We start from the raw sequence: 288,358 nt of genomic DNA, 5'->3' as shown, positions 1-288,358 counted from the left end.
AAGAAGTAAATAAGAGCATTAACAAATAATAATCGTGTACAGTTTTGTGAAAAAGAAGAAAAGGAAAAAAATTTCACTGTATTAAAAAAGCAAATCAGACCACTATTAAATAATAGTCTAAAAATTTGCCAGTTTCAAAATAACATTCTCTAAGCAATTTATGTAATACTAAAAACAAAATAAAAGGAAGAGATTAGCATTATTTGCATCACCAAATGACTATTGAGTCAGTTTTTCTAAGTGAAACAGAATTGTATTTGCAACTGAAATTAAGTTATTTTGAGTATTAAAAAAAAAGAAAGAAAACTCTATCTCCTTTACTTAGTCCGGGTGCTGAAAATAACTTTTAAACTCCTGATTTCATTCTTTAGTTTTTCAGCACATGAGTGCGTAAAATACTGATGCCTCTCAAATTAGAAGATTCTTGCTGAGACCTCAGTGTGCACTACAAACATGATCTCATCTTTCAGCTTGGTCATGTTTCAAATCCAGGAGTGAGGGCAAGTTTATGATCAGGGAGGAGAAAAAGGAAAATATTTACATAAGCTCCATAATACAACTTTTTTAAAACCCCAAAGAAATCCACGCTATATTGATATATGTACTCTCTGAACTTCACATATAGGGGTATACAATCCAAATAGGGAATCGTCACAGAATACAGGGAGTTAGAAAAAAGCAAAGATGTCTTTTGCAATGGAAGCACAAAAAAGAATGAGATGAGCCATCTGAAGATATTTTCCCAAGAGCGACACACCCAAAATTTGAAACTTTATTCCTGATAACATTAGAGTATATTCCTAAATCACCAGGATATTGCATAAAAAACCTCATCTGATGCCAATCTCTTAACTTGCAGTTGTGTTGAAAACTGTTATGTAATGAAAGATCTTCTTTGGGGAATTGAGCAGCATGTAATAAAGTCTATGTTTATATTTTGCCTTAACAACAACAACAAAAATCTCATCTGGAAGGCATCAAATTCAAACATTAACTAATTAATTAATGTATAATACACTGGCATTCAAGAAATGAAATATTGTCAAGATTTTTTTGGTTTATATCCAGAGCCCTTGGAAAGGAGAATGGACATTGTGTGTTATATTATATGTGGTAGTTTACTAGAATCACTTTATTAAAATCTAGTTTTTCCTCTAATATTTCAAAGTATTTGCTAAGCTGAACATGAGAATTTCAGTAACTTACCAATGCTATCCTAAATTACCTCAATAGGGTATAGATGTAATATCTGTCAGTGATGTTATCTAAAAGAAATAATAAGAAAAGTGGACTGTGCAATTTATTCAGTCGATATAATTAAGTTAGATATTTATTCTATCCTGGATAATTCTATGTTAAATCTGTTGTTTGAATTATCAAGTTTCTTCTCTAAACATTCTAATTTCATTGTAAACTCCCTGTTTCATTTTTTATTTAGATTTTTTTTAATTAGATTATTTATTTGAAATTTTTTTGATGCACTCATTTGTCGCTGTCAACTTCCCTCTTACCAGGGCTTTTGTTGTAAATTCATTTAAATGTGGACTAAGATTCGATCTGTTGTAGCCTTTTTTCACTTCCAATTTCCTGCAAAGTATACCTTTATGTCCTCCAATTAGTAGCACAGAACCACTTCCACACTAGATGTTCAGAAAAGATTCCTTTAGCAAATGACTAAAAGCCCTGAAAACTTACCAAAAAAGAGAAGATATTGTCCCCAACACACATTTTCAGCCAGCATTTTACACTGCTGCTAACTCCCATTTTGTCGTGCAAATATGAGGAAACCATGTCTTATTCTTTCACTGGAACATTTAGGAAATGCTCATGACATACACAGAGAACTACTCCTTTCTGTTACCTTCGAGGTAAACACATTCTTGGCCTTCCCTGGTGGCTCAGAGGTAAAGAATACACCTGCCAATGCAGGAAACATGGGTTCAATCCCTGGGTCGGGAAGATCCCATGGAGAAGGAAATGGCATCCCACTCCAGCATTCTTGCCTGGGAAATCCCATGGACAGAGGAGCCTGGGCAGGCAACAGTCCATGGGGTTACAAAAGAGTTGGAAACAACGAAACACATTACAGATCTCACTTCACCCGCCCGCTCTACCACAGCCAGTCTCCAGCTTAAGCTTCCTTTCTTTAAGTCTCCTTGAATCAGATGAACGAATCCAAGGGCTGGAAAGAAAGGAACAGTTCACCTCACTGTGCATCCTACTGGGGATCAGTCTTTTTACCTATCATCTATTTGTATTCAGAAAAGTCTCCTCCTTTAAGAATTGTGTCTGATCATAGCTACTTCTCCACATATGTCAAGTACCCGGCTCATAGTAGATACTAAGTAAATGTCAGCTCCCACTCTCCAGTTCAAAACAGATCACTCTAACAGGATTTTAAATTTAAAAGGACTAATAAGATCAAACAGTAGCAGAGAAACATCAAAATCTATTACTAGCTCTGCCACTAACTAATTGGGTAACAAACTTTTTGGCTTTCCTTTGTAAAGTAGAGAGAAAAACACATTTCCAAGATGTAGACAAATTCAGTTATAAAGCTATCAACTATATAGTAAACTTTAAGTGAGCTAACAGGATGAATCTCATAGTTTTTTAACAGAAAAGTAATATACTGTGGTATATTTATTCCATAGGTGTTCTTGAACTTAATCCATGATGATATCTAGAGATATTTTCATAACATGTGATTGATTATTAGATTAAGACATGGTTAAATTGAAGTATTTCACTTCTACCTACCAGAATTGAAGATCCCTAAGGCTAGATGTTCAAGCTGGTTTAGAAAAGGCAGAGGAACCAGAGATTAAATTGCCAACATCCTCTGGATCATGGAAAAAGCAAGAGAGTTCCAGAAAAACATCTATTTCAGCTTTATTGACTATGCCAAAGCCTTTGACTGTGTGGATCACAATAAACTGTGGAAAATTCTTCAAGAGATGGGAATACCAGAGCACCTGACCTGCCTCTTGAGAAACCTATATGCAGGTCAGGAAGCAACAGGTAGAACTGGACATGGAACAACAGACTGGTTCCAAATAGGAAAAGGAGTACATCAAGGCTGTATATTGTCACCCTGCTTATTTAACTTATATGCAGAGTACATCATGAGAAACGCTGGACTGGAAGAAACACAAGCTGGAATCAAGATTGCCGGGAGAAACATCAATAACCTCAGATATGCAGATGATACCACCCTTATGGCAGAAAGTGAAGAGGAGCTAAAAAGCCTCTTGATGAAAGTGAAAGAGGAGAGTGAAAAAGTTGGCTTAAAGCTCAACATTCAGAAAACGAAGATCATGGCATCTGGTCCCATCACTTCATGGCAAATAGATGGGGAAACAGTGGAAACAGTGTCAGACTTCATTTTGGGGGGCTCCAAAATCACTGCAGATGGTGACTGCAGCCATGAAATTAAAAGACGCTTACTCCTTGGAAGAAAAGTTATGACCAACCTAGACAGCATATTCAAAAGCAGAGACATTACTTTGCCAACAAAGGTCTGTCTAGTCAAGGCTATGGTTTTTCCTGTAGTCATGTATGGAAGTGAGAGTTGGACTGTGAAGAAAGCTGAGTGCCGAAGAATTGACGGTTTTGAACTGTGGTGTTGGAGAAGACTCTTGAGAGTCCCTTGGACTGCAAGGAGATCCAACCAGTCCATTCTGAAGGAGATCAGCCCTGGGATTTCTTTGGAAGGAATGATGCTGAAGCTGAAACTCGAGTACTTTGGCCACCTCATGGGAAGAGTTGACTCATTGGAAAAGACTGTGATGCTGGGAGGGATTGGGGGCAGGAGGAGAAGGGGACGACAGAGGATGAGATGGCTGGATGGCGTCATTGTGATCCAATGTGACTCGATGGATGCCAGTCTGAGTGAACTCCGGGAGTTGGTGATGGACAGGGAGGCCTGGCGTGCTGCAATTCATGGGGTCGCAAAGAGTCGGACACGACTGAGCAACTGAAATGAACTGAACTGAAGGCTAGATTTATCTCCTTAGTTCATTCATTTATGTATTCTCAACAGCTTGAATGGTGGTTGATATGCAGGAAGCACTGAAATATTTGTTCAATTAGTGAGTAAAAGAGGGATGAAAAATGGTTCTTTATAACATGGACTCCTATTTCAGATTGCCTGATGTTTGAAGTTGTTGTCTTTCCATTTCCAGGCATTCTCTTCAATCCTTAAATGTTAGAGTCTATGTCTGTTAGGGTCTATGTCGCTGTAAACCTAAGTAGTGCAGGTGAGATTTGTTCAAGTACATTAAAAAAAAAGTCTGTATGTGCAGATTATAGTATGATTTTAACAAGAAACAAAGTCTGAGGCTTTGCTTCTGCAAAGTTAAAAGTAACTAATTAAAAATATATTAATACTTTCAGGGACTCCCTTGGACTTCCCTGGACTTCCCTGGTGGCTCAGACAGTAAAGCGTCTGCCTACAATGTGGGAGACCCAGGTTCAATCCCTGGGTTGGGAAGATCTCCTGGAGAAGGAAATGGCAATCTGCTTCAATATTCTTGCTTGGAAAATCCTATGGACGGAGGAGCCTGGTAGGCTACAGCCCACAGGGTCGCAAAGAGTCAGACACGACTGAGCGACTTCACATTCACTTTCTGGCAGTCCAGTGGTTGAGAGTCTGCACTTCTAAAACAAGCGGCATGGGTTCAGTCCCTGGTCAGGAAACTAAGATTCCACATGGCACGCAAAAAAACACTTATAGTTTTAAAAGATGTAATTATGTTATTTCAAACAAATGTTTTGACTTTTAGTTCTTCTAGACACTTTTTTGTTTGGGCTGCATTAAAACTACCTTAGTTATGTCTTTTTGAGACTGTTAACCCAAGAATTCCATTTTGTTTGAGTTAAAATCTCCTTACAAATTCATCCAGAAGAAAAGACATATTGCTTTTCTGTTTTTCTGTTCAGGCAACCACTGTTAAGTAGCCTGCTATTTATCCTCCAAACACTTAGGCCCCAAACAATGAGATCTATGAAACTGGAATAAGCTTTTTAAAAATATGAATAATAAAGACAATTATGATAATGGAGTCCCTCTTTGTTGTTGTTCAGTTGCTCAGTTAAATCTGACCCTTACTAGAGTCCCTCTAGTAAGCATTCAATGTTTTCTCATGCACACTTTTATTTTTTAAAGTACTCTACCAAAAACACATGCTTGAAGTTTCAGCTGCTGATTCAAAAATATCAATTGAGACACAAAAATAAGCACTTTCATTTATTTACATTTCTATATTCACAAAAACATAGAAAATACAGCATCCATATACAGAATTTTTTAGAGGAAAGAAATATGTTATCAGAGGAATGTCTCTGATGTTTACATTAAAATGAGTGCAGATACTGATCTCTCAAAGGTTCTCAAGACTTCCTTTATGTCCTAGACAAAGAAGAATCCTCTGATTTAATATTTAGTTTGTTCATTAATCATCACAGTTCTGCATTTTTTGAAAAAAGGACAATATATTTTACAAGGAAAGAACTGCTCGCCTCTCGTTTACTTAAAATATGGCTGAAACAAGAATGAACGAATCACAGAAAATACATTTTAGTGATCAAAATACGAAAGATTAAAAACATATTCTGGCTACATTAATAAAACTTTCAAAGGATTGCAACCAGTTCTGTTGCAGCTTCAGAAGTTCCTGTTTTGGCAGTTAAACGAAGAACACGAAACATTTTGTGAAGCTTTTTTCTTTGTGGATAATTAAACACAAGCCATGAGAAGACAAATGTACAGATGCTCACCATATTTTCATCACTCTGTGGACTAGAGCCACGTACTGGAGGCTTAATATTCAAAAGAAAAAACATTAAAACCACATTTGCGACATTACTGCCTTTCCCCCCCTAAATTAATGGTTTTTGATAGTTTTATCAAGCTTAGTCCCTGTGTTCTTTTTATTTAAAGTGATTGAATTTGGTTATCATCTTCTTTCCTCTTTCAGGGAGGCCAAATACATTCTCAAGTAATTGTTAAGGTGTGAGTGGGGGTGGGAGTGCCTCCAGAGTGTGAGGGATATCACCCTTCACTGGGGCTTCCTTTTCATTCATAAACGATTGCTGGTTGCTATCAAGAATTTCTCTTCTTCCCTTTGCAGGTAGGAACTACTCGTAAGTGAAAACTGATAGGTAGCATTATTCTCCTTCCTGCACTCTGGGAATGAGCATTCTCCAAGAGCAGAGAATCAGACTCAATATCATTATTAATCACTTTTCTAACTCTAAAGAGCCACATAGAAAAGACCTAACCTGATCATTCTTGGAATTCATCCGGCAACTCAATTATTAGTGGCAGTATATGTCCATTCATTTCTCTTCAGCCAACACACAATGTGACTATGTCACAGGCCAAGGGTGACTTGATACCAGGGAGGCCACCAAGAACAGGACAGAAGAGTTCCCCTCGTGAAGATTTTAAGTCCAGTAGGGAGAGACATTAATCAAATCATCTCACTAACAAAAATACAGATATATTATAAAAATCATTATCTGTACAATTACAATTATCAGAAGGACTAGGCAGAAAAGGTATACAGTGATTTAAGGCCAAAAATAGGGGGATCTGCTATGGTAGAAGGGGCAATCAGGACAGCTTCCCTAATGAAGTGGTGATGCTGTGTACTGAGGGCGGGGGTGGGAGACTGGTGGGAGAGGGGGAGAGAAGCCGTGGAGGCAGGGAGAACATTCCAGACTCAGGGAGCAAGGAGAGAGCTATGGAGCTGCAAAAATCTGAATGGAGGTCCCTGTGGCTGGATCTCAGACAGCAGAGTGGGTAAGAGTGGGAGATGGTATGAAGCCATAAGTAGAGGCTGTATAATCTTTATGCAAGGAGCAGTGGGAAGACACTGAAGGCGGAAGAGCGTGCTTTGTGTTAAAACCTCCCTCTGACAGCAGAACTAGCAGGAAGTTCTGGGGCAGGTGGAGGGCCTGCAGGGAGTCCAGCCAGGCTTGAGCACCTTGGAGGTCCCAGCAGGCTGATGCTGGACTGATGATGGCAGCCATGGAGACAAGAGAAGGTAACATCAACGGGCCAGTGGAAGTAGCCTTCACCTTGGAGAGAACAGAAACGTCAGAACAGTCCTTATTAGAAGGCTGCGGAGTCCATGCAATGGATTTCCTCTTGCCATTGTGGGAAACCATCTGCCGTGTGCCACTGGTGTTTCTCTGACTTTTCTCTTCTTTCTGGAGAAGGAGACATCAGCTCAGATTCCATCAGTGGTACTCCAAGGGGTGAAGGAAGGAAGTCTGAATGTGAGTTTGGGGGCAGAGAAAGAATTTTCTTTCGCTGCTCTCACCCTCCCTGGCAACACAATGGAGCAGGCATGGCCAAGCTTCAGGGTTTCCCTTTTTCTGGTTGCCTGTTTCTACTTAGCTAGCCCAGCTTAAGCCCCAGGCTTTATGCTTTTGTTCTCTCACACTCCTGTCACCACCAGGTCATCACCTGCTCTGAGTAAAGCGTCTGATAAACAAATGCTCACTGAGGTAGATGTAAAGGAAAAGGTAGCACATGACTTCTCCCAAAGATTCTTTTCATTTCAAAACCTAAAAAAAATCTCTAATGGTGAAAAGCCACCCATCAGTCAACAGATAAATTATTTGGAAAGGTAGAATGACATTGTTTTGCCCTGAAGTTACACTGCCTTCCCAGTCAACCATGCTCTTTCTACCACTTGCCTCTCTTCCAATCTGTGGGCAGCAGAAGTGAGAAAAAAAAAAAAAAGAGGCAAAGGATTGAGGAATTTCCCACAAATGGACTGAAATATCACACACAGCCATTCACAAATCTTCCAAGATTCTATGGTTCACTCTCTAAGACAATACATCATTTCCTGTGGTTTAAATTTAATCTGTATGCTGACAATGAGTTCATACCTTCCCTCTTGACCCTTCCTCTGAGCTCCAGCCTCCTCCATCCATCCGCCTACGTACTGACCTTTCTCTGCTTGGACATCTTGCAAGCATTTCAAATTTAACACATCCAAATTAGAACTTTTTTGATCATATGATAATTCTATTTTTAATTGAGGAGGTACCATACTGTTTCCATAGTAGCTGCACCAACTTTACATTCCCATCAACAGTGCACAGGGTCCCAATTTTCTACATCTTTGCCAACACTAGCTGTTTTTTCTTTTCTTTTTTTTTTCTTAATTTAAATTGAAGTATAGTTGATTTACAAAGTTGTGTTAGTTTCGGGTGTATAGGAAAGTGATTCAGTTGTATACGCATATATTCTTTTTCAGATACTTTTCCATTATAGGTTATTATGAGATATTGAATATAGTTTCCTATACTATACCTTGTTGAAAGACCTTGTTGTTTATCTGTTTTGCCAAATTAGAACTTTTGATGCCCCTCGAACAACCTGCAAGCCCATACTTCCTCAAGTCAGTAAATGACATCAAACACCCAGAAACCTGAGGGTCATCCTGGATGCCTCCCTTTCTGTATTAGTTTCCTGTGGCTGTCTTAATAAATTGCCACAAACTTGATGGCTTAAAACAACAAACTTAGTTTTTTACTACCCTAGTGGCCAGAAATCTGAAAACAAGGTGTCAACAGAGCTGCTCTCCCTCTGGAGGCTCCAGCGAGAATCCTTCCTTGCCTGGTCCAGCATCTAGTGGTTCCAGACATTCCTAGTGGCAGCATCACTCCAGTCTCTGTGACTGTCTTCACATCTCCTTCTCCTCTTTTTTCTGTGTTTATTATAAAATCACTTGTGATTGGATTTAGGGCCCATGCAGATAATCCAGGATGTTTGCATTTGGAGATCCTTAATTACATCTGCAAAGATCTTTTTTTCCTAAATAAAGTCACAGTCTCAGGCTCCAGAGATTAAACAAACTGTGGAAAATTCTTCCAAGAGATGGGAATACCAGGCCACCTGACCTGTCTCCTGAGAAATCTGTTTGCAGGTTAAGAAGCAACAGTTAGGACTGGACATGGAACAATGGACTGGTTCAAATTGGGAAAGGAGTACATCAAGACTGTATACTGTCATCCTGCTTATTTAACTTATATGCAGAGTACAACATGCAAAATGTCAGACTGGATGAAGCACAAGCTGGAATCAAGATGGCTGGGGCAAATATCAATAACCTCAGATATGCAGATAACACCACCCTTATGGCAGAAACCAAAGAGGAACTAAAGAGCCTCTTGATGAAAGTGAAAGAGGAGAGTGAAAAAGCTGGTTTAAAACTCAACATTCAAAAAACAAAGATCATGGCATCCAGTCCCATCACTTTATGCCAAATAGATGGGAAACAATGGAAACAGTGAGAGACTTATTTTCTTGGCTCCAAAAATCACTGCAGATGGTGACCACAGCCATGAAATTAAAAGACACTTGCTTCTTGGAAGAAAAGCTATGACCAACCTAGACAGCATATTAAAAAGTAGAGACATTACTTTGCTGACAAAGGTCCGTATAGTCAAAGCTATAGTTCTTCCAGTAGCCATGTACAGATGTGAGAGTTGGACAATAAAAAAGGCTGAGCACCGAAGAATTGATGCTTTTGAACTGTGGTGCTGGAGAAGATTCTTGAGAGTCCCTTGGACTACAAGGTGATCCAACCAGTCAATCCTAAAGGAAATCAATCCTGAATATTCATTAGAAGGACTGATGCTGAAGTTGAAGCTCCAGTACTTTGGCCACCTGATGCAAAGAACTGACTTATTGGAAAAGACCCTGATGCTGGGAAAGATTGAAGGCGGGAGGAGAAGGGGATGTCAGAGGATGAGATGATTGGATTGCATCACCAATTCAATGGATGTGAATTTGAGCAAACTCTGGAAGATAGTGAAGGACAGGGAAGACTGGTGTGCTGCAGTCCATGGGGCTGCAAAGAGTCAACTGAGCAACTGAACAACAATAAAGTTTTTCAAGGGCCCTCATTCAACCACTATACTCCCATTATCCCACACAGCCAATTCATCAACAAGTTCTGGAGCTCCTAAATTCAAATCTTCTCACTCAGCCAAGTTCATCTGTCTTCATTGCTTTGAAGATGTCGTACTTCATGGCCTCATTGCTATGACCTCAATTCAAGGTACCTTTGTCTTTCTTGAGAATTTCTGCCGTGGTCCCCTAGCAGCACCAGTCCCCTTGTTTCCATTCTTATCTCTTCCCCCGACTCCTCCATAGTTTATTCCCTATAGAGCACCCAAGAATGACTTAAAATTTTCATGTCAGACCATATCAGTAAACTGCTTTAAAATTTCTAAATTTTTTTAAACTCCCTTTGCACTTAGAACAAAATCCAGCATTACTTAACCCCAGCTCCCTTCCCCAACCTGTCCTCCAGCCCCCATACTAAGTATCCGAGCCACATGGGACTCTCATTGCTCAGAGTCTGCCCTACCTACGGAGGCCTTCTCCACTGCTAACACAGCACCCTGTCCAGGACTTCCATTAGCATTTCTCAGTTTGTATTGATTTACCTGTTTATCATCCATCTCTCCAAACTAGACTGAATCCCCCCTCCACCTGCCAGAAGGAGGACCAAGCTTCTTTCGATCAGCACTATATGTCCAGTGCCCAACTGAACACACATGCAATGGATGCCCGATAAACCTTTGTTAAACAATTGAATTGCTTAATTAATGGTTCTCCTTGGTTGTAAAATTAAGAACATAACTTGATTGGTATCCCAGGTCCCTGGCCTCCAGTTCCCACATACCATCCATCCACCCTCATTTGCAACTTCTCCTTAAGGGGAAGCTTTGATACCTGCAAATTCCATACTCTATTTATTTATTTATGACTGTGCTGAGTTTTTGTTGCCATGCCCAGGCTTTCTCTACTTGTGGCGAGTGGGGGCTACTGTCTTTGTGGTGCTCGGGCTTCTCATTACGGTCGTTTCTCTTGTTGCTGAGCTCAGGCTGTAGGGCACTTGGGCTTCGGTAGTAGGACCTTGCGGGCTCTAGGGCAAGGGCTGAGAAGTTGTGGATCACGGGCTTAGTTGCTCTGAGGCATGTGGTATCTTCCTGAACCAGAGATCAAACCTGTGTCCCCTGCTTTGGCAGGTGGATTCTTAACCACTAGACACCAGGGAAGCTCCATGTTCCATATTCTTATCTTCCTTCCCTCTTTGATTTATACCATTTTCTCCTTCTGCAATATCTATTCCCGGCTTCTGTTTCCCACATCTTTGTTGTTTTTCTACACCCAGTTCAAATCTCTCCTCCTCCAGGAAGCCCTCTGACACCACCTCCACCTCTGTTGTTCTCTCGCCCCTCTGCTCTCTTCCACAACTTCACTGCTACTCATTTCTCCAACCTGACTAAAAGATCCAAGAACAATTCTGTTTTTCACTTCTTTGAATTGACATTATAGGAACTGAGACAACAAAATGTCCTGGAAACCAGCCACTGACTATTTTTCTAGTCTCAGTTCCACCTACAACTACCCATGTGCCCTGGAACACTTTACCTCATCTCTGGAGTTTATTTTCTTCATGGATAAACAAAAGGGTAGAGCACATTAGTTAAAGTCTCCTCTAGCTCTAAAATGCCAAAATGTTAATAATCAATCAATTTTAGCAAATCTACTTTAGAAGTGAATGTAGAGATTAAGTCAGTTAGTACGTAAGGAACTTTAGACAAGTAATGGACACTTTGGAATTCCTCAATAAATGAGTTACTGATTACTTCACCCCTCCCCACAAAAGCAGAGGTTTAGCAATTTGAATAAAGTAACCACTCAAGTTCAGCAGCTAGTAATGACCAAGCCCAAGACCTCTAGCCTTAAAAAACCAAACAACAACAAAAAAGGCATGCTCCCCCACTCAATCTCACTGATAAAAGCAATCACTTTACATACAAGGATTTTAGTTGTACAAATATTTTGTGTAATTACTATCTCATTTCATCTTCACAGCAACTCAGTGAAGCAGGTATTATTTTACTCATTTCCCAGACAAGGAAAGTGAGGGTCAGAGGGACTGAATCACTCACTAAAGATTACACAACCACCAAGTGGCTAAACTAGAACCGCAATCCACAGTTTAGCCTTGTTGTTTAGTCGCTCAGTGATTTCCCACTCTTTTGTGACACTATGGACTGTAGCCCACCAGGCTCCTCTGTCTATGGGATTTCCCAGGCAAGAATACTGGAGTGGGTTGCTCTGTCCTTTTCCAGGGATTTTCCCAAGTCTGCTGCATTGTCAGGCAGATTGTTTACCACTGAGCCACCAGGGAAGCCCAGAATTTAGCCTTAAAACCTGTTATTTCTAAAATGCCACATGGCTCATGGTACTGTTCAGTTCAGTTCAGTTCAGTCCCTCAGTCGTGTCCGACTCTTTGTGACCCCATGAATCACAGCACGCCAGGCCTCCCTGTCCATCATCAACTCACAGAGTTTACCCAAACTCATGTCCATCGAGTCCGTGATGCCATCCAGCCATCTCATCCTCTGTCGTCCCCTTCTCTTCCTACCCCCAATCCCTCCCAGCATCAGGCAGGGTCTTTTCCAATGAGTCAACTCTTTGCATGAGTTGGCCAAAGTATTGGAGTTTCAGCTTCAGCATCAGCCCTTCCAATGAACACCCAGGACTGATCTCCTTTAGGGTGGACTGGTTGGATCTCCTTGCAGTCCAAGGGATTCTCAAGAGTCTTCTCCAACACCACAGTTCAAAAGCATCAATTCCTCAGTGTTCAGCTTTCTTCACACTCCAACTCTCACATCCATACATGACCACTGGAAAAACCATAGCCTTGACTAGACGGACCTTTGTTGGCAAAGTAATGTCTCTGCTTTTTAATATGCTATCTAGGTTGGTCATAAAGCAAGGAACATAAAGTAAAGTTCATTTTGTTACATCAAAATTCTGCCAATAGAAAATATTTTTACCTGTGCTAAAAATACACCAAGGAAAACCTAAGGCAATATTTAATGAATTTAAGTGATAGTTTTTAGGTACAGGCGATATGCCTTGAATGTTTTTCCAGATCCATTCAGCACACACACAGTTCCCACTGATACTAATGGGGATCACACACCCCAACCCTTCACAGAAAACACACCCCAAACCACCAACCATTTAGGAGGTGAAAACTTCCAAGAATCAGGTTCATGTTGTCATGTGCCTTGGCACCCTGCCAGCCACTGAGACTATCAGCTGACACAGTGTGGAAGCTTCATAACTTCAACTATTTCTCCCCCAAACATATTTTTAAGTCTGGGGAGACCACCCTCCAAAACAGTGATACATTTTAGGATCTATCCCAAGTCGAAAGGGAAGGTTAGGAAGCTTTCTCATTGACTTATGAGTGCTAAATCATGTCTGACTCTTTGCAGCCCTATGGATTGTAGCCTGAAAGGCTCCTCTGTCTATGGGATTCTCTAGGCAAGAATACTGGAGTTGGTTGCCATGCCCTGCTCCAGGGTATCTTCCTGACCCAGGGATCAAACCGAAGTCTCTTTCATCTCCTGCATCAGTGGGCGGGTTCTTTACTACTAGCACCACCTGGGAAACCTATATATACATATATGTACTTCATTTATTTATTTGTTTGTTTTATTTTTGTTTGTGCTGGGTCTTCCATTGCTGTCTTCAGGCTTTCTCTAGTTTCGGAGAGCAGGGCCTACTCTCTAGTTACAGGCTTTTCATTGCCCTGGCTTCTCTTGTTGGTGGAGCACTGGCTCTAGGTATGTGGGCTTCAGTAATTGCGGCATGAGGGCCCTAGAGCATGCAGGCTTCATTGTTCCGAGGCACATGGAATCTTCCCGAACCACTGATCACACCTGCATCCTCTGCACTGGCAGGCAGACTCTTATCCACAGTGCCACCAGGGAAGTCCTCATTTACTTTTTAAAAGCTTAAAAGGATTTGTATTTTCAGGCTCGTTCATCACAGCAAATTGAGACTTGATAGCAAATTTTCAGAAGCGTCACTTTCTCCCTCTTTGAGTGGAATTATAAGAAGAGCCCTGGACTAGAAGGCCCAGGATATGGGTTCTAGGCTCTCTTTACTCCCTTGGGCAAATCCCTTAAACTATGAGCCTTCAGTTTTCCTATTAAAAATGAAAATGGATTAAAAATAAACAAGAACAGCAACAACAAAAATACCTGTCTTCTCCATTTCACAGGGGGTTCATGAGAGAGTTTTTGTGAAAGCGTTTTGTCTACTATAAAGTATTCTTCAAACATAAGAGATTAGTATCTCTGCTCCAAAAAGGTGAACTTGAGACAAACGTCCATTTTAAAAGTATGTGTGTATATTCTGCCACCTAGTGGCCACACAAAGAAATTATTTTAACTATATCATTCTAAAGGAGATTGGTCCTGGGTGTCCTTTGGAAGGAGTGATGCTAAAGCTGAAACTCCAGTACTTTGGCCACCTCCTGCGAAGAGTTGACTCATTGGAAAAGACTTTGATGCTGGGAGGGATTGGTGGCAGGAGGAGAAGGGGACGACAGAGGATGAGATGGCTGGATGGCATCACTGACTCGATGGATGTGAGCTTGATGAACTCTGGGAGTTGGTGATGGACAGGGAGGCCTGGCGTGCTGCGATTCATGGGGTCGCAAAGAGTTGGACACGACTGAGCAACTGAACTGAACTGAACTGATACCATTATTGATATTAAGATAAAATTAACGAAATAAATTTTGTTAATATTTTTTTAATTTTTGAATCAGTTTTCTCAGTATATCAAAATTTTATCAGCTTTTACTGGCTTGATCAATGTTGTATCACTGATGAAACAGAAAAAAAATCACCAGCAACATAATTACATAACTGTTATTTACTGGAACTAAATTTGTGATCTAACACATTTTTTCAAGTCAAATCTGTTTGTTTTTTTCCCCAGCACATAGTCATTTACCCTGAGAGTAATTGCTGGGTACCACTTTGTGCCAGAGGTACAGCCAAAAACCAAGCCAAGTTCCAGCCACCAGCAGAGCCTACACTATAGTGAGGGAGAAAGCCACCCAGTGGGTGAATATGGAATATGTTAGTTGATGATGAGTTCTATGAAGTGAAAAAAACAGAGTAGGGGGACTTAAGAGTGACCAGAAAGGCACTATGTGCTCCACTTCAGATAGGGTTGTCAAGGAAGACCTCTCAATTAAAAAAAAAAAAAAAAAACGAAAAAGGTGGAGGGAAAAATCATACTAATATCTGGGGGTCAAGAGTATTTCAGGCCAAGAGAATAGTACAAAATCCTAGAGGTGGAACATACCTGATGTGATTGAAGAACTGCGAGCAGGCCCAGGGAGCAGAGAGTAAGGAGACGGTAGGGGTCAGAGCGATGATAAGGACGCCAGTTCAGTATAGGAATTCACACTTGGCCCTGGGATCTCTGAGAGAGACGGGCAGGCATTGGAGGGTTTTAAGCAGTGAAATGACCTAATAATTCTGAGTAACTCTCTGACAACATAAAATACCAAATAACCTGACAGACAAGGTTAATGGAATGCCTGGAGAGAAATGTTTCCCATAAGAACATAAATTTTTCAAAACGTTTATAAAGACAGCTCTTTTAAGGGAACGCACAAGGAGGGTTATAGAGGAAGAATGCATAGCATCTCTACACCGAAACAAGTTAAGTCAGGCAAGCCAAAGCTGTGCTACTTTTATTTGATTGTCTCAAAAAAAAAAAAAAAAAGCTTTTATAACAGTGGTACATAAATTCTCAAGACACCCTTCAATGAAGAAATATTTATTGAATGTCCACTATAGGCAGGTGACCTGAAAAGTTCACTTTGGGTTACAAGTCAGGGCTCTAACCTTAAAAGCACTTAAGATATAGCTGAGGAGATAAAATGCATGCATATAAAAAGGTAACACAAGGTAATATACAAACGCAGGAGAGCTGGAGCCAAGGCCACAGCACTGTGAAGAAGAGGCTGTGTTCATGTGTGAGCCACAGGAGGACACACGCCAAGCAGGAACTGAGGCAGGGGAAACGGGATGGGCAAGGTCCCGGAGAGGTGATCTAGCTCCAGGAAACTACCCAAGAAGGTCCAGAGGTTATGCCTGGAATTGTAGACTCTGAAATTTAGTTCTGAAAGGAACTCATTACAAGAAAAAGTTTGTAATGATATACAGTGGTGGGTATTAATGAGACTTATTGGGATGATCATTTTGCAATACTTACAAACATTGAATCATTATGTTGGATGGCTGAAACCATACATATAATATAATGCTGCATGTTGATTTTTTTTTTTTAAGGGAAAAGAACTGGAAGGAAATTTGGACATGATTGAATCCAGTGCTCTTGTTTTACAAAAGGAAAATCAGATCAAGATCCCAGTGGTTAGTGACAGCTAGGCCTAGAACAGAGGGTTCTGTCCCTCACTTTTGCATACCACCATCAGGAAAATGACAGCAAGCCTATGGATTTGCTAAAATTACTAACCAAGTTAAGATGGAGCCTTGTGGAACCATGAGACTATGGAGAACACAGCCATTGTGGTGGTTAGAAGGATACAGGCCTAGGAGTTAGGTGATCAGCAGGGTAGAAAGAAGTAACTAGGTGTGAGATCCTAGAAAATATGTATCGGTCCCTGTCCCCAGTTCCTGACATAGGGCTCCTGAAACCCTTGTAACTTCCTGAGTGATAGAAGTCTCTTTCGTTCTAATGAGGCAAACCTGGTGGCTCCTGGACAGCCCCCTGAGCGGGGACTGGTCGCCAGAAAGAACAAGCCATGACTAGGAGTTTGGAACTTTCAGTCCCACTCCCCATTCTCTTGAGAAGGGAAAAGGGCTGGAAAGGGGGTTAAAGATCAATCATGCTTGTGTGAGAGAAACCTTCATAAAAATCCTGAAAGTACGGGGTTCAGAGAGCTTCCAGGTTGCTGAACACGTGGATGTGCTGCAAGAGGGGTGCCCCTGGGAAAGCTCCACACCCTTTCCATGCCCCATGGGTATCTTTTCCATCAGAATGATTATCTATAGCCTTTATCCTAATGCTTTTTATTAAAAAGTAGGTAAAGCGTAAGTAAACTGTTTCCTTGCGTTCGGTGAGTCACTGCAGCAAATTTATCACACCTAAGGAGGGGATCAGGGGAACCTCTGATTTACAGTCTGTCAGAAGTACAGCTGACAACCTGGGCTTGCAACTGGCATCTGAAGTTGGAGACGGGAGTGGGAGGTCGGGGGAGGTGGGGGTAGTCCCATATGACTGAGCCCACAACCTGTGGAGTCAGATGCTGTCTACAGGTATATAGGATCAGAATTAAGTTAAATTCTTAGACTCCTCACTTACTGGTATGAGGGAACAAAAGCCCAACCCCTAACACTGGACTTAGGTGTAGAACCCCTTTGGTCGGCCTCCGGAGAGTAACTGACCAGTACTGTGAGGCATCAGTAACAATGAACAAGGATGAGGAATCCTGACCCTGCAAACATGAGCAGGAGGCTCAGAGACTGAGATGGAGAATTCAGACTAGCACAAGAGGCAGGGGGAGCTCAGGTGAGAAAAGACAGGGGAGGGGAAGGTCTTTGGGGGCAAGGGGAGGAAGTAAATTAATATGCTTTGGACTTTGTTCTCTCTCTCTCTCATCGGCTACAATTCCTATATGGATAATGCTGGCAATAAAAGATACGAACTGGGGATATCGAGATGTGCCATCTTTATAAAGTAATACCTCCTAAGTCGCTTCAGTTGTGTCCGACTCTGTGCGACCCCATAGACCGCAGCCTACCAGGCTCCCTCGTCCCTGGGATTCTCCAGGCAAGAACACTGGAGTGGGTTGCCATTTCCTTCTCCAGTGCATGAAAGTGAAAAGTGAAAGTGAAGCCGCTCAGTCATGTCCGACTCTTTGCGACCCCATGGACTGCAGCCTACCAGGTTCCTCTGTCCATGGGATTTTCCAGGCAAGAGTACTGGAGTGGGGTGCCATTGCCTTCTCCTAATAGCTTCTAAAAAATATATATCTGTCACTTTTGCTCTAGGAAGAAATTGTTTTTTGTTTTTCCCAGTTTTACTGATATATAATTGACATATAACATTGTTTCAAGTTCAAGGTGTAGAATACAATGATTTGACATATGTATGTACTGTGAAATGATTACCACAATAAATTTAGTTAACATTTATCACCACACATAGTGCCTTTTTTTTTTTTCTTGTGATGAGAACTTTAAAAAATTACTCTTGGGCTTCCCTGGTGGTCCAGTGGTTAAGAATCTGCCTTGCAATGCAAGGGACACTGGTTTGACCTCTGCTCCAGTAAGATCCCACATGCCTCAGAGCAATTAATCTTGTGCACCACAATTTCTGAGCCCACGCTCTAGAGCCCTCGAGTTGCAACTACTGAAGCCCAAGTGCCCTAAAGCCCATGCTCAGCAACAAGAGAAGCCAGTGCAATGAGAAGCCCTAGCACAGCTGTAAAGAGGAGCGCCTGCTGACAGCAACTAGAGAAAGCACTCTCACAAAAACAAAGACTCACCACAGACAAAAAAAATTTTTTAATCTACTCTTTTGATAAACTTTCAAGTAGAAAAGGTTAATGTGGGTTTTTTTCCCCATTCCAGATTCCACTGTTTTTTCCACTAATGTTCTTTTTCTATTCCAAGATCCACAAAATAATCGATTGCTTTAGCAAAGAATCTTTTGACAACGTTCTTAATTTTAATATCATCTAGTTTATTTACATTTTCTTTTCATAGGGTTTTTTTTTGTGTCAAAACGTTTTTCCCTCTGATCACCTATCAGTTCAGTTCAGTTCAGTCCCTCAGTCGTGTCCGATTCCTTGCGACCCCATGAACTGTAGCACACCAGGTCTCTCTGTCCATCACCAACTCCCGGAGTTCACTCAAACTCATGTCCATCGAGTCAGTGATGCCATCCAGCCATCTCATCCTCTGTCGTCCCCTTCTCCTCCTGCCCCCAATCCCTCCAAGCATCAGGGTCTTTTCCAATGAGTCAACTCTTCACATGAGGTGGCCAAAGTATTGGAGTTTCAACTCCAGCATCAGTCCTTCCAATGAACACCCAGGACTGATCTCCTTTAGGATGGACTAGTTGGATCTCCTTGCAGTCCAAGGGACTCTCAAGAGTCTTCTCCAGCACCACAGTTCAAAAGCATCAATTCTTCAGAGCTCAGCTTTCTTCACAGTCCAACTCTCACATCCTTACATGACCACTGGAAAAACCATAGCCTTGACTAAATGGACTTTTGTTGGCAAAGTAATATCTCTGCTTTTCAATATACTATCTAGGTTAGTCATAACTTTCCTTCCAAGGAGTAACCGTCTTTTAATTTCATGGCTGCAATCACCATATGCAGTGATTTTGGAGCCCCCCAAAATAAAATCTGACACTGTTTCCCCATCTATTTCTCATGAAGTGATGGGACCAGATGCCATGATCTTAGTTTTCTGAATGTTGAGCTTTAAGCCAACTTTTTCACTCTCCTCTTTCACTTTCATCAAGATCACCTACATTTTCTATAAAAAATTTTGAAATATTGTTTTTGACATTTAACTTCTTAACCCATCTAGAATTGATTTTCAGTTCAGTTTAGTCACTCAGTTTTGTCCGACTCTTTGCAACCCCATGGACTGCCACACGCCAGGCCTCCCTGTCCATCACCAACTCCTGGAGCTTGCTCAAACTCATGTCCATTGAGTCAGTAATGCCATCCAACCATCTCATCCTCTGTTATCTCCTTCTCCTCCTGCCTTCAATCTTTCCCAGCATTAGGGTCTTTGATGGATTTGATTTGATGGTACAAATTAAAGATCCAGTGTCATCTTTTTCCAAATGGACTTTTTCTCAGTTTTATCTATTTATTTATACACTTTAATATCTTCTTATTGAGTTCCATAAAAATTTTTCTGAGATATTGATTGGAATTTCATTGAAACTTCAAAACAATTTGGAAAAAAGTGAAACCATTACAATATTGAATCTTTCTTTCTTTCTTTGGGCAAATTTTATCTCTACATTTATTTGAGTCTTCCTTCTTTGATGTATCCTAGTTAAGTTTTATAAGTCCCTAAGTATTTAATATTCTCTGACACTATCGGACATGACTGAAGCGACTTAGCAGCAGCAGCAGACACTATTGAAAATGGTGTCTTCTTTCGGAAACATTTTCTAATTGTTTGTTGTCATGTAGAATCTGGTATTCAGCCACCTTGCTAAAAGCTGTTATGAATAATGACACACTTATTTCCTCCTTCCCAATCCTATGGCTCTTATTTATTTCTTTGGCCTCTTTCACTGACTGTGCTCTACAGTCAAAGTGATGATGAGACTATTATTGTCTTGATAGAGTTCAGGACCTACTACCACAAAATATAGCTCCTTGGCACTTTGACTAACTTAAGCTGAAGAAGTTTGAGAAAAAGGCAGAAACTGGAAAGTCATGCTAACTTCATCCCCTTGCCCTTCTTCTCTGAAACAGGTCTTAAAACTTCCAGGTGAGTGATACACTCCCTGTACCAGGAGGAAGGAAGAAATTCTCTTTTTTTGTTTTCAAAATAAAAGTTCAAAAAAAGAGTTTTAATTATTTTTTGGTGCTGCTGCTGCTAAGTCGCTTCAGTCGTGTCCGACTCTGTGCAACCCCATAGACAGCAGCCCGCCAGGCTCCGTCGTCCCTGGGATTCTCCAGGCAAGAACACTGGAGTGGGTTGCCATTTCCTTCTCCGATGCATGATAGTGAAAAGTGAAAGTGAAATCACTGAGTCCTGTCCAACCCTCAGCGACCCCATGGACTGCTTTTAATTGGAGAATAATTGCTTTACAATGGGTTAGTTTCCGTTATGCAAAATGTGAATCAGCTGTAAGCATACACATATCCCCTCCCTCTTGAACCTCCCTCTCACCACCCTAATCTCACTCTTCTAGGTTATCAGGGAGCATCAAGCTGCTCCCTGCTCTATACACCAGCTTCCTGCTGGCTAACAATGCCAGGGTAGTGTTCATGCTATTCTCTCAAGCTGTCCCACTTGCTCCTTCCCCTTCCGTGTCCACGAGTTCATTCTCTACATCTGCATCTCTATTCCTGCCCTGTGAATAGGTTCATGGGTACTATTTTTCTAGATTCCATATACATGCATTAATATACGATATTTGTTTTTCTCTTTCTGACTTACTTCACTCTGTATGACAGACTCTAAGTTCATCCACATCACTACAAATGATCCAATTTTGTTTCTTTTAATGGCCAAGTAATATTCCATTGCATATATGTACCACAACTTCTTTATCCATTCATCTGTCAATAGACACCTAGGTTGCTTCCATGTCCTGGCTATTGTAAATAGTGCTGCAATGAACTTTAGGTACATGGATCTTCTGAATTATGGTTTTCTCAGGGTATACACCCAGTAGTGGGATTCTTAAATCATATGTTTATTCTTAAGGAATCTTCATACTATTCTTCACAGTGGCCATATCAACGTACATTCCCACCAACAGTGCAAGCAGATTCCGTTTTTTCCATACCCTCTCCAGCATTTATTGTTTGTAGATTTTTTGATGATGGCCATTCTGACCAGGGTGAGGTAATACCTCATTGTAGTTTTGATTTGCATTTCTCTAATAATGAATGATGCTGAGCATATTTTCATGAGTTTGTTGGTCATCTGTTTATCTTCTTTGGAGAAATATCTGTTTCGATCTGGAAAGAAGAAATTCTTACCACTAGAATCAGGGAATTTGAAACCAAGAAATCTATATAAACAAGATTTTGATAATCACTACCCTCATAGTCACTTCTACACCACTTACTACCCTTAGCTCAAACCCCTTTGTCTCGTCAATTCTTCACAGATTTATTGTTTCTTTGTCTAAACGGTACAAAAACTTCCTACTCTGGTCACTTCTTTGGGTTTTAATTCCCTTGTGAAGTCTCCCATGAACATTAAAAATTCAGTAAAATCTGTGTGCATTTTTCCCATTATACTTTGTTATTTCAATTTTCAGAGCAGCCAGGGAACCCTAAATTGTGGATTGAATTGCATCTCCCAAAAAGATATGCGTAAGTCAGAAGCACACACATCCCCCATATCTGCAAGTGTGACTTTATTTGGAAATAGGGTCTCTGCAGACATAATCAAGATGTAAGGTGGTGTATCTATTAGAGAAGGAATGCCAAAGATTTTCTGGAAACACCAGAAGCTGAGAGAAGAGCATAGGGCAGTTTCTTCCCTGGAGTACATCCCTCTGGATGCCTTCATCTCAGACTCCAACACTCTGGAACTGAGAGAACACATTTCTGTTGTTTTAAGTTACCCAGATTGTGGTACTTGGCTACAGCAGCCCTAACAAACTAATACAGCATCTCTTAAGAATAATGATCTTAAAAAGAGTAATGAGTCCACAAGACAAAGACAGAAGAATTTTTTATTTACTTTGAAATTACCATTCCTAGCTTGCTATATAAAACATTCCAATTTGTCAAATAAATATCACATAATTATCCTTAAAGATCAACCAGAAAAGAGGAAAATATCACCTTGATTAATGGCTTCACAACCTAAATTTACTCTTTCTGTGCGTGCTAAGTCACTCCAGTCGTATTCGACTCTTTGCGACCCTATGGACTGATCCTGCCAAGCTCCTCTGACCAGGGGATTCCCCAGGCAAGAATACTTGAGTGGGTTGCCACGGCCCTCCTCCAGAGGATCTTCCCAACCCCGGGGAAACTGGGGATTATCTCCTGCAACTGCTGTATTGCAGGTAGATTCTTTACTACTGAGCCACCAGGGAAGCCCTTACTCTTTCCAAGGAGCATTTTAATCTACAGATAATGGCTTTATAAATGGTCTACCTTCTTAGAAACTACTATTGCTTAGTCTTTTAATCCTAAAATGATGTTTTATATCCTCCTCCGGTTTAGAAAACTGTTATGTTATGGACCTTTGTTAGCCGACTACTGTTCATGGTAAATCAGTAAAACACTTCTTTTGATCATGTTATATATAAAATACTCATTCTGCTTTTTTTCCCCTCTTTTCCTTTTTCTTAAATTGAAGTACAGGTGATTTACAATGTTAGTTTCAAGTGTAGGGCAAAGTGATTCATATAAAAATATGTTGAAAATGTATTAAACAAATATAAAATATATTAATATATATGTATTTTATATTTTATAATATATATATAATTCTGCTTTTAAAATGAACTTTGCTTGGATAAAAATTTCTGAATCATTGAAAGGCAGACAATCAAATCACTACAGTTGCAGTCTCATGTTACATAGTCACTTGTTAACTTTCACACCCAATACGAAAGATAAAATTTAGAGGAATACTTTTCATTCACAAAATCCTGGCAAATTTTTTTTTAATGAGATTATGATATAATAAAAATTGAATACTTGATCTTTGTTCCAGTTCCTGGCCCAGAAATCCTAAAACCCTTGGAATCTCTGGAGTGCAAAATGTCTTTTGAATGATAAAGAGATGATTCGGGTGGGGGCCCCTAGATAACTCCAAGATGGGATCCTCATCAAGAGAAAAACCGACCAGGTGGCAATAGGATTAGAACTTTCAGCCCTACTTCCCTGACCTCTGGGAAGATGAGAGGAACCTGGAGTTTGAGTTCAGTTATCAATGGCCAATGGGTTTCCCTGGTGGCTCAGATGGTAAAGTGTCTGCCTACAGTGCAGGAGACCCAGGTTCAATCCCTGGGTTGGGAAGATCTTCTGGAGAAGGAAATGGCAACTCACTCCAGTATTCTTGCCTGGAAAATCCCATGGACAGAGGAACCTGATAGGCTATAGTCCATGGGGTCACAAAGAGTTGGACAAGACTGAGTGACTTCACTTTCACTTTCTTTATCAATGGCCAAAGATTTAATCAGTCATGCCTGCAAAGTGAAACCTAGCTTAAAATCCCTAAATGATGGGACTCTGGGAGCTTCTAGGCTGGTGAACACATTGATATGCTGGGAGAGTGGCATGCTTCCCACCTTGCCCTATGCATCTCTTCCTTTGGCTGTTCCAGGGTTATATCCTTTATGATAAACTCGTAAACATAAGTAATGTTTTTGAGAACTCTATTATTTAATAAATGCTCTTCCTACTTAAATTAGCTAGGGTAGATTTTGTTCTTTGCAATTAGAAACCCTAACTGATCCAGGGAGGTATCCTGGGCATAAGTAGGAGCTAACAATGGTACCCTTACTCTACTGTTCACTTTAAGTACATCACAGTTGCAATTAACATGGGCCTGGTTAACAGCCATATAGAGTATTATGTGGTATAAAATATATACATACATATTTGGTCTTTCCCACCCCAGGTGGCTCAGTCAGCAATGAATCCATCTGTAATGCAGGAGACCCAGGTTCAATCCCTGGGTCAGGAAGATCCCTGGGTTGGGAAGGTCCCTGGGTCGGGAAGATACTCTGGAGAAGGAAATGGCAACCCACTCCAGTATTCTTGCCTGGGAAATCCCGAACAGAGGAGCTTAGCAGGCTACAGTCCGTGGGGGTCACAAAGGGTGGAACACAAACTACCATTCCTAACACAGAGCTCCTAAAAACCTTAGAATTTCTTCAGCAACTGAAGTGCCTTTTGTTATTCACAAGAGGCCCCCCAGGACCACACCTGAATTTATGCTAACAATGTGGCTGAGGGTAAGGCTCCTTAGATCCACAGCAGCTGGTCACCAGAAAGACCAAACACTTGATGAACAAAACACTTCCCATATCTCACCCTATGCATCTCTTGTGACTGTTCCTGTGTTGTATTTTATTTTATTTTATTGGCCATGCTGCACAGCATGTGGTATCTTAGTTCCTTGACCACTGATCAAAACCATGCCCCTTGCTTGTATTAGAAGCTCAGAGTCTTAACCACTGGACCACCAGGGAAGTCCCTGAGTTGTATCCTTTATGAAGTGAAGTGAAAGTCTCTCAGTCGTGTTCAACTCTTTGTGACCCCATGGACTATACAGTCCAAGGAATTCTCTAGAATACTGGAACTGGTAGCCCTTCCCTTCTCCAGGGGATCTTCCCAACCCAGGCATCGAACCCAGGTCTCCCACATTGCAGGCAGATTCTTTACCAACTGAGCTATAAGAGAAGCCCAAGAATACTGGAGTGGGTAGCCTATCCCTTCTCCAGAGGCTCTTCCCGACCCAGGAATTGAATCCTACATTGCAGGCGGATTCTTTAACAACTGAGCTATGAGGGTGTATACTTTATAATAAACCTTAAAATGTAAAGGTTTCTGTGACTAGTTCTAATGAATTACAAATCTGAGCAGGGGGTCATGGGAACCCCTAAATTTGTAGCTGGCTGAGCAGAACTGTGATAGCCAAGGTACCTCATTTGTGGATGGTGTCTTATATAGAGGCAGTCTTGTGAAACAGAGCCTTATCTTGTGGGGTCTGTGCTAACTACAGACACTAAATGGCAGAATTGAACTAAATTTTTGGAAATATGGTTGGTGTTGAAAAATTGGAGGACTGTTTGTGTCAGAAAATCCACATAGTATACCATCTAGTTTGACTTTAAAAGTTTTCTATGAAGGAGACACATATTAAAAATAACAATAATGCAAACAAATAGTAATAATGTTAATAAAATGACAAAACTGACTTAAACTCATAAGCTTTCCATTAACCAAGAAAGAGTGTGATTAATTAACCAACCAAGACAGACTAATGAGATATTATAAGCAGTCATCCAACAAATAAGAAAGTAATCTACTTTTTAAAAGAATTTCATGCTATCGAAATAAAGCTTGAAAATTGACGTGTGAAATTACTTCCATTGTTTGGTAATTTTATTTCCCAAAACATTCACTGAATATTCATTGGAAGGACTGATGCGGAAGCAGAACCTACAACTCTTTGGCTACCTGATGGGAAGAGTTGACTCATTAGAAAAGACCCTGATTCCAGGAAAGATTGAGAGCAGGAGGAGAAGGGGACGACAGAGGATGAGATGGTTGGACGGCATCCCCGACTCAATGGACATGAGTTTGAGCAAGCTCCGGAAGACAGTGAAGGACAGGGAAGCCTGGCGTGCTGTAGTCCATGGGGTCGCCAAGAGTTGGACACGACTCAGTGACTGAACAAAAGCGACAAAGTTCACCTTTAAGGCATAATATCAATTAAAAAGACTTGGAGGCATAATTTATCACTTGTTTAGAAATTTCAATGAGTTTTGAACCTGTTTGTTAAAAATATCAAAAATGCAAAATTTCCCAATTCACAAAAACATTGATTTCCATCAAGAGAGAAAGAAAGTTACTAGCCAGATTTTAACAAAACCTGCAAAATTGGTGGACTGAAATGAAGAATGAGTATCAAGATTCAGAAAGTACAGACAATTGTGTATTTCCATTTGACTCTATATCTTGGTGAGATAGCTCTATCAGCTAGGGCTATCCTTAAAACCAAATACCAAAGCAGACTGAAAGTTAGTTAAGTTGCTCAGTTGTGCCCGACTCTTTGCGACCCCATGGACTGTGTAGTCTACTCCTTCCATGGGATTCTCCAGGCAAGAATACTGGGGTGGGTTGTCATTTCCTTCTCCAGGGGATCTTCCTGACCCAGAGATCAAACCCAGGTCTCCCACACTGCAGGCAGATACTTTAACCTCTGAGCCACAAACCCTCTTAAGCAGACTGAACTAGATATTTATCACAAAGTGTTAACCAAGACTTTAACTAGCAAATGTGTGTAAATATGTCATTGCTTTCATTTTATCACTCATTATATTAAATATTGTGGGTGTATGCTAAACTTTTTATTTTTACTAATGGAGTATTTGATCATGCCAAAAAATTTTAGATATGTCTAGGTCAGTGTTTTCCAAAGTATGGTCTATAGACATCTACATCAGAATCAGAATCCCACACAGTACTCTTCAAATGCTGTTTGAGTACTGTTCAAGACAAACAGCAACAAATGGAGATATTCTCCCTGGGTATATTTAGAGGGACTGAAAGAGAAACATGGAACAATTTTATCACCATATGGATTCCCTGTAATTTAATGGTTTGTCTTTGATGAATTTCAAGACACTAGTGAAATGCTTCCAAAAATTAATTTAGATTTGCAGCACTTCAACATAGATTTCATGTTAAGTTAAAATTGGCATTAGTAAGAAACATGGACGTTAAACCACCACCAAATTTATTTAAGGAGTTACTTAGTGAACTGGAAAAAGAAACCAGAGACAGGGAAGTCATGGATGGAAGGAAATGAATGAATGTGGCCAGAAGGAGAGCAGCAGAGATGGTCCTTCTACAGGATGTTCTTGCTTCCAGTTTCTGAATCTCCTAAAAAGAGACTTTCATTTCCACTGCCTTTTATCTACCCACCTTGAGTTACTGAACCAAACCTGGGTCTGCTTGCCCAAGGCACAGCAAAGCCAATCAGTTGACACCAAGTTGTGGTGAAGGAAAGTATAGCATTTACCAAAAGGTGCCCAGTATGGGGCCAAGCATGGAGAATGAGCAGCTAATGCTCAAAAGATGGGAACTCCCTGGTGACTTTCAGGGAAGGATTTTTAAAGACTGTGAGGGGAAGGTTGTGTGATCAGCTTATGCACAATTCTCTGATTGGCTGATAGTGAGGTAACAGGGTGATGTTTCTGGAACCTCAGTTGTTAACTTTCTGGTTCCAGCTGGTCTGGATTTACTTGCTGGTGGTCAGCAGGCAGTTAACTTCTTCCACCTAATGGGAGTTTTAGCATCTGCAGAACAATTCAAGCATATGGCTCAGGATATTATCTACAGCCCCTGAGGAGGAACTAAAGGTTCTTGACTTTGTTTACGGCTTTTGCTTGCTTGACTCTTTTCCTTTGTTTCTGCATTTTCTCACTTCTCTGATTAATTTTTTTTTTTTTAAGAAATCAAGGAAAGCATAGAAGGCTAAATCTTTTCTACAAACAAGACCCAGGGGATGTGGTAATTGACTCTCTGAATAGCATACTACCTAGTAGCTCAGTGGTAGAGAATCCACCTGCAACGCAGAAGATGCAGGAGATGTGGGTTTGATCCCTAGGTCAAGAAGATCCCCTGGAGGAAGAAATGGCAACCTACTACAGTACTCTTGCTGGGAAATTCCATGGACAGAGGAGTCTGGTGGGTTATATAGTCCACGGGCTCCCAAAGAGTGGGACATGACAGAGGGAGTAAAACACACACCTTGTACTTTTGAGAGACAATTTATTTATTAGCCTAAGAGATCAAGACAACAGATTTATCTCATCATCAATAATTTGAATTGCATCATTCCTTTGTAGAGCTTATGACCAAGAAACATGAGCATTATTGATTCTGACTTACTTTCAAATCTCAGCCGTTCCAGGTAGCGTGGACTGCAGCCTACCAGGCTCTTCCATCCATGGGAGTTTCCAGGCAAGAGTACTGGAGTGGGGTGCCATTGCCTTCTCCAAGGTAAATAAATACATAGATGTTATATGTTTGAGGATCTAGCTATACAAACATTTTTTTAGTCAAGTAATTTTATCATGTTAATATCATCAAAAATATTTTTACCACTAGTAATACTTTAAAACTTACGTGTGTGTTAATAATTATCCCTCAAAAGTACAGTAAAACGAATTCAAAGGAAAACAAATCAAAATGAACATGAATTTCTTTATCATGAGCTGTATTCCAGTTTGTCAAAATAAAATTCCTCTATTGCTTATTTGTTTCTTAGGAGCCTTTGTGTACATTATAAATTTTACCTATGTGTCAACCGTTTAAGAAATGGCCAAGTTACAATGTACAGTCCCCCAATAGAAATGCATTCTTAAAATTTATTAGGTCTGAACAAGGAGTCAGAATTCACTAAAATTAACAATACAAAAGCTCCTAAGAAACAAAAGAATAAGCAATAAAAGAGTTTTGACAAATTGGTTTGCTTTTCTTTAAATTTGTTTTGAGCACTATAACTAATTTTGCTATCATAGCTCTTTCTCTGATTTGTTCAGAGGGGATTTTATTCTTTTTTTTCCCCTTTTCCTAGAATTGTAGAGAAATTCACTCAGTTGTGTCCGACTCTTTGGGACCCCATCAACTGTAGCCCGCCAGGCTCCTCTGCCCATGGAATTCTCCAGAATACTGGAGTGTGTAGCTGTTCCTTTCTCCAGGGGGTCTTCCCAACCCAGGGATCTAACCCAGGTCTCCCACATTGCAGGTGATTCTTTACCTTATGAGCCACCAAGGATGCCCCTTATGAACCACTTATTTTAGTTCTGATCAAAGAATTCAGTTATTGGAAAGACTCATTGGATTACTGAAAGAATTTTTTCAGCCCCTCTTACATGGATCATGATTGTCAAAGACAGTCAAAAGACTAGGTGTAAAGTTTTCCTCTGGTTCGTTTGCTTTCTCAATACAATAGAGAATATATTTGTAAACTTTCAGTCAGTTAATGAGTTTAGATACATAGGGTTTATATAATTTCAATGATATTTGAAAGCTGGTTGCCCATTTAAATTGCTGTCAACCCCACAAAGTACTAAGGGGCTCCCGAATTCACTCTTCCATACAAGATAGTCTCTTCTGCAGTCAGTATAGAGCCCTGTCAGGGAACTTTAGGCTTCTTTCCAAGCCCAGTTAAAGGCACTGTCTCCTACTTTTACTTTGGCAAGTGGATTTCTCTGTTCCCTTTATCTCTTTGTCTCCTACATTTTCACATTTGGTGAAGAGTGAGTCTTTAGACCTGAAAAGACATTTTCCCAAAGAAGATGTACAGGTGGTCAATAGGTGCATGAAAAGATGCTCAGCATCATTAATCATCAGGGAAATGGAAATAAAAATTCTCACATCTGTCAGAATGGCCATCATTAAAAGGACCACAAGTAACATATGTTGGTGAGGATATAGAGAAAAGGGAACCCTAGTACACTGCTTGTGAGAATGTAAATTGCTACGGCCACTATGAAGAATAGTATGGAGGTCCCTCAAACAATTAAAAATAGAATTACTACACGATCTAGCAATTCTACTCCTGGTTATATATCGAAAGAAAATGAGAACACTAATTCTAAATGATAAATGCACCCCAGTGTTCATAGCCACATTATTTGCAATAATCAAGATAGGGAAGCCATCTAAGTGTAAAATCAACAGATGAATGGGTAAAGAAGATGTGGTATATAAACACAATGGAATACAACTCAGCCATAAGAAAGAATGAAATTTTGCATTTTTCAACAACATGGTTAGACCTGGAGGATATTATGGTGAGTGAAATAAGTCAGATAGAGAAGGACAAATACTGTATGTTATCACTTATATGTGGAATTGAAAAAATAAAACAAACAAATGAATAGAGCAAAACAAAAACACAGATATAGAGAACAAAGTAGTGGTTACCGGTGGGGAGAGGGAAGAAGGAGGGGCAATATAGGGGATTAAGAGTTACAAACTACTATGTATAAAATAAGTAAGACACAAGGATGTATGGTACAGCACAGGGAATATAGGCAAAATTTTATAATAACTTTAAATGTAGTACAATATATTAAAAATACTTATTCCTGTGTTGTATATTTGAAACTAATATGATATTGTACATCAACTATAATAATAAAGAAAAGAGTAGGTCTTTAGGAACAAATAATTTATTCATTATTAGATCACTATTCATGAACATCTGCTATATGTTAGCTATTCTACTAGGTTAAAGAGCAAAACAGATAAAAATCCATTCTCTGAATTTCCATTCAAGGAAGATATAGATATTAAAACAATAAACAATTATATAATGTGTCAGATGGTTATATGTGCTATGGAGACAATTTGGGAAATGAATAGGGAGTATAGGGGGGGTGGTGGTGGTTGCTTTTTAAATAGAATGGTGAGAGAAGCTGTCACCAGTAAGGTGAGCAGAAAAATGATGGATTCAGAAATACAGTATAGGGACCTCCCCTGGTGGTCCAGTTGTTAAGACTTTGCACTTTCATTGCAGGGGCCTTGGGTTCAATCCCTAGCTCAGTCCTAGGGATTGGTTAGTTCTGGTTAAGAACTAACTGGAAATACTTGCTGGAGAACTAATATCCCACATACTGTGGGGTGCAGCCAAATAAAGAAGGAAATACAACATAATTGGCCATTAGAGGTTCATTGTCATACATTTAAAGGAATACCTGACAGCAGGGTTGTGCATTTTCCTTTAGCCAAACCAGCTGCAAGATGCAAGGCAGATGTAGGCTTAACAAGGATTTAATTTAAGCTTTAACAAGGGCTTAATAAAGGTTGTGATCTTGCCATGCTTGAAATGAGGAGGGAGCAAGAGGAGACAGAGGAGTTAAGGGTGATCACAAGAAGGGATTATCATGATTGACCATAGCATCAAGTTGGATAATAAAGGCAGAGAGGACAGTAGGTGAGGGATAGTGAAAAGGTGATCACATTGATGGTGTCTGATCCAGTGAAGGTGAAGGATAGTTGGATTCCCTAAGTTTCTGATTCTCTTCTAGGTCCCTTGGGGTTTGATCCTTTATTTTTATTTTAGAGGGTAGGGTTCACCAATGTCTTTCTTCAGTGCCTTTGGTCAGGAAGTACCTGAAAATGCAATCAAGCCCAAACAACAGTCATTCAGTTGGTCAGTTGCTTCAAAAGGGCTAAGAATTTCTGAGGCCTTCCAGATTAGGTTATTATAGTAGTTTCACAGAGACATTTTTTGTAACTTTCTACTGCACATGATTTAGATTTTTTTAGATAGAAATTCTTTGTGTCATACAGTTTCACCATTCTAGATGCAAAATTAACATTCTTTTAGTGTTTTCCAGTGTTATTTTGCCGTTAAAAAAATCTTCATACATAAGATTAATGAGGAAGAATTTTACAAATAAATTTTCTTAATCTGATTAAATTCTTAGGCTTTGTATTATACAAAATTTATGGCTTCTCTTTTCACAGATGGAGCCCCTGTCAACTGCCCACCCTCCCAAAATTATTTTTGTAATCTTTACCTATTTGAAATGATTATATTAAAATAATTACTTACTAAACATGTTCATTCACGTTCAAATTTGAAACTTTGATGCTTTAAAGTATATATATATATATATATATATATATATATATATATATACACATATATATATATTTAATACTATTTCCAAACTAAATATTTGTTAGAGAAAATTGTCAGCTTATACCTACTGGTAAATGTTATATATTTTATTATCAAAATCATTTAAAATCTTGTATAATTTCACTTTTAAAAAGTGAATATATATATAAGAGCTAAAAAGTTACAAATAATATTGATTTCTAAGGAAAGTAAATTCAAAATTTCAAGCCAACAAATTGAATAGGCAGGAAGCAAGACTAGGACTAGTCATGCCTCACCTCGAAGTTAGGAAACGTGCTATTTGATACAAAACCCTTTTTCATGCTTTGCTGACTAACTGGCTCTGTTTCTTCAAACAGTTATGGAGGAGCCTACAAGTATACACAGAAGAACCATACAAAAGAGGTCTTCATGACCCTGATAACCACAATCACTCACCCAGAGCCAGAAATCCTAGAATACGAAGTCAAGTGGGCCTTAGGAAGCATCACTAGAAACAAAGCTAGTGGAGGTGATAGAATTCCAGTTGAGCTATTTCAAATCCTAAAAGATGATGCTGTTAAAGTGCTGCACTCAATATGCCAGCATATTTGGAAAACTCAGCAGTGGCCACAGGACTGGAAAAGATGAGTTTTCATTCCAATCCCAAAGAAAGGCAATGCTAAAGAATGTTCAATCACCATTCAATTGCACTCATCTCACATGCTAGCAAAGGAATGCTCAAAATTCTCCAAGCCAGCCTTCAACAGAACATGAACTGAGAACTTCCAGATGTTCAAGCTCGATTTAGAAGAGGCAGAGGAACCAGAGATCAGATTGCCAAAATCCGCTGGATCACTGAAAAAGCAAGAGAGTTCCAAAAAAAATATCTACTTCTGCTTCATTGACTACACCAAAGCTTTTGACTGTGTGGATCACAACAAATTGTGGAAAATTCTTAGAGGTGGGACTACTAGATCATCTTACCTGCCTCCTGAGAAATCTGTATGCAGGTAAGGAAGCAACAGTTAGAACCAGACATGGAACCATGGACTGGTTCCAAATTGGGAAAGGAGTACGTCAAGGCTGTATATTGTCACCCTGCTTATTTAACTTACATGCAGGACACATCATGTGAAATGCCAGGCTGGATGAAGTACAAGCTGGAATCAAGATTGCTGGGAGAAATATCAATAACTTCAGATACGAAGAAGACATCACCCTTGTGACAGAAAGCAAAGAGGAATTTAAAAGTCTCTTGAGGAAAGTGAAAAAGTTGGCTTAAAACTCAACATTCAGAAAACTAAGATCATGGCATCTGGTCCCATCACTTCATGGCAAATCGATGGGGAAACAATAGAAACAATGACAGACTTTCTTTTCTTGGGCTCCAAAGTCACTGCAGATGGTGACTCAGTTCAGTTCAGTTCAGTTCAGTCGCTCAGTTGTGTCTGACTCTGCAACCCCATGATGGTGACTGCAGCCATGAAATTAAAAGACGCTCCTTGAAAGAAAAGCTTTGACCAAGCTAGAGAGCATATTAAAAAGCAGAGACATTACTTTGTCAACAAAGGTCAGCCTAGTCAAAGCTATGGTTTTTCCAGTAGTCATGTATGGATGTGACAGTTGGACTATAAAGAAAGCTGAGCACCGAAGAATTGATGGTTTTGAACTGTGGTGTTGGAGAAGACTCTTTAGATTCCCTTGAACTGCAAGGAGGTCAAAGCAGTCAATCCTAAAGGAAATCAATCTTGAACATCCACTGGAAGGACTGATGCTGAAGCTGAAGCTCAACAATTTGGCCACCTGATGTGAAGAACTGACTCATTGGAAAAGACCCTGATGCTGCGAAAGACTGAAGGCAGGAGGAGAAGGGGACGACAGAGGATGAGATGGTTGGATGCCATCACCGACTTGATGGATATGAGTTTGAGCAAGCTCCCAGAGTTGGTGATGGACAGGGAAGCCTGGCGTGCAGCAGTCCATGGGGTTGTAAAGAGTCAGACAAAACTGAGAGACTGAACTGAAATGACCTGAGTTAAAATTGGCTTTTGGATTAAGCAATGCAGAAGTAACAGATAATTTATTTATTTATTTATTTATATGTTGGCTGCACAGAGTCTTTGTTGTGGTAAGTGCTAGCTTCTTGAGTTGTGGCACATGGGCTCTAGAACCCTCAGGCTCAGTAGCTGGGATCCCTGGGCTTAGCTGCAGTATGTGGTATCTTAATTCCCTGACTGACGGAACCCAGACCCCCTACATAAGGAGTGTAGAGTTTTATCCACTGGGCCACCAGGGAAGTGCCACAAATATTTTTATTTTTAGTGATGAATCAACTCTTATGTCTCTATATATTTTATAGCCTCCAAATTTCTAAACAAAACCATTTGTAAATTAAAATTCCTTTCACTGTGAGTTCTGGGGATACTTATGACTCCATAGAAGACCAGAGAGATAGATTTCCTCTTGTTGAATGTGATGATGGGATGAAGGATGGAAACTTTAAAATGTGTTTTAGCTACATTCATGTGATATCTGAATTTAAACTAAAATGAATAGTTCATGGAAATATGTTTGATCCTTTTCTTAAAAAAGTCTCTCAGTCTTCTTTTTTTGTGACCCCCGCCAGACTCCTCAGTCCATTGAATTCTCCAGGCAAGAATACTGAAATGGGTTGCTATTTCCTTCTTCAGAGGATTTTCTGTACCCAGCAATCAAATCCAGGTTTCCTACATTGCAGGCAGATTCTTTACCATCTGAGCCACCAGGGAAGCCCCTCAAAATGTAATTACAACTATTTCCATTTGTCATAGAATAGTCCTGTGATATCCAAGTCTTAAACTATACTTTCTTTTCAATATTTTAGAAGCTACTTTTCTCTATATGTCTTTCTATCACACGTTCCTGGCACATCTCAGTATTGGATAAAAGCAACTATCTTCTCCATTACAGTCACCAATTTCTCAACTGTCTCAAATATGTCTTACTGACACACCTTTCCCTAGTCAGCTTTTTCTCCTGTTCTCTATAATTTTTTTTTTTTTTTTAAGATTTATTTACTTCTTTGGCTGGCTGCACTGGGTCTTTGGGTCTTAGTTGTGGCACAAAGAATCTTTTTTTTTTTTAAGTTGCAGCATGCTCCTGCATTGGGAGCTCAGAGTCCTAGCCACTGGACCACCAGAGAAGTCCTCCTCTATGAAGAAGAGAAAGTGTTAGTCACTCAGTCATGTCCATCTCTTTGTGACCCATGTATTATAGCCCACTAGCCTTCCGTCCATGAAATTCTCCAAGCAAGAATACTGGAGTGGGTAGTTGTTCCATTCTCAGGGATGGAACTGGAGAAGGCACTGGCACCCCACTCCAGTTCTCTTGCCTGGAAAATCCCATGGATGGAAAAGTCTGATAGGCTCCAGTCCATGGGGTCGCTAAGAGTCAGACATGATTGAGCAACTTCACTTTCACTTTTCACTTTCATGCATTGGAGAAGGAAATGGCAACCCACTCCAGTGTTCTTGCCTGGAGAATCCCAGGGATGGGGGAGCCTGGTGGGCTGCCATCTATGGTGTCGCACAGAGTCGGACACGACTGAAACAATTTAGCAGCAGCAGCAGCAGGGATGGAACCTGCGTCTCCTACATTACAGGCAGATTCTTTACTGTCTGACCCACCAGGGAAACCCTCCTCTCTAATTATTCTAAACCTTTTCACCTTCTAAACCTCCTTCTTGCCTTCTCCCATATTCAGCCTGGATTGTATTTTGAACTGTACAATAAACTTCCTATTCAAAATCTCTACCCATATATCTTACAGGCACCCTGAATTCATCACATTCAAAACTGCACCAATGCTCTTCCCTCTGTCTCAAATTTGCTCTTCCCTCCTACAATTCCTTTCCTAGTAAATGGTGCATTCCTTAAGCCAGAAACCGCAAATCATCTTTATATCCAATCTAACACCAAATCCTGTGAAATATACTCCCAAATTAATTCATTCTCCATATTTTTCATTCTGCAACCATTTTGTTTTTTAAAAAATAAAAACTCAAATCTGGTTTTGTCACTCTCCTTATCCACCCCTACCCTTAATTCAAATGGGATTTTGTCACAGTTCTTAGAACACAGCAGGATCAAGGGCTAATGTACTCAAAGATAATACACTTTAGAGCCTTTTGATATTTTGCACTCATTGTGCTTACTGTCTAGTGGGGAAAATAAGACATGAAATATACCAGTGGCTATATAAGTACAATCTAGTAATAAGTGCTATATAATTAAGTTGTAATGAGAGTGCCTTAAACAGGAAGTGACTTTAGGTTGACACCTGAGTGTGGGATGGAAGGAAAAGAGAAAAGAGTTCATTACAGAAGCAGAGAGAGAGAGGAAATAAGGCACCTACCAGAAGGAAGCGGCTGGAGATGGGAGCACTGCAGGAAGGGAGGTTGGAGCTTGACATAGATAAATCACATAAGACTTTGTAGTTCATCTTAAGAGTTTTGATCTCTATCTTTAAATAATGGGAAATAAGTGAGTGATTTTAAGAGTGTTAACATGATGAGATTTAGCTTTCCTAAAAAAGATCACTACGTTTCTCTGTGGAGTATGCTTTTATTCCTTCCACTGGTTCTCAGGAGAAGGAGAGCCACAAACATGACAGTGAGCAAGATTTGCACTAAGTCACTCCTGGGTTTTATTTCCTTTGACTTCTTTCTCTTAGCTCTTTCATGGTGATGGTCACACCAGAGGTCTATATCTGGGTTACACCCTAAGTCTTACCTTTTTGCTGCATGATGAGATCTTATACAGTAAAAACAAGTATTAAATCTAAATAAAGTAAATGCTGCGGTATTAACTCTTCCATACAATTCTTGGTCATTGGGTTACTTGGAAACAAAGACTAAAACAAGCAAAAAAAAAAAAAAGACTTTCTTTGAGTAAGAGTCTTTCTAATGTAAAAATGCCTACAACTCTTTATGTTGACCTCTAGCAGTTGTGACTTTCTTGGGAACACTTGGTCCTGATGACCTTTACTCTCACATAAAAGAGACTGAATCTCATGCAAGTTGTTAATGACCCTCAGATTTACGCTTCAGGAAACTGGAGGTTGATTGGGTTTTGATGGGTTTATCAGACAGTTCTCAGCTGTTTTTTCTCCTCCCCTCCCTCACCCACTCTTCCATCTAGGAATGAATACTAAGGAATTTAGAAACATTGTTTGCAATTGGATCCAAAGGCAACTACTGTGCTGAATACAATTTTCGAATTCACTCCCACAAATAATGAGGAGGTACTGACTGGCCAAGACTCTCAAAATCCAGACTGTCTCCTTACCCAGCTCTTGTGAAATAGATCATTAAGTGCCATTTTAAACCCAAACAGCTCATGTTGGCTCCAATTTCAGCTTTTACCAAATGCTCTGTGGGGTCGCATAGAGTCGGACACGACTGAAGCGACTTGGCAACAGCAGCAAACACTCACTACTTTCAAGAGAATGGAGTTTTGGGGAGGGTAGGAGCAAAGTACAAAAAGCAATGAAAACACCGCAAGTCGAAACTCATGAAACCTCATGACAACATGAGCTAATCCGTTGATTTGTTTTGACGGTACACGCCTTTAGGGCGGCGCTCCAACTCCTATATCCTTCGCTCTCTGTACCGGGCCTGGCTCTCAGCAGGAAGCAAGCAGTCAGCAAACTTGCAGTTGCTGTGTGAACCACCCAGGCCCCAGCCAAGGACCTCGGAACTCAGACCTCAGGCACCCTTCCAGCGGTCTCGAGCCCGGCTGAGTCACGTGACGCGCTCCAGCCAATGGGCCCGCCGCCGGCGGAGCGTCGCGGATAAAGGCGCCTGTCGTTGCCCGCTAGCGGCCGCCATTGTGGTGAGAGCTGGCGGCGACGGACTGTGGAGAACTGCTTCCCTGCACCGCTTCATCTTGTGCAAGCTGAAAGGAGCGATCCGAGAAGTCCTTTCCACAAGGGGTAAGGGAACCCCAGCGGGAAGCACTGCTCTGGGATCCAGGCCCTCGCTGTCACCCTGGGTAGGGAGTAACCGTTGGTTTTTTTTTCCCCCATCTCCTCCCCTCCCCCATCAACATTGTGCCACAGTAAAGGCAGTTAGAGAGGCCATCCCAGTGTGTGGCTGCAGCCCAGGTGAGCTGCCAGTTCCTTTCCTTTGGTCTTACCAGCAGCAAGCTCCTTCCCCCAGTGGACCTTCTAAAAAAAAACAAAAAATAATTTTTTTTGGCTTTTCTGTTAAACGCTTGGTTCTTTTTTTTTTTTTCCCCCCCCAAGGAAGGAGTGGGAAAAGGGAAGTTGGGCGAGGGGTTAGGGGTCTAGTTGTGCAGCCTCCTTCCATTTTGAAAAACACTCATGTTCTTCGTAGTTATCATAGGTCTTGGATTGGTGGATCGCTGCTTGTACTGTAGTTTCGTGAATGCAGGAGAGAGCAAGGAGCTTTCGATGTAGCTGACGTTTTAGTTGTGTTTATTCTGGGTGTCATCGTTTGGGACAGGAGATTCCGTCCTTGATTCATTAATTCATTCAACTTAACGTTATTAAGTAAACCCTTGGAACATATTAAAGCCTGTGTTGGATGTTGTGAAATCTGGCGATGGGCGGTGGCTTGTGTTAAGAATTAAAATGAGGTAGGTACAGGGTGCTTTGGGACCTGTGGGAAGCGCCCGTATGGTTGGAAGGCAGTAGGGGAGGCTTCTGGGTTGGGAATTACTGATCTGGGTCTTGAGACCAATACAAGTTAGTTTAAAGAGTGAGGGGAACTCTGATGAGAAATTTTGCAGAGGCTTGGACATGGTGTGATACAGAGTAGGGTGGGACAGTGAAGGGCAGATTTTTGAATGTGGCTGGCACCATGTTGGGAGAGTAGCAAGAGATGAGTCTAGTGAGGTAGGCAAGGGGCTGTAAGAGGATTTGTCTGTGTATCATGAAAGGCTATGGGTTGAGCAGTATGATCTTAAGTGGCTGAACAAAAAAATCAAAACATCCCCATTGGCATTAATTCAGGTGGGAGATTATAAGTAATTGAACGAAGGAAGTGGTTTGGAGATAGAAAATAGGAACACTTACATATATTCTGAATATGTAAATTTATATTCAAATAAATTGTTTAGAGGTATTTGATACCTTGAAGAGTCTGAGAACTGCAAAAAGGGACAAGACCTCTGGGGGATATTAATGGGTTAAAGAAGATGAGATTATAATTCCTTTGGAATTCTAATCTGACCCACCTACTTGTTCCCTTAGCACCCTCTTAATCTCCATCACAGCAATAATTATATGTATCCTGCTGGAATTGCCTGTTTATAAATCTTTGTGAAGAGATTACTATATCCCCATTTCTGCTCAGTCCACCATTGTAGGTGCTTTGTAAATATTTAATAAGTGAACAAACAGAATCTGGGGAAAGTGGTATCCTGGAAACCAGAAAAGAGTTTCAAGAGAATCACAATAGACTGGTGACAGATATAGCTGAGAGGTCAAGTAAGGTATAAGATTCAAAAAGTATCCATTGGATTAAACAAGTGAATATGGTAAGTATTAACTTTAGTGTAAGGGCAGTTTTGGGCTTCCCTTGTGGCTCAGCTGGTAAAGTATCCGCCTGCAGTGTGGGAGACCTGGGTTCAATCCCTGGGTTGGGAAGATCCCCTGGAGAAGGAAAAGGCTAGCACTCCAGTATTCTGGCCTGGAAAATTCCAGGGACTGTAGAGTCCATGGGGTCGCAAAGAGTTGGACACGACTGAGCGACTTTCACTTCACAAGGGCAGTTTTAGAGGAATGGCAGGAAAAAGTCATGTTTGAGGTGGGGAGTAAAAACATCATTTTTCAAGGTGCTCTGCTGTGAAATACAGAAGAGAAGATAGAGACCCCAAGGAGAGAATAGGATCAAGAGAGGAATTTTTTAAAATTGAGAAAGTTTATCTGGATGGTAAGCTAGTATAGAAATACTTAAGATGCAGGCAAAAGAAAGCAAGTGTTATTCTAGAGTATCTGGGGAAAGAGTTCAGCAAGAAAATTGAGGGACAAGCAGATGAGAAGATTGAATTGTTGTGAAGAATATACATCATCTACAAATCACCTGTTTGACCTTATTAAATGAAGCCTGAAGAAACCATTTTCTCCCTTGAACTGGAGATGTCTAGTTTGAAAGTCAGTATTTGAGCTCATCACAAGGGCAGATTACTTTTGACCTGAGTCCTAGAGGCATCAGGTGTTCAAAATCCAAACTCCGCCCCCCCCCACCCCAACCACCACAATTACCATCACTTTTATTCAGGATATACAGGAGATAAGAGTGTTTGAAAAAAACTAAGAAATAAGCAGCCTTTCACAAAGCTAATAAAGACAGAAAGCCCAAATACAAAAAAAGAATGCTTTGAGGGATATAACACTAGAGGTGTATAAGCAAAAATAACTTAAAATAGGGAAGGAAAGATAGCTTAAATTTAAGGTATACAGTGTAATGATTTACTTTACATACATCATGAACTGATTATCACAATACATTTAGTAAACATCCATAATCTCATATAGGTACAAAATTAAAGCAATAGAAAAAAATTTTTTTATTTCATGATGAGAACTCTTAACAGAATCCAAGTTTTTTATGCTGTACTGCTTCCTTGCATGTGTGAGATCTGTGAACTCAACCAGAAGTGTCACCATGCAACAAAATAACTTATTCTCTGACATTTATCAAAATTGAAAATATTTTTAAACAATCTTTATTCAAAGCATCAAAAAATTTCAACTCTATTTTAAATTGAGAAGTAAAAAAAGTAAAAATAAATTGAGAAGTAAGTGTGAAAAAGTTTCTAAAAGGATACACAAGAAGTTGCTAAGAGTTTAGGAAGGGGCATCTGGTTAACTGGAGGACAAAAATGGGAAACTATTGTGTACTGTTCAAACCATGGGGATGTTAAAATTCAAATAAACTTCATTTTTATGAAATCCATAAGTGGTATATTGTCTTAAGAATTTCTCCAGAATTCCCAAGATTATTTTATAATGGGCAAAAGGGATCTGATTTTCAGGCAACTTGCTGATGGAATCATAGAATGATTGACAAGGTAGTGCTACATTATTTTGTGATTATCAGAGTAAACCAGAATTCATAATCATTGATGATACATTGTCTTTGAGCAGTTGTGATTGGTAGTTATTAACACTCAATTCTTAGTGATATGAGATTTTATCTGCCCATGCTATCTGTATATCCATGTTGAAGTATAAGTGATTTTAGAGAACAGTGATTACCTTGAAGTAACCAATCTATTTAAGTGACAGATTACTTCTGACACCTTACTGATTGTGACCTACCATTATGTCAGTTACAGTAAACCTTTTGGAGGCTATGTTGCTAGACCATTCCGCTGGAATTTTCTGTTTACTCTTGGTTATTAAGAGTAAAAGCTGAAAAGAATAAACGTCTTCAGAGAATGTAAAATAAAATTGACAGCTATCTGACAGAAATTGGCCAGTTATTTTTTAAAGCCACATGAGCTCCTTTTAAAAAGTTTTAAAATAAGGAACAAGATAGGGATTGGCTTCCCCAGTGGCTCAGCTGGTAAAGAACTTGCCTGCCAGTGCAGCAGATGCAAGTTCTATCCCTGGGTCAGGAAGATCCCCTGGAGAAGAAAATGGCATCCCACTGCGGTATTCTTGCCTGGGAAATCCCATGGACAGAAGAGCCTGTTAGGCTACAGTCCATGGGGTCACAAAGAGTACAAGCACACACACAGGGAACTCCCTGGTGGTCCAGTGGTTAGGACTGTCACTGCTGAGGGCTCAGGTTCATCCCCGGTAGAGGCTGAACTAAGACCTCATAAGCCTTGTGGTGTGGCTGGGGAAAAAAACAGAGGACTAACATAACGTTGAACACCAAGACTGGGATAATTATAAAGCAGTTTTGTAAAGGGGATAATTCCTAGTCCTCTATTGCTGGATAGTTTCACCTCATACTAGAAACCAGGACCTCCAGCCAAGTAATGCAGAGCACTTCTGAGATAATTATCAGATTACCAAATATTAGCTATTCTTTTGCCCAGTGATGATTATCAGAGCTTTTGTCCATGGTCAGTCCATCTGCAGCATTAAGTCACAATGTACTTTATTATCAAAGATTGCTGATATAGAAAAACGGATAAAATAGTACAAAGGACCCCTGTATAACACCAACAATTGTCAACATTTTGCTGTGTTTGCTTGTCTATACAGGTTTTTTCCCCAAAATCTTTAAACATTTCATAAATGTGGCTATTCACACTGAAGTTTTTATTTATTTATTTTTTAATTGAAGGATAATTGCTTTACAGAATTTTGTTGATTTCTGCCAAACATCAGCATGAATCAGCCATAGGTGTACATATGTCCCCTCCCTCTTAAACCTCCCTCCCATCTCCCTCCCCATCCCAGCCCTCTAGGGTTGTTACAGAGCCCCTGTTTGAGTTCACCGAGCCATACAGCAAATTCCCATTAGCTGTCTATTTTACATAAGGTAATGTAAGTTTCCGTGTTACTCCGTACATCTCACCCTCTCCTCTCCCCTGCTCCCAACTTGCGTCCGTAAGTCTGTTCTCTGTCTGTCTCCACTGCTGCCCTGTAAATTTCATCAGTATCATCTTTCTAGATTCCATATATATGCATTAGTATATGGTGTTTTTCTTTCTCTTTCTGACTTACTTCACTCTATATAATAGACTGTAGGTTTATCTACCTCATTAGAACTGACTCAAATGCATTTCTTTTTATGGCTGAGTAATATTCCATTGTATATATGTACCACAGCTTCTTTATCCATTCATCTGTCAATGGACATCTAGGTTGCTTCCATGTTCTAGCTATTGTAAATAGTGCTGCAGTGAACAGTGGAGTACATGTGTGTTTTTCAATTTTGGTTTCCTCAGGGTGTGTGCCTAGTAGTGGGATTGCTGGGTCACATGGTGGTTTTATTCCTGGTTTTTTAAGTAACCTCCATACTGTCTTCCATAGTGGTTGTATCAGTTTACATTCCCACCAACAGTGCAAGAGGTTTCCCTTTTCTCTACACCCTCTCCAGCATTTATTATTTATTGTTGTAGACTTCTTGGTGATGGCCATTCTGACTGGTGCGAGGTGACATCTGATTGTACTTTTGATTTGCAGTTCTCTAATAATGAGCGATGTTGAGCATCTTTTCATTGTTTGTTAGCCATCTATATGTTGTCTTTGGAGAAATGTCTGTTTAGGTCTTTTTCCCACTTTTTGATTGGGTTGTTTGTTTTTCTGGTATTGTATGAGTTGCTTGTATATTTTGGAAATTAATCCTTTGTCAGTTGTTTCATTTGTTATTATTTTCTCCTATTATGAAGGTTGTCTTTTTACCTCCTTTATAGTTTCCTTTGCTGTGCAAAAGCTTTTAAGTTTAGGTCCCACTTGTTTATTTTTGTTTTTATTTCCATTAGTATAGGAAGTGGGTCACAGAGCATCTTGCTTTGATTTATGTCATCAAGTGTTCTGCTTCTGTTTTCCTCTAAGAGTTTTACAGTTTCTGATCTTACATTTAGGTCTTTAACCCATTTTGAGTTTATCTTTGTGTATGGTGTTAGAAAGTGCTCTAATTTGAGTCTTTTACACGTAGCTGTCCAGTTTTTCCAGCACCACTTATTGAAGAGGCTGCCTTTGCCCCATTGTGTATTCTTGCCTCCTTTATCAAAGATAAGGTTCCCATAGGTGTGTGGCTTTATTTCTGGGCTTTCTATCTTGTTCTGTTGGTCTATATTTCTGTTTTTGTGCCAGTACCATACTGTCTTGATAGCTGTAGCTTTGTAGTATAGTCTGAAGTCAGGAAGGTTGATTGCTCCAGCTCCGTTCTTTTATTTGTTTCCAGCTCCATTCTTCTTTCTCAAAATTGCTTTGGTTATTCAGGGTCTTTTGTGTTTTCATATGAATTGTGAAATTTTTTGTTCTAGTTCTGTGAAAACTGCCATTGGTAATTTGATAGGGATCAAGTTGAATCTGTAGATTGCATTTGGTAGTAGTCATTTTCACATTATTTATTCTTCCAACCCAGGAACATGGAATATCCCCATCTGTTATTGTTGTCTCTGATTTCTTTCATCAATGTCTTACAATTTTCTGTATACAGTTCTTTTGTGTCCTTAAGTAGGTTTATTCCTAGATATTTTATACTTTTTGTTGCAGTGGTCATACTAAAATTTTTGAGCATGTATTTAAAGTAAACTTTTTTCTCTTACATAATTGTCCTACTGTTCTCACACCTATTGAACCAATTCCCTCGTTGTCCCCAAAAATGTCTTTTTTTTTTTTTTAACTATACCCTACAGCACACAGGATCTTAATTTCCGAACCAGGGTTGAACCTGTGCACCCTGCAGTGGAAGTGTGGAGTCTTAACCACTGGACCTCCAGGGAACTCCTCAAAAATGTCTTTAATAGTTGCTCTCAAACCAAAATTTTATATAGGGTAGTAACTTGAGTTCTGTTATTATGTCTTAATTCAGAGCTTTTCCTGATTTTCTTTAAGTCTTGAGTTTTTATAAAAAGATGGGCCATTTGTCTTATAAAATATTCCATATTATAAATTTGTCTCATGGTTTTTGTTTTATTCTAGCAGTGTCAAAAAACTTTTCTGCTGTGATGGCAGTGTTCTGTAGCTACACTGTCGCATACAATAGGCACTAGGAATATGTGGCTATTAAGCACTTACAATGCAGTTGAATTTTTTTTTTAATTAATTAATTTTTTGGCTGCACTGGGTCCTTATTGCTGTACATAGTCTCAGTAGTTGTGATACACGGGCTTAGTTGCCCCAAGGCAAGTGGGATCTTCCCCAACCAGAGACTGAACCCATGTCCCCTGCATTGTCAGGCAGATTGTCAACCACTGGACCACCAGGGAAGTCCCGAGGCTAAAATTTTAATCTTGGTAATTTTGGTTAATTTAAATTTAAAGTGGTACCACAGCCTTGTCTAACTCAATGAAACTAAGCCATGCCCACAGGGCAACCCCGGGCAGGCAGGTCATGGTGGAGAGGTCTGACAGAATGTGGTCCACTGGAGAAGAGAATGGCAAACCACTTAAGTATTCTTGCCTTGAGAACCCCATGAACAGTATGAAAAGGCAAAATGATAGGATACTGAAAGAGAAACTCCCCAGGTCAGTAGGTGCCCAGTATACTACTGGAGATCCGTAGAGAAATAACTCTAGAAAGAAGGAAGGGATGGAGCCAAAGCAAAAACAACACCCAGCTGTGGATGTAACTGGTGATAGAAGCAAGGTCCAATGCTGTAAAGAGTAATATTGCATAGGAACCTGGAATGTCAGGTCCATGAATCAAGGCAAATTGGAAGTGGTCAAACAAGAGATGGCAAGAGTGGATGTCGACATTCTAGGAATCAGCGAACTAAAATGGACTGGAATGGGTGAATTTAACTCAGATGACCATTATATCAACTACTTCAGGCAGGAATCCCTCAGACGAAATAGAGTAGCCATCATGGTCAACAAAAGAGTCCGAAATGCAGTACTTGGATGCAATCTCAAAAACGACAGAATGATCTCTGTTCGTCTCCAAGGCAAACCATTCAATATCACAGTTATCCAAGTCTATGCCCCAGCCAGTAACGCTGAAGAAGCTGAAGTTGAACAGTTCTATGAAGACCTACAAGACCTTTTAGAACTAACACCTGAAAAAGATGTCCTTTTCATTATAGGGGAATGGAATGCAAAAGTAGGAAGTCAAGAAACACCTGGAGTAACAGGCAAATTTGGCCTTGGAACGTGGAATGAAGCAGGGCAAAGACTAATAGAGTTTTGCCAAAAAAAATGCACTGGTCATAGCAAACACCCTCTTCCAACAACACAAGAGAAGACTCTACACATGGACATCACCAGACAGTCAACACCGAAATCAGATTGATTATATTCTATGCAGCCAAAGATGGAGAAGCTCTATATAGTCAACAAAAACAAGACCAGGAGCTGACTGTGGCTCAGATCATGAACTCCTTATTGCCAAATTCAGACTTAAATTGAAGAAAGTAGGGAAAACCGCTAGACCATTCAGGTATGACCTAAATCAAATCCCTTATGATTATACAATGGAAGTGAGAAATAGATTTAAGGGCCTAGATCTGATAGAGTGCCTGATGAACTATGGAAGAGGTTCGTGACATTGTACAGGAGACAGGGATCAAGACCATCCCCATGGAAGAGAAATGCAAAAAAGCAAAATGGCTGTCTGGGGAGGCCTTACAAATAGCTGTGAAAAGAAGAGAGGAGAAAAGCAAAGGAGAAAAGGAAAGATATAAGCATCTGAATGCAGAGTTCCAAAGAATAGCAAGAAGAGATAAGAAAGCCTTCTTCAGTGATCAATGCAAAGAAATGGAGGAAAACAACAGAATGGGAAAGACTAGAAATCTCTTCAAGAAAATTAGAGATACCAAGGGAACATTTCATGCAGAGATGGGCTCGATAAAGGACAGAACTGGTATGGACCTAACAGAAGCAGAAGATATTAAGAAGAGGTGGCAAGAATACACAGAAGAACTGTACAAAAAAGATCTTCACGATCCGGATAACCACGATGGTGTGATCACTCATCTAGAGCCAGACATCCTGGAATGTGAAGTCAAGTGGGCCTTAGAAAGCATCACTATGAACAAAGCTAGTGGAGGTGATGGAATTCCAGTGGAGCTATTTCAAATCCGGAAAGATGATGCTGTGAAAGTGCTGCACTCAATATGCCAGCAAATTTGGAAAACTCAGCAGTGGCCACAGGACTGGAAAAGGTCAGTTTTCATTCCTATCCCAAAGAAAGGCAATGCCAAAGAATGCTCAAACTACCGCACAATTGCACTCATCTCACATGCTAGTAAAGTAATGCTCAAAATTCTCCAAGCCAGGCTTCAGCAATACGTGAACTGTGAACTTCCTGATGTTCAAGCTGGTTTTAGAAAAGGCAGAGGAACCAGAGATCAAATTGCCAACATCCGCTGGATCATGGAAAAAGCAAGAGAGTTTCAGAAAAACATCTATTTGCTTTATTGACTATGCCAAAGCCTTTGACTGTGTGGATCACAATAAACTGTGGAAAATTCAAGAAATGGGAATACCAGACCACCTGACCTGCCTCTTGAGAAGCCTATATGCAGGTCAGGAAGCAGCAGTTAGAACTGGACATGGAACAACAGACTGGTTCCAAATAGGAAAAGGAATATGTCAAGGCTGTATATTGTCACCCTGCTTATTTAACTTATATGCAGAGTACATCATGAAAAATGCTGGACTGGAAGAAACAAGCTGGAATCAAGATTGCCGGGAGAAATATCAATAATCTCAGATATGCAGATGACACCACCCTTATGGCAGAAAGTGAAGAGGAACTCAAAAGCCTCTTGATGAAAGTGAAAGAGGGGAGTAAAAAAGTTGGCTTAAAGCTCAACATTCAGAAAACGATGATCATGGCATCCGGTCCCATCACTTCATGGGAAATAGATGGGAAAACAGTGGAAACAGTGGCAGACTTTATTTTTGGGGGCTCCAAAATCACTGCAGATGGTGACTGCAGCCATGAAATTAAAAGCGGCTTACTCCTTGGAAGAAAAGTTATGACCAACCTAGACAGCATATTCAAAAGCAGAGACATTACTTTGCCGACTAAAGTCCCTCTAGTCAAGGCTATGGTTTCTCCAGTAGTCATGTATGGATGTGAGAGTTGGACTGTGAAGAAAGCTGAGCGCCAAAGAATGGATGCTTTTGAACTGTGATGTTGGAGAAGACTCTTGAGAGTCCCTTGGACTGCAAGGAGATCCAACCAGTCCATTCTGAAGGAGATCAGCCCTGGGATTTCTTTGGAAGGAATGATGCTAAGGCTGAAACTCCAATACTTTGGCCACCTCATGTGAAGAGTTGACTCATTGGAAAAGACTTTGATGCTGGGAGGGATTGGGGGCAGGAGGAGAAGGGGACGACAGAGGATGAGATGGCTGGATGGCATCACGGACTCGATGGACGTGAATCTGAGTGAACTCCGGGAGTTGGTGATGGACAGGGAGGCCTGGCGTGCTGCGATTCATGGGGTTGCAAAGAGTCAGACATGACTGAGCAACTGAACTGAACTGAGAGGCTGTCATACTGGACAGCACAGCTGTAGCCACTGAATTTTCTGTTACAAAAATGTTAAATCTACAAGCTTGTTAAACATTTTTGGCAAAAAATCTTTATAGACGCTATGTAGACTGTATTTTGTCTTGTCTGGACACATATGTATGTGTGTGTGTGTCTTTTATCCCAATACATAGTATTTAAGTTTTTACTAGTTAGTACTGTTTTCCTAAATAATACAAAAGCCTCAGTTTTGGATTTGACTAATTTGGTACAGATGTCTGATTAAAATACCATGATTAAGAAGATGTGGACAAGTGTTGAAATAAAATGGTCATATGAGGACGTGGTATGAGTAGTTATGGGTGCATTGGGTGCAAAAGGGAACAATTTTAAGAGTGTTGCTAGCCATTACAAATACTACAGAGTCTGAGGAGATAACTGAGGAAGGCCAGTGAGGGAATTGGAGTATTTCAAAATATTTTAGTGATCTTGGGAGAGCAGTTTCAGAAGAGAGCTGGAAGAAAGCAGATGGATATATTTGACCTTCACAAAATTTTTTGCGCACCCACGGGTTTTTGTTTTTTTTTTAAGAGCCACTTTAGGTTCACAGCAAAATGGAAATGTACAGAGGTTTCCCATGTATTTCCTGCCCCAACACATGCATAGTCTCTTGTTAGGAGCATCCTGAAACAAAATGGTATATTTGTTACAATAGATGAACAATTTTGTTCATCTCTATACTTTTCAATTTTGTTGACACAACATTATAATTTAAAATCTGTTGTTTGCATTAGGGTTCACTGTTTGTGTTATTCTTCCTAAAGATTTGGACAAATGTATAATGGCATGTATCCATCATTATCGTATCATACAGAGTATCTTCATTACCATAAAATTCTCTTCTCCATTTTTTTCATCCTTTTCTCTCCCTACCTCCTGGCAACCAGTGAAGTTTTTACTGTCTCCATAGTTTTACCTTTTCCAGAATGTCATATGTTGTTGTTGTATTTAGTATTCCTTTATGTCTTTTTGTGGCTGTATAAATCATTTCTTTTTAGCACTAAGTAATATTCCATTGTCTGACTGTTGCTTCACAGTTTATCCATTCTCCTGCTGAGGAACATCTTTATTGCTCCCAAGTTTTGGTAAAAATGAATAAAGCTACTATAAACATCCGCATACAGATTTTTGTGTGGAAAGGTGTTTTTAAGAAAAATAATTTTAAGATGCTGATTAGAACATGTTTGTAGGCAGAGATATCAGCTGAAGTTAATAACAGATAAACACAGAAAATGAAACCTTAAGATAAAGCAGGAAGCAGAACCATGTGTTGCATAATCTTTATTTAAGTAGAGGAAAGCCTTCATAAACATAATTAAAAAAGAAACATACAATAATGGAAATAAAGAATTACTGAAACAATAGGTTTCTGGAAAAAGGGAAAGAAGATCCTTATGGAAGAGAGGTGAGGCACTTACGAAATAAGAGGAAATAGACTACGGAATAAAAGAAACCAAGAGGTTAATGTTTAAATAAAGTTTCTTATAAACTGAGATAATTTGCAAATGGGTATAATGAGGCTGAGGTGTTTTTTTTTGTTTTTTTGTTTTTTTTTACTGTCATGTCCCAGCTGTAGCATGTGGGATCTTAGTTCCCTGACCAGGGCACAAACTCATGCCCCCTGCATTGGGAGCCCAGAATCTTAGCCACTGGACCGCCATAGAAGCCCTGAGGCTGATATTTTGAGGAGTGGAACAAATATGAAAACGGTGTTTTATAATTGATATACATTCATTCATTCATTATTATTATTTTTTGAAGACAGATTCCTGAGCAGCAGGAACTAACTTAGATGTAAAACATTCTTGATTTCTCTCCCTACTTCTCCCTATATAAACAAGTCACATCTGCTCTATCTCTAACATAAAATTCAACCTGAAAAAAAAAATGAAAAAAAAAATTCAACCTGAACACTTTAATTCAGCGTATGTGGGCTCTGTCTTATGCATTGAATCAATGCAAACAAGGTCCATAAACTGAAACAGTATTTACATTTTGGGGATTAGGGGGAGGGTTGGATTGGAAGACTGACAGTGACAAGTAGGTAAAAATAATAGTAGTAAAGAGGGTATTAGCTGATAAATTAGAACTGGGGAGGAGCTAGTTAAGTATGCCTATTTAAAATGAAAATGTGAAGGAAAAGTCACTCTAAGGAGTTGACAGTTTTGAATAGGATCTAGAAGAGCATTTCAAGCAGAGTGTAAAGGCCCAGAGACTAGAACTGGCTTGATGGAAAGAACTGAAAAAAAAGAGGATGGCTGGTGTGAAGTGATTGAGCTGGGAGAGTAGGAAAGGAGGTGGAAGGAACAATGAACCAGACCTTGGAAGGTTTCAGCTCAGTCTGGCGGTGATGGTGTTAGTCTTTGTTAAAGGATGATCACTGGGGCTAGGGTCATAGTGGTGGGAGAAGTGAGAATTTGAGATGTGTTTTGGAGGAGGAATCATCAGAGAAATAAAATCAAAATCACAGTGAGATCCCATCTTACACCCACCAGAATAGCTAAAATGCAAGCTGTCCATAATACCAAATACAGAGATATGGAATAACTGGAATTTTTAGACTATTGTTGTGTATATAAATTGGTACATTTTGGAAAACTGGTGGTATCTACTAAGGTTGAACATATACATAACCTTTGTCCCAACAAAGGGTTTATACCCTTTGTTAAACCCTTCTGGGTTTATACCTAACATAAGGCATGTACATATACACTAAAGGATTTCATGGCATTATTTGTCATAGTTAAATACTGGAAAACCTAGAAGTCCCAATAGGAATGGATAAATTTTGATATGATTTTTCAGTAGAATGCACAGGCAAAAACATAGATAAATCTCAAAAACAATATTGGTAAAAAAAGACAGACACAATGTAACACATAGGAAACAATACTGTGCTGCTAAGTCGCTTCAGTCGTGTCCGACTCTGTGTGACCCCATAGACAGCAGCCCACCAGGCTCCCCCATCCCTGGGATTCTCCAGGCAAGAACACTGGAGTGGGTTGCCATTTCCTTCTCCAGTGCATGAAAGTGAAGAGTGAAAGTGAAGTCGCTCAGTCGTGTCCGACTCTTAGCGACCCCGTGGACTGCAGCCCACCAGGCTCCTGTGTCCGTGGGATTTTCCAGGCAAGAGTACTGGAGTGGAGTGCCATTGCCTTCTACAAAACAATACTATATTTAGGTAAAATTCAAAAAAACAGTCACAATTTAATGTATGGGGATAGAAGTCATCCTAGTGGTTATCTGTGGAGGAGGAGGATGCAGTGATTTGGATATTCAAAAGGTAGGCTACCTTTAAATAATTGCAAAGCCAGGAGAAGAGCCAGTTTCAGTTGCAACACTGAAATAGCACCTTCTTTCTTCTCAATGACTTTTTACTGAGTTCTAGTGCATATTTGTATAACATGAGAAAAGTGAAATGATGAGATAAAATTGTAAGACTGATAATCATCTCCAAGTTAATTCATTTTAATGTAGTGGTTCTTTTGCTTAGTGGCTCTGTTGTGTCCGACTCTTTGTGACCCCATGGACTATAGCTTGCCATGCTCTTCTGTCCATGGGGATTCTCCAGGCAAGAACACTGAAGTGGGTTGCTGTGCCCTCCTCCAGGGAAACTTCCCAACCCAGGGATCAAACCCAGGTCTCCCTTATTGCAGGCAGATTCTTTACTGTCTGAGCCACCAGGGAACCCCTAGAATACTTGAGTGAGTAGCCTATCCCTTCTCCAGGGGATCTTCCTGACTCAGGAATCAAACTGGGGTATCCCGCATTGCAGATGGATTCTTTATCAGCGGAGCTACCAGGGAAGCCCCAGTAGTGGTTCTTAATCTTAACTATACATCAGAATGTCCAGGGAACTTAAAAAAGAAATAAAACTGATTCTCAAGCCATATCTCCAGGGGTTGGGACCTAGAAGTGGGTTTATTTAGATACACATTCTGTAGACAGTGATTCTCTGAAAAGGCAAGATGACCTTGGGAGAAATACACTCCGCAGACAGTGGGTGGGCTATCTCAGAAGGGCATTGGTATTTTTTTAAATGATCCACAGTGCCTCACACCCATTACAATGGCTGCTATTAATCAAAAGAACAGAAAATAGCACATGTGAGGATGTGGAGAAATTGGAACCCTTAGATGGTAGGAATGTAAAACAATGCTGCTGCTGTAGAAAACAGTATGAGATTCCTCAAAAAATTAAAAATTTCCATACGATTTTTAGCAATTCCACATCTGCACTTGCGGGGATATACCCCTACGAATTGAAAGCAGGGTCTTGAAGAGGTATTTATTTGTTGTTTAGTCACTAAGTCGTGTCCGACTTTTTTTGCGACCCCATGGACTGTAGCTCACCAGGCTTCTCTGTCCATGGGATTTCCCAGGCAAGAATACTGGAGTGGGTTGCCATTTCCTTCTCCAGGGGATCTTCCTAACCCAAGGACTGAACCTGCATCTCCTGCATTGGCAGGTGGATTCTTTACCAGTGAGCCACCTGGGAAACCCATATATTTTTTTTTTATAGCAGCACTATTCACAATAACCAGAAGGTGGAAACTATTCAAGTGTCTGTCAGTGAATGAATGGAGAAACAAAATGTGTATACATACAATGGGATATTAAGATGAAGGAAATTCTTACACATGCTACAATATGGATGAACCTCAGACCTTATGCTAAGATAGATAGTGAAGTGAAAGTCACTCACTCATGTCCAACTTTTTGCAACCCCATGGACTATACAGTCCATGAAATTCTCCAGGCCAGAATGCTGGAGTGGGTAGCCTTTCCCTTCTCCAGGGAATCTTCCCAACCCAGGGATCGAACCCAGGTCTCCTGCATTACAGCTGGATTCTTTACCAGCTGAGCCACCATAAACAAGCCACAAAAAGACAAATACTGTGTGGTTGTACTTCTATTGTACAAATACTTACATTGTACAAGTACTGTGTGATTGTACTTATATGAGATTACTTATATGAGATTGTACTTATGTAAGATTACTGGAGTAGTCACATTCGTAGAAACAGAAAGTTAAACAGTGGTTGCCAGGAGCTGGAGAGAGGGGAGATTTAGGAATTGTTTAATGTGTATAGTATGGAGTTTCAGTTTTGTGAGATATACAAGTTCTGATAAACAAGTTGAGATAAGTTGCTCAAAAATATGAAAATACTTAATGCTTTTGAACAGTATGCTTAAAAAGAGTTAAGATAGTAAATTTTATGCTGTATGTATTTTGCCACAATTCTACAGCAAGAGTTGAAAACTAACACTGCTTTAATGCAATATGTGTGTGTGTTTGTGCATATACTGGCTAAATGTTAACACTGATCTCTAAAAATGGACAATTTATTTAATAATCATACTTTTCATTTTGCTGATACACTTGGTGTAGTACCTTTGCTCTTTTATCCTTAAAGTAATAATGTTGTCTAGGGATGTTACATGGGACTTGCCTGGTGGTTCAGACAGTAACGCGTCTGTCTACAATGCGGGAGACCTGGGTTCGATCCCTGGGTTGGGAAGATTCCCTGGAGAAGGAAACGGCAACCCACTCCAGTACTCTTCCCTAGAAAATACCATGGATGGAGGAGCTTGGTGCAGGATACTGTCCATGGGGTCGCAAAGAGTCGGGCACGACTGAGCTACTTCACTTGGTCACTTGGTCACTTGGGATGTTACATACCATCTCTCTGAAATATTCATGAAGCTCTAAACTATTCTATGTTAGTTTTAGTAATATGCGCTGAACAGTAGCATTTTAACATTAGTCATTTTTCTTCCTAATAATTCACTTTTAAAATAAATCACTTTAAATTAGCCAGAAAAATTCCTTTGCCTTTCTCCCTTCGCTAATTAATAGTTGTAGAATAAACTGTATACTCACGTTACCTTTAACATTCCCTATTACTTCTTTTTTTTTAAACCAGGAATTTATAGACTTTTCCTGCTAAGACCTCAATTTGTGTTTAAGAAAGGCAGGAAGAAATTACTGTAAAACATTGGAGTAACTTAAATCACCCAAAATGAAGGCATACATAATGAAACAACTTTTAGTACTTATATAGAAAAAGGTTCGTGTTTGTTTTTCAAATTGAATAATTTGGTTTTTTTTTCACTTGCTGTCCTAATGATATGCTTTAAAATATGAAATCTACTTTTGAAGGGAACTTTTCTGTTCCTATAGAAACCATTTTAAAGGTGCTTTGAAAATAACTCAGTTTTTGTTGTTGTTTTGTTTTGTTTTGTTTTTAACAGGATATGTACCTGTAGACAACACTAGAATATAAGGATTTGAAGCAGTTGAGAATGTCTCTGCCAAGTCGACAAACAGCTATTGTTAACCCTCCACCACCGGAGTGTATAAATACTAAGAAAAATGGGCGATTGACGAATCAGCTGCAGTATTTACAGAAAGTTGTCCTGAAGGCTTTGTGGAAGCATAGTTTCTCCTGGCCTTTTCAGCAGCCTGTGGATGCTGTCAAACTAAAGTTGCCTGTGAGTGTGTCTTATAATTATGTTTGTTTAAAACAAATAAAGCCCTGTAAATGTCCACTGACAGACTAATATTATGAAATATATTTAATAAATTATTCGGCACCACTAAAGAATATCCCAATGAATATTTTTTCCTTAGCAAAAAAACTTATTTTTCTGAGGATTGAAATTCTCATTTTAGCAATTTCTGGTAAATTATATGTATATGGTTTCTTGTTTATAGCATATGTTCTTGATTTTTGACGTAAGGTCGTCTTAAATGTCCCCTTTTCCAAGAAGTCACTCTTGACAATTCCTGGCAGACTCAGGTGCTTCACACACAGAATTCAACTTTAGGTCTTATATTAGAAATTTTTGTGCCTGCTAAGTCGCTTTAGTTGTGTCCAACTCTTTGGGACCCTATGGACTGTAGCCTGCCAGGTTCCCCTGTCTATGGGATTTTCTAGGCAAGAATACTGGAGTGAGTTACCATGCCCTCCTCCAGGGGATCTTTCCAACCCAGGGTTCAAACTCAGATCTCCTGCATTGGGAGGCAGATGCTTTACCACTAGCACCACCGTTTAGCCATCTGATAGTAGAATGCTGAAGAATTTGTAATATAACTAGTAAATTGTGGAGCCAAGATTGTACTCATAAATCCTCATTTCTTTTTCTTCATGCCGTTTACTTGTTATTTTCCAGGATGGTTCTACTCTTTTATTATTTTGTTATGCATTCTATTTTGTTATTGGCTTTTGTTTTTTCTTCTCTCTGAAGAAAAATGTCATGGTAATCAACTTTGTTTCTAATCACAAAAGGTTTTATTTCCATATTATGGCTTTTAAAGGTAATCAATTTCTGTCTCTAATTACAGGTGTATAGTTTCTTAAAATTCTTTATGTACCAATTGTTGTGAATTCATTCTTACAACTAACATTTAGAATTTCTTCTTATACCATAGGATTATTATACCATTATAAAAAACCCAATGGATTTAAATACAATCAAGAAGCGCTTGGAACATAAATATTATGTGAAAGCTTCGGAATGTATAGAAGATTTCAATACAATGTTCTCAAATTGTTATTTATACAACAAGGTCTGTAAGCCTTATGCCATACATGCTAATTCTTTGCTCTTACATAGAGGAGATGTATATAAATAAGTGTGTTGATTTCAAATTTCAAGTCTTGATTTGGGGTACATTACATATTTGTCAAAATACTGTTTTTTACTTGATTTTCTAATTTTCACATAGCAGTATTTGTCCATTTTGCTATATTTTTGTCTGAATAGCTATAATGGCTTATTATGTTTTTATCTGTGAGTAAAGCGTTATTTCAAAATGTTCTCATCTACATTTCTGCCATTTTAGTTATAAGATGAATGATAAATCTTATTATACACTAAACTTAGTTAAATTTTTATGGTATGGATTGCTAGCTATAACCTAAGAAGCCAAATGAATGATGTACTTCTAAAATTCATACAAATTAACTTAAACTTCAGACATGTTCTGTTTTCTCCCAGCAGTAGTATTTGTATTTGTGTTAATGTGCTAGCCTGTATGATAATATATGTGGACATTGTGAGCTGAATCTTCACTTTTATTTTCATCCATAAAATTGGATTTGTGTATTCAGTTTTCCTCCATATAGGATTCCTGTTTCCCTGAGTACAGCATCTTTTTCAAATGGTCCTATCATATCTAGAAATTTTTAATTTATACCTCATTTATTCAGAATCACTAGTGACACTGAAATGTAATAGAAATGTTGGTTTGAAAAAAAAAAATGTTGGTTTAGTTTCCAAGGTAATCATCAGTGCCACCTTATGTGTAATAGATTTAAGACTATAGTCAATATGAATTTTTAAAAAAATCATAACTAATAGTGTTCTGACAATACCATTGGTAAATTCATTTTAACAGTTCTAAAGAGTCCACTTACATTTAATTTTTTAAAAGAAAGTTCAGTAATTTTCCTGAACTGTTAATAGCTAACTTAGAAATGTGTCTCCACTTTAGGCTTTTGCTTTGTAATTTACTTTTTTCTCAGTAGTCAAGTAAAGCAAGTTGAAGACTTCTAAGCAGATAGTTAAGATTTAAAAACTTAGTTCTACAGTGTCACTTTAATGCTTAGTTAATTGAAAATTGAATCACATCAAGTCAAACCATGAGGTACTTTCCACAGCCATGAATATGTTTGGTTTGTAACCTATTTGTAAGGTGGAAATTAATACTTTTGTGTATAAGTAAGATTGGTTGGATTATAACCCTCTAGTGCTCAGAAAGGCATCCCCAGTCCTTTTTAGAAGTCAAAGGGGTAGGATGATAGAATTTTAAGTGTGAGCCGCTGTACTGTTTCCTAAACTTAATTTAGAAGCAATAAATACTGTCTAAGAGTACTATCAAATTTGATACAGTGGCCATACTGTGTAAACTTACATTGCATTTTGTGTATTTTCTAGCCTGGAGATGACATTGTTCTTATGGCTCAAGCTCTAGAAAAGCTGTTCAGGCAGAAATTATCTCAGATGCCACAAGAAGAACAAGTTGTGGGTGGTAAGGAAAGAATAAAGAAAGGTAAGCAAGAAAAAGTTTATGTTCTCTTTCTTTCTCTGTCATATATATTTGAATGCTTGTGTGTGTGTGTATAATGACTGGAACTAAATAGTAATTTCCTGGGACTTCCCTGGTCCAGTGGTTAGGATTTGGTGCTCTCACTGCCAGAGGAATGAGTTTGATCCCTGGTGGGAGAACTAAGATCTTGCAAGCAGTGCAGTGCTGCGGAAAGTAAATAAATCCCTGAAAGGAGATAGACATCTAGAAGTCCTTTTACATCCTCTTATATTGGTATAAAATGTCCCTTTAAACAATCTGAACCTTGAGCACAAAGATGGCTGTCATAATGACTGTCATACGAGATTAGGATTACATAGATTATGGCCTTGCAGCCAGGTTTCCTATAGAATAGTGCCATTCACATTGTTATTGTTGTTGGTTAGTTGCTAGGCTTCTTTGTCCATGGGATTTCCCAGGCAAGAACAGTAAAGTGGGTTGCCTTTTTCTTCTCCAGGGGATCTTCATGACCCAAAGATTGAACCCACATCTGCTGCATTGGCAGGTGAGCTTTACTGCTGAGCCACCTGGGAAACCCTATGCCATTCACATAGTGGGCACCAAATAAATCCTAGTTGCAATTGCTATTTCAATGGATCATGTATCTGTGTTGTATTAATTAAGAGGGCCAAAATTGCCAATAATTTCTGTACCAAAAGATCGCCGAGCTAAGAATGAAAAGTTGCTGTTGGGTTTGAAAATTCTCATTTTCTAATTCTTAACTCAAAACTCTAGGAGGGAGGGGAATTTCCCTGATGGTCCAGTGGTTAAGACTTTGCTTTCCAGTGCAGCAGGTACAGGTTTGATCCCTAAATGGGGAGCTAGGATCTCACATGTCTTGTGCCCAAAATAACATAAAACAGAAGCAATATTGTAACAAATTCAATAAAGATTTAAAAGTGATTCACATAAAAAAATTTTTTAACTTTAATGGGAAGTGTTTTACAGCTAATATCATAATATTTAAATAAGAAGTTATAAAATTAATCTTAAGTGTTCAGAAGGGTTATTGAAAGAGGTAAACCAAGATTGTCACAGTTCAAATGTTGGTTTATCTTTGGGTCACTGAAGCTATAAATCTTGGTTAAGTTCTGTAATCATTCCATGTTTCTTCATCTATGATATCTGGAAATGATTTAGTTTTCATTTTTATAAATATTTGTAAGGTATATGTTAAGTGACTGGGACATAGGAAACTTGTTCCACTTCAGGGGACGGTTGCGGTTGTTTTATTGATAGTATGATATACTTTTTTCCTAGTTGTTAATAGATCTTTAGGGTGGATCATAACTTATAGCTTACTTTGGTCCATCCTGTGAGATAGATACTTACTGATTAATAACTTATTATTTTATTCTTATTTTTGAAGATTGATCTTAAGTCTTACAGAATAAGCCTAAGCATTATAAAACTTCTTAAAATAATAAGGCAGTGCATTAGAAAAACCATCAGGTAAAATTACACTTAGCATGTGCTGTGGTTCGAGTGAGAAATTGACTTGCACTGGAAAAGCTGCAGAAGGCTTTAGAGGTGATAGAACTCAAGTTTGGGAAGGTGTAGATTTCCAAGTGACTTTCAGTAGAAGCTTTCTATTGCTTAAGTCATGTTATTTTTTTTTATGCATGTTGGTAGGTAAACTGCCATATGATGGTAGCTAGTCTAAATAATGTGACTACATGTTGATACTTTATGGCAAAGAAAAAACTTTGCCATAATTGAATTGGTGTTGATTTATTGATTGAACAGATATTTAGGTACTGCTTATGTACCAAAACACTATTCTGTATTAGAGTTTACATATTAGTAGTGAAAGAGATACATACATGATAGGTTCAAAGAACATTCCAGACAGAGAGGTCAACTAGGGCAAACTCCTATAGCACGATCCTTTTCTCTTTTGTTACTTTGGGCCATTGCCTTCATTTATGATCTGAATCTTGCTTCCCTCTTTACTTTCTTAAGGATTTTATTGCTTTGGTTATCCTGTTTCATGCATCATTAATCTTTCATTCTCTATCAGGTTAGTTTTATTATGCTATAAATATGCTCTAGTATTTTATCTTTAAAACTCACCTTTTCCCTGTATCCTTCCTGTTTTTTTGTTTTCTTGTTACATACTCATGAACACACTTCAGTATAGGTTCTAGCCATATTACATACATCACTAAAAAGGTTCTTATCAGTAGTCTTTATGTTGTGAAATTTAAGTAATATTTTTGTATTCTCATTTGTCAGTGTTTGCTTTAGAAGGCTACTGTCTCTTGAAATGCCTTTGTTTCTTGGTATATATTAGTTCTGTGGGTTTGCTTTCCATTCTGTAGTCCTCTTGGCCTTATCAATCTCTATTGAGGTATTTTTCAGGGCTTGGTATTAGGTATACTTTTCCTAAATTCCATCTGTGTTCTATTAACTCCTAGATTTATAGGATTTGGGGAGTTAGAGATTCTTATATATTGTATGTCAAATATGATAATAGCATGGAAAAAAGTGAACTAGCGACTGGTGGAATAGAGAAAGGGGGTTGTTTTATATAGGTTGGCTGGAGAAGGGAAGGTCATATTTGAGAATTTGAGTAAAGCCTGAAGGAAATGTTGAAGTGAACCATAAGGCTGTCTCCTGACCGGTGGAACAAATAGTCTGCTTATGCTTACCAAACTTGAGGACAGCAGGCCAGTAGTCTGGAGTGAAATAAGTGAAGGGGGTAGGATGATAGGAAAAAGAAGTTGGAAGGAGAGCAGACATATGGGGAAAAGGGTAAAGAGGTCTTATGGGGTCCTGAGAAACCATTGTGAGGACTTTAGCTTTTACTTGGAGGAAAAGTTAGAAACCATTGGGCATTGAGCAGAAGTGTCTCAATCTTATTTGAATTTGATTGTTATTTTTGAGAATAGAATACAAGATGTAAAAAGCAGAAGGAAAGAAGGCCTCTTAGGATGCTAGTGCAGTAATGCAGGGTTATTACCACCTGTAATACTTGAATTCTGGATAAGAAGATAGAGCAAAAGTTTGCTGATGGATTGGAAATGGGGTTTGAGAAAGAGAGTGGAGTCACAGATGACTCCAGTGTTTCTGACCTGAGCAATTAGAAGAATAGAGTTAACCCTGATGGAAGGATGGGTGTTTGAAATATAGTCATGCCTCAAAATCATGAGGGACAGGTTCCAGGACCCCTCCGTGGATACCAAAATCTTTGGATGTTTGGGTTCTTTATGTAAAATGGCGTAGTACAGTGGTCCTTCATATCCATGGGTTGCATCTGAGCATTGTATCCAAGGAGGGTTGAATCCGCATGTGTGGAACGTGTGGATCCTGGGTACTGATTGTAATAGATTTCAGAGTAATGTGATCCAGATGTCTCCAGTTAGCACTCTTTGGGAACATACAGGACAACAAAACATGTACAGATATTCCTTTGATGACAGAATCATGTTCACATCTGTTCTGTGTCAGCCAGTGATGGACTAACATGCAGAGCATTCTGAAGACCTCACACAGTACCATGTAGTTGTCTCCAGCGTGTCTGAAATTTTTGCTCAGGTTTACAGCTACGTAAAGCTAAAATCACAAAAGTTGAACTAAATGTATTAAAGTAGGATGCTAAGAGAAAAATTGCTTTATGTCTTACTCAGATACTGACTCTTGTTCACATTTTACTAGGTACTCAACAGAATATGACAGTTTCTATTAAAGGAAAACAGTCCCCCAAAGCGCTGGGAAAACTGCTTACACAGCAAGTAATTCCTTCTGTATTTCCTGAAATATCTGTTTCTCCTTCAAACCTGGCACAAGGTGCTCCACTCAACACTGTCTCACAAACAGTCACCCAGGTAAGTTTACTTTCACTTTAAAATGTTTCAGTGCAAGTTTTTTTTTGTGATCTGTACCGTTTTTTGAAGTTGATAGAAAAATTGGTCTTAAGCATACAGCAGTTGGACTTCCCTCATAGCTCATTTGGTAAAGAATCTGTCTGCAGTGCAGGGAGACCTGGGTTCAATCCCTGGGTTGGGAAGATCCCCTGGAGAAGGAAATGGCAACCCACTACAGTATTCTTGCCTGGAGAATCCCATGGACAGAGGAGCTTGGCAGGATACAGTCCATGGGGTCGCAAGAGTCAGACACGACTTAGCAACTAAAGACAGAGAGAGATACAGCAGTCAAAAGTCTTTTTGTCTGTACACATTTTGTGAACGGAGACCTGGGGTGCAAACCAGATTCTTAGGTAGAATCTGAACCGATTTATTATCTCTGTAGTATTAGTATCAGTTGTCTAGCTACTTTTTGGTGTGTGAGGGGTGTAACTTTTATTGGATCACAACTTGGTGGGTTAACAATTTTCTTTTCAAAATTGTGTACCCTAGCTGATTTCAGGTATTCAGAAACTTTTTTTTTTTTAATATAACCATGACTTTTCCCCACCTTTCGTTGGTCTCAAAGTTGACCACACAATTCTTTGGGATGTGGGAAGGAAATATTTGAACTATTTATTTTACCTATGAACGAAAATTAACTTTTCCTAAAAACATAGATGACCTGGTGCTAAATATCATTTCATTTTTTTAACTGATAAGGGTAATGATCATAGTTTGAAAACTGTTGCTCTGAATGTCACCTTAAATATAATCTTCTTTTCAAATTGTTTCACTTTAGGTTACAAAGGGTGTGAAGAGGAAAGCAGATACAACAACTCCTACAACTTCAGTAGTTAAAGCAGGTGGTGAATCTTCCCCAACACTTACAGAAAAAAAATCAGGGAAAATGCCACCTATAAAAGAAAATACGCTAAAGAATGTTTTGCCGGATTCTCAGCAACAATATAAAGTTGTAAAGAATGCTAAAGTAACTGAACAATTAAGGCACTGTAGTGAGATTCTTAAAGAAATGCTTGGAAAGAAACACTTGTCATATGCATGGCCCTTTTATAATCCTGTTGATGTTAATGCTTTGGGACTCCATAACTACTATGATATTGTGAAAACCCCAATGGATCTTGGAACCATCAAGGTAAATGTTGTCTTAATAAGAGGAACTTCTTTTCTTGACTATAAAAGTAATCTTGTCATCATAAAGAAATTTAAAATTCAGAAAAAGATAAAAAATCACCAGTCATACCACCTGAAGTAAATGATGGGAATATTTTTAAAGAATGGGAACATTTTAAAGTGTGTCTTCTTATTTTCTTCAGTTCAAGCACATTCTTGGTTATTTTACCACAGTGTTTGAGTTATAGAATGTAATATAACTCTGTACCCTAAACTTTCACTTTGTAGATATTTTATTGTTATATATTTAAAATATTTTTAATTTGCATAATTATAATACAAAAAAGTTTTTTGGCAAGGAATTTATGTGGTTTCCAATTCTCTGCCAGGTAAGTTTTCTTTATTGCTGATTTGGAAACTTTAAATTACTGGAAAAATTTAGTTATGTATATTTATTTTAGGGAAACTACTAAAAGAATAGAACTATACCATTTTCAAAATGATGCATTATCTCAGTGTTCTTCCTCAATAACTACTCATTGTACTCCCTGTTCTTTATTATTATCTGGAAGTTTGGTTCTTCTTTTATTAAACACAGTTTTATTTTATTTCATCATCAACATTTTTTGTGAACATGTTACTAACTTTCGTGCTCACCCTTATTTCTTGCTTCTTACTCTTTCCTGTCTTGGTTTTTCTTTTTGCTGAAGTGCAAGCTTTAGTGGTTCATCCATGAGCATTTATAGGTAGTAAACTCTTCATAGTTTTTTCTCTGAAAGTATCTGTGCTTTGTCTATTCTTGAATGGTTCCTTAACTATGACATTCTAGAACTAGTTATTTTCCCCAGCACTAGGACAGTATCTTTTGGCATGTATTGTTGTTGTTAGGAAGTCTGCTATCAGTCTGCTTGCATCCCTTTGTAGATAATCTCTTTCCTCTCTCCAACTGTGTGTTTAATTGTATTCTTCTTGATTGGAAATTAGCACTTTCAAGATGAAGCTCATTTTTTAAGTTCTGAAAAAACAACTAACCATTCAGTTCAGTTCAGTTGCTCAGTTGTGTCTGACTCTTTGCGACCCCGTGAATCGCAGCACACCAGGCCTCCCTGTCCATCACCAACTCCCGGAGTTTACTCAGACTCGCATCCATCGAGTCAGTGATGCCATCCAGCCATCTCATCCTCTGCCGTCCCCTTCTCCTCCTGCCCCCAATCCTTCCCAGAATCAGAGTCTTTTCCAATGAGTCAACTCTTCGCATGAAGTGGCCAAAGTACTGGAGTTTCAGCTTTAGCATCATTCCTTCCAAAGAAATCCCAGGGCTGATCTCCTTCAGAATGGACTGGTTGGATCTCCTTGCAGTCCAAGGGACTCTCAAGAGTCTTCTCCAACACCACAGTTCAAAAGCATTAATTCTTTGGCGCTCAGCTTTTTTCACAGTCCAACTCTCACATCCATACATGACCACTGGAAAAACCATAGCCTTGACTAGATGGACCTTAGTCGGCAAAGTAATGTCTCTGCTTTTGAATATGCTATCTAGGTTGGTCATAACTTTCCTTCCAAGGAGTAAGCCTCTTTTAATTTCATGGCTGCAGTCACCATCTGCAGTGATTTTGGAGCCCCAAAAAATAAAGTCTGCCACTGTTTCCACTGTTTCCCCATCTATTTCCCATGAAGTGATGGGACAGTTCAAAATACGCTTTTCTACTTTCCCCTAATACTTAAGCTAATTCAGACTGAAAGGTCGTGAAACAGTACCTGAAATAGGTAAACCTGAGCTGAGTCTTAACGGGTAAGTAGGACTTAGTAAGTTACAGGACATTTCAGGCAGGGGAAGCAACTTGGAACGCCCTGAGGTAATTAAAAAAAAAATTCCAGAATACAATATTTAAGCCAACATGAATGTAATATAAAAAAGTGATTAGGTGGAGAAGGAAATGGCAACCCACTCCAGTGTTCTTGCCGGGAGAATCCCAGGGACGGGGGAGCCTAGTGGGCTGCCGTCTCTGGGGTCACACAGAGTCGGACACGACTGAAGCGACTCAGCAGCAGCAGCAGCAACCCTGTCGTTGGAGGTTACAGCTCCCGCTGTGTTATAGCCGAGCGCTAGATGTGGACCAGCTGTAAAGGGAGAAACTCGGTTTACCCGTGGAGCCTCCCCAGCAGATCGCAGACCTGTTTTCCAAGCTGCTGGTTTCTGGTGTATAACTGCTAGTGTTTCTTAAGGGTTTCCCCATTTGATTTAGCTTTGTGAAGTATCTTTTATCTTAATCATAACTTGCTTTTCAAGCAATGGTACATGACCTGGTTCAATGTTTGGTTCTGAATTTATAAACTGATGTGTTTAGATATCTTAATGTAACTTGACAAGTCCTCAGTAGGGAACTGTGAATTTCTGTAACATTTTGATATGTTTTAAAGCACCTGACTTAGATCTTTTTGAATAAAGCACTCTCAAAAAGAAAAAAAAAAGTGATCAGGAGGAAATGAGTCTGGAGGGAAACTGGGACTTGAACATGAAAAGCCCTCATCGTAGAGGCCTAGAGCTGGCATTAAACGTGAGGGTTATGTCCGCATATTTGTTTCCTATAATGACTTCTCTAGTAACAGTGTGAAGACTGGGTGATGAGGCTATTAAAGAATTCCAGGGATAAGAAGATAGTGACTTTAATTTAGTTCTTTGAAATCATTCCAAATTGCCAGTGATCTGAGTGGTAGAAAATTATGCTTCTTGTTTAGTTTTGTGTTTTTTAAATTATAAATAAAGTCTGGCATGCTATATTTGTTTATTGGCCTTCTGTATTTGTTCATAGATTTTATGTTAATATACACTTATTTTTCCCAGCAGTTTATAGGATTTTCTTGTCTGATCATTTTTCATTTTATAGTAACTGCCTAACTGGCTACTCTACATCCTCACTGTTCTATCCACTTTATATGCAGCTACCTAAAAATGTAACCCATCCTGATATTTCTCCTGTTCAGTTTTTAATGTCTTTCCATTCCCAGGAGAATTTTAATATTATAAACCTTTCATTTAGATGTTCGAGGCTGATTTAAGGAGTTTATTTACTCATTGTTTTGCTACAATCAAACTAGTCCATCCTAGATTATCTGGAAACACTCCATTTTCCCCCTGCTTTTGTGATTTTTGTTTCTGTTCTTTTCTGTACTTGGAATGTCCTCCTTCATCTGTAGTTGTCAAAATTCATTGGATCTTTTTCAAAGTCTAAAAATACAAAACATGTAGCAGAGTTTTAATTTGTCAAATCTGGATGGTGGGTATCTGGTTTTGATATTACCTATTATTCTGTTCTATGTTGGAATTATTTTATAATATAAACACTTAATATAGGTGCCCAAAATTCTGTAATTTTTAAATTTAGGCAAAAATGGATAACCAGGAATATAAAGATGCATATGAATTTGCTGCAGATGTTAGATTAATGTTCATGAATTGCTATAAGTACAACCCTCCAGACCATGAAGTGGTTACAATGGCAAGAATGCTTCAGGTGAGTTTTTACTTGCGTTCTGAAAGTGAGTTTCCTCTAAACATAGCTTAAAATGTTTCATAACTCAAGAGATAAAAAATAATACCCCTTACCCCCACCAAGTAGTAAAGCATAATTTGTACTTTTAAAATTGTGGGGGTGGGTTGTTTGCTTTATGAGGTATAGTATCCATTAGTAGTGAATGTTTTAGTGAAGCTGCCCTATATATAGAAGACATTGGGGAAATACTAGTGAAGAAAGGACAGTAGATATCTGAGACAGAGTTCTAGAGTCAGTGTCCCATTCAATGAGCCTGAACAGAAGGCTCAAGGACTTTTGAGGCTGAGTCATTGGGAATTAGTAGAATGATGCAGTCACAAGGCAGGAGATCTGAAAAGAAGTCCCCCAGTTAATCTGAAAGATCTGTCTTACCTGGAAAAACACAAAAGTTGCTAAGATTGGTAGTCAGGGAAGCATGAGGTCTTAACTATATTTCTGGTAAATCTTTTTTTTCCTGCACTTTTATAGGGATATAATTGACATTGCATTAGTTTAAGATATATAAGATTATGATTCAATATATGCATACACTGTGAAATGATTACCACAAAGAAAACAGAGTTCTCATCAACATATGACACTGAGGGAATTTCCTGGCAGTTCAGTGTTTAGGACTCCACCACGCTTTCACTGCCAGGGGCTAGAGTTCAGTCCTGATTGGGGAACTGGGATACAGCAAGTTGCACAGTGCAGCCGAAAAAAGTGACACTGAAATGTGCATTTTCTTAAAAGATGTTCTTGCTGCATTAAATCAGAAATGCAGAGCTCTTAACAGTGTCATTTTCCATTATAGGATGTTTTCGAAGTGCATTTTGCAGAGATCCCAGATGAACCTGTTGAGAGTATGCCTGTATATTACATCAAAACAGATACCACAAAAACCCTTGATAGAGAAAGCAGTAGTGAAGCTTCTTCTGAAGATAACTCTTCTGGTGATTCTGAAGATGAACGAGTTCAGCATCTTGCAAAGCTTCAGGAGCAGGTAGTTCATTTTACTGATAGAAATTTTTATATTCTTCCTATGAGCTGCTGCTGCTTGCTGATGATCTATTATAAAATCCAGTTTGTAGATTAAAAGTAGATTAAAAGCTGTTATATCTAGATCGCTTAGCAACTGTGACTTTACTTATTGGCATATACTTAATGTTTAATAGTTTTTTCTACTAAAAAATCTATACATCTTAAAATTCTGTTATTTATATTACTAACCACAATGAGTTGATTCTTACTGAAACACTTATATAACATAACCTTGATAGTTTATGGGTGGGATCTTTATTTAACATTTGTTACCTTTTATGATAAAATGTTAACCTGCTATGAGTTCAGTCCTGAAAAATCAGTGATTTAAGACTTAAGACTACCTGGAAAAATAATGATTCTTGGTCTGTTTTTAGATGAATATTTAAGTTTATGGGTTAAATATATAATGTTTTTTGAAACACACCCTTCAAAATAATGAATTTATGAAATATCAGTCTGAAGTAAATGAATTTCATAAAGGATACTGTTGACTTTTGAGTGCCTTCATTTTTTTCTCCTCTCTTTATTTAGAATCATTAATGCTTAAAGCATTTTTCCTTTATTAGCTTCAAGCTGTTCATCAACAGCTACAGGTTCTGTCCCAAGTACCTTTTCGTAAGCTAAAGAGAAAGAATGAGAAGTCTAAAAGGAAAAAGAAAAAAGAAAAGATTGATAACAGAGATGAAAATCCAAGGAAAAAGTTTAAGCAAATGAAACTAAAGGAAAAACCCAAGCGCAAGTAAGTATCTTTAAATGATGCCTTATTAAGATAACATTTCTGAAATACATTTGATTAAATTTAACTTTTGTTACAGTCTGCCAAAGAAGAGGAAACCACAGGTCTTCACTATGAAATCTGAAGATGAAGATAATGCAAAACCTATGAACTACGATGAGAAAAGAAAGTTGAGTTTGGATATAAACAAACTCCCTGGAGATAAACTTGGGCGAGTTGTTCATATAATACAATCCAGAGAGCCTTCATTGAGAAATTCCAGCCCTGATGAGATAGAGATAGACTTTGAAACACTGAAATCGTCAACACTGAGAGAGCTGCAAAAATATGTTGCTGGATGTCTAAGAAAAAGATCACTAAAACCTCATGGTATGTATTAGGAAGCAGTCTAGTATTTGTGTTGTACTCACTCTTTTGGTTGTACTCACTTTTTTTTTTTCCCCTTCTAAATCACATAGGTAAGAGAACAATGAAGTCAAGAGAAGAACTTCATTTAGAGAAAAAACTAGAATTGGAAAAGCGGTTACTGGATGTCAATAATCAGTTAAATTCTAGAAAACGTCAAACAAAACGTAGGTATCTGTTTTTTGCTTGTTTGTTTTTTTAATTTACTTGTTTATTTTTGGCTTCACTGGGTCTTAGTTGCTGTGCATGGGCTTTCTCTAGTTGCAGCAAGCTAGAGCTGCTCTTCTAGTTGTGGTGCATGGGGCTCTTATTGCGGTGGCTTCTGCTGTTGTGGAGCACAGGCTCTAGGCACGCAGGCTTCAGTAATTGTGGCTCATTGGCTCTAGAGCTCAGGCTCAGTACACAGTTGTGGTACACAGACTTAGTCACCCCGCAGCATATGGAATTTTCTGGAACCAGGGATTAAACCTGTGTCCCCTGCATTGGCAGGTGAATTCTTAACCATTGGACCACCAGGAAAGTCCCAGTAGCAGTTTTTAAAATGTTCCTGTGACAATTTAATATCTGCCATTTTTAATGTCTTTTCTTCTTTTGTAGCTGAGAAAACTCAATCATCCAAGGCCATTGGAAGTGGTTCCCGACTGAGTGAAAGCAGCAGCAGTAGCAGCAGCAGTAGTTCATCAGAGTCTGAAAGTAGTAGCAGTGATTCAAGTTCTTCAGACAGCAGTGATTCCGAATCAGGTTAGCTTACTTCTGCTTGTGGGAAAATATTTCTCTTGTAATATTGAGACTTAATAGTGTGAAAAAATGTTTGTTACTTACCCAGAATCTATGGTGGGATGCCACATTTATTTAATTGCATGTTGACAGTCTTACAACTTTTTCTTAAAAGAGATACTGTGTAAAGTGAAACTTCTTATTATACATATGTGACCTATAGGCTTGTAATATTGCAAATAGGCTTGTACTGTTGAAAATAATTTACTAAAGGTGGGATAATATCAATATATAATTCAGATCTTAATAGCAAAAATATCAAAAAATAAAATGCTGATCTTTTAATAAAATATTATTTGAGGACATCTTTTATTTTGCTATATCAAATCACTCTAATGTTGCAAAGTGTGCAGTGTTGTGACAATACATTCTGAATTGGATAATCATTTTGAATTAAGAAACCAGTCATCCTAGAAGTGGTGTGAAGCACATTTTTTTTCACTCCAGTGTTTCCTTCACTGTAGGTTATCTTCTATTTGTAGAAACATATACCTTAACTTCAGATTCTCAGTTATGCTAAAGTACGATATTACCTCATAGAGTTTATCATCAACTATATCAAGCTTAACTCATTCATTCATGTTTTGTTTGTACTCTTTCACTGACAGTTATGTAGTTGACAGGTAATTGTTGTCCTCAGGATATGGTCTTGGCAGAGGCATTCCAGCATTGTTCACCAAAAGGCATATTCAAATATAGGACACTTACAGGCCTCAAATTTTGCTTTATTTTAAATAAGACATTTCTTGTTTGTCATGAGATTCAATTCTTTTTAAAACATCCCACACAAAATGTTGTCACATCAGGAATTCTTAGCATTTGTAAGAATATCCTTTTTATTTTGGTCTGGTATTAAGCATCTGCTGCCTTGCAGTACATTGTTTCACTTCTGGTTCTTTTTAGTTTGTAGTGCTGATGGCCTCATGTTGTTTAAGATTTATAAAGTATATAGTGGTAAACATCTTTGTTAGAATAAACAGAATTTTTACTTTTATTGAAATTTGTCATCCTAGAAAATTTTTTAATAATTTAGGACTCCATATACATTATTTCCTTGTAGTCCACTTTTAAGCAAAACATGCTGGAAAACTCTTTAAAGTATTTTAAATTGTGACTAGCATTTGTAATTTCATCTAATAAAGCATTTATTGCCTAAGAAGTTAGAGCACTTTGTCTTTTATTTATAGGATAAAACTCTTATTAAATTATCTAATTTTATATTGACTACTGATCAATAAAGACGAGTATTAGCAGAAAAGTACTTCAGAGTGCTTCAGTGAAGTACTTTAATTTGAATTATCAGTTTCTAATAGAATCTTAGAATATGTTGCTTGAAGGAAAGAATGTCATCTACTGTGTTCTTAAAATAGTGTATTATGTGTTTTCCTAATTTTCAAACAGGATAACTCAGCCTCAGAATTCTAATTTTAAAGCACTATTGAATTTTTATTTTATGACTGACATTCTTGTTTGATGTCATCTTTTTCAAATAACGAAGTGTTTTTAAAAACACCTGTTAAAATCAAAGAAGCAAATTTTTACATTTCAGTCTACTGTATGGAGAGTATATAGATTTATGACACTAAGGTCAGTTTGTCTTCTAAAATGATAGGATAATAAGAGTTTTTGTTTATGTTTGAAATTTTCATTGTTTTATAAACCAACTATGTACTTCATTGGAAAAAAAAATATATAAGTTGCAAATGCAATGCTTAACTTATGCAGTAATTAACTTTGCTTAATAAAATAGTAAATGAAGCAATAGGACCTTTTCTCCTATTAACTTCAGTTGTACCCTTAAAAATACTGTAAGGCTCTTGATTTCTAGTATATAAGTTAACATTTTCTTTAACTTTCCTGAGAACAACAAAAACTAAGTAAAAGCACTGCAAATTGTGAAAAATAATTAATTCAGGCTATATCATTAGCTATACCTATTTTAAAAATAAGCAAAGCATCTATCATTCTTAAATTATGCACATGATGTTATCAAGAAACAGATGGACAAACCCCAAGTCTTAAGTTTCACGGTGAGGGGAAATGGAGATCTGGAAAAAAAATAATTTGTGAAAATTGGGTATATTAGTAAAAGTTAACTGAAAATATAAGTAAGACTTTGTAACTTTAAAATTTATTGTGATTTGTCAAGAGCTGAAACTTTAAAAAGGAGTATCTCAATTATCAGAACTCGGGTTAAATAAGAGTTTGGATTATTCAAAATAGGCCATATGCATATAATTTCATTTCTTCAAAATTTTAGTAGTGGCATCTTTTCTGAAAGCTTCTGTGAGAAATTCTTCTCTGGTCTACGGCCATACCACCCTGAATGCACCTGATCTCATCTGATCTTGGAAGCTAACCAGGGTCGAGCCTGGTTAGTACTTGGATGGGATAATTTCTTCTCTGATAGAAGAATATTGATCTCCAGTAATTTTTCTTAATCTGTTTTTTAATACTTGTCTTTCTGGATTTTTATAGCAACTTCAGACCATATGCAGTTTTCTTAACCAAGCCACAATCAATTTGTTATCAAGGACAGATTTCTAAATTAATAGATCTCTAAATTAGATCTCTAATTTCTAAATTGCTTAACAGTATTGACTTAAAGTTCTCCGTATAGCTTTCTTGTATTATGAGTTGCTTTCTTTACTGCTGTATTATTCTGTTCTAGGTATATTAAAATGTTTTAACGGTGACATCTGAAAAACATTTATATGTTATAGATAGTGGTAGAGCTGTTTATTCCACATTAAATTGTTACGTTCTGCTGTTGCTGCTAAGTCACTTCAGTCGTGTCCGACTCTGCGACCCCATAGATGGCAGCCCACCAGGCTCCCCAGTCTCTGGGATTCTCCAGGCAAGAACACTGGAGTGGGGTGCCATTGCCTTCTCCGTGTTATGTTCTATGTAATCTTAAATCTTATTTTATGCATGTTTGAAAAAATGGACTAATTCTGCTTGGGCTAATTAAATTGGATTAATTAAATGGAAGAGGAGTAAGTTACAAGGAAAGAGTTAATAATTCTTTATTATTTCAAATAAGATATTAAATCAGTTCTAAGAGCTGTCATGAAATTCCATATCTTTGAAAAACATAAGCAAGAAATCTATTGGCTGGAAGCAGTACTTAATTGCAAATTTCAGTGTGACTTGATATTGCCATTTAAATTATCTTCTTGAGTTACATTGGCATATGCAAATTATCATGTGCTGATAAGTCAAGAACAATGACGGGGAATTCCCTGGCAGTTCAGTGGTTAGGCCTCTGCACTTTTCACTGCCAAGGGCCTTTATCTGTCCCTGATCAAGGAACAAGATCCCACAGCCATGAGGCATGGCCAAAAAAATAGTAAAATCCTATCCTATTTATATTTATGCCAGTGATTAAACATTGGCATAATATAAAACCTTTCTATTTTTCATAACCCCAAATATCATCAAATGGCAGATCAAAAGATACAAATAGGCTTGACAATATAAATGAATTCCAGATGCATATATCCTGTGTTAACTAGGCTGTACTAGAATGTACACACAAGCAATTGAGTTTTTTTAATATTCAACAAAGATTGGCTATCTTGAGTGATACAATGAGGAGTATTAACAGATTTAATAATACTGAGAAACCATCAGATGGAGCAGCTCATAGATAATACTGCTTTTTTGATTCGAACTTTGTAGGAAATAGCTTCAGGAACTGTCCAGATGTTAGCTCAAATACCTGACTAGTGTGGAATATAATACTTTTCAGGAGTGATTATCATTTCAATTGTTAAAACAGTTATATACAAAGAAATTGAATGGTTATGGCAACAGTTCTTTACCTGATTAAGACAAAATGAATTTGTCACTTCATATTTTGGAATTTTTGCTTTTATTGGCTTCAGTGTAATGTTCTGAAAGTGAAATTTATGAAATTCCTTAAGTAACAGTTGTTCCTTTTTTTTTTGAACTTTCTTAGTTACACTGACTTATAGTAGGAATAAAAGAATCATTTCTCATTTTAGCTATATAAGCCAGGTCTTCTGTAGAAGTGACAATGATGCAGTTTTTTTTTTCATGCAAGCAAGAAAGGAAAAACTTGAGTAAAGTTTAGATTTTAGTTTACCTTTTAAGGGGGAGGATGGTTTAGTAAATATAGGAAGTATGAAATGATGGATTCTTTACGAGCTGAGCCACAAGGGAATACTGAAGTGGGTAGCTATCCCTTCTCCATTGGATCTTCTTGACCCAGGAATCAAACCAGGATCACCTGCATTGCAGGCAGATTCATTACCAACTGAGCTTCAGGGAAGCCATGAAATGACAGTTTGGAGTAATTTTTCACCATTCAAGCTAGAAAGTTTAAGAGAAATGATTAGTATTCAGCATTTAAGTATTTTAAGCTTTCATTAATTTCTTATCAATTAAAGTGTTTTTAAAGCCCCAGAAGGATAAATTCAGGGACCCAGACTTGCTTAAAAACTTGTACATATTGAGGTCTGTATTTGAGCCAGGAGTCTTAGAAATAGGACAGATTGTCATGTGCATTTTAAAGACTGGGTCTTACTGAATAAACAGGCTGTATAGAATAATGTTTTTCAACCTTGGCAGCAGTACATTAGAAATCACCTGGAAAACTTTAAAAACAGTGTCTAGATATGAACTGGAGAGTGGGACCAGATAAATACAGTGTCAAAGGTTCCATGTGACTAAAGTGCTGCCATGTTTGAGAACCATCAATCTAGGTGTTTTTGTTTGTTTCCACTTTCTAACTCTAGTTAAAATGACTTTGGTAAAAGGAAGAGACAGCTTATAATCAGTTCTATATTAAAATAAGTACCACACACTTAGATGAAAATGCTCAAAACATTCTTTGAAGGGGGCAAAATTTTTTTGTTCAAAGTGCTTGATTTTTATTTGTAGAACATTAGATGATAAACTTGGGCAGATTATTTAACATCTCTGGATATGCTTTCTTTCCAATAAAATAAGGAAACGACCTCCAATCACTTTTCTGTACCCAGTCTTTTATAACAGAAGTGTGATTTGTTTTTCTAATTTAAAAATCTTCAGTAATTTTTTTTCTGCTATAATGGTATTACATTCTGGTTTTACATTATGTATGGTATTATATTCATATTCAGTTTATCAAGTTTTTAAGTCACTATTGGCTTGCTGATAATATTTGGTATCTCTGGAGCATTGATCTCAGTGCTTTGATAGATGATGGATATTATTAACAACTCCTTCAATCAAATAGTTAACTCCAGATCTCTCTTTTTGATTCTGTGATTAAAATTTGTTTAGTTGGAAGTGAAAACTTTCAATCAGTTTCATATTGAAGTTTTTAGGGAAATATGAAAATAGCACACATTATATACTGTGCAAAATATTCATTTGTTCAGTAGTTAACATATGTTATCCAGTTGGATCCTTATAAGGTAGGTATACATGTTATCACAATTCCCTGGAGAAGTTAGTTGACAAGCAGATATGTTGTCACTGCAGTGCTCAGTTTTATTAAGACCTGACAGGGCTTCTTCATTTATTGAAATGTGGTCTTAAGCTTGATAGTGAAAATATATATATTTGCCTTTTAATTCCAAAGGCCAGGAACTTATAAACAAACAGAAATATGCCCTTTTGTTTCTGGAAAGTCAACTATGTAAGAATAGAAGGAGAAGCAAAATACTGAGTTTTAGGCTATCATTATTCATGTATCTATAGTCTGTAAGACTTGTTTGAGGCATCCTATACTTGGTGTTGGGTTTTTTTTTTTATTAAAATTCTTTGATGCCTTATGCTCATGTTTTTTAGATTTTGAGGTGATAGTTCTTTAATAGTTGTGAGCTTTAGTTTTATATCAGAAAACTAAGATAATGCCCTTAAATTTTTCATCACAACACTAATGTTGTATTTTTATTATAGTTAAGAGTTTATATCATTGAATAATTTGTTTAGGTGCATATTTGGATACTTAAGATAGATATATGGATGTATGTATATGATCATATTAATGAAGTCTATTTTTTGTTTTTGTTATTTTGTTCAAAGCTGAAATCATAATTTCTCTCCTAAATGTGAAAGCTACCTGAATCTATACCCTCAGTCTTTGCAGTCTGTCTTCTTGCCTTCCCTTTCCACCTAACCCCTAACACTTAACATAATATTTAGTGGAGTGACATTAAGATGGTTCATGTCATTTTAAATACTTAAAAATTTTAAATTAAAGCACGTCCTTTAGCATTTAGCAATTTTAACAATGTCCAGCATCAAACATTTTAGGAAAGAACAGTAACACATCCAGTGGAAACTGATGGCATTTCAGGAAGCAGAAGGTAACTATTAAAATTAGAATGTTAAGCTTGAATAAGATTTGGTGTTGACCAGCTTTGGTGCTCTGAAGCCTGAAGCAAATGATGCTGAGGTGGCTCATGAAAGCTGTCTTGGAGAGATGGATCAAGGCATTAACTACCAGTTTGGTGCTTTACTACATGACTTAGGCTTGTGATTGGGGAGGATAGCACCAGAGTGAATTGTAGGATCAAGAAAGAGGAACCTATGAACACCATGTCAGAGAGATCTCTCTTAATATCTACTCTACTGCCAGTGTCACCTGTAAAGGTATTTCTAAAGGTAAAGGAGGTACTATAAAACCCATTTGTTGCTATGTAGTTGAGGCTGTCAAATAGCTCAGAAGTAAATAGAGTATTAATTAGATGGGATCTTTATTATAATGCTTAGCAAGCAGAGCAGACTTTATCATGCCTAATCAAATAGCTTCACTTTTAATAAGACTGTATCCTCTCAGATACATTCCTTTCTCTTATAGTAAATTCTTAATTAATTAAGCCTCTTAATGGCTATTTGGTAAAAGATGGTTTTAGTATAAATGCTGCTGCTTGTTTAAACCCTTATCTCTGCTGTAACTTGTTTCTTTTTAAACTTTCACTTATTCAAGCGGTTTACTCTAAAGTAACACATCATTCTTTTTGCCTAATAATCCAAGTTGAAATTTGTGAGGAGATATTTATTCCATTAGGTAGAAACGAAAGTATCCCTTTTCAAAGCAAGTATCTCTTTAGAAATTTTGACTGATTCCAAGAGGGCAGAAACCTGGTAAGTGTAAGAATTTCTTGATTTAAGAAGTTGACCGTTTTCTTAAAATCACTTTATTTCTAATATGCAAGACCTACAGTTTAGATGATTTTTAAGTTGGCAAGTATTAAAATATTTTTATATACATTTGCAGAAATGTTTCCTAAATTTACTGGAGTAAAACAGAATGATTCTCCTAAAGAGAGATTACAGGTAAGTTAATTCTTCATTTTACCTTAGAATTTTAAGATTATATGGGTTATAACTAAATGGTTATAATTGTTTGATTTTATTTAAATGAAGAGTTGTCACTCATTTTTTAAAAAGATTTTTTCTTATTTTTTTGTGTTGTCACCCATTTTTTCACTTAGATGTTGATAGATTTCTTCATAAAAAAGATTGAATAGGGAAATGATTTGGCTGCATTTTTCTAATAGATTTTTTTTTTTTTAAGTCAAACTGTAAGTAGAACAAGTTATAGTTTTGGCTAAGTCTTAAGGCTCTAAATACAGGAAGTCTTGGTGTCCCCATATGCATGCAGTAAGGTGTGCACAGTAAGGTGGAATTTCTCCCCCAAAAGTAGTAGGGTGGTGGTAGTCAGAGTTTCTAAAGCTTATAATTACCATCTATTGATTTTAGCACATCTATGTTTGATTAGTAGTTGCCATGCTTTGAAAATGGTAAAAGTAATTTTATCTTTTACTACTAATTCTAGTTGTCATCCTCATAAAACTTTTAATCCTTTGTACCCATTTCAAATACAGAATTATAGGTATATACCTTTTATTATTCCCCTGGAGAAGAGAATGGCAATCCACTCCAGTATTCTTGCCTGGAGAATCCCAGAGACAGAGGCACATGGCAGGCTACAGTCCGTGGGGGTCTCAAAGAGTTGGATACAACTGAGTGACTAACACACACCTTTTATTAAGGGCTCCTGGTAACTCAGACAGTAAAGAATCCACCTGCAATGCAGGAGACTGGGGTTCAATCCCTGGGTTAGAAAGGTCCTCTGGAGAGGGGAATGGGTACCCACTCCAGTATCATTGCCTGGAGCATTCCATAGAAAGATGAGCCTGGTAGGCTACCATCCATGGGTTTGAAAAGAGTCAGACCCAACTGAGCAACTAGCACAAACACCCCTTTTATTAGATCATAAGCTTATGTAATAACATCTAACTCCAAGGGGAACACAATATAATACTATCTTGAAGGACCTCTTAAGAAGAGAGATGATCACACAGTTAAAGAGATTGTATGGCTAAGTGCTGTAATCATCTATAGTCATAATTTATTGAGAAAATGAAGGAGGAATATATATACACACACACACACATACACTACATGAAGGAGGAAATGCTTAAAATGGGTTTTAAATTACAGAGAAAGGGAAGAAATGGTTAGGTATATTGACATGCTGATTAGGGACTTTTTTAAACAGGTAGTAGCATAAAGCGAGTCAAAAAGCATAGGTGTGTTCAGGGAAATATGGTAGCAGATGGTGTTTGTATGGGATTAGTTGTCTTTGGAGATGTAATGAGGGGGCTTTGTACACCTAGATAAAGTGTTAATATTTAATTTGCTAGGTAAGCATTAACTCTCAAAGGTTTTTGAGTAGGAAGAAGATCCAGATGATCTGTCTTGCCATAGGTATTAGTGGAAACAGAAAATTATGTCAAGTTATAAACAAACTTTGGAATAATTCTCAATATAGCACATAGAATCCTATCTTTATGATCTGTTTGTGACCAAGTTTTTCTCAGTGTCACTCACTGAAGAATTTAATGCTCATTCAAGACATAAGAAGAAAGTATATTTATAGAATAATGAATAAATGTACATACTTATATGTTTCAGAAAGTAATGTTTTGCTGATTTAAATCTCAGCATTTGACTTTAAAACTTCGGGCTTGGGTCTCTATTATTGTTGAGATAAACATTCCTATGGCCTTAATTTTATTCAGGCTAGCCTAAGTATTCATACACTTCGATTATGCCTTATCAACTGATGATAATCCTAACCCTTTTATTCAGTGGAGGGGTCTGTAGTTTAGCAGATAAGGTACCTGGGCTTGGGCACTGTAACTTATCTTGCCACTGAATAAATATGAAAATTTAAGTTACATCTAAGTCCTGTTGTCAACTGTGAAAATGAAAGTCACTCAGTCGTGTCTGACTCTTTGTTACCCCATGGACTGTAGTCCACTAGGCTCCTCTGTCCATGGAATTCTCCAGGCAAGAATATTGGAGTGAGTAGCCCTTCCCTTTTCCAGGAGATCTTCCCAACCCAGGAATCAAACTCAGATCTCCTGCATTGCAGGCAGATTCTTTACCATCTGAGCCACCAGGCAAGCCCTCTGTGAACTATAAGTGGGGATAATAACTATATCAAACTCATAGGATTATTGGAGAAGGAAGTGGCAATCCACTCCATTTTTCTTGCCTGGAGAATCCCGTGGACAGAGGAAACAGGTGGGCTGCGGTCCGTGGGGTTGCAGAGTTGGAGACCACAGCAACTAACATAGGATTATGGGCATTCCTAGTAGCTCAGCTGGTAAAGAATCCACTTGCAATGCAGGAGACCCTGGTTTCACTTTCACCTTCTTTCTTCTCATAGGATTATTGTGAGAATTAACTATATAAAAGGCTCACCCAAGTATTAAATAAATATTTATTATAATACAGTTTTTCTTAATAAGTAGTTAGTGAAGTGAAAGTGGCTCAGTCCTGTGCAACTGTTTGCAACTATACAGTCCATGGAATTCTCCAGGTCAGAATACTGGAGTGGTAGCCTTTCCCTTTTCCAGGGGATTTTCTGAACCCAGGGATTGAACCCAGGTCTCCTGCATTGCAGGCGGATTCTTTACCAGCTGAGCCAAAAGGGAAGCCCAATGAATAGTTAACAGAATACTCAATCAGAATTTGTTGATAATCTGTGGGTCAACCACCATGTGATTTTTTTTTTAATAAACACACCCTCCATTTATATCTCTAATTCACTAAGGAAAAGGAGGTAAAGAAAGTGGATTAGTCTCTAGATTTGGTATAAAAGCTCAGTTTTTATTTTCAGTAAGTCACAGGAAAGCATTTGAAAATAGACAGCACTGTTTAATAACATATGTGTTATGTCTGTGTATGCTAGTAACTTAAGACCATAGACTTTGATGACTGACTCTACTTAAAAGCTATATAATGGCCAAGTTGTTTAATCTTTCTAAACCTTTTCTCATTTGTAAGATAGCAATAATTATACCTTATAAATTTGTGACTTTAATAACATATTCAAAGACAGTGTTAAGTTATATTCTGTTCTCTTGTATTTTTATTTTGTCATACTTATTCTGTGATTAAAGCTCTGAAAGATTTGTTTAACTCTGTCTTAACAGGTAAAATCTGTGCAACATATAACCTCTGGGGTAACTAGCCTGGTTCATCAGACTGCATGTTCAAATGGAACACCACCAAACCACCACCAATTAGTATTTAATCATCAAGAACCAGAACATTCACAGAGTGTGGAAAACATCTCACCTTTACAAATTCTGCCTCTTTTAGGTAAGAAATTAATGAGTAAATAGCTGTGATTGAACAGTTGACTTCTAAATGAAAATGCCAAGGTCATCCTAAATATTATGTATCTGAAATACTGAAAATCATAACTAGTAAATTCCAGGGTAGAAATAATCCCTGAAGCATATTCCTTTATGCCCAAATGTATTCATTACATTTGAATGAAAGAAAATTGTATGTATAGTTCACACACAACTTACTTTCATACAGAGTGTATACACTGGCATATGGACCATACACAGAAACCTGTCACTGCTGTAGTTCATGGGCTTCCCTGGTGGCTCAGAGGTTAAAGCATCTGCCTCCAATGCGGGAGACCGGGTACAATCCCCGGGTTGGGAAGATCCCCTGGAGAAGGAAATGGCAACCCACTCCAGTATTCTTGCCTGGAGAATCCCATGGATGGAGGAGCCTGGTAGGCTACAGACCACGGGGTCATAAAGAGTCGGACATAGCAAGCTCTGAGCAGACTTGTGAAATGTTGCTCTAATTTCCATGATGTTTTTGTGGGTTGGAAAAGTAGATTAGAATGGGGAAAAGATTGTTACAGACTCTAGAGGTAGAGAACTACTTAGAAACATTAAAAACAGTTTACAGTTAAAGAAACTTGAGCTAGAAATACTTGGCTAGTGGTAGTTCCCATTTACCAAAAAATCTTCCAAAACTGGACATTTTTATAGTTAGATTCATTTGACTTTATAAATGTCTCATTTGTTACATCTTGTCAGAAGTGAAGGTATCACCTTTCTCATCATGGTTGTCCTGGGGAATGTATGACATAGGGAGATGCTTCTCTGACAGTGGTGAGCCCACCTAATGGGGTGCCTGAACCTTGATACAACACAAGGCCTAGACTAGGAGCAGATGTGAACATACCATGTCCAGGTCTCCTTCTGTCTAGACTGCTCCCTGGTTTCCATTTGACCTTCCAAGGGCAGAAGTTTCTCCAAAGCAGAAGAAATTTCTAAGATGTTTTACTGAAGCACAGATGAGGAGGAACACGATGATCCTCCTTTATTGCTTCCAGTAAAGGTCCCTACTGTTCTGTGTTAGAATATTCCATTTTGTATTTAACTTAAGTTACAGCTCTTGACTGGAGGAGTGGAGATAAGGGAGAAAATATCAGAGGCAACACTGGGATGTATCCCAGGAAGAAGAATAAATAAAGATCCAAAATATGAAATATTTATATCCATTCTTTTTAGAAAAAATATTTTTAAGGTCTTCAGGAGAGTAACTGAAGATGTAGTTGTTCTAAGTCATATATTGTCTTAAATACCATTGCTACATTTGAATCTTTTATTTTGCACACAATGAGCAGGTTCAAACAAGAGCTTGACAAAATCAGATTTTACATTAGGAAGAGATTGCTGCTTGCTATATAGGGGATGAACTAAGATGAAGATGCTCTGATATAGTTGGGACCAAGTAAAGAAGCTGAGTGCTGTAGTCTAGGAAAGAAACTATGATGACCAAAACGAAGGCAGTAAGTACAAAAAGGATGTGGCTAAATTAGATATTTCTGTGGCAGAATTACTAAGCTTTATTAGAATCAGTGTCTTACCCAGAGTATTATCCAATAGCTGGCTTGAAAATAAAAGGGATTTTTCATTTTGGACATGTTTGTGTGCTGAGTTGCCTCAGTCATGTCTGACTCTTTGTGACCCTATAGACTGTAGCCCACCATGCTCCTTAGTCCATGGGATTCTTCAGGAAAGAATACTGGAGTGGGTTGCCGTGTCCTCAACACTCCAGGGGATCTTCCCCACCCAGGGATCAAACCCACTTAAATTTAAGTCTCCTGCATTGGCAGGCAAGTTCTTCAACACTAGCGCTATCACATTTAAGATATTGCAGAATATCTAATTGGAAATATATAATTAGAAATAGTTTTCTGGAACTAACAGGATGTAACAAGAACTACATTTAAGAATATATGGAAGCTGTTTGAAGCTGTAAGAATGAAGGAAAAGATACAGAGCAGGAAGAGAAAGATCAATAACAAATTCTAGGTAACCAGACTCCCTCAGTAAAAGTAGAAAAAAATGAATAAGTTAAAACAAGACGTAATCACAACCTAGAGGAAAAGGGAAAATGGTATAATAGAAACCCAGCAGATACATTTTAGGAGGAAATCATCACAGTTATCATGTCCTTGTACAAAGCATTAAAGTACTGTGAGGAATGAGGAGAGAAGGTTATAATTGGCAATGTGATATGCTGGGTTTTTTGTTTTTGCGTTTGCTTTTTTTTTTTTTTTGCTTTTACAAAAGCTTCTTTTGTGGCCATTGTGATTGGGCAGAGGCAGATTCTTGTAAATTGAGAAGTAACGGGATCTGAATGTAAACCAGTCTACTAGGAAGTTTGTTGGTGAAGAGAATGGGAAGATGGCTGTGGCTTTAAATAGGAAGATAGGTATTTTGTTTTTGTAAGACTAGAAGAGAGATTGCTTTGTTTTGAATTTTGAATGTGAGAGATTTGAATATGTCTGAATGTCAGTGGGATAGGGAAATGTTGTTTTCATTATAGCAAATTCATAGAGAATGGTGGGGATAGCTTTGAAGAAGAACAGACACTGAAAAATAATGGAAAGAATGCAGTCTAAATGGTCTTTGGAGACTTCCCTGGTCGTCCTGTGGCTAAGACTCCATGCTCCCAATGCAGGGACCTGGGTTCAATCGCTGGTAGGGGAACTAGATCCCACATGCTACAACTAAGACCTGGTGCAGCCAAATATATATATATATGTGGCTGTGGGTGTGTAGGTATACATTTATATTTAACGGTCTTTTGTTCCTATTTTAACATCCTATCTATAAAATGTCAGGCTTTGACTAAGTCTTCAATTGGATCAGTTTCTAGTATTTTCTTCAATTTCTGCTTTTTTGTGATTGTTTAGTTCCGTTGCTCAGTCGTGTCCAACTCTTTGCAACCCCATGGATTGCAGCATGACAGGCTTCCCTGTCCATCACCAACTCCCGGAGCCTACTCAAACTCATGTCCATCAAGTCCGTGATGCCATCCAACCATCTCATCCTCTGTTGTCCCCTTCTCCTCCCACCTTCAATCTTTTCCAGCATCAGGGTCTTTTCAAGTGAGTCGGTTCTTTGCATCAGGTGGCCAAAGTATTGGAGTTTCAGCTTCAGCATCAGTCTTTCCAACAAACACCCAGGACTGATTTCCTTTAGGATGGACTAGTTGGATCTCTTTGCTGTCCAAGGGACTCTCAAGAGTCTTCTCCAACACCACAGTTCAAAAGCATCAATTCTTCAGTGCTCAGCTTTCTTTATAGTCCAACTCTCACATCCATATGTGACTTCTGGAAAAACCATAGCTTTGACTAGATGTAAAACCATAAAAACTAGTAAAACCATAGCTTTTACTTTGTTGGCAAAGTAATATCTCTGCTTCTTAATATGCTGTCTAGGTTGGTCATAGCTTTTCTTCCAAGGAGCAAGTGTATTTTACTTTCATGGCTACAGTCACCATCTACAGTGATTTTGAAGCCCAGGAAAAGAAAGTCTGTCACTGTTTCCATTGTTTCCTCATCTATTTGCCATGAAGTGATGGGACCAGATGCCATGATCTTCATTTTCTGAATGTTGAGCTTTAAGTCAACTTTTTGACTCTCCTCTCTCACTTTCATCAAGAGGCTCTTTAGTTCTTCATTTTTTGCCATAAGGGTGGTGTCATCTGCATATCTGAGGTTATCGATATTTCTCCCGGCAATCTTGATTCCAGCTTGTACTTCATCCAGCCTGGCATTTCACATGATGTACTCTGCATATAAGTTAAATAAGCAGGGTGACAACATACAGTCTTGATGTACTCCTTCCCCAATTTGGAACCAGTCTGTTGTTCCATGTCCAGTTCTAACTGTTCCCTCTTGACCTGCATACAGATTTCTCAGGAGGCAGGTCATGTGGTCTGGAATTTTCCAGTTTGTTGTGATCCACACAGTCAAAGGCTTTGGCATAGTCAGTAAAGCAAAAGTAGATGTTTTTCTGGAACTCTCTTGCTTTTTTGATGTTTCAGCAGATGTTGGCAGTTTGATCTCTAGTTCTTTCTGCCTTTTCTAAATCTAGCTTGAACATCTGGAAGTTCTCAGTTCACGTACTATTGAAGCCTGGCTTGGAGAATTTTGACCATTACTTTGCTGGAGTGTGAGATAAGGGCAATTGTGCGGTAATGTGAACATTCTTTGGCATTGCCTTTCTTTGGGATTGGAATGAAAACTGACCTTTTCTGGTCCTGTTGCCACTGCTGTATTTGCTGGCATGTTGAGTGCAGCAGTTTCACAGCATCATCTTTTAGGATCTTAAATAGCTCCACTGGAATTCCATTCCACCTCCACTAGCTTTGTTTGTAGTGATGCTTCCTAAGGCCTATTTGACTTTGCATTCCACGATGTCTGGATCTAGGTGAGTGATCACACCATCATGGTTATCTGAGTCATGAAGATCTTATTTGTATATTCTGTGTATTTTTGCCACCTTTCCTTAATATCTTCTGCTTCTGTTAGGTCCATACCATTTCTGTCCTTTATTGTGCTCATCTTTGGTATAAAGTAAAAATATTTTGCCCTAAAAGAAATGAAAGTAAAATTTAAGGAGGTGAAGAAGGCAGAAAATACCTGCCTTGAAAGATGAACATTTCTGTATTTGTTATTGTTTAGTCACCGAGTTGTGTCTGACTCTTTTGCATCTGCATGGATTGTAGCCCACCAGGCTCCTCCTTCCATGAGATTTTCCAGGCAGGGCTACTGGAGTGGGTTGCCATTTCCTTCTTGAGAGGATCTTCCTGACCTAGGGATGGAACCAGCACTGGGATTAACCTGGTCTCCTGCATTGCAGGTGGTCTCCCCACCATACCAAAGACCGGTCTTCATCCAGAGAAGGTGATGTTGTATATGTGGTGGGATTGGAAGGGCATCCTCTATTTTGAGTTCCTTCCAGAAAACCAAATGATTAATTCCAAGGAGTACTGCTTCCAGTTAGACCAACTGAAAACAGCACTTGACATAAAGTGTCTGGAATTAACATATAGCACACACGTGCATGTGTGTGTGTACTCAGTTATGTCTGCCTCTTTGCAATACGATGGACTGTAGACTGCCAGGCTTCTCTGACCATGGAATTTTCCAGGCAAGAATACTGGAGTGGGTTGCCATTTCCTACTCCGGGGGATATTCCCAACCGAGGGATCAAACCCTCATCTCTTGAGTCTCCTGCATTGACAGAAATTCTTTACCACTGTGCCACCTGGGAACCTCAGAAAAGACATGATCTTCCATTTATTTTGGTCTTTACAAAATTCTCTTAATGGAAAAAATTTCAGTTCCCTGTAAGACTATAAAAATAACCTGGAACAGTTCATTGTTCCAAAAAGATAAAAAGTTTTGGGAAGATGAAATTATGAAGTCACCTGAAAAATGGTAGAAGGTAGTAGCACAAAATGGTGAATATGTTGTTCAATAAAATTCTTGGTGAAAATAAAAAATGTCTTCTATTTTTACTTGAAAACCAAAGGAACTTTTTGGACAATAGATTAGGTGCAGGTCATAAAGAACCTTGATTTCTAGAGACCTTGGACTTAATTGTAATGGTATAGTTAGTGGGGAACCAATGAAGATTTCTGGAACAAAGTCTGTGCTTAAGTCCAGTTAGTCTGCCAGTATTGTGTAGGTAGTTGGAGGGATGGGGAATAGAGACCAGAGAAGAAGGCTAAAAATTAAGCTATTAAAGTAGTAGAGAAAAACTAAGTTATAGAAAAAGGGAAAAGTTGAAAGAAAGCACAAAGGTTGAGTGAGCAGGTCTTCAAAAGATGAATATATGCCAAGTTTTAATAACTAAAGGTGTATATGCTTTGGGGCTCAGTCCATAACCCAAGACTGGATATGGGTCCAGTTTGAGAGACCTGGAACACAGATGAATAACAGATGTCTGAGGAAGGATGAGTTTTGTAGTGTTTTAAGGTTCCAGAGGGCATTCCTATGAAGTTGTTTTTCAGTCAGATCCTTGATATACTTGGCTTCTTTGACACTGTTCTCTTGATCATTACATCTCTGAATGTTCTTTACAGATACCTACATTTATCTGCCTTCTGTATATATTGATAGTACTCTGAATTACATCCTTAAGCCTTTATCATTTTACTTTACTCCAGGCTTTTCTAGCCAGATTCTGAAGCACAGGCTTACTAAAGTAGGATCCCCTGTATCCTCAGCTTTCAGCAATAGGCTTGGAGCAGACTTCCTATTTACTCAGGTATGCCATACATTGATCATCTTCCACTTACTATGGCATGTAAACCCCTTCATGGATCACAGCCTTGTCGTGGCGAAGGGGCTTGTGTAACTCAATGAAGCTATGAACCATGCCGTGCAGGGCCTCCCAAGACGGACAGGTCATAGTGAAGAGTTCTGACAAATTGTGGTCCGCTGGAGGAGGAAATGGCAACCCACTCCAGTATTCTTGCCCTGAAAACCCCACGAACAGTATGAAAAGGAAAAACGATATGACACCAGAAGATGAATCCCCCCGGGTCAAAATGTGTCCAGTATGCTACTAGGGAAGAACAGAGGCCAATTAGAAGAATGAAGCAGCTGGGCCAAAGCAGAAATGATACTCAGTTGTGGATGTGTCTGGTGGTGAAAGTAAAGTCCAGTGCTATAAAGAACCATATTTCATATGAACCTGAAATGTTAGGTCCATGAATCAAGGTAAATTGGATGTGGTCAAGCAGGAGATGGCAAGAGTGAACATCGACATCTTAGGAATCAGTGGACAAAAATGGACAGGAATGGGCAGATTTAATTCAGATGACCATTATATCTACTGCTGTGGGCAAGAATACCTTAGAAGAAATGGAGTAGCCCTCATAGTCAATAAGAGTCCGAAATGCAGTACTTGAGTCAATATCAAAAATAACAGATGTTTTCGATTCATTTCCAAGGCAAACCATCCAAAATGTCAGCTATACTTTATGTTGACTACCCACCCCAGCCAAAAAAAAAAAAGAAGAAAAAGAAATACAGGGAGGTAAAATTTCAAGTGAAAATGTTTATTTTACAGTGTTACAATTCTCCAACTAACGATACCCCAAAATTAAGAAGTATAAAAAAAGTTTTTGTAGTTTCTAACATAGAAAGGGGGAAAATGTCAAATTGTGGAATCAAGATGAAATATATTAACTTGACTGTATTGTTGTAAAAATGTGTGCATCTAGATGATTCTGAACAACTGCTGAATGGCCTAACAGTGATGCCTCAGTCCAGTGATAATGACACAGTGATGTTAGAATCAGAGTATCAAGGTCAAGTTCCAGTGCAAAAGGTAAGAATGATGTTATTTTTTTCTCACAGATCTTGAAGAAATTTACAATTGAATATAGAAATGGCACAGAGGTATTTTAAGTGCTAATTTGAATGAATTTTGGATCTCTTAAGACTAACTTTTGCCTATTTGTTAAAAAACAGAAGTTAAACTGTGAGCAACACCTTTCCCCACCCTCTACCATCAGTCCTCATATTTGTGTTTAATTTTAAATTCTAGAATGCTGGTATTTGCCAGCTATCCTTATTTTAAAACATGTTATAAAACTAGCTTTTACAGTCTATTGTAGGTGATTTCCTCATGGAGTCTTCTGTGCACTTAATCTCAGACCACACATTGATCAGTCTTTCAACAAGTATTCTAGATGTTTGGGATACATTAGATACATCAGGTACTATTCTAGACATTTGAATATAGTTGTTGTTTTCCAGTCACTAAGTTGTGTCTGACTCTTTGTGATCCCATGGCCTGTGGCACAAAGGCTCCCCTGTCCAATATGCCCCGGATTTTACTCAAATTCATGTCCATTGAGTTAGTGATGCTATCTAACGATCTCATCCTCTGCTGCCCTTTCTCCTTTTGCCTTCAGTCTTTCCCAGCATCAGAGTCTTTTCCAATGAGGTTGGCTCTTTGCATCAGATGACCAAAGTATTGGAATTTCAGCTTTAGCATCAGTCCTTCCAATGAATAGTTAGGGCTGATTTCCTTTAGGAGAACTGGTTTGATCTCCTTAAAATCAAAGTGACTCTCAAAACTAATTGTCAGAAACTGACCATGAATGAGATATTCACATATGCCCTTTTTCTCTCCCTTCCTTCCTTCCATTATTTCCTATTGACATTTTGGACTGGATAAGTTTTTGTTGAGAGTATGGTCTATACATTGTAGGATGCTTCACAGGGACCCTCACTTCTACCCACTAGATGTTAGTAACACCCTTTTCTTCACCCGTATGTGACAACCAAAAACTTCACTGACATCACCATATGTCTTCCCTGGGCAAAGGAGAATCACCCTCAGCTGAAAAGCAGTGCCTTAATTTTACCTCGAATCTAGCTATTGCCCCATCCCTATAATTTGCCCTATCAGAAGAACCAATGATGTCTAAAATTGCTGCATCCCTCCAAAAGTGTTGATGGTGTGAGGAAATCAGGGTCTTCTACTACTTCTCTCTCTGAACATCCACTGTGGTGATTTCAGTTACAGTCTCTCTGCAGATGACTCAAATATATACTTCTAGACCTGGCATCCTGTGAGTTTTAATCCGTTTTGATTTCTCAGTCTCCTGAAGTCAAGAAATTGCTAAACTCTGGGTTTTATTTTCAAGATGTTTCCTTTTCCACTTCTACCTCATAGACCAGGCCTTATTGCCTTCAATGTAAGCTCTCTGTAATATTTATTACTGCAGACAAACTTGAAACCCTCCTTGTTCGAATCTGTTTTTATTTATTTATTTTTGGTTGCACTGGGTCTTCATCGCGGTGCCCCGGCTTCTCATTGCATTGTCTTCTCTTGTTGTGGAGTACAGACTCTAGGCACATGGGCTTCAGTAGTTCCAGCATGCAGGCTCTGTAGGTTACGGCATGCAAGCCCTAGGGCATGGGCACGGTAGTTGTGGTACACGGCTTTAGTTGCTCCGTGGCATGTGGAATCTTCGCAGACTAGGGATTGAACCCATTTCCCCTGCATTGGCAGGCAAATTCTCATCCACTGTACCACAGTGAAGTCCCCATTCTGCTTTTAACATTCTTTTAACTGTACTTCTTGATGTATTTCTCTGATCATATAATTATTATATATGAAACCTTCAATAGTTTCTAGCTTTGACTTCAAAATGAAGATTAAGCACCTTTACACTGTGACTCCGATTTAGCTTTTCAGTCTTAAGCATATGCCTATGTTCTTCCTTCAGTGAGGAATGCTTTCCATTCTCACGTCAAAATCGCATTCTTCTCTGTAATATCTGAAAAACTGTCCCATACTCCAAGCCCAAATATGAACTTTCCTGTTTTAGGATCTGCCAGAATTTTATTGCAGTTAAATAGACATTTTAAGGACAAAACCAGAGACCAGGGTTTCATCCTCCCCCTTATTTCCTACTAAGAAATGCTGGACTGGAAGAAACACAAGCTGGAATCAAGATTGCTGGGAGAAGAAATATCAATAACCTCAGATATGCAGATGACACCACCCTTATGGCAGTAAGTGAAGAGGAACTAAAAAGCCTCTTGATGAAGGTGAAAGAGGAGAGTGAAAAAGTTGGCTTAAAGCTCAACATTCAGAAAACGAAGATCATAGCATTCGGTCCCATCACTTCATGGGAAATAGATGGGGAAACAGTGGAAACAGATGGTGATTGCAGCCATGAAATTAAAAGACACTTACTCCTTGGAAGAAAAGTTATGAGCAACCTAGATAGTATATTCAAAAGCAGAGACATTACTTTGCCGACTAAGGTCTGTCTAGTCAAGGCTATGGTTTTTCTTGTGGTCATGTATGGATGTGAGAGTTAGACTGTGAAGAAGGCTGAGCGCCGAAGAATTGATGCTTTTGAACTGTGGTGTTGGAGAAGACTCTTGAGAGTCCCTTGGACTGCAAGGCGATCCAACCAGTCCATTCTGAAGGAGATCAACCCTGGGATTTCCTTGGAAGGAATGATGCTAAAGCTGAAACTCAGTACTTTAGCCACCTCATGCGAAGGGTTGATTCATTGGAAAAGATTCTGATGGTAGGAGGGATTGGGGGCAGGAAGAGAAGGGGACGACAGAGGATGAGATAGCTGGATTGCATCATGGACTTGATGGACTTGAGTCTGAGTGAACTCTGGGAGATGGTGATGAACAGGGAGGCCTGGCGTGCTGTGATTCATGGGGTCGCAAAGAGTCGGACATGACTGAGCAACTGAACTGAACTGATACTACCATGTATTACCTGTTATGTTTCATGTCTCTATCTGAAGGCAATATTCTTTAACTCACTCAGTAGAAAAGTGAAGTGTGAAACTAGTATTTAGCCCATTCCATGGGTAGGAACAAAAACAGGTTTTATTGGCAACATATAAGAAAGACTTCATAAATACAACTGGGTGACCAATGGTGAAGGTGTGTGTGTGTGTGTTAGGGGTGAAGAAGGATGTTTGACTCCTTTAATAAAATATATTATTAAAAGTTTACTTTTTTGAAAAAAATTGCAGTACCGGAAGATTTTCAACTGCATACATTTCTGTTGGTCAGCCACTGATCTTTACCTTGGCCTGTCTCAGTTAAGAACAGTGATCACAAGCAGTTAATTTTTTTCTTCATACCAAAGAAAGGAAAACAAAGCTGTGTCAGAAGGTTTTCAACAAATACTGTACCATTCTTACTTCTTACAGTCTTTTTGCCATCATCTTACTTTGCCTCTGATTAATCACTTGTATACTTGCTTTTATTTTTTGCATAGAATTATAATTTTTTTAAGATTGTAACTTAATTTTTGTATTGAAATATAGTTGATTTATAGTGTTGTGTTAATTACTGCTGTATAGCAAAATGATTCATATATACATATATATATAATACATACACACACATTTTCCATTATGGTCATAGGATATTGATTATAGTTATCTGTGCTATACAGTAGGTCCTTGTTCATAAATGTCTTGATTACAGTGACCAGTTAATTTTTATATTTATAGATTTCATACCCTTAACATATGTTTCATATTAAATTGAAATAACTGTCAAGCATGCTGTTTTAATTTGGTCTTAGATGAATAACTGAATTTAGCTAATCTATTATCCTATTTTTTTCTACTTTAGTAACCTTTAACGTTAGTAAAATTACCTAAAGCTTTTGGAATCTTTATTTTTAATTTTTATCAAAAATAATATTTTTCTTTCAAATAGTTGACATCTTTAGATGTATACTGAATCAAATATTTGTTTTAGGAGATAAAGATCAAGAATGCAGATTCTTGGAAAAGTTTAGGCAAACCAGTCAAAACATCAGGTGTACTGAAATCATCAGATGAGCTCTTCAACCAGTTTAGAAAAGCAGCAATAGAAAAAGAAGTAAGAGCTCGAACACAGGAACTAATACGGAAGCATCTGGAACAGAATACAAAGGAACCAAAAGTATTTCAAGAAAATCAGAGGTCTGTAATTATTTGGATTAGTGTAGATTTTGGGAGATATAGACATGTATTTTAAATATATTAAATTTCTTTTTTGTAAGTGACTATATTCAGCTATTTAGTAGACCACAGAGCAAATTATATTTAGAAAAGTGAATTTTTACTGATTTTTAAAAAATTAAGTAGTAATACCTATTTTAAAGGGGATATAAATAATCAAGTGATTAAAGAAGCTATTAAAAATACTAATATTACTAAATTATAATGGTATCATTATTTTCCAGAAATGTCTTAATATTGTTTCCATTCTATGTATAAGAAGATAATGGTAAACTTTGGTCATAATTTTCCAAAACCTTCTCTTTGTTAACATATATTGCCCTATGTAAAATCTGACTTCAGAAATATTAAAAAATAATGTCATAACATATGAAGAAGGACATCTAGAACACTGCTTTATATTTGTCATTTGACAATGTATCTTCATTATAAAAAGTTTTAAGGAACTTGAAACCTACTTTTCACTTTACTGTTTCTTAAGGGACCATGGCTTCACTCTAGAATCTTCTCCAAATAAAATGCAAAACAAGTGTCTTGGAGAAGAACAAAAAGAAGATCAGCAGTCACAGGAAGCTCAAGATAAAGGCAAACTGTGGCTTCTGAAAGACCGAAATTTAGCACGAGAGAAAGAGCAAGAGCGGAGGAGAAGAGAAGCAGTAAGTGAATTTTAGTTTACTGAATCTAACAAAGGAAAGATTTAACAGAGCAGTGTCTTTACATGTTCAAAGATGTATTCTAGGTGGTTCTTCAGTAACAATTACCTCTTTAGTGTGAGGAGTTAACTTCTTTAGTGAGGATCAAGTTTATTCTAAAATTAAGAGTAAAATTAAAATCTCATAGTCAAATGACACAAGCATAGTATAATAATAGAGTATCAATCCTCGAGCCTTTGGGTTTGGGTTTGAACTTTGGGTTCAAATCCTGGTTCTTCCATTAAATAGACCTTAGAGCCTGGGCTATTCATTTAACCTCCTTGTGCCTCAGTTTCCTTATCTGTAAAGGTAAAAGGTGAAATGAATTTACTTGTATTAAGCACATTTGAAAATGCCTGGCACAAAGGTAGAATCACTTACTGTTGTTATTCTTGAAAAACCTATAAACTACCTGTGAATTGTGGCCAAAAGATATGCCACCTTAGTCAGTGTTTAGTTCAACTCTGCATCAAGTTATATGTCAGTTATACCTTGATGAAACTGGAAACCAAAAAAACAAAATTTCTGTTTAAGGTGTCCTTAATATATAAAAAGTGTAGAATTCTTCCTTTTATCTGTGGATTATTTAGAAGTGTGTTATTTAGTTTTCCAGATATTGGAAATTTTCTAGCTAGTGAAAATAATAGAAAATTAGTGATTTCTAACTGAATTCCATTGTGGTTAGAGAACACGCAACATCTTGAATTATTTTAAATTCACTAATAAGACTTGTTTTATAGCCCAGATTACAATCTACCTTGGTAAATATTCTGTATGCACTTAGAACAATGTGCATTCTGCTTCTGTTGGGTAGGGCATTAAACAGGACAGGTTGGTTGATAATGTTTTTTCAAGTCTATTAAATTCTTGCTGATTTTCTGCCTGTCTGTTCTATCAAATATGGAGAAAGGGCATTGGTACCTGTGATGATACAATTATAGCCTTGGCTTTTTACCCTTGCAATTCTATCAATTTTATTTCCTGTATTTTGAAGTTGTTCTTAGGTGCATAAACATACAGGACTGTTATATCCTCTTGATTAACTGATCGCTTTTCATTATAAAATGACTTTTTTTTTCCACATAATATTGTTTTCTCTGAAATATAACAATTTCACCTTTTTTAAGACTAGTGTTGGCATGGTGCAAAATTTTTTTCCTTCCTTTTATCTGTGCTTCATATTTTAAATAATTTTCCTGCAACCTATAGTGTAGTCTTGCCTTTGAAAAAAAATCCAATCTCTGCCTTTTACAGGAATGTTTAACCAGTTACATTCAATACGATTATAGATATGGTTACATTTGAGGGCATCATCTTATTTTTTATGTGTGTCATCTATTCTTTTTTTCTCCGCACTTTTAGATTAATGAGTATTTTTATGATTCCTTCTTTTTCTTTATTGGCTTATTATAACTCTTTGTTACTTTAGTGGTTGCCTTATGGTTTATCATATATATTGATAGTTTAGCTTGTCACAGTCTTCTTTCAACTTATATTACATCACTTCACATTTAGTATAATATCCTTAAAATAGTGTAGTTCCACTTCCTCCCTCCCAGCCTTTAGGCTGTTGTTTAAGCAGTCAAATTATCTCTCAAATTTTAAATGACATTTTTAAAAAACTTGTCTAGTTACCGTTTCCAGTGTTTTTCATTAATTTAGATCTAGATTTCCAAATGGTATGATTTTCCTTTTCCTTTAAGGACTTCCTTCTAACATTTCTTGTGGTATAGGTCAACTGGTGATGAATTTTTCCAGCTATTTTACATCTGAAAATATCGTTATTTGGCCTTTGTTCTTCATTGATTTTGATAATTAGTACTTTCTTTTTAAAATGTTTTAGATTGACAGCAAAACCGAATGAAAGTAGAGTTCCCACATGTTCCTCCCCTTTCTCCTACCAATACACAGTCTCTCCCACCATTAATATCCCACATTAGTGTGGTACATTTGTTACACAGTCTATGAATTAACATTGCCACACCATTGTCAATCTTGGTTTACCAAGCAGAGTCCATAGTTTGCATCCGAGTTCACTCTCTGTGTTGTAATTTATGGGTTTTGACAAATGTATAATGACATACTGTTCTCCTTATGTTCACCCCTCCCTCCCAAACCTTTACAGCCACTGATCTTTTTACTGCCATAGTTTTGCCATTTCCAGAATGTTGTATAGTTGAAATCTTTAGTGATTCCAGTTACTTTTGTGTTAGACCACTTGAAGCTATCCCATCTCAGACATTATAGTCATCATATCTAGAAGTTTGATTTGGGTATTTTTAATGTTTTTAACTCTATTAAACTTTAGAACAAATAGAATACAATTATCATAATTGTTTAACGGGTTCTCTGCTAATTCTAATATTTGTCACTTGCATGTTGGTTTCAATTGATTGATTAATCTCCTTTACAGATAATGTTTTTCTCTTTCTTTACTTAACCTGGTTAACTGTTGATGCCAGATATAAATTTATCTTGTTGACTGCTGGATATTTTTGTAATCCTGGAAAGGTCATGTGAATTCACAGGTCATACAGAAATACTAGTTCCAGAAGAAAAAAGTCATTGGCTTTTGTCTGTAGTGTTGACTGGGCTTACCAGATGGCTCAGTGGTAAAGAATCCGCCTGCCAATGCAGGAGACACAGGGTTTGATGCCTGGGTCTAGAAGATCCCCTGGAGAAGGAAATGGCAACCCACTCCAGTATTCTTGCCTGAGAAATTCCATGGACCAGAGGAGTCTGGTGGGCTGCAGTCCATGGGGTCACAGAATCAGACATGACTAAGTGACTGAGCACACAGGCACACAGGTAGTATTGATTATGATACAAATGAATTTCCTAGGAAATAAAACACAAGTTTTATCGGTTTATTTATAATGTGAAGACAGAAACAAACTGTGTAGACCAGTGTTGTAACATATGATGGAGTTTGCTTTAGAGCAATATGCTCTTATACAACAGCAGTCCCCAATCTTTTTGGCACCAGGGACTAGTTTTCTGGAAGACAATTTTTCCACAGACTGGGGTGGGGGTGGGGTGCTTACCCGATGATTCAAGTGCATTACACTTACTATATACTTTATTTCTATTATTATTACACTGTGATATATAGTGAAATAATTGTACAGCTCACCAAGATGCAGAATCAGTGAGAGCCCTGAGCTTGTTTTCCTGCAACGAGATGATCCCATCTCAGGGGATGGGAGACAGTGACGTCTGAAGTGTGTTGCTTATGTCCAGTCTACTCCATAATCTCCAGTCTGTGACCTGGGGGTTGGGGATCCCTGTTACAGAACTTCCTACAATTAGAGGAACGTGCTTTACTCAATCGACTATAATAGCAGGTAGTTACATGTTATTAAGGGCTTAAAACGTGGCTGATGCAACTAAGGAAGTCAATTTTTCATTTTATTGAATTTTAATAAATTTAAATAGCAAATTTTTATATATATATTTGAAGTTCCTTATTAAAATTTAAGTAGTACTTTACTAGAAGTATTTCTCTAGTGACCTAGGAATTTTTCCTTTTGGTATTCACAAGAACCTGGCTGTAGCTACCCACAAGTGATATCTCAGCAACCTTCCTGCTACCCAACAACCCAACTAGGTAATCTGGTATTTCTAAAATCCAAGCATTTTTCTGGAACCCACTGAAACGTGACTAGAAGTGCCACCTCTAGCAGCTTGACGATTAAAAACTTGACTTTGGAGCTACCTACTATCATTCTTGACACTCCAGACTCTTAGGCTGCAGCTTCTGGACCAGACTGGTACTGTAAATGGCAGCAATAACTTGACATCTAGCATAAGCTCCCTAGGAGAGCCTCTCCTCTGCCAATTCCCTTGACCCAAGTTTTGATCTTAAGTTTGAATGGCTGAAGTGTATATTAGGACCACCGAAAAAGGAATATCCAGGTTATAGAGTCAGCTGCAGAGAGCTTTAATATTTAAATTGTGGTATCTAAGGTTAATTGGTACAGGCAGTATCCAGTTTGACATCAATCAATATCCACAAATTCAGATTTAGTCAAGATGGAAGAGAATCTAAAATAAAGTACTTTTAAATAAAACAAGTTTCATTACATATTTTTGGAACTTTGTGGTAAGTCTGGATACTTAGAGATAAGAGTATCAGTGATATTTAAACCAGGACAGTGTATCCAACATTCACTGGAGCATTAAAATAGAACTTCTGAGGACTATTAGCTTGGGCTAGACATTTTGTATCCTAATAGCTGGCACTAGGAAAATAGCTGGGGTTAAGATCTAAGAATTTACCCTTGTCTCTAAATCATATTTAAAGACATTTTCATAGTTTTTAAGAATCACACAACTTATTATTAAATAATATCCTTTTGGTAGCCAAGTCATAATTCCAAATCTCCCACATAATCAAAGAACACTGATTCTCATCCAGGATGTCAACCAACTGGTTACAAACTGGTGCTACTACTGTGAGCTGTTACTGTTCACTGGTCTTAAAAAAAAAAAACTGAACTTTCATAGTTGGTGTCATTTTACACGTGGCAAAAACTAACTTGTGTCTCACGGACATTTAGAGAAGTCTTCAGAGTATAGTAAGAAAACATTTGTTTCTTTTGTCTTAATTTAGCTTTTCCTATACTTTAGCTTATTTTATTTAGTTTTTTAGCATTTAATAAACAAAACTGTACTGAATGTTATACATTCAGTCTGGTTGCTCTTCATAAATACCTGTATATTAAATAAACTTGATTAGATAATTTGCCTTAGGTTACACAGTATTAGACAGAATCATGACTTTAACATTACATGTTATAGTTCTCTCACAGGGGTAAGATACTAGTTCATTCAGAAAATAATTTTGTGTATCTAGTCCTGTGTTGGTTAGAGAAATACATCAAACCATGTAATCTTAGTTGATGTGTAGATTAACACTGAGAACTTTCTTACTTGGAGAGAGAAGTTAAACTTGTTCTTTGTGCTCTTGTAAGTTTTAATTTTTATTTATCATGTGAAAGGTATTTTAACAAAAATCAGTAGTTGAACAGAAATTAGAAGTTATGTACAAACTCATTATGTTAAATGAAGTACATTCATTTTCTGTATTCCAAATATTGCATTATCATTTCCTTATATAGATGTAATACAATGAAGGCATAAACTTTTTAAGTAACATTTATATTTTCTCTTCTTTTCTACAGATGGCTGGTACCATTGATATGACTCTTCAAAGTGACATTATGACAATGTTTGAAAACAACTTTGATTACAACTCAGTTTTTTGATTAACCATCAACTTAAATGAATTATAAAAGATTAAAAAGCAAATGGTAAAATGATTGCTTTCCAACACCGAGATACCAACTTATATTGTATTTTGACTGCTCTAAGATGATTAAACAATTTTCACTTACATTTTTTGTTAACTATATGTTCATTTTTTTAATGACATAATTTATAGGAAATTTTATAGTTTGGGATACCTAAAAATTGAATAAACTCCCAAATGTTATTCATTTTACCAATATTCTACTATATATTATAGGTCCTATCTAAGCAATGAAAAGCCCAAAAGATGGTCCCTTCTTGTTTCAAAGATGGTCCCTTCTTGTTTTGATATAGAGATCAAAAAAAGAGTTCTTGTTGAGTTTCTAACTTTTTTTTTTTTTACAGGGAGTTGTCCTTTAATGGAGTTCAGGCCTCTTTTTGGAGTATAGGACCCTTTTGTAATGTAAATAATGTTTCAATGAGCCATGATTCTGCCTGGGTTTCTTTAAATGACTCTGGGTGGCAAAATGTGGGGCCTACAAGAGGGGTTGTTTTGTTTTGTTAATTTATTATTTTATTTACTTTTTAAAATTGAAGTATAATTAATCTGTAATACTGTGTTAGTTCCAGGTGTACAACATAGTGATTCAACATGTCTGTATATTACAAAATGATCACCATGAGTTTGTAACTTTTAAAACAGATATTTGTCTGCCTTCAGAAATATTTAGAACCTCTAACAAATAACACCTGGTTTCTTTGAGTGTCAGATTTCATAAGATTCTCTATTGGTTCTATATTCAAAATGTATATTTATTATCTATGGTTTGAAAGATGTTAAATTTGAGACAAAATAACAGTGAATATTAATTATGTATGTGTCTTTAAGAATCTATACATTTCTTAATATGCATGTGATAGCAATGGATGTCTAAATTTTTACTTTACTAAGTATTTAAATCTGTGAAATATTTTGTTTCATCACCCTCAAGTTGGAATTATGTATAAATTATGTATATCAGCTTCATGTATTTTAAAATTTGGACTCTTGTAACATTCAGGCACTATTCCAGTATCATCTAAAGTAAAAATTCAAAGTTTATATGTATTGTAGAGAGAAAGAGAAAGTTTTCTTGGCTTTATTTATTTTTATAATCAATATGATAATTTCTTGAAATACCTTTAAGCTGTCAACCATTTTAAAAATACGATTCAACTAGAGGCTGAAATGGTGGTGATACCTTCATGAAACAGCCAGAATAAAAGTCATAGTCATACATATTATACTATATTTTTAAACAAGAAATTAGTATGTATATATTAAACAGTATGCATTGTTATTTTCCTAAAAGAGCATATGGACTTATCTATATATTCTAATTTATATTTATATATAGTCTAATTTATATATATCTATATATTCTAATATATATATATGTAGTCTTAGATACATCAGAAATGCATAGTGGTTACCTCTAGGTGATGGGGTTATAGGGTTTTGTTTTGTTTTTTTTCTTTAGACCTTTCAATATTTTCTGGTTCATTTAAATATTTATTATGTAATGCTTTTAAGATCTATGGGAAATTTTCCATTTTTAAGAGAATAAAAATACTAAATACTAAATAAAAATACTAAAGAATTTACTCTGTCAAATACACATTAACTCTTTCAACAACTGCCTTTAAATAATAAAACTGCTCAGTGAATGATCTTTGTCTACATCCAAAAAGAAAGTTCAGCTTCATTAATATCCTTTTACATTAAATGGTTTACTTGAGGTTTTTCTATAAACCTTTGGAACATCCCTTACATAGAGCTATGTTATGGTTATCAGTGTTTAGTTTAACCAATTTAACATTTTAACCTTTGCTCAATCAGTAAGAGATCTGGCACAATGTAGATAGTCAACAAAATTTTGGTAGGCTTGTTTAAGTCAGTTTTGCAGAGAAAATATTGATGTATAACTGATCCTTCCTCAATTTGTACATTATTTCTTAGTAAAAAAATGCTTGACTTCTCTTAACTTCTTGCATGGATTTTACTTGTTAACAACATTATCTATATAATCAACCTTTTTGCTTTTTTTTTCCTCTTTTTTTCTTGAGTTGTTCTGGAAGAGTGGTCCATGGGACCAGCTTCATCAGCATCATTTGGGAACATGCAGATTCTCAGACTTAAGACTCACTAAATCAGAACCTCTGGTATGGGGGCCAGCAACCTATAGTTGAACAAGCCCTCCAGTGATACTAATACACACTGAAGTTTGAGAACCACTGCTCTAACTGAATCCTGGCTGTCTCCTGCAGGCTCTCACTATTAGCACCTATTTTTTCACTAATAGTTTTCTTGCCTTTGTAGTGCTACTTGCAGACTATTCTTTCCTTCCCTAAATACCCCAGGTTTTAAGTTTTTCATGATCATCAGACAGTACTACCCATAGTCACTTAGCACCCCTGGTTCACTCCTCCTTATTCCCCAGAGATCTTAGTCTCTGTTTCACTGTCACTCTCTTAGTTGACAACTTCTCAGTCCCTTGAGTTCTCTGCTAATGATCTTGACAGCTCCTCAACTTTAGCCACTCCCTTGTCATTGCCAACAACTGTAACTCTTCTTAGTCTCAATTTCAAGCGTCCTAATTCCTCAATAATTGCTCTTATCTCTTCTTACTTTGGATAGGCCGTGACTCTAGCAATAACAGTCCTTTAATCCTAGTGTCTTTCATAGTATTTCTCCCCTCTCTCCCTCACTTACCCAGAGTCTATAGTATATTATTATTAATAATCGCTCCCTTGCATATACTCTCAACTCTGTTGCTCCATTCTTTGTTGAATTACTTGGCAAAACTCGTCTTTATTAATCTTATTGCCTGCTCTGCAGCCACGAAATTGGTTAGAGAAAGGCATAAACCTCCAAGAAAAAGGCACAAATCACTACAGATCCTACAGTCACTAAAAAGATAAAAGGGGATACTACAAATAACTTTATATTCATAAATTTGAAAAAATGGACCAATTCCTCAAAAAATATAACCATCAAAGCTCAAAATGAAATCATCTAAATAGCTGTATACCATTAAAATTTTTTAATTCATAATTAATAGCTTCTGAAAAAAATCACCAAGCCCATATGATTTCACTGAAAAATTATACCAACCATTTAAAGGATTAGTACCAATGTAAAAGATACTCTTACAGGAAAAAAATCTATTTCAGAAAATGTCTCTTCCAGAAATAGGCCTATTCTGTATTTTTGTCAATAGGACAAATTCTATCAACAAGGATATTTCCCGAGAAGGAAATGGCAACCCACTCTAGTGTTCTTGCCTGGAGAATCCCAGGGACGGCAGAGCCTGGTGGGCTGCCGTCTGTGGGGTCGCACAGAGTTGGACACCACTGAAGCGACTTAGCAGCAGCAGCAGCAGCAGCAGCAGCAGCAGCAATGAGGCCAGTATTACCCTGACAGTAAAATCAAAGACAGTACCAAAAATAAGTAAAAGCTGCAAACTGTTATCTCTCATCTTCAGCAAAACACTAGCAAACCAAATCCCACAATGTATGGAAAGAATTATCAACCCCAAAACCCAAGTCATACAAATTGGAAATGAATAAAACTCTTGTTTTCGGTGTGTTTTTTTTCCTTAAATTTCTTTAGCTTTAATTTTCCAAAATATTAAATAATGGAAGCAGGAATCATTTATAATTCCAGTTTTAAGGAAAATGGCTGCAGTATTTCACCATACACTATTTTGGGGGGTAACTATAATGTTAAACAGTTTCTAAATAAATTTAGCTTTCAGTAATAGCTAATGGAGATCAGCCCTGGGTGTTCTTTGGAAGGAATGATGCTAAAGCTGAAACTCCAGTACTTTGGCCACCTCATGTGAAGAGTTGACTCATTGGGAAAGACTCTGATGCTGGGAGGGATTGGGAGCAGGAGGAGAAGGGGACGACAGAGGATGAGATGGCTGGATGGCATCACTGACTCGATGGACGTGAGTTTGAGTGAACTCCAGGAGTTGGTGATGGACAGCGAGGCTGGCCTGGCATGCTGTGATTCATGGGGTCGCAAAGAGTCAGACATGACTGAGTGACTGAACTGAACTGAATAGCTAATGAATTTTTGCATGTGACTTTCTACACAAAAAAAATCCCAAGAAATGTTAAACCATAGTTAAATAAGTGATTTAAGCAGGGTCACAGGATACAAAGTCAACATACAAAAATCTGATCTCTATATGCTAAAGAGAATGTGAAAACTTAAAAAATGGAATATCTAGGTATACACTTAAGAAAACATACAGGAACTGTATGCTGTAAAGTACAAAATGCTTATGAACAAATCAAAGGAGAAAGACCTAAATTAGTGACAACAGAGTAAAATGTCAGTTCTCAAAAGCACACCCTATCAAAAACCCAACAGTTTTTCATAGACGTTTATTCTAAAATGTATATGGAATGGGACGAGGACTAAAATAATTAAATATTGACCCGAAAAAGAATGACATGAATCATTCTGTGTGATATTAAGACTTCCTATAAAGCTACAGTAATCAAGAAACCAGAGATCAGGGGACTAAAATAAATAACCTAGAAGTTGAACCATAAAAATCTACACAATTGATTTTTGACAGAGGTGCAATTCAGTGGAGGGAGAAAGGAAGGATAGTCTTTACAACAAATGGTGCTCAGACAACTAGATATCCATAAGCAAAAAAAAAAAAAAACCAACCCAGAACAATCTCAACCTAAATCTCAAATTTTATGCAAAAATTAACTCAAAATGCATCTTGAACTGAAGTGTAAAATAAACCATAAAACTAACAGGAAAAAAAATCTTAAGGCGCTATGGTTAGAAAGATTTTCTTTTAGACTTCATACCAAAAGCATGATCCATAAATGAGAGATTGATAAATTGGATCTCTTAAAATGAAAGCTTTTGTCCTATGAAAAGCTACAGATTAGGAACAAGAATTTGGAAACCACTTATCTGACAAAAATAAATACAATAAAGAACTCTCCAAACAACTAAAAAGTTTAACTAGAAAGTGGGCAAAAAGACATAAAATTTACTCAAAGAGAATATACATATGGCATACACACATGAAAGCATGTTCACCATCACTGGCCATCGGTGACATACATATAAACCACAATGAGATACCACTGTACACCTATCAGAAAGGTTAAAAAAGAAAAATAGTGGCAAGAATGCTGGTAAGAATGGAGAAAAACTGGGCCACTCATACATTGCTCATGGAAATGTAATGGTACAGCCGATGTAGAAACCAGTTTTCAGTTTCTTACAAATAAAACATGCAAAGCCATATGACGCAGCAATTGTACTGGGCATTTAAGATAAATGATAACTTACATTCACACAAAAACCTGTACATAAATGTTCACAGTAACTATTTCTGTAATAGTGAAAAACTGGAAACCACTCAGATGTCATTTAATAGGTAAATGTTTAAAGTGAAGTCTCTCAGTCATGTCCGACTCTGTGACCCCATGGACATCAGGCTCCTCCGCCCATGGGATTTTCTAGGCGAGAGTACTGGAGTAGGTTGCCATATCCTCAGTATATACATATGGTGGAATACTACTCAGCAAAAAAAAAAAAAGAATTATTGATATATACAATAACTTGAATTTATAAGGAATTATTATCCTGAGTAGGAAAAAAATGCCCTAAGGTCATATACTGTATGATTTCATTTATATAACACTTTTGAAATGTCAAAATTTTGGCAGTGGAGGACAAATTAGTGGTCAACAAAGATTAGGGACAAGGTTATGGTTATTACAGAGCAATGTGAGGTGTCCTTGGGGTAATGGAGTTTGACTTTGGTGGTATGTACACAAAGCTACATACTACATATATGACATAAATAAAAGCGAAAAATACACTGGATAAAATATATGCAAATTCTATTTCTCTTATGACTGGATATAACTTTATGTCATTTAAAATGTCAGTGTAAAAAAGGTAATACTCAAAACTAAAAAAAAATAACACTGGTAATCATTTCACAATATATACAAATACCAGGTCATTGTGTTGTACACTTAAAACTAATACAATGTTATATGTCACTTATATCTAAATTTTCTAAAATTGGGGAATCAGGCTTCTACTTGGGATCTAGAAAATGGGAAAAGCACTTCTCACATCATTACAATGAATTAAAAAGCCAGAAGTCTTTACATTTGCAACTTTTCTTACATTAATCTGAGGGCTAATATTGCAGGGTTACCTGAAAGTTAAGAAGATAAATGCACCAAAGGAGAGACATGACATAAGCACTGGCTTACCTGAGGTCAGTTCAGTCGCTCAGTCGTGTCCAACTCTTTGCGACCCCATCAATCGCAGCACGCCAGGCCTCCCCGTCCATCACCAACTCCCGGAGTTCACTCAAACTCATGTCCAAGTCGGTGATGCCATCCAGCCATCTCATCCTCTGTCATCCCCTTCTCCTCCTGCCCCCAATCCCTCCCAGCATCAGGGTCTTTTCCAGTGAGTCAACTCTTTGCATGAAGTGGCCAAAGTATTGGAGTTTCAGCTTTAGCATCAGTCCTTCCAAAGAAATCCCACGGCTGATCTCCTTTAGAATGGACTGGTTGGATCTCCTTGCAGTCCAAGGGACTCTCAAGAGTCTTCTCCAACACCACAGTTCAAAAGCATCAATTCTTCAGCACTCAGCTTTCTTCACAGTCCAACTCTTACATGACCACTGGAAAAACCATAGCCTTGACTAGACTGACCTTTGTTGGCAAAGTTATGTCTCTGCTTTTTAATATGTTATCTACATTGGTCATAACTTTCCTTCCAAGGAGTAAGTGTCTTTTAATACCACCAAATGCTACATAACCTGGCAACAACAATAACAGATCATCTGAAAGTTGTAACAAATTGCTAAAGTCTGGGTGTGTGCTAGCTTGAGAATATAAAACCTTTGGGAGCACAACAGAAATTTGTAATCACTTTCAGGCTCTTCTCCACAGACCTCCTCAGTACTTACAGAAAAGATTTAGGAGGGGACAGGACAGGATGAGGGTTCTGAGTAAGCCATCCTCTTGATGCAGGCCTAGAAGAGCAGAGCAGCAGATGCAGGAAAAGCACAAAGACTGCCCAGAACCTTTTCCCCCATTTTCCCTAAAAATTATAAAGCTTAAGCTTCTGGAGGAAGACTAGCAAACTCTTAACAATTTTAGGGCATATATGAAGACCCCCTGCAACCGGTGGAAAGGAAATAGAATTAAAACTTGAAATCTTGGGAGATGTGCAGGAACTCCATTGTGGGTTCAGACCATTAGAGATATCCTATCACTGAGGGCAGGGAAGGATCATTGAGAAGGCATCACTGATATCCAAAGACATAGTACCTGCTGACGTGGCTTAATTATAGGACAGCAGAGAATGCTCCTCACTTCCCTGCACTTCTTACCATTAGGATAAAATGCATTCAGTAACAAGTAAAAGCAGTCTACTGCAAACAGAGGTGCAAGAGCACAGAGTATAACACTAAGCATAAAGACTTAAAGGCAAGCATGTAGCAGCTGTCGAGAAAAAAGTCACTGGCAAACCAAGATCTATCCTCATGGTACCACCAGAGACTATTAAAAATCTGCGGTGTGCTTAGGATAACTGTAGCAACAATAAAATTCAATTCCAGCTCAACTTCTGCCTAGATTGATTTCACCTCCACAGTTAAGGCTAGCAAAAGAAAAAACTGTCCATTTCCAAGCTTAAATATATATATATACTTTTGTCTCTTGCTTTATACAAAATGTCTTTCAACAAAAAATTATGAGGCATTAAAAAGAAGCAAGGAAAAAAAAATCCTACTGTTAAGAGACAAAGCAATCAACAGAATCAGACTTAAAGATGACACACAGTTGACTATCAGAAAATTTTAAATGACTATTATTATTACAAGCTGTAGAGGAAAAATAGACAATGTGTTGATCAGATAGGTAATTTCAATAGAAATTATAGGAAAAAGAAAACACAAGTGCTAGAAAATAAAAAACATGGTAATAGTTACGAGGAATGACTTTGAAGGCCTCATCAATAGAATCAACACAGCCAAGGAAAGAATCAGTGAAGCTGAGTTTAGATTAAAAGAAATTACTCAAACAAAAAAGCAAAGAACCTAAAAAAGTGGTGCATGGTAGGACCAACACAACAGAATATCCAAAAGCTGTCGGGCAATATTAAAGTCTAACATATGTCTAAATGGAATCTCAGAAAGAGACGAGAGAATGGGAATGGAGAAATATTTGAAGGGACATCAGCTGAGAATTCTCTAAAATTAATTTGTATTGAGAAAAAAGAAAAATTAGTTTTTCCTTCTCTTTAGTAGAGAAAAACCCTCAGCTCTTCCTGCTGTGTGTCTAATCACCAAATGTGTGTGGGATTCCCTACAAATGAACAATTCTCTGTGACCTCATCTAGGTGTCCTATAATTTAACTCAATTCTTAATGTATTGATATCCACCTGGAGATAGTATCAGATCCCATGGCTCAGTCCCACAAGACTGATACACATTTCAGATGCCAATCATAAGTAGCAGATCCCTACATTACCCACAGCTTGTCTGAGGTAGACAAATGAGATTCCCATGGATTCAGATATTTGCTAGAGCAGCTATAGAACTCAAGGACACATTTATGTTTACCAGTCTATTAAAGGCTATAGTAAAGGACACAAATGAAGAACCAGATGATGAGACACACAGGGCAAGGTCTGGCAGGGCCCCAAGCACAGTAGTTTCTGTCCCTGTGGAATTGGAGGTGCATCACCTTCCTGTACGGAGATATGTTCACCAACCTGGAAGTTCCCCAAACGCCTTCATCACAGAGGCACGATCAGTTATTAGCTCCATTTCCAGTCTCTTTCCCCTTTGGAGGAGGGAGGTAGAGCTGAAAATTCCAAGCTTTTAATCACATTTTGATCTTTCTGGTGACCAGCCCCCACCTGGAGCCATTCCGGAGCCCACTCAGAATGTCCTCATTAAAACAAAAGATCCTCCTGGGGCTCTTATCACTAGAAGTTTACAAGGGTTTTAAGAGCCCTGTGTCAGATATGAGTCAGAAACCAAATATTAGACTAACACATGCTCTTAGTGCTCTTATCACTTAGAAAATTACAAGGGTTTCAGGTTCTATCTGTCAGGAACCAAAGGCAAAGACCAATATATTAATGTATTTTCTATTGTCTAACATAATGACAGGCTCAAAAGCACAAATCAAGAAGCTCAGAGAATGCTAAATAAGATTAAAAAAAAAAAACACTAGATATATCATATTTAAACTGCTGAAAAAATCTTGAGGCACCCAAAGGAAAAATAACACAATAGAGAGGAAAGAAGAAAAGAATACAGCAAACTTACAAATTTCATCAGGAATTATAAAAATCATGAGTGGAGTAACGTCTTTAAAGTTCTAAAACAAAACCCTGTCAACTAGAATTCTGTATCTATTGGAAATGTTATCAAAATTGAAAGAGAAATACTTTTTCAAGCAAACAAAAAGTGAAAGAATTTATTGCCAGCAGACCTTCACTACAACAAATGTTAAAGGAGGTTCTTCTGGTAAAAGGGATGTGATTCTAGAGGTCTCACCTGTATCTGTACAATGAATGAAGAACACCAGATATGGCATTTGTTGTCGTTCAGTCACTAACTCATGTCTGACTCTGTGGCCCCATGGACTGTAGCATGCCAGGCTCCTCTGTACTCCACTACCTCCCAGAGTTTGCTCAATTTTAGTCCACTGAGTCAGTGATGCCATCTAACCATCTCTCATCCTCTGCTGCCCCCTTCTTCTTTTCCCTTCAATGAAAGTAATTATTAAATTCATTTTTATTGTTTATAAATGCTCCAAAAGGTAACTGGCTAAAGCAAAACTGGTAGCACTGACAGAAGAGAAATGGGCAAGTCCACCATTACAGACAGATTTCACCATTCTTCTCTCAGCATTTGATAGAACAGTAGGCAGAAAGTCAGTAAAGATCTAATGGTCCTGAACAACACTGCTAACCATCTTTAACTAACTGACATTAATGTTACACTCTCACTAAAAACAGCAGAATACACTTTTCAAATGCAGTTGGAACATTCACCAAATAGACTATATTTAGAGGGATAAAGCAAACCTTGACAAATTTACATGAATACATAGTTCATAAGCTGCTGCTGCTAAGTTGCTTCAGTTGTGTCCGACTCTGTGCGACCCCATAGATGGCAGCCCACCAGGCTCCCCCATCCCTGGGATTCTCCAGGCAAGAACACTGGAGTGGGTTGTCATTTCCTTCTCCAATGCATCACACCAGATTTAAAGTAGAAATTAATACTAAAAAGATATCTGCAAAATATTTGGAAATTAAGCTTTTCTAAATAACCCATCTTAAAAGAGAAAAATCACAAGAATAATTAGAACGTATTTTGAATTGTATGAAAGTTAAAATGCAACACATTAAAATTTATGGGATGCAGTGAAAGTGGCATTTAGAGGAGAATAAATTCAGTGTTTATGTTAAAACAGAAGAAAAATCTCAAATCAGTTACTGAAGTTTCTACTTTAAGAAACTAGAAAAATCAAATCTAAAGCAGAAGAAAGAATAGGAAGAGGAGAAATCATTTACATTTAAATTTAAATGAAATCTTAAGCAAAAAAAAAAAAAGGGAGAGAGAGAGAAATCAAGGAAACCAAAGGCTGTTTCTTTTTTAAAAAAAGACAATAAAATTGATAAGCCCTCTATCCAGACCTCCCATATAAAAATGAGAAGATGCAAATTGCAAATGTCAAGTGTGAAAGAGAATATTACAGATACACACACACACACAGATCTGCAGACATTCAAGAAATAACAAGGACATATTATGAAGAACTCTATGGCCAGTGATTCAACAACTTACAAGAAATGGATAAAACTCTTAAAAAATACAAACTGTCAAAGAGGAAATAGATCGTATGAATAGTTCTGTAAGTATTAAGTAAATTGAATTGTATTTTAAACCCTTTAAAAAAGAATTTAAACAATAATAACAACTCTAGGCCTACATGCTTTTTTGCAGAATTCTACCAAACATTTAAGGAACAAATAATACCAATTTTATATACATTATTCCATAATATAAGAAAAATATAGATGCAAAAATCATCAACCAAATATTAGCAAGCTGATTTCAGCAATATATTAAAAATACACTATTTCATGATCAACTGGGATTTATCCTGGGAATGAATGACTGGTCCAACACAAAAAATTTATAGATAACCACATCAGTAGATTAAAAAGGAAAAATTATGATTATCTCCAGAGAAACAGAAAAACCTTCTACAAAATTCAACCCCCATTGTGGGGAGAAGAAAAAGAAAAAAACCTCTCAGAAACTAGATATAAAAAGGAACTTCCTCAATATGATAAATAGCATCTTAAAAAAAAAAATCTTCAGGGAATTCGCTGGTGGTCCAGTGGTTAGGACTCCCCGCTTTCACTGCTAAGCGTGCAGGTTCAATCCCTGGTCCCAGTACTAAGATCCCAAAAACTGTGCAGCATGGGAAAAAAAAACAACTTAAGCTAATAGTATGCTTAATAGTACATAACTGATTTCCCCTTATGACTGAGAACAAAGTAAAAATTAACTATTTCTACTCAGTATTGTATTGGAGGTCCTAGTTAGTGTAATAAGTGAAGAAAAAAGGCAAACATATTGGAAAGGAAGAAATAAAACTGTCTCTATTCACAAATGACATGATGATCTATATAGAACATCCCAAAGAATTTTTCAAAAAGCTACCAGCACTAAAAAGTAAATTTAGCAAGGTCCAGGATCTAAGACAAAAAAAAAAAAATCATGTAAGTACCTAGAATTGAAAAAATAACATTTATAATAATGTATTTTTAAAAAGAAATACTTAGCTATAAATCTTACAAAATACATCCAGTATCTGTATGTTTAAAACTATGAAACACTGATAAAATAAATCAAAGAAGATTCTAAATAACTGGAGAGATGTATGTATATGGGAATCCTGGCGAGCTGCAGTCCCTGAGGCTGCAAAGAGTAGGATATCACTTAGCAACTGAACAACAATGTTCTGAATAACTCAATATTGTTAAAATATTAGTTATCTCAAAATTGATTAACAGATTCAATGGATTCCAATCAACAATTTTTGTCAAAATTGACAAGCTAATACTAAAATCTGTATGGAAAAGTAACTAGCCAAAACAATTTTGATAAAGAAGAACAAAGCTGAAGGACTCATACCACATGAGTCGTAGACTTACTATATTACTTTACTACTTTTGACAAGTGCATATTGGGATTTCCCTGACAATCATACCTGTCCCCCAATGCAGGGAGCACAGACCAGGTTACTAAAACCCTGCATGGCTCATCGCACAGCCACAAAAAAGGCAAGTGTATACTGCAGAAGAAGACTCTTGAGAGTCCCTTGGCCTGCAAGGAGATCCAACCAGTCCATTCTGAAGGAGATCAACCCTAGGATTTCCTTGGAAGGAATGATGCTAAAGCTGAAACTCCAGTACTTTGGCCACCTCATGCGAAGAGTTGACTCACTGGAAAAGACTCTGATGCTGGGAGGGATTGGGGGCAGGAGGAGAAGGGGACGACAGAGGATGAGATGGCTGGATGGCATCACTGACTCGATGGACGTGAGTCTGAGTGAACTCCGGGAGTTGGTGATGGACAGGGAGGCCTGGCGTGCTGCGATTCATGGGGTCGCAAAGAGTCGGACACGACTGAGCGACTGAACTGAACTGACTGATACTGCAGAAAATACAGACATATAGATCAATGAAACAGACTAGAGGGTTCAAATATAGTCCCACATATAAAGTGATTTTCAACAGAGGTGCAAAGGCAATTTAATAGACGAAGAATATTCTTTTCAACAAATGATACCAAAATAATTGGATATCTACATGGGAAACATCAATGTCAACCCATACTTTGCATCTTATGCAAAAATTAACTCAAAATGAATTATAGACCTAAATACAAAACATAAAATAAATTTTTTAGAAGGAAACACAGGTTGGGGGGGCACTTGCTGACCTTAACTTAGGTAGAGATTTCTCACATGCAAGACCAAAACTACTACATATAAAAGAAAAGTGATAAATAGGATAAAATCAAACTTAAGAAATTGTGCTCTTCAGAAGTCCTTAAAAATGAAAAGATAGACTGGGAAAATATTTGCAAATCACATGATGTATGATAAAGCATTTGTATCCAAAATACATAAGGAACTTTCAAACTCAGTAAGAAAATAAGCAACTCACTTTTCCAAAAAGTCAGTAAAAGATTTGGACAGCTGCTTTGATAAGAATAATATATTCAAGTGGCACGCAAGTATATAAAGATTCCCAACATTATTATTATTGGGGAAATGTGAATACAAATTTCAATGAGATACCACATTACACAACTCTTAGAATGGCTAAAATCAGGAATTTTTTTTTTAACACTATTAAGTGCTCTCAAGAATAGGACCTAACAATAACTCTCACACATTGCTAGTGTGAATTAAACTTGCAGCCACTCTGGAAACCAGTTTGATAGTTTCCTATAAAGTTAAATGCATACCTACCTGACCCAGCAATCCCACTTCAAAGTGTTAACCCAAGTGAAACGAAAACTTACATCTTCCCACCAAAAACTTTACATCAGTGACTTTATTCATAACCACCAAAAACTGGGAAAAAACTCAAATATACCTCAACTGTGAACTGTTCCATAAGCAAGTATGGTACATCCATCTAACAAAGGACGAATAATAATAATAATAAAACAATATATGTAACAATATAGTTGAGTCTCAGATACATCATGCTAAAAGAAAGAAGCCAGAAGCTAGAAGTTGAATACTACATGATTCTATTTACACAATCTTCTTGTAAAGGAAAAAACCAGAGGGACAGAAAAAAGACCAGGGATTGCCAGAGGCTTGAATTTATAACCAGACACCTAGCTGGTCAGATAACGACTCAGAACCTACTTGGAGAATAGCAACACCTTCAGATGAGCTTTGGGAATGAATAAAGAAATGTCTTTCGGGTGGTATGAAAATCGTTTACTGCTCCCCCTCCCCCATGCGCCCCATAATTCCACGATCCAGAAAGAAGGCCTTAAATTGGGGGACGGAGGCGGGGGAAGCAAGAAGAGGATATGAACACTGGTCAAAATGAATGGCTCTTCCTCCCACAGTATCTAGGATGGATTGGGAAAGTCTCACCTTCATTTCCCCCACAGTTTATCTGTTTTGAAATGGGGCTTTACTCCTCGCGGAGGAAGGTCGGCTCTCCACCCTTGCCTATCCGGTGCGGACCTCGCAGCGCTTGGGGCCCGCGGGGCGCCGCTCCGGGGCTGGGCGCGGCCGTCCCGAGCGCTCACCGTGAGGGTGGCAGCCCGGGGCCGTGACAACGGACCCGAGCCGGGCGCTGCAGCACGGGGACCCGCGGGGAGGCGTGCGCGGGGCAGGCGACCGCGGACCGGCTGGCGGGTCTGACGCACCGCCGCGCTCGCAGTCTCGCTCAGACTCCAGAGTGCGCGCCGCTGCTTCCCGTGCCTCAGAAGCGTCGCGCTGCGTTGCTGGCCGCGCCGCTGCCGCCGCCCGATGGCGAAGCTGCGGGATTGCCTGCCCCGCCTGATGGTCACGATCCGATCCCTGCTCTTCTGGTGCCTGGTCTACTTCTACTGTGGGCTCTGCGCCTCCATCTACCTGCTCAAACTTTTGTGGAGCATCTGCAAGGGACCCACGCAGACCTTCCGGCGGGTCGCTCGGGAACACCCCCCCGCGTGCTTGAACGACCCCTCTCTGGGTACCCACTGCTACGTGAGGATCAAGGTGAAGGCGGGCGCGGGCCCGGCGCTATCGCGAGGGAACGTGACGGGCGTGAGAGCAGAGCTGATCCTTGCATGACGCCCAGCCCACCGTGCCCTAGCGTTCTCGCGGCTAGTAGGGCGCGCTGCAGGGACGGAGAAGATGCCCGGGGGTTGCTAGAGGGGCGAGGTGCCACGGGAGAGGGTCAGGGGGTTGTGTGTGTCGTTATGGTCCTTGCGTGTGTGTGTGTGTGAGAGAGTCTAATAATCTGGGTCCTGTTATTACTGTCCCCTACTCCTCCACCGCAACAACCTTCTCCAACTGTAAGGGGAAGCGGTCGTCTGTCACCTTTTTGCCCTTTAGAGCTCAGATAAGCTGTAGGGAATTGTTTCTGGTGGCGCCCTACTGTCTCAGGGGACGGTCCTTGCCCAAATTTTAGAGATTGGAACAGTAAATAGAATAAGTCATTGCAAATCAGGAGCTTATTCAGATCAGCAGAATGGAGCATTCACAGATGACCTAAGCAACATCAAACAATAAATAAATGGTGCATGTTTGTGGAGAAGGAAGCAGCGCTATGATGCCAGAGACCAAAGGAATGGCACAAAAAGTAAACGTCAACTATTCATGCAGACTCGTTAACTGCCCATGCTTGTCCCAAGCTTTCTTACAGCCCACGATTATTCTATTTCCTGAGGCTCCAGGTGGTGAAGGGAGATGGCTTTTTGTGATGCACCCTACAAGTCTGACTCACTGGCCTTTCAAAAATAGCCCCCATGAAGGGATAGTTTTGTCACCAGGTCTGGGGTTCCTGTTAAGAGCTAGATTGCCCTGCAGCTCAGACCACAGAAGTGCATGTCCTTTTTTACCCTGCAGTTGACATGAGATTTAAATGAGTCAATATTTGTAAAAAACAAATAAGCTAAAACCAAAAATCTTATAACAGTGCCTGGTACATAGTAAAATGAAATGAAATATTTATTCACTAAATCCAGTCAAGTTCCTACAGCCTTTCATCTTCCAAGACTCACCACCAATAAAAGAAGTTATTGAACTTCCAGGAAGGCATTCTGCAGTAGAGGGTAGAAGTCAGAGTTGTTATGTTCATCCTACCTGAGGGGGAAAATCAGTTTAAGAATCATTCGGAATTCATCACAATGACTCTCTTCTGACTTTGGCCACTTAAAGAGTTTCCCCAGACACCTAGAACCAAGGAATAGAAAGAGCGTTGTCCTGGGCAGTAGGACAAGATGGAGGTTCTAGCCACAGTCCTGCTCCCAACCATCTTAATGACCTGTAGTAACATCTTTGGACCTCAGTTTCTAACACTGCAAAAATGATAGGGTTGAACAAGATGAGCTTTAAGATTTTTTTCATGTCTGGAAACCCAATTACTTGGGTTATCTGATGTAAAACCCGGTCAGTCTCTGGGTTTTGGTTCTTGTTTTTTTACCTTACTTCCTTCTGAGTTTTTGTGTTTCTTTCTTGCCCCACTTTCCTTTCTTCTATTTGCTTTGTATTTGCTATATTTCTGTCTCATTTCTATGATTTTTGTTTCCCTTGGGCAATCTTGTCTCCCATATGCAGAGCAAAGGTTTGAGCACTCAGAGCATTCGGCTGTTAGACATGCACTGACATCACATGAGGAGCAGGCAGCCAGGGGAACTGTGCATGCAACTCTCAACTGAAAATAATGTGGGAGGGAGAGAACTAAAAATAAGGAAAGGAGGTGTGAATTATATAACTGATGGCACAGCTCTTGACGGGCAAGCTGAGAAAAATATATGACTAGGAGGTAAATAATGGCAGGAATATAAATACAGATCAGAATTATTTACTTGCCCTGCAGAATTTGAGTGAGATGAAGTGTGACACATCACTAAGAAAATTATGACTGTTTCAGAAGCTCATAATATAGATAAATTGACGTTGTAAATAGAAGATAATGTCAACAAAAGCGAATCTGTTAATTTACCCCGCTGATAAACAGTGGTTATTTTTTCTTTCTGAAAATTAATAATACTTATTTTATCTCTTGATATTAAAAATAATGCAAGTGAAATTTTTTAATGGAATGGAAATTGTACTTTTATAGTCAACACAAAGCGTCACTGGAATCTCATGCACTCTATTTCCTACTGCAGGATTCGGGGTTAAGATTTCATTATGTTGCTGCTGGAGAAAGAGGCAAACCACTTATGCTGCTGCTTCATGGATTTCCAGAATTCTGGTAAACTTAACAATAACTTTTTCTTTGCACTAAAGATTTGGCTTACCATAGTGTCATTTTCTTGTAGTGATTTTTAATAGACCCCATGCTATGATCAAGTGCTGGCCTAGAGTTATTACTCCTAAGTGTTCCTCCGTCACAAGAATGATATTCCTTCTGTTTTAAAGAAACATGCATATTGTTATCCTAAATTTATTTATTTTTGAGAATTAAAACAAGTATCATTTAGTGTTTCAAATTTTTGAAACAGTCAATTGCAAAACAGTTTTTAACTTTTTATTTTATATTGTAATACAGCCAGTTAACAATGTTGTGATAGCTTCAGGTGGACAGCAAAGGGACTCAACTACACATACACATACATCCATTCTCCCCCAAACTCCTCTCCCATCCAGGCTGCCACATAACATTGAGCAGAGTTCCCTGCACTGTACAGTAGGACTTTGTTAGTTATCTATTTTAAATATAGCAGTGTGGCTCAATGTTGTGTGGCAGCCTGGATAGGAGGGGAACTTAGGGAAGAATGAATACACGTATATGTATGACAGTCCCTTCATTTTTCACCTGCAACTATCACAATATTGTTAAAGACTAAATTAGTATAGCAGTGTGTACATATCGATCCCAAACTCCCTGACTATCCCTTCTCTCTATTTTTCCCCCTTGGCAATCATAAACCAGTTTTTATAGTACCTACTGATGGACATGAGTTTGAGCAAGCTCCAGGAGATAGTGATGGACAGGGAAGCCTGGCATGCTGCAATCCATGGGGATGCAAAGAGTCAGACATGACTGAGTGACTGAGCTGAACTGTGGACAAAATGCAACACTGGGTGGTAAAGGAGGTTCGAAAGAAACCAAAGAATTAGAATGCCTGTTACCTGGCAGCCTTTGGTAAGGCTTGGGTGAGGGGAAGGCAGGAGGAGAAGAGGGCTCATAGAAACTGAAAAAGGACTCTTTCCTATGTACATAGTAACAGGCTCAGATGAATTCAGGACAAATTAAGGATCAGAATATTTCATCTGGAGAAAAAACCTATAACCAAAAATACACAGTTGCTAGTTACCTACAGGAAAATACTCGGTTCCCCTTTGAACTCCACAGAACCAAATAAGTACAGATGAAACAACACATGATGAAACTTTAAAAAAATGAGTAGCTTTTAAAAGATGGTAGATATTAAGGTGGTAAAAAGAAAATCAGATTTTTGCTAGCTTAGGGTTATGATCTTGGAATGGAAAAATGGACCAAAAAATTATATTCTCTAAACTGACTTAAATGTAGAATGTGTGGTATGTTTTTAAAGTTCTAGGACAATGCCCTGTCCCCAAATTTCTCCTTTACTTTTGCTCTTAACACCTAGAATTCCACATTACATATTCCTCACTTCCTTTAGAATTTTAAAGATTTTGTGTGATCTGAATTCCTAATTTAAAATGCATCTAGCTCTGAAAAAATATTTAGTTAATACTTTTAGAGTAAAAGGCCTTTATTATAAATACTTTGAGATTGCTAGTGCACCAGGAAGTGTTAGGCATTGAAGAAGAGAATGGAGGAGGGCAAAACCCCATCTAGCCCATCATTTTTCTAGAGCAAAAAGTCTATGACATGCAAGCATGCTAAGTCACTTCAGTCGTGTCTGACTCTTTGCAACCTCATGGATGGTTGCCCGCCAGGCTCCTCTGTCCATGGGATTCTCTAGGCAGGAATACTGGAGTGGGTTGCCCTGCCCTCCTCCAGGGGATCTTCCCGACCCAGAGACAGAACCTTTGTCTCTTACATCTCCTGCATTGCAGGCAGGTTCTTTACCACTGGCACCACCTGGGAAGACCCTAGGACATGACTGGCTTACAAATAAAATGTTAGTCTAAAGTATTAATCAAATCTGCATAAAGTGATGTGGGCAGTGAATTGGCTCAGCCGCTTAGTTGCTGAGACTTCTGTTTGTGTAAGTCATACCCTAAAGCAAGATCTCTATGTTGACATTTTGTCTTTCCTTCCAAATTACCACTGTTACTCGTTATGCAATCTAGTCAATTCCATTCATGAGCTCTATTCAGGAAGAAGTCAGTTCAAATCAGAATTTAGGATAACGGTGTTTTGATTAAACCACTTCAATCTCTCTCTCTTAGACTTTACTTTTTCTGTCCCCCAAAGCCCTTTCTCTTACACTTTTCCCCTTTTATGCTTGCGTGCTCAGTCTCTCAGTCGTGTTCAACTCTTTGCAACCCTGTGGACTGTAGCCCACCAGGCTCCTCTGTCCATGGAGTTCTCCAGTCAAGAATACTGGAGTTTGTTGTCATTTCCTTCGCCAGGGGATCCTCCTAACCCAGAGATCAAATCCACATCTCTGGGGATTCCTACGTGGGCAGGCAGATCCTTTACCCGTGAGCCACCTGGGAGGCCCTCCTTTTATTTTTTTTAGAGCCAAAAAGCTTTGGCATTTTGAACCAATTTCAATTTATATTGCCCATGTAAATATCCCTTTATTAATCAAGTTTTGCCTAAATGCACATGAGTTTATAATATTACAGATCAAGCAGGTCAGATTATTTGATATAGTGAAAACAAAATAATCATAAACTGGCAATGTATGTAAAAATGCTTTTTAAACAGAAAATCATTATACAAATATAAGGTATTATTTGCATTTATCATCATTAACTAAGAATAGCAGTTGAGAATTGGTGAAATTTAATATATACTATTAGATGTTACACAGAAACAATAAAATTCTGGGTCTTCTTAAAATATAGAGGAAACATCAAACAACGTACAGATCTAAATTAGTGCCAAATAAGGCTGTCACAGATGATTTTCTCCCCCTCTATCTGCACCTCTATTTGCATTGCTTTTAAAAATATTTTGAGCTGATGCAAGCAGTTTCTGGCAATAACACCAGCTGTATGGGACACACTCGTCATTACTCAAGTGCTGAGGCAAGTAAAGGCTCTTCATGAATACAGCTGAGCACGGAGCCTGATGACTGTGGCTTTTTCTCCATTGTAAAAGGGAAGAGTATATTCTGCATCTCAAAGAAGCTAGCCTGGTAAACTAGGAGCCCTCCTTGTGTTAAGAATAGCTAAGAAAGAAGTTGCTTTTTCTGAAGTGTCCTCTGCTTGAGCTTCCCAGGTGACTCAGTGGTAAAGAATCTGCCTGCAATGCAGGAGACTCAGGTTCTGGCTGGGGAAGGTCCCCTGGAGAGAGAAATGGCAACCCACTCCAGTATTCTTGCTTGGGAAATTCCATGGACAGAGGAGCCTGGTGGGCTACAATCCATGGGTTAGCAAAGACTCAGACACGACTGAGCAACTAAACAAAGCAACTGGGTGGGGGAGGAGGGGAACAGTGTGGATGAAAATAGCTAGTTTTGTTTATTTATAATATTTTCAAGAGTTACTGATTTTATGTTTCATTTTTGTATCAAGGGGGTTATTTTGTTTAATTCATGTGAATGACAAGCTCATCAGTCTATCACTGGGGTGATTTCTTTTTCAGTTTAGAGTTGTGTAAATCAAATATGCTTTATTTATGAACTCTAGGAAGATTACATTTAAAAATTATTTTGTAATTTATTAAGATAGCAGTTGCAGCCTTTAAATATTCCTAGAAATGTTTAAGATATTGTTTGGCTCCACTCATTGATAATAGAAATAGTTGGATTTATTTGGAAGGCAATTTAAATTATTAATAGCATAATAACATATGCAGGTATTATGTTTACATTAAATGTAAAATGCTATAAAATTGTACACATTATTTTGAGTCAAATTTCTACCTTGACATCTCTACTTAAATGAATTCTAAACAAAGACACAGGTACTTAGGATATTAAAACAATGCACATTTTAGTAGAAATTGAATATAAATTCTCCAAGAGGAATCTGGGAACTTTAGTTCAGAGTTGTCTCAAGGTTTGAACTGGGACAGAGTTTTACTAAACAACTGGTATTTCTAGCACTATCATAATTCAGTGCTTTCGTTTTTCCATTGTTTCACTCAGTCAACAAATCTTTATTGAGCACCTTCACATCTGCCAGGCAATTCAAGGAGCTCACAGTCAAGTGGAAATGCCAGGCACTCACAGATTAGTAAAAAGCACATGCCCAGTACACTGAAAAGTGTGCAGACAAATGGAAGAATATGGGAGGGGCCACCCAACCCACCTGTGAAGGAGGGAACCTGGGAAGTCTCCAAGAAGAGAAGATGCCCAGCAAGAGGAGTTCAGTGAGGGGTGAAGGACAGGGGTTGTGGGGAGTAGGGAAATGCTGAGGAGCCATGATGTTTCAGAAAAAGGAAATTATGTAAACAAAGTCATAAAAACAAGACCCATGTTTATTCACTGCAAGCAGATAAGTGCTGCAGGGGCAGCATAGCATGGATTCTCAGGCCAGACCACCTGGGTTTGGATCCTGGCTCTGCTATTTGCTAACTCTGTGACTTTCAGCACGTCCACAAACCTTGGTTTCTTCATCTGTAAAATGGGGATAATAATAGTACTTACTTTATACTACTATTTTGAAGATCAACATCACTATATGTGAAGCACTTAGAATTGTGTGCCTGGCCTGTAATAAGACAGATATAGATGTTAGCCCTTTTTTTATTATATAGCAAATGATAGAGGGTATAAGGTAGTCAAGCTGGAAGATTAGGAAGGTCAAATCTTAGAGGTTTTATCTGCCAAAATAAAGTGCTTGGGCTTCATGTTGTGAGTAACTGAGAGTCAAGAAAGAGTTTGTGTTTTTATTACGTCACTCTGGTTTTATAGAAGATAGAGCCAAGGGGAATGAAACAGACACAATTAGACCAATCGATGGCTGCTGCATAAATGGATGCCCGGATGAAGGTAATGATATCAGGGATGGATAGGAAAAGTGATTCAGTTCAGTTCAGTTCAGTCATTCAGTCATGTCCGACTCTTTGCGACCCCATGAATCGCAGCACGCCAGGCCTCCCTGTCTATCACCATCTCCCGGAGTTCACTCAAACTCACGTCCATCGAGTCGGTGATGCCATCCAGCCATCTCATCCTCTGTTGTCCCCTTCTCCTCCTGCCCCCAATCCCTCCCAGCATCAGAGTCTTTTCCAGTGAGTCAACTCTTCGCATGAGGTGGCCAAAGTACTGGAGTTTCAGCTTCCAAAGAACACCCAAGTAAATATTAACATTTAAGAGGTTAAATTTACCGAACTTTATTGATTGGGTATGAAGGATTATAAAGAAGAATTAGGCTTCAGTTACAAAGACATTTAAAAAAATCAATTCAAAATATTAAGTAAGGCTATGAGAAAATAGGTGCACGAGTGGTTCAGTGGTAGAATTCTCGCCGGCCACATGGGGGGCCCAGGTTCGATTCCTGGCCCATGCAGTCACAGCTCCCCTTTAGGGCTTCCCTGGAGGCTCAGAGAGTAAAGAATCGGCTTGCAATGCAGGAGACTGGGAGTACAAACTCCTGGAGATGGTGAGGGACAGGGAAGCCTGGCGGGCCGCAGTCCATGGGGTCACAAAGCATCAGGCAAGACTGGGCAACTGAACAACAACAACAACATGGAAAAATAAAATCACATGTGTTGACAGCTGAGTATCTTTTAAGGAATCAAACTGCTTCTGTTGTTTATTACAACCCAGAGAGATTATCAAGATTGTTAAGAAAGACACTTTTGTTAAAGTTTTCAAATCCATGTTCATTGGCAATGCTTTTGCAGATTTTCACAAATCATAGATATCCTAGTAACAGACCAAAGACTCTATCTATCCATTCATGAATCCTAATGTGTGTCTGACACCTTTCCTGATAATCTAGCTGTTGATGTAAAGTGGTCGATTTGTTTCTTCCTTCTCATTGTTTTGTGTTATTTTACATTGCAGTCTCCCTTCATTATTGGTTTATAATCTCAGATCACTCTGTTCTCCTTCCTATTATGCTCCAAAAATCTTTCCAGACAATGATCTACCATTTGTCTTTGTCAGATAATTTTATACTGTGTTCCCATGAACAGATGTGCACGTAGATGCTTTCAATGCATATTCTGAGTTCTATAACACAGGGAGTCACTTTGAAAAATCCAAGTCTCTTTTTCTGTTTGTTATCCATAATGTTTTTGCTTCTTAGAGGAAGGAACTCTCTTGGAGCTCTGTGTTTCAATTAATTCTGCAGTTTTATTATCAAGCATACGGGGAACACCTGGTCTAGCAAGCTTCCAGGACCTGGCTATCACTGTGGCCATTCTAATTGATCAGTGCCTGGGCCATTTTGGTTGTTAAATGTTTTTAACCACACACTTGCATGTCGTTTTAGTTCGGGATCTTCTCCTTCGAAGAATTTTGTTTTAGCAAGCAGAGGTTTATCTTTTTTCTTTTCTTTAAATTTCATTTATTTATTTTTGGCTGCGCTGTGTCTTCATTGCTACGCGTAGGCTTTCTTTAGTTGTTGTGAACGGGGGCTGCTCCCTGGTTGTGGTGTTGGGGCCTCTCATTGTGGTGGCTTCTCTTATTGTGGAACACGGGCTTAGTTGCCCCTCAGCATGTGGAATCTCCCCAGACCAAGGATTGAACCTGTGTCTCCAACACTGACAGGCAGATTCTTTTTTTTAATATAAATTTATTTAATTGGAGGCTAATTACTTTACAATATTGTAGTGGTTTTTTCATACATTGACATGAATCCACCATGGGTGTACATGTGTTCCCCATCCTGAACCCCCCTCCCACCTCCATCCCCATCCCATCCCTCTGGGTCATCCTAGTGCACCAGCCCCAAGGACCCTGTCTCATTTACCACTGGCTCTCCAGGGATGTCTCAGAGATTTATCTTAAGTAGTTGTTTTATTGGAGAAGGCAGTGGCACCCCACTCCAGCACTCTTGCCTGGAGAATCCCAGGGACGGGGGAGCCTGGTGGGCTGTTGTCTACGGGGTCGCACAGAGTCGGACACGACTGAAGCGACTTAGCAGCAGCAGTAGCAGTAGAAGCGACTTAGCAGCAGCAGCAGCAGTTGTTTTATTGGATTCTTCCAATTATCATCTTTTTAAAAATCATCAGACTTTTTCATCCATGAGTAACTGTTTTTATGAATGAAAACACTGAGTCCTATTTGACATGTAGCAAGCTGAGTAAAATGCCCCTTCTAGGAAAATACACTTTCGTCTTGCAAGTTTTTTGAAAGAATCAAATGGTACAATATACAGAAGCACTTATAGGCACAAACTAAGTGATAGTGGTAAGCATTATTTAAGCAAAGCTTAGGAAATTGACTTCTTAGGTACATTTCTTAAGGTTTTAGTATCTGGTATTTTGTAGTTTCAGTAAATCCTTGCCCTTTGTTACATTCCCACTGGAGCTGGTTAAAAAAAAAAAAGAAAGTCAATTTCAATAATGTGAGTGCTTTCTTTTCAAACAGGTTTTTTCTTTCCTGCCCACACATGGCTACATAACCTTTCTCAAAAATGAGAAGCTACTTACAGTTTTCCACTTAGACAATCTGTAATGGTAATCTTTATATTCGTTACTGTGGTATTTTTAACATATCTTATTTTCTGCAGGTATTCTTGGCGTCACCAACTAAGGGAATTTAAAAGTGAGTATAGAGTTGTAGCACTGGATTTGAGAGGCTATGGAGAAACAGATGCTCCTGTTCATCGAGAGAATTATAAATTGGACTGTCTAATTACAGACATAAAGGATATTTTAGACTCATTAGGTAGGTTTTAAACAAATAGTATTAATTATTTTTAATGGACTGACATTCAACAAATTGTGAATTGATAACCTCATTTCTCGGGAGCGTGCTTCCATTTACCTGAGCTGTTATCTGGATCCTGTCATTTGGTGTATATCTATAGAAGGAATTTAAAATAATACATCCAGAATAACTATTCAGTTACCATCCAAAGTGACTCTCAAAATTTGTTTTTAAAAATTGACTTAATGTATACTATTTATTATTTTCAGAACTAATTATTAGAAATTTGATTCTTGTTCTCAGAAAGTTTATTTCTTCAGAACCCACACTTAAATATTCATTTAAACATATTGTTAGATGCAGAAACACTTGCATTATCTTTTATTGATCAGTTAGTGCCACAATAATATTGTGTAACAAACCACCCCAATCTCAGTGACATACAGTCAAAGGCATTCATTCCTGTGCTGGATCTACAGGTCAACCTTAGGCTGAACTCTTCTGGGTCTTAGCCTCAGGCCACAGGTCCAGCTAGGACTGACTTCTCAGAGTGAATTGGGTTGCAGCCCCAGCTAAAGGAGAGAAGCTACCTGGGGGAAGCTCTTCTTCTCACTGTGGTTGAAGTGGCAAGAGGATGAGCCCCATAGCAAAACACATTTCAAGTTTCTGGTCACTGCTCATTGGTCAAAGCAAGTCACATGACTGAGCCCCCAGATCAAGTTATACAGCCACCAAGAAACCAAAGCAAATCACACTGCCAAGTCTAATATGAAATGGATAGTAAAAAAACTTCCCTGGTGGTCCAGTGGATAAGACTCCATGCTTCCACTGTGGGAAGCATGGGTTCTATCCCTGCTGGGGGAACTAAGATCCTGAATGCCTCAGGCCGAAAAAGGGGGGAGGGGTTGGTGGTAAAGTATACTACCTCTGTGCATTGGGAAGAGGGGAAGAAGGAGTAAATATTTTTTAGCAATAATCTAATCCACTACATCCCTTTTGACTAAAACCCAGTGTGTTTATAGAGCCAGTATAGTGAGAAACTCATGAAATCAAAGACCCATTTCTACAAGAGTCTAATGAGAGCATAGATCAGGTCAGTATTTTCAGAGGAAAAAAAAATGGATGCAGTCAGGGGGTGTCAATGCAGCATTGTAATTTAGTGTGATTACAATAAAATCAGAGACACTGATTTCCAACAGCCATATATCATATTTTGTGGTAATTCAGTTAGACTTGGCCTAATTTTGTCATCATGCAATTTTCTAGTCAAGTCAATATGTAATCTTGCTTATGACCTAGGTATGTGTAGTCTTTACCATGGTTTTCCAAACTCAGGTTTATGTAACCAGAGCTGAACTATTTCAGATTTTTTCTTTAAGTATAAATTCCCAAGAGAAGTTCTCAATCTTTATGTCTATAATGGACCTAGGCATCTAAATTTTTGAAAAAAAAAAAACTACACTAGTAGATTCAGACATACAGGTTTTGGAAACACCAAACTCAATATCTGCAGAAAGTACATAATTATGGTAGGAGAGTAGAAAGGTTAGTTTTAGAAACATATCTAGTACATATGCGGTAATGATGCACCCACCTGTTTCTTTTCAGTGATGTCAACATTCATTTCTCGACTACAGGGTATAGCAAATGTGTTCTTATTGGCCATGACTGGGGAGGCATGATTGCTTGGCTGATTGCCATCTGTTATCCAGAAATGGTGATGAAGCTTATTGTTATTAACTTCCCTCATCCAAATGTATTTACAGGTGAGTTTAAATTTCCATTAAGACATCTTTGATAGTATGACAACTCACTGTTGTCACTGACACTTTGGATTAAAAACAGTAAAAGTCAATTAATGTAATATTTTTTAAATTAAGTGACTAAACTATGATATTAGCACACAATAATATCAGTTATCTTGGCTTTAAATGTTCCTGAAGAGTCAAAGGAAGTATAGCTTTATATTTACTTGCATAATCTTATTTTTTTAGAAGACATTTTATTGCTAACTTGGGGAGAGTTAAAGGAAAAATGCAGTAACATTACTTTGACAGTAAAGAATCTTGACAGCCTAGAAATAAATTTTCCTCTTGCTTGACTGCTTTGAATATCAAGAATGGCAGCATTCTTTAAAGCAGCAGTTCTCAAATTTTTGGTCTCCTTTATACTTTTAAAAATTATTGAAGACCCCACTGAGCATTTATTTATATGAGTTATACCCATATGCATTGACTGTATTAGAAATTAAAAATGAGAAATTTCTAAATGTTTATGTATTCATTCATTAAAAAATACTTAATCCAGTACATATTAACATGTATAACATTTTACTGAAAACTAACTACATCTTCCAAAACAAAATTTTAGAGAGAAGAGTGTCATTATTTTACATTTTTGCAAACCTCTTTAATTTTTGGCTTAATAGAAGACAGCTGGATTCTCAGATCTGCTTCTACATTCAATCTGTTGCAAATGTTTGAATTGAAGTATATGAAGAAATCTGGCCTCACACAGATTTGTAATTGGAAAAGGGAGGAGTATTTTAATAACCTTTTCAAATAAGTGTGGATATTCTCCTTTAATACTACACCAAACTCAAAAATTGGTGATTTCTGAAAGGTTAGTAACAATGTGCAATCTGATGTCATATTAATGAACTTTTCATATTCTGTCACATTAAAATCCATTGGTCTCTCTAGCCCTTTGAATGGATTTTTTTAACCTATGCATGATTTTGCAGTCATCATGCATTGAAAGATATTGGTTCATTGAGCTATTCAGGTCTTCCATAAATTGACACATTTCATTATATGATATCAAAGAATCACTTTCATTAATATCACCCCAGTTTCATCAAAAAAGTCTTTATAGAAAAGCTGTCAAGCTCACAGTAGCAGACACAAGCTTCCAAAATTCTGATTTTCATTTGAAAGCTTGAACTTGGTAACTGACAACAAACACTGATTGTTTTCCCTCAAGTGACAGGCTTGCTTTGTTCATTTTCAGGAGACTATCTGCTCAATACCCAAGTCTAACTGATGATAGTTTGTTAGTCATTCTCTCAAGTAAAAGCGATATTTTATTAAAAAGGCAGCTAATTCAACTTAACAGCTGAAGAATTGCTTTTCCTCTAGATAATCGTTGATTTTGGTATTCAACAGAACTGCCTTATATATATTTTCTAACTGCATCACAAGACACATACAAAAGGTAGAAATTTAATAAAATTAATAATTTTGGCTATTTCATCAAACACATTCATAAGTAAAACTGCCACTTCATTTTATGTCTTTATTTATTTACAGCAAGTGTGTGGTGTGAGGAGTACGATGGGTTATAAACAGTGTGGTATTGTTTAGTGCCACAGCTTTGATGTGTGCTCAGGCAAAAATGGCCTTATCTACTGTTGCCTTTGCACCATATGTGCAAATGTCAAAGAAATGAGAAAAACTAATAGTATTGTATTGAAATAGTTTGACCACCTGGATCTTTTGAAAGGGTCTTGAGGATCCCCACGGGTCCACATGGGATATGTTTCAGAACCTCTGCTATAAAGAGAACTCTTAAAAGAATGATTTAAAACAAACAAGCAAACAAAAACAAAACAACAAGCACCTGTGAAAATGGCTAGGCACATTTTTATTTGGTTTTGACATGTTATGATTTCGTCCTCTTGAACCATTCTTGTCAAATTTTCTGAGGTTCAGTACTGTCACAATCCACAGTAGTCCCCCAAGGAAAAAAACTCAGACCAACATATTTTTATTTCTTCTTCAAAATTAGAGAAGGTGAAGGAGAAATTGAACATGACTACATAAATATTGTATGAATATGTATAAAAGTTAAATTTTAGATACATATCCAATTATCCTCTCTTGGTTAAGGTAAATAGTGTGACTGCTTAGGAGTCAAATATCAATCTGAGGTTCATCATATTTCTCTCAGTTGCGTTAGGCAATAGAAGTTGTGCTACATGCTTGTTCAGTTGTCAGGACCCTAGAGTAAATGTTATTTTGGTGGTACTGCTATATGGGAGCTTCCCAGGTGGCACTAATGGTAAAGAACCACCTGCTAATGCAGCAAACATGAGAGATGTGGGTTCGATCCCTGGGTCGGGAAGATCCTCTGAAGGAGGGATGGCAGCCAACTCCAGTATTCTTGGAGAATCCCATGGACAGAGGAGCCTGGCAGGCTACAGTCTATTGGGTCGCAGAGTCAGACAGGATTGAAGCAACCCATGCACTGCTATTGTCCATACTGTAATTGATCATTTCGGTAAGAAAATACTTGAATATTTCTGGAACTATTAATAATAGGTTCAACCCTGGTCGGGTCAATATGAGGTCTTCAAGTAATATGAATACATTTTCCCCTTAATATTGATATCTCTTAATACAGGGCTAAGTAAATCTTACTCAATGACGACTTTACAAAAAGTATGAGCATAACAGTGCTCTACTTATCTGAGAAATATAATTTTTAAAACTCCAACCATTTTGAGTACAGTTACAATATTAGAAATGAGGGGAAAAATCACCTCTATAGTGAGGAAAATTTAGTACCCAATACACAAGGATGCACATTTAATGTGTGTGTGCGTGTGTGTGTGTGTGTGTGTGTGTGTGTGTGTGTATGTGTTAGTCGCTCAGTCATGTCCAACTCTTTGCGACTCCATGGACTGTATCCTACCAGGTTCTTCTGTCTGTGGAATTCTCCAGGCAAGAACACTGGAGTGGATTGCCATTTCCTTCTCCAACATTTAATATGTATGATCACTTTATTCCCTAGTTTTAAAACTTCAGTGTCTTCCCAAAGCATTTAAAATCATTATCATTCTGGCCTTACCTAACTGGGCTTCTGCTTTTCTTTCTGACTCATCTCATACCATCTCCTCCTCATTCACTACACACCAGCTACCCTGGCCTTCTTTCTGCTTCTTTAATGTGCCAAGCACAGGACCTACTTTCCGTTCCTTCACATTCTTCCTACATCCCCAGAGAAGCGTATTTCACCACCTTTACTAAATAATAGTTCCTCTTCCACACCACCGAACCATTGCTTTCAATCAGATTACCATGTTTAATTTTCTTTATGGTATTTCTGCTAACTAAAATGATCTTTTAAGTATTCATTACTTATTTATTATGTAAGTTCCTGGTAAATGGGAACCTCTTTTCTCTTGTTCACACTAAATCCCCTCACACATAGTAGATATTCAAAAATTCATTAAATGAAGGCATTTTCTAGATACATGAATGAATTTAAAGGAAATGCTTTAGTTTCTGTTGAGGCCAAATGAATAAGATATTTAAATCAGCCTGCCAGGAAAATCTTTTAAACAATAGACAATTATTTCCCCCATGTATCCTTAGGAAAAGTATTAAGTCACTGATAATAACTTTGGAGAAAAGGCAGTGTTGTTTGAGTTTTCTTATTCCTTTTGAGTCTATACTTCATGAAGTGGAACTTTCTTTTTATTCAAAGTGCTATAAATATTTAAAATACCCAAAATATCCAAAATAAAATATAATAACATAGAAATTGTTCCCAAGAGAAATATACGGAAGCCTTATTTGTGAATACTTTTATGGGATCATCTCAAAGGTGAAATTGTCTTAAAAAGAACTTACTTCAGTAGTAATTCATATCACTTGGATAAGGTCTAACATGGCATTTTAATTTCAGAATATATTTTACGACACCCGGCCCAGCTGTTCAAATCCAGCTATTATTACTTCTTCCAGATACCATGGTTCCCAGAGTTTATGTTCTCCATAAATGATTTCAAAGTAAGTCAAATATGGTGATGGATATTAACCAGACTTATTGTCTATGATCTTATTGTTTATTATTTTGAAGTATATACAAATATTGAATCATTATGTTGTACACTTGAAACTAACATAATATGATATGTTAATTATACCTCAATTAAAGTAAGAAAAGACTGGTGCCCAAGAGGATAACAAATTAGGAAGTTAAGAATAAAACAAAGATAGACTAAAGCACTGAAAACGAACCAAAAACCCAACAAAACCTGTCCTCCTTATGTTGTTCTGATTTTAAATAATCATTTATTGTATATCTGTTATATGTTATGCACTCTTAGGCATCTCCTCCAATGCAAAAAAAAGAAATAAGTCAAACAAATGTATTGTATTAATGTAATATAATGTAAAATATATTATTATTAATGAAAAACATTTTAAATTAAAATCCATCTTTAAGAAGAAAAACAGACAAATGCTAAAACTTGATAAATGTTTCCAAGGTTTCATTTATAGGCATACACATTTATTTTTACAGTCTGTTTATGTGGTTGAACGCCTGGCTGTTAATTCAAATTTTTGTGAGAGCCTGTGCCCCTAAAGGCACATCTCTTTCTAGAGAACATTCCATGCAGAGATAAATGATATGAATGCCAGATGAGAGAGGGTGACAGTAGTGGAAGCGGAAGCCCTTGGGGGTAATGAAACCCCAAGACAAAGTCAAACCTGCAGGTGTTGGTGCACCATGTCCAGTGACACCAAGAGTCAGGTGTAGTGTCTGTTTCTTCAGTTAATTGGGTGCTTATTTGTCCAACATGGTGTTAAGTATTTAGGGAGGTTAAAAAAGACATAGTATGTTTTAACTGGAAATGATTCTGCATATACCTCTGACGATAAGGACTTTAAAAGAAAACATAACTCTGCCATTTTCAAACCTAAGGAAATGAACAACTTCTTAATATCAGTTCAGTTCAGTTCAGTCGCTCAGTCATGTCCGACTCTTTGCGACCCCATGAATCGCAGCACGCCAGGCCTCCCTGTCTATCACCAATTCCCGGAGTTCACTCAGACTCACGTCCATCGAGTCAGTGATGCCATCCAGCCATCTCATCCTCTGTTGTCCCCTTCTCCTCCTGCCCCCAATCCCTCCCAGCATCAGAGTCTTTTCCAATGAGTCAACGCTTTGCATGAGGTGGCCAGAGTACTGGAGTTTAAGCTTTAGCATCATTCCTTCCAAAGAAATCCCAGGGCTGATCTCCTTCAGAATGGACTGGTTGGATCTCCTTGCAGTCCAAGGAACTCTCAAGAGTCTTCTCCAACACCACAGTTCAAAAGCATCAATTCTTCGACACTCAGCCTTCTTCACAGTCCAACTCTCACATCCATACATAACCACAAGAAAAACCATAGCCTTGACTAGATGGACCTTAGTCGGCAATGTAATGTCTCTGCTTTTGAATATTAGTATATATAGGTATATCTAGGTTGGTCATAACTTTTCTTCCAAGGAGTAAGCATCTTTTAATTTCATGGCTGCAATCACCATCTGCAGTGATTTTGGAGCCCAAAAAAATAAAGTCTGGCACTCTTTCCACTGTTTCCCCATCTATTTCCCATGAAGTGATGGGACCAGATGCCATGATCTTCATTTTCTGAATGTTGGGCTTTAAGCCAACTGTTTCACTCTCCACTTTCACTTTCATCAAGAGGCTATTTAGTTCCTCTTCACTTTCTGCCATAAGGGTGGTGTCATCTGCATATCTGAGGTTATTGATATTTCTCCCGGCAATCTTGATTCCAGCTTGTGTTTCTTCCAGTCCAGCGTTTCTCATGATGTACTCTGCATATAAGTTAAATAAGCAGGGTGACAATATACAGCCTTGACGTATTCCTTTTCCTATTTGGAACCAGTCTGTTGTTCCATGTCCAGTTCTAACTGCTGCTTCCTGACCTGCATATAGGTTTCTCAAGAGGCAGGTCAGGTGGTCTGGTATTCCCATCTCTTGAAGAATTTTCCACAGTTTATTGTGATCCACACAGTCAAAGGCTTTGGCATAGTCAATAAAGCAGAAATAGATGTTTTTCTGGAACTCTCTCACTTTTTCCATGATCCAGCGGATGTTGGCAATTTGATCTCTGCTTCCTCTGCCTTTTCTAAAACCAGCTTGAACATCAGGAAGTTCATGGTTCACGTACTGCTGAAGCCTGGCTTGGAGAATTTTGAGCATTACTTTACTAGCATGTGAGATGAGTGCAATTGTGCGGTAGTTTGAGCTTTCTTTGGCATTGCCTTTCTTTGGGACTGGAATGAAAACTGACCTTTTCCAGTCCTGTGGCCACTGCTGAGTTTTCCAAATTAGCTGGCATATTGAGTGCAGCACTTTCACAGCATCATCTTTCAGGATTTGAAACAGCTCCACTGGAATTCCATCACCTCCACTAGCTTTATTCATAGTGATGCTTTCCAAGGCCCACTTGACTTCACATTCCAGGGTGTCTGGCTCCAGATTAGTGATCACACCACTGTGATTATCTGGGATGTGAAGATCTTTTTTGTACAGTTCTTCTGTGTATTCTTGCTACTTCTTCTTAATATCTTCTGCTTCTGTTAGGTCCATACCATTTCTGTCCTTTATCGAGCCCATCTTTGCATGAAATGTTCCCCTGGTATCTCTAATTTTCTTGAAGAGATCTCTAGTCTTTCCCATTCTGTTCTTTTCCTCTATTTCTTTGCACTGATCACTGAAGAAGGCTTTCTTATCTCTTCTTGCTATTCTCTGGAACTCTGCATTCTTAATAATTTAATGTCCTTCAAATTCTCTTAACTGTCTCAGCTGTCTTTATACACTTTATTTGAATCAGGAATCAAATAAGGACTAAACATTGTATTTGGTTGTTAAGGCTTTTAAAATTATTTAACAGTTCTTTTCTTCTTACCACCACTTTTTTTTTGTAATGCAGAAATTTGTTGTTCATATGTCCTGAGGAATGGTTCATATTCTGGATTTGACTGACTCCTTCATCGTGATATTATTTAACTAGTTCTACCAACCCTTGTCTTTCCTACTTCATAGGTGCTACTGCTCTAGAGGCTTGATGGTTTAATTTGACAAGAATTATTTTATAGGTAGTACTGTATATTTCCTAATGCATTATGTCAAAAAAGCACAAAATGTCTAGTTGTCCCAGTTTTAGTAATGCTAATACTAACCAGTGGGCTTACAAATTGTTGGGCTATCCAAATTGCCTAACAACATTTCACCAAATAATTCTAGCAGACCTTGATCATCACTGCCTAGGTTCATTTAGAAAATAGTGATTTTCTAGTTCTTTTAGTCCTTCTGCTTTTATTAACTGGAATTCTTCTATAAAGGAGAGTTTTCCACATTCGTATTTGGTTATTCTGAAATATAGTTCCCACAAGAATGGCAGGATAAATGCTTCATAATTTGCCTTTATAAATAATGCCCAGAGTAAAGAGTTGGTGCCCTTGAAGCCCCCAATGATGACCAATGCAGGTTTTTTTCATATTATTATGAGTTCATGATTTTTGAAAATCTGTTTGCTATGGATGGGCATCACCGACTCGATGGACACGAGTTTGAGCAAGCTCCCAGAGTTGGTGATGGACAGGGAAGCCTGCCGTGCTGCAATCCCTGGGGTCACAAAAAGTCAGACATGACTGAGTGACTGAACTAAACTGAATTGATATATCAACTGATCACAGTCTTTATTTTCTTTGATATCCAGATTGTTACAAGTCTGTGTCCCCATGACACAAGAGCCCTTTAGTCAGTAGTAGCTTGCTTCCTTAATGTCCTAAGTTCATTATTTATGTTCTGTTCCAGATCTGGAATCAGTCATTTACTGAAGGAGCTCTAGCTCCTATTAGCAGGATATTGTATTTAGAGACCATGATTTAGGTGATCATTGTTACTGAGTTTTCATTGCTTCTGGATCTTTCCATTGGACGTGATTTGGACATACATATTTTTTAGACAGAAAAAAAATTATGAGTTCTTATCCACAATTTCCAAGGCAAATTTAAGACTACAGAATTTTTACATAACTTCTGTGATGTTATATGAAACATACATATGGTTTTAAGTTAAAAGTCTAATAAAACAATGTACATTCAGAGGAGTCTTACTTATCTCTGTTTCTCTATCTCCATCCTATTTCTTCTTTCTCCCATAGAAAACCATTTTGGCTAGTTTTGTTTCATCTTTTTATTTTTTCTATCAAAAACATAAGCAAACGTGCATATATTTGTTTTCTCCTTTTTTCACAAAAGATAACATACTATTAATATAAACACTATTTTCCACCCTTGCTTTGTTTTGCCACTTAACGATATATCCTGTAAATTACTCCATCATCATCATACAGATTGTCTCCATCTTTTCTTAGAGTCCTAAAAACTCTAATATGCCATTGTGTGGCTATGCCATAGTTTATTCAACCACCACTACCCCACCCACTGATAAACATTTGTTTCCATTCTTTTTCTGTCACAAATAATGTTCCAACGAATCACCTCCTGCACATGTCATTTAATATTTTTGCAAGTATGTTTTGGGGTTGAGGGTCTAATTTTAAACAAGAATCCCAACTAGCCAGTGGAAACCTACTGTATCACTCAGGGAGCTCAAACCAGTGCTCTGTGACAACCTAGAGGGGTGGGATGAGGTGTGAAGTGGGAGGGAGGTTCAAGAGGGAGTGGACATATGTATACCTATGGCTGATTCATGTTTTTATATGGCAGAAACCAACACAATATTGTAAAGCAATTATCCTCCAATTAAAAATAAACTTTTTACAAAAGAATCCCAATAATTCTGATTTAGCTAGTTAAGAGACACATTTTGAGAAATGCCAGTATAGAGATTTCAGATTGTAGGGGGGACCCACTTGTGAGTCATGATATAAGTTTTGCAATTCAGTAAAGTGACTTGCAATTTGAATTCTTAAATATAAAGTAGAACAGAACTGAAGATATCACTACATGCTGTAATAAGTATAAGAATTATATCTTTAAACTTTTGTTTTAGAAATATATATGTAGATCTATGAACTGGATCACGATATAAAATGTGTTTGTTACTCTAGGTTGTGGTCAAAAAGAAGTTCAAACAGGAGGTGGTGATGGACTGGTTGTCAGTAAACAGATAAACAGTTGTTAGCTGGAACATTAGGGTAGGCTTTAGGATAGAGATAGTACTTAGCTCAGCAGAATGTGAATAGACACCAAGAAGACAGGATACTTTTCATAAAGGTGAAGTGTGGGGAAAAAAAGGTGAAGTGTGCATGGGGGACTAAAGGGAAGAATATCAAAAATAAAGCCAGGTCGGCAGAAATGTATAAAATGTGCTTGTAAACAATGAGGTCTCCAACCTGGCTACAGCAGAAGTTGGGAGCAATCACTGCACACTGACCATCATTCTCTTTCAAAAGCCAAATATTTAGTTACTGTTAAGTAGCTGAAAAGTCTCAATTATTCTTTTCTCACTTACCAGGCTTTGAAACATCTGTTTACTAGTCACAGCACTGGCATTGGAAGAAAAGGATGTCGACTAACAACAGAAGATCTTGAAGCTTACATTTATGTTTTTTCTCAGCCTGGAGCATTAAGTGGTCCAATTAACCATTACCGAAATATCTTCAGGTCAGTATAATTTGTTCTTTTTAGTTAAACAAAATATTCATTCCATACAGAGCCAATATTTGATTTTTAAGATTAAGTTCACCATTTATCCAGATACTCAAATTATTTTGGTTTTTATAAGTTGCATAATCTTTTTTTAATAGAAAATTAAACATATGGAAAAATAAAGAGAATAATACAGTAGCTATCCCATGTAGGTGTAACTTGTTTTATCCATAACTCTATCCACTTCTGTCCCTTTGGATTTTGAATAGATGTATATTTTTAGTTATATTTTTAAATAATCATTTTAAAAATATCTGTTAAGCACTTTCTATATTCTGGACTATGCCAGCACTCAGAATACTATAATGAGCAAAATGAGACAAGGTCCTTGATCTCACAAAACTTGTAGCTGAGTAGAGAAAACAGCATCAAGCAAACAACTGCAGTAATGAATGTATGGTTATAAACTAACATAAAGACTTTGAAAGAAAGGGATGAGAATGGAAGAAATAACATTTCAATGAGGAAATTAAGGATAAGTTTGGTACTGACTGGATAAAGTTTGGGGTAGGGAGACTGGCATTCCAGAGAAAGGAAACAGCCTCTTCCAAGGCTTTGCAGGAAGATGGAAGGCCATGGTTTTAAGTAACAAAGTGGCATATCCAGAAAGTGAGGATGCAAAGAAGGGAACTGAATGAGAATGAGTCCGAGAGGTAGGCAGTGGCTGGTTAAGCAGAGCCTGGGAGACCATATTAAGAGCCGTGAACGTGAAGCCAGTGAATGAGAGTTTCAAGCAGAAAAATGATCCAATTTGTATTTGGATATATTCACTCAATATGGAGAATGTGTTGAAAGAATGAATGTGGCGAAACTTCAGAAATCCAGGCTAAAGAAGATGGCAGCTTGAACTATTCTAAAAGCAATAGAGATGGGGAGAGTGGGTAGATTTAAGAGATATTTAATAGAAAAGTTGACACAGTTGGTAATGGGTTGGATGGGGAACTGAGAAGAATAGAGATGTCAAAGATAACTCCTGAATCCCTGTCATGAACAACTCTACAGATACTCAGGCCAATCACTGAGACAGAAAGTACTAGAAGAGAACTCATTTTGAGGTCATAAATTTTATTGACCTTAGACTAGTTGTGTTTGAAATGGTGCCTTAGATTATTCAAATAGTCAGTAGGCTACGAGGGTCTGGAATTCAGAGGAGAGAATCTGGGGTGAGGATATGTGATATCTTGGAGTCACTAACAGATAAATGAGGCTTTTGTTTCAGAAGATATTGTCTAGAGAGAAAATATAGTGTGAAAGATGAGACATGGAAATTTGTTTGAGTTTGGACTCTACATAGGAGAAAAAAGATTCTCTTTGAGTATTAGCAGCCACAGATTGCCTTAAAAATGTTTAGGGGTTTCAATTTATGCTACTACCATAATACTAGAAGTCTTAGGGGGAAAATTCTATTTTAACATCATCATAGGCTGGTAACACTCCCTAGGAAACCTAGCAGAAACAAAGACAGAATCTCTCTGGAAGATACACCTCAATTCAGGCTCACAATATCCCCACAGATAAGGTCCACTGAAGATGAGCTGATAATCCAAATTACAAAAAAATACCAGCCCACCAATAGTGAGTCAGAACACAATTGCAGCAGAACTCCTAAAAATTTCAAATACTAGAAGTAATAAAGACTGTAAAGTAAGTTTAAATTATTAAATATATGAAAGAATAAAAATATGAGTAAAGAATAAGAAAAATATCAAGACAGGGTGGAAAGGGCCGGAAAAGAACCAAAAGAACTTCTAGAAATGAAAAGTATGTTATTGAAGTCTTAAAGTCCATAAGTAAGTTAAAGAGCAGGTCAGACAAGCTAAAAGAGGATTATGAATTGGAAGGCAGATCTAAAAAGAATTACCTAGAATATAACTAGAGATAAAGAAATGAAAATACAAAAAAGAGGTTATATTTGACATGTACAATAGAATTAGAAATGATATAGATAGATAAATGATAGCTAGATAAAGTTGGAAATCACTCACATATAATATATGTGTAATAATTTGTTTTCTAATAAAATAAAATAATAGAAATAGAATGTATTATTTCCAAGCCAGTAGAAAGGGACTAGAAAACTATCAATTCAAAAGAAGGCAGGAAAGGAGAAAAAGGAAGCAAAGCAGGGTAAATAGAAAGCACAAAATAAGATGTCAAAAACAATTTCAATATGTCAATAAACACAATAAATATTAATGTGTTACACCTACCAGTTAAAAACCAAAATGTCAGATTTGATTGAGACACAAGTAAATCACAAAGACACAAAAAGGTTGAAAGTAAGAGGATAGGAAAATAGTTGTAGCAGGTGTTACTTTAAATGAAAAAAAATCTCTCAAAGTCTTTGAATATGAAATCCATGAGATTATATGAATGAAAAGAGAACTAAATCCCATCTTCTTTTTTGACTAACAACAATAACAAAATATACAAGTGTAAAAATATATGTGTATTTTTTGCAAAATAGAGATGTTGATTTAAAAGGTACTTGTAATAGTCACTCAGTCGTGTCCTGGACTCTTTTTGACCCCATGGACTGTAGCCTGCCAGGCTCCTATCTCCATGGAAATCTCCATGCAAGAATACTGGAGTGGGCTGCCATTCCCTTCTCCAGGGAAACTTCTCGACACATGGATCCAACCCAGGTCTTCTGAGTTGCAGACAGATTCTTTACCATCTGAGCCACCTGGAAAGTCCCAAAAGGTACTTGTAGGTAATAATTTATCAAGCAACGTAGACAGACATTGCAAAGGCTACAGGTTACATTTTATAGGATATAGCAACATTGTCTGAAGTTCATGTTTTGTCATTTGCTTTTCACAAATAACATTTAAGAGAGTTATTATGAGAGAAAAATACATTTTCACACAAGTCTAAATTGTGGACAGGAGATATGAATGCTGGTTTTAAATGTTCTCAATTTATCCCTTTATCAGAGGGATAGCTTTGTGATGCAAAACAGTATGTTTTAAGTAGCTATAAGGAAAGAGGGGAAATATTCTCATATTTTTGAGATTCTTTTACTAACAATTAATCATTCATTAAGCAATGGCACCCCACTCCAGTACTCTTGCCTGGAAAATCCCATGGACAGAGGAGCCTGGTAGGCTGCAGTCCATGGGGTTGCAAAGAGTCGGACATGACTGAGTGAGTTCACTTTCACTTTTCACTTTCATGCATTGGAAGGAAATGGCAACCCACTCCAGGGTTTCTTGCCTGGAGAATCCCAGGGACGGGGGAGCCTGGTGGGCTGCCGTCTATGGGGTTGCACAGAGTCGGACACAACTGAAGCGATTTAGTCCTTCCTTTAGGAGGACTTGCATTCCCAAGAGTAAGCTCTAGAATCCTGTTACTTAGCTGGAGAGAAAAAACAAAACAAAACAAAATGGAGGCCTGTGAAGTTAAAAACTCACAGTTTTACCTAAAGGCAAAAGATAATTTTAAACTAGATTGTTGTAGGTTAATGTTAGTTGCTCATTCGTGTCTGACTCTTATGCGACTCCATGGACTGTAGCCTGCCAGGCTCCTTGGTCCATGGAATTCTCCAGGCAAGAATACTGGAGTGGTTTGCTGTTCCCTTCTCCAGGGTATCTTCCCGACCCAGGGATGGAACTTAGGTTTCCTGCACTGCAGGCAGATTCTTTACTGTCTAAGCCACCAGGGAAGCCCCTGGTGTAGGTTAAATCTAGCTCAAACCTTCTGAAAGCTCAACTGATCCTTGACTCTTTTTACATACAGTAATTAAGGTAATACAAAAAAGTAATACAAAAAAGATCTTCATGATCCAGATAATGACGATGGTGTGATCACTCACCTACAGCCAGACATCCTGGAATGTGAAGTCAAGTGGGCCTTGGGAAGCATCACTATGAATAAAGCTAGTGGAGGTGATGGAGTTCCAGTGGAGCTGTTTCAAATCCTGAAAGATGATGCTGTGAAAGTGCTGCACTCAATATGCCAGCACATTTGGAAAACTCAGCAGTGGCCACAGGACTGGAAAAGGTCAGTTTTCATTCCAGTCCCAAAGAAAGGCAACGCCAAAGAATGCTCAAACTACTGCACAATTGCACTCATCTCACACGCTAGTAGTGATCATTAAAATTCTCCAAGCCAGGCTTCAGCAATACGTAAACCATGAACTTCCAGATATTCAAGCTGGTTTTAGAAAAGGCAGAGGAGCCAGAGATCAAATTGCCAACATCCGCTGGATCATCAAAAAAGCAAGAGAATTGCAGAAAAACATCTATTTCTGCTTTATTGACTATGCCAAAGCCTTTGACTATGTGGATCACAATAAACTGGAAAATTCTTCAAGAGATGGGAATACCAGACCACCTGACCTGTCTCTTGAGAAATCTGTATGCAGGTCAAGAAGCAACAGTTAAAACTGGACATGGAACAACAGACTGGTTCCAAACAGGAAAAGGAGTATATCAAGGCTGTATATTGTCACCCAGCTTATTTAGTTATATGCAGAGTACATCATGTGAAATGCTGGGCTGGAGGAAGCACAAGCTGGAATCAAGATTGCCGGGAGAAATATCAATAACCTCAGATATGCAGATGACACCACCCTTATGGCAGAAAGTGAAGAACTAAAGAGCCTTTTGATGAAAGTGAAAGAGGAGAATGAAAAAGTTGGCTTAAAGCTCAACATTCAGAAAACTAAGATCATGGCATCCGGTCCCATCACTTCATGGGAAATAGATGGGGAAACAGTGGAAACAGTGGCTGACTATTTTCTTGGGCTCCAGAATCACTGCAGATGGTGATTGTAGCCATGAAATTAAAAGATGCTTACATAAAAGTTATGACCAACCTAGACAGCATATTGAAAAGCAGAGACATTACTTTGCCAACAAAGGTCCATCTAGTCAAGGCTATGGTTTTTCCAGTGGTCATGTATGGATGGGAGAGTTGGACTATAAAGAAGGTTGAGCACAGAAGAATTGATGCTTTTGAACTGTGGTGTTGGAGAAGACTCTTGAGAGTCCCTTGGACTGCAAGGAGATCTAACCAGTCCATCCTAAAGGGAATCAGTCCTGGGTGTTCATTGGAAGGATTGATGTTGAAGCTGAAACTCCAATTCTTTGGCCACCTGATGTGAAGAGCTGACTCATTAGGAAAGACCCTGATGCTGGGAAAGATTGAGGGCAGGAGGAGAAGGGGATGACAGAGGATGAGATGGTTGGATGGCATCACCAACTCAATGGACATGGGTTTGGGTGGACTCTGGGAGTTGGTGATGGACAGGGAAACCTGGTGTACTGCAGTTCATGGGGTCGCAAAGAGTCAGACAGGACTGAGCAACTGAACTGAACTGGACTGAACTGAATCAAGGTCAAGTACATCATTAAAAACAAGGTTATACAAATATAATGACTACAAATAATGTATAGTACATTACACTCAGATATGAAAATCACCCTAAGGTCTCCCCAGGACCATACTTCCATCCAAGGACTCTCCAAAATTTGGACCCAAGGAATCATAATGGACTTGGAATTGGACTAGTTATAGGAATAGCCTGCAAAAACATCTTTGAAAGTCTAACTTATAACAAAGCATCACATAACAAAGCAAAATCTGACAGACTTACAAGAAAAAAAAAGGCAAATCCACAGTTACTATTGGAGATTTTCATCCACCTCTCTCAGAAGCTGATCAATCAAGCAGAAAATTAATAAGGATATAGATTTAAACAATCCAATTAACATCTTTAATGTGATGATCAACTCTAGAATCCTGCACCCAACAATGAGAAAATACACAGTATTTTTAAGCACATATCATATTTATAAGGATTGATTTTTACATACTGGACCATAAAGCAAGCCTTAACCAAAGGATCAGTATCATATAGATTGTGTTCTCTGAACACAGTGAGGTGGGAAATTGACAGCAACAAACTTTTAGAAAACTCAATACAGTCAGAAAAATTTCAAACTTCTATATTACTTGTGGATCAAAAAAATTATATCAGAAACTAGTAAACACAGAAAAAAGTATTACAGCCTGTAGAATACAGTTAAAACAATATTTAGAAATACATTTATGGTTTTTCATGCTTATATTAAGGAAAGAAGATTTAAACTAGGGAGCTAAGACTTCAACCCAAGATATTTGGAAAAGAAGAACATGTAAACAAAAATAAATTAAAAGGAAAATAAAATTAGGTAAAAAGCAGAAATTAATACAATAAATAACAAAGACACAATAGAGAGAATCAACAAAAGCAGATTTTTTGAACACTATTAATATAATTAATATATTATCCTTCCCTGGACTTCCCTGGTGGCTTAGATGGTAAAGCGTCTGCCTACAGTGTGGGAGACCCGGGTTCAATCCTCGGGCCAGGAAGATCTCCTGGAGAAGGTAATAGCAACCCACTCCAGTATCCTTGCCTGGAAAATCTCATGGACGGAGGAGCCTGGTGGGCTACAGTCCACAGGGTTACAAAGAGGTGGACACAACTGAGCGACTTCACTTCACTAATATAGAAAAACTTTGGCAAGATTGGTGTAAAAAAGGCATGAACAAACTATATCAGGAAGGAGAAAATAGACATAAATATAAACATAACATATTAAAATATAAAATTTATGTTAATAAATTTGAGAATCTTGTCAACATGGGGAGTTTTGAGGAAAAGCTTAACACACAAAACTGACTCATGAAGAACTAGAAAACCTGAATAGATATACACATTAAAGAAATTGGGTTATTAATTTAAGCATATGTACAAACTACATATAAATACACACCCATACAAAGAGGCCTAAGTGGTTTTACACATAAATTCTGCCTCAGAAAATCCCACTCTTTTTTTAAAATTATTTATGCATTTTTGGTTACACCGGGTCTTCGTTGCGGTGATGTCTTTCTGTGAGCGGGGGCTTCTCCTTGTGGTCACTTCTCTTGTCACAGAGCATGCACGGGCTCTAGAGTACAAGGGCTTCAGTAAGTTGTATTGGCCTCATAGCAGGCATGCTTCAGGAGTCGTGGCTTATGCGCTCTAGAGTATGAGCTCAGAAGTTGTGGTGCATGGGCCTAGCTACTCCACGGCATGTGGGATCTTCCCGGATCAGAGATCACACCCATGTCTCCTGCTTTGGCAGACAGACTCTTTACCAAAGAGCCACCAGGGAAGCCCCAGAAAATCCCACTCTTAAACAGACTTGGCTCTTTCAGACATTATACAAAGAAGGTATATACTTCAGCTCATTTTCTCAGGTTGGTATAATTTCCGTAACAAAACAAGACAAGGACTGTGTAACACAGGAAATTAGATCAAGTTATGTTGTAAATATAGATCTATAAATTCAAAATAAAATACTATCCAACAGAATCTAGCATGCATTAACAATTACACCTAACAGCATTAAAACCCATTAACTTACCACATTAACAGATTAAAGGGAAAAATAAGATCATCTAGGTAAATTAAGAAAAAGCATTTATTAAAATCCAACACATCTTCTAGCTACTATGTAGACTAGAAACAGAGGATAGAAGGAGGACCTCAGATAAACCTGAATTGCCTGAGGGATATTTCTGGGGAAAAGACATTTGCTTTATTCAGTTGTCCAAGAAAAAAACTCAGGGGTTTGTACTGGTTATTTGTACCTGGGGCACTGGCAGGCATATAAAAATATATTCCGGGAATCAGCCAAGAGGATCAAAAACCTCTACTAAAAGGGCAAAATACTTTGTGGTACTGTTCACAACTGTATTTTCATGGGAAACTGGGGGACCTGAGAAGTCCTAGTTCTATCTAAGAGAATAATACATTATTTCCTGCTTTATAAAAGCATCTTTGTAAGTTTTCTTCTCATTTGCCATTAAACTTGATATTCTCTATGTCTATTAGTGTCTTTCTGTTAATCATATTAGGCTTCCCTGGTGGCTCAGATGGTAGAAGAATCTGCCTTCAATGCAGGAGACCAGGGTTTGATCCCTCGGTCAGGAAGATATCCTGGAGAAGGGAATGGCAATCCACTCCAGTATTCTTGCCTGCAGAATTCCATGGACAGAGGAATTCTGTTAATCATATTATGGTTCCATTATGACAACAATCCAGAAGGTACTTCTGTCTACCAGAAACCTGTAGTAAACATCATACCTTGTGATGAAACACTGAAAACATTCCCTTGAAAAATAAAGACTAAACTTGTCTGCTATAACTGCTTCTCTTCTCTTCACCACTGTATTGAAAGTCTTAGCTAGCACATTAAAAAAAAAAAAAACTGAAGTTTATGTATAGATAATGTAGTTAGTTATATGGGCTTTCCCAGGGGCACTGGTGGTAAAGAACCCACCTGCCAATGCAGGAGACATAAGAGATGCTGGTTCAATCCATGAGTCAGGAAGATCCCCTAGATAAGGGAATGATAACCCACTCCAGTTTTCTTGCCTGGAGAATCCCATGGACAGAGGAGCCTGGCAGGCTACAGTCTATGGGGTTGCAAGGAGTTAGACATGACTGAAGCGACTTAGCACACGCACACACACACACACACACAATGTAGTTATATGGGCTTCCCAGGATGGCGCTAGTGGTAAAGAATCCGCTGGCCAGTGCAGGAGATTCAGTAGGGAAGATCCCCTCGAGTAGGAAATGGCAACCCACTTCAGTATTCTTGCCTGGGAAATCCCATACACAGAGGAGCCTGGCGAGCTACAGTCCATGGGGTTGCCAAGCGTCAGACATGACCAACCAACTGAGCAGGCAAGCATGCAATGTATATTATATATTTAGAGAAAGGGAAAATCTACAGAAAAAAATTATTAGAACAAAAACAGTTCAGCAAAGTTGGCATACATAAGGTTACTATATGAAAATTACAATCTTAAAACCAACAATAGTTATAAAACATTTTAAAAATAGATATACCTATGATAGCAACAAAAATATTAGGTATAAAGGAATGACTCTAACAAAAGATGACCTTTATGGATTATCAAAATGTATTGGAAGCAATAAAGAATATGAGCTAGGGGCTTTGTCTATTTACTAACCCATAGAGAAGTATTTTAATGTTTTAACATTGATACAGACTTGCTGATGTAAACTACTGAAAATAACCCTCGTTTATCATCTTTACAAGTGGAAAACTTCAATTTCATAACATTGTTGATTTTTCCCAAATTAATCTATAAACTTAATAAAATTTCAATCAAAACTGTCAGAAAGTTTTTCATGAAATGTAACAAGCTGATTTTAAAATTTGCATGGAGGAGCACAAGGCTGAGACAATTTTAAAGAATTTTAAAGAATTCAATTTTAAAGAAAAGAATAGGTAGGTAACTAACCCTGTCAGGAGGCTTCCCTGGTAACTCAGCTGGTAAAGAATCCACCTGCAATACAGGAGACCCCTGTTTGATTCCTGGATCCAGAAGATCCCCTAGAGAAGGGATAGGCTTCTTCCAGTATTCATGAATTAATATTATCTAGAGTTTATAAAGAATGTCTCCAAATCAATAAGGAAAAGACAACCCAATCAAAAATAAGTAAAGGATTTGAAATGGCAATTTGCAGAAAAGGGATCTAGGGGCTTCCCTGGTGGCTCAGTGGTAAAGAATCTGCCTGCCAATGCAGGAGACACAGGTTCAATCCCTGGTCCCAGAAGATCCCACATGCCTTGAAGCAGCTAAGCTCATGTACCACAGCTGTTGGGCCTGTGCTCTAGAGCCCGGGAACCATAGCTACTGAGCCCACTGCTGCCACTACTGAAGCCCATGTGCCCTAGAGCCGTGCTCTTCCACAACAAGAGATGTCACCACAATGAGATGTCCTAACACTGCAAAGAAGAGTAGCCCCTGCTCACTGCAACTAGAGAAGCCTGGGTACCAACAAAGACCCAGCACAGCCAAATATATATATATATATTTTAAAGGGCTCTGTCAGTAACATGAAAGATGCTCCACCTTAGTAGTGGGACATAGGTTTTACTGCTTGCGATAGAGACCTAAAGTAACAGTGACATTAAAAATGTTAATAGTCTAAGGCTAATATGGTGGCTATATTGTCTGCAGTCATCAAAGCTGTTAGGTCACTCTTTGGTCAGAGATCTTGGTCTTTCTATTTTGTTATTCTGCCATCCTTCATATATTGTCCTTATCTGTGTGGTTCAAGATGGTTTAACAACACATCTGCATTTCAGTGAAAGGAAAGTGAGAAAGGGAAGGGGCAGGTATATTGGACACAACTTAGATGATGCCCAAATCATTTCTCATAAACCACATACCTTCAGCTTGCTGCAAGGACCCTGGGAAACATAGCCAGTCTTCATTCTGGATGGTCCTTTGGCCAGCTAATAGTTAGATTTTCTATCACTGTGGTAGAAGGGAAGAAGTTTGGGAAGCAGTCTCTACCATAACAGGTAAACAAAGTATTTTACACTCATTTGATTGGAAAAAAAATTAAACTTTTGAGAACAAGTGTTGGCAATGATATGGTACAAAGCAAATTCTTATATGCTGAGAGTGGAGCATATGGTCAGTTTGGAAAACAACTTGTAATATTGATGACGTGCATATTCTCTGAGGTGGCAAGTCTGTTTGGGGAATATACTGAAAGAAACCTCTCCCACATGGGCACAAGTGGATGGTTACAAGAATGAGCTCAGTATTATTTAAATTATCAAAATAATTGGAAGTTTTAAAATGTCCAACCAGAGAATGAATCAATTGTGATCCATTGTACATGTAGTCATACAATAGAATTGTACACAACAGTGAAAGTAAATGAAGTGGAACTACATGTATCATCAATAGACGAATCTTAAAAATATAATCTTAAGGCACAGAAGCAATTTGTGAAAGGATATCTGCAATCTGACACTATTTAATAAAGTTTTAAACACGGCGCCTCTATGGACTGTTTATAGAAATACATATGCTGTATTTGGGGGGACCTGACAAATAGCATCCCTTTTTCCTGCCCAGTTTCTGAACCAGTTGAGAAATCACATAGGAGTTAGCAGATGAAAACCAAAATATGAACTTCATGACCCATAAAGGATAGATGGAAGACTGTGGCCCTCATATTAAATGAGAGCTGAAATGGTCTTGATAACTGTTGCCAGTCTAGACTTTAGAGCAGTTCACCTGTGGGAAAATTTAAAGGGTAAACTCACATCTCCTCAGCCCCTCAGTCCATCAGCTCCCTCGAATCTGATAAGAGAGGAAAGGAAAAAGAGAGTAAATCTCACCTCAGGACATATTATTTTATATACTCTCTTTAGTCCAGAACCCTGAATCAACAACTATCACTCAGGAGCCAGGGATGGGGCAAAGATCAAGGAGGGTTTAAGGAAAATCTCTCCTAAAGGAAACTAAAGAAATGAATGAGAAGTATCCTAACACTTATAACCGTCTCATGGGGATGGTAAGAACCAAATTTGACCTAGTTTTTATTCCTAAGCCCTGTCTAACTCCCCAGGGACTGTAGCCCTCCAGGTTCTTCTGTCCTACCTAGTCACAAAGAACTTAATTTTTAGGAGCATTACAACCAAATGATGGCCACTTGCATGGAGTCAAAAGTTGTCTTTGGTGGACATATATGATATCCTGCACATTTTTTTTTAATCTCTCAATAGTATTTTATTTAAAAGTTCACAATTAGAACACTTGTAATAACACAAAAAGTTTAAAAGTGACAAAGGCTGCCCTGTAGCAAAGATTTTTCTTGTATGGAGAAGGAACAAGGACTTTGTGCCTAAAATGTGTAAAACCTAACATTGCATCAGGGGACTCAGTAGATCAACAGAACCTGTCCTCTGAAGGGAACGAACATAACTTCCAAGTTATTCCAAAGTGGACAGAAAGGAGTGTGCAGGATATCATCCTGCATCCTGTCATTCCTAGGCTGATAGCATCCTATCAACCCCAAATAGACACACATTAGGGCTTTTCTATAACTAGTGAAAATATAATCCAGTGCTGGAGAGTGTCTAGTTAAATGCTCATTCTCATTCTAAGTTAACAGCGGTGAAATTAAGACCATCCCACCTTTCTGAAAAACAGCTTAGCAGAAGGTGTCAAAAGCTTTAGAAATATGGAATTCCACTTCTGGGGCTCTGGCCTAAAGAAGTTAACTGAAATGCCAATAAAGATTTGGACACAAAATGCTCAGTGTAGCATGTAGCTTCACATAAAACATCCTCCTCTTCTTTTAACTGATGCTATCTTCTAAATATTCAATTATACAGGAAGAGTCAAATCATTTATTGGTTATTATGCCATAAAGTAATGTTTTATAATTATTTTTGAAAAACCTTGTGAAATAAGAAAGTTATAATTTAATACAGAATTTATATATGTATATTGTGTATAAACTGTGTATTTGCTGTACTTATGGTTTCAACTATATGCATAGAAAATGACATCTTTTAAATGATGCAATTTTGCATGATTTTATTCTTTATATTTTTCTGTATTTAAGAAAATATATAATAAATATATTTTTAAAAGAATCTCCTTGAAAAATAAATATAGTATCATGTAATAGTAAAGCTCATTCCATATATATTTTCTGTCTTTTCAGTTCTAATTTTCACATAAAATGCATTAGATTATCCAACAAATGATTAAAATATATTTAAACTAACACTGTTTAAAAGCTCCCTTTTATCACACCATTCAGAAATTCTGGTTTCCTTTTAAAATAAATTATTCTTCAAGTGATGAATTTCATATTTAATTTATAGCCTTCATTATCAATTTTGCCATTCTCATCCAGTTAAAACTTTTATTGGGCCCTTAGCTAAATGGACCTTTAAATTTTTTATGATACGGATTGATTGCCTAATGCAGTGTTTCTCAGTCGTGTATTTGTTTATTATCTTTCTTTGACGCACACAGGCTTCACTCTCGTGGCGCAGGCTCAGTAGTAGCAGCATATAGGCTTCTTTGCCCTGTGGTGTATGGGATCCTAGTTCCCCGAACAGGGATCAAACCCACGTTCCTTGCTTTGGAAGGTAGATTACTAATCATTAGACCACCAGGGAAGTCCCCTCAACCATTTTTTGTCATCACCTCCCTTCAGAGCCTTTTTAGACATTTTTTCATAATTGCCCCCACCCCATAAAATTTTAATATCTGTTTATGTACTATGTGTATATTCATGGTTTATATCTAAAAAGTGTAAATTTTTTCACTCTCCCAAGAACTAATTTTCACCCCTTTGGTGGTGATACTGCCCTCCTTAAAAATGTGTGGCCTAACGAAACATTTTGGGAAAATGTTATTTTAACTCTTACAATGAGTCTCAAGCCCACGTCTTTTGTTTTTATAGCTGCCTGCCTCTCAAACATCACATGGTGATCACTCCAACACTGCTGCTGTGGGGAGAGAAAGACGCATTTATGGAGGTTGAGATGGCTGAAGTCACAAAGATTTATGTTAAAAACTATTTCAGGCTAACTATTTTGGCAGAAACCAGTCATTGGCTCCAACAAGAACAACCTGACATAGTGAACAAATTGATATGGACATTTCTAAAAGAAGAAACACGAAGAAAAGATTGACTTTTTCTATGAGGAATCTATAATGGAATCTCCAAATAATTTTTAAAAATTGTTCATCAACTTCTTTAAGCTTCATTAGGAAAAAATTGTTTTAATATGCTTTATCATAAATAAGTATCCTGACAAATGATATTGAAAAAAATCTGAGAATGTGTGAACTTGTAACATGTTGATTTTCTTTTGTTGTATTTTGCACAGAAAAGCATTTGCCTTAAAATGTATACACTTGGACAAAAAGGAAGTTGGAGAATGTGGCACAATTTTGGTTTTTTTTTGCATTCTTTACCTTGCTAATATATGGTGCCTTTTACAAATGTATATTAAAGATTAGCTGTGCCATATTAAAAGGCAAATGTGTAGTGGTATAAATTTTTATTTTATTGTTCAAAAGTTCTTTTTACTATTTTTTAACCATTAAAAAATTCTGTTATCAAATATCTTGGATTTATAGTATATTTATTAGTTTGAAAGCAAATATGACAAGGTGAATGTGCATCTTAAAATAGGCCATAAATACTACTTACACTGGGAAGTGTAACAAGAGAGGATATGAAGATTCTTACATTTACATACATAGTTATTAAACATTATAGGGAAGCAAGTCCATTAAATTGTTTGCCTTAATTCTCTAGCTAAATGGGTGAGAGAGTTAGGAAAAGGATGAAAATGTCCTTTTGCCCCATTTAAAGCAAGAAGAAATGAATGCTATACTTCCTATGTGCACTAGAATCTCAGCTCCACAGGGCAGAGACTTTTGTTTCATTAACGGACACAATATCCAGCATCTAAAATAAGAGCCTGATTCTTTGTGTGAACTCAAATATTTGCTAAATGAATAAATAAATTATCTGATACACTGTTACGCACTGTGGGGGAAATATGAAAGAAAAGTAATATCATAACATTGATCTTTCCCTTAAGAAGTATACACAGAATGCATGTGTGCATGCTAAGTTGCTTTAGTCATGTCTGACTCTTTGCGACCCTATGGACTATGGGCCGCCAGGCTCCTCTGTCCATGGGATTCTCCAGGCAAGAATACTGGAGTGGACCACCATGCCCTCCTTCAGGGGATCTCCTTGACCCAGGGATCAAACCTATGTCTCTTATGTTTCCTGCATTGGCAGGTGGGTTCTTTACCACTAGCACCACCTGGGAATGCAGTTAAATTAAACAAGGGTTCAAAAGAGTAATGAACATTACAAATAAGAGTGAGAAAGGAATTCCCTGGCCCAGTGGTTAGGACTTGACCCTTTCACTGCTAGGCCTAGGTTCAATCCCTGGTCGGGGAACTAAGATCCCACAAGGGTGTGGTGAAAAAAAAAAAATAGGAAGAATTACAAAATAGAGGATGATGCCAACTTAAGAGATTACTACTCATTCTGTTGGGTTGCTCTCATTTGGAATGGGAGACAACCAGTTACAATGCCAAATCATGGCTTTTTTAGAGTCTACAACTGTGTTCCTATTTCCCTCACTAAGCATAGTTCTGAGAAGTGACAGAAGTAAGTGGAATGTCTCTAAATATTCTTATTATCGTATCCTAGCAACATGTGTTTACCAATAAAAGCCCAGTTTTCTATATACACTGTGGTATATGAGGTACTTCTACCTCCTAACCTTGCAAGGTAGGGAGTATCACCACTTTAGAGATGTAAAAATGAGACTGATCACTGCCTACAGCATAAGAGTCAGAACCAGGATCTGACCTAGATCCATTTGGGTGTAAAGTCCATAATCTTTCCACTTAGATCACATTCTGTTTAACAGTCTTTGGTATCCATACTGCTCTTCCTATTTTATGGGTAACCTGGTATATTCCAATAATTAGAAACATCTTTCAGAAACCTACAATTTGACTTTGAATTCTGAAGGAATTTAAAGTAGCAAATAGCAAACAGGAATATTTAATACAGCAGATGCAACAAACTATAGCAGAGAGCCTGTTTCAACCACCTTTGATTATGCTTCCCTCTTGATCATTTTCAAAGGGCAGCAACTAAGGAAGGAACAAGACTTTACTGACCATGTGTCGTGACACAATAAAGTAATCCTAACTTATTTTAACGAAAGCCTGTTTCTGACAAATGTGATTTTAAGGTTTCTTGTTGTTGTTACTTACGTCACTTTGGAATGCTGACCAGTTCATCTGGACTAATATTAAGAATATGGGTCGAAACGTGCCATGGCTGATCCTGGCCTATGATAATGGTGTTTTCTAATTTTCATTGGATGTTTCCATAGAAGAGTGCTTGCAACAGATATAAAGCCTCAGGGGTGCCATCAGTTAAACATAGTATAAAGAGACAGTCCTGTCTCTGCAGAAATCAATTTGTAGGAAGAGTAAATAAATTTGACTTACCAATTGCCAAAGCATCTCACAATAAGCAAACTTGACTGGTAAAGCCATTTAAATTAAAAAGTTGTGATTAACACATATTCATCTATTTGATAGGTCCTTAGTAGGTATATAATAGACAATAGAAGTTATGTGAAAATAATTTACTAAGCATATATGTCAAAAGGAAGCCATTTACAAAAAAGCAGAAAAGATTGTACTGTTGATATGGTTCTAATTCTCCTGTTACATCATTTACTATTTTTGATTCTTCTGATTTTAAACGTAATACATCATTTCCTATTAACTCACAATTGCCTCAAAGCGTTCCAATTATGTGCAAACAGAAAGAACACTTAAATATAGGGAAGGGGTGCATTCCGGGGGCTGCCCCCAGATCCAAGCTACAGGCGTCCTGAGACTACGGAAAAGTCGGCCTCATGGCACAGCCCACCTTGGACTTCAAGCCTGCGAGGTTGGACTTGGAGTCTGCGGTGTTGGGCTCCACATCTCTGCCGAAGTTGGACTCGGAGTCTGCGGTGTTGAGCTCCACATCTCTGCCGTTGGACTCCGAGGCTGCGGTGTTGAGTTCCTCGTCTCTGCCGTTGGACTCTGAGGCTGCGGTGGTGGACGCCAAGGCTGCGTTGGTATCCCCCTTCAGCCAAGAGACGAACAAGTCCCTGTTCCCGCCGGCAGTGGACAACCCCTTCATGCAGCACACGCATATCAGCGCGTGGCGCTGGGCCTACATCGTCCTCATGGGGACCGTGTTGGTGCCCGTGCGGGTGTCTTGCATTGCTTTCCTCATCATCTTCCTCTGGCCCATGGCTGCGCTTTCCACCATAGGCCGTCGTGCTCAACCAGCCGAGCCGGCCAAGAACTGGAGAAGACTGGCGCAACCAACTCTAAAGTTCTTCTTTCAGGTGACTTTTTTTTTAGCAGGGTTCCTGGTTAAAGTGAAAGGGAAAAAAGCAACCCGAGATGAGGCCCGCATCTTCGTGGCAGCCCCGCACTCCAGTTTCTTTGATGTGATCGCCTGTGTCGTGGCAGGGTTACCCTCGGTGGTCTCTGCGAGTAAGAACGCGAATATCCCGGTGGCTGGGAAATTCTTATTGTCGACGCAGCCGGTGCTTGTGACCCGAGAGGACCCCAATTCCAGGAAGACCACCCGGGAGGAAATCCTGAAGCGAGTGACATCTAACAGAAAGTGGCCACAGATCCTGATTTTCCCGGAAGGAGTGTGTACCAACCGCAGCTGTCTGGTCACTTTTAAACTAGGGGCTTTCTCTCCAGGGGTGCCTGTGCAGCCAGTGCTGCTCAGGTACCCAAACCCCCTGGACACGGTGACCTGGACCTGGCAGGGGTTTACAGGCTTCCAGGCCTGTATGTTGACCCTGAGTCAACCATTCACCAGGGTAGAAGTTGAGTTTATGCCTGTTCATATTCCAAACGTCCAAGAGAAAAAAGACCCTGTCCTTTTCGCCAATACAGTGAGGATCATCATGGCCAATGCTCTTGGGGTGCCCGTGACAGACCACACTTATGAAGACTGCAGACTGATGATTTCTGCAGGTAACCTTCAACTACCCATGGAAGCTGGTTTGGTGGAATTTACAAAAATTAGCCAGAATTTAAAGTTAGATTGGGATAATATTCATCAGTACTTGGATAAATATGCTGAAATTGCAGTTGCCTCCAAAGGAGGGAAAGTAGGAATTGAGGAGTTTGCAAATCATTTGAAACTCCCAATTTCAGAGCCCTTGCAGCGACTTTTTGCCCTCTTTGATAGGAATAACGATGGCACCATAGACTTCAGAGAGTATGTGATAGGTCTGACCGTCCTGTGCAATCCTGTCAACACTGAAAATATTCTGCAAATGTCATTTAAGCTTTTTGATCTTGATAAAGATGGTTTCATAACTGAACAGGAATTAGCGGCTATACTTCGGGCAGCTTTTGGAGTACCAGATCTTGACGTTTCCACACTCTTTCAGGAGATAGCTGGACCAAACTCAGACCACATTTCATACAGGACCTTTAAGAAATTTGCCCTGAAGCATCCAGTATATGCCAAGTTATTTAGTTCATACTTAGACCTCCAGGCAGCCTATGTATATTCATTACCACAGCCAGTACAGGCTTGATGATTGCATTTAGATGTTAAAGTCAGCCCTGAAAATGGTGAAGTAACATCCAAGCTGAAACTATGATTGGAATAAAAATTATCCTTTGAGGAAAAATACAATGGTTTTTATTCTAAGTGGTCTGTGCACTTAATTATGATATTTAAAGTTTACTTAAGGAATATATATTTCAATTTGATTTTATAGTACCTAATTTTCTTCTTAAGATAGTTTGTTTCAGTGTGGTCTAAAGATAGAAAAATAAGAAATCTGCTTATAACTTTGTTCACTTAGCATGGTGCCTTTATTATTCTGCTTCAAGTAGGTAAAATAAGTAAATAAGTAAAAATGAAGTGTCTTCTTTTGCTAAAGTAAAGCCAGAGGAACATTATAGCCCACCGCCTCTCCCTCATTGTTGCAGAGAAAATATCTCATTAAGAGCTCTATTAGCAATAAATACATTGTTGCCATCATTATTCTCTCCAAAAAGGATTGGATCTGCTGCATAAAGCCTTCTTTGCTCTTTCTCAGAGTGGACAATGTCCATATTTTACAAGACAAAATAAAAATAAACATCAGGAAGATATAGTACTGGCAGTACCATTGAAACAGTTATAAATGGCATAGCTGCCTGTATTTTTTTTTTAAGCTATGAAAGTGATTATTGAGAATGTGAAAAGAAATCACAAGAGACTGCAATATCTGGAAAGCTAGCTAATATAATAGACATAGTTGTTATAAATACAGAAATTCTCAGAAATTCTGTTATGTATGATTCTCACCAGAAGTGGAAAAGTTTATAGTTGCATGTTCTGCATTACTGAGAATATTCCTTCCATTCTGACTAGGCACTCATGAAAGCGGAGGCTTCTGCTTACTTTTTTGTACTTTCTTCATTATCCACATACTCCCAGCATCCTTTGCTATAAGACATCTTCACAGAGTGATGTGATCTCGAGCCCTAACCCTTCATGTCACTTTGTAGGACAAATCAGTGAAGTATTATTAGAAGCCATTCCTACACCAGGACAGGGAATTACAACTTATCCAGATATACAAGTGATTTTGAACCAATAAATATGCCTTGCTAACTCAAAACTTTATCCACAACTCAGGTTGTGGCTGAATCCCCAGAATGCCTACAGCCACTTAATGCCACCAGATATGAAAGGACATTTGACTAAGGAGAAAGAGTCTTGATCACTTGTAGTCAAAATCTCTTACTTTTGCAAACCTTACAAAAACATACCCAAGTAGACACATTCCTAGGGCTTTGCACCTACTAGAGCTTTGCAAGGGCTTGTGCAAGTGGGGTCCCTAAAGCTTACATGTTGTTAGTTAGCTTCCCGGTCCACTCCAGTACTCTTGCCTGGAAAATCCCATGGACGAAGGACCCTGGAAGGCTGCAGTCCATGGGGTCGCTGAGGGTTGGACACGACTGACTGACTTCACTTTCACTTTTCACTTTCATGCATTGGAGAAGGAAATGGCAACCCAGTCCAGTGTTCTTGCCTGGAGAATCCCAGGGACGGGGAGCCTGGTGAGCTGCCGTCTATGGGGTCACACAGAGTTGGACACAACTGAAGTGACTTAGCAGCAGCTAAGTATTTTGTATTTTGTACTAAGTATTTCCCAGTATTTTGAAAGAGTAGAAAGAAGAGATAAGAATGGGAGAAAGGTAAGCAGATGGAGAAAGCTTAAGGGAAAGAAAAAAATCAGATTTTGAAATAATTTCCATGCAGTTCAGATCTGAGAAAAGAAGATGGATAAGTGACGTTTCATAATCCACACTATTTTAGTCCATTTGGGCTGCTATAACAAAAATACCATAGGCTGGGTGCCTTAAACAACCAAAATGTATTTCTCACAACTCTGGAGGCTACAAGGTTTAAGATCACTGCACTGGAGATTCAGTGTCTGGTGACAGCCTGCTTCTTGGTTCATAGATGTCTTCTCACTGTGTACTTACCTGGCCAAAGAGGCAGAGAGAGCTCTCTGAGGTCTCTCATTTATTTTTTCTAATTTTTATTTTTGTTTGTGCAGTATAGCTAGTAGAATCTTATTTCCTCTAGAAGAGCTTGAACCAGTGCCCTAGACAGCGAAAGCACATAGTCCTAATCACTGCACCTCTGCAGCATCCCCTGGACACTAATCACTCTTAGGCAGGCTCTTTCCTTGAGACGTAATCATCTCCCCTTGGGGATGATCCTCCCTATCTCCAAATACTATCACACTGGGGATTAAGTTTCCACATATGAATTTTGGGAGGACACAAATATTCATTCCCTAGCACCCACCCAGATTGATAGTCCCATGAAAATAGTGCACACATATGTAATTAAAATGCAGTAATTTTGTTTTAATTTTTATTTATTTGGCTGCACCGAGTGTTAGTTGTGGCATGCAGGATCTTTAACTGTAGCATGTGAACTCTTAAGATGTGGCATGTGGCATCTAGTTTCCCGATCAGGGATGAAATCTGAGTCCCTTGCAACAGGAGCCAGGAGTCTGCTTAATTACCAGGGAAGTTTCTGCTGCTGCTGCTAAGTCGCTTCAGTTGTGTCCGACTCTGTGCGACTCCAGAGATGGCAGCTCACCAAGCTCCCCCGTCCCTGGGATTCTCCAGGCAAGAACACTGGAGTGGGTTGCCATTTCCTTCTCCAATGCATGAAAGTGAAAAGTGAAAGTGAAGTCACTCAGTCGTGTCCAACCCTCAGCGACCCCATGGACTGCAGCCATCCAGGCTCTACGCCCATGCGATTTTCCAGGCAAGAGTACTGAAGTGGGGTGCCACTGCCTTCTCTGAGGGAAGTCCCTACAATGATCTTTTTAAATTGGAAATTACTCATTTAAATAAGAGATTTCACTTAAAAAAAGTTATCAAGGTATATTTTTATTCAAACAATGGTATTATAACCGAAATATTCAGTAAACTTTGACATTATTTCTAATTAGATAGTGAGCTATACAAAATACGGGCTTTCCAGATGGCTCAGAGGTAACAAATCTGCCTGCCAATACAGGAGACATAAGAGATGAGGGTTCACTCCCTGGGTCAGGAAGATTCCCTTGAGAAGGAAATGGCAACCCATTCCAGTATTCTTGCCTGGGAAATCCCATGGACAGAGTAGCCTGTTGGGCTGCAGTCCATGGGATGGCAAAAGAGTCGAACACGACTGAGCGACTAAACAACAACATACAAAATATCAGAGTCGTTATTTCATTATACTCTGCAAAATGTTAAATACGGCTTTATCTAAACTCTCTTTAACACATAACATTTTTTACTGAAGTATATTTGATATACAATATTATATAAATAACAGGTGTACAGTATAGTGATTCACAACTTTTAAAGGTTATACTCCATGTATAGTTATTATAAAATATTGGTTATATTCCCTGTGTTGTACAATATATTTTTGTAGCTTATTTTATACATAATAGTATACCTCTTAGTTCCCTATTCCTTTTTGCAACCCCTGTCTCTCTCCCCTATGGTAACCACTAGTTTGTTTTCTATCTCTGTAAAAGGTAACACTTAATCTTTTTATTATAAAATGCATACAAATTAAAAATTATATCAAACAAATCTGTAGCTAATAATAATTACATGAGTATATTATATATTATAAATATAATCTATTTTAAGATAAACACTGTTGCAGCTAACTCAAATCAAGACATTAAAACTTTTCAGCATACAAGTTCCTCTATGCCCCCAATCATAATTACAATCTCTTCCTTCTTCCCCAAATTAGATTATTTTCTTGATTTTTTATAGTTTTACTTTCTGTATCTCTTTACATTTTTATTACCTAAATATGCATACTTTGATACTGCGATGGTAAATTATATATGTTGTGAAATAATAGAAAATATGTATTGGCCTTTGCTCCAGTTCCTAACACAAAGTTCCTAAAAACTCTAGTATTTTCCTAAGTGATAAGAGGATTAGGTTTCCCAGGTGGCAGCTAGTGGTAAAGAACCCGCCTGCCAATGCAGGAGACATAAGAGATGAGGGTTCAATCGCTGGGTTGGGAAGATTCCCTGGAGGAGGGCATGGATATCCACTCCAGCATTCTTGCCTGGAGAATCCCACAGAGGAGCCTGATGGGCTAGAGCCTATAGGGTCGCAAAGAATAGGACACAACTGAAGCAGTTTAACACACGTGCAAGAGCATTAGGAGCATACTTAGTTTTAATATTTTGTCTCCGATCCCCATTCTTGACCTAGGGTTTCTAAACCCCTCAGAATTTTGTGAGTGATAGGAGACTCTTTTGTTCTTTTGAGGTGGCTCTTGGGCTTCTGGATGGGGGCTAGTCACCAGAAAAACCAACCCATGATTAGAAGCTTGAAATCTTCACCCCTCCATTCTCTAGACGGGCTGGAAAGAAAGTTAATGATCAGTCAACTTATGTGATGAAGCCTCCATAAAAGTCCTCAAAGCATAGATTTTGGAGAGCTTCTGGGTTGGTGAATACATGGAGGTGCTACCAGAGTTGCACAGTCAGAGAGGACATGGAAGCTCTGTGCCCTTTCCTATATACCTTGCCTCTCTCCACTGGATGCTTACTTGTATCTTTTATCATATCCTTTTATAACAAACAGGCAAACAGGAAGAAAACTGTTCCCCTGGGTTCTGTGAGCTGCTCTAGCAAAGTAATTGAACCCAAGCAGAGGATATGGGAACCTTCTATTTATAGGTGATTGGTCCGAATCACAGTGACAACCTGGACTTGCAATTGGCATCTGAAGGAGGGGGCAGTCTTGTGGGACTGAATCTTTAACCTGCTGGATCTGATGCTGCCTCCACGTAGTGTCAGAGTTGAGTTAAACTGTCTGGCATCCAGCTGGTATCACAGAATTGGTTGGTGCGTGTAAAACACTCCATGTATTTGGTGTCATAAACGTTGTGAATGTGGTGGTAGTGTGGGAGTAAAGGAGAGACACACCAGAAGAGAAGAGTGAATATTTTCTAAACATATGTCCACTTGGCTAGGCCATGGTATCCATATATCAGTATTTGGTCAGTCATTATTCTAGATGTAAAGGTATTTTTTAGATGAGATTAACATTTAAGTGAGAAGACTTTGAGTAAAGCATATTACTCTCTATAATATGAGTAGGTCTTTCAGAAAGGATAATTTAAATAAGATAATTAAACATTTATTCTGCCTTGGCAGTATGACATGTGTATCTGAATATCCAGTATTTCTAATAGATGAGGGAGAATTCTTCTTTACAAGAAGATTTCCAGCAAATTTCTATCAAATAAATGTAGAAAGAGTGATAGAATATAAAATGATTTTACTCCACAGTTAACTGATTAAAATGAGTCTTCCATAGATAAAACTATCAGATGAAAATTAATGGTATATTTTAGCAACATTAAACTGGGGATAACTAAAAATTATGTGCCTTCTGATTTGATTCAAAATGAATTACTTCCTGTAGAAGGCTGAATAATGCCTGCTCTGCTCCCTCTGCCCCGAAAGATGTCCATGTTCCTAATTCTAGAATCTGTGAATGTGTTAGGTTACATGGCAAAGGGGAATTAAGGTTTCAGATGGAATTAAAGATGCTAATTAGGTGGCCTTAAAGTCGCTCAGTCGTGTCCGACTCTTTGCAACCCCATGGACTGTAGCCCACCAGGCTCCTCCATCCATGGAATTTTCTAGGCAAGAGTACTGGAGTAGGTTGCCATTTCCTTCTCCAGGGGATCTTCCTGACCCAGGGATTGAACCCGGGTCTCCCACATTGCAGGCAGATGCTTTTACCATTTGAGCCACCAGGGAATCCCAAAACAAGGAGATTCTCCTGGATTATCCACTTTGTCCCCAGTAATCACAACAGTCCTCAAAAGAGGGAGAAGGAAGGAGAAGACTTCAGGATGATGCAATGTAAGAAGGACTCAGCCTGTTAGCTTTGATGATGGAGAAGCAAAGCCAAGAACTGAGGAACATAGGCAGCCTTGAGAAGCTGGAAAAGGCAAGGAAACTCTGCCCTAGAGCCCTCAGTAAGGGATGCAGCCTGGCCCAAGCTGGATTTTAGCCCAGTGAGATCCACGTGGGACTTCCAACTTATAGAATTGAAAGTAAAAAATATGTATTGTTTTTAAGCCACAAAGTCTGTGGTGATTTGTTAAAGCAGCAATAGAAAACTAATATACCACTTATAGAATTGTTTTTACTAAAAAGTTGAACTTGAATAAAATGAACCAGAGATCAAATTATCAACATTCACTGGATCATGGAGAAAGTGAGAGTTCCAGAAAAGCATCTACTTCTGCTTCATTGACTACCTAAAGCCTTTGACTGTGTGGATCACAACAAACCGTGGAAAATTCTTAAAGACATGGGAATACCAGGCCACCTTACCTGCCTCCTGAGAAACCTATATGCAGGTCATAAGCAACAGTTAGAAGTAGACATGGAACAACTGATTGGTGAAAAATTGGGAAAGGAGTACGTCAAGGCAGTATAGTGTCACCATGCTTATTTAACTTATATGCAGAGTGCATTCTCCTGCGACTCTGCGATGCTGTGGACTGTAGCCTGCCAGGCTCCTCTGTCTATGGGATTCTCCAGGCAAGAATACTGGAGTGGGTTGCCATGACCTCTTCGAGGAGATCTTCCCAACTCAGAGATCAAACCTGATTCTCCTTTGTCTCCTGCGTTGGCAGGTGGGCTCTTTACTGCTAGCACCACCTGGGAAGCCTGTATATGCAGAGTACATCATGTGAAATGCCAGGCTGGATGAATCAACCATAAGCTGAAATCAAGATTGCTGGGAGAAGTATCAACAACCTCATATGCAGATGATATACCACTCTAATTGCAGAAAGTGAAGAGGAACTAAAGAAACTTTTGATTAGAGTGAAAGAGGAGAGTGAAAAGGCTGGTTTGAAACTCAACATTAAAAAACTAAGATCATAGCATCCGGTCCCATCACATTATGTCAAATAGAAGAGGGAAAAGGGGAAGCAGTGACAGATTTCATTTTCTTGTGGATGAGGACCGCAACCATGAAAGATGCTTGCTCCTAGAAAGGAAAGGTATAAAAACCTAGACAGCATACTAACAAGCAAAGGCATTACCTGTCTGACAAAGGTCCAAATAGTCAAAGCTATGGTTTTTTCTGTAGTCATGTATGAATGCGAGAGTGGAACCATAAAGATGGCTGAGCGCCAAAGAATTGATGCTTTCGAATCATAGTGCTGGAGAAGACTCTTGAGAGTCCCTTGGACTTCAAGGAGATCAAACCAGTCCATCCTAAAGGAAATCAGTCCTGAAGATTCGTTGGAAGAACGGATGCTAAAACTGAAGCTCCAATACTTTGACCACCTAATGGGAAAAACTGACTTATTGGTAAAGTCCCTAATTCTGGGAAATACTGAAGGCAAAAGGAAAAGGGGCAGCAGAGGATGAGATAGTTAGATAGTATCATGGACTCAATGGGCACGAATCTGAGAAAATTGGGAGACAGTGGAGAACAGAGGGGCCTGGCATACTACAGTCTGTGGGGTTGCGAAGAAGAGACACAACTTAGTGACAGAACAACAACAATAAAAAATAGGCCTCTTATTTCTTTTTTTACAATTTCCATTACAGGAAATATATGGGACAAATGAGCATACCAAATGCTGCTTGCAAAAAGCAGTCAAATGTAAAATGTGGCATACTCTACAGCTCAAATTGCTTAGGCTTCTGCCACAATGTCAATGTCATGAGGGAAAATACAGGAGAGGGAGCTCTTTTAAATTAGAAGAAACTCAGGAGGCAAAAGAACCAAATATAACCCTGTATCTTGTTTGAAAGCTGATCCAAACAAATTAACTGTAAAATATAGTTTGTACAATAGTTGGGAAAATTTTACAATGGGCTATATTGTAAATGGAATTATTGTCAACTAATAAGGAATACCATTAGTGGTTTGGTAATGTAAGGCAATGGCAACCCACTCCAGTACTCTTGCTTGGAAAATCCCATGGACAGAGGAGCCTGGTAGGCTGCAGTCCATGGGGTCACTAAGAGTCGGACATGACTGAGGGACTTCACTTTCACTTTTCACTTTCATGCATTGTAGAAGGAAATGGCAACCCACTCCAGTGTTCTTGCCTGGAGAATCCTAGGGATGGGGGAGCCTGGTGGGCTGCCGTCTATGGGGTTGCACAGGGTCGGACACGACTGAAGTGACTTAGCAGCAGCAGCAGCAGCAGCAGCAATGCTATACAAAAAAATGTACAGCTTTTTTAAGAGATGCAAACTGAAGTATATAGGAGTAAAATGAAATGATGTTGGGTTTTTTACCTGTAAAATTTTTAAAAGAAAGGGAAGAAAGAAAGAGAAAGAATGGAAAGAAGAAAGGGACTGAAGGAGAAGGGAGAAGGAGGGAGGAAGGAAAAAAGGAAGGAAGCAATAAAAGATGAAAAAGGAAAGAAAAATTGGTACAGCATATATACTCAAATCTTCATAATTGCTGATTTCTATTTATTTGTTAATAATAGCCACAGCCTTGTCTAACTCAATGAAACTATGAGCCATGCCGTGCAATACAAGTCTCTACCCCAACTAGTAATGCTGAAGAAGCTGAGGTTGAACAGTTCTATGAAGACCTACAAGATCTTCTAGAACTAACATCAAAAACGTCTTTTTCATTATACAGGACTGGAATGCAAAAGTAGGAAGTCAAGAGATACCTGGTGTAACAGGTAAATTTGGCCTTGAGGTACAAAATGAAGCAGGTCAAAGGCTAACAGAGTTTTGCCAGGAGAACGCACTGGTCATAACAAACACTCTCTTCCAACAACACAAGAAAAGGCTCTACACATGGACATCACCAGATGACCAATGCCGAAATCAGATTGATTATATTCTTTGTAGCCAAAGATGGAGAAGCTCTACACAGTCAGCAAAAACAAGACTGGGAGCTGACTGTGGCTCAGATCATGAACTCCTTATTGCAAAATTCAGACTCAAATTAAAACAGTAGGGAAAACCACTAGACCATTCAGGTATGACCGAAATCAAATCCCTTAGGATTATACAGTGGAAGTGACAAATAGATTCCAGGGATTAGATCTGATAGACAGAGTGCCTGAACAACTATGGATGGAGATTCGTGACACTGTACAAGGGGCAGTGATCAAGACCATCCCCAAGAAAAAGAAATGGAAAAAGGCAAATGGTTGTCTGAGGAGGCCTTACAAATAGCTGTGAAAAGAAGAGAAGGCAAAGACAAAGGAGAAAAGAAAAGATATGCCAATTTGAATGCAGAGTTCCAAAGAATAGCAAGGAGAGATAAGAAAGCCTTCCTCAGTGATCAATGCAAAGAAATAGAGGAAAACAACAGAATGGGAAAGACTAGAGATCTTTTCAAGAAAATTAGAGATACCAAGGGAAAATTTCGTGCAAAGATGGGCACAATAAAGGACAGAAATGGTATGGACCTAAGAGAAGCAGAAGATATTAAGGAGAGGTGGCAAGAATACACAGAAGAACTATACAAAAAAAAACCTTTATGACTCAGATAACCACAATGGTGTGATCACTCACCTAGAGCCAGACATCCTGGAATTCGAAGTCAAGTGGGCCCTAGGAAGCATCACTACAAACAAAGCTAGTGGAAGTGATGGAATTCCAGTTGAGCTATTTCAAATCCTAAAAGATGATGCTGTGAAAGTGCTGCACTGGTTATGCTGGCAAATTTGGAAAACTCAGCAGTGGCCACAGGACTGGAAAAGGTCAATTTTCATTCCAATCCCAAAGAAGGGCAATGCCAAAGAATGTTCAAACTACTGCACAGTTGCACTCATCTCACACGCTAGCAAAGTAATGCTCAAAATTCTCCAAGCCAGGCTTCAACAGTACCTGAACTTCCAGATATTCAAGCTGGATTTAGAAAAGGCAGAGGAACGAGAGATCAAACTGCCAACATCCGTTGGATCATCAAAAAAGCGAGAGAGTTCCAGAAAAACATTTACTTCTGTTTTATTGACTATGCCAAAGCCTTTGACTGTGGATCACAACAAACTGTGGAAAATTCTTCAAGAAATGGGAATACCAGACCACCTGACCTGCCTCCTAAGAAATCTGTATGCAGGTCAGAAAGCAACAGTTAGAACTTAACATAGAACAACAGACTGGTTCCAAATCAGAAAAGAAGTACGTCAAGGCTGTATACTGTCACCCTGCTTCTTTAAATTATATGCAGAATACATCATGCGAAATGCTGGGCTGGATGAAGCACAAGCTGGAATCAAGACTGCTGGGAGAAATATCAATAACCCCAGATATGCAGATGATACCACCCTTATGGCAGAAAGTGAAGAACTAACAAGCCTCTCTAAAGAGCCTCTTGATGAAAGTGAAACAGGAGAGTGAAAAGTTGGCTTAAAACTCAACATTCAGAAAACTAAGATCATGGCATCCATGATGGGCAGTAGATCCGAAGTGATCTGGATGGACAATCTGAAGTGATTGTCCCATCACTTCTTGGTAAATAGATGGGGAAATAATGGAAACAATGAGAAACTTTTTTGGAGGGGATCCCCAAAATCACTGCAGATGGTGACTGCAGCCATGAAATTAAAAGATGCTTGCTCCTTGGAAGGAAAGCTATGACCAAGGTAGACAGTGTATTAAAAACCAGAGACATTACTTTGCCAACAAAGGTCGGTCTAGTCCAGGTTATGGTTTTTCCAGTAGTCATGTATGGATGTGAGAGTTGGACTAAAGAAAGCTGAGCACCGAAGAATTGATGCTTTTGAACTGTGGTGTTGGAGAAGACTCTTGAGAGTCCCTTGGACTGCAAGGAGATCCAACCAGTCCATCCTAAAGGAAATCAGTCCTGAATATTCATTGGAAGGAGGGACGTTGAAGGTGAATACTTTGGCCACCTGATGGGAAGAACTGACTCCTTGGAAAAGACCCTGATGCTGGGAAAGATTTAAATCAGGAGGAGACAGGACTACAGAGGATGAGATGGTTGGATGGCATCACGGACTCAATGGACATGAATTTGTTCTGGAGCTGGTGATGGACCGGGAAGCCTGTCGTGCTGCAGTCCATGGGGCCGCAAGTAGTCAGACGTGACTGAGCAACTGAACTGGACTGAACTGATTTGTTTGTTTGTTTGAAATGCTTCATGTGAAAACATTTTTAAAGAAAGAAAAAACACTTCCAAGATAATCGCTTTTTCATGGAATCAAGGTGCTTGGAGTGCTTTTTTGCCTTCCAAGGCAGTTTTACCACATGAGGATCACAGTTAAGGCCAACCCTAAATAAAATTATGAGTTTAGTTTGTTTATACTCAGAGCTCCTGTTACAGTAGGACTTTCTAGTGTTCCTGATCATAAAGCCTCTGAGGGAAATTTTTTGATAATTTCACTCCTATTAAGGTATAAATGACTACATTTGTAAATATACTAAAATAATAATATTTTAAATAAAAAATTTCAGATTGTGGAATACATAGCACCATTAACACTATTTTTGTTTTGTTTTGAAAGAGGGTACTTTTTTCTTGAATTACTTCACAAACTTGACTAAGCTGCCTAAGGCAGTTTAAGATAATTAAATTTACATGGACCAGAAACTATGCGTTTATCCATTCCCAACCAGAGAGTAGACTAATTTTAACTTCATCAGCTTATAAAGGGGCATGGTAGAGATGTTAGGGGACTTTGAACAGAAAGGATCTGATGCTGAACTGCCTGGTTTTAATATCTGTACCACCACTTACTGGCTGTGTGACCTGGGCTAAGTTACCTAGCATCTCATGCCTCAACTTCCTCATCTGTAATGGGGTTCATAGCAGTACCAACCTAAACAATGGTTGTAAAAATTAGTTAATACATAGAAAGCAGGTAGAGAAGTTTTCTCACACTAAAAAGCACTCAATAAATATTAACCTATTATCTCTGACACTCCTTTCTACAGAAACAATTAAGAATCAATTAGCCACTATGTTTTTCAGAAATAAGGTGTCTGAATAATTGAGAAGGTCATTATTCTGAGAAATGGCTACTTCTTGGCTAATATTATGGTACAAGATGCATGTATTTTCCAAGCAATTAGTACCTACTTGTTATTACTTGTTACCTTGTGCAGAGTTTCTGAATGAAGCAAAAAGATCGAAACATCTTCTTTTGGAAGAAGTAATCAATTTAAAAAATACCAAAAGACTTTTAAAGTGATTTCGATCTAGCTCTTTTCTTCACTCCAACATATTCAAAACTCTGTAGCTCATCAATCAACCCACTTCCCCGCGAAATTCAAGGCTCTGCTCCTACAATCTTACTTCCTTTTCCCACCTCATACAATTTTACAGGTTTATACGCATACCTCTGCAATATTACTGACATTGTTCAGCTAAAGTTTAAGGGCAGTTATATGAGCCACTCCCTGGATTAGGAGGGAAAGGAGTCTTCTAGAGGCTGTACACACCCTTTGCAGGGAGCTCAGGAGTGTTGCAACTCCTGTTGATTTTGTGAAGTTCTTTCCTCAACACACTTGTGACCCTGTGGACTGTAGCCCGCCAGGCTCCTCTGTCCATGGAATTCTCCAGGCAAGAATATTGGAATGGGTTGCCATTTCCTTTTCCAAGGGATCTTCCCAACCCAGGGATCGAACCCAGGTCTCCCACATTGCAGGCAGACTATTTACAACTGAGCCAGGGGCGGCTTCCTCAACACTCACACACCCCAATTTTTCTTGCCCAAAGCAGGTAAATAAGGGAGTGTGACTCGCCGCAGGAAACGGCCAGTGAACTTGTCTTTCCTAGGGGGAAAAAGCGCTGACATCCAGGAAGATAAAGTGCTGAGAGACTGCACTGGCTGATTTGAACGCTGCTCGCAAGCATTTACTTACACGACTGGTTAGCACCAACCAGAAAGCAGAGAGACAGGGATAAACGGCAGAACCAGTGAGTCCCGGAGGACAGTTCGCTCCCTGGGCAATAGGGGTCGGAGTGCCTGCTGGCGGAGGTAAACAGAGCTACCACGCCTGCGCACACCCTCCCAGGTCACGTGCCGGCTCCGGCCTGGCCTCTAACATACCCCTGGATTGAGAGCTGGCGGCCCTAAGGGACCGTCAACAAACAGACGAGAGGCCGTCAACGTTTTCCTTTAGGGGGCGGATTCCGGGTAGGAGCCGAGCGTTCGGTTGAAAACGCCCCCTTCTTCTTGAGGCGGGCAAGTGAGACCTTGTCCTGGGCCTGCGGGGTGCCGCCATGCTTCTTTGGGACATGGCCCGCTGCGAGGAGGATAGCGCGCCCCCCGGGGTACCTCTGGGATCCCCCGGAGTTTGCAGTAAGGGGTTGCAAAGGAAGGGACCCTGTGAGCGGCGCCGGCTGAAGGCGATGGTGTCGGAGCAGCTCAGCCAGGATCTGCTCAGGTAGGAGGAGGCGGGAACTCAGCCTCCTTCAGTTCTAAACGCTCCCCTCTCTGGACCAGAAACTGTGGCTCCTTCTCTCTTTCTCCATCCCTTCCTTCTTTGTTCTCCTCGCCTCGAGCCACCGAGGGAGGCTCTATTGTCTCTTCACTAACTGGCGGGTTCGCTCCCCCTATATAACCAATCCGGAGGCCACGTGCCAGGTTCAAGAGGAAAACCAAAGTTACTATCATAGTTCTGTGCAGCATCAGTTGATGCCAAAATACTCCCAGCACGGGCAGACTTAGGTCTTGAAAGGCTTTCGCTAATGTCGGGGTGGACCCAGGTTTTGGGGTCCTGAAACACAATATAAGCTTAAACGGTTCTAAGAAAAAATGATAAAATTAGGTAGAAGGGTGAGTATTTACAATGAGTAAAAATGGAACAACTCACCTGAGCGTTGGAGGTATCTTTCTTCTTATATTTCTTTAAACGGTTTAGCAGAAATACTTACATAGAAATACTTCCTGATTCCAACCTGACGTCCCCTCTCCTCCTAGAGTATTCTAGGGCTCCCGGCAACTCCCAGCTCCCATGAGGACTTAAGCAAATGCAGAGTTGTGAAGCTTAACTCAGGCTGTGATGAATCTCGGGAGAGTCATCCCTGTCTTTAAAGAAAATGAAGCTCAAAAATATTCCCTAGTTTCCATTTCTACCAAAACATTGATTATTGAACTTTAGTGTGCATCAGAATCACCTGGAGGGCTTAGCTATACTGGGGCTCAGACCCTTATTCCGGTACAGTTGGACTGGGATAAAGCCTGAGATTTTTAAATGTCTAACAAGGTCCTAGGTGACTTTTGCATTTTTAACAGGGTCCCATAGGGTCGCAAAAGTCGGACATGACTGAAGCAACTTAGCAGGCATGCACCCCAGCTAATGCTGATGCTGCTGGCCTGGGTCTCTGGTTGAGAAGGACTCAGACAATGTACACCTAATTACCGTCAATACTAATAACTAACAGTTGTGCAACATTTAAAAGTACTTACTGTGGCTCACAGTTAAAGCTCCAGAAGCTATCAATATAAACTGAACTTTATAAAGTTAAAAAAAATAGTCCTTTTAATGTGGGCATTTCCATGAGAGATTCTGCCTTGTCTCCACCACTGGGGGAATTGATGTAAAAGACAGAAAAAAAAAAAAGAGTGATTCATCTGCTCCTAGGATGAATCTCTAAGGATGAGGCATGCCTTTTCTTAAGTGGCTTTATTATTCTGGCTGTATTGTGAGCCTTGAAGTTGTCATGAATTTAAGGAAGGTAATACGCCTAATTTATATAAAAATGAAGTTAAAAGTATAGCAGGTGACGGATATTGCCCTAGAGTTACTATAGCATTTATGGAGACTTAGTTGTACTTCCCAGTAGATAGGAACCAACTCCAACAACAAATTTGATAATAAAGAAAGTATAGCAGATGAACAATTTATCCTCATCCTCGCAGCAAATAAGGATAGGATCCTGAACTCCCAAGTTCTTGTTACAAGCAAAGGTTTTGTTTTAAAAACAACAAAAAATTTTCATATGCTCACCCAGCCACCTTGAATGCTATGTTAAATTCATCTTCAAGCACAGCAATATCATTGATTTATTCTACAAATATTAATGAAGTAGCAAGCACCCATGTACTTAACACTGTATTACGTTTTAAAGAATCAAAGGTTAGTAAGATATGACTTTGATATTATGCTTGCACTCTAGTGAGAGAGATAATAGCCAAAGAAAAGGAATGGGGAAGGGGGTGACTTGAGGCTTTATAGGTGATGGTTGAGTGATCTTTTAGGGATTGATTAAAATTTTATTAGGTGGAAATTAGGAAAGAAGTTGGAGAGTAAGAGAGGAGAATGGCTTTTATAAGGGCATAGAGATTTGGAAGAGCTTGATTTATTTTGGGAAAGCAAGTTATATTGGGTTGTACCAAAAAGCAAGGAACAGAGACACCTCTGGGTTATCTGAGGCAATGGGATATATGGAGAAGTGAGGAAAAATGGGAAACAGTTTCAGTTGTCAAAAAGCTAGATTTAATGTAGAATTGGAAAGTTGCTTGGGATATGACAACAATTCTCTTATAAGACTTCATTGAGATATGGATGATTGTTCAAGACAATTATAATAAAAATACCTAATACTTATTACCATCCTACTTGACACTGGGCTGACATGCAATGTTTTATTTATTCCACTGTGAGGTAAATCTTGTTGCTGGCCCCATTTAACAGATAAGGAAACTAAGCATCAGGTTCAGTTCAGTTCAGTCGCTCAGTTGTGTCCGACTCTTTGAGACCCTATGGATTGTAGCACGCCAGGCTTCCCTGTCCATCACTAACTCACGGAACTTACTCAAATTCATGTCCATTGAGTCAGTGATGCCATCCAACCAACTTATCCTCCGTTGTCCCCTTCTCCTGCCTTCAATCTTTCCCAGCATCAGGGTCTTTTCAAATGAGTCAGCTCTTTGCATCAGATGACCAAAGTATTGGAGTTTCAGCTTCAACATCAGTTCTTCCAATAAATATTCAGGACTGATCTCCTTCAGAATGGACTGGTTGGCTCTCCTTGCAGTCCAAGGGACTCTGAAGAGTCTTCTTCAACCCCACAGTTCAGAAGCATCAATTCTTTGGCACTCAGCTTTCTTTATAGTCCAACTCTCATATCCATACATGACTGCTGAAAAAACCATAGCCTTGACTAGATGGACCTTTGTTGGCAAAGTAATGTCTGTTTTTTAATATGCTATCTAGGTTGGTCATAACTTTTCTTCCAAGGAGTAAGCGTCTTTTAATTTCATGGCTGCAGTCACCATCTGCAGTGATTTCGGAGCCCCCAAAATAAAGTCTGACACTGTTTCCACTGTTTCTCCATCTATTTGCCATGAAGTGATGGGACTGGATGCCATGATCTTAGTTTTCTGAATTTTGAGCTTTAAGCCAACTTTTTCACTCTCCTCTTTCACTTGAGAGGCTCTTTAGTTCTTCACTTTCTGCCACAAGGGTGGTGTCATCTGCATATCTGAGGTTATTGATATTTCTCCCGGCAATCTTGATTCCAGCTTGTGCTTCATCCAGCCCAGCATTTCTCATGATGTACTCTGCATATAAGTTAAATAAGCAGGGTGACAATATACAGCCTTGACCTACTCCTTTTCCTATTTGGAACCAGTCTGTTTGTCCATGTCCAGTTCTAACTGTTGCTTCCTGACCTGCATACAGATTTCTCAAGAGGCAGGTCAGGTGGTCTGGTACTCCCATCTCTTTCAGAATTTTCCACAGTTTATTGTGATCCACACAGTAAAGACTTTGGCATAGTCAATAAAGCAAAAGTAGATGTTTTTCTGGAACCCTCTTGCTTTTTTGAATATCCAGAGGATGTTGGCAATTTGATCTCTGGTTCCTCTGCCTTTTCTAAAACCAGCTTGAACGTCTGCAAGTTCATCTGGAATATGCCAGCAAATTTGGAAAACTCAGCAGTGGCCACAGGACTGGAAAAGGTCAGTTTTCATTCCAATCCCTAAGAAAGGCAGTGCCAAAGAATGCTCAAACTACCTCATAATTGCACTCATCTCACACGCTAGCAAAGTAATGCTCAAAATTCTCCAAGCCAGGCTTCAACAATATGTGAACCGTGAACTTCCAGATGTTCAAGCTGGTTTTAGAAAAGGCAGAGGAAGCAAAGCATCAAGAGAAGTGGTTAGGTCTGAATAAGAACCTTGGCAGTCTGGTTCCAGGGAGATTAAAGTGATTTGCCCAAGGTCTCATGGCCAGATCATAGATCCAGTCAGTCTTCTTTCTGTAAAGTATGGTAGTTATGTGAAATGATCTTCCAGTATCTTTATTCCTTTATTTCTGATTCTCTCCTTACCCATTCCCTTTTCTTACTATACCTTGGATTTTCTTTAAAGCTCCCTTAAGAGTTCCATCAGTTGGCTCTTGATTATTATAGAATATCTCTGCTAGAGTTCACTTGTTTAACTACCACATTGGCTAGTGGTTAACCTTGGCTCAGTCGATTGTCCATTCAGAGGTGACTAAGAGCTTCAGGGACATGTGGCACAATTTGGTAGCTTTATTTGGGAAGGGATTGTGGGTATGGCAAGCAAAGTGACAGTAGATGAGGGTGAATGGGTAAAACTAAGACTAGATCATAGAGACCTTTCTTCAGTGAAGAATTTGAAATGTATTCTGGAAGCAGTGGAGAATCATTGATATTTTAAAAATACAGGATTTGCATAATTAGATCTTGAATTGAGGAAAGAAATTGGAAAAAAAATAAAAGGAAACCAACTAGATTTTGTGATAGTCAGGGGATTCATAATGGCAGTGAAAAAGGAAAAGATAAAATGGATTTCTGTGTGCAGTTCATGGGCGTGGTGACCAATTACATGTGGAAACAGAGAGAGAGAGAAACAGAAGATGGTGCCGAATCTTAGGACACTCAAAAGGAAGGAGGGTGGTGAATGTTCAGGAAGCCTTATCCAGGGGACAATTGAAAATATGTCTGGAGTTTAGGAGGGAAGTTGGCCTAAAAGGTAAAATGGCTGGTGACAGCACCAGCACCCAGCTGTCTAAGCTAAAACTATGAGAGAGATCCTAGGTTATTTCCTTACCTTCACCTTCTGCATCCAGTTACCAACTCCTGCCATTTTATTACCTAAATATATTTTAAGTTAATGCGTCATTTTCTATCACTGATGTTTCTCTCCTGGCTCAAGCCATGGACATCATTCATTTGTGTTGGGCAGTAGTTTTTCTCCCTCTAGTCTCATTTTCCCCTGATTCCTTTTCTACACAATAACAGATAATATTTTGAAAAATAAAATTGCCCATGTTTTGAACCATTTGGTCATTCCCCTTCAGCTGTGAGATAGAGTTAAGCTCTTTGCCTCTTACCCGTCTTTATCCCTGCAGCTTCACCTGTCACGTCTTGCCTCTCAGTACTCTATTGACCAATTTGTAGCTCCACACTCACACAAACCTTTGTGAGGAACATGGAGGCAGGAATCCCTTCTACTCTGCATTGCTTTCTTGACCAACTCCTACTCAGTCTTTAAAATTCCGTATGTAAGAATCGAATCGCCAGTCTGTGTCTGACGCAGGATACAGCATGCTTGGGGCTGGTGCATGGGGATGACCCAGAGAGATGTTATGGGGAGGGAGGTGGGAGGGGGGTTCATGTTTGGGAACGCATGTAAGAATTAAAGATTTTAAAATTAAAAAAATAAATAAATAAGAATTTCCCAATCCAAAATAAAATAAAATAAATAAAATAAAATAAAATTCTGTATGGTTTTCCTGTCCTCTATAAGGGCTTCTCTTATAACTGTCCCTGAAAAAATTTTACTAGTTTGTCCTATGGGATATTTCATACTTTTTATTTTTCAGACCTGGCCTCCATCTCTTCTATAAACTCCTTGAAGGCAGATACTACATTTTAGTCATCTTTGTGTCCCCAGTGCTTAGTTCATATTACACGCTCAATAAATTTTTAGTGAGAAATTTGGTTTAATCAGTGGACTGAAATGCTTTTGATAGGTGAATACAGTACTTGACAGAGAAATAAGATGCAAGAAAGCTGGGTCTGGACACCAGTGAGCCTTTCCTCCAACCTGTCCTTCCACTAGGGTTTATTATTAGATGAATCATAAACCTCCCCTTAGTCAAATATTGTTACTTGTAACAGGTAACAGGGGCTTCCCTGGTGGCTCAGTGGTAAAGAATCCTAATGGTAATGCAGGAGACTCAGTTTGATCCCTGGGTCAGGAAGATCCCTTGGAGAAGGAAATGACAACACACTCCAGTATTCTTGCCTGGGAGATCCTATGGACAGAGGAACCTGATGGGGTACAGTCCATGGGGTCGCAAAAGAGTCAGACCCAACTTAGCAACTAAACAACAGCAACAGATAACAGGATTTACTTGTAATTGATCCAAGTGGTTTTATAAAATAAAAAGCACTGCATTTTCACATTAACATTTTTAAAACCACATTGACTTTTTTTATTTGACAAATGCTCCTGAGCATCTATTATAAACAAGACAGATTGCCTAATGAGCTGTATGGCTGTCAGCTCCCCCAAGTAAAGGCTTGTTTTTTATTTGGAGAGGAGTAGGGGAAGGGTAGAAGATGGGTGGGAAGGAGAATAAATGGAGTATTTGTACAATTTGAGTTTTTGTTAATGTTTGGAAAATCAATACATTTTTGTGTAAATTTAATAATCACGAAAATAATTTATTAAAATATTAACTAAAATGCATCTTGTTTGGTCACTGTTTCCAAGGTTCTAAAAGCTTTGTACTCTCAAACATTTGTTTTGTTTAGCGTAGAATACAACAAAATCCAAAAAGCAGATATTGAGCTATCTAATGAAGATACACAGTTTTTGCCTTTAGGGAGTTCATTATCTGGTAGGGAGAAAGATATACAAAAATAATAATGATGCGGTGACAGAAGTGCTATAAATAGAGGTATGTACTGAGGGACCAGAGGAAGGAGCCATTAACTGAGTCTTGGGGGAGTGTGTCAATGGCAACATGCTGAGCTTTCACTGTAATGATGTCTTTATCCATACTTGCGCCTCCTGTCATGTTTTAGTGTGGTCACCAGTTATATCCTGCAGTACAGAAGTCCTCTGAGAATGCATGCCTTGCTGATGATAATGTTATGTAATATGAAGTATTATTTAATGTTGCAGAGTAAGAATACAGAGTCAGCACACAGGAAAAGAGATTGTCTGACAGCTTTCTCTTATGATGCTGGTCTCTGTCCTTCTGTCACTTTACATGACAGCTTTACCATAACTATGTCTGCACGTTAATTATGTCCACATTGAATGGGCTTTCCACATGAGTCCATCATTTTGATAATAGAGATTAGAGCATGATTAGTTCTAGTTTTTATTTGGGGGGGTGGTCAATGGAAAAGGACTTCAGTGTCACATTCTTGACAGCTAAGCCTGCGTTTCAGACTTGTATTTAACAGTGGAACACAATAGTGTACCAGTTTCTGGTCTGAATTACCTATTACCACATCTGGTTTGCTGTTTACTTTTTTGGCTTCAGTTTTAGTAAGATTTTTAAAAGTTGATTCAATAGTCAATGAACACATTACTTTGTGTTATCTTTCCAAAATAAATCTAAAGTATGTACATTTTAAAGGAAAATCAACCTACGTAGAAGATAACTTTATTGTTAGAAGGAATTAAAAAGAAAAGATATTTTTTGAAAAAGTAGTCTTACTCTTTCAGTGTTATTACCTTTTTTTCACTATAAATTTTAGAAAATTGCATTCTAAACCAACATTAAGCAATATTCTTTGAATGAATTGAGAATAAACTCATTTTCATATTATGTTATCTGTATTTTTAGTTTATGTGTTATTTTTAAAACTTATTTTATGAAAATGAGTGTATTATATATTTCTAAGCATCACTAATTAAACTGTGGTTCCTTTTTATTCCTATAGGCTTCTAAGAGAAGAAGTACATACAGATGTTACTTTCTCTATAGGTTGTACTTTGTTCAAAGCACACAAAGCAGTCCTTTTAGCAAGGGTTCCTGATTTCTATTTTCATACTGTTGGACATAGAGATAACTTAAAAAATCATGAACATGTCGCTGTGGAGAACTTTGAAGCTTCAGAATTTAGAACATTTTTACAGTAAGTGCTTTCTTTATCTTTTTTCCTCTTATTTAAATCTAGTATGTATTTGTTTATCTTTTAAACATATATGTGTGTTTATTTCATATATTTTCATAGCTGTTTTATAGCCTTCTAAGAAATCCATTCATTTAAATTCCATATTATCATAATAATTAGTGTTAGTAGAGTCTAAGTATTAGGATTAAGAGTGTTTAGAGGATTTGTATTCAGAAAGGCTAATTTCTCATTTGAGATTGATCCTGAGAGAAGGCAAATGGTACCGCTGTCCAGTAATTTGAATGAATTACTCTATGCTGAGGTTTCTTAACCCTGGCACTATTAAGTTGGATAATTCTTTGTTGGGTGGGGACTGTGCTGTGCATTCTAGGATGTTTAGCAGCATCTCTGGCCTTCGGCCACTGGCTGTCATTGGCCTTCCTGAGCCCTGACCCCAAGTTGTAAATACCACAATGTTTTCAGAGATTGCCAAATGCCCTCTGTGAGGTAGAATTGCCCCCTGTTGAGAACCATTGCAACATACTGACTTCTGTATTATTGTTATGTAAAGCATTAAATTCAGAGAAGGCAATGGCACCCCACTCTAGTACTCTTGCCTGGAGAATCCCATGGACGGAGGAGCCTGGTGGGCTGCAGTCCATGAGGCCACTAAGAGTCGGACACGACTGAGCGACTTCACTTTCACTTTTCACTTTCATGCACTGGAGAAGGAAATGGCAACCCACTCCAGTGTTCTTGCCTGGAGAATTCCAGGGACAGAGAAGCCTGGTAGGAAACCGTCTGTGGGGTCGCGCTGAGTCGGACACGACTGAAGTGACTTAGCAGCAGCAGCAGCAGTGAGGTCTAAGTATGCACTGATTAGTGATTCTTGATTTTAGTGTTTAATAATGATGTTATGTAAATGTGGAACTAAGTTTTGAAGCCAGTACTAGGCAGTTGTGTCATTGTATAGTACTATAGGTTTGTCAATTACTGGTTTTTAAAAGCATCTTTATTGAGGTATAATTCATATAGCTCAGATGTTTCCCTTGTATAATTCAGTGATTTTAGTATTTACACAGAGTTACGATCACAATTTAATTTTGGAGCATTTTCAATACCCCCAAAAGAAACCCCTTACCCATTAGCTATCACTCTACACTCCCTCACCTCTTGCCTTAGGTAACACTAATCTATTTTCCGTGACTGTTCTGGACTTTTCACATAAAGGAAATCATGCAATTTGTGGGGGTTGAGCCTGGCTTATTTCATTAAGCATAATGTTTTCTGGGTTTATCCATATTGCTGCATATCTCTACTTCATTTCTTCTTATTGCCAAATAATATTTCATTGTATGGCAGTGCCACATTTTATATGTCCATTCTTCTGTTGATGGACATTTATGTTGTTTCCACTTTTGGTTAATGTTTCTATGAATATGCCTGTGCAGTTTGTGTGTGTGTGTGTGTGAACCCGTTTTCATTTCTCTTGAGTATATACCTAGGAGTGGAATTGCTGGATCAAATGGTGCTGTGAGGGCTTCCCTGGTAGCTCAGCTGGTAAAGAATCTGCCTGTAATGCAGAAGACCCCAGTTTGATTCCTAGGTTGGGAAGATCTCTTGGAGAAGGGATAGGCTACCCGCTCCAATATTCTTGGGCTTCCCTGATGGATCAGACAGTAAAGAATCTGCCTGCAAAGCGGGAGACCTGGGTTCTATCCCTGAGTTAGGAAGATCCCCTGGAGGAGGGCATGGCAACCCACTCTAGTATTCTTGCCTGGAGTATCCCCATGGACAAAGAAGCCTGATGGGCTACAGTACATGGGGTCACAAAGAGTAGGACACAACTGAGCAACTAAGCATAGCACAGCACATTGTGCTATGAACATTGCTATGCAATGTGTGTGTGTGTGTGTGAGAACCTGTGTTTTCATTTCTCTTGGGTCAATATACCTAGGAGTGGAATTGCTGGATCATATGGTAATTCTATGTTTAACTCTTTGAAGAAATGCCAAACTCTTTTTCCAAAGAGGCTATACCATTTTATGTGCCTTCAAACAGTGTATGAAGGTTTCATTTTCTCTACATCCTTGTAACACATGCTGTTATTTTCTGTCATTTTTATTATATCCATCCTAGTGTATGTGAAGTGATATCTCATTGAGGTTCATTTGTGCTTCCCCAGTACCTAATGATTTGGACATATTTTCTTGTGCTTGTTATTTGTATATCTGCCTTGGAGAGCTGTTTATTCACATCCTTTGTCCATTTTTCAATTGGATTATTTGTCCTTATATCATTGTTATAAAACAGTTCATGTATTCTAGATACTAGGCTCATATCAGACATATGATTTGCAAATATTTTCCTCCATTCAGTGGGTTGTCTTGATGATGTCATTTACAACACAAAAGTTTTAGATTTTTAATGTAGCCTAGTTTTTAATTTTCTTTTGTCACTTTTGCTGCTGGTATTATAGATAAGAAACCATTGGCTATTCTAGGGTCACAAAGATTTATTCTTACACTTTTTTCTACAAAGTTTTTGGGTTTATGCTTTTAGCTCTTACATTCAGGTCTATGATCCATTTTGAGTTAATTTTTGTATATACTATAAGGAAGGGGACTGGCTTTATTCTTTTGTATGTTGGATATCTAGTTGTCCCAGTACTGTTTTTGAAGAGACTGTTCTTTCTCCATTGGATTGTCAATATATCCTGTTGAAAATCAGTTGCCTATTGCTGTGGACTGAGTTGTTTCCCCTGAAAATTCATGTGTTGAGGCTCTACTGCCTAATGTGATGGTATTTGGAGATTGTACCTCCGGGAGGTAAATTAAGATTAGATGGGACCTCATGATAAGAACTGGAGAAGGCAAGGGCACCCCACTCCAGTACTCTTGCCTGGAAAATCCCATGGACAGAGGAGCCTGGTGGGCTGCAGTCCATGGGGTCGCAAAGGGTCAGACACGACTGAGCGACTTCACTTTCACGCATTGGAGGAGGAAATGGCGACCCCCTCCAGTGTTCTTGCCTGGAGAATCCCAGGGATGGGGGAGCCTGGTGGGCTGCCGTCTATGGGGTCGCACAGAGTTGGACATGACTGAAGTGACTTTGCAGCAGCAGCAGCAGCATGATGAGAACAATACCATTATAACAAGAGACACCAGAGAGAGAGTTGTTCTCTCTCTGTTTATGCCATGTAAGGATACAGTGAAAAGGTGACTAACTGCAAGCCATAGCGAGTTCTCACCAGAACCCCAGCATGGTGGCACCTGATCTTGATGTCTAGCCTCCAGAACTGTGAGAAATAAAGTTCTGTTTAAGTCACCAGTCTGTGATTTTTGTTATGGCAGCCCAAGGTGACTAAAGCATAGACATTAGGGTTTATTAGTGGTCTCTCAATTCATGTCCTTTGGTCTGTATGTCTATCCTTAATACTAGTACCAATTATCAGTTTAACTTTTATGAGAAATCAGAGTTGGATTTTTGTGTTGTTATGTCCTGAGTCCTAGGTATTTTTTAGATTCTAGTCTTCTGGTTATTTGCTAACATACTTTTTGCCTATAATAAAAATGTTGACTTTAGTGTAGAATATTCTTTTGGATAATTAAACTTTAAATATATGTGTGTGATTTGGCTTATTTTTCTTCATTTTATGCTATGACAGTTGCTTAAATGATCTGTTTTTATTATTTCAGAGTTTTTTCATATGAAGCTACAATAAGCATAAACAGAAAATTGTCTAACTTTGGCTTTCTGTTTGTAAGAACAGTATGATATGCTGTAATTTAAACAGATATTTTAAGTGTAATTTAGAAAATCATTATGTTTCCAGTATATATCATTGGTTCATTGTTGAGTTCCAACCTTCAGTTGTAAAATACTGCATACACTTTGGTTTTTCTAGTAGGTGGTGGTATAGTGGCTTTGTTGTAGAGTAGGCTCTGTGGTGCGTTCTCCTGGTAAAACTCTATTAGCCTTTGCCCTGCTTCATTCCATATTCCAAGGCCAAATTTGCCTGTTACTCCAGGTGTTTCTTGACTTCCTACTTTTGCATTCCAGTCCCCTATAATGAAAAGGACATCTTTTCTGGATGTTAATTCTAAAAGGTCTTGTAGGTCTTCACAGAACCGTTCAACTTCAGCTTCTTCAGCGTTATTGGTTGGGGCATAGATTTAGATGACTATGATATTGAATGGTTTGCCTTGGAAATGAACAGAGATCATTCTGTCATTTTTGAGATTGCATCCAAGTACTGCATTTCAGACTCTTGTTGACCATGAGGGTTACTCCATTTCTTCTAAGGGATTCCTGCCCACAGTAGTAGATATAATGGTCATCTGAGTTAAATTTACCCATTCCAGTCCATTTTAGTTCGCTGATTCCTAGAATGTCGATGTTCACTCTTGTCATCTCCTGTTCGACCACTTCCAATTTGCCTTGATTCGTGGACCTAACATTCCAGGTTCCTATGCAATATTGCTCTTTATACCACTGGACCTTGCTTCTATCACCAGTCACATCCACAGCTGGGTATTGTTTTTGCTTTGGCTCCATCCCTTCATTCTGGAGTTGTTTCTCCACTGATCTACAGTAGCATATTGGGCACCTACTGACCCGGGGAGTACCCCTTTCAGTATCCTATCATTTTGCCTTTTCATACTGTTCATGGGGTTCTCAAGGCAAGAATACTGAAGTGGTTTGCCATTCCCTTCTCCAGTGGACCACATTCTGTCAGACCTCTCCACCATGACCCGCCCATCTTGGGTGGCCCCTCACGGCATGGCTTAGTTTCATTGAATTAGACAAGGCTGTGGTCCGTGTGATTAGATTGACTAGTTTTCTTTGCTTATGGTTTCAGTGTGTCTGCCCTCTGATGCCCCCTGGCAACACCTACCGTCTTAACTGGGTTTCTCTTATCTTGGACTTGGGGTATCTCTTCACAGCTGCTCCAGCAAAGCGCAGCTGCTGCTCCTTACCTTGGACCAGGGGTATCACCTCACTGCTGCCCCTCCTAACCCTGGACATGGAGTTGCTCCTCTCAGCCGCTGCCTCTAGCCTCAGGCGGGGGGTGGTTCCTCCTGGCCACCGCCCCTGACCTTGGGTGTGGGGTATCTCCAACAACAAAAGAGAAGACTCTACACAAGGACATCACCAGACGGTTAACACCAAAATCAGATTGATTATATTCTTTGCAGCCAAAGATGGAGAAGCCCTATACAGTCAGCGAAAACAAGACTGGGAGCTGACTATGGCTCAGATCATGAATTCCTTATTGCCAAATTCAGACTTAAATTGAAGAAAGTAGAGAAAACCACTAGACCATTCAGGTATGACCTAAATCAAATCCCTTATGATTATACAGTGAAAATGAGAAATAGATTTAAGGGACTAGATCTGATAGACAGAGTGCCTGATGAACTATGGATGGAGGTTCGTGACATTGTACAGGAGACAGGGATCAAGACCATCCCCATGGAAGATAAATGCAAAAAAGCAAAATGGCTGTCTGGGGAGGCCTTGCATATAGCTGTGAAAAGAAGAGAAGCGAAAAGCAAAGGAGAAAAGGAAAGATATAAGCATCTGAATGCAGAGTTCCAAAGAATAGCAAGGAGACATAAGAAAGCCTTCCTCAGTGATCAATGCAAAGAAATAGAGGAAAACAATAGAATGGGAAAGACTAGAGATCTCTTCAAGAAAATTAGAGATACCAAGGGAACATTTCATGCAAAGTTGGGCTTGATAAAGGACAGAAATGGTATGGACCTAACAGAAGCAGAAGTCGCAAGAAAACACAGAAGAACTGTCCAAAAAAGATCTTCACAACCCAGATAATCACGATGGTGTGATCACTCATCTAGAGCCAGGCATCCTGGAATTTGAAGTCAAGTGGGCCTTAGAAAGCATCACTACAAACACAGCTGGTGGAGATGATGGCATTCCAGTTGAGCTGTTTCAAATCCTGAAAGATGATGCTGTGAAAGTGCTGCACTCAATATGCCAGCAAATTTGGAAAACTCAGCAGTGGCCACAGGACTGGAAAAGGTCAGTTTTCATTCCAATTCCAAAGAAAGGCAATGCCAAAGAATGCTCAAATTACCACACAGTTGCACTCATCTCACACACCAGTAAAGTAATGCTCAAAATTCTCCAAGCCAGGCTTCAGCAGTACGTGAACCATGAACTTCCTAATGTTCAAGCTGGTTTCAGAAAAGGCAGAGGAACCAGAGATCAAATTGCCAACATCTGCTGGATCATAGAAAAAGCAAGAGAGTTCCAGAAAAACATCTATTTCTGCTTTATTAACTATGCCAAACCCTTTGACTATGTGGATCACAATAAACTGTGGAAAATTCTGAGAGGGATGGGAATACCAGACCACCTGACCTGGCTCTTAAGAAACCTATATGCAGGTCAGGAAGCAGCAGTTAGAACTGGACATGGAACAACAGACTGGTTCCAAATAGGAAAAGGAGTACATCAAGGCTGTATATTGTCACCCAGCTTATTTAACTTATATGCAGAGTACATCATGAGAAACGCTGGACTGGAAGAAACACAAGCTGGAATCAAGATTGCCGGGAGGAATAGCAATAACCTCACATATGCAGATGACACCACCCTTATGGCAGAAAGTGAAGAGGAACTGAAAAGCCTCTTGATGAAAGTAAAAGAGGAGAGTGAAAAAGTTGGCTTAAAGCTCAACATTCAGAAAATGAAGATCATGGCATCTGGTCCCATCACTTCACGGGAAATAGATGGGAAAACAGTGGAAACAGTGTCAGACTTTATTTTCTTGGACTACAAAATCACTGCAGATGGTAATTGCAGCCATGAAATTAAAAGACGCTTACTCCTTGGAAGGAAAGTTATGACCATCCTAGATAGCATATTCAAAAGCAGAGACATTACTTTGCTGACTAAGGTCTGTCTAGTCAAGGCTATGGTTTTTCCTGTGGTCATGTATGGATGTGAGAGTTGGACTGTGAAGATTGCTGAGCACTGAAGAATTGATGCTTTTGAACTGTGGTGTTGGAGAAGACTCTTGGGAGTCCTTTGGACTGCAAGGAGATCCAACCCAGTCCATTCTAAAGGAGATCAGTGCTGGGTGTTCTTTGGAAGGAATGATGTTAAAGCTGAAACTCCAATATTTTGGCTACCTCATGCAAAGAGTTGACTCATTGGGAAAGACTCTGATGCTGGGAGGGACTGGGGGCAGGAGGAGAATGGGATGACAGAAGATGAGATGGCTGGATGGCATCACCGACTCGATGGACGTGAGTTTGACTGAACTCCGGGAGTTGATGATGGACAGGGAGGCCTGGCGTGCTGCAATTCATGGGGTCGCAGAGTTGGACACGACTGAGTGACTGGACTGAGGCTTTGTGGTCAAGCAAGTCTACCATTTCTAACTGTGTGAATATGAATCACTCTAATTGCTTCCCGTTAGTTTTATCAGCTTAATAAAATGGATATAATAAGAATACCTACCTCATAATGTTGTTGCAAAGGTTAAATTAGATGCTTTTAAAGCACTTAGCACAGTGACCTGGCATATGGTAAGCACTGAATAGTTTTTAGTAAGTGTTATTCCTAGTAGTCGCCCTATGAAATTATACATTTCTCCAGCTACTGAGTGTACGTTTAGAAGAAGATGCTTGGGAAATGTCAAATTTTGTATATTAGAGAAAGAGAAATTATATTAATGCCACCCTTTATTTGTTATCATTGAAGTGTTAGGGGGAAAAGATCAAACGAGACACAATATGGTAGAGTGGAGGAAGCACTGAATCTGGCAACAAGACAGAGCTGCCTTTTGCCTGTGCATTACCTTGTTTTATGATTTCTTTGAGTCTCAGTTTTCTCATATTTAGAATAATAAAGTTGGAGTAAATGACTTTGTGCTTCCTAGCACTTCACAACCCTCTATTTTAAGCCCTTAATCACATTCTGTTTCATGTTAGATTAGTGATGAATGTCTGAAGTATGTTAGGTAAGCTCTTTGAGATTGAATCTGCTCATCAATGTGAACATTCCTAATGATATCTCATCAGTGTCTTGCATATAGAAAATTCTTGTAACATACCTCCTCCCTCCCCTTTCTTTAATTTATTTTTTTATTGAAGGATAATTGCTTTGAAGAATTTTGTTGTTTTCTCTCAAACCTCAATGTGAATCAGCCATAGGCATACATATGTTCCCTCCCTTTTGAACCTCCCTCCCATTTTCCTCCCCATCCCACCCCTCTAGGTTGATACAGAGCCCCTCTTTGAGTTTCCTGAACCACACAGCAAATTCCCATTGGCTATCTCTTTTACATACGGTAATATAAGGTTCCATGTTACCCTTTCCATACATCTCACCCTCTACTCTCTCCCCTACGTCCATAAGTCTATTCTCTATGTTTATTTCTCCATTGCTGCCCTGTAAATAAATTTGTCGGTACCATTTTTCTAGATTCCATATATATGCATTAGAATATATTTATCTTTCTTTTTCTGAGTTACTTTACTCTGTATAATAGGTTTTAGATTCATCCCACCTCATTAGGACTGACTCAAATATGTACCGTTTTATAGCTGATTAGTATTCCATTATGTATATGTACCACAACTTCTTTATCCATTCATCTGTCAGTGGACATCTAGGTTGCTTTCATGTTCTAGCTATTGTAATTAGTGCTGCAATGAACAATGGAATACATGTGTCTCTTTCAGTTTTGGTTTCCTCAGGGTATATGCCTAGGAGTGGGATTGCTGGGTCATATGGTGGTTTTATTCCTAGTTTTTAAAGGAATCTCCATACCATCTTCCATAGTGGCTGTATCAATTTACATTCCCACCAACAGTGCAGGAGCGTTCCCTTTTCTCCACACCCTCTCCAGCATTTATTGTTTGTAGACCTTTGGATGATGGCCATTCTGACCGGTGTGAGGTGATATCTCATTGTAGTTTTGATTTGTATTTCTCTAATAATGAGCTGTTTTGTGCATCTTTTCATGTGTTTGTTAGCCATCTGTATGTCTTCTTTGGACAAATGTCTGTTTAGGTCTTTTTCCCACTTTTGATTGGGTTGTTTGTTTTTCTGGTATTGAGTTGTGTGAACTGCTTGTATATTTTGGAAATTAATCCTTTGTCAGTTGTTTCATTTGCTATTATTTTCTCCCATTATGAAGGTTGTCTTTTCACCTTGCTTATAGTTTCCTTTCCTGTGCAAAAGCTTTTAAGTTTAATCAGGTCCCACTTGTTTACTTTTGTTTTTATTTCTGTTACTCTAGGAGGTGGGTCATAGAGGATCTGCTTTGCATTATGTCATTGAGTGTTCTATGTTTTCCTCTAAGAGTTTTATAGCTTCTTGTCTTACATTTAGATCTTCAGTCCATTTTGAGTTTATCTTTGTGTATGGTGGTAGGAAGTGTTCTAATTTCATTCTTTTACAGTTTTCCCAGCACCATTTAGTGAAGATGCTGTCTTTGTCCCATTGTATATTCTTGCCTCCTTTTTGTCAAAAATAAGGTACCCACAGCTGCATGGGTGTATATCTGGGCTTTCTATCTTGTTCCATTGGTCTATATTTCTGTTTTTGTGCCAGGACCATACTGTCTTGATGACTGTAGCTTTGTAGTAGAATCTGAAGTCGGGAAGGTTGATTCCTCCAGCTCCATTCTTCTTTCTCGAGACTGCTTTGGCTGTTCAGGGTCTTTTGTGTTTCCATGTGAATTGTGAAATTTTTTGTTCTAGTTCTGTGAAAAATGCTGTTAGTAATTTGATAGGAATCACATTGAATCTGTATTACGTTTGGTAGTATAGTCATTTTCATAATATTCTTTCTACCCAGGAACATGGAATATTTCTCCATCTGTTTATGTCATCTTTGATTTCTTTCATCAGTGTCTTATAATTTTCTGTGTACAGTTCTTTTGTCTCCTGAGGTAAGTTTATTCCTAGATATTTAATTTCTTTTTGTTGCAATGATAAATGGGCTTGATTCCTTAATTTCTCTTTCTGATTTTTCATTGTTAGTATATAGAAATGCCAGTGACTTCTGTGTATTGATTTTGTATCCTGCAACTTTGCTAAATTCACTGATTAGCTCTAGTAATACCTTCTCTCCTTTTAAAAAGGAGATTGTATTGAAATTTGTCTGTGTTAATATAAAGCGTAAGGAGAGGAATATAAAGTATTGAGATTATGATATTTTTAATAAAAATTCTGATCAAAGAGTCTTTGAAAAAAATTTATATATATAGCAACTTCAGATATGGCTCAAATGATTAGCAGTGGAAAGTACTGATAGTTTTTTCTTTATGACCTCGTGATAAAAATCTTTGATTTCCTAAGACTGACCGCACTATAGTTGTCTGAGAATGTGTGTGCATGTTTATGTGTGGGTAAAAAGGGAAGATCTTTAAATTTTCATTTTAACATAAATGCTAGGATAAAATGTCAACCAAGTAAATACATAGAACAGCAGCACAGCATGAACGATTCCATTTCCCCTACAGCTTTCTCAAGTGACGGCTGTTTTCTTTCCCAAATCCCTTATACTAGTAGGGTCGAAGTGGGTGGAACAGGTACCTTGTAATATTAACTATGTGTATAGACAGCATGGCAGCCCACTCCAGTATTCTTGCCTGGAGAATCCCATGGACAGAGGAGTCTAGTGGGCTGCAGTCCACGGGGTAGCAAAGAACTGGACACGACTGAAGCGACTGAGCACATATATATATCTTGGACCCTCACTGACTGGGGAAAGACTGCCCCTCTCAGAGTTAGCTAATTCCCAGAGCATGCCTTTGATATGCAAACCAAGTGATCGTGAATCCATTCCTATACCCACCTTTCCCTCTGGTTCTTACACTCCAGAAGAGAACACTTCTCTGCCCTAATCATCCCAGAGCCAGATACCAGACAACCAGAGACCACCTTTATAGCTCAGAGCCCCTTCTTACCCAAATTATTCAAACTCTTTAGTCCTAAACTTGCTCAGCTGCTTACTTTGCCTCACTCATTCCTTCCTCCAAAACCACTTTTGCTCCCTCCTTTTTCCTCCAAATCGATCCTGTTGCACAATTCTACCTGTTGAGTACTTTGCTTCTGACACTTCCGGTCACGAGATTTGTAGTTTTTTCCCCTCACCAAGCAATTCTCAGGTTCTCCAGATATCAGTTGGGTGTCCTACAGATTTAATTCAGTCCTGACACTGTCTACCTGGAGATTGTTACCTGTGCTTTTGACCATCTGAATGCAGATTCCTATGACCCCTCCCTCAGGTTCAGCTCATTTGCTGGAGCAGCTCCTAGGACTCAGGAAAATATTTTACTTGACGTATTATTGGTAAAAACTCAGAAACAGCAAGATGGAGGTGATGCATAGGGCACGGGTTATGGGAAGCAGCTTCCATGCCCTCTCAGGGTTCACTACTCTCCCAGTACCTCCATGTGTCCACCAACCCAGAGGCTCACTTAAACCCATCTAAAGATGCAGGCTTCATTACATAGGCATGATTGATTAGTGTGTGTTAGTAGCTCAGTCATGTCCAAATCTTTGTGACCCCATGGACAGTAGCCCGCCCGGTTCCCATGGAATTCTCCAGAGAATACTGAAGTGGGTTGCCATTTCCTTCTCCAGGGGATCTTCCTGACCCAGGGATTGAATCTGGATCCCCCACATTGCAGGCAGATTCTTCACCGTCTGAACCACCAGGGAAGCCCAATCATTGGTCGTTGGTGGTTAATTTAGCCTCTCCCCTCTCCAGAGGTGGAGGGAAGAGCTTAGTTCCAACCTTCAAAGCACTTGGTTGGTTTTCCTGGATTCCAGTTCCCATCATTATGGGCTTTCTAAAAGTTACCTACCTCACTAATGTAAACTCTGGTGCGGTTTAAAGGGGCTTGCTGTGGATAACGAAAGACATACATTCCATTTTTATCCTTCTGGAGCTATTTCAGAAACTGGAAATAAAACTAAGTGCTATAATAAAGTCTATACCCCAACCAGTAATGCTGAAGTAGCTGAAGTTGAGTGGTTCTATGAAGGCCTACAAGACCTTCTAGAACTAACACCCCCAAAAATGTCCTTTTCATTACAGGGGACTGAAATGCAAAAGTAGGAAGTCAAGAAATACCTGCAGTAACAGGCAACTTTGGCCTTAAAGTACAAAATGAAGCAGGGCAAAGGCTAACAAGAGTTTTGCCAAGAGAACGCACTGGTCATAGTAAACACCCTCTTCCAACAACACAAGAAAAGGCTCTACACATGGACATGACCAGATGGTCAACACTGAAATCAGATTGATTATATTCTTTACAGCCAAAGATGGAGAAGCTCTATACTGTCAGCAAAAACAAGAGCAGGAGCTGACTGTGGCTCAGATCATGAACTCCTTATTGGAAAATTCAGACCTAAATTGAAGACTGTAGGGAAAACCACTAGACTATTCCATTATGACCTAAGTCAAATCCCTTACAATTATATAGTGGAAGTGATAAATAGATTCTAGGGATTAGATCTGATAGAGTGCCTGAAGAACTATGGATGGAAGTTTATGACATTGTACAGGAGGCAGTGATCAAGACGATCCCCAAGAAAAAGAAATGCAAAAAGCAAAATGGTTGTCTGAGGAGGCCTTACAAATAGCTGAGAAAAGAAGAGAAGCAAAAGGCAAAGGAGAAGAGGAAAGGTATACCTATTTGAATGCAGAGTTCCAAGAATAGCAAGGAGAGACAAGAAAGCCTTCCTCAATGATCAATGAAAAGAAATAGAGGAAAACAATAGAATGGGAAAGAAAATTAGAGATACCAAGGGAACATTTCATCCAAAGATGGGCATAATAAAGGACAGAAATAGTATGGACCTAACAGAAGCAGAAGATATTAAGAAGAGGTGGCAAGAGTACACAGAAGAATGATACAAAAAAGATCTTCATGACCCAGATTACCACAATGGTGTGATCACTCACCTAGAGCCAGACATCCTGGAAAGGGAAGTCAAATGGGCCTTAGGACATCACTACGAACAAAGCTAGTGGAAGTGATGGAATTCCAGTTGAGCTATTTCAAATCCTAAAAGATGATGCTGTGAAAGTACTACACTCAGTATGTCAGCAAATTTGGAAAATTCAGCAGTGGCCACAGGACTGGAAAAGGTCAGTTTTCATTCCAGTCCCAAAGAAAGGCAATGCCAAAGAATGCTCAAACTACTGCACAGTTGCACTCATCCCACACACCAGCAAAATAATGCTCAAAATTCTCCAAGCCAGGCTTCAATTGTACACGAACCGTGAACTTTCAGATGTTCAAGATGGATTTAGAAAGGCCAGAAGACCCAGAGATCAAATTGCCAACATCCATTGGATCATTGAAAAAGCAAAAGAGTTCCAGAAAGATACCTACTTCTGCTTTATTGACTATGCCAAAGCCTTTGACTGTGTGGATCACAACAAACTGGAAAATTCAAGACCACCTGACCTGCCTCCTGAGAAATCTGTATACAGGTCAAGAAGCAGCAGTTAGAACTGGACATGGAACAACAGACTGGTTCCAGATCAGGAAAGAAGTACTTCAAGGCTGTATTATTGTCACCCAACTTATTTTAACTTATATGCAGAGTACATCATGCGAAATGCCAGGCTGGATGAAGCACAAGCTGGAATCAAGATTGCTGGGAGAAATATCAATAATCTCAGATATGCAGGTGACACCCCCTTTATGGCAGAAAGTGAAGAAGAACTGAAGAGCCTCTTGATGAAAGTGAAAGAGGAAAGTGAAAAAGTTGGCTTAAAACTGAGCACTCAAAAAACTAAGATCATGGCATCTGGTCCCATCACTTCATGGCAAATAGATGGAGAAACAAAGGAAACAGTGACAGACTTTATTTGGGGGGGCTCCAAAATCACTGCAGATGGTGATTGCAGCCATGAAATTAAAAGATGCTTGCTCCTTGGAAGAAAAGCTATGACAAACCTAGACAGCATATTAAAAAGCAGAGACATTACTTTGCCAACAAAGGTCTGACTAGTCAAAGCTATGGTTTTCCCAGTAGTCATGTATGGATGTAAGAGTTGGACTAAAGAAAGCTGAGCCCCGAAGAATTGATGCTTTTGAACTGTGGTGTTGGAGAAGACTCTTGAGAGTCCCTTGGACTGCAAGGAGATCCAACCAGTCAATCCTAAAGGAAATCAGTCCTGAATATTCATTGGAAAGACTGATGCTGCAGCTGAAGCTCCAATACTTTGGCCCCTGATGCGAAGAACTGGCTCATTGCAAATGACCCTGATGCTGGGAAAGATTGAAGGTGGGAGGAGATGGGGATGACAGAGGATGAGTTGGTTGGTTGGCATCACTGACTCAATGGACTTGAGCTTGAGCAAGCTCTGGGAGTTGGTGATGGACAGGGAAGCCTGCCCTGCTACAGTACATGGGGTTGCAAGGAGTCGGAAATGACCGAGCAACTGAACTGAATTAAACTGTAATAAATGATAGCCTATGGCTTTTACATAGGAAGTTAGAAGGGTTTTGGAATCTACGTGCTGGGAATGGTGTACAAAGTTCATATTATAAATCACAATGTCACAACACCTCTGTCAAAAATCAGTTGCCTATAAATGTATGTTCTAGACACTCAGTTTGGTTCCATTCATCCATACATCTGTCCTTATGCCAGTACCACACAGTATTGATGGCTGTAGCTTTGTAGGAAGGTAAGAATTCAGAAAATGTGAATCTTCCAAATTTGTTCTATTTAAAGATTGTTTTGGCTATCCTAGCATTTCTATTTGAATTTGAGGATTAGTTTGTCAATTTCTGCAGAAAACTAGCTGAATTTTGATAGGTATTGCACTGAATCCATAGATTAATTCAAAGAGTATTGCCATTTTAAAAATATTAAATTATCAATGGAATGTGTTTCCATTTATTTAATTGCTTTCAGCATTGTTTTGTAGCTTTCAGCATATGAAACTTGCGCTTTTTGTGAAATATCAATATATTCCTAAGTATTTTATTTTTTTGATGCTGTTGTAAATGGAGTTATTTTCTGACTTAATTTTGGATTGTTTGTTATTAGTGACTTTTGCATATTGATCTTCTGTTTTGCAACTTTGCTGAACTTGTTTAGCAAACAGTTTAGGGATGAATTTCCAATGATTTTCTATGTATATGTTTGTTATTTGTAGTTCAAGATAGCTTTACTTATTCCTTTCCAATCCAGCTGTTTCTTTTTCTTGCTTAATTGCTCTGGCTAGAATCTCCATTTAAATGTTGAACAGAAGTGGTAAGAGCAGATAGACATCCTTGCTGATCTTAGGAAGAAAGTTTTCAATTGTTTACTGTTAAGTCTGGTGTTAGCTGTGGGTTTTTCATAGGTATGCTTTATCAGGTTGAGAATGTTTACCTCCATTTCTAGTTTGCTGAATGTTTTATGACAGGATGTTGGATTTTGTCAATATATGATTCTAGGGGACATAAACGTTCACACTAGAGCATATGGTGTATGACATTGATTTTCATATGTTTAATTACCCTTGAATTCCTAAAATAAAGCCCAGTTGGTCATGATGTATAGTTCTTTTTATATGTTGTTGGATTCATTTTGCTATTATTTTGTTGAAGATTTTTTCTCTACATTAATAAGAAATATTGGTCTGTAGTTTTCTTGTGATGTCTTTGTCTCCTTTTGATTCAAGATAGTACTGGCTTCACATAATGAGTTAGGTGTTCTGTCTTATATTTTTTGGAAAAGTTTATAAGGTAAATGTGAAGTTTGCCATTAATTAATTTTCTTTCATTGGGTAATGTTCACCAGGGAGGCCACCTGGTCCTGTGTCCTCTTTGTGAGAAGTTTTTAAATACTAATTCAATCTCTTTACTTATTATTTGTCTATTCAGATACTCTTTCTTCTTAAATTAAGTTTCGTAATGTGTGTCCTTCCTAGGAATTGTCCATTTCATTTAGGTTATATAATTTGTTGGCAATTACACACTTCTTTTTTAACATTGCTTTTTTATAGCTTTACAAACTTCCTCCTATTTTAGATGGACCTTTCTTTAGTGTAGATTAAGAAGATTTTCCAACTATGTGGCTGTTATCTATGAAAGCCACACATTGTGAAACTAGGTTTTAAGAATAACCAACATTAGAGAAAAAAAAAAAAAGAATAACCAACATTATTTTTATTAATATTTTGCATTTTGTCTTTTAGGATTGTATACTCATCAAACAGAAACATAAAAAACTACGAAGAAGAAATTCTTAGGAAAAAGATAGTGGAAAGTGGAGTACCACAAAAGAAATGTGACTTCAGTGTTGGAAATTGTACTGACAATGATAGAAGGTTATCTGTAGAGTTCTTAAGTAAAAGATCATCTGATCATTCTCTTCTGAAACATGAAATTCCAAAAGATATCAACAGCAAAGAGGAAAATGTAATTTCCACTGGTGAGGTATTTTTTGTAGATTTTTATAAAATTTTATAGCCATGAAAGTAATTATATTCTAAACACTTAGAGAAAAACATACTTCAAAAATCAGCTCTATTGAACATTTTTTTATAAGTAGATGAAAGTCAGTATAAATGAAAGTAAATAATTTATGAGTAAATGGAAATAATAATATGGCCTACTCCCAGTTTTCCCAGGTAATTAGAGATGGAGTTATTATTAATTAATAAATACAGACATAATTCACAATTTTCCTTTTAAGCTTCTATATATTTTCATACTTATTCTTATCTATACCAGCAAAAGCTTTAGCAGACTGTAGAATCAGTTCTAACACAATATATGCGTTCCTTAAAAAACTCCACGCAACACAAAAATCACCAATACATTTTGTCATGACATAGTCACTGAAACTTTTGTCAGGACACATTTTTAAAAGATAGGAACCTAAAAAAACTAGGAGCATAGTTTTATCCATGTTGAATGATTCAGCAATACATAAATACTACAATAAATATGGCATTTGACCTTGAAAAAGAGCTCTAGTTTGTTTGTAGAAGTGGGTGTCAAAAGGTTTGCAGCTTGTGAATTGCTGTGAACTGGTGGAAGGAGGATGTTAAGGATGCAGATAGAGATACAGTAGATATTCCAACAGGAGACTCAAGAGCCTTGGATAAGAGAACAAACTGTTCGTTACTTATAGAGCATCTCAGAACCACTTCCCAACCCTCAGTCCCCATGAGGGCTTAATGTTACCTGCTGTTCACATGCAATGGGGTTGCATCTTAGGAGGGGAACACCAACTTTATGAGACTCTTATAGGCTGCTGGCAGACCTGCTCATCCTCCTCCACAGAGGGAGAGACCTTTACTTTGGAAGGTAGATAAATCTTGTCTGGTGAGGGGAAGGTAGGAGTGTAAAGAAATGATTTTGAGGAGAGGATAGTCTCTGAATCTTTCTGGAGCATCTCATTATCTCTAACTTCCAAGATGTGTTTATTGTTTAATCACCCTTTATCCAAATTTGCCAGTGCTCTGCTCAGAAAGGACAGACTGTACAAAAACACAAAAATATTCATAGAAAATGGTCTCCCAGCAGTTGTTATCTGAAATCAGATGGAAATTTGTAACACTAGAAATGAGTAGTCATGGGTGAACAGAGGTTTCTGGTAGGTGTCTTAGGTATTTATGTTTTATGTATATTCTTTCATGGCTCAGTCCAACTGGGTACAGTTCCTTGCATTGACTTAGTATTTGTCATGGATTACCTAGCACCTAAGGAAAGGAAAAATTCCCATTATGCAAAAATTGTTCCTTAATATGTCAGTTGTGTTGGATCAAACTCATGTTTTCAAAACATGTGTTACAGTTGAATTGACTGTACATGATAGTATCTGTTAACTAAAAGATTTTTATTACTGATGTTTAGTGCAGCAGCAATAAAAACAAACTGATTTAAGCTCAGTTAGGTTTCTTTTATATATGTTCACCATATTGTATTATGGTAGATGAATGCATGCATGCATGCATGCCTCTTCTAGGCTTGAGATAGATCTGTACATTTTTTAAACTATCTCATTTAGTCTCAGCCCTACAAAGAAAGTGGTTACAGACTGATTTTATAGATGAGGACAATAAGGCTCAGAGAGTATAAGGGACTTTCCAAGGCCACAGAGATGGAGCAGTTGACCAAGCTGACATTCAGTACCCATTTTTCTTGTCTCTAGTCTAGAATTCTGCCATGGGCCCGCAATAGCTGATTAAAGTGGCCAAACAGATTTTTAGTGTAAATGGAAAGAGTTCGTTTACCCCTCAACCCCTTGCCTCTATCTATTTTCTCCTCCATCATTCCGTGGAAGTCCCACCCCGCCCCCAGCCCCATGCTGACCAGTTGAATAGACACTTGTTTGCCACATCTTATAAAGTCCTTCACCGTCCTCCGTACTGTCAGTGCCACCCTCCTTGAAACTTCCTCTGTCTTCTCTGACACTGTGCTGTTGGGATTTTCCCTCTCAGTCACTGCTCAGTCTCCTTCACCGGCACTTCCTCTTTAATTATTTTCTGAGCTTCATATCCAACCACTGACCAGACATATCTGTCTAAATATACCTCTAAATATAAATATCTCAAAATTTAACCTGTGTCAGACTGATCTAATCACCTGCCTTTCCCAGCCTGCTCTTCTCTTAAATACTGCGTAGTGTGAATTATATTAATTATATTACTTTCTTTCTTCCTTATTTTTTTTATTCACTCTTTTATTTATTTTAGACCTCACCATGTGACATTCGGGATCTTTGTTCCCAGCCCAGGGATCAAATTCATGTGTTAATATTGTTTCCCACACTTCTACCAACCCAAATTTTGTGTTGGAAAAATGTATATAAAATATTTAATGTTGCAGGATGTAACATTAAATTGTAACATTAATTGGATGTTAATGTTGCAGGCTTTATGGTCATATCTTTTTGCCTTGTCATGCTGTTCATGGTGTTCTCAAGGCAAGAATGCTGAAGTGGTTTGCCATTCCCTTCTCCAGGACGTCATATACCTACCAGTTATATTCATTTATTGATGCTTTGGCTTATAGGACTAAAAGTTAGTAAACAAGACTGATATCTCCAGAAAACATTTTAATGGCACTGGAAGTTTTATAATTCCTTCCTGTTACTGCACTGTAAGTATTAAAGGGGGGTAGATTCTGCCACCATGAATATGCATCTTTGGCATAAGGTTTATCGTGCCCCCTGCAGTGGAATCATGGAGTCCTAGCCACTGGACTGCCAGGGAATTCCCTATATTAACTATCTTTCTTCTCAGTTACTCTTTTACCCTTCATTCAATTCATGAGCATGTCTGTTGATTTGCCTCCTAAATATTCTTGAATACTTCTCTCCTTTATCCTCCTGCCATTTCTTTATTTCAGTAAGTTGTTATTTTCCTTGAGAATTTGAACCTCAGCTGGTCACCTGACTTCTTGTGCCACCCTCCATTTCTATTGTATGGAACGAAATTTGTTCATTGCAAGCCTGACCATGGCACTTGCCTTATTAAAATTCTTTAGTAGTCTCCCACAGCCTTAATATAAATCCCTGCTTCTTTCCCATGGTATAAGGGGATTTGGGGAACTGACTGCCGCCTAGTACTCTACTGCCTTCTATCTTCACAACCCCTCACACCCCCTGAGCTCTGCTCTTATTGACCTAGCATTTCATCTGAAAGAACTGTATTTTGTTACTTCTGTGCTTTTATACTTGCTATTTGTTCCTGGAATGCCATTCTAACCATCACATTATGCAAATACCAACTTTTGAAGATTTGATATTGAACAAAACAGATAATGTTACTGTTCTGCAGTTTAGCAGGAGGTATAATCAGGTCGGTTATGTACCAAGTGTGTTAAGGACTCAAATAGGGCACATTAACCTAGACTTAGGCCTTCAGAAAAAACTACATGGAAGGAATAATAGGCCTTCAGAGAAAGCTGCATAGAAGGAATAATATCTGAACTGAATCCTGAAGAAGAAGCAGATGTTGACCAGACAGAGAGAGTTTAGGGAAGAAGTATTCCAGGCAAAGGAAACGATACTCCTGGAGGCAAAGAACCAGGCACATAGCAAATCTGGAACACCACGCATGGTTTGTGGGTCTAGGGTAAAGGAGGGGATAAGAATGGTCACAGTAAGGGATGAACCTGGACATATAAGCGGAAGACAATGAAGAGTCTCATTATATAAAGGATGACTTTATATTTTCTGGTCCAAACAAGGATTCTTTTGAAAGAGTAACAAGGATTCTTTTGAAAAAGTAAAAAATGAAAAATTATCATTGCTGTTGAATGTTATTCTGGGGCAACAGGCATTAACTGGACTGCCCCCAGGCAAACCAAGAGATGAGGTAGCCTTATTCATAAGCTCTTTTAAGGTATTTAAGTGGTACTATTTTGCAGGCTTAAAAGAGTATGAACAGAGCAAGTTTAAGGTAGAATGGAATGATGGCCTCAGGTTGAGGAACAGTGTTGGGTTTCTGTAATTGTGCATTGTTTTTGTTTTCTTTCATGGGTACCACTTCTGACTCCACATGTCAGAAGTGTGTGTGTGTGTGTGTGTGTGTGTGTTTTTCCCCCACACATAACCAATTCTCCTAACACCAGCTGGGCATCCAACAGTTCAGTTCTAATGGTAACTATCCAGAGTTAGCTACAGAGAAATCCCACAGGTTAAGGGCTTCGTGCTGCAATATTCTCCCCACTTCAGATGTTAAACGCAAGTCAGGTGCCTATGCTACTGTTGGGGAGGAAAGAGTTCTTTCTACCCTCTTAGGTTCTGTGACTGGCCTAAGGATTAAATTGAAATAAGACAAATTAACAGGAGGGGGGAGAATGGTTTTCATCACTTATTTTTGCACCAGGAGTTTCACCAAAAAGGAGATTCAAGAAGATGGCTAGATAATCGAGGATTATATATCATCTTGACCTTCCCTGGTGGCTTAGCAGTAAAGAATCCTGCTGCATGAATCCACCTGGCATGCAGGAGACATGGATTCAATCCCTGAGTCAGGAAGATCCCCTGGAGAAGGAAATTGCAACCCACTCCAGTATTCTTATCCTGGAAATCCCTTGGACAAAGGAGCCTGGTGGGCTACAGTCCACGGGGTTGCAAAAAGAATTGGATGCAATTTATTGACTAAACAACAAAATTGTTATCTTAGGCTAACTGAAAGAAAGGCATTCTGGGCTACTAGATGGTGGAGGCAAGTTATGGGAAGGTGAGAGGAGAAAATGTATGGTGAATAAGGGTTGTCTTCTTACACAGATAATAGTCAAGTGAAGAGAATAGTTTCTTCCTAGGAAGGAGATAGCTTTGCACATGGAAATTTCCTTTACAAAAGGGAAATTTTTTACTTTTATTTTTAGGCAGTTGGGGGATGTAAATAGCTTTCCCTGCATCTGCTCCTTCTCAAGTACCTTTAGCTCAAAATAATCCTCATGCCAGAGTGGCATGTTTTGGGGTGACATATCCACATTACTACCCACGCTTGTGCCCAGCGACTACAAATTCCGGAGTTCCCATGACCACCCTCCTCCAAAGTTCAATAATTTGCTAGAATGACTCACAGAACTCAGGAACACATTTCACTTATATTTACCTATTTGTTATAAAAGATATAATTTAGGAACAGCCAAAGGAAAAAGATATAGGGCTAGGTATGTGGGTTGGGTGGAGAAGGGAAGGTATACAGAACAAATATCCATGCCGTCTCAGGGTGTGCTATCTTTTCAAAAGTCAGTGTGTTCACCAACCCAGTAGTTCCCTGAATCTTATTGTTCAAGAATTTTTATAATTCAGTCTATAGCCCCCTTTCCATCCCTAGAGGTATGGGGAAGGGCCTGAAATTTCCCCCTCTCTAATGACATATTTGTCCTTTCTGGTGACCAGCCCCCATCCTGAAGCTCTTTAGGAGACTTAACCCAGAGTCACCTCATTAGCATTCTGGTTTCTAAATATATAGATTTGTAAATTGGTTACTGGGAATCTGTTCCCAGGGACCCATCCTCACCAGTTATACTAACAAAAATTTCCAGACTGGCTATAATATACAATGTAGTATTTTTCTTTTTAAATATATATACATGTTTTATATTTCACTTCCCAGTGCCTAAATTGTGAATCTTTTGAAGTAGAGGTAGTTCTTAAAATATTTTCTATAACTCTCTACACTGTATACAGCACTAGATTCATAATAAGTGCTCTATAAGTCCCATTGGTTTTAGTTGAATTTCTGTTGGTTCACAGATCATCCTAGCCATAAATCCATGAACAGAAACAGGAAGAAACTAAGTGATGAAAAAGAATATCAAACTTAGGAAATCTTTTAACTTTTTAAGTCAGATGTTTGTGAAGTGGCTTCAATTTTGGTGTATAATTTATAATAGTATTACTATATTTAAATGTGTATCTATGTTTACGTAGAAATATATATTTCAGAGCAGAAAGAATCGATGATTTTAAAGTTTCATTTTACTTTGAATTTACCACTTAAAGGTTTCACTCACTGTTACTTTCTTTCAGTAGCTAATCAGGATAACCATGTGGAAAAACATTTTGCTAGTATTAGAATACAATGGACATGAGTTTGAGCTATCTCGGGGAGATAGTAAAGGACAGCCTGGCGTGCTGCAGTCCATGGGGTTGCAAAGAGTTAGACACAACTGAGTGACTGAGCAACAACAAGAATACAAAATTTTGAAACATATATACTATTAAAGAAACTATTTTTTGTCTTGTTTTTCTCTTTTAAAGATATTTATGACTTGGAACCTGCATCTGAATTAGGAGAAGATTTATTGAAGCTTTACGTGAAACACTGTTGCCCAGATATTGATATTTATGTTGATGGAAAAAGTTTTAAAGCTCACAGGTAAATAGGCTTGTGATTAATTTGGTATTCTGGTTGTGACAGCAAGTGTCAAAGGGTGGCTGTCTTTTTGTAGCACAGTGGTTTTCAAGATCTGATTCACATAGGCTGCAGAGGTTCCACGGAGATGCCTCAGGAGGTCTCTGACAGGAAGAGTTTGGACCATAGACAGGATTTTCTATGTGCAGTTTCACACACGCACAGATGACCCACTGAGACATGTGCACATGCTCAGCTAGAGCAGATCTGTGCTGTGCATTGGGCATGAACCTAAGATTTCATTAGAAGAAGATATACTGTTGCCTAAAATAGATTTGAAAGCCACTGAAAATGTCATTAAATGCAGTTTTAAATTTCATAGTCATTATGGTATTGAAAATGATTATTGCTACATGAATGACATGTATTTTCTCTGAATGCATTTTGGCTCAAAGTCTTTAATTCTAAATAGATGATTCTCATGAATAGCACTGATGAGGAGGTTTAATTTTTCAGTGTACTTTTTAAAAACCATTATTCTGTAGAATTGGGTTGCTTAGGCATTCCAGGCTTTTAGAGTTTAAATTAAAGTCTGCTGCCTGTTTAGGTCAGGCTCTTTTTTTGTAAGTAACTAAAATCTGCTTAAAGAAAGAAAAGATGTTAATAAGAAATAGAGATTTTTTTTCTTGGAACTCAAGGGAAAGAGGTACAGCTGGGCCTCACAACAGACTAGAATTGGAAAGCTGAGGAACCCAGAGTTACCCTCCCTGCCTCTTTGTGTTTCAAATAGAATGTTAAGTTATTCTGGTACTGCGGAAGAGGAAGAAACAGACTATTTTTGCAGTGGCTAGAAGCAGTCTTGTAGGTTCAAGGGTACACAGCCCTTAATGAAGTTAGCAGTGGGTTTAGATTACAGAAATCCAAGCCAAACAGTAGCGATGTTTGTACTCTCATACTGGTTTTGCCACTTAATTGACTGAAGTACATTGCTAAACTCTTAAGACTGCCAGTTTCCATCAGACTGCCATTCAGATTTTGAACTTTTCTTTCTGAAAACACATATTTTGTAAATATATATATACACATTTTACTATTTTTTAGTAAAATACAGAGTGTGATAGAGATTTATTTATATATTTTCCATATTATGGATCTGTATTTTCCATATTTGGGAATATATACATATTCCCAAATGGTATGTGTGTGTGCCTTTCTTTCTTCTTGGTTAGTGTAGAGGGACAACACAATTTTACTTTTAAAATTAATTTGCTTTGGGTTTATTTTATGCCAGATTTTTCTTGAAACTTATGGAACCCTAGGACTACTGTTGTCATACTGGGAAAGCAGGACTCTGTGACCATTTGCAGTATGTTTTCCAGCAGTGTCTATATTTGGCTTCTCCCTGTGTACTGCCTGACAGTGGACTGTTTTAATAGCTGGATCTAGCATATTAGGTTTGTATTTTAGGACAGCTCTTGCTACATTTCTGGCTTATTTTGTTCACCGAGCGATGAAAAAGAAATTTATGTTAACTCTATAGAAAGGCAATTTCCTGAGGATATGTTTCAAGAAGATCTGGCTTAAGTTCTCTTACTTGGTTGGCACCCTTATATGAGTTAAAGTGACAGATTCTAAATCCCAAGATTACAGTCCTATTCCAAACTTGAATGTTTTTCTGTTTGAACCTACAATTTTATTGTTCAGTTCAAAGATTATTATATCAGTAGTTCAGAAAACACAGGCATACTTCGTTTTCCTTTATTGCACTTTGCAGATAATTGCGTTTTTTACGACTTGAAGATATGTGGGTGGCAGCTCTGCATCGAGCAAGGCTATCAGCACTATTTTTCCAACAGCATTGGCTCACTTCATGACTGTGTCACCATTTTAGTAATTCTCACAGCATTTCAGACTTTCGCTTGATTCACAGCCCAGTACCTGGAGTCCTTTATTTGCTGCAAGATGATCTGATGCCAGTCACTTGCTTGTGGTGGCACAACTAAGCTAAAGAAGTCATTTATAACTGGGTAGTTAAGAGTGTGTGTACTGTGTTGGAACCTGTCTGCCTGGGTTTGAATTCCAGCTTTACCATCTTTAGCTGTATGAATTCGGAGAAGTTATTTAAGCATTCTGTGTTTTAGCATCCTCAGCAAAGATGGAGATTATAATAGTATGCATCTTAGAGAGTTATTACTGGGTTTCCCTGGTGGCTCAGTGGTAAAGAATCTGCCTGCCAATGCAGGAGACTCAGGTTCAATCCCTGGATCAGAAAGATCCCCTAGAGAAGGAAATGGCAACCCACTCCAGTATTCTTGCTTGGGACATCCCATGGACAGAGGACTCTGGTGGGCTACAGTCCATGGGGTCACAAAAGAGTCGGACATGACTTAGCAACTAAACAACAACAACATATAGGGTTATTATGGTGATTAAATTACTAAAAGCGCTTAAAGTACTTTGAACAATGCCTGGCACGTAGTAAGTACCATGTAAGTGTTTGCTGTCATCATCCAGGTAATAGGCCTTTGATATGAGCTTTTGTGTAGATAGTAGCAACAGCTTGAGTGTCCTTTATTTATGTGGGACATGCAGAGAAAGGTGATTTGAATCACTTGCATTTCTTCTCAACCCAAGGAGCAAAGGGAAAGCAGTAGACTTCCTACGCTGTTCTGTCTCTGCACAGGCCTTACCCTCATCACAGTGTTACTTCTCCACCCTTCCAACATCTTAGTTCTTGCTTATCTCCAAAGGAGATAAGAGAGCTTTTTTCTCCTGCTCAAAGGAGAAAAAGAGAGCTCAGTTTATTTGCTGGCAGAGAGGTTATAGTAAAAGGACTCATTAGAGTTCATGGATCCCATTTGTTAGTCACTGCTTTTCTCAGTGTTGCTTCCTGGAGTACTACAACACATTACTCCTGTTGTGGATTTCTGAAACATCACTTTTCTGCCTGAATTGCTGTCAATCACCAGATGAATACCATCTGTATACTCCGCATTTCTCTCTACATGTATTTCCTCCTGTCATCTTTCAGTTCAGTTCAGTTCAGTTCAGTCGCTCAGTGGTGTCCGACTCTTTGCGACCCCATGAATTGCAGCAGGCCAGGCCTCCCTGTCCATCACCAACTCCTGGAGTTTACCCAAACTCATGTCCATTGAGTCGGTGAGGCCATCCAGCCATCTCATCCTCTGTCGTCCCCTTCTCCTCCTACCCCCAGTCCCTCCCAGCATCAAGGTCTTTTCCCATGAGTCAACTCTTCACATGAGATGGCCAAAGTACTGGAGTTTCAGCTTCAGCATCAGTCCTTCCAATGAACACCCAGGACTGATCTCCTTTAGGGTTTAGCCTACCTCAAAGTATCCACCTGATCTCTCATTTTATAGTGTTAATTGTTATCCTATTATTTTCTTAATGAAATTTAATCTATGTTTTTAAACTAATTTATTTGTTGTACTTCAGTATTCCATAATTAAGATTCTCTCATATTACTTTATTGAAAAAGCAGGGCAGTGATTCCTAATTTTAGCTTTCTAACACTTAAGATCCTATATCCCTTCCACATACCTTTTTTATTTTTTTCTTCAGTGCCTGATAATTGTACCATCAGACTTTCATTGGTGGGGTTAAGATGCTGTCGAATTTCCCTTTAAAATGTAGATTCTCTAAGGCTTCTCTGCTGGGTCAGTGTTGAAGGGCCCACCTGCCAATGCAGGGGACATGGGTTCGATCCTTGGTCCAGGAAGATCCCACAGGCCATGGAGCAGCTGAGCCCATACACCACAGTTGTTGAGCTTGTGCTCTGGAGCTTGGAGCGGCAACTACTGAGCCCGTGTGCCACAACTACGGAAGTCCCTGTGTCTGAGAGCCCGTGCTCCACAGGAAAAGCCACCGCAGTGAGAAGCCAGAACACTGCAACTAGAGAGTAGCCTGCTCACCACAACTAGAAAAAAGCCTGCGCAGCAACTAAGACCTAAGGACAGCCAAAAATAAATAAAATTATTATTTTTATTTTTTAATGCAGATTGTCTGAAACTACAATTTAATAAGTCAGCACTGAGTTAGGAGATCAGTGTCCTTCAGTCAGTTCAGGACACTAGAGTTGCTCAGTCGTGTTCGACTTTTTGCAACCTCATGGACTGTAGCATGCCAGGCTCCTCTGTCCATCATAACTCCCAGAGTTTGCTCAAGTTCATGTCCATTGAGTCGGTGGTACCATCCAACCATCTCAATCGCTGTCATCTCCTCCTCCTGCCTTCAATCTTTCCCAGCATCAGGGTCTTTTCCAGTGAGTCAGTTCTTCACATCAGGTGGCTAAAGTATTGGAGTTTCAGCTTCAACATCAGTCCTTCCAATGAATATTCAAGACTGATTTCCTTAGGATTGATTGGTCTGATCTCCTTGCAGTCCAAGGGACTCTCAAGAGTCTTCTCCAACACCACAGTTCAAAAGCATCAAGTCTTCAGCGCTCAGTTTTCTTCACAGTCCAACTCTCACATTCATACATAGCTTTGACTAGACGGACCTTTGTTGGCAAAGTAGTGTCTCTGCTCTTTAATAAGATTGGTCATAGCTTTTCTTCCAAGGAGCAAGCGTCTTTTAATTTCATGGCTGCAGTCACTATCTGCAGTGATTTTGGAGCCCAAGAAAATAAAGTCTGTCACTGTTTCCATTGTTTCTCCATCTATTTGCCATGAAATGATGGGACCGGATGCCATGATCTTAGGTTTTTGAATGTTGAGTTTTAAGCCAACTTTTTCACTCTCCTCTTTCACTTTCATCAAGAGGCTCTTTAGTTCCTCTTCACTTTCTGCCATAAGGGTGGTGTCATCTGCATATCTGAAGTTATTGATATTTCTCCCAGCAATCTTGATTCCAGCTTGTGCTTCATCCAGCCTGGCATTTCGCGTGATGTACTCTGCATGTAAGTTAAATAAGCTGGGTGACAATAATACAGCCTTGACGTACTTCTTTCCTGATCTGGAACCAGTCTGTTGTTCCGTGTCCAGTTCTAACTGTTGCTTCTTGACCTGCATACAGATTTCCCAGGAGGCAGGTCAGGTGGTCTGGTATTTCCATCTCTTGAAGAATTTTCCACAGTTTGTTGTGATCCACACAGTCAAAGGCTTTGGTGTAATCAATAAAGCAGAAGTAGATGTTTTTCTGGAACTCTAGTTTTTTCGATGATCCAGCAGATGTTGGCAATTTGATCTCTGGGTCCTCTGCCTTTTCTAAATCCATCTTGAACATCTGGAAGTTCACAATTCACATACTGTTGAAACCTGGCTTGGAGAATTTTGAGCATTACTTTGCTGGTGTATGAGATGAGTGCAATCATGTGGTAGTTTGAACATTCTTTGTCATTGCCCTTCTTTGGGATTGGAATGAAAACTGACCTTTTCCAGTCCTGTGGCTACTGCTGAGTTTTCCTGATTTGCTGACATATTGAGTGCAACAAATTAACAGCAACATCTTTTAGGATCCTTAGTCTATGCAATATTAACTATTATAGACCTGTGTGTGCATGCTAAGTTGCTTCAATCCTGTCTGACTCTTTGCGACCCTGTGGGCTGTTACCCACTGGCTCCTCTGTCCAGTGGATTCTCCAGGCAAGAATATTGGAGTGGGTTGCCATTGCCTCTTCCAGGGGATCTTCCTAACGCAGGGATTGAACCCTCATCTCTTTATGTTTTCTGCATTGGCAGGTGGGTTCTTTACTACTAGCACCACTTGGAAGCCTAGTCTGACTAATTAGCTATATAATCCTGAGTTGTTGTTTAGTCACTAAGTTGTGTCTGACTCTTTTGCAACCCCATGGATTGTAGCCCGCCAGGGTCCTCTGTCCTTGGAATTTCCCGGGCAAGAATGCTGGAGTGGTTTGCCTTTTCCTTCCCCAAGGGATCTTCCCCACCCAGGGATCGAACACGAGTCCCCTGCATTGGCAGGTGGATTCTTTACGACTAAGCCACAAGGAAGGCCATATTCTTGAGCTGAAAACTTTTAAGAAGTTAATCTTTCTGAGTTTTGATTCTGGTTGCACCATTTAGTAATTGTTGAGAAGTTACTTAATCTCTCCAAGTCTCAAATTCTTCATCTGTAAAAGAAATAATGATAGTAATTATAGCATAGGATGGCTGTGAGGATTGAATCAGGTAATGTACATAAAGTACTTAGCATGATACTGTGGCACATTGAAGCATTCAGTAAATATTAGTTGCTAAAAGTATGTATTAGCTGTCTGGGAGGCAGGCATTTTGTTGTCTGTTCTACCTTATCTTACAGTGGAGGTTGGCAAACTGTGGCCCAACCTAAAGAATAATATGCAACAGGGACCTGAAAAACCTAATATACTTATATTCTTATTTACTATCTGCCCCTTTGCAGAAAAAGTTTGCTGTTTCCTCCCTTACTAGGATTGCCAGGGAGCGTTAATGAAATAATTATAATAAAATTCCAAATTATCATGCAGTAAAGTGGATTATGAATCTCTCAGTATTAATTACTTTATTAATGATAAATGGTCAACCCTATCCTCTTAAAAGGTTTAAAATAATAAATTAGATGTGGGAACAATAGATAGAAAAGAGGTGAGATTCTTTAGTACCATGGGCCTTTGAGAGAGGCTGCAGTGGGGAACCAAAGCCAAAGAGAATGGATGCCTAAAAGAAAAGAAGTCACCTAGAGTAGAAGCTCCTTAACTGAACATGACTAAACCTGCTCTTCACATGGTCTCTGCAGAACATGCTGACATGGTAGGCAGAACTCTCAAGACTAGGATGCCATTCTCCAGTATATCTAACATTTCCATTCCTGTCATTGAGTTTGTGTCCCTTGAGTCACTTGGGTTTATTCCCAAACCTGTTTGATGCCATTTCAATTTCTTATTTTGATAGCATGACTTAATGATGTATCATATAAACCAATGATACATGAAATATAAAAGAATTGTTGTTCCAGTGAAAACTGAAGTGAATGTTTTAGAAAGCTTAATAAGGGAGAGGCATTTTAAAAATTGTTATTGAATTCAGTTTAGATGAAACAATACAAAAACTTGAGGGGAAATTATGAAAATCTTAAATGACTCTATACTTCAGATTGCTTCATAAAAGTTTTAAATTTCTTTCTTCATTTCAGAGAAGTTTGAATTAGAAATCATAGACAAGGTGTATAGGTGTAGTTTTTGCAAGACGTAAGAGGCTCCAATCAGCGAATTCACATAAAAAAAAAAAAAGATTGGCTTTATGGTCAAAGATTTGTGAATAAATGCATACTTATTTTCTAAGTTAGAATAAAATGATTATGATATAGACAAATCATTTTTAAAATTCTCTCCTAATTTTTTGATTAATCAGACAACTATCAGTCTTCATTGTACTAGATACCAAGGCATCCACTCTATTTTTACAACTCACTTTTAAAACTTAGGTAATCCTATGAAAGCTGTAGTCAGTGTATGTTAAGATGAATGTCTCAAGAGAAAGCTGACTTACCATTTTTAAAGTTTACATTCTCTAAAATATTTGCAGAGTGTCATGGGTGATAGTGACTGGAGAAGGTGATGGCACCCACTCCAGTACTCTTGCCTGGAAAATCCCATGGTCGGAGGAGCCTAGTAGGCTGCAGTCCATGGGAACGCGAAGAGTCAGACACGACTGAGCGACTTCACGTTCCACTTTCATGCATTGGAGAAGGAAATGGCACCCCACTCCAGTGTTCTTGCCTGGAGAATCCCAGGGACAGGGGAGCCTGGTGGGCTGCCGTCTATGGGGTCGCACAGAGTCGGACACGACTGAAGCGACTTAGCAGCATGGGTGATGGTGACAGCTCCAGAAAGTTTGGATTCACTGATGTGGGTTTAACCCTTATTCAGTTATGTGGAACTGATAGAAAAAATATATATATATATATATATTTTTTTTCTTGGAGCAGGAGTACTTAAAAAATAGTCCTAGTGAAAAATTCTATATTTAGAGTTTCTCTGAGTAATCCAGGCCATTATTATGCCTGGAGTAGTGAATCTGGTTGAGCTAACATCAAGAAGTATTGAATAGCAATGTACCATAAAGCAAGAGGAAGGGGGAAATTAGGGCACCTCTACAGAGAGAGCCAGAAGCAGCCTTGTCAGTTGAGATTACATTTAGTCAAAAGGAGAAAATAGTTTTTGGTGTGTTGGAAAATAAAAAATCTGCTAAAATTTTTAACACACGTATCTACAACATATTTTTTTAAAAAAACTGAGGCTTGAATCCAATTAAATAGGAGTGTTTTCATAAGTTTCTATCTTAAGAACAGTGTAATTGTTTAAGCCTCAGTCGTTCTTCGTCTTACTTAAATGGAAATGGCTAGCGTGCAGCATTTAGTTCAAGTCTTCCATTTAACTGATTTTTTTGTGTACTTGTCCTATTAATTACTGAGAAGAATGTTGATGTCTCCATCTCATCCTCTGTTGCCCCCTTCTCCTCCTGCCTTTAATCTTTATACTCTGTGACAACCTAAAGGAGTGGGAAGGGGAGGGAGGTGGGAGGGAGGCTGAAGAGGGAGAGGGCATATGTATACCTAGTATCGATTCATGTTGATACACGGCAAAAACCATCACAATATTGAACTCTGTATGGAACAACTAATTGGTTCAAGATTGAGAAAGTAATACGACAGGGCTGTCTGCTGTCACCCTGTTTAATCTATATGCTGAGCACATCATGAGAAATACCGGGCTGGATGAATTACAAGCTGGAATCAAGATGGGTGGGAGAAACATTAACAACCTCAGATATGTGGATGATACCACTCTAATGGCAGAAAGCAAAGATGAACTAAAGAGCCTCTTGATGAGGGTGAAGGAGAAGAGCGAAAGAGCCATCTTAAAACTAAATATTAAAAAAAACTAAGATCATGGCATCCGGCCTCATTACTTCATGGCAAATAGAGGGGGAAAAGGTAGAAATAGTAACAGATTTCCTCTTCTTGGGCTCTAAAATTACTGCAGATGGTGACTGCAGCCATGAAATCAAAAGACATTTGCTCCTTGGCAGGAAAGCTATGACAAACATAGACAGTGTGTTGTAAAGCAGAGACATTACTCTGCCAACAAAAGTCCGTATAGTCAAGTCTATGGTCTTCCCAGTGGTCATGTACAGTTGTGAGAGCTGGACTGTAAAGAAGCTGGAGCACTGAAGAATTGATGCCTTCAAAAACTGTGGTGCTAGAGAAGACTCCTGAAAATCCCTTAGACAGCAAGGAGATCAAACCAGTCAATCTTAAGAGAGATCAACCCTGAATACTCCTTGGAAGGACTGATGCTGAAGCTGAAGCTCCAGTTTTTTGGTTGTCTGATGCGAATAGCTGACTCACTGGAAAAGTCCTGTTGCTGGGAAGGATTGAGGGCAGAAGGAGAAGAGAACATCAAAGGATGAGATGGCTGAATGGCATCACTAATGCAATGGACACAAACTTGGGCAAACTTTGGGAGATGGTGAGGGACAGAGAGGACTGGCATGCTGCAGTCCATGGGATCCCAAAGAATCAGACACAACTGAGCGACTAAATAACATCACAATATTGTAAGGTAATTATCCTCTATTTAAAAAAATGAACTCAAAAAAGAATTCATATACAATCAAATGCACACAACTGAGAGTCTAATCTGATGTGTTTTGACAAATATATAAACCGGTGTAACTCCCACCACAATCAAGATATAGAGAATTTTTATTACCTCAAAAACTCTGCCGTGTCCATTTGCCACTAGTACCATCCTTCTCTCTGTTGTTGTTATTTAGTTCCTAAGTTGTGTCTGACTCTTTTGGGACCTCATTGCCCACCAGGCTCCTCTGTCCATGGGATTCTCCAGGCAAGAATACTGGAGTGGGCTGCCATTTCCTTCTCCAGGGGATCTTCCCGACCCAGGGATTGAACCCATGTCTCCTGCATTGGCAGGCAGATTCTTTACCAATCAGCCAGCAGGGAAGCCCTCCCTCTCTCTATCCTCAGGCCAAAACTGAGTTTCATATGCTTATTTTCCATCTGTATTTCTTTGGTGAGTTTTCTCTTCATATCGTTTGCCCATTTTTAATTGGCCTTCTTTTATTTTCTGATTGTTGTGTTTTCTAAATTACAGTTTATTTTACCTGTCCTAGAATTTCATATAAATGATCTCAGACATATTATTGAACTTCTTTTGCTCAGGAAAATCTTTTGGAACCTCATCCTTGGATATTATGTATATCATATTTCATTCAGTTTTTATTGCTGAGTAACACTACATTGTGAGCTTCCCTGGTGGCTAGTAGTACAGAATCCACCTGCAAATGCAGGAGACACGAGACACGGATTCAATCGCTGGATCAGAAGATCCCCTGGAGTAGGAAATGGCAACCTGCTCTATTCTCGCCTGGAAAATTCCATGGACAGAGGAACCTGGTGGGCTACAGTCCCTAGGGTCACAAAGAGTCAGATACGACTGAGCAGCTGACACACACACTGTATTTAGGCTAGGTGTAGATCACTTTAATCCAGCCAAGGATTTAGCTCATTCAAAGCTTGACTTCAGTTCTAAAAAAGGCTTGTCTATTTCCTGTTCATTCTTCTTTCAAAGGTGTAGTCCTTCAGAGTCCAACTGAAGTTCTGGGACATCCACCAAAGTCTCTCCTCTTTTTTGTTGCTGTTTTTCAGTCACTAGGTCCTGTCTGACTCTTTGTGAACCCATGGACTGCAGCATGCCAGTCTCCTCTGTCCTCTACTATCTCCCAGAGTTTGCTCAGACTCATGTCCATTGTGCTGGTGATGCCATCAAATCATCTCATCCTCCGTTGCCCCCTTCTTCTCCTCCTCTCAGTCTTTCCCAGCATCAGAGTCTGCCCGTGAGTCAGCTCTTCACCTCAGGTGGCCAGAGTATTAGAGCTTCAGCTTCAGCATCAGTCCTTCCAATGAATAGTCAGGATTGATTTCCTTTAGGAGTGACTGGTTTGATCTTCTTGCAGTCCAAGGGACTCTCAAGTGTCTTCTCCAATACCACAGTTTGAAAGCATCAATTCTTCAGCAGTCAGCCTTCTTTATGGTCCAGCTCTTACATCTGTACATGACTACTGGGAAAATCATAGCTTTGACTGTATGAACCTTTGTCATCAAAGTGATGTCTCTCCTCTTTGCTGAATCCCAAATTCTAATTTGTGTGCCTCCAAGCCTGTAAAGATTGCCAGAAGCAATCTAGATTCAGCTTCTTAGCTTCTCAACCTTACTTTTGCTTTCAGATGTGTGTGTGTGTGTGTGTGTGCGGGTGTGCGCACGCACGCGCGAGTATATTTTTTTTCCCCCTAATCTTCCAAGCTATTCAGCAGGAGGATTAGTCTGAGACAACCTAGTAAGCCATTGCCAGAAATGTCTTTTTATTCTTCTTCTCCCCTTCCCCTCTTCCATCCCAGCCCCTGCTAGAATATTCAGATTTTTGCTGTATCTAATTTACTGTTATAGTCCCTAGACTAATGCCTAGCACAGAATAGAAGTCAGTAGGTATTTGTTGAGTTAAATAATGGATGAATTAACATTCTATCTGAGGAGATAGAATGGACATTCAAAACAAAATATTTTTCCTATAATTTTTTGAATTTAAGAGAAAGGTATCCATGAGCATAATTATGTTGAGTTTTGAACTGGTACTCAGGACTTTTAGAGTTCTAGTCTCTTATTGATATTTCCGCAAGGTCTTAACATCATTTGGTCTTTATTTCTCCATTTATAAATGACCTGTTATTCTCTCACTCATGAAAATTGTTATTAAAATTTAAGAGTTTTCAAGAGAAAAAATTAAATGGGATTTCCCTGGTGGCCTAGTTGTTAGGATTCTGGGCTTTCACTGCTATGGCCCAGTTTCAGTCCCTGGTCAGGGAAATGAGCTTCTGCCAGTCACATGGTGCAGCCAAAAAGAAAGAGAGAGAAAAAATTAAAAAGATGAAAAAAAAAACACTGGAATTAATGTTCAAAGGAAGCAATTAAAATACTTTGGTATAAATTTAGGCTTATAATTTCTATTATTAAAATCTACCAGTGAATACAAATGACAGGTAAATTGTTATCATGTTTTAAGAAGTAAAGATGAAAAATTTCATAAAAAATTATATTTTGCAATTGTGCACAAATGTTTGTCTGTGTTTTCTCCCCCTCTTCCTTTAGAGCCATTTTAAGTGCCAGATCTAGTTATTTTGCTGCAATGCTGAGTGGCTGTTGGGCTGAAAGCTCCCAGGAGTACATTACTCTTCAAAGGTAAGCATAATTTTTGCAAGGAAGCTTGACTGCAAATGATTGCAAATAATACTTCATACAGAGCACTTTTTATGAATCTGATTTCCCTATCTGTTCAATGAAATGTTTCTCATGTGATGGAATTCAGCAGGTACACTTTCTGAAAATGAGAGGAAGTTGGGAGCATTTAGTGATAGAGATTATGTGTTACTCTTCTCAGACATCCATAACAAAATACCACAAACTGGTTGCTTTAAGCAACAGAAATTTGTTTTCTCACAGTTCTATAAGGGACCAACCAGCAAGGTTGGTGCCTGTTGAGACCTCTTACCTTAGGTCCTTTGAATGTGGATGGGCACTTTCTGCTGTATGCTCCAGTGACCCTTTTTTTAGTGCATGGGGCTGGGGGGCTAGAGAGGGGAAAGGAAGGTGGAGGGACAGAGCTCACTCTCTGGTGTTTCTTATAAGGACACAAATCCTATCAGATCAGCTAGGGCCCTACCCTTATTACCTCATTTAACCTTAATTATTTCCTTAGAGAGCTTCCCTGGTGGCTCAGATGGTAAAGAGTCTGCCTGCAATGCAGGAGACTGGGTTCGATCCCTGGGTCTGGAAGATCCCCTGGAGAAGGGAATGGCTACCCACTCCAGTATTCTTGCCTGTGAAATCCCATGGACAGAGGAGCCTGGTGGGCCATGGTCCTTGGTATTGTGAAGAATTGGGCATGACTGAGCAACTAACACACACACACACACATATTTCCTTAGAAGCCCTATTTCCATATAGGTAAATGGGGGTTAGGGCTCCAATATGTGAATTTAGGTGTATGGGGGAACACAGATTTTCAGTCTGTAATAGGTAGTTTCTTTGTTAAAGAATAATTTGGATAGGTGTGGATTTCAATGACCTATGATAGTGCATTGGTGAATCTACACAATTGGGGCAGTTTATATCAACTGCTGAGACAGTTACTAAGAGATGAACTGTTTCCTTACATGGTGAAATGGAGTATTTTTTGGTCACAGATGATCTCTGTGAGAATCTAGAGTGTACAGGAGTGGGGCGGGCTTTCTCAGTAGGAAAACTGCCTGGGAGTCTGAGGGAGAATTCCCAGCTTTCATCATTCTCACTGCAGATGCTTCCTCAACTGGGTCAGTCTTGGCTAGAAGCTTGGATGTAGAATGGTGGTAGTGATGATTCCATAATAGTGGATGTGTGAAAAATGTTGATAAACTCTCACTGTTTTTCACAATAGTCTATAATCTTGAGCCTTGTTGGTTACAGCTGTCTGGTTTCCTTACCAACTAAAATCAATCCCCAAATGCCTCTCATTTGTAATTTCTCACTCTATTGAAAAATGGAAAATTAAAACATTATTTTTAATAATGTTTATATGTTTTTATCTCTTTTCATGTTTCATTTATTTAATAGAAATGAGACATATGCAGAAGAACCTAAACCTCTTTACTTTCATAGCAGGATTTCTAGAGTTACGTTTTAGTTATATCACCTACTGTTTTGATCTGGCAACCACCAGGTAGTTCTTGATTATGGAAGATTTTATATGCCAAGCAAATAGTTTATTAGCCTATGGGTAAAAAGAATGTGTAGTTGAGTCAGTGAACTTTTTATCATCACTGTTGAAAAACAGCCTGAAAAATATGTTTCCTGCCAATAAGATCTCTTCCTTTATGGTGAATTTAAAATACCTGCTGAATATTGGAAGAGACATAATGCTGGCAGAAGCCAGAATTTCTGTAAGTGTGTCAATTCTAGGGATAATCATCATTTTAGTGTAATTTTGGAAATGTGTCCAGGGATTGTGTTTCAGATGTTTTAGATATCTTTTATAAAAACTATCTACTCTTATTAGAGGTGAAGTCACTAAAAATTTAAATGGAGAGGTAACCATGTGATTCTGTGTAGTGAGATAAACGTCAAAAGAAGTGTATGATTATTGGACCTTATTTGACAGCAGGGGAAAGCAATTTACAGAAAACACTTGTCTAATTTCCTAGAAGAAGTCTTAGTTGCTTATAGGTTTAGTGACAGTGTTTTTACTATCTGATACCAATTGCATACACCTTTGTTCCTCTTTCCAAATAGATTCTGTCCTTAGCAGTGATAATACCTTACAATAACATCATATATTTTCCCTGTTACTTCCACAGTTACTATGTTCTATAATTTTTAGATTCAGTCTTTGAGAGAGCTGGTGTATTCACAGATTACAGATGAGAAGAACAAGATCAGATAAATTAAATCTCTTCCAGGGGTTCCCTGGCAAATAAGTGCTATGCTAAATATAAGTTACATGTCCTGTAGTCACTGAAGAAATTATAAGTTTCCCATTGGTATGTGTTCTTGAACTAATTCAGACTGTTCTTTTCCACTGTTTACATCAGTGATTTTTCCATAGGAACAGAAAGTTCCTGGTAGTTCCTTAGGGAATACAAGGCATGGGGTTGGGATATGGGCACATCTTCTACCAGAGCTGCTCTACTAATATCTGTTCTTTATCACTCAAAGCAACCTCTGTATTTAGCTATGGGAATAAAGGCAATCTTTAATCAATACTCCTGAGTGATCAGATTAAACTTTCAAAACACAGGCTTTTAAAGGTGGAGTCTGTTTAATACAGGTTAATAGATAAAGAAGTAGTAGCCTAACTGTTGGTCTGTTCCACTACCTGTTCCTAATTTTCCATCTTCTATTATGATGGAGGTAATGGATAAATATCTCCTCTTATAATATGGCTCAACTGCTGCTGACCAACTTTAGTGGTTTGTTCAAGGGAAAACCAAATAGAAGTAGCCAAATTTGTTTCAAACTGTCATTACAAATAAGTAGACTGTACGTTGTAGCAGTGCCAGTGATCATAAGGCTCTCCCCTCTTACAGTATGTTCCCTTTACTTCTGTTGTAAGCTAGGGTCTACTCCTTACTGGCTCATCTTACACAGAGCTGCTGTTTTGTCATTGGAGGCTTATTCCTAATTAGCTCATTTATTTCTAATGCCGTTGTTGTTGTTTAGTTGCTAACCTGTGTCCAACTTTTTGCAGCCCCATGGACTGTAGCCTGCCAGACTTCTCTGTCAGTGGGATTTCCCAGGCAAGAATCCTGGAGTGGGTTGCTATTTCCTTCTCCAGTGGATCTTCCCAACCCATGAATTGAACCCAGGTCTCCTGCGTTGCAGGCAGATTATTTACCACTGAGCCAACAGGGAGGCCCACTTCTAATACCAGCACATCAGAAATGAAGATACATTTCTTTTTGACTCTTTCATCTTGCTTGATATAACAAGGCTTTCTAATGCCATAACAAAAGGAGGATTTCCTAACAGATTCTGGGTTTTATCTACATCTTTTATTATTATTATCATCACACAATATGTTTTGCTTTCCCCTCTTGTCCTTGTTGTTCAGTCACTCAGTCATGTCTGACTGTTTGTGACCCCATGGACTGCAGCATGACAGACTTCCCTGTCCTTTCCCCTCTCCCGGAGTTTGCTCAAACTCATATCCGTTGAGTCGGTGATGCCATCCAACCATCTCTTCCTCTGTCATCCCCTTCTACCTTCAGTCTGTCCCAGCATAAGCCTTTTCTCCAGTGAGTCAGCTCTTAAATAAATAAAAATAAAGCAGCATTTTTAATTTCAGGCAGCCAAAGTATTGGAGCTTCAGCTTCAGCATCAGTCCTTCCAGTGAACATTCAGGCTTGATTTTCTTTAGGACTGACTGGTTTGATCTCCTGGCTGTCCAAGGGACTGTCAAGAATCTTCTCCAACACCACAGTTCAAAAGCATCAATTCTTTGGCTATCAGCCTTTTTTATTGTCCAGCTCTCACATCTGAGAACTTTGACTCTACAAACCTTTGTTAGCAAAGTAATGTCTCTGCTTTTTAATATGCTATCGAGGTTGTTCATAACTTTCTTTCAAGAAGCAAGCATCTTTTAATTTCATGGCTGCAGTCACCATTTGCAGTGATTTTGGAGCCCAAGAAAATAAAGTCTGTCACTATTTCCGTTTTTTCCCCATATATTTGCCATGGAGTGATGGGACCACATGCCATGATCTTAGTTTTTTGAATGTTGAGTTTTACACCAACTTTTTCACTCTCCTCTTTCACCTTCATCAAAAGGCTCTTTAGTTCCTCTTCAACTCTCTGCCACAAAGGTGGTTTCATCTGCATATCTGAGGTTATTGATATTTCTCCCGGAAATCTTGATTCCAGCTTGTGCTTCACCCAGCCCAACATTTCACATGATGTACTCTGCATATAAGTTAAATAAGCAGGGTGACAACATACAGCCTTGATGTACTCCTTTCTCAATTTGGAACCAGTCTGTTGTTCCATGTCCGGTTCTAACTGTTACTTCTTGACCTACCTACAGGTTTCGCAGGGGGCAGGTCAGGTGGTCTGGTATTCCTGTCTCTTGAAGAATTTTCCACAGTTTGTTGTGATCTATACAGTCAAAAGCTTTAGCGTAGTCAGTGAAGAAGAAGTAGATGTTTTTCTGGAATTCTTTAGCTTTTCTTATGATCCATTGGATTTTGGCAATTTGATCTCTGATTCCTCTGCCTTTTCTAAATCCAGCTTGTACATCTGTAAGTTCACAGTTCACATACTGTTGAAGCCTAGCTCGAAAGATTTTGAGCATTACTTTGCTAGCATGTGAGATGAATGCCAATTGTGTGGTGGTCTGAACATTCTTTGGCATTGCCCTTCTTTGGGATTGGAATGAAAACTGACCTTTTCCAGTCCTGTGGCCACTGCTGAGTTTTCCAAAGTTGCTGGCATATTGAGTGCAGCCCTTTCACAGCATCATCTTTTAGAATTTGAAATAGCTCAGCTGGAATTCCATCACCTCCACTAGCTTTGTTCATAATGATGCTTCCTAAGGCTCACTTGACTTCCCTTTCCAGGATGTGTGGCTCTAGGAGAGTGATCACACAATTGTGCATATCTGGGTCATGAAGATCTTTTTTGTACAGTTCCTCTGTGAATTCTTGCCACCTCTCCTTAATATCTTCTGCTTCTGTTAGGTCCATACCATTTCTGTCCTTTATTGTGCCCATCTTTGCATGAAATGTTTCCTTGGTATTACTGATTTTCTTCAAGAGATCTCTACTCTTTCCCATTCTACTGTTTTCCTCTATTTCTTTACATTGTTCACTTAAAAAGACTTTATCGCCTTACTATTTTCTGGAACTCTGCATTCAGATGGGTATATCTTTCCTTTTTTCCCTTGCCTTTCACTTCTCTTCTTTTCTCACCTATTTGTAAGGCCTCCTCTGCTGCTGCTGCTGCTGCTAAGTCACTTCAGTCGTGTCCGACTCTGTGTGACCCCATAGACAACAGCCCACCAGGCTCCTCTGTCCACAGGATTCTCTAGGCAATAATACTTGAGTGCGTTGCCATTTGCTTCTCCACAGACAACCATTTTGCCTATTTGCATTTCCTTTTCTTGGGGGTGGTTTTGATCACCAGCTCCTATACAGTGTTACGAACCTCCATCCCCTTCAGGCACTCTGTCAGATCTAATCCCCTCTTGTATTACATATGAAATTGACTGTGTCAAATCACCACCTAAAATGTTATTAGTATATCATGGTGTATAAAGCTGTCTAAAACAAATTGCCTTTTCACATTAACTTGTAAACCTTAGTAGATGTTTCAAGGGGTAGTGTGGTATAGTAAAAAGATCATGGACTCTGGTGTCCTTTAAGGAAGTCCTACATCCAGGCCCAAACTGTAACATGACTTTGGGACATTGCTTACCTTCCCTGAGGTTGTTGAAAGGAGAAACTTGGCATAGTGTTTGGTGTATAGTCTGTAGTGCTGATTATTATTTACCTTTTTTCTTTCCCTAAATGATGTTGTCTTCATTTTTCTAGAGAGTAAAGGGTTCAAGTGAGGGCCATTTCCAGGACTAGGACAGCAACACCTGCTTTGCTTGGTCAGTAACCTCTTTTGGAACTGTGCCCCTGTTGCATATCTGTAGGATGTTTTCTGCAATAGATTAAAACGGAAATTTTGTCTGCCCTGACGGAAAAGAACCAATTGTTTTTGGGTTCTTTTTTGAGTTGGTAGCTCAAAGATGTAATGCATGTGACATTTTAACATGAGACAGCCTTCAATAAATTAAGGTAGGAATAGTGCACTGAATCCCATTATCCTAGTTTTATGGCTTCCCAGGTGGCGTAATGGTAAAGAATCTGCCTGTCAATGCAGGAGATGCCAGAGACATGGCTTCGATCCCTGCATTAGGAAGATCCTCTGGAGAAGGAAATGGCAACTGGCTCCAGTATTCTTGCCTGGAATCCCATGGAACCTGGTGGGCAATAGGCCACAAAGAGTGGGACACGACTGACCAACTGAGCACACACGTTTAATCCTAGTTCTACCCATGTCCCAGAGTTGGAAGGTGGGAGGATAAAGCTGAAAGGAAGTTCCCCTGGTGGCAAGGGGACGTTTTCCACATCCAGTACTGGAAATTGGACGGCCAATATTTCCATAAAGAAACACCATGTGTTTCTATTTTATGTAAACAGAAGTCTTCTGGTGTTGGCTTGAGACTTTAGAATATAAATTTGGATTTTTTCATCTCCCTTCAGAGACTCCTGGCTTGCTCTGAACCTTCAGGATGACCTTTTCAAATGTAAGTCAGGTCATATTTCTCTTCTGGTCAAAATTCTTCAATGCCTTCTCATCACAATTAGAATCAAACCCAAATCATAAGCTATAAGAACCTGTATGATCTGACCCAGAAGAGTCTCCCAGACTTCCCCACCTAAAGGAGCTACAGCCCAACTCTCCAGTCACTCTTTTCTATATTATTCTGTCAGATTGTCTTCACTTTTCACTGTTAAAATTATCTTCGTATATTTGTTGACATGGGCTTCCCTGGTGGCTCAAACAATAAAGAATCTGCCTGCAATGCATGAGACCTGGGTTCGGCCCCTGGGTTGGGAAGATCCCCTGGAGGAGAGCATGGCAACCCACTCCAATATTCTTACCTGGAGAATTCCATGGACAGAGGAGCTTGGTGGGCTACAGTCCACAGGGTCACAAAGAGTCCAACTTGACTCTTGAGTGACTAAGCAAACACATTTCTTGACATATTTATTGTCCATGTCCCGTCTGTAGAATGTAAGGTCCAGAATAGCGCCTATCATTTGGTAAATATTGAATGTAAATGAATGATGAATGAGTGAATGAGGCCCTATGTTACCTTAGCCCACATATGTAGAAACTTAAAACTTTAGGAAGTACATATATAGCACAGAGGTTTCAGACTGGGTGCATGTTATCTCTGAGCCTGGTGCTGTCCTCTCATGGTCTTTTATTTTTTCTAACTGTTGAGCGTATGTAATATTTTCATCTCCTATAGGATTTTGTTCTGATTACGTTTAAATGGGAAGAGTGCTTTAAATCTTTCCATTTATTTAAACTGTGGGTTATTGCAGTAATTTTTTTTTTTTGGTGAGTCAGTTGATCATGTCTTTATAAACAGTTTTCATAAAAATACAGATGACTTACAATAATGAGGCTGCAGTTTAATAAAACAGCTGTTAAGACAGCAGGAAAACAGTTTCTTGCTGTTTTTATAGCTATCATATATATTGATATATAAGCTCAAATGTCCAAATTTTGCTGTTTATTTTAATAAAGTTTTATTCCTACCTAATCATTTTTCTCCTTTGCTTAAATATGTCAAGTCTTAGAAGAAACTATTCTTATAACATAAATATTCAATCCTCATTAACACTAATAAGAATGGCTCTTGAAATTTCAAGGAAAAGTGCATGGAATGTAACTATTATGCTATTGTTTTATATGAACAAACTACAGATAATATAGCATAATTATACTGAGATCAACTCTTGTCATATCCATGTATATAAATGAGTATATTTAGAGATTTGACTTTTTTCAAAGTATTAAAGAAGAGATGTGGAGTTTTGAATCAGCAGAAACCAGTAGAAACCATTGTAGAAGCCAGTAAATACATATTAAGTAATTTTAAAAATATTTCTATGTTTTCAACTTAATATTCCTTCTGAAGGTTTGGGAGATGCTTGTAACTACCCTAATAAGCCATTCATTAAATATTCATTAAACATTTATTCAGCATATATTATTTAAGGCCATCGAATCAAAGCAAACACCTTTCTGAGTCCTACCCTGTGGAACTCCCTTTCTTTTCTTCTTGCCTTTCTCCTTGTCTCCCTTTAGCAGACATTAGATACTGTGCCTAACAAACTGTGAATGTCTTATCAGCACTGTCCCCAGCCTGGTTCCATGCAGAGCTCCAGTATTATGCAGGGAAAGGAAATTTTGATCCTGGGGATATTGAATCAATGCTGACATTGTGCTTCTACTAGAGATGCAAGGGTAAATAAGACACAAATCCTGCCCGCACAGAATTCAGTTTAGAAAGAGAAACAAATATGTAAACAAAGATATTATAAGTCAGTTTGATAAATGTGATAATGGAAGTGTGTGTGTGTGTGTGTGTGTGTGTGTGTGTGTGTGGGTGTACTATACTGCTTAAAAGCCCAAGCATTGGCGTATGGATTTAAATTGCAAATTCCAGTGCATCACTAGCCATTTGACTTTGGGCAGTTTATTTTTTTCCCAGCACCCACCTCCATGGGCAAGTTACTTAATTTCAGTTTTTTCATTTATAAGAGGAGACTAATAATAATAATCTCCCATTGAGTTGTTATGATTAAATGAGCTAATTGCATTGAAAATGCTTATTAGCTCAGTGACTAAATCGTAATAAATGCTCAATAAATGTCAGTTATTATTTATGTTTAACATTCAGTGATTTCCCTTTTTTCCCCCTTGAGAGTGTTAAGGAAACAATCAGAAGTAAAGAGCCACATGTCTTGTATCTAAAAGATGAAATAAATAGAGAGGGAGAGGATTTGTGATAAGGAACTGATGTATAAGGAACTGTAAGTCTGTCAGGTATAGGAAATGGTAGTTTGCTTATCTTGGAACAGCTGCTAGAGAAAGAACCAGAGATCATATAATAAAGAACATTCTATACCAAGCTAAGGAATTTGGGCTTTTTTTCCTAGTTCCTATGGAGAAGAACTAAAGGGTTTTAGAAGTCAGGGACTGTATCAGATTTACATTTTAGCAGTCACTCTGATTGCAATGTGTGAAATGGGATGCGAGGAGGTAATTTTAGTCAAGAAGCCCACACAAGAGTACTATAATGAAGTATAGTACAGATGAAAGAAACTGAGAGGCCAAACCAGGGCAATAAAAGGGGGAAATATATAGCAAAAGGGCTTCCCTGGTGGCTCAATGGTAAAGAATCTGCCTGCCAATGCAGGAGACAAGGGTTTGATCCCTGGGTTGGAAGATCCCCTGTAGAAGGAAATAGCAACCTACTCCAGTATTCTTAGGTGGCTCATTGATTAAGAATCTGCCTGCAATGCAGGAGCCGCAGGAGTCCTGGGTGCCAACCCTGGGTCAGGAAGATCCCCTGGAGGAGGGCATGGCAATCCACTCCAGTATTCTTGCCAGAAGATCCCTTAGACAGAGGAGCCTGGCAGCCTACAGTCCATAGGGTCTCAAAGAGTCAGACATGACTGAAGTGACTTAGCACACACCAGTGTTCTTGCCTGGGAAATCCAATGGACAGAGTACAGACCATGGATCATGAGAGTCAGACACGACTTAGTGACTAAACAACAGCAACAGACAGCAGAGGCTGAATTCAAAAACACTTGAAGGTATAAAGTGATAGGATATAATGAGAGAGAGGATTAAGATGAACCTCCAGCTCTGACTGAGGCATCTAGATTATTCTTCAGTCTTCTTTTTGTTATTGCCGTTTTGTTCGTAGCACTGTTGCAGGACTCCTTGCATCTTGTCCCACCTTCTATTCCTCTGTACCAAGAAGACTGATTTATCATTGGGCATTGGTCAGGACTAACTCTGACCTGAGAGTTAATTTGATGTTGAGAGGTAATTTGATTTCTTTTCTCCTTTCTTCTCTGCTGAATCTGTGGAAAGAGGTGATGGGAAGAAGGGTATCTGCTATCCATCTTAGCTATCTGTTGGAGTTCTGAGGGGGGCCCAATAAATAGTATACTTTCTTCCTGCTCACAATAAGACAAAAGAATCAACAGGTGAAATTAGAAAACATTTCCTTAATTTTTGATAAGGCAGTAAAATATGCTTTTATGCAAAAGCCAAAGTTGATTTGCTTGCTATGTCTACTCTAAGACAGCCCACTTGAGAGAAAGTCTGAATCTGGATAGCAGTACGCTTCTCCCCCACCACCTCTTACCGCTGGTTCAGCAGCGAAAAAAGGAGAAAAGAAATCAGTTTACCTCTCATCTAGAAAGCTGAGCACCAAAAATTGATGCTTTTGAACCATGGTGTTGGAGAAGACTCTTGAGAGTCCCTTGGACTGCAAGGAGATCAAACCAGTCAATCCTAAAAGAAATCAATCCTGAATATTCATTGGAAGGACTGATGCTGAAGCTCCAATACTTTGGTCACCTGATGAGAAGAGCCAACTCATTAGAAAAGATCCTGATGCTGGGAAAGACTGAAGGCAGGAGGAGAAGGGGATGTTGGAGAAGGAGATGGTTGGATGGCATCACCAACTCAGTGGACATGAGTTTGAGCAAGCTCTGGAAAATAGTGAAAGACAGGCATGCTACAAGCCAAGGGTTGCAAAGAGTTGGACACTACTAAGCAACTAAACAACAACAACAAGTTCCTCATGATCAACAACGAGTGGTTGTTGTCCACCAACCAGATAATTAATCTTCCTTGATACAGAGGAATAGGGGAGCAGGGGAGGGCCAAGATGCAAGAAGTCCTGTAACAGTGCTATGAACAAAATATAAGAGTAATAGACTGAATCTGGGGTGCTGGGAGAAGAAGTCATGAACTGAGAGTCTGAGATCTAGTAGTCAATGAAACATAAAGATTATCACTTCAGACTACTTCTTTAAGTCATGTTTTTTAAATCTGTGAAATGAGGATGTTGGCAGAGCTAGAGCTGCTGGATAGGTATTACAGATTAAGAAATATCTATGGCACAGCAAGAATCTTTCTAGTGAATGGAGTAGTTGTACATCCCAGGCTTTAAGCAAAATGAGAGGCCATTTTTCAAAGATGCTGAAGAGGATTTCTTAATGAGCCAGAGGTTGAACTATGACCTCTAAAGTCCTTTCTAACTTTGTCTATCATGGAAGATGCCCAACAAAGAATTAATTATTTTATCATATACTAATCACCCTTATGGCAGAAAGTAAAGAGGAACTAAAAAGCCATTTGATGAAAGTGAAAGAGGAGAGTGAAAAAGTTGGCTTAAAGCTCAACATTCAGAAATCGAAGATCATGGCATCTGGTCCCATCACTTCATGGCAAATAGATGGGGAAACAGTGGAAACAGTGTCACACTTTATTTTGGGGGGCTCCAAAATCACTGAAGATGGTGACTGCAGCCATGAAATTAAAAGATGCTTACTCCTTGGAAGGAAAGTTATGACCAACCTAGACAACCTATTGAAAAGCAGAGACATTACTTTGCCAACAAAGGTCCTTCTAGTCAAGGCTATGGTTTTTGCAGTGGTCATGTATGGATGTGAGAGTTGGACTGTGAAGAAAGCTGAGCACCGAAGAATTGATGCTTTTGAACTGTGGTGCTGGAGAAGACTCTTGCAAGTCCCTTGGACTGCAAGGAGATCCAACCAGTTCATCCTAAAGGAGACCAGTCCTGGGTGTTCATTGGAAGGACTGACGCTGAGGCTGAAACTCCAATACTTTAGCCACCTCATGCGAAAAGTCAACTCATTGAAAAAGACCCTGATGCTGGGAGGGATTGGCGGCAGAAGGAGAAGGGGATGACAGAGGATGAGATGGCTGGATGGCATCACTGACTCAATGCACATGAGTTTGGGTGAACTCCAGGAGTTGGTGATGGACAGGGAGGCCTGGTGTGCTGCAATTCATGGGGTCACAAAGAGTTGGACACGACTGAGTGACTGAGCTGAACTGAACTGAATAACATTTTACAATATATAAAAACCCATAGCTGCAGTTATAACTTCATTTTTAAATTAATGGCATACCTCATGGATGTTATTTGAAAATTGTATTCTTCAGATAAAAATGAGATTAGAACTTTATCTTGACTGAAAAGTTATGGGAAAATAGAATGTATCATTGATATCAGTTAAACCTTAATTATTTCTGGATTTGAATTTAGTTTTCTTTTATTTTTCAGTATAAGCCATGTAGAAATGAATGTTATGATGCACTTTATATACGGAGGAACTTTGGACTTTCCAGTCAAAGCTAATGTTGGGTAGGTATTATTTTTTAATGATTTTAAATATAAAAATATTGATGTTTTGTGGCTTCTGCTTTTTGAGCTATGTTTAAAAGTGTCAGTGAAGTAGAAGTTTCACTTTTATTATTTATTTTGCTGTATGTTGTACATATTTATCTAAAAACAGTAAGTCACCTTATTTAGAAGAAAAGATGATCTAGCAATTCACAGTAATAAGATTAAGAAAAGTCTTTATTAGACTTAAATAGAAGGAAATGGCCACCCACTCCAGTACTTTTGCCTGGAGAATCCCATGGACAGAGGAGCCTGGCAGGCTACAGCCCATGGGGTCCCAAAGAGTCAAACACGACTAAGTGACTAATTGCTGCTATGTAATGAAAAACTTAATATTTGTTTTGGAAAATAAACGACAGATTTTTATAAAGTTAATTCAACTTTAGTCAAATTTGGAATTTGATCAATTTTTTGCTACTTTATTTTTAAATTTTAGGATGTCAAAAGAAAAAACCCCTAAAAGTAATTTGAGAATATAGGCATACTAACTATCAACAATGGTATTGTTCTTTAGCACGTTTTGGCCACATGCCATCTAAGCTGCTGAAATCCTACTAGAGAGTGAAATCTATCTTGCTCTTATAATTTTCGGGATGGTCTCTTCTTTTATTGCTATTCTAACATCACACAAATGAAGACTGCTCTTTTAATTTTAAATATTTATTAGTTCCTTTAGTTATAAACTGAATGAATATGATTTGAGGGTGAAAGTATCCTTAGTCACAGGGGTTAAGTACTAAAGTTTTGCCCCTGGAAACCCGTATGAAATTTTACCATCGAATTGAGACTTGTAGGTTTCCTAAGTACCTAGTGTATGTGTGGGTACTTAGAAATACTTGCCAATTGAAAGAAGAAACAGAAACCCTCTGAGTCATTGGATGCTACCTCTAATCTCATGGTACTCTGTAGGCATTTTCAATATGATAAACATCAATTAGTTGCCCTCCCCCTCTATTTTTATTTATTGTGAAGAGTTGTAACTTATATAGCCTTTGAAGCAGTTTCTTGGGCCTTGTTGTATATATCACTGAGAATAGGAGGGGAAGTTGTAAAACATCTCCAAATTTACTTAGTGTTATTCTCCACAAATCAAATCAAGTTACAGTGCTTTCAACTTTTGACCTATGTGCTTTTTATAATCTGTAAGGAGTACTATGTAGGGCAGAAAGTTAGAATTAAAATAGTTAAGATTATTATTTTCTCTAAATAAACTATTTATCATTAAGAAATTATTGCATATTGTGCCTTGGTATTTAAATTGAAGAATTGACAGTGCATCTGTTTTTATTTTAGTCAGATACTCAATATGGCTGATATGTATGGACTAGAAGGATTAAAAGAAGTAGCAATCTATATTTTAAGAAGAGATTACTGTAATTTCTTTCAGAAGGTAATTATTTGAGTTTCAGAAATCTTTTACTTAGTACCTAAAGTAATCTGTTATTACCTCGTAGATTCTTAACTCTGTTAGTATTATCATTTTAACTAATGGTAACTCTACTGAGAAATAACTTAGGATGTGCTTGTAGAAAACAGAAATCAATTCAGATCATTTTAAATAAGATAAAACTGAGGTGGGGGTTTACTGAAAGGATATGGCAATATCCTATATAATTCAAAAGTGGAGTACACAGTTGGGACTTCAGTTAGTTAGGGTTTGAAACTGAAAGAAAGGAAGCTGGCAACTAGGGTTACTTTCTCCATTTATCAAAGAGCACCACAGTGCTTCATCAATTTTTTTCCCCAGAAAGAAAACTCCTCCTTCCTACCAGTTCTGTTTATAGCATGTACATATAGTTCTCTTCTACTTCTCCAGGTGCTATATGAATACTGACTTTTTAATCTTAGTTTATGCAAACTTAAATTTGTTGTCTAAAGAAAGGTATTGTACTATTTATTTCAAAGCCATTTGTACATTGTTTTAATTTTCCCTTATTTTTTATTTTCTTATTTATGCTTGTCTTTGTAAACAACGGTCATGTATTATGTTTATCATCATCAAAAAACAAGTATTAAAAGGATTGTTTACATAAATAGTCCTCTCTTATTGGATACTTGAACCAACAATATGCATTGTAATGAGGTAATTTTAATAATTTTAACCATATTTAAATTTAGATTTTTATGTTGGGTAGGACTTTTCCTATCTCTTTATAAGTTGTATCTGAGATATCACCCCATGGGTTAAAACAGAGGCATAAACTGGGTCTACCACCACTACCAACCCTTCCTGTTTTACTGAGAAACAGTTAAACTCCTCAGGAAACCTTTATCAAGCCTTTAATCAGTTACTGTTCATTCCAGCTTTTATAAGGAAGGGAACTAGAAGAAGGGGCATAGTCTGTGGTATCCTCAGCACTGTAGAAAGTAAAGAATCTAGTAAAAAGACTTTTCCTTCTCTTTCATCTTTTTTCCTCATCTTCCCTACCAAGTGAAAGTTAGCAGGGAGATCCAAGACTATCCCAAATAAACATTAAAGATAGGGATATTTGCAATGAGGATACAGTGTCCTCTCAGCCCTAAGATGGGACATCTGCCATGGACATCTGTATAACCAGACCACTCTGGGACTTCTATCAAAGAAGAAAATACTAAGAGATTTCTTGGAAGAGCCTAGAGTATGTCTCAGGAACCAGTGAGAATATACTTGAATATGGAGATTTCTAAAAGGAGAATGAGTTACTTTAAGTAACTAACCAGTGACCATACCCATCCACAGCCCTATTCCAAAGGACTTAGACCCACAAAATGGAGGAGCAAGGGATCATGCTCTACTCTGCATTCCAGATCTCCCCAACTAAAAGTGTAGTCAGTGATGGGGAACAAAAGAGTTAAATTAAGTGTGAGATAGGTGTTAAAATAGTTCCATACTGATTTTAAATACCAAAAGTAACCAGAAGGTACTGGAATGCGCCTGTAATCATTAAAGGATGGAAAAAAGGTGAATTTGACACAGCTTGGTTGATAGCACTAACTGGGGATAAAAAGTTTTATGTTAGTATCTGCTTTAAACTGAGATTCCTCAATAAACCAGTTACATGAAACATTTTAAGGCCAATCTCTATTGTGGATTGTCTTTGGACCATTGCTTCTACTTTTTAGTATGTTCAAGAGTATACATAGGTTACGTGCAGCTTCCTATATTTTACTTTTAAAATTCTACTTAATTTTAAAAAATACAACATATTTGTTGCCATTAAAAGAACAGAAGGTGAAATTCTTTTGAATTATCAATATGGTGCTTTGTTGAAAACTTTTTTATTCCATTTTAATATAGTCTATATTACTGTGGTAACAGATATTTAAGAGTAAACTTTTTATTGATCTGATCTTGAAATTGTTTGCTTTACTACCTTGACAATATATATTTTAATAAGTATATTTTTGAATATATAATTTTTAACTTCTAGATCTCAATTATACAGTTTCTTGGCAGTGACATAAATATAGTAAATCTATAATAGCTCATCCCACAGTAATACATGTTGGGGTATAATGTGGTGGTGAACCTGGCCCCAGAACTCTCGGCAGGCTAGCTAATGTCACAATCTTGCCTTTATTCAACTAAATTTTAGAACTTCATTTTTTATTATAGTGGGTTTTACATTACATGCTATTTGCCACTGACTTACAAATATATTTTAGGTTATGATTTAAATAGATGTCTTCCTAAATTTTACAAGCAGGTTTTGTAAACGACTATAAGATCTGTCATCCTATTAACAAAAACACCTAGGAAATCAGCATTTCCATATAAGTAAAATTCTCAGAAAGCTAAAGTTATCCCTTTAAGCCAGGGATCAGTAAACTTTTACTGTGAAAAGCTAGATAATTAGTATTCTAGGGTTTATGGACCATACAGCCTCCATCACAGCTACTTGGCTTTCTGTTGTAGACCAAGAGCAGATATGGACCATCTGTAAATGGAACAGCATAGCAGTGTTCCAGTAAAACTTTATTCACAAAAAGAGTGGTGGGCTAATTTTGGTGCACAAGCTGGTTTGCCAGCCATTGCATTTAAGCAGCAAATTATTTTGCAGTTTAATATTTTTTATAGAATATTATGGAAATTGTGGAATTTTATGGAAATCCAACATCTGTTGGATCATAGGAAAAGCAGAAGAGTTCCAGAAAAACATTTACTTCTGCTTTATTGACTATGCCAAAGCTTTTGACTATGTGGATCATAACCAACTGTGGAAAATTCTTCAAGAGATGGGAATATCAGACCACGAGACCTGCCTCTTGAGAAATCTGCACACACGTAAAGAAGCAACAGTTTGAACTGGACATGAAACAACAGACTGGTTCCAAATCAGAAAGGAGTATGTCAAGGCTGTATATTGTCACCCTGCTTATTTAACTTTTATGCAGAGTACATCATGTAAAATGCTGGGCTGGATGAAGCACAAGCTGGAATCAAGATTGCCAGGAGAAATATCAATAACCTCAGATATGCAGATGACACCACCCTTATGGCAGAAAGCAAAGAGGAACTGAGGAACCTCTTGATGAAAGTGAAAGAGGAGAGTGAAAAAGTTGGCTTAAAACTCAACATTCAAAAAACTAAGATCATGGCATCACCCATCACTTCATGGCAAATAGATGGGGAAACAATGGAAACAGTGACAGACTTTATTTTTGGGGACTCCAAAATCACTGCAGATGGTGACTACAGCCATGAAATTAAAAGATGCTTGCTCCTTGGAAGAAAAGCTGTGACCAACCTAGACAGCATATTAAAAAGCAGAGATATTACTTTGACAACAAAGATCCATCTAGTCAAAGCTGTGGTTTTTCCAGTAGTCATGTATGGGTATGAGAGCTGGACCATAAACAAAGCTGAGCGCCAAACAATTGATGCTTTTGAACTGTGGTGTTGGAGAAGACTCTTGAGAGTCCCTTGGACTGCAAGGAGATCCAACCAGTCCATCCTAAAGGAAATCCATCCTGAATATTCATTAGAAGGATTGATGCTGAAGCTGAAGCTCCAATACTTTGGCCACCAGATGTGAAGAACTGACTCATTTGAAAAGACCCTGATGCTGGGAAAGATTGAGGGCAGGAGGAGAAGGGGACGACAGAGGATGAGATTGTTGGATGGCATCACCAACTTGATGGACATGAGTTTGAGCAAGCTCCGGGAGCTGGTGATGGACAGGAAAGCCTGTTGTGCTGCAGTCCATGGGGTTGCAAAGAGTTGAAACTGAACTGATGGTGGAGGCATTTCTGAAGAAGCTTTTGCCTTCTCTGAGTGCACAGTATCTTCAGAAGTACATATTTAGACACTATATATACAAATTGGCTGATTGCTGGTCTTTATTAAGTGTATAAATTCAGATCACAACTAGTGAATGTGTAAAAAGAGAAACTGAATTGTATTCACCCCAATAGGGCAATAGATGTGCCTAGGAACATAGTCCAAAACCTGAAAATACATGGCACAGGCATTATGTAGCACATATTGAGGCTTACCATTCAACTATGACTTAAATCAAGTCCCTTACAATTATACAGTGGAAGTGACAAATAGATGCAAGGGATTAGATCTGATAGAGTATCTGAAGAGCTATGGACGGAGGTTTGTGACATTGTACAGGAGGCAGTGATCACGACCATCCCCAAACAAAAGAAATGCAAAAAGGCAAAATGGTTGTCTGAGGAGGCCTTACAAATAGCTATGAAAAGAAGAGAAGCCAAAGGCAAGGAGAAAGGGAAAAATATACCCATTTGGTGGCTCAGAGGTTAAAGCATCTGCCTCCAATGCGGGAGACCTGGGTTCGATCCCTGGGTCGGGAAGATCCCCTGGAGAAGGAAATGGCAACCCACTCCAGTATTCTTGCCTGGAGAATCCCATGGACAGAGGAGCCTGGTAGGCTGTTACGGTCCACGGGGTCGTAAAGAGTCGGACACGACTGAGCGACTTCACCTTCACCTTCACCATACCCATTTGAATGCAGAGTTCCAAAGAATAGCAAGGAGAGATAAGAAAGCCTTCCTCAGTGATCATTGTAAAGAAACAGAGGAAAACAATAGTATGAGAAAGACTAGAGATCTCTTCAAGAAAATTAGAGATACCAAGGGAACATTTCATACAAAGATGGGCACAATGGTGCACAACCCAACCGAAGCAGAAGATATTAAGGAGAGGTGGCAAGAATACACAGAAGAACTATACAAAAAAGACCTTCATGGCTCAGACAACCACAGTGGTGTGATCACTCACCTAGAGCCAGACATCCTGGAATGTGAAGTCAAGTGGGCCTTAGGAAGCATCACTGCAAACAAAGCTAGTAGAAATGATGGAATTCCAGTTGAGCTATTTCAAATCCTAAAAGATGATGCTGTGAAAGTGCTGCACTCAATATGCCAGCAAATTTGGAAACTCAGCACAGGACCGGAAAAGGTCAATTTTCATCCTAATCCCAAAGAAAGGCAATGCCAAAGAATGTTCAGACTCCACACAATCGCACGCATCTCACATGCTAGCAAAGGAATGCTCAAAATTCCCCAAGCCAGGCTTCAACAGTCCATAAACTGTGAACTTCCAGATGTTCAAGCTGGATTTAGAAAAGGCAGAGGAACCAGAGATCAAATTGTGAACATCTGTTGGATCACTGAAAAAGCAAGAGAGTTTCAGAAAAACATCTATTTCTGCTTTATTGACTATGCCAAAGCCTTTGACTATGTGGATCACAAAAAACTGTGGAAAATTCTTCAAGAGATGGGAATATCAGACTACCTGACCTGCATCCTGAATCTGTATGCAGGTCAAGAAGCAACAGTTAGAACGTGTCATGGAACTACAGACTGGTTCCAAATCAGGAAAGGAGTACATCAAGGCTGTATATTGTCACACTGCTTATTTAATTTCTATGCAGAGTTAAAATGCAAAATGCTGTGCTGGAAATAAAACACAAGCTGGAATCAAGATTGCTGGGAGAAATATCAATAACCTCAGATATGCAGATGACACCACCCTTATGGCAGAAAGTGAAGAAGACCTAAAGAGCCTCTTGATGAAAGTGAAAGAGGAGAGTGAAAAAGCTGGCCTAAAATTCAACATTCAAAAAACTAAGATCATGGCATCTGGTCCCATCAGTTCATGGCAAATAGATGGGGAAACAATGGAATCAATGACAGACTTTATTTTGGGGGGCTGCAGATATGACTGAAGCCATGAAATTAAAAGATGCTTGCTCCTTGGAAGAAAAGCTATGACCAACCTAGACAGCATATTAAAAAGCAGAGACATTACTTTGCCAACAGAGGTCTGTCTAGTCAAAGCGATGGTTTTTCCAGTAGTCATGTATGGATGTGAGAGTTGGACTATAAAGAAAGCTGAGCACCGAAGAATTGATGCTTTTGAACTGTGGTTTTGGAGAAGACTTTTGAGAGTCCCTTGGACTGCAAGGAGATCAAACCAGTCCATCCTGAAGGAAATCAGTCCTGAATATTCATTGGAAGGACTGATGCTGAAGCTCTAATACTTTGGCCACCTGATGCAAAGAACTGACTCATTGGAAAAGACCCTTATACTGGGAAGGATTGAAGGCTGAGGAGAAGGGTACAACAAAGAATGAGATGGTTGGATGCCATCGCCAACTCAATGGACTTGTGTTTGAGCAAGCTCCAGGAATTGATGATGGACAGGGAAGCCCTACATGCTAGTCCATGGGGTCATAAAGAGTTGGATGCAACTGAGCAACTGAACTGAATTAAACTGACTGACTAAGGTTTAATATGAAGAACAGTGAGTTTTTCAATACTTGTGTCTACATTTTATTTATTTATTGTTTTAGTTCATTACTTCTGTATATGTACTTTTTAAAATATGTTCATATAATCATGATCTAATTAAATTGTGTCATTTTGCCTGAGGTCAGTGTAGGATCTCCCATTGCAGATGTACTTATATTTCTATTTTAGGAAGCAGATTAGACCCTATGGTTGTGTTGCAGTGTGATGTGCTAGGAATTATTATACTACATTTAGTCTAGAAAATATTTATGCTAAAAGAAATTAGAATAAGAACTGTACATTCTGGCAGCTAAAAGAACTCAAATGCTATAAAAACTAAAGGTTATCAGTGATACGTAATTTTAAAAGAATAAATACTTTTGTATTACATATATTTATTCTATAGTTTAGGTATATAATCAGATCATTTTTATGAACCAAATACTTTTAGCCTTATAAGGTGATAAAGAGTAAATGCAGTGTTTTCTGTCAATTTTAGCCTGTTTCCAGAAGGTTGGCATCTATATTAGAATGCCTGATTATTGCTCATTCAGTTGGAGTGGAAAGTCTTTTTGCTGACTGCATGAAGTAAGTGATCTGAAGTAGTACTGATACTATTGATTTAGGGATTTTGTTCTTCCATTCTCCTAAGTTTCTGGGAAATTTTAGACTTGGCCGATTTTCTTAAGCACAATGTAAATAGCTTAATGCTCTACTAGTTACAACAATTAAGAAGAAGTATTGACTTAGATATGACTCAGGATGCTTGGGATCGACTTTTTTAGCTGAACCATGGTTACTTACGTTAAAATCCATGCACATAACCCAAAGTGGGTTTAAAATATGTGTTTACAGAAAAGGAAACATACTTAAGTCCATTACAGCACTCACAAAATTAACTGTTAGGGTTAGTTAAAACATACATATTTAAAATTTATATCATTGAAAACCAAAATGTTATTGAATATATTACAATGAAAATTATTTTCATTTCTTTAACTTGAGATTCTTTGATTTTCAATAGGTGGATTGTAAAGCACTTTGCAAGGTTTTGGTCTGAGAGAAGCTTTGCAAATGTACCTCCTGAGATTCAGAAAAGTTGTTTTAATATGTTGGTTCATTCTTTGGTAAGTATAACCTGAATACTTTGTGTTTGTCATCAAAAAGTTTACTCAATTTTATGTAAGTACTTTCTCAGTGTTTTAAATACAAAAGTAAAATTGTGTTACAAAAGCAAGATGGAAGAGCCAATTCCAGATAACCCAGAACCAATTCTCAGAACCTGTCTTTAAGACTGTTCCTCCATACCAAATGGAGAATTCAATCAGAGAAGCATAATTACTAGAAAGTATATGTTCTTTGATGAACAAAAGAGGCAAGGGGCATTGGCTCAGCAATATGGACTTCCACTTACTAAGGTAGTTTAGGGTACAACACTGAAACAGCGGCACCATTCTCCAAGAGGTGGCAGATTAATTACATTGGACCACTTTTCTTCATCATGGAAAAGGCAGTGCCTTGTTCTTAGTGTAATGGACATTTTCTCTGGATATGGATTTGCCTTCCTTACTCCCATTGTTTCTAGTAAAACTGCCGTCCATGGACTTATTGCCTTTTTCACCACCGTGCTGTTCTATACAGCATCATTTCTGACTAAAAAACTCACTTCACAGCAAATGAAGTGCAGCAGTGGGCTCGTGGTTACCAGTTTCACCTGCCCTACCGTCGCCCTGTCACCCTGAGGCAGCTGGCTTGAGAACATGAAAGAATGGCCTTTTGAAGACTTGGTTACAGTGCAGCTAGGTGGCAGAGCCTTGTAGGATTGGGGCAGTGTCCTCCAGGAGGTTGTATATGCTCTAAATCAGTTTTTGATTTATTGTGCTATTTCTTGACATAACTAGGATTCACAGTCCAGAAGTCAGGGTGTGGAAGTGAATTATATATAATTCACATATAATTATTCCTAGTGATCCACTACCAAAATTTTTGCTTCTTGTCTCTGAAACTTTAGGATCTGCTGGTCTAGAGGTCTTAGTTCCAAAGAGATGAATGCTTCTACCTGAGGACGCATATGATACCACTGAAGTAGAAGTTGGGACTGCCTCCTTATGGCTACTTCTCTATCTCTTCCAGATAGAGAAGAGGAATTATTGTTAGATGGGGCCTATTAGGGAAGAATTGGGTTGATGCTATATAATGTGGGTAAGGAAGAGTACATCCGGAATGCAGTACTCCCCTGTCCTGTGATTAAATCCATTAAAAACCCCAATTTAAATAGCACTTCAGGAATAAAAGTTTGGGCCACCTTACCAGATAAAATAGCTATAAATAGCATAGGTACTTGTTGAGGGCAAAGGAAACATGGAATGGTTGTGGGAAAAGGTAGTTACAAATACTCAGTATGACCACGTGACCAGGTTCAGAAATGAGCATTGTAGTAGTTGTGATATAAACATATTCACCCCCCGTGCTCTTTTTTGGCTGTGCTGGGTCTTCATTGCTACATGTGGGCTTCCTCTAGTTGTGAGTGGGCTGCTCTTTAGGGGGGTGCATGGGCTTCTTACTGCAATGGCTTCTCTTGTTACAGAGCCCGGGCTCTAAGTTCTTGGGCTCAGTGGTTGCTGCTCATGGGCTCTAGGGCACAGGCGCAGTAGTTGTGGCACACAGGCTTAATTGCTGCGAGGCATGTGGAATCTTCCCAGACCAGGGATTAAATTCATGTCCCCTGCATTGGCAGGAGGATTTCTAACCACCAGGGAAATCATTTCCCCTTTTTATATAAATGTTTTTGTATATATTAACCAAGTATTTTTGTTTTCTCCCACTGTCTCATTCCCCTACCATTTAATATAAGACATGTTAATAATAGTTAATTTTATATATCTTGGTATCTCAGGATACCAAGGGGGAGTTTGGATCAGTTTGAAGAACGTGAACATCACCCAAAGACAAAACAGGAGACTTTGTATCCTATTTTAGGGAAAGGGTTAGCATATTTGTTGTATAGTTGTATTTGTCAGGCTTTAGCACGACTTTTTGTCTCCATTTAGGAGTTAACTATGATTTAAAGAAATTGTATGGGTGCCTAGTTAACAAGGGATGGACTGTGGTGTCTCTGCAGTATGTCAGCTTGGTTAGGATGAACTGTGCTGCCCAGAATTTCCTTCTTTGCACTGCTTCACTTTGCTCCCTATCCTCTTTGCTTTCTCTTACCCCTGGGCCAGGGACATGTTTAGCTCTGTGATGAAGGGTCCTAGCATCTCCTGAAGGACATTCATTGCATCCAGGTTGGAGGCAGTGAGACCTGAAATGAGCCCATCCATGTGGGTTATAGCTTGTGCTCTTGGGTGTCAGCTTGTCCTTATCCCTCCATCATCCCTTCTCAACTGCTTTCCCTGTGGACTTCAAACTACATCATCATACACAAAGACTGCTCAGCCAGCTCCCATAATAGCATATAGTCAAACCCCTTTGATAATACTTTATTTATATATATACCTCCTAGTGTTTCTGTTTCTCTGTTGAACCATGAACAGTATGTCATACTGGGTTACATAGAAGATGATATCTAAATCTAACTAGAGAAATAGGTTTAGGCCATCAGCTGGTGAGATACCACTGTAAAAAATAAATCTAAATCTGTTTTATGAAGGACTTTATAGTTTTGTTACTTAATGTTTTGCATCATTTGGTATAATTGTTCTGCAGTTTGTGGGTCTTCTGCTCAGCAGCTCTATGGTGGGGTTAATGGCAACCTCCTCCAAGAGGGCTTTTGCCACATGCTGTATGATCCAGGTCTGCTGCACCCAGAGCCCCTGCCCCTGCGGCAGGCCAGTGCTGACCCGTACCACCACAGAAGACATTCAGGCACTCAAAGGCAGGTCTGGCTCAGTCTCTGTGGGGTCTCTGGGTCCTGGTACGCACAAGGTTTTGTTTGAGCCCTCCGAGCATCTCTGGTGGGTATGGGGTTTGATTCTAAACACAATTTCACCCCTCCTACCATCTTGCTGGGGCTTCTACTTTGCCCTTGGATGTGCAGTATCTTCTTTTGGTGGGATCCAACATTCTCCTGTTGATGATTGTTCAGCAGCGAGGTGTAATTTTGGAGTTCTCTAAGAAGATAGGTGCATGTCCTCCTACTCCGCCATGTTGTTTTTTAAAGAACAAGAACTATTTTTGAGCTATTTCAAATCCTAAAAGATGATGCTGTGAAAGTGCTGCACTCAATATGCCAGCAAATTTAGAAAACTCAGCAGTGGCCACAGGACTGCTGGCCACAGGAAAAGGTCAGTTTTCATTCTAATCCCAAAGAAAGGCAATGCTAAAGAATGTTCAAACTACTGCACAGTTGCACTCATCTCACATGCTAGCAAAGGAATGCTCAAAATTCTCCAAGCCAGGCTTCAACAGTCCATGATCTGTGAACTTCCTGATGTTCAAGCTGGATTTAGAAAAGGCAGAGGAACCAGAGATCAAATTGCCAACATTCTTTGGATCATTGAAAAAGCAAGAGAGTTCCAGAAAAACATCTACTTCTGCTTTATTGACTATGCCAAAGCCTTTGACTGTGTGGGTCACAACAAACTGTGGAAAATTCTGAAAGAGATGGGAATACCAGACCACCTGTCCTGCCTCCCGAGAAATCTGTATGCAGGTCAAGAAGCAACCGGACACGAAAGCGCAGACTGGTTCCAAATCGGGAAAGGAGTACGTCAAGGCTGTATATTGTCACCCTGCTTATTTAACTTCTATGCAGAGTTAAAATGCAAAATGCTGTGCTGGAAATAAAATACAAGCTGGAATCAAGATTGCCGGGAGAAATATCAATAACTTCAGATATGCAGATGACACCACCCTTATGGCAGAGAGTGAAGAACTAAAGAGCCTCTTGATGAAACTGAAAGAGGAGAGTGAAAAATCTAGCTTACAACTCAACATTCAAAAACCTAAGATCATGGCATCTGGTCCCATCACTTCATGGCAAATAGATGGTGAAACAATGGAAACAGTGACAGACTTTATTTGGGGGCTCCAAAATCACTGCAGATTGTGACTGTAGCCATGAAATTAAAAGACGCTTGCTCCTTGGAAGAAAAGCTATGACCTAGCTAGACAGAATATTAAAAAGCAGAAATATTACTTTGCCAAAAGAGGTCCATCTAGTCAAAGTGGTGGTTTTTCCAGTAGTCATGTATGGATTTGAGGGTTGGACTATAAAGAAAGCTGAGCACCAAAGAATTGATGCTTTTGAACTGTGGTGTTGGAGAAGACTCTTGAGAGTCCCTTGGACTGCAAGAGATCCAACCAGTCCATCCTAAAGGAAATCAGTCCTGAATATTCATTGGAAGGATTGATGCTGCAGCTGAAGCTCCAATACTTTGGCCACCTGATGCAGAGAACTGACTCACTGGAAGAGACTCTGATCGTGGGAAAGATTGAAGACAGGAGAAGGGGACGACAGAGGATGAGATGGTTGGATGGCATCACCAACTCAATGGACATGAGTTGGTCATGGACAGGGAAGCCTGTCAAGCTGCAGTCCATGGGGCTGCAGAGTGTGACACAGCTGAGCGACTGAATTGAACTGACTGATTTTGCATTAATTTCTTTAGTCATTGAATAGTTAATCTCTATTCATGAAGGCAAATAAATGGCCCAGTTGTAATCCAGTTCAATAGAAGTGAAAATGTCATTTATTACTATTGCAACTATTATTATTATTGGATTTTTAAAGGACCTCTATGGTTCAAAGTATACTTTTTATTTTTTGAAATCATGTATAACATAGGTACTGTTATCTCCATTTTATATATGAAAAAACGAATCAGAAAGGTTAGTGCTTTATTCACATTCACAGTGTCAGTAAATGACAAAGCCAGGTATTAAAACCAATTGCTGCCATCCTAAAGGTAATATAATAGATGTTCAACATGGGCAAAGAAGCTTTTTTTTGAAAGTGTGGGCCCTGACTTCAAGGAACTCACAAATCTCTGGGAAGAATAGGCACTTAAATAACAATGCAAAGTACACGTTAGACTATGATGAATATGAACATTAAGTTCCATGTGAGCCTTATTTACCTTTGTAGCTCCAGCCTTAGGGCAATGCCTAGCACACTGTAGGTACTTGGTATATGAAGTGAAGTGAAGTCACTCAGTCGTGTCCGACTCTTTGTGACCCCATGGGGTGTAGCCTATCAGGCTCCTCTGTCCATGGGATTTTCCAGGCAAGAGTGCTGGAGTGGATTGCCATTTCCTTCTCCAGAGGACCTTCCCGACCCAGAAATTGAACCAAGGTCTCCCGCATTGCAGGCAGACGCTTTACCGTCTGAGCCACGAGGGAAGCCCTCATGGTATATATACCAATATATACTTGGTATATATTGATAGGTAAATAAATGAATAAGTATAATTTATAATTCAGGTATATACATGGAATCACAGAAGTAAAAAACAATTGATTCTGATTAGAAGGATAGAAGTAACATGAGATGAACCTGAAGATAGAGGACAATTTCAAAATTTAAAAGTATGTTAGGGCATTCCTGACAGAATTTTAAAATGTGACCAGGGCCCTGGAGACCAAGCAGTGCCAATATTCTGTTGTAACTGAAATAATGAGAGATGAGTCTGGGGAGAGGCTAAGGCCAGACTGGGAGGGATCTTAACTGACTGTCTCAAGAAGTTTTTTTTTAAGCAAGTGGTACGTATATTTGAAGAATAAGCTCTTCATACTATGTTTCTCCCTCTCCTACAATATTTTATTTTGGTTTTATAGCTCTAATCAGTTTCTTGTAAGCTTTGTAAATCCTTGATTTTTCCTTTTAAGACATATAAAAATGAGCATCAGAACAACCAGACATTCATATGATTAAAAGCCTTTTGACATCACGGTGATTACAATGAAAATGTAAACTTTTGTCTTTCTTTGTAGATATTCAAACCTTAACATAATCTTCATATGTTATTATATAGATAAAATATATTTTCTTGTTTTAATAAAATAGAATATTTTTAATTTTTTCAAATTAAAATTTATAATATGTTATCCAAAAAAATGAAAGGTTGACTGAGCGGTTTTCTTTTCTTTGGCTCTAATGCAGTTCAATGGCAGGGACATTACTCTATCAGTAATATGCCAAACACTGTCCTATACCAATGGAAGTAAGAAAGTGCTGCATTGGACTATTTATGGAGAAATTTTTTTAAATTTTAATATGAGGGACTTCTTGGTCACCATGTTGCAGTTCAGTAAGAAATGCCTGCTCCCTCCTACCAAGTACAAACTATTGCTTTGGGGAGGAAGAGACAGCAGGGTAGAGAAGTGAGTAGAAGGAGAAAGGTGTTAGTTAGGGCTTCTGACTACTTGAGCTATTTCAAAGCATGATTAAATTTTCTGTTTCAGATGTTTTACTTAAGCCTTTTTTAAAAAAAAGCAAATCATGAATCATTCTTAAATATAGAAAAATTGAAATAAAAATAGTTACTGGGGTAAAACTGAAGGTGTGTGTATGTGTGTGTGTAAATATATATTTATATATAAAATGCCGTTAGTCCTAAGACCAAAAGATAACTGAAGGCTATTTAATTGACACAGTATCAAAAGAATTAAATAGTATGAGTCATAGTGTTTATTCAGTATATGATGTTAAGATAACAACCAGGAAGTTTGCTGCAAAAAAGCTGGATCTATATATCACATCCTGGTATGCCAGTATACATTCCAAATGGATCAAAGATTTGAAAGTAAAGAAAATGAGGCCATTAAAATACTACAGTAAGCCCTGGAAGAATTAGTTTATAACCTCATCAGGGCAGTGAGGATACAAAATTTAGAAGTCATAAAATAATTTAGTTCCATAAAAATACAAAATTTCTATATATTAAAAATTATCATCAGTTCAGTCACTCAGTCGTGTCCGACTCTTTGTGACCCCATGGACTATAGCTCGCCAGGCCTCCCTGTCCATCACCAACTCCCTGAGTTTACCCAAACTCATGTCCATTGAGTCGGTGATGCCAGCCAACCGTCTCATCCTCTACAAAATCAAAGGGCAAAAGACAGTTTATATCATAGTCTTACTCTAATTTTTCTTTTACAGAGAGTTCCTACTAGTTTATTTTTTTTTAATGGCTAAATGTAGGATAAGATTCGGTAGTTCACAAAGCAAACACAAATGCCTCTTATTTGATGAACAGTCCTCAACTTCATTTAAGAGAAATGGACATTAAAATTACAGTGTCTCAACTGCCCTGGTAGTCCAATGGCTATGACTCCATGCTCCAATGCAGGGGACCCAGGTTCAATCGCTGGTCAGGGAACTAGATCCCACATGCTGCAACTAAGACCCAGTGCAACCAAATAAATACATTTTTTTAAAAAAACTACAGTGTCAGACCATATTCTATCAGTACATTTTAGTAGGGAGCAAAAAAGAGGAAGTTTGTACTATTTTAACAAGGATGTAGGAAAGAAGTACTCCATTCCTGGAAAGGGAATATATTGGCACAACTTTTCGCTGTGTTTTTCAAACTTTTTTGACAGACCCAGAGCAAGTTCTTTTTATATTATAACCTAGTACACTCACACATGTAGAACTGAAACAAGTTTCGAAAATGAATACATACCTTATTAAATATGTTCTGATATTTTCTATTTTTCTCCTTTCTTTCTTGTTTTCTAATGATGATTGTAAGCCACTAAATATATTTCTCTAGGTTGCTAAGGGAGAAAACTACAGTTTGGAAAACAGCACTCCATTGAATATGTGCTAGCAATGTTTTATATCCTTCTGGTGCCCCACCTCATGTCCTCTTGACCCATGTGTGTACTTCAGCCATCGCTGCAGCATGCAGCTGCACGCGGCTGTAACCTGACAACACTTTCTGCAGCCACATCACACATACTTCTCACTTTCTGTTCTGAGGCTTCACTGCTGCTCCACCCCAGGTACTCACAGTTACGCAAACCTGGAAGTGAAAGGGAGTATCCCAGGGCACAAACCTTGACCAACAGGAGACGGGAACCAGTAATTAAGTATATCCCTGATCTAGCCCTTTAGGTGAATAATTCAAATTGTATGCTCTGTAGCTCTTCAGGGGATACCCAGCAAGACTGATCCCCTGGTGCCTGCAACAACAATTGCTATATATCATTGCTTCTCAAACTTTATATACAGACAGTTCAGGATCAAGAATTCCTTGGCGGTCCAGTGGTTAGGACTCCATGCTTCCATTGCAAGGGGCACAGGGTTCAGTCTCTGGTTGGGGAGCTGAGATCCTGCATGCAGCATGGCACGGCCAAAAAAAAACCCACTTCAGAGTATTGGTCGAATGTAGATTCTTAATCAGTAAGTCAGGGGTGGAGCCTGAGATTCTACATTTCTAAAAAACTTCAGGTGATGGGTATCGTGGATCACACTTTTGTTAGCAACGAGCCAGGAAACATATCCTTCCATTGACTTTCTCTCCTTCCCTATTTCACTCTCTTGGGATCACTGGCATCCAAGCCTATTCCTTAGGCTCAGTTATTAGGCAGTTCCTAGATAAGACTTGTATTGATCCAGCAATATTGACCCAGCATATTAATTTTATCCCATAGATATACTCACATTCATGTGAAATGATGTTATCTACATGGTTCTTCATTACAACATTGCAATAGCAAAAACTGGAAACAACATAAATATCTACAAGTAGAGACTGGCTGTATCTTATATCCATATTAGGGACTGTTCTGTAGATGTTGAAATAATAATCAGGCTCTTTATATTTTGTTATATGATAACAAAAACATTCAAGGTGTGCGCTCAGTATAAAAGCAAAGTACAAAGTACTGTGCATATTAATGCCTCCATTTGAGCAAAATGAGGGGGAAATTACCTTTTTTATTTGTTATACATAAGATAACTCTGAGAAATACAGAAAATAAATAATATTGATTGGGACAAGGAAAAATAGGTGGCTCGGGACAGGAAGGAGTGGGAAACTTCTTACTGATGCCTTTTATATACTGTTGAAATTTGAACCATGTGGTAACTGTTGAATTTAAAATTTTATGTTTGGTCTAGAAGTATATTACATTTCCTTCCTTCTTTGAACCTCAAGCTACTCTTAACATTTAATGTTATTATATATTCAGATCAGTATGGAATAAGATGACATACCATCTGTTATCATTTATGCCCATATTTTAGTTTTCCAATAAATTTCAAGCTAAATTATGACAACTATACATCTATATTTTTTTAAAAGATTACTGTCAGAGCACATAATGTTATGAATATAGTAAGCACTTCATAGATACCTGCCAAGTTTATTTGATTAGCTATACCTGTCTCTAATACTAGAACAGTCCCTATAGTAGAACAAATTTGGTTTATTGCATAAAACTCTTAGTAACTGCACAATTACTCAGGAAGTCATCAGAGGAGGAAAGGATAACAGTAAATTATAATAAATATGTAAATTTTTTAAAGACTTGAATTATAGCATATTATAATTTTTTTATACTCAGATAAATAAAACAGGGGAAGTATATGTTTTGAAACAATTCTTAGTAAACGGGTGAAATTTTTAAAGTTTTGATGTTCAAAGCTTAAACTTAATTTAGCTTAAGAATTCACTTACAGACTCTAAGTCTCTGATGTGCTTAGAAATCAATAAACATTTGAGTGTCTGCTATGACCCTGTTCTGTACTAGGCCCTGTGGATATAATGATGAGCCAAAACAAACATGTTTTCACATTCGATAGACATACAGTCTGGTGAGAGAGATGAGTATTAATCAAATAGGTATTTCATCATTGAAAAATTACAAATAATGTAAATGCTTTAAAGAGAAGGGACAGATTCTCTGATGACATGTGTAAAAGGAATCTGGTGTAGGTGTAGAGATCAGGGAAAATTTCCAGGTTTCCTAGTTATTTATTGCTGTGTAGCAAATCACCCCAAAACTAAGTGGCTTTAAACTATTGATAAAATTTATTCTCCTCTTGAGAAACCTATTATTCAGGTCAGGAAGCAACAGTTAGAACTGGACATGGAACAACAGACTGGTTCCAAATAGGAAAAGGAGTACGTCAAGGCTGAGTATTGTCACCCTGCTTATTTAAATTATATGCAGAGTACATCATGAGAAATGCTGGGCTGGAGGAAGCACAAGCTGGAATCAGGATTGCCAGGGGAAATATCAATAACCTCAGATACAAAGAAGACATCACCCTTATGACAGAAAGTGAAGAGGAATTTAAAAACCTCTTGGTGAAAGTGAAAGAGGAGAGTAAAAAAGTTGGCTTAAAGCTCAACATTCAGAAAATTAAGATCATGGCATCTGGTCCCATTACTTCATGGCAAATAGATGGGGAAACAGTGGAAACAGTGTCTGACTTTATTTTTTAGGGCTCCAAAATCTCTGCACGTGGTGATTGCAGCCATGAAATTAAAAGACGCTTACTCCTTGGAAGGAAAGTTATGACCAACCTAGACAACATATTAAAAAGCAGAGACATTACTTTGCCAACAAAGGTCCGTCTAGTCAAGGGTATCGTTTTTCCAGTGGTCATGTATGGATGTGAGAGTTGGACTATAAAGAAAGCTGAACACCAAAGAATTGATGCTTTTGAACTGTGGTATTGGGGAAGACTCTTGAGAGTCCCTTGGACTGCAAGGAGATCCAACCGGTCCATCCTAAAGGAGATCAGTCCTGGGTGTTCATTGGAAGGACTGATGTTGAAGCTGAGACTCCAATACTTTGGCCACCTGATGCGAAGAGCTGACTCATTTGAAAAGACCCTGATGCTGGGAAAGATTGAGGGCAAAGAGGAGAAGGGGACGACAGAGGATGAGATGGTTGGATGGCATCACCGACTCAATGGACATGAGTTTGGGTGAACTCCGGGGATTGGTGATGGACAGGGAGGCCTGGCGTGCTGTGGTTCATGGAGTCACAAAGAGTTGGACATGACTGAGCGACTGAACTGAACTAAACTGAATTCTCTGCGAGTTGACTGGATGATTGTTTTGTGTATCTTGCCTGAGCTCAGTCCTGAGGCTGCTTTCAGCTGATGGTCAAGTTGGAGGCTGGGCCTCCTGCACCCTTGGTCTTTCTTACCAGGCTTCTTTTTGGTTTTGTGGTCCCAGAACCAAGAGGGTAAAGATACAGGCTACAAGGGTATTTGAGGCCTAGGCTCTGAAACTTGCACAATATCTTTGTTTGTGCCAGCAAGTGAACTAGCTAGTTTAGAATCAAGGGATGAGGAGTCAAGTCCATCTCTTGAAGAACTGAGCTACAAAGAATTTGTGGCTATGTTTTTCACTGTACTACCATTGATCAGATAACTATTTATTCAGTCAATAGGTATGTCCTAAGGATTGTTTAAGAATTAAAAATGAAACATGAATAAAATACAATAATTTATAAGTTGCCATTTTTCCTTTTCCTTGGAGTACATGGTATTTGTGAATTGTCATTCCATTTTTTTCTTAGAGACAAATATTCATAATATTCTTTCCTATGGTGTAAAAATGAATCATTATTAAATAAATAAAATATAATAAGAAGAGTTTTCCCTAGAGAGGAAGAAGCAAGTCATGGGTTTAGAAGTAATTTTTACCCTTTCTAAATTTGTAATAAAGAACATGTATTTTATAGTCAGAAAAGAAATAACACTGTGTCAGTGTATCTCCATGCAGCTGTGAATATCTGTAAGCACAGAAGTTAATTCAGTAGTGAAAAATCTCGGGGAAGTCAGGCTTTTCTTTGTAGTTATTTTGTAACTTTGCTCTCATGTTTCTTTTAACTATGCTTTAAAGGTGATTTGTTTCCAGCTCAAAGTTTGCCCTTTTAGGATAATTTTGAGTGAATAAATAAATATGTAAAGCTAATGACAAAGATACTAGCTATCTGGAATTTGGGTTTTTTGAAAGAAGCATCACAAGAAAATGAAAGTGTTTAATTTGCTTGAAAAGTTTTTTTTATGAGCAGTAATCTAACTTTTCCCCCCAATATTTTCAAAATTATAAGAATGATAAGAATGCTGCTTTTCTTCTGATGGAAAGTGACAGGCTAATCGTCAGTTTACCCAGAGTGAAGTGGACAGAGTCAGCATTGATCATGGCATCTCAGCTCCAAGAAGAATGTATTGCATTTATTATAGAAAATTTCTCCAAGATCATTCAAAGTGAAAGTTTTGCTCTTCTCTTACAGGTACTATGTCTAAAATTATATCCTATATTTAGTCCCATCTTTGTGTTTTGATTATAATTATGTAAGAGTTTTCAAATGCAGGTTCCCTTTGATTAAATTAGTATGACTTAAGTAAATTCCATACCAGATGGCATGTTTGCCTAGGATTTAGGGCAGTGATGGACAGGATTTTTGGCTCATACATAAGATGATGAAGGGAGGAGGGGACAGGTTGGAGTGCCCTGGCAAGGACCAATGCAACTATAGCCAACTCCAGTCCTCAATCAGCTAAGCCGTACTGAAGTCATAAAGATGTTTTGAGCAGTAATACAATTATGGTCCATGAAAAATTCTCTGTCTTACTGGGACCCACATTCTCTAAATTTAGTTACTAAAGAACTTTTATTACTTACTTCTAGGCTCTGTCTTAGCACTGTTTTGGTTCTTAAGAAGTGTGTGTGTGTGTGTGTGTGTGTGTGTGTGTGTGTGTGTCTGCACACGCAGATATTTTAACAGAGGAAAGGGGTTAGTATAATATTTATTATAATGATAATAGTTACTATATTATTATTAACAGAAGAAATAAGTTTTCTGATTGAATTCATACAGCCAGTTATAATGAATGGCTAGATGTATGCCAGACTTCCACATTTCTTACACATATTCCTATTATATGTCAATTTCTGTGTTTTATAGTCACAAGCAATGAGTAGCACATCTGATCTGTTGGACAAAATTTTTAAAGCTGTTGAAGAAAACATTACTACTGAGAATAGTTGCTCGCTTCTTATGGCTCTGGACACATTACTGAACTCTGAGAGTACAAAAGAAATGGTATTAAATATCATAAAAATTAAATAAATGATGGAATATTTAAAGTATTATAAGATTTTAAAATATATACATATTTTAAATGTTGCATGAGTCATTAAAACTAAGTGTTTGATACCTGGGGGTTGGCTATGGTCTGTAGTTTTATGTATATTTGGGATTTCTTGTAACGCATAATTTTAAAAATTTCATTTACCTCTAAATGGACTTACTATAATTACAGAAGTTTAGAAATTTAGAAGTTTGGCTGGCTAATTCTAAGCATAGTTTGGTAGCAGTATTAATTGGTACAGCATAACTTTAGTATTTCCCCCCCATCACTCCATTAAATTTCCTAAATATAAAACTTAAAGAATTTTAAAGGATGTTTTAGAGTTTTAATCATCAGTGTCTTTTAATTTTATAATATATTTTTTAATTCCTTTTTGTCTTAAAAAAATCATTTAAAGTTGGATTGACTGGGAAAAAACAAAATTAAAATATATTTTATTTTTAAACAATTCATGAATGGTAATAAATAAGCTAATTGCAAATATTGACAATTTGTTCAACAAGAATGACAAAAAATTGTAATCATATTTATTATTACTGCATAGGGCATTTGACCTTGTAATGTCATAGTTGATTTGAAAAGGATGTAGAAGGTATTTATATAAAGGTTATTGGTAGTTTAAAACAGTGTTTGGTTAAAAGGACAAGAGTGAAAGAATAAGGTTTGTGTTCGCTATAAAATTCTGTTGTTGAAGAGTAAGCCTTCATAAATAACTTGTACCCTACGATCTTAAAAATCTAAGTGATGACATCATTGATCTAGCTTAGGAGTAAGTAGATTCGGAAAGGAATAATGACTGGTTGCTATGACAATGTGGCTCTCACCAGCTGCTGATTTGTTGCCTGAACACAGGGTTTTACGTGCAAGATCCAGGCTCTGCGTGATAAGCTGTGGATCTTCCTGGTTCAGTCTTTCTATGCTGTTCGTCACACAGAAAGCTGGAAGCTGATGAGCACAGATGATCAACAGAAAATCCAAGCAGGTATGTTAGCCTTGAGATTTTTTATTCCTGTAATTGTGACAAGGGATATTTTAAAGGAATTCCAGTAAGTGGTAGGGTTAACGTTTATTTGCTTCTGTTCGATAATAGCCTGCTAATTGAAACTAGTGATAGTATGTTTAGGCAGTTTTAATAAATCATGCTTTTTTTGTTGTTGTTCTTTGAAAATGAAACTCATTTCCTTTATACATACATATATAATTCTACTTTGTATTAGCAAGTGTTCTAGCAAATTTGCTTAAAAGCATTCTTGTAGAGAGATTACAAGTATAGAGAATGTAACCCTTACAGAACAGATTACCAAACATACTTTCTCTCCCTTTCAATATTATTTTTCCATAAAGCTTTTCCATCTTCTTTTGCATAAGATACCCTTTCTTGTGGTTTTGCTTAGATTAGATGGCTTTATTTCACGATCGATTGGTTCAGTGATATGATGTGTGCTATTGCGGAGTGTCCCTCAGGAGCTGCACAGTGGTCTTTGACATTTAATAGGTACCATTTGAAATATTAGCATTAAACAAAGGAGGTATACCGCTCAGAATGTGTTCAAAATGTTACAATAGAAAATTGAGGGTGTGGAACTAAAAATGGCTTCATGACTATTCTTGGATTAAAGCAGGTAACTTAGGAAAAATATTGACAGATTCAGTAAGTTTATTTTTTAAAACATTTTAAGAGACTATATTTTATGAAGCAAACATTTCTGTACTATAAAACATGGAAGACATATGATATAATATATTCTTGATAATACATGGATATATTACATTCTTTAATGGTTTAGTCAGAATATGATTTGCTCTGTCTTGTGTTAGGAGTATAACATGCTAGTTTAGATAGAGGTGATCTCAGGAATACTTTGCAAAGAAACCCAACAAAATCTTATGAAACAACAAAAGTCCTGAGAAGGTCTTTAGAAATTGAAATTTTTTTCCTGTGACTATTTCTGTTCTGATTTTTAGATGACAGTTCATCTGTATGATTCAGTGTGAAAAAATAAGATCAGCATTCCATGCGTAGGTGTCAGTCAACTCTCTTCTGTTTGAGAGTAAACTTTGTTTTTCTCCATTTTTTAAAGGATTTCATAGTTAAGTTGGGTCCCGAACAAGCTTCTTTATCTTAGTTCTGCAGAGTGCTAATATAAAATACATGTAAATACAAACACTTATATACACATATCTACAACAAAATGTTATTGGCATTCCAACTAATTGTCAAAAAGAACTTTTCAATCTACTACATCCGTGTAAAAATAATTTAAAAAATCTTAAATATGTTGAATTATAATGAGTCCTGACCTATGCGTAATTACTGCATTGGGAAATCCCAGATAAAGGAGTAATTCTGGGTTCTTTTTTTTATAACATTTCTTATGTTCTAGTTTGAGTTACTGGTCTTTGGGAGAAATCTTGTATTAATTTCTACCTGTATATTTTTGTGCAGTCATTTGCTGACCACAAACCAGTCCTTGTAATGCTATTTTTAGGAACCTGCTTTGTCTTATAACATAATTCCTATAGAACAGAGATAGTAGAAGGTGTATGGTAGAATTACAGATAATTTAATATATTTTTCATCAGCTGTTTTAATAAAAATAAATTTGGAAATTATATATATCTCTTCAAAATATCTTTTAAAACTACATAACCTTCAAAAGGCAGAAATCCATTAGCTAAACCATACTTATAGCTCTTGTATCATTATTCCTATATTTTTCCCTGACGTCATTTAAATTCTTATTTGAAGAATATCAACTGAGTTCTCCAATAATTCCCATATAAACCTAAGTCTATAAAGTGAATTTCTATGTAATTCTAAAAAGAATGATATAAAGTTTAAGGATTGTCTTATGTTTTATTTTCAACAAAACCATATTTTTTTCTCTTTACTCTTTCCTCCTGACACACCTGCAAAATTAGAAAATTTTAAGTGTTTTTATATTTTTTAAGATAGAAATTTTCTCATGTTTAATAGTTTATAAAGTATTACATTTGCCACAATCTGTAATTTTTTTAAATTTGGAAAACCAGCTAAAAGGAAGTTATCTCTAAAATTTCACAACTTGAGAAAATTCTAGGTTTTTGTAAATGTACAAATCTTTTCCACAAGGCTATATGTTTCTCATGTATTAATTTTAATAACATAAAATCCATAGGAACAAGAAAATAAGATTCAAAGTAAATTTCTTTAACTTCTAAAGCAGATAGTTATTTAGTGTATTAGATGGGTTTCAGCTTTTTAAAAGTTATTTCCATCAAGATGTAACTATTTTCTGCTGATATAGTATTATCCCTTTACTTCTGTGGTATGAGTGCTTCCTATAAAAATAAATTGCTTTTTTCCCCTACAGCTGCATTTGACAAAGGTGATGACCGAAGACTTGGCAAAAAGCCTATTTTCAGTAGCTCTCAGGTAAACTTTTACAGTTTTATAAGCCCAGATGAAAAATAATTTAAATTTTATTGTGTTATATTTCAGAATAATTTTAAAAAATTTATTCATTAACTAAAGCTGTTCCTGGATGGAAATAATTTTGACTCTTTTAAATCAAGTAAACCATTTTAAATTTTTCAGTGATATGCATTTTTTGTATCCAGTTGACATGGGAAGTGAAATATTGTCTACCTTTTCTATTTCCTTGAAAACCTTTTTGGCAACTAGCATATTGGAACTATTCCAGATCAGAAATTTTCCAGAATTCTAAATTCATTTCCATGTCTATTTTTCCAATTAACCTACTTCTTAAAAAGAAGATTTCAGTTGTCCCAGTTTTCTCTAAACTAAGATTTTAATCCACATAAGGTATTTTTGGTGTGAAAAAGGCAATTAACATCAAGAGTACAGTTGTTTTCACTTTAAAATTACTTGGTGTACTTACATGAGGTAACCAAAATAGTCAAACTCTTAAAAACAAAGTAGAATGGTGGCTGCAAGGGTCTGGGGAGAGAAGGCAAAGGGGAATAATTGTTCAATGAAGATAAAGTCTCAGTTTTGCAAGGTGAAAAAGTTCTAGAGGTTTGTTGCACAGCAAGGCATATATAGTCAACCTGACTGTACTGCCCACTTAAAAATAATTAAGATGGTAAGTTTTATGTTATTTGTTTTTTAGCACATTTACACATACACACATTATTAATGATGGTTAGAGTTTCAGTCTAGCTAACTTAATATATGTGAAGGACAAAATTATAGTAACCTAGACATGTATTCCAATGATATGGAGACATACACTGAGAGTTCCAGTTTGAAATGCAAAGAATATATTGCCCTTGCAAGAATGGAATAGGGAATCTTTTCTTCCTTATCAGCTAGTAGCTGGGAACTCATACAACTCCAAGCCACAACCAGTAGCTCTCATGACTGTGGCAGAGGTCAAGCTCTAAATGTCTTGGGTGAAAAACTGTGGGACACCGGAACTTTTTGCTAGTACACTTCCTAGGACTATTTCCCTAAGTCTATTTCATAACATACTGGCTCCAGCATTTAAAAAGTTGAAATATAGTAAAAACAATGTAAAGGAATAGTACTAGACCTGAAAGTGTCTAAGAGGAAGGCTTTAGAGGGCTACTCTTTTTCTTTATCATGTGGTAAACATTCCTAATTGGTATAAGAAACATTGTATATAAGAAACATGTGTAAACTTTGTAGATATAAATCACAGATTGTCTAAAAATGCATATACATTGAATTCTCACCATGTAATGTTAATGCTGAAATTTCTAAAGGAGTACAGTTACTCCATATACTATATAAACACTTTAAAATAGATAGACTCCGGGATAGAGTAAATTAAGTAAGATTAGTTTTAAAAGTGGGAAGAGATCTAACATCTGAGTCTTCCTGGTCTTAAGTATTAAAAATAGAGAAATTTATTTTTTGAGCTAAGATTTGATCAAGAAAACAAAATCAAGGACCAAGCCTATTTGAAGTTTACAAGTATTACAGAATCCTAGTACACTCCACTGAATGGGACCAGTCTCTACCCCTAAATATGCATAATCTGAGGCCCAGAGACATTAATAATGAGTTTTTAAACATCTGAGGTTTTTCTCTTCAGTTAGTAGTAAAGTTAGAATAGGAATCTAATTATTCTTTATACCTTGCTTTTTGCTAACTAGCTTATTTATTATTTGCTTAACTAGCTTATTTATTATTTATGTATATATGTATGTATGTGTGAATATAAATACACACTTACCAATACATTATTTTTATCTTAAACAAATTTTCATTGTAAATAGAAGCTTTCTCTATTAGAAATAACTAGACCTTGAACTGTATCCCAATATCTGCTCAAGGTTGATAACCATCATCACATGTTCTTTGAGTACCCAGCGTGTGATGGGCATGGTGCTAAGGGATCAAAGAAGACAACACAGGTTCTGCCCCATACCTCTGCAGTCTCATAACAGCCTTCCAAAGGAGGGGGGGGGGCAGTATTTACATAAAAAATGGCAATATATTCTTAAAATTTTATTCTATAATTCATACCAGTTATTCGCTTCCATACAAAGTTGGTTCTAACCAAAATGATAAAGAAGGTGAATTGTCTTTAGTGCCCTTCTGTTTTCCTCTTTTTACCTATTTCATTTGTTTTTAGGACCCCTTTTCTTTTCTCCAGACAACCAATACTGTATTAAGAGGCTGTGGGCGATGTTTATGGGTTTGGGTTTTTTTTTTTGCTTTTCCCCTGCCCCCAAACTCAAATTTTTCAAATGTCAATGTGTTATTTCCCAGGAGCTTCCCTCTGGCCCTTGCCTCCAGAGGACTAAATATTTAGTGATAAAATTTCTGGCATTTGGTATATAGGATTGAAGAGAGAATTTTTGGTGAAAAATCATTATAATGTCCCTCAGAATTTACCATATAATGACTACCTGCTTTAAAGCAGTAAATCTTGAGCTCAAGTCCTAGTTCAATCCCTTTTCATCATGTGCATGCATGTGAGTGCTAAGTCGCTTCAGTCATGTCTGATTATTTGCGACCCTATGGATTATAGCCTGCCAGGCTTCTCTGTCCATGGGATTTTCCAGGCAAGAATACTGGAGTGGGCTGCCATGTCCTCCTCCAGGAGATCTTCCTGACCCAGATACTGAACCCTTGTCTCTTACATCTCCTGCACTGGCAGGTGGGTTCTTTACCACTAGCGTCACCTGGGAAGCCCGTGGCCTTGGGTAAATTACATACCTGCTTTAAGCCCCAGTTTCTTGTCTAAGAAATGGAGATAGCAGCAGGAGATATCTTACAGAATTGTTGTGAGGAATAAGTGAGATGATATATGAAAAGCATTTTAGCACAAAACCTGGGAGTGGGCCCTCAAAAAATGTGGGATTCTATCATTTACCCAAGGCATCCTAATATCATTAAATGTTAATCTCTACCATAATTTCACAAAGTTAAATAGTATGCCTTTTTAAAAGTAGAATTTCCTATTAATTGTTGTTTGTTGTATTTCAGATTTAATTAAGGTAAGGTGATCAAAGACACATTTAAGTGATCCAAGATAATTCAAGTTTTAAGTGGCCCTAAATCATAATGTGAATTTTGCTGCTTTTTCCTCTTTGAAAAACTGGCTATTGAAACATAAAGCATTACGTGTCAAAGACTTTTCAAAATACAAAGTTTTTTTTTTCTTTTTTGTAGCAAAGAAAACAGGTTACTGACTGTGGTGCTATAAAAAACAAATCCGCTGGAGGAAGTAACAAGAAAGAGTGTCTGAGTTATCTCTCTGCTCATCAGAAGATGAAATCTGATGGATTAGGAGCCTCTGGACATTCATCAAGTACTAATAGAAATTCTATAAATAAAACTTTGAAGCATGATCCTTTAAAGGAAAAGGATCCAAAAGCAGCATCCAAGAGTACAAAAGAATTAAAGACTGTGGGAAAAAATGTTTCTGGAAAGCCCAAAGCTATCATAAAGCCCAAAACGGAAAACAGTGATAATGCAAAGTCAACAAACCTGTCACCTAGACAAGCTGTGGAAAGATCAGCAACAGCAGCAGCAGATGAACAGAAAAATTCAGGAAATGGAAAAGGAGTGAGAAATCAGGAAGAGCAAATTACAGGTGCCAGACCCAAGGTACTCACTGGAAATTTAAATGTGCAAGCCAAAGCAAAGCCTTTGAAGAAAGTGACAGGCAAAGATTCTCCACACCTCCAAATTGCAGGGCCCTCCAGCAGATCTACGAATTCAAGTATGGAATTACTGACTTCCACTGACTCTCTGGATGAACCAAAAGAAAATGGGTCAGTGAAAGAGAAGCTTTCTGGTCATAAACCTTCCTCTTGTGATTCTCGGGGACAGACTGTGAAAAACAGTGTAGAAGGTATCAAAACTTCCACTGTAGGTGAGTTTTAGCACTCTGATAATTTTATTTAGTTTCAAATGCCAAAAAAAATTTAGTTACATATATTTATGCAAACTGAGGAAAAGTTTTTCTCATTCTAACATTTAATTTTGCATATATATTGTATGACCAGTGAATTTATACATAATTATTACGTATTTATTGTTCAGTCTCATGACCCACTCATCTCCATTTACAGCAATGAAATCTCGACCTGTTTCAAAAGATACCAATGGAATTTCCAATAAAAAAAGCACTCATGAACAGGAATCTAATACACATAACAGGTAAGTCTTCATTATCTTACCTAGACATTAGCTTTCTCTGGAAGTCAGTCATGTACTAACTTCTAGCTAAATATTTTTAAAATATTTTTCCTCAGAAAATTTAATATATTTATATAATGATACTTTAAAACTTATTATACAAAATGATAGAAGACTAATGTATCCTTGTGGCACCTAAGTATGCATTGCTTTCCCATAGTAGAGCTACAGTTTTATAAACTTAAACACTTACAAACATATGACTTTTTCTGTTTTCAGAAAAGAGATATTTTTTACTTCTTTGAGAAAAAGTATTTTTCTTTTTGCTTTAATTGACGTTTAATTGATTTACAGTGTTGTGAAAAACTATATTTCATGCATGGGTCTTTTAAAAAATTATGTTTCAGAGTCTCAGTGTAATACTGAACACAAATAATTTTTCTTAGTGTGCTAAAGAAGATCACCAGCAAAGGATACAGTGATCCAGTACCACAGGCAATTTTAAAAAAAAGAGGAAATGGAAATGGATGTGCTACAGCTCCACAGAGGACAAAGAATGCCACAGCTAATCTTGCTAAAACTCAAGGTAAAGTTGAAATACTCCTAGGTTTTACTTCTTTGTTTTTGTTTTTTTTTTTTTATTTTTATTTTTACTTTATTTTACTTTACAATACTGTATTGGTTTTGCCATACATTGACATGAATCCACCACGGGTGTACATGCGATCCCAAACATGAACCCCCCTCCCACCTCCCTCCCCACAACATCCCTCTGGGTCATCCCCGTGCACCAGCCCCAAGCATGCTGTATCCTGCATCGGACATAGACTGGTGATTCGATTCTTACATGATAGTATACATTTTTCAGTGCCATTCTCCCAAATCATCCCACCCTCTCCCTCTCCCTCTGAGTCCAAAAGTCCACTATACACATCTGTGTCTTTTTTGCTGTCTTGCATACAGGGTCATCATTGCCATCTTTCTAAATTCCATATATATGTGTTAGTATACTGTATTAGTGTTTCTCTTTCTGACTTACTTCACTCTGTATAATCGGCTCCAGTTTCATCCATCTCAACAGAACTGATTCAAATGTATTCTTTTTAACGGCTGAGTAATACTCCATTGTGTATATGTACCAAAGCTTTCTTATCCATTCATCTGCTGATGGACATCTAGGTTGTTTCCATGTCCTGGCTATTATAAACAGTGCTGTGATGAACATTGGGGTACATGTGTCTCTTTCAATTCTGGTTTCCTCAGTGTGTATGCCCAGCAGTGGGATTGCTGGGTCATATGGCAGTTCTATTTGCAACTTTTTAAGGAATCTCCACACTGTTTTCCATAGTGGTTGTACTAGTTTGCATTCCCACCAACAGTGTAGGAGGGTTCCCTTTTCTCCACACCCTCTCCAGCATTTATTGCTTGCAGATTTTTGGATCGCAGACATTCTGACTGGTGTGAAGTGGTACCTCATTGTGGTTTTGATTTGCATTTCTCTAATAATGAGTGATGTTGAGCATCTTTTCATGTGTTTGTTAGCCATCTGTATGTCTTCTTTGGAGAAATGTCTATTTAGTTCTTTGGCCCATTTTTTGATTGGGTCGTTTATTTTTCTGGAATTGAGTTGCATAAGTTGCTTGTATATATTTGAGATTAGTTGTTTGTCCGTTGTTTCATTTGCTGTTATTTTCTCCCATTCAGAAGGCTGTCTTTTCACCTTGCTTATAGTTTCCTTTGTTGTGCAGAAGCTTTTAATTTTAATTAGATCCCATTTGTTTATTTTTGCTTTTATTTCCAGAATTCTGGGAGGTGGATCATAGAGGATCCTGCTGTGATTTATGTCAGAGTGTTTTGCCTATGTTCTCCTCTAGGAGTTTTATAGTTTCTGGTCTTACATTTAGATCTTTAATCCATTTTGAGTTTATTTTCGTGTGCGGTGTTAGAAAGTGATCTAGTTTCATTCTTTTACAAGTGGTTGACCAGTTTTCCCAGCACCACTTGTTAAAGAGATTGTCTTTACTCCATTGTATATTCTTGCCTCCTTTGTCAAAGATAAGGTGTCCATATGTGTGTGGATTTATCTCTGGGCTTTCTATTTTGTTCCATTGATCTATATTTCTGTCTTTGTGCCAGTACCATACTGTCTTGATGACTGTGGCTTTGTAGTAGAGCCTGAAGTCAGGCAAGTTGATTCCTCCAGTTCCATTCTTCTTTCTCAAGATTGCTTTGGCTATTCGAGGTTTTTCGTATTTCCATACAAATCTTGAAATTATTTGTTCTAGTTCTGTAAAAAATATCGCTGGTAGCTTGATAGGGATTGCATTGAATTTGTAAATTGCTTTGGGTAGTATACTCATTTTCACTATATTGATTCTTCCAATCCATGAACATGGTATATTTCTCCATCTATTAGTGTCCTCTTTGATTTCTTTCATCAGTGTTTTATATTTTCTATATATAGGTCTTTAGTTTCTTTAGGTAGATATATTCCTAACTATTTTATTCTTTTCGTTGCAATGGTGAATGGAATTGTTTCCTTAATTTCTTTTTCTACTTTCTCATTATTAGTGTATAGGAATGCAAGGGATTTCTGTGTGTTGATTTTATATCCTGCAACTTTACTATATTCATTGATTAGCTCTAGTAATTTTCTGGTGGAGTCTTTAGGGTTTTCTATGTAGAGGATAATTGCCCATGCACATCTCCACAGACAGTGACTGGACATCGAACTTCTTGCACATTGGGTTCTTTGTCAGGATTTCTTTAGCGTTCTCGCAGAGGCTCTTAACCTGGCACTCGGACAGCTGCTTGCACTCGTTCAGCTGCTCGATCCACTGGTCCAGCTCCTTGGTGAACACCTTCTCGTCCATGATGCCACCCGCCCGAACCGGCTGCCGCTCCGCGCTCCTCCTGCGCTGCCGCCTGCACACGGGCCACACGCACACGCCGCCTCCGGTTCCCAGGGTATTTGTGAGGGTACCGGCAGTTGCTCAACGCTAGCGCTGGCCCTCTGGCTCGCCCCTCTGTGCTCGGCCACCGGCCCCTGCCCTCCTCCACTCGCTCTAGCCCCGAAGCTCTGCTCTCTGTAATGGCGGCCGCCGGCGTGGTGACGTCAACCCCGGCATCCGGAGGCGGCAGGGTGCGGAGGGGTAGAAGGGCCGGGACCGGAGCTGCGCTAGCCCCGGTCTGCCGCCAGACTCGCGCGGTAGGGCTCCACGCGCCAGGCTTAAAGCGGCCCGCTGGTTACTGAGGCACCTTGGCCTTTAGGGCGTGGTCCTCTAGCAGGGAGGGGCCGAGGGAAGGGAAGTCCCAGACCGGGCAGGGGCTTGGCTTGCTCCTCTACTTCTTTGTTTAAATGGAATAAGCAGAACTCTGATTCTGGAACTTCAGCAACAGATAAGCAAAATATAACATGACTTCACTCATTTTACATTCATTTCATACTTCAGAGACAAGATTTAATTCTTCCACTTTTCAGACAAGTATTTTGGTATTTTGGGGTATAAGTTTACTCTTTATTTTCTTTTGTGAAAATCATATTAAGGGAGTCACCAGGTTATCTGCATTTCTGGTCCTTCTATATATTATGCCTGTGTTTCTTCAAAGCTTCATTGATAACTCTAAGAATTCCATCTGCAAAGCCAACACTAAAGACCTCTTTAAAAACTAATGGTACCAAAAAAAAAAAAAAAAAAAAACACTAAACTAATGGTACTGTCTAGAGAGCTGTAATACGTAGGAAGGAAGAATTTTCTCTCTAGACCCTGTGCTGTGCCTGTTGTTTTCCATGTTGTAAGAAAGAGAATACTGATCAGATTGCATATTTGCTAATATAATAACAGATTTTAAAAATTAATTTGCTTCATGCATTAAGCATTCACATATGTAAGAGCAGTTTGTAAAATGCTAAACACAGTTCTGAGGTAGGTAATGAACTAATACTGAAAGTAAATTTTAAAATAAGCCAGAGAAAAATTGTTCATGTTCTAGTAGATAAAAAATAAACATTTAAAAAGATTTGGTAATTCTGTTTGACAGTTTTAAATGCTCAAATATCATCTCTAGAACTTCAACCATTATAAACAAGTGAATTCTCAAAATCAGTCCTCTTTCCTTCCAGTAACCAGCTTTAGTTTCAACTGCAGATCTAAGTTGATAACCCTAATGAGCTATAATAATAATGATCTGGTTATGAGAAATAAATTAGTTTTGTTACTGTTGGAAGAAAAAATTGCAACAATTTCAACATTTCTATTTTGTATTTAGTTTGATTCTCTTTTTCAACTGTGTGGACAGTCTATTTTCCGCCCCTAGAACTTCAAAGGGAAGACCCTTACTACTCTCTTGGCATAAGAAAACCAGATTTTTCTACCTGTGTATATTTATGCAAATCCAATTCTGGCATAAGGCTCAATGCTCTTTGCTTGAAGAAGAGAGAGCCTGTTTTAATAATTTTACTTAAGATGCTGCAATAGGTTCTCTATATTTGTAGTAAAAAACATTTTTTATTTTATCAAGTCACTAACTCCTAATTTGTAATTGTCCATTTGATCTTATGTTACCATTTCATCATGTTATCTTTTTGTTTCTTTTAAAGGATTTTAAAAACCATATTGAATTTCACTCACAAACTGGAAGATATATTTTTTAATTTTCTTTTCTTAGGATCCCAAGGATCACCAAATTCAGTAAAATCTTCAGTGTCTTCAAGGCAATCTGATGAAAATGTGACAAAATGGGACCACAGTGCAACTACAGATAAACAAACACCTAAGAGAAAAATTGTCAAGCAAGGACAAACAACTTTGCCTAAGATTAGTGCAAAAAAGGTCACAATGCCTAAAAACCCAAATCAACCTAAAAAAGGTGAAAATTTGAATAATAAAGACTCAAAACCGAAAACACTTCCTGAACAGGTTATACTGAAGACTCTGCCTTCTTCTCAGAGACCTTTAAAAAGTGAACCATCTGTTGTCCTGAAAAGTGTGTTTCTTGACGTATGTGATAATAATAACAAAGAAAGTGTTTCTAAACAGAAGCCTCATGAACCTCTAACTAATCTCACAGCCAAAACCAGTGATGGAGAAGCATTTCAGTCACCATGCATACTCGACTCACAGAAGACACTGAACAATCAAGAAAAAGAGAAGTTGGTGTTAGAATGCCAAAATACTTCAAATCTGGATAAATTAATAAAACATGAACTGGAATCAAAACAGATATGTTCAGTTAAAAGTGAAACAAATGTTTCTGGTCACAAAAAAATAGATCACTGCACCACAGCTAAAATACCTTGTCATTCTGATGAGAGTGATAATGTCGATCCAAAATTTTACAGTACCACTGTTCTAAAATCCATGATTTCAAGTCCAAAAGAAAACTCTTTGAACTCGAATCCAGTTTGTGACTTAGACTCAGCACATGTAGAACAACTCCATTCAGAATCAGATAGGGAGAAGCAAGTAGGGAGAAAAGATACAAACCAAAAATTAAGCATTAAATGTGTGAAAGATGTTTTACCTTGGGTTCCTGAAAAGACAAATGGTACCTTAAATTCTGGTCAAGATGACAGAAAATCTAAAATTCATGTAGAAGAAGAGACAATTCCTAGTCAGTTGTCTAATGACTCTGCAATGAATGAAGACAGTCATGCTACAGTAGGTTCACATATTTCCTCCAAGTGTTTTTTGGAACAAATATCAGGGAAAAATTCTCCTAAAGATACGGAAACAACAGAAACTTCAGAGAGCCATGAAACTCCAGAAGCGCCATTCATGAGTCACTGGAATTTGAGTACCAATGTTCTGCATCAGAGAGAGAGTCCTGAATCAGACAGTGGCAGTGCCACAACATCCTCTGATGACATAAAGCCCAGATCTGAAGACTATGATGCTGGAGGGTCTCAGGATGATGATGGGTCAAATGACAGAGGTGTTTCTAAATGTGGCACTATGGTGTGCCATGATTTTCTTGGAAGAAGTAGCAGTGATACCAGTACTCCTGAAGAATTAAAAATATATGATAGCAACTTAAGAATTGAAGTGAAAATGAAAAAGCAAAGTAGTAGTGACCTTTTCCAAGTTAATTCAACAAGTGATGATGACATTCCTAGGAAAAGGCCAGAAATTTGGTCTCGATCTACAATAGTTCATCCTAGGGAAAAAGAAAATATTCCACGAGGCAGTGTCCAGTTTGTACAGGAGGGAGATCAAGTTTCTTCCTCAGCAGATGAAACAGAAGATGAAAGGTCTGAAGCTGAAAATGTTGTAGAAAATTTCTCTACATCTAACCCAGCTCTTCAGCAGTTTCAGGGGATAATTAATCTAGCTTTTGAAGATGCAACTGAAAATGAAAGTCATGAGTTTCGTGTAACTAAAAGTTTTAAAAGGTCTGTTTTACTTTCTGTAGATGAATGTGAAGAGATAGGATCTGATGAAGGGGAGGTCCATGCTTTCTTTCAACCTTCTGTAGATTCTCTTTCACCTTCTGATGTTTTTGATGGTATTTCTCATGAACATCATGGAAGGACCTGCTACTCCAGATATTCACAAGGAAGTGAAGGTAGTGTTTTAGAATGCAGACAAAAGAAAAGCAATAGTATATATAAAAACAAAAGCTCTCTCTTGGGTCTTAGTAGCATTGACTCGTCAAGAAAAGATAAACAGAGTGCTTCAGCCACAGCAAAAAAGGGCACAACAGATGTCTTGTCCAAAGGAGGCAGACAGCTTCCTCCAGGAGATAAAAAAGTATATAGTGGAAGCAATGTGGATAATGACTTTGAGACACACAGCAAATTTTCAGATAGTGATACAAAATCTCAAGAAAGACCATGTCATTTGGAACTTCATCAAAGAGAATCCAATTCTGACATACCAAAGAACAGCTTCACAAAGTCTCTGGACTCCTGTTGGAGTCAAGTTCTGCCTCAGGAAGGTCAAGTGAAAGAAAGCCATTCTACAGCTACCGAAAAAGCTAATATTGCTTTATCTGCAGGTAATGTACAGAAATAGACATGCTAAATTCATAAGAAAATGAGTTTATAGAATCTTAAACTTGTCGGTAGCCCCTGAATGTTATATTTTAGTTAGAATAACTGCTTAAGCAACAGATTCAAATTTTAAATGAAAACTGGAATTTCTTAATAGAATGAAAATTAGCTAGTTGCTCTTAATTGTTCACTTAAAATCTTAGTGAAAAATTAACATGTAATAAAAATTTTGGTTGTTTATTAGAGCTAATCTACTAAGAGATTTTACATGAAAGAATAAAGAGAAAAACATAGTTTGCTATTATTTAGTTATTTATAATTTAACATAGGAATTCTTGACTATTAGAAATTTTATTATACATTGGATATGATTTATGAACTATGCTAATATATAAGAGGGCTGTGCAATAAGTATAGTAATATGTAACTAAAAACAACTATTTTAACTAGATTAATTGTTAAAATTTATATACATTTTACAGAGATTAAGACTTTCAAGATCACTATAATTCTGTTCTAAAATTTCCAAGTAAAAAGATAAATTTCCTTAAAGAGATTATATTTAGAGAAATGATAACATATGAAAAAAAGCCCAGGCTTATTTCATATGTATAGATGGTTTCCTGTCTAATTGTTTTGTGTTGTTTGTCTTCCTTATTATTGTAATTTGAACTATGACCCACATTTAAAATATGCAATAGTGGCTGATTAAGTAGCTATTGTATACCAGAATGAAGAAAAATACTTACCAATAGTCCCTGTAGAGCAAAATCACAAGAGTAGGGAGCTTATGAAGTTGTACTTTTTTGTTTGTCCTTGCTTGCATCCTTTTTGCATGTGCAATATACTAGTAAGTCTTTAGATAAAATGTATCGATTCTCCCTTTGAAACTGACTTACCTTAAACATCACCATCAAATAACCATGTCCTTTTTTCTCTTTAAGTTTCTATTGTAGTGAATTAGATATATGTGTGCATTCTGTTTATGTTTAAATAATTTTTGTTTTCTGTATCACAAGCTTTTACATTAAATTATGGAGAATTATTGTTAGTTTCCTATGTTGATTTTCCTGTTAAACATTACCTTCAAGTTTTTTTTTTAAACAGAGAAAAAGAAATGCCTCAAAAATCTTCTCCATTTTGTATAAATGTTATTTTTCCCATTTTGTGGGGGTTTTTTTGGACTATAACTGTTATATTGTGTTAATAGTTCTACAGAACTCTGAGGGGGTACCAACATGTGCAATTTTTACATTGTGTAGTATTATGAATTATTTCAGGAGACATAGATGGTTGTGACACAGTGGCACAAATCTACATGTATGACCATCGGCCTTCAAAAACCCTGTCTCCAATATATGAGATGGATGTAACAGAAGCATTTGAGCAGAAAATGGAATCAGAAACACAAGTTACAGACATGGATTTTGAAGATGAGCAACACTTTGCAAAACAAGACTGGACACTATTAAAGCAACTGCTCTCTGAACAGGACTCTAACTTAAATATCACAAATTCTGTTCCTGAAGACTTAAATTTAGCACAGTATCTAATTAATCAGACACTACTTTTAGCACGAGACAGCTCAAAACCTCAGGGTAAAGCACATGTAGACACTTTGAACAGATGGAGTGAACTAACATCTCCATTTGATGATTCCTCAGCAAGCATTACCATGGCTAGTTTTTCCTCTGAAGAATGTTCACCCCAAGGGGAATGGACAATTCTGGAACTGGAAACTCAGCATTAAGAGTGTTAACACTTCAGAAAATGTTAAAATATGCCGCCTCTTTATTTTTTTGATGTTTATATTATATCCAAATGATAACTGCATTAGCCAGATTTAGTCTATCCTTACTACTGAGGAAGTCTTTCTAATTTAGTTTGTTTATTAATATGAGATCATATGTAGAAAAAAGTGGTTTTTTTTTTTCTAAAAATCTTGAGCATGTTTTCTATAATTATTGGAGAATTTAGAAGACCTGTAAGGAAACCCTTGCTTTAGTTTTCCTTTCCTAACTGGTCAGTTACTTGTTTATCATTCAATAATTTTAACTGTGAATGCACAAGTAGAACAGTCCCTTTTTCTCTGCATATGGTAACAGGAATTTAACAATAAAAAAAAACTTATCATGCTTGTGTCTATTTATGTAGAGTTAATCTGTGACATTCAAACTCAGGTTGGTATGGTTAGACTGATAGCTAGTATTAGGAAGAACCTTCACTTTTCCAGCCATTTAGATCCAGGAAATTATTAAGTAAATGCATCTCAAATTTCATTGACATTTTTACTAAAACAAGAGAAGCAGAATTTCCTGTACCTCTTTTGGGGGATATATCCAGAGAAAGGCATCTGCTGTTATCCAAAAGAAGTAGGAAAACTGTCCATCGGTTTTATCTGTACAGTAATTCCTTTGGATGGTGGGATATAATAGAATTGGCATCTCTCAAAGCTTTGTAACTGACTCATAATTTCTCTAAAAAATATCAGAAGTAAAAAAAATCTTTTGGTTTAGAATTCCTTTTGTAATTTAACAAAATTTTGGGGGAATTCCCTGGTGGTCCAGTGGTTAGGACTCAGTGCTTTCACTGCTGTGACCCAAATTCAATCCCTGGTCAGGGAACTAAGATCCCATAAGCCAAGCAGTGCAGCCAAAAATGAAAAGAAATTAATTCACAAAGTTTTCAACAAATGACAACTATAGAGATAATCTATAACTATTTTGAATATCAACTGTATAAATATACAATCATTTGGTATTCTTACACATTAGTTAATATTAGCTGCTGCTGCTAAGTCGCTTCAGTCGTATCTGACTCTGCGCGACCCCATAGACGGCAACCCACCAGGCTTCCCCATCCCTGGGATTCTCCAGGCAAGAACACGAGTGGGTTGCCATTTCCTTCTCCAATGCTACTAACCTGTTATACCATAAATTCACGATGCTTTTTTTTAACTAGAAGCTCTACAAGGAGCACTCATTCATTCAGTCAAGACACACATTTGTTCTAGGCTCTGAAGTGTGAAGATAAAGTTTGATTCCTGCTCCTCAAAACTGAGTTCAGTTTCTAATGAAGAGAGGAAACCATATAAGGTCAAAAACAGTATTATAAGAACTTTATATCTTAAAAGCTGGATGGGAATTTAGAGGTTAGTTTAATCCCTTCAAATTCCCAAGGAAGATTCTGAAGCCCAGAGGAATTTTTTAAGTGCCCAAGGTCCCACACTGATCTGTGAGCCAGAATCCAATATTCCTTAATTTCAGTTTGATGTTATTTCTACTCCACGACATACTTCATTTGGTATATGATAGAGTCAGAAACAGCACAGATTCTCAAGACAGTGTGTTATTTTCTTTTTCTCCAAATGTGAAATTGTTAGTTTAATAAACTACCTCAGAAGTTTACAAAGTTATTACTGAAACTTCATTTCTTTCATGTCATACGTGCAAATAGATAGTAGGGAACGAAATTTGCTAAAGTATGACACCTTAGGTAATTTCAGGAGTATGCTTTCTTATCATGTGCTCTTATGAACAACATATCTACCAGTCTGTTTCTTGTGGAACTGTGGACTAGTTCTTTATCATTCAGCAAACATATTGAAAAATAATTGCTGAAATTTATTTAGCACTTGTTAGACACTGTGCTTGTTGTTGTTGTTCAGTCACTCAGTCCTGTCCAACTCTTTGTGATCCCATGGACTGCGGCATGCCAGGTTTCCCTGTCCTTCACTGGCTCCCAGAGTTTGCTCAGACTCATGCCCATTGAATTGGTGATGGCATCCAACCATCTTATCCTCTGTTGTCCCCTTCTACTCCTGCCTTCAATCTTTCCCAGCATCAGGGTCTTTTTCCAGTGAGTCAGCTGTTTGTATCAGGTGGCCAAAGTATTGGAGTTTCAGCTTCAGCATCAGTCCTTCCAGTGAATATTCAGGGCTGTTTTCCTTTAGGATTGACTGGTTTGATCTCCTTGCTGTCCAAGGGACTCTTCAAGAGTCTTATCTAGCGCCACAGTTCAAAAGCATCAGTTCTTCAGCACTCAGCCTTTATAGTCCAACTCTCACATCCATACATGACTACTGGAAAAACCATAGCTTTGACTATACAGACCTTTGTCAGCAAAGTGATGTCTCTGCTTTTTAATACACTGCCTAGGTTTGTCATAGCTTTTCTTCCAAGAAGCATCTTTTAATTCCATTGCTGCAATCACTGTCTGCAGTGATTTTGGAGCCCAGGAAAATAAAGTCTGTCACTGTTTCCATTTTTTTCCATCTGTTTGCCATGAAGTGATGGGACCAGATGCCGTTATCTTAGTTTTTTGAATGTTGACCTTTAAACCAGCTTTTTCACTCTCGTCTTTCACCTTCATCAAGAGGCTCTTTAGTTCCTCTTCACTTTCTGCCATTAAGGTGGTGTCATCTGCATATCTGAGGTTATTGATATTTCTCCCAGCAATTTTGATTCCAACTTGAGCTTCAACCAGCCTGACACTGTACTAAATGCTTTAAATACCCATTAACATTTAATTCTCACAACAGTTCTATGAGATATGTGTTCTTACCTTTTTTTTTTCCCAAAACAAGAGACACCTTGGGAAGGGGCACCTGGCCAGAGAGCAGCAGGGTAAAGGAACCCAGGAGAGCTGTTCTCCTCTTATCTTTATTACACCTGAGGAAACTGATGTAGCATCCTTACCTGAGATCAGCTATCCCAGTGTAAGGAACTAAAAGAGAATTAACACGTTATACTGTTGTTTGGTGGATAACAATTGTATATGGTCAGAGTTGTAAGAGCTCAGAGAGAAAAGCTATAAACAGATTGTCAGGAAGAAAAGATTAGAGAAAGCTTCTTGGGGCAAGTAATATTCAGTGAATGACTTTATAGAATTTATTTAAAGAAAGGGCTTGATGGCTGCAATCTTGTTGGAAATGTAGGTCAGACAACTTGACTTGAAGATGCACTTTTATAGAAAGTACTTTGCTATTTCTTAGATTGTGTGTTACAGTCAATAAAAATATTGAAATGTTTTTAAAAGATGCTTTTATGCATAGTTTACCTAAGACTCAAAAACTCATACCAAAAAAAAAGTCTAACTTTTTAAAAATTTGAGTTCTTGGTGCAGGACTGATAAAGATTACCAAGAGAGAAGCAACCCAAACTCATATACTGGCTGTGGGAATGCAAACTGGTACATTTTCATTCAAAAACTGATAGATATAACTAAACATATTCAAGAAAAACTAGTGCATATGCTCTAAATAAAAAGTACCTGTACTAAATGGTTCACAGCAGTAATGAGGTATTGCCTCACACCAGTCAGAATAGCTATTATCAAAAAGTGTACAAATAAATACTGAAGAGGGTGTGGAGAAAAGGGAACCCTCATACACTGCTGGTGGGAATGTAAATTGGTGCAGCCACTATAGGAAATAGTATGGTGCTTTCTTAAAAAACTAAAAATAGACTATGGGAAACAGTATGGTGTGTCCTTTAAAAACTAAAAATAGGCTAATATACAAGGGAGGAAGTGTCCAGAGAGTAGAGTAGCAGGAGAATCGGGTTTGCATTTTAGAATGATCACTCTGGAAGCAGTAAAAGTAGGACTGAGGATTCAAGGCAAGAAGACTAGTGATGAGCGTTAAAATAACCAAGGCTTCAACTAGGGCAGTAGCTGTGGAGAGAGAAAGGAGTGGACATACCTAAGAGATTTAAGAGGTGAGTTGGAAAAACTTACTGATTTGAGGACAGGAGGAGGGAATCATCTTAGAAGACTCAGGTTTCTGACTCAAGTGCCTGGGTAGTGGATGATGTCATTAGCCAAAAAAAAAAAAAGAGAAGCAAGCTCAGGAGTGAGGATGAGTTTAATCTAGGACATACTGAGTCTGAGATGCCTGTGAGACATTCAAGAGGCTTGACAATATACTGTGGAAGTGTCAGAAAAACATGAAGACCAAAAAGGAGTATTCAGAAGTAAGAGAACTTGGGAGCAAAGGATAAGAGGAGACAAGTGGTGAACATATAGTCACCACTCATCCGAGATGGGCAAATCAAGGCTGAGATTCTACTCTAACCTATCAAAGTGGCAAGGATTTTAAAAGTAATTTGTGAAAACAAATTCAGTGTTAGCAAGAGAATTAGTAAGTCTGGGGTCCTCCGAATGTTACAATGGGAGTGTAAATTACCTTTCCAGGAAGTAATTAGGCAGTCTATGTTAAGAATGTTCATAACTTCATATCCTTAACCTAGTCCTTTCCCCTCATGAGATCTACCACTAAGAAATAAGAATTTGAGACAAAATTTGTCTACAAAATGTTTATCATAGAGATCCATAAGTGAAAACTGAAAACCAGCTAAATGCCAACAGTAGGAGAAAGGCTAAATTATGATACAACTATATAACACATTATGCAATGATTACAATTGCTTTCAAAAAATTCTGTTTAATGTCAAGAGAAAAATGCAAGAAAAAACCCAAAGTATTTATTTATAAATAAAATATCCAATTTTGTATACTAACAAGTACATAGAAGGGACTAAGTGTTAACAGTGATTGTGATTAAGTGGTGATTACTATTTTTATGTTTTAACTCATATTTTCCATGTTTTCTACAAGGCACAGAGGAATAGGTAGGGTTTTTGTTTGTGTTTAGGTAAGCTGTAGTGGCTAATAGTGCCAAATGCTGTTTGAAATATCAAGGTGCACACTGAGACTGCTGCTGCTGCTGCTAAGTCGCTTCAGTCGTGTCCGACTCTGTGCGAACCCATAGACAGCAGCCCACCAGGCTCCCCCGTCCCTGGAATTCTCCAGGCAAGAACACGAGTGGGTTGCCATTTCCTTCTCCAATGCATGAAAGTGAAAAGTGAAAGTGAAGTTGCTCAGTCATGTCAGACTTAGCAACCCCATGGACTGCAGCCTACTAGGCTCCTCTATCCATGGGATTTTCCAGGCAAGAGTACTGGAGTGGGGTGCCATTGTCCATTGGATTTGGACATGAGGACTTTATTGATAGTTTTTGTCAATCTTCTTTAGAGTAGTAGCAAGTACAGAAACTAGACTACAGTGGGTTGAAGGGTGAACAGGAAGTAAAGTAGAACTTATCTTTTCAAGGAGCCTAACTGAAAAAGAGACAGTGGTAGCTTGAAGTTACTGTTGTTGTTTTTAAAAGTAATTTTAGCACTTTGAAAATAAGAGGTTGAGAATAATCAGTGAATCGGGGGCAATCAAGGAAGAGGCAGGAGGAGGTGGGATCAAACACAAAGAATGCTAACTGATACAGGGCATTTCAAGGAACTTGAGGTATTTAAATAAATAAAGCACTGGATGCATGCGGGACAGCAGTGGAAGACGAAGCTGGGAAAGTACAGGCAGGCCAAGACATGAAGCACCTGAAAGCCATGCCAAGGTCTGTGGGAAAGCCATTTAGGCAAAGACATTAAATATTTAAATATTGTCAAAGGCCGACATAGAACTATTTTCTAAAGATTACTCTAGCTGCTTGTGTGTGCACTAAATTGCTTGTCGTGTCTGACTCTTTGCGACCCCGTCAGGGGTCTGTCCAGGGGATTTTCCAGGCAAAATACTGGAGTAGGTTTCCATGCCTTCCTCCAGGGCAACTTCCCCACCCAGGGAATGAACCGTTTTCTCCAGATTCTCCTGTTCTGGAGTACAGGTTTTTTACCACTAGTGCCACCTGCTTTGGAAAAATAGAGAGGAGACTGCAGGAAGGGTCATGCTCTGCTGTGCTTAGTCATTCAGTTGTGTCTGACTCTTTGCAACCCAGTGAACTGTAGCCCATCTGGCTCCTCTGTCTATGAGGATTCTCCAGGCAAGAATACTGGAGTGGGTTACCATGTCCTCCTCCAGGGGAACCTCTCAACCCAGGAACTGAACTGGGGTTTCCTGCAGTGCAGGTGGATTCTTTACCAGATGAGCTACTAGGGAAGCCCATTGGAATAATTAAGGAGAAAAAGAGGCCCAAACTAAGGTAAAAATGGCCAAGTTGGAAATAAGAGGATGGCTTTAAGAGATAATCAGGAGGAATTTTGATAGAATGAACAAGTTCAGTTGAGTTGTTTGGTTCGGTCACTCGGTCGTGTCCAACTCTTTGTGAGCCCATGGACCGCAGCACAGCAGGCCTCCCTGTCCATTATCAACTCCCGGAATTTACAAACTCATGTGCGTAGAATGAACAAGAAGTGGTTACAAATTGAGTGTGAAGACCTGCAAGAAGGGATGAAGGGGACCCCTTTTCATATCCCAGATTTCGAATAGGTGAAAAACGGAAGGCTGATGGTTTGTAGTTGGAAAAAAGATAATCTTCAACTTGAATATGTCTTATTTGAGATGCAACTGAGATAAGCAAGGTATGCAATATGTCTTTCAAAATTCAGAAACCTAACAAACTAGTGGTTACCAGGGAGGGAGAGGAGAGTGGGGAGGGGCAAGATAGGAGTAGAGCATTAAGGAGTACAAGCTATTATGTATAGAATAAGCCACAAGGGCTCTTGGAGGAAAACACAGTCACTGCTGCCACAGCATCCCAAGGCCACCGGCTCCTGCTCCTGACTCACCGCTGTTTGGGCAGCCACGGCTCTTACAGATACTTGCAAGACTCCTGTGGACCCAGAGGTGGCCGTTCACCAAATTAGGATCTGCCTCACCAGCGGCAACTGTGAAGCCTCTGGAGAAGGTATGTCCTGACCTGATCAGAGGCCTGAAGAAAAGAATCTCAAAAGTGAAGGGATGTGTTCAGATGCCTACCAAGACCCTGAGAATAGCTACTACAAGGAAAATTCCTTGTGGTGAAGGTTCTAAGACCTTGGGATCATTTCCAGATGAGGATCCACAAGTGATTCATTGACCTGCACAGTCCTTCAAAGGTTGTCAAACAGATCACTTCCATCAGTACTGGATCAGAAATGAGACTGAAGTCACCACTGCAAATGCTTAAATCAACATTTTTAATAAATGAGTAATCAGTTGTTATCCATAATAAGCTACAAGGATACACTATACAGCATGGGAATATAGCCAATATTCTATAATGACTATAAATGGAGTATAATCTTTAAAAATTGTTAATCACTATTTTGTACACCTGTAACTTATATAATATTGTACATCAACTATGAAAAGTGAAAGCGAAAGTTATTCAGTCGTGTCTGATTCTTTGCAACCCCATGGCCTATACAGTCCATGGGATTCTCTAGGCCAGAATACTGGAGTGGGTAGCCTTTCCCTTCTCCAGAGGATCTTCCCAACCCAGGGATCAAACTCAGGTCTCCCGCATTGCAGGTGGATTGTTTACCAGCTGAGCCACAAGGGAAGCCCATACATCAACTATACTTCAATAAAAAGAAGAAAAATAAAACATACAACATATGATACTTTAATATAATCTTGTGATAAAAAAGCACATGAAACCCAGAAAAACACATAGAACTCCAAAACAGAAAACATAAAATATGGGGACTTAGGTGGTCCAGTGGCTAAGACTGAGTTTCCAGTGCAGAGGGTCTGGGTTCAAAGCCTGATCAGGGAGCTAGATCCTACATGCCAAGACTAAAGATCCCACATACAGATCTCTCATGCTCCCAGCACAGCCAAATAAATAAGATAAAAGATTGTTCGTTTGGTTATTTAAACTTTAGAACTAATATATGTCCCAGATATCACAAACAGAATGAAGGGGAAAAAGATAAAATGAGGGGTAATTTTTTCCTTTCAACAAAAGTTAAAGGGCAAATGGTTGGTAAATGATCAAAAGATGTTTAACAAGACTCAAGCATCAGAAAAAGAACCATAAAAGTTTTTGAAAATAACTAGATTAATAAGTAATAAATTTGATAATTGAGACTATTATTACTGACTACCCACTAAACATTTTAATTACTTAGGAACTATGAATGGAAACTAATTAGACACTTTGGCAACATAAAAAATTACAGGAGTTAATTAGATTTAACTAAGCAATTGAAATAAAGTAGAAAAACAATTCCAAGTATTATTATATTATACAAGTTTACATTATTGGTCAAATCAGATACCTTGCTTGCAATTCAATTTCACTTCTAATTGTGAAAATCAAGCTAAAATTCTGGGCAGATTACATTAAAATCAATCCAAGAAGAGTATGTGGGGTGTATTTTTCATTGTCAATGAGACAAGAAGATCTACTAAGGAGGGAATGAAAGCATTTTGTTTGGGCTGTTGTGTGTGGCACAAATACTTGAGTCAGTTTGTATTACCACACAGATCTACTTACAGCATATCAGTTTCGAACAGCTATTACTGCCATCACGGATTTAACACCCTTATTTGCTGCTTTTAAATATTTTTTAGAAACAAATAAATTGTAAGATCCTTGTTCAACTCCTTTTGCTATAATTCTTTTCTTAAAATTTACTGTTCATTTTAAACTTTATTTGGACATAATGTTGACTTAACAACTTAGAAACAATAATTCAGTCAGTAGACCCTAAAGTTAGTAATACTACTGCTAACTGAAGAGAAATATTACATAGGTAAGAATTCTTAGGGGGAAAAAAATGAGTTTTCTCGAATGCTTCTTTTGGAAAGATATGACTGTAGGGAACAAGGTATAAAGAAGGTTGGGAAGTGCTTGCAAACGAGACTCTCAACCAGGGCTGAACATTCTTGCAAACGAGATGTTCTGCCCAGTGTAGGGAACTAGGTTTAAGGAAGGTTGAGAAGTGCTTGCAAACGAGACTCTCAACCTGAGCTGAACATTCTTGCAAACGAGATGTTCAGCTAAGAATCCTGTTTGTTCCCGTGGGAAAAGAACATTTCTTGCACACAAGGATGTTTCTCTGATTCCTCAAAAGGAACAGACCCTGGGACAAAATGGATTCTAAGTTGATAAAAAAGTTCCCCCAAACAAAGTCTTAGCTGCAGTAAATAAGTCAAGGTAAAGGTTATCTCGCCCTGCGCCTGCGCACTGTATAGTCTCTGAATCATAGTGCTTGGCAGCTTGCCCTGTAGGTTGTTGTGCAAGGGATATAAAATAAAGTAGCTGTAAGAAGCAAGTGTTAAAATATAAAGATTTAAACCACTCTGCAGTGTTGGTGTTTCATTCCGTCGCCGGCATATGACTAGATACCTGACTCATCTGTGGGAGTGATGCTTCATGTGTGTATGAAAATATAAATCATCTCATTATCATGTTTCACTCCCCTTTATTTTAGTCACCAGTAATATGACTGTGTCTTTATCAATTTTTATTGACTATTTACCCTAAGTGAAAAGTTGAAGTATATATAGTTTCTTTCTTTAAGTAATTTGTATCCTAAAAACTTCATAAAGAAAAAAAGTAGGAAAGCAAATTAGGAATATTTACAAGAGATATGACAATGATTTATCTTCTTAATATATATATTTCATTTATCAATCAGAAGAATGCTAGCAGCCCAATAGAAACCTAGGTTAAAAGTAAAAAAAAAAAATAATAATAACAAAAGAAGAAATAGATGGTCAATAAAAATACAGGGATGATATAATGTATTCATTTCCATTCAGTTCAGTCACTCAGTCATGTCCGACTCTTTGTGACCCCATGAATTGCAGCACACCAGGCCTCCCTGTCCATCACCAACTCCTGGAGTTCACCCAAACTCATGCGCATCGAGCCAGTGATGCCATCCAGCCATCTCATCTTCTGTCGTCCCCTTCTCTTCCTGCCCCTAATCCCTCCTAGCATCAGGGTCTTTTCCAATGAGTCAACTCTTCGCATGAGGTGGCCAAAGTATTGGAGTTTCAGCTTCAGCATCAGTCCTTCCAATGAACACCCAGGACTATTCTCCTTTAGGATGGACTGTTTGGATCTCCTTGCAGTGTAAGGACTCTCAAGAGTCTTCTCCAACACCACAGTTCAAAAGCATCAATTCTTCTGCACTCAGCTTTCTTCACAGTCCAACTCTCACATCCATACATGACCACTGGAAAAACCATAGCCTTGACTAAACAGACGTTTGTTGGAAAAGTAATATCTCGCTTTTTAATACGCTGTCTAGTTTGTTCATAACTTTCCTTCCAAGGAATTACATACTAGTTAGTTCAGTTAAGTTCAGCTCAGTCATGTCTGACTCTTTGTGACCTGCAACATGCCAGGCTTCCCTGTCCATCACCAAATCCCAGAGCTTGCTCAAACTCATGTCCATCAAGTCAGTGATGCCATCCAACCATCTCATCGTCTGTCATCCCCTTCTCCTCCTGCCTTCGATCTTTCCCAGCATCAGGTCTTTTCCAGTGAGTCAGTTCGCATCAGGTGGCCAAAGTATTGGAGTTTCAGCTTCAACATCAGTCCTTCCAATGAATATTCAGGACTGCTTTCCTTTAGGATGGACTGGTTGGATCTCCTTGCAATCCAAGGGACTCTCAAGTAACTTCTCCAACATCACAGTTCAAAACCATCAATTCTTTGGTGCTTAGTTTTCTTTATAGTCCAACTCTCACATCCATACATGAATACTGGAAAAACCATAGCTTTGACTAAACAGACCTTTGTTGGCAAAGTAATGTCTCTTTTAATTTCATGGCTGCAATCACCATCTGCAGTGATTTTGGAGCCCCCCAAAATAAAGTCTGTCACTATTTCCACTGTTTCCCCATCTATTTGCATGAAGTGATGGGTCAGAAGCCGTGATCTTAGTTTTCTGAATGTTGAGTTTTAAGCCAACTTTTTCCTTCTCCTCTTTCATTTTCATCAAGAACCTCTGTTGTTCTTCACTTTCTGCCATAAGGGTGGTGTCATCTGCACATCTGAGGTTATCAATATTTTTCCTGGCAATCTTGATTCCAGTTTGTGCTTCATCCAGCCCAGCATTTCTCATGATGTAGTCTGCATATAAGTTAAATAAGCTGGGTGACAATATACAGCCTTGATATACTCCTTTTCCTATTTGGAACCAGTCTGTTGTTCCATGTTCAGTTCTAACTGTTGCTTCCTGACCTGCATACAGATTTCTCAAGAGGCAGGTCAGGTGGTCTGGTATTCCCATCTCTTGCAGAATTTTCCACAGTTTGTTGTGATCCACATAGTCAAAGGCTTTGGCATAGTCAATAAAGCAAAAGCAGATGTTTTTTTGGAATTCTGTTGCTTTTTCAATGATCCAGTGGATGTTGGCAATTTGATCTCTGAGTCCTCTGCCTTCTCTAAATCCATCTTGAACATCTGGAAGTTCACCATTCACATACTCTTGAAGCCTGACTTGGAGAATTTGGATATTACTTTGCAAGTGTGTGAGATGAGTGCAATTGTGCAGTAGTTTGAGCATTCTTTGGCATTGCCTTTCTTTGGGATCAAAATGAAAACTGACCTTTTCCAGTGTGTGACCACTGCTGAGTTTCCCAAATTTGCTGGCATATTGAGTGCAGCCCTTTCACAGCATCTTTTAGGATTTGAAATAGCTCAACTGGAATTCCATCACCTCTACTAGCTTTGTTGGGAGTGATGCTTCCTAAGGCCCACTTGACTTCGCATTCCAGGATGTCTGGCTCTAGGTGAGTGATCACACCATCGTGATTATCTGGGTCATGAAGATCTTTTTTGTATAGTTCTTCAGTGTATTCTTGCCACCTCTCCTTAATATCTTCTGCTTCTGTTAGGTCCATACCATTTCTGTCCTTATTGTGCCTGTCTTTGGATGAAATAATACTAGTTAGTATAGAGGTATAAAAATATATATTCATCTATTTAATTGTAAAGATGAAATTATGAAACCTAATGTCTAGAGTACAGTGAGATTGGCACTGCATTCATACATGTTGAACTTCGTAATTGTTGAATCAGTATCTCACTTTGAGAAATGTAATGAATAATCAGAAATGGTTAAAAATAAGTACATACATGTATATAATATTTTAAAGTCCTAAATCATAGTAATGGATAAGTTATTCTGATATGTTGGGGTACTAAGCTACTTTATTAAGTGTCATGTTCAATAAGAATATTTGATGATTTGGGGAATGCTCACAATAAATGAAGAGGTTGGATATTAATATGTATGTATATGTAGTATAAAATATTTATGAAAAACACTGCTGTGATAGTCTTATGTATCAATCTGGTTGGGATCTGGTACCCAATTATTTAATCAAACACTAATCTAGGTATTGCTGTGAAGGTATTTTATAGGTGTATATAATCTCTACAACCACTTGGCATTAAGTAGATATTATCTTCAATAATGTGAGTAGACCTTACCAATCAGTTTAAGGCCTTAAGAACACAAACAGATTTCCTGAAGAAGAAGTTCTGTGTTAATATTGAAACATCAACTCCTACCTGAATTTCCATCAGGCCCTACAAATTTTAGACTTGCCAGCCCCCATAATCCTGTGCACCAATTCCTTAAATAAATCTCTTTCATATATGTGTCCTATTGGTTCTGTTTCTCTGCACCGTCCTGACCGGTTTAACTGAAAATATCCTATCCTACATTCTAGTTTTCTTTTCCTCCCCAACGGAATCCTGAATTTTATAGCAGGGCACTTGGCTACTCAGAATGAAGATTAGATTTCCCTGAACCATGTGACAAGGTTCTGACCAATGAAGTATAAATAAAAGTGTTGAGTGATACTTCCTGAAAATCTCTTTAAAGTGGATGGGCTGTCCTTTTCTTCTTGCCTTGAAAATTTCTCTAAAGTAGATGGGCATTCCTTCTCTTCCTTTCCAGAGCACAAACATATTCTTTTTCTTTTCTAAAAATATGGAACGCTTCATGAATTTGCATGTTATTCTTGCGCAGGGGCCATGCTAACCTTCTCTGTTTCATTCCAACTTAGTTCATGTGCAGCCCAAGCAGGGCTTCCCAGATGATGCTAGTGGTAAAGAACCCTCCTGCCAAAGCAGAAGTCGTTAAGAGACGCAAGTTCGATCCCTGGGTTGAGAGGATTCCCTGGAGGAGGGCATGGCAACCCATCCCAGTATTCTTGCCTAGAGAATCCAATGGAGAGAAAAGCCTGGCAGGCTACAATCTATAGGGTCACGAAGAGTCAGACACAACTGAAGCAACTTGGCATGCAAGGGCACAGCCCAAGCAAACATGCACAAATGTGTTCTATCAGCCCTTTTTTGTACTAGGAGGATGAGGGCCACACCCTAGAGATGGCAGAGTTGTAACCCAGGTATATGAATACCTCGTGAAACCACTATAGTAAGCCTGGACTACCTAGCTCAAGATTGCTATTACATAAGGGAAGAGAACTTTGTATGTTGAACAGTGTTTCTAACTACTGTTTATTTGAATTTTCTCTTACATGCAGGCAAACACAAACTTAATTGATGTACTACATTTGAATACACAACTAAAAAGAAATATGTTAACACATTGTTTGTAGTTAAACACATTGGTTGTAGGATTTTGGGATTTGTTGCTGATTTCTTTCTGTTTTTTACATTAAATATATATTAATTACTCAAATAATAAATTTTCACTAAAAATACTGAAAAAAATAGGAATTATTTTTCCTAACAATTTTTGTAATGATTGTAGATATTGTGAGTGAAACATAAAAAATGGATCTCATTGTGTCTTTAAAAGATAGATGATAGCCTTTAATATTATCATTAAAATTTTATACACTCAAAACAAGTCAAATGAGTTTAAAATTAGGAAAAGAACCCATTCATTTCAGTTATTTTCATCAAAGTTATGTATGCATTTGAAGAGTGAAATGGTTCTGCAAATTTTAGTAAAAAACAATCAGTCCCCTGCTCTCCTCCTTCCCAAATCCCACTTCCTATAGCAACCACTTTCAATCGTGTGTGTCTTAGTCACTCAGTCCTGTCCCGATTCTTTGCACCCCCATGGACTGTAGCCTGCCAGGTCCCTCTGTTCATGGGATTCTCCAGCAAGAATACTGGAGTGCGTTGCCATTTCCTTCTCCAGGGGACTTTTCTGACCCAGGGGTCAAACCTGGGTCTCCTGCATTGCAGCCAAATTCCTTACCATCTGAGCCACCAGGGAAGGTACGCTATTACTTGTTTGCTTCTATTTCCCCAAATAACATGAACCACCCCCACTCCACCCCACCCCAGCTATGACAGAATCGTTATGTTACAAATTGACTTTAAAATTTCAGATATTATTTATTGTCTCACTCCAGAAAATGAGAATTTGGTTCTCATTTACCCACACCTATTACCCAACATAGTTGTATAGTAATTTTAGTTGTATCAGAATTTATAATTTACATTATTATAATTATGAAAAAAAACTACTTACTGCTAAGTAAGTTAGTTATATATTACTTTTCCTTCCATTTGGCTTTTTTTTTCCCTCTGGAGTTCTAACTGTTGCTCTTGTTGAGAAGTCTGATGCTATTCTAGTTCTTGATTCTTTAAAAGTAGTCTGGAGAAGTTTAGGATTCTCTCTTTGTTCTCAGTGTTGTAGAATAGTATGTTCCTGTGCTCAATGTGGGTATATTTTAATCCATATATTAATACTGCCCTAAGCATTTGGTGAGCCTTTTCAATTTGGAAACTCACATCCTTCAGTTCTAGAAAAAGTTTCTAAATTAGTTGACAGTTTCTTCCTCCTCTGTTTTTTCTGTTCTGTGTTTTTGGAACTTTTAGACATGAGAACATTAAATACCTTTTTCTTCATATTAATCTCTCCATGTTTGCGCTTTACTTCTTGAGATATTTCCTTGTTTATCTCCCAGTCCTTCCATTCAACTTTTCATTTTTCATTATTGCTATAATACTATATTTTTTATTTTGTTCTTTGAAATTTCTCTTCCTAATAGTATTTTGTTCTGAATCTTTGGATGTAACATTTTCCCTACCTATCTGAAAATATAAATTATCTTTTTACTGGAATATAATTGCTTTACAATGTTGTGCTAGTTTCTGCTATACAATGAAGTGAATCAGCTATGTGTATACATATATCCCCTCCCTCTTGACACCGCCCTCCCCCCACCCGATTCCACCCATCTAGGTCATCACAGAGCCCCAAGCTGAGTTTCCTGTGCTTATCAGCATGTCCCCACTAGCTATCTGTTTTATACAAGGAAGTGTATATCTGTCAATGCCAGTCTCTAAATTCGTTCCACCCTCCTGTTCCCCCACTCTGTCACTATGTCCATTCTCTACGTCTGCATCTCTATTACTCTCTGCACAATGAGTTTCTCCAAATTTTCTTTTTTCTATATATCTGTTTCAGTCTCTATTTTTCACATTAGAGAGGTTCCTGGGCTGTTTACTCATACTTTAGAGACTCAGAAGCTTTTCTGAAAACTATGTGTGAGTGAGTGGGGTTGCTGATGACAGCAAGCCTCTCTGTGGGATCAGCGATGGGGCTCAATTGTTGTGAAACACCAGTGTCAGCATCTTGAGGTCTTTTCACCCAACCTGGTTCAACTCCTCATAGAGCAATTTTCCTATCTCCTGCCTGGAGGAAATGACTTTTGATATGAATATTCTAAGATGTGACTGTAGAAGGGCTGGGGTCTCACTTTCCAGGTGTAAATTTTCTCTTATCCTATTTTCGGCAAACTCCACTTCCAACCTCACCTGTAGTGTCCTGGTCAGAGACCTTCACGTTACCCTGTCCAGAGAAAGAGCCTCTGGCTCTGCTGAAGTGAGGGAGGTAGAGTCACCTGGATGCGAGGAGGGCATCTTAGGTTCTAAATGCTTCTTAAACAGACTTTTAAAACTTTTTCTGAATTTCTGTCATGCCTCTAGTACACCAGAACCTCTGGGACAAATTCCTGAGCCTTGGGGATTTCTGAGTCACTTTTTGACTCTCCCCATTGCTGGCCTAGTTTTTAGCTTTCTTGAATTTATTAGGTTAGTTATCATTCCCTTTGTGTCCAGATTCGCAAATATGGTTATCGTGCCCTCTACAATTCTCTTTAGTCTCTGCTAATGTATATTTTTATTCTTATTTAAATATCTTAAACATCATTTATAAGATTTAAATGTATTACTTTTGTCATTTTGTTTTAGATTAGTATGGTTTATGGTTCCTTCTTGTTTTTTTTTTTTTGTCTTTTTCTCTATAAGATCAGATTTTATTTGTTTTTCTCTAGTTTTTGAAAAGTCACCATTCTGTTTGTTTTTAATACATCTAATTATTTATTTTGGTTGCACCAGGTCTTCACTGCAGCATGTAGGATCTTTAGTTGCAACATGCAAACTCTTAGTTGTGGCATGTGCGATCTAGTTCCCCACCCAGTGATCAAACTCAGCCCCCCACCCCCGCACTGGGAATAGGGAATCTTAGCCACTGGACCACCAGGGAAGTCCCTCAATATTCTATTTTTAATTCTCCAATCAGTTAACGTTATTTTCCCTAAAATACTCTTGGACTTCTATTTCTCCAGTTTACAAGAATCAAATGTGTAAGTCCACTTCTTTAGTTTCCCCTATTTAAGATAAGGAATTAGTACACCTCTCTCTCCATCACTCTCCTCTGTTATGTCCTTTTCTTCTTTCTCTGATATAGAGATATTTTGAATGTTTAGATCCTGATTATCATTCAGAATTTTTACATATCTTTCCTTTTAAGAGTATTTTGACTTGTTTTAGCTCAGCTCCCCAGAAAACAGAAGCTAAGGCAAAGCTTGGGGAATTAATGTTTTGTTGGAGGGTTCAATCCCAGGTAAGCAATAATGAAGGAAAAAGTAAAACAGAGAAAGAAGCAAACAGAGGGTGGCAAATTGTGCTCAGCTTTATGAGAAACAGCTGGCTTCTCGGTTACACAGGACAACTCTGGAGAGGCTAAGGGAAGTTCTGAAGATTGGAACAATCAGGGAAGAAGAGTGAGCAATTTATGCGCTCACTCCTCTCTTTTCTCCCATTGCTCAGAATATGCTCAGTGGGAGTTAACTACCCCTCAGTTCTAGATTGTGACAGGGCCCCTACTGGCAGCTACTGGAGCATCCAGTGCCTACGTGGATACCACTGGGCCTTACAGCTCCCACTGCAGCATGTACGACAGAGCCCATGACAAAGCTGGCCTGAGAAGGCTGAGCCAGCTGGTGTTGTCAGGAGACCGAATGCAGTTCGAGCAATCAGGGCTTACTACTGAGGGAATGGTGAGAGCCCTTAACAGAGTTGCTTGGGCTGGGAAGCAGAGCACGTGTTGAGCCTTGGGGGACAAGAAGTGGAAAGGATGTTAAGTCGTGCAGAAGTGAATTGCATTACATTTATGTTTAGCCTTGTGTGGCCAATATTTATAATTCTTTAGATTTATATCTTCATTTAACTTGTCTAGTACCTGTTGTCAGTTCTTCTTATCCCTCAGTTGACAGAAAAATAGCATGTAGTAATTAACTGGGTGCGGCAGCAGAGAAGGGCAAGGCTAACATGATTTTTTGTTCTTTCTAGGTATCATCTTTTGTTTCCTTCACAGATGTCTGAACTGCTTATTCTATAGCACTGTAATTTAAAAATCGTTGTCAGGCCATGTCTAGATGTAGGTATCTGTCATTTATTTTTGCAAAAACATTGCTATTCCTCTCTGCATCAACAGGCTTTTTTTCTCATCAGGAAACCGTTCTTCCCATCAGACATTTGATTTTTCTCCCATTTGTTTGGTTTCTTTTTCGTGAATACCAATTATCTTCTCTCTCTTTTCTTGCCTTTATGTGTATCACCTATCTCTGACCTTTCTTTCTGCATCCTGGAGTATTTCAAATAATCCTCATTGTTTATTAAATATTCCACCAAAATCAAGTCTTTTTAAATTTTTAATTGGAGGATAATCGCTTTACATTGTTGATTTATGCCATACAACAATGAAAATCAGTCATAAGTATACATATGTTCCCCCCCCCCACCCCGAAAGCCTCCCTCCCCTGCCATCCCACCACTCTTGGTCATCACAGAGCACCAGCCCAATATCCCTGTGTTATATAGCAACTTCCCATTAGCTACCTATTTTACACATGGTAAAGTATATGTTTCAATGGTATTTTCTCAGTTCGTCTCACCTTCTTCTTCTCCCCAGAATCAAGTCTTTCTTTATTGCCAAGGCGGTTTTTAATTCTGTGGTTGCATATTTTTTGTAGCAATCCAATCTTCCCTTATTTTATTCATAACTTTCTATTGACTTTCCATTTCAGCCTGTTGCTTATTTCTTTCTTCTCATACGCTGGTTACATATCTACAGAACTAGTATGGTTTTTTGTACTTTCAGGATGCAAGTTGTCTCTTAAAGTTTTCTTTTGGATCATGCTTTTCCTCTGAGTCTTTATGATGCCATTTCCTTTCCCTTATTCTGAAATATTTTGCCATAGGCTCCATGTTGATTTTTTTGTCTACTCATAAGTAAAAGTCCTTAGACTTAGTGATTATCAGCAGACAAAATATGTATATTTCTCTTAGTCCTAGTCCCTACCCACTTGTATGTATGCCATTTCTTATTTCAATTTCCATGTCTCCTAGGCATTCACCTACTGCTGTTTTGCTCTAGTGACTTTTCCTACCCCACTGTTTGATCATGTTACTCTGAAATGATGGAGCAAGCACATGAAAAATTACAGTATTCTCAGCCTAACTGCTCTTAGGTTCATCCTCTCTCTGCCGCTACCTACAATGCTATACTAGGTTGGGACACTACATTTCTCAACATGCAGTTCACTCCCTCTTCCCATTCAGCTTTTTTCTGGAGCTCATCTCTCTGTGATGTAGAACAACAGAAGAAGATAATGAAGGTAGAAGGAGCCAGAGAGAAAGAGGTGATTAATACAATTCCGGCTTCCTCAAATAATGGGGCCTACCAGGTAAAGTGATAACCACAGAATTTTCTAGTTGGTGCAGACCCCTGATCCGAAGGGCAAAGAGACAGATATTACAATTCTCTTATACTTTTTCAGACAGTATCTGACTTACATGTTAAAACTTGGCTTTGAAGGGAGGCCTAGATAGGAATTTCTTGTTGTTGTTATTTAGTTGCTAAGTGTCTGACTGCTTTGTGGCCCTATAGACTGCAGCCTGCCAGGCTCCTTTGTCCATGGGATTTCCGAGGCAAGAATACTAGAGTGGGTTGCCATTTCCTGCTCCAAGGTATCTGGCCAACCCAGGGATCAAACCCGAGTCTCCTGAATCTCCTGCATTGGCAGGCAGATTCTTTACCCCATGAGATACCTGGGAAACACCAGAAATTTCTTTATCCAGCTCATTATTAAACTTAGGAATTTTTATGTTGTCAGACTCACCTGTTTACTGGTGTGTTGAGTTTTCATCTTAGCTTTTTTTATATTATGACTGAGGACTGCTGGCTAAAAATAAGAATCTGTCAAAATATCTAAACCTAAGTCGCCACTGAATTACACCTGTGCTCAATAATCACATTAAATCAACAGCACCATATGATAGACAGCTGAGAGCCAGGAGAGATCTAAGTCAAAGCAGACTAATAGGACCAGTAAGGTTGGTGAATGAAAAATATTTTTCTTAGTGCCTGAATTGAATGTTTTGCTTTTATTATTTAAGTCATACACATTCATACTCAAACTTATTTGGATATAGAGAAGTTTTTGAAGCCAAACAACCAGGTATTTTTAAAACATCTGATAGTTTCATTAAATTGAGCCTGTTGTTTCCAAAACAATAAATTGTTTAAATCCAATCATTTAAAAATAACAATTATACCTCATCAGGGTCTGAGAATATAGTACTATGTCAGTTTTTCATATCAAAGAAAAAATTGGTGAAAGTCAGTTTTCTTTCATCTAACAACCTCTACAATTCCCTTTGTGTGTTGGGGTGGGGGATATATATATATGTTCCCTTTTCATGGGCAACAACATCAAGATCAGAACATCAGAAAAGAAGCAGATAACACAAAGAACATGCAGTGGAGCCTCAAAAGAAAATGACTGTTCAATATTTGCAATTGACGAAAAGGGAAAAATACTGAAGGACATTCATTATTTTAGATCTATCAGAGCATTCAAGCCACTAAATAGATTCAAAGGCTTTGTTGTTACTTCAGAAATGGAGGCATCTCACAGAGAACATTAAACTCTTCTTGCAGTCTCATAACAGGTTGTCACTGTGCAGCTAATGTGGAAATATGGCATTGCAAGGTTTATGAAATATATATTTCTTATTGATTCTATGCTTTCAAGTTGAATTTTACATTTTCAATCTAGGAATCAATAATTTATGGAATTAATTTTTCATTGTAACTTTCTCACAGCTGCTGAAATAGGAATGTTCTGACACTAAGCAGGAATATAAATTGAACATATTTCTGTGTAGCATTCTAGGGAGTAGTGAATCGGGAAGTTGAGCTGTTACAGAATTGCCAAATATATTTGTGTATTCAATTTCAATACATTTGGGCCTGAATCATGAAGACACCTCTAAAAGCGCAACTTAAACAGCTTTATTTGTTCTATAAATGAATGAATTATGGTAATACATAAGCCTCCTGAATAAAAATTCATTAGCAGGATTAACTGTTAAACTTTTATTTCTAGCAAATATCTCAAAAATTAGTTAGCCCTAACCCAGAAGATTAAAGCTTGAAATAAATTAATTCAAGCCTAAAAGTAATAAGGGTAAGAATTTTAATAAAAATAGAGGCCTCCATTGGTATTATTCAACTTACAGCTGCTAACATTCACTGAAATCTGATACGTTAGTATTGAGACATAAGCCCAGTGGGACTTTCTAAGTAAGAGTAAATACTTCAGTGTTTGACTATACTTATTCTATACTTTTTAGGGCTTCCCCGGTGGCTCAGATGGTAAAGAATCTGCCTGCAGTGCAGGAGACCTGGGTTTGATTCTTGCGTCAGGAAGTTCCCCTAGAGAAGGGAATGGCAACCCACTCCAGTATTCTTGCCTGGAAAATTTCATAGACAGAGGAGCCTGATGGGGTACAGTCCATGGGGTTGCAAAGAGTTGGACACGACTGAGCAGCTAACACTTTTCCTTAGTGCTTAAGAGGTACCAGACATTGTAATAAATGAAAGAGATTCATCAGTGAACAAAAGAGAAAAAAAGTCCTGCTGTTGTGGAGTTTACATTCCAGTGAGAGAACAAAGGCTATAAACAATAAACATAGTAAGTACATGCATTACACACATGTTATAGGGTGACAAATGCTATTAAAAACACAAAACAGGCTAAGACAGATCAAGAATGGTTCTAGTTTTAAATGAGCAAATCAGGGTGGGTGGGTTTAACTGGAAAGATGACAGAGCTAAGATTTGAAGGGCAGAGAAAGTGAGTTAAGAATATATGGTTGGCGGTGGGGGTTGGGCGGGGGGCTGGCTGAGTGGTAAAGAATCTGCCTGCCAATGCAAGAGACACGGGTTTAATGCCTGGTCTGGAAGATCCCACGTGCTGAGGAGCAACTAAGCCCATTCGCCACAACTATTAAGCCTGTGCTCTAGAGCCCAGAAGCCACAACTGTTGATCCCATGAGCCACAACTACTGAAGCCTGTGTGCCCTACGGCCTGTGCTCTGCAACAGGAGAAGCACCACCATAAGAAGCCCGTACTAGAGAGTAGCCCCGCTCTCTGCAGCTAGAGAGAAGTTCACACAGCAATGAAGACCCAGCACTGCCAAAAATTAAATAAAATTATATATATGTAAAAAGAATATGTGTGGGGGGAAAACACTTTAGACAGAAGAGCTGGTGCAAAAGCAGGAGCACGCCTGGTAGGTATGAAGAGCAGGGAGTCAGTGTGGAACAGAAGAAGCAAGTGAGAGAGAGCGTAGTAGGAACGATAGGGAAACTGGATCACATAGGACCTTGTAGGTCGTCATGAGGACTTTAGATTTAATTCTGAGAGCTGAGAGCCATTAGAGGGTTTTAAGCAGAGAGAAAACAAAATCCATGTTCTGCTTTAACCAGATTACCCTGGTTGCTACATTGAAAAATGACTTTAGGGAGCAAGGCATACATAAACATGGAAACCTGTTAGGAGGCTAATGCAATAATCCAGATGAGAGTTGATAGTGGCTCAGACAAGGGAGGTGGTTGGGCTGTGAATATATTAATATTTTGAAAGTACAGGCAAGATTTTCTGATGAGTGAGATGGGGCAAATAAGAGAGAGGCAAGGTATTTAAATCTAACAATAGGGAAAATGTGAGTTATTAACAGAAATGGGGAAGACTAGGGGTAACATAGGTTTGCAGGGGAAATTAGAAGTTGTCTTGATCATGTGAAATTTGAGATGTCTGTTAGTGGAAATATTAAATAGGCAGTTGTTTATACCAACCTGAAGTTCAGGAGAAAAACTAAAGCTGGAGATAGAAATTTGGGATACATTAAGTATGATTACATTTAAAGCCATGAGTTGATGAGATCACTGAGGGAGTGAATAAGTGGACTCCTGAACAATACAAGGGATAGGGGCACAATCAGAAATCTGTATACAACTTTTGACTCCCCCAAAACTTAACTGCTAAGAGGCCACTGTTAACTAGAAATCTTACCAATAACATGAACAGTTGATTAACATATTATATGTGTGATATGCAATAAAGTAAGCTGGGTCTTCCCTGGTGACTCAGACAATAAAGAACCCGCCTGCATTGCAGGAGACAAGGCCTTGATCCCTGGGTTGAGAATATCCCCTGGAGAAGGGAATAGCTACCCAATGCCAGTATTCTTGCCTGAAGAATTCCATGGACAGAGGAGCCTGGCACGCTACAGTCCTTGGGGTGTTAAAGAGTCAGACATGATTGAGCAACTAACACTTTCAAAGTAAGCTAGAGGAAAGAAAATATTAGGAAAATCATAAGAGAAAATACATTTACAGTACTATACAGTATTTATTGGTACCATAAGTTTACACCATTTATTTACAAGATGAATCATGTCAGTACCTATATCAATACTGCCTTTTTTGTTGTTGTCGTTTCAGTGCTTGGGCTCTCTCTCTAGATGCCCTGAGGCATATGGGATCTTGCTTCCCCTGTGAAAGAGAGTCATTTCTGACTCTTTGCAACATCATGGACTCCTCCGTCCTTGCCAGGCTCCTCTGTCCATGGTGATTCTCCAGGCAAGAATCCTGGAGTGGGATCCATGCCCTCCTCCAGGGGATCTTCCCAACCCAGGGAACGAACTCAGCTCTCCCTCATTGCAGATGGATTCTTTACTATCTGAGCCACCAGGGAAGCCCATTAGTTCCCCTATCAGGGATCAAACCCACGTTCCCTGCATTGCAAGGTGGATTCTTAAACCACTGGACCACCAAGAAAGTCTTATATGATAAAAAACACTGTAGATGTTATATGTATTACTAACATTAGGCATCAAAATTGAAAAGATAATGTGAAAATAAATTAATTTTTATTTACAGGTATAACAATTCATGCATTGATAACAAGGCAGCAATATGATTGCTCTATGGTAGCCTAATGTTTTTGACACAATTACTTCATGGTCGGCCATGGTTCCATGGTATAATGATGACCACTCTGGAATCTGAATCCAGCAATCCGAGTTCAAGTCTCAGTGGGACCTTTTCCTTTGGGCCACACCGATCGATTTTGGGGTTTCCCAGGTGGCTCAGTGGTAGAGAATCTGCCTGCCAATGTAGGAGCCACAGGAGATTAGGGTTTGATCCCTGGATGGGGAAAATTCCCTGCAGGAGGAAATGGCAACCCACTCTAGTATTCTTGCCTAGGAAATCCCATGGATAGAGGAGCCTAGTGGGCTACAGTCCATGGGGTCACAAAAGAGTCAGACACACTAAGCGACTGAGCATGCACTTCATGGTAGCCTAGCCTATACACTAATGAATGAATCATTATAAACATTTTATGGCATTCTTATTACAGTCATTATAATACAATACTGGAAACATTGTTACTTACACACACACACGCACACTTACTTGTGATAATAGGCTGATACTGCAGTTTCTCCAACCACGAGAAAGAGGCATACTATATGGTAATGTAATTCTTTGAAAGCAAAGTTATGGAACAGTAAGAAAACTAACACTATTAATTTTACATTAACTATCACTCTTCTTGGATTTCCTGGGTGGTACAGTGGATGAGAATCCGCCTGCCAGTGCAGGAGACATGGGTTTGATCTTTGGTCTGGGAAGATTCCACATGCCTTGGCAACTAAAGCCTGTGTGGTGTAACTGATGAGCCCATGTATTGCAACTACTGAAGCCCATATGCCTAGAGTCTGTGCTCTGCCACAAGAGAAGCCCCCTCAACGAGAAGCCTGGGCACTGCAACAAAGAGTAACCCTTGCTTTTTGTAACTAGAGAAAACCTGCGTGTAGCAACAAAAGCCCAGCACAACCAAAAATAAATAAATAAAATATCACTTATGTCTGTGTAAAGATAGACTAGTATTTACATATATTTTATGCATTCATGACATGCCTAATTTTTTTCTTTATTTCTAGCTTAATGACTTGTGAGTTTCTTCAAATTGTCACAATTCTTCCAAAAATTTTCCAATATTTTTATTGAAAAAAATTTGTGTATAAGTGGACCCATGCAGTTCAAGAGTCAACTGGTGAGAGAAGAAACAGATGCAAGGATTGCACCTGGGGTGCTCTCAAGAGTTTGGATATTGAGGAAAAAACAATAAAGGATGTTGCAAAGTGGCCTGTGAGGTTAGAGGAAAACCTTGAAAACTTGGTGTGGGAAAGCCAAGGAAGAACATGTTTCCAAGAGAAGGAAGTGATCAACTGCAACAAATTACACGGATTGACTAAGTAAAATAGTATTGAAAACTGCTGAATTTAGCAAGGATCTTGACAAGAGCAATTTCTGTGGCATGGAGGAAATTTTAAAAGCCTAATAAGTATGCTTGCCTGAAGAGTCCCAGGGGCGGGGGAGCCTGGTGGGCTGATGTCTATGGGGTCACACAGAGTTGGACACGACTGAAGTGACTTAGCAGCAGCAGCAACCAGTATGTTTAAAAAAGAATGGGAGAAGAGAGGTTAAGGACAGAAATTATAATCCTTTTGAGTGTTACTGTAAGGAGAGCAGAGAAATGGGATGGTTAGTTGGAGCTGGAAGTTGGATCAAGAGATTTTAAGATGGGCAAAATAACAGCATATTTATTTGCTATTGAGAATGGTCTATTGAGAAGAAAATTGTTATTGTGCAAGATACAGGATAGAATGGCTGGAACTGTGTTCTTGAGTAAACAAAAGATGGGGTCTAGTGTCCACCTGGAGAACTGATCTTATATAACAGCATGAATAGTTCATTTAATATAACTGGAGGGAAAGCAAAATTTGTGGGCACAGATGATGAAAGATGAATACATGTGTTTATGTGCTTCCATGGAAGTTCATTTCTGGACAATCTTATTTATCCCATTTAAATAGTAAACAAGATCTACAGCTGAAAGTAAGGATGAAGAATAGGTCTGTAGAGAGGAAAAGGTATGAAACAGTTATCTACAAGAGTGGGAGAATGAATGGACTGGGCAAACAATACAATTGCCTGATATCATAAGGGAACATTTAAACAATAATGAAAACAGCAGGTAAACCTAGTAAGTACTCATGTTTTAAGCACTATTCTAAAAGACTGACATACATCAACCTATGAACTGGCAGAATTATTACCCTTATGTTAAGATATGAAAACTGAGAAGTCTCATGGCTGAGTAAATGCTGGAGGCATGATATGGAGCCAAGTTGTTTGACTCCACAGACTAGGCTCATTCTTCTATGAAAGACTTAAGCTTGAACCCCAGCTCTTTTATCACTAGCTATAGTTTCAAGGCCAGTAACTATTTCTCTGAGCTCCAGTTTTTTGAAATAACATATCTTTTACAGCCTTTATGGAGATTAATATAATCATTTATGTAAAGCACCTGGTATAGTACCTGGTACAGAGTAGATACTCAATATCATTAGTTTTCTTTCCCCTCCATATTCTGGTGTGTTGCCCCAAAACTTCAGTACCCTCCCCTGCACAGACCCTTCTTTGCATTCGTCAGTTTCCCTATCACAACTGGAGTCTCTGCTCTCAACCCAGCTAAGACTCCTTGTAGCATCACAGTTGAAGAGGGAACTGCCATCCTGCACTGTGTCTGCTGAAACCCTCTTCTGTTTAATCTTGGATGTCTCCTCTACTCCTCTGCTATTAGCCTGCTCTGAAACGTGAGGACCTTCCAAGTAGAGTGTCCTCCAAACCCTCCTGCCCACACCAGCTGCTGGCTCAACTCCTTGAGTTTGCAAACCCAGGGGGTATGGCTCCAGCCAGGTCTTGACTCCTCTGGTATGTCTTGTCATGTCTTAACTGTCCAAAAGAGGCAGCAAAAGAGCGCATCTAATTTTAATATCATTTATAGAAAACTCCACATTTATTATACAAAATGGCTACCTTAGGGTATAGTTAATCGTATCACAAGAGTTCCACAGAGGATTTTTTTCCTGGAGCACTTTCTCTCCATTTTTTATAAAGGAAGACACATAAATCATTTCGTACTCTAGCCATTAGGCTCTAGGCAAGTGGTGGTTTTCCTTTTTCCTTATTTTTGAATTTTTACAATTGTGAGCACCAGTGCCTAATAATTTGCTGAGCTTTATTTAGGTTTGAAACAAGAGTCCCAAGAGGAAATACCCAGGTCTCTATACGTTACATTTACAGCCATTAATGAAAACGTATTTTTTCATAATTTGAATAAATTGGAAGTCACTTTGATTTTATGTTCACAATAGTACTATAAGAATTGAGCCTAAATTTAAGAAATTGTGAAAAACCAGTTCCAGGCAGCTAAATCTAACGTGAAAAATCCCTTGCACACTTCCTCATAGGAGCACTCTAAACAGGGAGACACATGGGGAGTTAGTCTGCGGCTGCGCAGAAGCCCTGAAAGCAGAGCCTGAGGCGGCCGAGCGCGGAGAACGCGCCTGGGTCTCCTGCGCCGCCCAAAGGGCTTCTGGAAAGTTCCTGAATCTTGGGAGCAGCGGAGCTGTCACCGACAACGTGCAGATTAGGTGTGTTTGCAAGTTTGGGAATGAGGCTGCTGATAACCTGGTTCTTCTGCCATGTGGAAAAACCTTGACGTAAAGATCAGCGAACAGATCTTTACCTCAGGGATTTGGCGGGTGAGAAAGGATCTTCCGCAGCCTTTTCTTCGTTTGGGAGCTATGTGGAAACAGGTTTTCTCGGCTTGTTCATGTAGGCTTGGGGAACTGCTTTCTTTTCCAAAGCTCTGACTTCCACCCCATGATTTATATTCTCCTTCGGTGTAATTTCTAATTTCTTCACACCTCCCACTCCCGGGAGATTGGGGAAGGGGAGGGGACGGTCTGGGGAAGATTCTTCTAGAAAGTAGGAAATCGAAGAGGCCGTGAAGATGTGTAGGCCAGTCTCTGTCACTTGACTAGTGAGGAGACTGAGCGGTAAAGCAAGTTACAGTAAAGAGGTTATTGTGCAATGGTAAATTTATTTAAATTTGAAAACTTGGGAAAGACAAAACCATAACGACAAAAGCCCAGAATATTAGGGCTTTGGTCCTGGCATAAGAGGCCATTTGGTCCAACCTTTGATTTTCAGATGAGGAAACCGGCCACCTGGATCAGAAACAAAGGATTTTTTGAAAATTGGTGGCAAAGCAGTAACCAAAGTTTCAGGTTCTTGTTGGTTCCTCTGGCCCCTAAATCCCAGAGGGATTTGAGAATAACATAGGTAGACCTCAGTGAAGGATATTCAGTTGATTGTGTTAACAGAGATAAACACTGAGTGGAAGAACGCTTGTTAAGTAATAGTGACAAGCCTGCTTGCCTCATTCCTCAGTGTTGCTTATTGCGCGTGAAAAATATTCTATACATATCCAGCAAAATCCTGCAAGAACACTAAAGGCCCCTTAAAAATTATCTACCCCATTAATCCCTAATTATTTCCCAAAATGTCTGCTTCAGTTTACATTCTAACTACCTATGTGTAAGACTCCTTGTTGCTTCATATCCTTGTCAATTCTTTAATTTTTGTCACTCTTACTGCAGGTGTTCTCAGCAGTTCTATGAGATAATTAAATCTGTAAAACATAATTTAAGAGATTATTTGCTCATGACTAGTACCATTCTAGATGTATAGAAGAAAAGCAAAATCATGATATATCATGGGTATCTTAGGGAGGGCTAGGCAAACTGTGACCCTTGAGCCAAATCTGGCCCTCCACATTTGGAGCCAAGAATAGTTGTGGTTCAAGTGATTGAGAAAAAAAAAAAGAAAAGTAATAGTGACACATGAACATTATATGAAATTAATATCTTAGTGTAAATAGTTTTAAGAAATACAGTCACATTCGTTTCCTTATTATCTGTAGCTTCTTTCATGCTGCAGTGGCAGAGTTGAGTCGTTTCAACTGAAATTATATGGCTTACAAAGCCTGAAATATTTACTCTCCAATCTTATACAAAAAAGTTTCCTCACCTTGGTCTAATGGCATTAGAGTTTCATATCCCAGAATCCTAATTAAGAAGGCTCTCATGGGTACAAAATGATACCTCCTTGTCATCTTAATATGCATGTAATTTAACTTATTGAGTGTGTTATAAGTGAGCTTTTAAAAAGTAGGTAGAATTTTGGCAGGCAGAGATCAGGGTAGTTGTTTCAGATAGAAGAAAATAGTATGGTATGGTAGTGAGGTGAGAAAGTATAAGGTTTTTTTGTTATAGAGGGCAGGATTGACTATATAATTTACAGGCCCAGTGTGAAATGAAAACATAGAACCTCTTGGTTAAAAATTCACATTCTCAAGAAAGCAATAGGAGAATAATAGCAATAAACCAAGTATAGAAGCCTTTTAAGTGTGGGCCCTATGAGACTACACAGATTGCATGTCAGTGAAGCTGCCCCTGTTAGTGGGAAGTAATTCTGGAAAGGAAACATGGGGCCAGACTTTGGGAAGAGAAGTTTGAATGCTAGGCTAGCAAATTTGGATTTAATTTCTTAAGCTTTAGGAAATCGTTGAAGTTTTCTGGACAGAAGAGTGATCTAGCTGTAATTCAAGTTTTAGGAAAATTATTTGAGAAGAGTTTATAGAATAGATCTGAAAGGAGGGTTAGGAGGTAATTAGAGTAGCTGAGGCATGAGGTAATAAACATGGTACTAATTGAAAAAGGGAAAGAGCTAGATCTAGATTTGGACTCATTCACTTTTTTTTTCATTTATTGTGGAAAGAATACTTAATATAGATCTACCCTCTTAATAAAACTGTAAGTACATATTATAGTGTTGTGTACTCCTAGGTGGCACAATAGTAAAGAATCTGCCTGCCAATGCAGGAGACACAAGGGATGTCAGTTCAGTCCTTGGGTTGGGAAGATCCTCTGGAGTAGGAAATGGCAACCCACTTCAGTATTCTTGCCTGGAAAATTCCATGGACAGAAAAGCCTGGCAGGCTATGGTCCATGGGGTCGCAAATAGCTGAACACGACTGACCAATTGAGCACATACACAGTGTTGTACGGCAGATCTCTAGAGCTTATTCATCCATGGAAGAAAATTACCTGAGTATAATGAAGGCCGTAAGTGATGAGCTCACAGCTAGTAACATGCTCAAAGGTGAAAAAGTGAACAATTTTCCTGTTAAGACCAGGAAGAAGGCAGATATGCCCACCTTCACCATTTCCATTCTGCATAGTACTAGAAGTCCTGGCCAGATCAGTTAGGCAAGAAAAAACTATTAGAACTAATATATCAATTCAGTAAAGTTGCAGAGTACAAAATCTACATATAAAAAGCAGTTGCATTTCTGTATACAAACAACAAACTACATGAAAAGGAAATTAGGAATATAATCCCATTTATAAAAGCATAAAAAGGGTAAAATACTTAGGAATACACTTTACTAAGGAGGTGAAAGACTTGTATACTGAAAACTACAGAACATCAATGAAAGAAATGGAAGAAACAAGTAAATGAAATGATATCTTGCGTCTGTGGATTGGAAGACTTAATAACTGTTAACATGTCCAGTCTACCAAAAGTAAACCCATTCATATTCATTCTGTAGGTATATATGCCCTTTGACACCATCCTCTCAGCCTGAATTTCCTAACATGTAAAATTATATAGTCTTTTCCTTTTCACATTTGTTGTTGAAGAACCAACCAAAACTGAAGTTCAGTGCTCAATTTCTTGTGTTCTCTTTTGAGCATTCCTCACATTATAAAATATATATATTTAAATATGTGTATATACACATTCCATATCTAACTGATCTTTTGTTTTGTGATGGTTTTGTCTCTATTCTGAGTAGCCTTTAATTTTATTATCAAGTTTGAATCATGTCAGCTTCCTCTCTCTCCTTTTTTCTCTCCAAACTGCCTGTTCTAGAAGGAAAAGCCTGGTTTGTGGATGCCAATTAAATCAAGTAACAAAATGTTTATAAACTATCTACTGTGGACTAGTATGGAGGAAGAACAAAAATTGA

General features: G+C 38.4%; 4 protein-coding genes and 2 non-coding genes across 7 annotated transcripts; 5 read left to right on the top strand and 1 right to left on the bottom strand.

Annotated features, from left to right (window-relative positions):
* Window positions 1-23,567: 23,567 nt before the first annotated feature.
* Window positions 23,568-23,639, top strand: TRNAC-ACA (transfer RNA cysteine (anticodon ACA)). Its single transcript has one exon. It is a non-coding gene; the product is annotated as a tRNA-Cys (tRNA).
* A 30,815-nt stretch (window positions 23,640-54,454) lies between these two features.
* BRDT (bromodomain testis associated) lies at window positions 54,455-96,836 on the top strand. The gene is made up of 17 exons (XM_068964423.1): window positions 54,455-54,643; window positions 55,584-55,721; window positions 57,092-57,206; window positions 60,900-61,069; window positions 61,890-62,243; window positions 65,608-65,736; window positions 66,569-66,757; window positions 67,365-67,537; window positions 67,614-67,903; window positions 67,993-68,106; window positions 68,537-68,680; window positions 75,951-76,009; window positions 79,183-79,351; window positions 86,594-86,700; window positions 90,633-90,838; window positions 91,359-91,533; window positions 96,753-96,836. The coding sequence occupies exons 1-17, from the start codon at window positions 54,455-54,457 to the stop codon at window positions 96,834-96,836; spliced, it is 2,805 nt and encodes a 934-aa protein (XP_068820524.1).
* Window positions 96,837-111,469: 14,633 nt separating this feature from the next.
* Window positions 111,470-146,597, top strand: EPHX4 (epoxide hydrolase 4). Of its 2 annotated transcripts, XM_068966382.1 has the most exons (7): window positions 111,470-111,700; window positions 113,821-113,906; window positions 121,448-121,605; window positions 123,225-123,353; window positions 127,276-127,379; window positions 132,875-133,023; window positions 146,366-146,597. In XM_068966382.1, exons 1-7 carry the CDS (start codon window positions 111,470-111,472, stop codon window positions 146,595-146,597), a joined length of 1,089 nt encoding a protein of 362 aa, XP_068822483.1. The 2 variants fall into 2 exon arrangements, with proteins under 2 accessions (XP_068822483.1, XP_068822484.1); XM_068966383.1 differs by lacking the exons at window positions 111,470-111,700; window positions 121,448-121,605; window positions 123,225-123,353 and having other exon boundaries at window positions 113,843-113,906.
* A 2,778-nt stretch (window positions 146,598-149,375) lies between these two features.
* On the top strand, window positions 149,376-151,079 carry LOC138069623 (lysophosphatidylcholine acyltransferase 2B-like). Its single transcript, XM_068960966.1, has one exon. The coding sequence runs from the start codon at window positions 149,376-149,378 to the stop codon at window positions 151,077-151,079; it is 1,704 nt and encodes a 567-aa protein (XP_068817067.1).
* A 13,228-nt stretch (window positions 151,080-164,307) lies between these two features.
* BTBD8 (BTB domain containing 8) lies at window positions 164,308-257,738 on the top strand. The gene is made up of 18 exons (XM_068966222.1): window positions 164,308-164,456; window positions 171,949-172,143; window positions 188,320-188,555; window positions 194,859-194,976; window positions 207,115-207,204; window positions 219,452-219,532; window positions 220,865-220,961; window positions 227,811-227,899; window positions 228,336-228,438; window positions 240,335-240,517; window positions 241,193-241,330; window positions 242,232-242,361; window positions 244,733-244,794; window positions 248,026-248,731; window positions 248,931-249,018; window positions 249,444-249,583; window positions 253,666-255,993; window positions 257,269-257,738. Exons 1-18 carry the CDS (start codon window positions 164,308-164,310, stop codon window positions 257,736-257,738), a joined length of 5,403 nt encoding a protein of 1,800 aa, XP_068822323.1.
* A 12,973-nt stretch (window positions 257,739-270,711) lies between these two features.
* LOC138074686 (U6 spliceosomal RNA) lies at window positions 270,712-270,819 on the bottom strand. Its single transcript, XR_011144510.1, has one exon. It is a non-coding gene; the product is annotated as a U6 spliceosomal RNA (small nuclear RNA).
* Window positions 270,820-288,358: the final 17,539 nt, after the last annotated feature.

The sequence above is a fragment of the Capricornis sumatraensis genome, chromosome 2 (genome assembly GCF_032405125.1).
Source record: "Capricornis sumatraensis isolate serow.1 chromosome 2, serow.2, whole genome shotgun sequence".
In the NCBI taxonomy this organism is placed as follows: Eukaryota; Metazoa; Chordata; class Mammalia; order Artiodactyla; family Bovidae; genus Capricornis; species Capricornis sumatraensis.
This window is presented reverse-complemented; position numbering and strand designations above follow the sequence as displayed.

Bases quoted from the DNA above. Each gene is read 5' to 3' on its own strand.
- BTBD8 (XM_068966222.1), top strand. From the start codon at position 164,308: ATGGCCCGCTGCGAGGAGGATAGCGCGCCCCCCGGGGTACCTCTGGGA. The intron at 248,732-248,930 runs GTGAGTTTTAGC...CTCCATTTACAG, and splicing joins TATCAAAACTTCCACTGTAG to CAATGAAATCTCGACCTGTT. The intron at 255,994-257,268 runs GTAATGTACAGA...GAATTATTTCAG, and splicing joins TAATATTGCTTTATCTGCAG to GAGACATAGATGGTTGTGAC.
- BRDT (XM_068964423.1), top strand. From the start codon at position 54,455: ATGTCTCTGCCAAGTCGACAAACAGCTATTGTTAACCCTCCACCACCG. The intron at 55,722-57,091 runs GTCTGTAAGCCT...TGTATTTTCTAG, and splicing joins ATTGTTATTTATACAACAAG to CCTGGAGATGACATTGTTCT. The intron at 68,681-75,950 runs GTTAGCTTACTT...ATACATTTGCAG, and splicing joins CAGCAGTGATTCCGAATCAG to AAATGTTTCCTAAATTTACT.
- LOC138069623 (XM_068960966.1), top strand. From the start codon at position 149,376: ATGGCACAGCCCACCTTGGACTTCAAGCCTGCGAGGTTGGACTTGGAG.
- EPHX4 (XM_068966382.1), top strand. From the start codon at position 111,470: ATGGCGAAGCTGCGGGATTGCCTGCCCCGCCTGATGGTCACGATCCGA. The intron at 111,701-113,820 runs GTGAAGGCGGGC...TTCCTACTGCAG, and splicing joins ACTGCTACGTGAGGATCAAG to GATTCGGGGTTAAGATTTCA. The intron at 113,907-121,447 runs GTAAACTTAACA...TATTTTCTGCAG, and splicing joins CATGGATTTCCAGAATTCTG to GTATTCTTGGCGTCACCAAC.